The sequence below is a fragment of the Columba livia genome, chromosome 1, assembly GCF_036013475.1.
Source record: "Columba livia isolate bColLiv1 breed racing homer chromosome 1, bColLiv1.pat.W.v2, whole genome shotgun sequence".
Taxonomy (NCBI): Eukaryota; Metazoa; Chordata; class Aves; order Columbiformes; family Columbidae; genus Columba; species Columba livia.
The window spans coordinates 29,583,941-29,801,451 of NC_088602.1; the positions used below are offsets into that span (position 1 = coordinate 29,583,941).

At 42.1% G+C, this 217,511-nt stretch overlaps 8 protein-coding genes and 1 long non-coding RNA gene across 32 annotated transcripts; 6 read left to right on the forward strand and 3 right to left on the reverse strand.

Annotated features, from left to right (window-relative positions):
• Positions 1-10,485: 10,485 nt before the first annotated feature.
• VPS36 (vacuolar protein sorting 36 homolog) lies at positions 10,486-32,542 on the reverse strand. The gene is made up of 14 exons (XM_065052846.1): positions 32,333-32,542; positions 31,068-31,136; positions 27,395-27,465; positions 25,969-26,083; positions 24,476-24,565; positions 20,772-20,858; positions 17,663-17,695; positions 17,487-17,564; positions 16,952-17,086; positions 16,419-16,484; positions 15,806-15,870; positions 15,296-15,380; positions 12,701-12,777; positions 10,486-12,624 (listed from the first exon to the last, which is right to left on the reverse strand). The coding sequence occupies exons 1-14, from the start codon at positions 32,426-32,428 to the stop codon at positions 12,531-12,533; spliced, it is 1,161 nt and encodes a 386-aa protein (XP_064908918.1). The 5' UTR covers positions 32,429-32,542; the 3' UTR covers positions 10,486-12,530.
• Positions 32,543-32,641: 99 nt separating this feature from the next.
• Positions 32,642-45,886, forward strand: CKAP2 (cytoskeleton associated protein 2). Of its 4 annotated transcripts, none has more exons than XM_065052731.1 (9): positions 32,642-33,017; positions 35,106-35,190; positions 37,548-37,626; positions 38,707-39,524; positions 40,549-40,735; positions 41,307-41,474; positions 42,950-43,076; positions 43,743-44,133; positions 45,013-45,886. In XM_065052731.1, exons 1-9 carry the CDS (start codon positions 32,816-32,818, stop codon positions 45,149-45,151), a joined length of 2,196 nt encoding a protein of 731 aa, XP_064908803.1. In that variant the 5' UTR covers positions 32,642-32,815; the 3' UTR covers positions 45,152-45,886. The 4 variants fall into 4 exon arrangements, with proteins under 4 accessions (XP_064908803.1, XP_064908791.1, XP_064908795.1 ...); XM_065052719.1 differs by having other exon boundaries at positions 32,658-32,876; XM_065052723.1 differs by having other exon boundaries at positions 32,658-32,876; positions 37,551-37,626.
• Positions 45,887-47,075: 1,189 nt separating this feature from the next.
• Positions 47,076-59,968, forward strand: NEK3 (NIMA related kinase 3). 10 transcript variants are annotated; one of them, XM_065052797.1, is made up of 16 exons: positions 47,076-47,220; positions 48,292-48,485; positions 49,281-49,374; positions 49,594-49,691; positions 50,697-50,780; positions 51,336-51,403; positions 51,522-51,608; positions 53,063-53,117; positions 54,050-54,250; positions 54,596-54,665; positions 55,266-55,312; positions 56,256-56,358; positions 56,749-56,871; positions 57,918-58,052; positions 58,713-58,839; positions 59,793-59,968. In XM_065052797.1, the coding sequence occupies exons 2-16, from the start codon at positions 48,369-48,371 to the stop codon at positions 59,857-59,859; spliced, it is 1,476 nt and encodes a 491-aa protein (XP_064908869.1). In that variant the 5' UTR covers positions 47,076-47,220; positions 48,292-48,368; the 3' UTR covers positions 59,860-59,968. The 10 variants fall into 10 exon arrangements, 9 of the variants coding, with proteins under 9 accessions (XP_064908869.1, XP_064908860.1, XP_064908889.1 ...); XM_065052788.1 differs by having other exon boundaries at positions 47,077-47,220; positions 53,012-53,117; XR_010470356.1 differs by lacking the exon at positions 59,793-59,968 and having other exon boundaries at positions 47,077-47,220; positions 53,012-53,117; positions 57,918-58,434; positions 58,713-58,840.
• Positions 59,969-60,851: 883 nt separating this feature from the next.
• NEK5 (NIMA related kinase 5) lies at positions 60,852-89,478 on the forward strand. 3 transcript variants are annotated; one of them, XM_065052689.1, is made up of 23 exons: positions 60,852-60,991; positions 62,512-62,652; positions 64,834-64,930; positions 65,949-66,046; positions 67,876-67,959; positions 68,066-68,136; positions 70,457-70,543; positions 71,396-71,450; positions 72,941-73,141; positions 73,280-73,352; positions 74,947-75,083; positions 78,632-78,831; positions 80,179-80,245; positions 80,552-80,671; positions 81,908-81,991; positions 82,096-82,200; positions 83,345-83,425; positions 84,246-84,314; positions 85,114-85,237; positions 85,427-85,558; positions 86,681-86,818; positions 88,103-88,217; positions 88,627-89,478. In XM_065052689.1, the coding sequence occupies exons 2-23, from the start codon at positions 62,536-62,538 to the stop codon at positions 88,877-88,879; spliced, it is 2,508 nt and encodes an 835-aa protein (XP_064908761.1). In that variant the 5' UTR covers positions 60,852-60,991; positions 62,512-62,535; the 3' UTR covers positions 88,880-89,478. The 3 variants fall into 3 exon arrangements, with proteins under 3 accessions (XP_064908761.1, XP_064908751.1, XP_064908772.1); XM_065052679.1 differs by having other exon boundaries at positions 85,093-85,237; positions 88,627-89,114; XM_065052700.1 differs by lacking the exons at positions 60,852-60,991; positions 65,949-66,046 and having other exon boundaries at positions 62,510-62,652; positions 85,093-85,237; positions 88,627-89,114.
• Positions 89,479-90,333: 855 nt separating this feature from the next.
• On the reverse strand, positions 90,334-96,392 carry ALG11 (ALG11 alpha-1,2-mannosyltransferase). Of its 2 annotated transcripts, none has more exons than XM_065052742.1 (4): positions 96,237-96,392; positions 94,370-94,603; positions 92,756-93,687; positions 90,334-90,731 (listed from the first exon to the last, which is right to left on the reverse strand). In XM_065052742.1, the coding sequence occupies exons 1-4, from the start codon at positions 96,347-96,349 to the stop codon at positions 90,460-90,462; spliced, it is 1,551 nt and encodes a 516-aa protein (XP_064908814.1). In that variant the 5' UTR covers positions 96,350-96,392; the 3' UTR covers positions 90,334-90,459. The 2 variants fall into 2 exon arrangements, with proteins under 2 accessions (XP_064908814.1, XP_064908822.1); XM_065052750.1 differs by having other exon boundaries at positions 94,370-94,564; positions 96,237-96,364.
• Positions 96,393-96,646: 254 nt separating this feature from the next.
• ATP7B (ATPase copper transporting beta) lies at positions 96,647-142,980 on the forward strand. 8 transcript variants are annotated; one of them, XM_021286855.2, is made up of 22 exons: positions 96,647-96,817; positions 97,959-98,225; positions 118,356-119,583; positions 121,753-121,989; positions 123,123-123,286; positions 124,174-124,335; positions 125,773-125,849; positions 126,208-126,382; positions 126,957-127,190; positions 127,367-127,458; positions 127,598-127,725; positions 128,836-128,990; positions 129,205-129,339; positions 130,071-130,265; positions 131,703-131,885; positions 133,389-133,587; positions 134,915-135,061; positions 136,337-136,479; positions 138,063-138,266; positions 138,377-138,494; positions 139,252-139,354; positions 140,807-142,980. In XM_021286855.2, the coding sequence occupies exons 2-22, from the start codon at positions 98,166-98,168 to the stop codon at positions 141,069-141,071; spliced, it is 4,404 nt and encodes a 1,467-aa protein (XP_021142530.2). In that variant the 5' UTR covers positions 96,647-96,817; positions 97,959-98,165; the 3' UTR covers positions 141,072-142,980. The 8 variants fall into 8 exon arrangements, with proteins under 8 accessions (XP_021142530.2, XP_064908728.1, XP_021142528.2 ...); XM_021286853.2 differs by lacking the exons at positions 96,647-96,817; positions 97,959-98,225 and adding exons at positions 100,051-100,402; positions 101,337-101,444; XM_065052623.1 differs by lacking the exons at positions 96,647-96,817; positions 97,959-98,225 and adding an exon at positions 101,268-101,444.
• Positions 142,981-162,106: 19,126 nt separating this feature from the next.
• On the forward strand, positions 162,107-163,054 carry LOC135578576 (uncharacterized). The gene is made up of 3 exons (XR_010470369.1): positions 162,107-162,206; positions 162,610-162,658; positions 162,918-163,054. It is a non-coding gene; the product is annotated as an uncharacterized LOC135578576 (long non-coding RNA).
• Positions 163,055-166,561: 3,507 nt separating this feature from the next.
• On the reverse strand, positions 166,562-167,402 carry CCDC70 (coiled-coil domain containing 70). Its single transcript, XM_021286852.2, has one exon. The coding sequence runs from the start codon at positions 167,275-167,277 to the stop codon at positions 166,690-166,692; it is 588 nt and encodes a 195-aa protein (XP_021142527.2). The 5' UTR covers positions 167,278-167,402; the 3' UTR covers positions 166,562-166,689.
• Positions 167,403-181,078: 13,676 nt separating this feature from the next.
• Positions 181,079-213,157, forward strand: TMEM272 (transmembrane protein 272). 2 transcript variants are annotated; one of them, XM_065052979.1, is made up of 5 exons: positions 181,079-181,449; positions 185,114-185,193; positions 195,284-195,343; positions 202,012-202,094; positions 206,683-213,157. In XM_065052979.1, exons 2-5 carry the CDS (start codon positions 185,136-185,138, stop codon positions 207,043-207,045), a joined length of 564 nt encoding a protein of 187 aa, XP_064909051.1. In that variant the 5' UTR covers positions 181,079-181,449; positions 185,114-185,135; the 3' UTR covers positions 207,046-213,157. The 2 variants fall into 2 exon arrangements, with proteins under 2 accessions (XP_064909051.1, XP_064909059.1); XM_065052987.1 differs by lacking the exons at positions 181,079-181,449; positions 202,012-202,094 and having other exon boundaries at positions 185,115-185,193.
• Positions 213,158-217,511: the final 4,354 nt, after the last annotated feature.

The following is a 217,511-nucleotide window of genomic DNA, read 5'->3' on the forward strand; positions in this document are numbered from 1 at the left end:
AGACTCAAGGTGATGCTTGGGGGACAGGTCAGACCTTCAGACCTGCCCAGGCTGCTATTTCTCCACAGATGTGTAGCTGTCTCCACCTCTGGCATGTCTCTGCAGGTTTCCTTTGTGGTCAGTAGCATGTCCTCACTGCAAAATCAGTCACAGAATCATAGAATGTCCTGAGTTGGAAGGGACCCACAAGGATCATTGAGTCCAACTCCTGTCCCTGCATGTGACAACCCCACAGTTCACACCATGTGTCTGAGGGTGTCATCCAGTCTCTTCTTGAACAGTGTCAGGCTTGGGGCTGTGACACCTCTCTGGGAAGCCTGTTCCAGTGCTCCACCACCCTCTGGGGGGAAGAACCTTTTCCTAATGTCCAACCTGAACCTCCCCTGGCACATCTTTCTGCCATTCCCTCGGGTTCTGTCACTGGTCACTAAAGAGATCAGCACTTGCCCCTCCTTCTCCCCTTTTGAGGAAGCTGTAGCCACCATGAGGTGTCCTCTCAGTCTCCTCCAGGATGAGCAAACCAAGTGACTTTAGCTGCTCCTCACACAGCTTTCTCTCCAAACCCTTCACCAACTTCACAGCCCTCTTCTGCACACTCCCCAGTAGCTTTATATCTTTTTTATCCTGTGTTTCCCAGACCTGTACACAGTGCTCCAGGTGAGGCCGCACCAGTGCAGAGCAGAGCGGGACAATCACCTCCCTGCCCGGCTGGCAATGCTGTGCTGGATGCACCCAGGACACAGTTGCCTTCTTGGTTGCCAGGACACACTGTTGGCTCATGTTCAGCTTGCTGTCGACCAGAACCCTCAGATCCCTCTCTGCAGAGCTGCTTTCCAGCATATTGTCCCCCAGTCTGTATGTACAGCCATGGTTTCTGTGTCCCAGGTACAAAATCCAGCACTTCCCCTTGTTGAAGTTTATGTGGTTGGTGGTTGCCCAGTTCTCCAATTTGTCCAGATCCCTCTGCAGGGCCTCTGTGTCCCTGAGAGTGTTGACAGTTCCTCCCAGTTTTGTGTCATCAGTAAACTTACTAAGCAATCCCTCAAGTCCTGAGTCTAAGTAATTTACAAGACATTGAAGAGTGTTGGCCCTAGGATGGATCCCCGTGGAATCCAGCTAGTGACTGGTTGCCAGTCCCTTGCTGCTGGGTGTTGGTGAAGCCGTCCATCCACGCACAAGCTTGGAGCCAGGCGTTGGTCGTTATCTCATGAAGAGAGCAGCAGGTAGACCAGAGGCCACTTTGCAGAGTCAGCTTGCAGTGGTTAACACACGACATTAAACAGCATCACCAATGGTGAAGAGAAGCACCAGCTCCTTAACGTGCCCATATGCAGCCAAAGGTCATGCATGTGTGGGTATTTGTTGTGTCTAGTCTTGATGGATAATATTCAGGGACTATTGTGACAGGGATAAAACTATCCTCTTGCAGAGAGACTTCTTTAAAAAAACCACAAAACTTTCCATCTGTTTTTATGCTCATCCATTTATCTCAAAGCATGATTAAATTTATTTCCCTGACATGGAATCTGTGATTTAAATACAGATCAATGGATACCCACACACCCACAAAACTACAGAAGGATTTCAAGGGGCATTTAAATCAGACAGTGTTATCTTTAATGAATCTTCCTGCTTTCCTTAATTCATCTACAATATGTGTGGACATGACATAAAGGCCCGAGAGGAAGTAATTGTCAACTTTTGGTGTCCAAAATCAAAGCAAAATGCTGCTCTTAGTTAGCTTGTATCATCTACATGACCAAGAAAATGCAACTTCCGCACAACACGAGTATCCCTGCCCCACATGAATGTTGAGCCCCAGCAGCTGATTAGGGCTGCTGCCCACCCTAGTCCCCCATCATCTTCTGCCTTCACACTTCCACTCTGCTCTGATCTACCTGCACTAAAACCCTTTTCCATATGCTCGCTGGGGTCTGCGGTGGCCAACGCTTCACAGGCACGCTGCCATCTGGAGTGCTGTCAAAAACCTCCAGGAAAGCAAGATAAACACTTGCTGAGGCACTCGGACTGTATTCTGGACAGCAAAGAGTGGAGTATTCATGTATCATAAAGATTTTCCTTGCTGGTTTTTAACATTTTAATTTGAACAATCCAAATTTGTAATACTCTCCTGTTTTGTTTTCATATGGGTGTATACATTTTTTGTTTTGGTTTTGTTTTTTTCTTAATTGCTGGCTTTTTGGTGTCTGAGATTTCGTTTGATGTTTTGGAGGAGGAGGGATTCATATATGTGTGTGTGTGTCCACTGTAGTTAGTGAATGTCACTGCATTTCACCATCAGACACTTGCAGCCACATGACCTGTTCCATGTCTCACGGTGGCTCAACCCTTTCTGAACAGTGTGGCCAGCAGGACTAGAGAAGTGACCGTGCCACTGTACTCAGCACTGGTGAGGCCCCCGCTTGAATACTGTGTTCAGTTTTGGGCCCCTCATTATAAAGACATTGAAGTGCTGGAGAGAGTTCAGAGAAGGGCAATGAAGCTGGTGAGGGGCCTGGAGCACAAGTCTGATGAGGAGCAGCTGAAGGAACTGGGGCTGTTTAGCCTGGAGAAAAGGAGGCTGAGGGGAGACCTGATCGCTGTCTACAACTACCTGAAAGGAGGTTGTAGCATGGAGGGCGTTGGTCTCTTCTCCCAGGTAACAAGTGATAGGACAAGCGGAAATGGCCTCAAGTTGTACCAGGGGAGGTTTAGATTGGATACTAGGAAAAACTTCTCCACAGAAAGGGTTGTCAGGCATTGGAACAGGCTGCCCAGGGAAGTGGTGGAGGTGTTTGAAAGGCCTTTAGGTTCTTAGGCACATGGTTTAGTGCTAGAGTTAGGTTATGGTCGGACTCGATGATCCTGAGGGTCTCTTCCAACCAAAATGATTCTATGACTCTCTGACTTCAGTGCCGAGGAGTTTCCCATGTCTGGTCCTGGTCTGTGCGACCCGTCGGGCAGCAAGGACTTGGCTCCAGGCAGTGTCACTGTGAAGGTGCAAAGGTGCACGTGTACAACTGTGCCAGAAGCTCCTTTTCACCTTGATCACGTAAGTTATCAGCTGACACAAGTGGAGGTGTCATGGCACTGGGTTTGATTTGAGTGAAACAGGTAATAAATCTTGCATGGTAATCAAGAAAATAATACTGTGAGGAGATTACAGATGATGGGGAAGTTCAGAGGTGAGGAAGCGTGTGGAGAATGGCTCCCTGCTTCGAAACATCTGCTGAAGTCCTGGGGCTGAAACTCCAGTCTCGCTGCCTACATTTAACATCTGAAAAATCTTATATCGGTGAGTGGTTTGCCAGGCTTTTTTCCTCTCTGACCACAACTTCTTAAAAATTTAATCAGTAAGAAAAGAATGTCGTTCCTCCATTCTAATACAGAGGAGAAAGTAAAGAAATCCACACAGCAGGAAAGAGTCTGAAATGTGGAAAGATGTTTTACTCATATCACAGTATTTTGCACTTATTATAGTGCCTTTGATCTGATGGTCTTAGAGTATTTTATGAGTTAGGAATGATCTTTGGTCTTTTTGTTTCCCACTCCTGACGAAAAAGGCTTTGTCTTCTTTTTTTCTGCCAGAGTAGTGATTCACTGAGATTGTATTTGAATTGTAAAGCCAGAAACAGAACCAAGACCGTAGTTCAGGTCACTACACTCCCCCTTCATGCCTTCTTTAAGACCCATTTCACCTTTGTGTCAACATCCAAGAGGGACACAGTCCAAAAAATAGTGTTTAAAAACCACAAGTCATCCCTTATGATTACAAGATAGAAATTGTAAAGACCCCAGGTAACGAGAGGATGAGCACAGGATAAATATACAGCCTACATTATTAAACCCTTTGAAGCACACTGGATTATGTTCACACATAACACACCTGCTGTGACGCTGAGGACTAAGATCTGTCTTTGTTAATGTGCCGTCCAAATTTCAACAGGAACATATTTTTCATTAAAATACTTGAGCGGAGCTGGTCTCTGAGGCATCTGGCTAACGGCAGATGAGATGCCGGGTTCCTTGCCATTGAAGTTGGTTTCCCTGGAGAGTGAACACTAATAACAGAAGGGACAGGGGAAAGAGGGAGCAGACGAATACTCATTTAGCCCACAACCATCATGTTGAGAACAAAATGAATTTAGACATCGACGGATACAAAGAGAGAGTGACCTTTAATTGCTGATCTGTAGCACCAGCTGCCGGTGTGATAAACAAGCAGGAACTGTGCAGGCAGGTCCCACCTGAGCACAAGGCCGAGGTGGCCGAAACGTGAAAGGCAGCCGTGACGGGAAGGTCAGGCAGGGAAAAGCACCCTGGCCTGTAAAAACAGGATCATCTGTTTTCCAGCTGCTGACAGCTGTGCAGAAAACACTTGCACGTGTAGTGACGGGCGGCGTCAGAGGCCACGGGCAGCTGCTGCCGGCTTAGCCAGGCCAGAGCAGCCACGTCGACTCCAGCCACGAGCTGAAACCAATCTGCCTGATTTTGCCCCGCAAAATTAAGGGCATTCGTATGAAGGGCACCATCACCAGATTGGCTGTGTTGGTGGTTTTCAGTGGGCATAAGGTGGTGTGTTGGTTTGTGGCTCTCTCTCCTGCCAGCACAGTTGGGTTGGGAAGAAAATGTCTTTTTTTTCTGTTGGCATAAAAGCAAGATCGTGTAGTAGCACATATTGACTACAGACCACCAGGTGTGAAAGCAGAATGGCTGGCTACTGAATTCCCTCTGTGCTCTGCGTAGGGGGGAGAGATGTGACATTGTTTGTGATTTCTATCTGTTCGAAATATGCTGAAAGTCTCCTCTTGCTGATATTAAAATGACCTCAGGCTTCCTAACGGGAGTGGTAATAATATCCTGACTCAGAAGGAGAAGCGTGCAAGCAAGAGAAATCTCTATATGCCCTCATCTGCACTGGCAAAGAAGATTTAATTGTGAAACCCCCAAAGGAGTGCTGGCTGGGATCCAAGCTAGTCATCTGTTGCGGATGAGCAAGGTAAGGGCCAAAACAGTAATGTAAATATTTGGGGGTGTAGGGGGAAACTTCAGAAAGCTGGAAAAAGGGAGAAACTGAAATGTGTCCTATTGGAAATGATGCCATGGCACTGTTTAAGAAAGTTTCTCAAGCTATCAAAAAAAAAGAAAAGAAAGGTTGCACCGCCTGAAAAAAACTACAGTCTAGACCGGGGGACTGACAAGAATACTAATAGTTTAACTACAGAAGGCATTTGAATTAATAAAAGTAAGTAGAAAAAAGGTTAAATTGTCAGGAATTGGTAGAAATCAGAAATATAAAACTGTTAAAGAACTTAAAAGAAGATGAGAGCTGCAGCCAGCAGTATTGAGTGATAAAGATTTTGCTGATTTTAATATATATTTGAAACAAAAGAATGGTACCTATTTTACTGATTTACTGCTATGCGAAAAATTTGACTTGTCATTTGGAATGCAAAAGAAACACAGATGTTCAATAAATATTTCTGTTCTGTTTTGGCATGGAAAACAGATGATAGAACCATATTCCAGCATGGCAACAAAATACTTCCTGTTCCAATGCAAGCCTGAGAATGCGAAAGAAGAGCACCTCCAGTTAAACAACCTGAAATCTGCAGCTCTGGATAAACTTGCATCCAACAACTTGTAAGAGTGATTTTCCAATCTGTTAGTCTGGTGTGGAGGTTTCAGACCCCCGGACGAATGCTCACACACAGGGTATTAGTGGTTTGGTTGTTCTGTGAGTGGGGGCAGCCCAGGCTGCTACAGACCTGTTGGCTCTGCTCTGGTTCCAGACACAGGGATGGCAAAGCTGAGAATAAAAAGGGACACTGCCGTCACCAACGCCACTTGACAAAGGCTGGTGGAAAATGTATTTTAGATAAAGGTAGCAATGTTATGATGTTATAATGCTTTATGTTTCCATGGAACATTTGGGTTAGTAACCCCCGACATTTGCAACAAGGACATATCCGCAGAATTAGCACAGCATGCATTAAAAGGATTAAAGGTTGACTAATTGGTCTCAGAATATCATTTTTATGTGTCATCTTCATGCAGGACATATTTACCTAAAAAAATAAGCATGGATTAGGCTTTAGCAATTTAGAATTTTTATCAGAGACCTAAAAGAGGATGTAACATCCTCAGTGCTCACGTTTTCATGTAACACACAAATTAGGAGAATGGTAAGTCCTGAAGGCAGGTCACTACCACTGAGCGATCTCTGAGTAAACCGGGCTTTAGCAGACAATGCATATTTTAATATAGCTTCCACAAAATTACATATCTAGGAGCAAAGACTGCAGGACATGCTTTATAGGGCGTGCAGCTCCCTCTGGGTTATTCATTACTTTACAAAGATCTGGGGATCATACTAAGTCGTTTGCTAATCTTGAGCTCCCACTGTCACATCAGTTGGCTTATGCAGCTGCCTGCAGGTTTTGAGCAAAGATGTCACTTTTACAAGTCTTTTGCCACTATCCCACCTAAAAGTATTATGACCAAGCGCAAGAAATATGACTTCAGTCAAATCACTATGAGGAAACACAAAACCTTTGGGAAAATTGAGGAGAGAGTAGTTAGCATTGATATCTTATTAAATGGAGAGATAAAGGGAAATTAGTCTATCACTCCACAAAAATCACACCACATGGCATGAAGGACAAGCCCTGAGAAAGCAGATCTGTAGGAAAGCTGCAGGACAGCTTGGTCATGGGAAGCCCTGAGCCTTTCCATCTACACTGTTGGTGAACAACCTCACTTGGTTCAGGCTCATAGTTTTAATACTGTGCTTAGGAAAGGTCGAGCTTGAGACATCCATGGGGAAACCAGGCTGCAGTGCACTTAGCCCAGTGCGGTTCTACAGGACACCACCCTCAAATCACACTTTCCCTCTTCCTTAAAATGCCCATGGGAATGAGAGTCCAGGAGACATCTAAGTCACATTCAGAGCTGAGCTCAGTGGATGGGGAGTGAACTGAGTATGGACGCAGGTTCAAGTGCATGTGTGGGAGTGTGGGCATGCATGGGATGGCTGGGAGTATAAAGAACAGGGAAACAAATCATGTCTGCAGTTAGCACTGTTGCAATAGCTTTAGTTGGTCCAGAGATGGAGTTCACCATTTAAGGTGGCTATTAGGTGACTATGGAAAACCTTGGGAAGAGCAGAAAACAGGACAATGTAATGGAGAGAAGGACTCCGCATCTGTTTAAGAAAAAGTTGCATTTCAGGACACCCGGCATGTAGGGAACTCATCCTTAATAGAAGATTTATTAAATAAAAGGTCCAGTGGCTAGAAGCTGAAGCTAAACAAACTCCCATTATGTACACTGAAAACATTTTTACAATGGGTAATGGTCAATGGAATAATTTGCCAAGAGCTATGGTGGGATTTCCCAAAAGTTGTGATCTCTTGTTGTTCCTAAAAGAGAAGTTCTGCTTCAAACACAAATTAACTAAGGGAAGTCCTACAGCTTCTGTTACCCAAGAGGTCAAGTGAAATGGTCATAATATAATACTCTCTTCTGGCCTTGTAACCTATAAATAGATTCAAGTCCCAGTGGAAAGAAATTTATCCTTATCTTGAGCTTTCCCAAAACACTGTGGAAAAAACAATAGGAACACAGAAAGATCAGAAATAGTCACTTTGCAACAGTTGTGCCTAGTTCAGTATTTCTAGTGAAGGGACCAAAACATTTTTATGATCTACTCCAAAACGTCTTTTAAGCTCTTCTTGCTCTCAGAGCTCAGCCATACCCAACACACACATTTGCCGAGCTGCTAACCAGTCAACATTTGATAATCATAACAAAGGTTGAGTTTGAAGTCAGTGGGAGTTTTGCTATTCTCATTTAATGGGTGGATCAAACCAGAGTATCTTTGCAATTTAAGGACACACCTCAAATTCTCCATCCGATGTGAAGTGAGACTCGAGGGAATTGTGCCACACACACACAACTGCTGGGTCTGGCTGAAAGACGACACATTTTGCATATGCTGTGTCAAATACTGTTATATTTAGGCAACATTTGAACATAATTCTACCTACATGAAGTGAATCATCAAATAGCCACAGTACAAATGCCATACCAGCAACAGACGCAAATGTATTCTGTGCAACTGCGCTGCCTTTATTGTTCTCTGCAGAAGGAGTGCTTCACACAGTGACCCTCCTGCAGACTTTTTGGTTAAAAGAAAGTCCTGTCTTTGAGCTTCTGGGAATGTTCTGCATGTAGGAAGCAAGGTACACAGGAGCACAGTGAAACAGGATTTAGATTATATCAGCCCCTTCCTTTACTTACTGTTTGAGATCATTTTGATGATCGTTCATCATGACCTAAGTGAAACCCTCCAAGTACATAAAATACTTTAAATTGAACAAACCAATGCAAAATGTCTATGTATTCAGAGCCCTTATGCTCAGAGCATAAGGAGGCACATGCGCACAAGTGCTGTGGCTGTTCCAGCAGCAGCAGCCTGTTCCGCCTGGAACTTGCTGTCCGTGGTTGCTGTGAGCGCGGCAGAGCAGGTTCAGTGTGCTCTTCTATCAGTGGGAATTTGAACTCCTGGCATTCACACGCCAGTGGGAAAGAGGGAGACCCAAGACGCTACCTGGGGTTTGGTTTGGAGCAGGGACACAAAGCAGAGTGGTGCCTCTCACGAGTAGGTGCTAGCTAGCAGGCTATGGGTTTTCTGAAACAGGTTTCCTCACTCATTCCTGAAGTTTTTGTGTTTTGGTGGGTTTTTAAAATATTTGAGTAATGCTTTAATTCTAACTTTAATTCTAAACCACAAAGAAAAATTACTCTTAAGCCTGCTGGCCAGGACAACTACCTTGGAGGTACAATACTTAGGCCTCTACTCCAGAAAGTATTTAAGTATTTCCTTAAAATAAAGAGGAATGCTGCCAACAGACATGCCCACAATATCCTCTTAGCATTGAGTACTTGCACCTCATTCTTTGGAGCACAAAATGAGAGTTTAGGTCTTCCCAGGAGAGGAAGACCCAGAAGTAGAGTGTCTTACATTTCACACGAATGCCTGAAGCACTGAGAATTAGGAGGAAATGGGAACTGCTAGAATAGGAGAAGCAATGTAATTGTCAGATCTGTGAATCTAGCCCAGAAAAAAATATCAGGGAAGGGTGTCTTCTCAAAGACAACAATTATTTCATACCAAATCCACAACTATTTTTCAATCAGCCATTCCTGCCTTTTCAGTGTATATTTTGAAAGAACTGTCTAGCTGCAAATGAGAGGCCCAGGATTGAAGTACAAACTTCTGTTGGCAACAGGCTCCTGCTGCCTCCCACTACTGTCCTTACAAACTGGGTGACAATATTTACACTAATTTTACAACAAGTGCAGTCAGGACCTTTGGACAAAATCTAAGTGTCCTATCAGAAGAACTGAGCATTGAAGAGTTTAACTTATCAACATGCAACCAGTAGTTGATTAATAAAGATACACTTCTAAAGACTTTTAAGTACAGTCATACATATATATCCTTCAGAGAAAAAAAAAAAAGGTTTTCACTTCAGAAATATGGTTCAGATTAGATCCACATTTCCATAGGCTCAATATTTCTGAAAACAAAGGAGAAATAGAAAAGTTGTACAGATACCTGAGCACTGTTCTTTCGCTGTCAGAGGTATAAAAGACCGATGTTTTGAACTGGAAAACATAACAATCATTTAAGACCACTCCATAGAAAAAAAACAGCACTTTTTGAACAGACCTCTTGTTACAAACCTCTGTTCAAAGGACTGTATAACTTCGCAGCCCTGGCAAAACGAGATAACGTTCACGTATCATGATACAAATATTCTAGGAATAATCAAAACATGAAAGGAAGTAGGGTTCATATAAGCACCTTGTGTATTAAATGGGAATGATCTGTGAGAACAGCAGCTCCTGCGTTTCCCTCTTCCCTATAATCCTGCTTCAATACAGTCAATGGGTTTTTGCTGGTAGTACCAATGGAACCAGGACTGCTCAGTGACAGTTCAGGACAGTGTGATGTACTACCGTGACACCACATGCCTGTAAATATCTCACTCTATTTGTTCACCCGACAGCCAGCTCTCAGGATGGTATCAGATACATGATTTCTATTGTCCTTCAGCTGGGAAAACACATTTGAACGTGTCAAACGCCTCTGCAGCGCGAGCACAGGATGTGTGCTTGGCTCTAACTGGCTTCCTCATGGAACTGGTGCTTGTGTGGACATCTATAGCTCAGCGATTCTGGCCTGGAATGGATCACAGGCTGCTGTGCAACACAACCAGGGCATTCTAATTACATTTAATTCTGATTTTCAATTTAAAAATCAAAACCATCTTGTACCCTCTTGGGTACACAACAAGACAGCAAAAATCTGACGTACTTTAAAATCCTGCCCCGTGGAACCCCAATATTTTGATGTCTAAAGATTTTAAAGCTGCCCAAAACATTCAACATGGAAAAAAACCCCATCAGAACAGTCTATTTAAGAAAATCTTTTTATTACTTCCTAGTAGTCATTTTCTCGTGTGTGTTTACATTCTAAGCCAACTACACAATTTCACCTAGATAGTTCTCCCCTGAAAAACAAACAAAACAACAAAAAACCCCCACAACACAACAAGGAAAAATCTTGGGAAAGAAAAGCTTGAGAAGGTACCATCATTCTAAACAGGTTGTACTGTTATTGCTTAATTAAGATAATTAAATAAATGCTATGGGTTGGGGCAACAGAGGCTGGGAGTTTACATTTGGCATTTCCTTTCTCGTTCTGTTCCTTCTGCAGAAGACGTGCCCCCTTGTGGGGAGACGTTCAGGCCTGTAAACCTCTGGTCTGACAGGTTTGGGTTTGAGGCAAAAGAAACAGTTGTCACAAGACAGCTTTTTCCTCCTGAATTTCTCACTTTTCAGTCCCTCTTTAGATGCGCGATGCTTGGCGTACCTTGCGTAAATCCCTTCTATGGGTTGTAGGAGGATGAAGAAAAGCAGCAAGCCCTAAGGCTCCCGAAGAGACGATACTGGATGTCAGAACTGGTTCTTTCAGCTGTGTCAAATACATTAGTTTTAGCACCTTCAGGAAACAGAGGAAAAGTGCCTTAAAGAAAGCACTGCATAAAAGCTTGCTCCTGACAAGGATAAGTGGACACAATTGCCTGAATCTAAATAAGCATCCTCCAAACCAAAAGCATCACCACCACGGGGATCTCTGCACTGAACCCATTATTGGCAGGCTCTTTACGCTTGTCCAAGCTATGGTAGCACTGAAATAGTTCTGAAAATATTTTCAGGCTCCTTATTTGTAATGTTAATTTGGCCATTACAAACACAATGCAGTTCCATATATGTTGTTGTTGCCCATACCTTGAATTAATTTTGTTATTTATTAAAACTGGTCATTTCAAAATGCCAAAAATTTAAGCGACGTGGATCGTAAACATCCACTTACCATTATTACCACAGCAACAGATCTTCAAGTAATGTAACAACTCCACTGGAGTTATGAAAGCTGAGACTATCAGTTGCATTCAGTGTGAACACGGTGAGGAAAAGCAAATGATATGATACCTCGTGACTATTAAACACAGGGTGATAGTCTTCTTCCTCTCTTCAATACAGAAAGCATATTAAATTTTGCATACAAGATGTAAGTGATTGAACTGTCTCTCCAAAACTGATAACAGGCTGATGAAACAAACAAATGATATTTCGTTAGGACGAGCAGATGAAAAACAAGTGCACTAAAGCACAGAGCCTGGTAGAGTGACAGGAGGCTGCTCCACTTTGTAACATAGAGAGGACAGAGAAAGGGCACCCAAAGTGCAACATAATGAGGCAGGAAGGAAGATGGCGAGGAAAAGAGAAGGGAGGACATCTGTGCTAACAATGCTTCATTCTGAGATACAAGACATAACAAAATAAACACTGTGTTTTCTAGATTGACATATGTTAATCTCTCCTGCAGCAGGTTCTTTCTGTCTCAAATTACAAGAACCCCAAGATTCTCTCTCAGAAAACTGTTCATCACTTCAGGGAGATGGAGTTATTCTGCACTGGCTTGTTCCTTATACCTCAGTACACACCGAAATCACTTTTCTTATCGCTACGGAGACAGCTGTCTGCTTTGTTGCTCTAGACATAAACAAACTGAAATTGTACGATGAAGTAACTTGTCTTCTGGGTGCCGACCCTCAGGGCGTGTTACAGGGATATTCTCTCCACTTTCACTTGTGTGGAATCTTCACCTGACTTATCTTGAATGAGAAACTACAGAGTACGACAAATAAAACTTGAAACACGAGCTAGCTGACTTGAGACAATTAACATGCTTCTGACTTGGTGATTCCTATTTCCTTTCAGTTCCACGTTAAGAGGATTCAGCACTTGAAATACCTGAGAAGTGTAAAGCATTGCAATGTTCATCACTGTTGCAGGTGACTAACAAAATAAAAACTTTGAAGTCCGTTGTTGGAAAGGTTCTGCGCTCTGCTCTCTTGTTCAACTGTTACGTAACAAATTGTACACATACTACATTAGCTCTGTGTCAGAAATAAATTTGGGTAGAATCTCAAGCCTTCCACTGAATCATCTCTGCAAAGATGGCCCATCTTTTCAGCAAGAAGCAGCCTAGAAAAAGCAAAAGAATGTATTAACTGGAAACAACATGAGAACGAAGATATTAAACACAGCAATTATTACTTACCTTTCTTTGGCTAAGAGAACAGACATCCCCACCAGCTTAGCGAACTCATCAGCTGTGAGAGAACCTTTTTCAGATACCTGTTAAAAAAACAAACATGCAAATAAACAAACTATGGCATTAAAGAAAAAAAACAAGTTCTCTCGGCTACTGAATCAGGTCTAGCCTTGTGAAGTGATAAATTGGTAGCAAATCCCTTGGGAAGACTACTAGCTTGTTTACATTCAAATAAAGTACAAACAATTATGAGTATTTCCTCTTAAAAATACCTCCTCTGGAAAAATTGCCAAGTATGAAAACGGAATGTAGAAAATAGTGAAATCTTAAAAAAAAAAAAAAAAAGTTACATGGTACCCTTTCCTTTGGATTTTTTTAAAAGATACCTTGGGGCAAAATGGGCAAAAAATTAGAATAGCTCAGACAGCAGTATACTGTCACAATCAGTATTTACACAGTCCAAATACAGTAAGTGATTCTGCAAACACTGAATCCTAAGTGAGGAAATAAGAGACTCATTCAGGGCAGGCCATCGATTTAGAAATTTAAGTCATTTCAGATGGAAGTGGAAAATTTGAGCTTAATGGGATTTAAAGTATCTCCACTGCCTATAGAAACATCCCCAAACCTTAGTGCTACACCCTATGTTACGGCATACTTAAAGGGATCAGTAAAAGCCTCCATCACATTCAGATGACACAAAAGATTGGTTCAGTCTTGGGACTCAAAACTTTGGTCTCATTGTTTCCACCACGCTAGTCAATACATGCTAAAATGAAACCTCAAACAGGTTGGACGCCTGGATGCTTAAAATATTAGAAGTGAAGTGCAGGATTATTACTGCATGGAATTTCCCACGTAAACATGTTTTACTACCCTGTAAATTAATAATTCTTCCATTTCTCCACTGCTTCAGATTCAAGCAAACTTGTAAATCCAGATGGAGTTGCCATTTCCTGCTTCCTACCTAACTGGGTGGGGAAGGGTCCATTCTGCAGCTTTCTCAGCAGTAGTCTTTCTACAGAAACTCAGATTACATTAGTCCTAACTTGAGATTTTACGAAGCTAAGAGATCAAATCTGAGTAATGGAACTCAGCTATACAATCTAATATGCATATGGGTGATTAGTTATCTTTCCTTTCCAAAGTACTACCCTCATTCAAGGGTGACTTTGGGTTCCTTTGACTTCCATGTCATTTCCTGTCTTCACCAGCCATTCAAAACCACATCTCTCTCCTGTCTGAATCCCTGTGACTTCCTTTCACTTCTTCTCAGAAGTTTCACGTTACTGTACATTATACATTAAGTGCAGGTTGCTTTTGGCCACAAGCCTGATCTCATCTTCCCTTTCCCTTGCAGGCTTGCCTTCCTCATTCAAAGCCTCTCCCTTATGTTTTTCTATGGAGTCAAAGTCTCGTATTATGAAAATAAAAGTGAAAAGGCACTTCGGTAATAAATCCACCATCTGTTGCTTTTTACAATCGACCTCATTTGTCATTAAAAAAAAAAGGGTTTTCCTTTCAAAGAGATAAGCTCTCTTACTGAAGGCAACAAATTAACTAAAAACCAAAAATAATCAGAAAAACATCTAAAAGCAGACTAGGTATTTTTCTGTAAATATAAGAAAATAAAGTTAAATGATTAACATATATTGAAAGATTTAAGCGTTTTAGTTTTGATAATTTAGGACGGAATCTTTTAGATAGCTATATACATTTATCTTATCTAAAAATCTTTTTGATGAGAGAAAGCTATATGGTAACAATCATGCCAAATGCACTGAAGCCTCTACCTCATGGATCAAGTGCGAAGGTGTCTGTGACAGCTCTACTTTTTCTTAACTGCCCAAGTCAAAGTCGTCTTTGATGTTTAACTTTGGATACACTGAATCAACCTTTGCTCAACTTTACGAAAAACAAAAAATTACATCCCACTGGAAAAGACACAGGAAAATGCATCAAATAGTGGGACAGCAGAACTTCAAAGAGTCCAGAGGCAGCAAACCCACAAAGGTTTACCACAATGAGCAATTGTTAGGGAACAGAAGGAAACTTCCTTAATGGTTATTTATACTGTTTTTTTTTGCTGAAGCAGCTAGCTTAATTCTACCCACACTACTCTCCAACTCAGTGCTCTTGACAGAAGCAAATTCAGTACAAGGTGTTACACATACAATGGGCTGTGTTTTGAAATAAACCTAAACCAAACAACTGCCTATATCAACATTTAAGAGCTACTTTCACTGCTTTCAAGCACATTGTGTACAGTGTCTGAAGTCCACTTCTGTTAAGTGCTTAATACATCATGAATTTCATCCTACAGTGCAAAAGATTTGGAGGGAGGTTGAAGGTTAACGAATTTTGAAAAGAGACGGAAAAGTGATTTATTCTTTAACGAGAAAGCAATGCCTAAGATTATTGCCTGCACAGAACTCCGAAGATGAAAAGTGCTATTTAAGTATTACTCTTGGAAGACTAGGAAGTGGAATATTTTGTATTTCAAAACCTCAAAAGGAAATCCTGTACCACGAGTTTTTATACCTAGTGTGTTTAAATTTCCCCAGAGCAGTCAGAACACTGAAGGAAACAAAGTATACTTACTGTCTCTAAAGCAGAAGCTACCATTTCCTCTTCGTTATGAGACTGGAGTTCAATCACCATCACACCACTGTCAAATATCCGAAGCCTAAAATCAAAAGAAAAAGTCTATATAAGTAAAACCCCTGAGCACATCACCCATGGTCACATTTCTAATGCATCTGCACCTATAACCACATTACAAGAGGAAAAAAAAAAAAAGCTCTGTAAAATGAACACAACATAAAAAGCATCTTCAACATCTGAAGAGACTGACAAGAGCAAGGCACATGTATCGGCTTAGTTAAACACTCTCCACAGTCTGAAAAACCTGTATTGGAAATGAAAATAATATTGTCTATTTGGCAAAGCGAACCACAGTTAAAAACCCATATTTTACTGTAGAGTGGATGTTGGTGCATACAGCAGCATCTTTAAGCATACGATAATTTGTTTAAAAAACCCAAATCTACTGCAGGTAAAATATTAAGCCATCCAAGCGCCATGGTCTGACTTGTTATAAATACATCTTACCTTAGTGGTAATTTCAGTGACTCCAGCATCTTACAAGCATTTACTAAATCTTCTGGTGACAGCAACTATTAAAATAGTAAAACATATTTATTCACAAGTTGCATTTTTAGAGTACAGCATAACACCAAAACAAACAGTTTTAATAACTGCAGCTATAAAATACACCAGGCTACACAATATTGTTGATTTGCTTCCTTTCTATTGTCCAGTCTATTTTCTTGGCTTCTGTGCTTCTTTCTGTTCGCTTACTGCATGTTCTATAATAATCCTTCTTTCCCTCTTTACAGAAAGAATGGATGTATTTCGTAAAAGAAAAATATTCACCATTCCTTAGTATCCTCTGTTCAGTTTTCTCTCCAGATGACGATGGATTTTCCCTTTTATAAGGCATTATAAAAAGCAGCATACATTATGACAACTTATAGAGGATACATGAACATTACATGGAAGAAGAAAGGAAAAAGGAAAAAATCCCTAATTTTAATAATGGGCTGATCACTTTGTGCTGTTAGACAAAGTCAGCAATTGGTAGGGAACACGCTTACCCTTTTTCTTTAATTAATTTATCACTGAAGTACAGTTTATAAAATATTTAATAAAACAAATTTCTCACCTCTAATCCTCGTGCGCGATTTACCAGACAGTACACTTCTGTAAGTGACATGATCCCTCCTCGCTCCTGTGTTAAGCACAAGACTGGTAAGAGAAATAGCATTAATCTAGTAAACACAGTATCTCAACTTGCATTTGATTGATTCAACAGAAGAGCTAAATGATGAGCTTTAATGAAAACAACAACCCAGGAAATACCGTGTATTTCTAACACAAGAGGTAAGTTCTTATATTGTATATTTATATAATGCTTTAAAAATGCCAAACAGTGATACTACATCCAAAGACTGTGAATTACTTTGATTTTGAAGTAGAGAATAAATCACAGGAACAAGGAATTTCATTACATTAAATCTATCAATCAATCAATTTACCATTTTTAGTTTCCAGGACATATATTTCTTCAACAGATGTTGAATATGAGGCTGTGCTGCTAAATCTGGGACTTTAGAGGCACAGTGCTACAGCCAAAACACATTTACATCGAAATTCAGCAACACATAGAAAACGCTCATGCAAAATTAGGTACTTTACCTCTAGTGGTGTCTGCAGCATTCCAGCTAGTTGCTTTGCCAGTTGCATGTGGTAATGGGTACCAGATCCATGTGTTTCCCTAGTAACTGGATTAGCTATACCCATACTCAGTAGATAGGACTTGAACCTAATAGTCTAAACAAAAAACATTTAAAGGTGCATCAGCTGGTGAATGATTCTTTAAAAGTCTTTGGTTTTATTACTATAATACAGTTTTGGTGAATAAATCCATTCAGTTTACTACCAATAAAGTCAATTACTGTCAAAAAAGAACACAAGACTTACTGCTATTTATTTTTGAGCAGCAGAGGTCAAAAATACAAAAATTTACACAAAGGCAGTAAAGTCTTTGCTTTTAAGAAAGGGTCACAAGAAAGGTAATACCAAACAACTATGTCACTTTTACTTTATGTAAAATTAAAGCTCAAAAAACCTAACCATGAAGTGTTCTTTATTAACATTACATGCATTAAACATATATCTTTTTGCTGTGCATAGAACATTTCTGTTGACTTTAAAAACAAAATTCACTTACCTCATCCTCAGTGATATCACCTTGCTTTTCTTTAATCTTGTTAGCTATTGACTTGGATAACTCCACCATTTCCTTAGCCTTCAAGAAAGACCCATAGATGAGTCAACTTTCAGCTCAACAGAGAAAGATGCTTAAAACAAGCCTAAGTCTACTTGAGTAAGTGACACATGCCATACCTTCTCCATTAGTTTGCTAAGGTCCTCAAAAGCCTGAAATGAAAGGAAAAGCAGACATTGCAGATCAGTATAATTACAGCATTCACCTTCATGGATACAGTGAGCTGCCTTGGTCCACCTACTCAAACTATTCACAAGAGCTGCTGTCCCTTTAGATTAGTCTGTTATAATCTGAGACATTATATATAATTAGTTGATATTGCTGTTCTATATCTGGTCTTCAAATCAAAATTACAGAATCCATAAACAACAAAGAATGAAGAATCAAACAATCACACACTTTCCTAGGATGTGAACATTAGTTCAATATGATTTATGAAGTCCATATGCCGGGAATGAAAAACGAGACACTGAAGCCCAGAAGAGGTTAAGCTATCCAAGCTTACTGTGCTTTCCTAGGAGCTGGGGGAACATTTCTTGATGGTGATGGGAGGTTTTCTCCCAAGAGTTAACCCTTGCTCAAGGAGATTTACTATTTCTGACCTGCAGCAAGCCAGCTGTAAAGCTACAGTACTTTAGGAGTAGTGTACTTAGGAGTACTTTAGGAGTACTAAAGTACTCCTCCTGACAAGACTATTTTACTTTTATCAGTAGATGTTAGTAACAAAGAGTTATTTAAAATGAGCAAGGAATGCTTTCATGTTTGCTTCACTGAAGAGGCAAAACCTCTGAAAATGCATGGCAACATCATTTAAGTATCACATACACAGGAACAGTGGTGCTACCATAATAAACAAAGAAACAGTTTGAAAAATTAATGAAATAAGGTCCACATGACAGATGATCAGATTTAAATAAATTAAGATAAAAACTAGATAAAAAGCATCCTCTGAAAACTCTAGTTGTTGGACCTAAACCCCAAAATACCTGCTGGAACAAGGGAAAAAATTATTTGCACAAACCGATTTTTTTCTAGTCTAAGAAATCTTTTACTTTGTTTCCACAAAAATACCTAATAAACTGGACATCCATCATAGGACCACAATTATAAGAAGTCTATTCAGTTTATTAAACTGCTATGGGCTCAAATACAAGAATTCTACAACAACCCAAGAAGGGTATTTTTAGGCTTAAATAAAGCATACTTTAAAAAAGGCTGAAGGTATACTGAGATTCCAAAGTTTTAGTAATGATAACCAACTAGCATAATAAAATTAATTAAAAAAATGTTAGCAACTATATTAAAAACCAACTCTCATTTCTCTCATCCTCTGACATTTCTCAACTGCTTGTCTCAAATACATGACAGGTGGTCAACCTTTTCCAACGACTATTTTGAACAACTGCTCACTAGAAAGACACACTTTAGCAGAACTCACACATGAAGACCCAATTGTTCCCATCTACACTTAGGTGCCTGACTTAGCAGCTTAATGTTCTGAGATGTAACATGTAAAGAGGAGAAAGAGATGCCTCCAGGAAGGGACAGGGTTTGCTTTTCATCTGAATCCCTCCTGACAGTGCCAGTGTTTCTCCACTGACTGGAGAAGCCCAGCCTCTCAACACTTGGTACGTAAATTAGGTACCCAAAATTATGTGGGACAAAACTGGGCCCAGGGGGAGAAAAGAAAATATACCAGTGTATAACAGTAATCTACCACTATTGGAACACTTTGGAATTCTGTTTGGAAAATTTCTTCTTACTTCCTGATCTGCCAAATTTGATAATTTACAATATCTTTCCCAATCTCTAGTGTAAATCAAAGCCCTTCTACTGTACTTGTATATGATAATCAACAAAAAGTTTTCTAACAAGGCTTTTCCCAGCTTATTTCTAATCTCTATAACCTGCATGAAAACATCATTCATCAAAAGAACCCTTGATTTAGCTAAATAAACAGCATGCTGTGTCCAGCTCCTCCTCTGCTTGACTCACCAAGGGCAGGCCTGGAAACAAAGGGGAATGTGCACACACCTAACAGGAACTTCCTCAGATAAACAAAAGGCTAAAGAACTGGATTCTTATCAGCAGCGAACAGCAGATGCAGGAAGTCTTTTCCTGGAAGCCAGGGCACCATTTTTTAAATTAAGTCATTTATAACATTTAAAGCTGGAGGAAGGCAGGATTTTACAAGTCATGGTTTTCCTCTGTTCATACAACACATATAAATGGATTCATTTTACCCTCTGACAAAGCTACTAAAGGAAAAAATAGCCAGACAATACCTTTTGAACCATATACATGTGCATGTAACCACAATACCTTTTGAACTACACACAGAACTTCATTCATTATGTTCCTCATAAAAAGTTTAATGCTACCAGCATCTGAAACAGCATGAAGCCTGCAAAGGTACTAGAATCTTCTTATGTATCAGAGCAGTGAATGTCTTTTTTCTTGTGGCACACTGAATTACACAGTTTTTCCACAAGAATAAATCTGTTGCATGTAGTTTATGAATACTTACAAATTAATCTCTGCTACCAAGACAGAACCAGACAACTACTGAGGATAATGCTCCCGGGTACATACAAAGAAATTAATTGTCTCTGTTGTCCATCAGTATTGAGATATGGAATTCAACTACTATGCTGTTTCTGGGGAAAAGGATGGTCTCCATCTAGCCCAGGTACTTTGCAAAGATACTTGTAACATCTTGCCAATGCCTGGACTGTAGAACATTTTACTATCATTATAAGCCTAAATCTAACATTTAAAAACTGAATATTTATAAGGTGAATGCCTAACTTCACCACAGTTATGCGCAGAAACTCGGATCACGGTATTCTTTTTAATATATATACATTAAATTTTCAATTGAAAAAAAAACAAGGCAGGGAAAAACCCAAACTTTCTGCAGGTGCCTTTGTGTTCTGCTTCTCCTGATGAAAAGTCACTGAACTCAGATTTCTAATTCTACCAAAATAAATTTTATAAATACACACCATTAGTTTCAAATAAGAGCCTTCTTGAAAGGAACTGTTCAAATGAAGTACCTTTACATATATTGAAAAGCCAGTTAAACAAATTACATAACTGTAAATTATACACTCAATTCAGACTTCTCAACAAAAACAATAAATAGTCTCAGCTGCACCTAAAAGAAAGTGTGAATGAATGCAAATGGCTCAGAAAGGTGATTGACCTTGAAACTTCAGTAGTATTTACCTCGGAAATGTTTTTGTCAGTCTCTTTTCTTTTTTCCTCTAATTTCCTTTCGATCCCTACAATTCCTACAGCCCTTATTCTTCCTGCCTGTAAAAGAAAATAATGAAAAGAATCAAAATAGGAAATACTAAGTTTTCTCATCCGCCTCTCTGTGAAAAAAACTTACATTAGAAGACAGGAAACATTCCCCTCAAGAACTGATATAATGCATACAATATTTCATATTTTTATTGAAAGCATTTTTTGAACCAGTGTCAAAAAATAAACACTAAGTGTAACACATATACAAATTTTCTGTAGTAGATGGATAGTAAGATTATAATATTGAAGCTATTAATATGAAGATGCTTAATAGCCTGATCAGGACTGAGCATTCCAGCTCATCTCAATTAAAGCCTCCCAAGTCCCTGTGAACATCTGTACAGTGCTGTGGAAACGCACGTGTCCAAATATGATTGCCCCAAGAAATCCTCTAGCCTGAAGAAATGCAGCCACAGAAATGCAGTGTTAAGCACAGTCTGATTTACCTTGCTGAAAAGCATCAGTATAGAGGTAATGGTGAATCCTTTGTTTGATGCTGAATGTGTTTTAGAAGGGCTGGCACCACTCCCACATAGGTGCCAGCCCTCAACACCAGTGCAAAGCTTTGCAGTCAGGGATTTAATGATTTGCTATGATTTAGGAATAAGAACAGCAAAAAAGGCATTTTCATTAAGTGATTCTTGATGGAGGGTGCAGGCTTCCTTATGAGTCCACCAAATGCAACTATACTTATAGGTACTACATTTAAAAAGGACAACATAAATGATTTGACATTGAACAATGTTTAGATCATCCTATTTCATTCATAGTGCTGTACATTCAACATATTTGCATATTCAACATATTCATACACAGAAACAATACCCACATGTTTGTCAGGGTTTATAATCTAGAAGTATGCAGACAGATAAAGAAGGCAATCTAACATATGACAAGAGATGGTCCATAACAACTGTCCATTTAGACCATACATTTAAATTAAACAATCATTTTGGTTGGAAAAGACCTTTAAGATCATCAAGTCCAATTATAAACCTAACACAGTCAAGTCCACCACTAAACCGTGTCCCTAAGCACCACATCTACATGTCTTTTAGACGCCTCCAGGGATGGTGACTCCACCACTTCCCTGGGCAGCCTGTTCCAATGCCTGACAACCCTTTCTGTGGCAGAGTTTTTCCTAATATGCAATCTAAACCTCCCCTGGTGCAACTTGAGGCCATTTCCTCTTGTCCTATCACTTGCTACTTGGGAGAAGAAACCAACACCCTCCATGTTACAAGCTCCTTTCAGGTAGTTGCAGACAGTGATCAGGTCTCCCCTCAGCCTCCTTTTCTCCAGGCTAAACAGCCCCAGTTCCCTCAGCTGCTCCTCATCAGACTTGTGCTCCAGGCCCCTCACCAGCTTCATTGCCCTCCTCTGAACTCTCTCCAGCACCTCAATGTCTTTCTTGTAGTGAGGGGCCCAAAACTGAACACAGTATTGGAGGTGAAGCCTCACCAGTGCTGAGTACAGGGGGACTCCTCTAGTCCTGCTGGCCATACTATTCCTGATACAAGCCAGGATGCTGTTGGTTTTCTTGGTCACCTGGACACACTGCTGGCTCATATTCAGCCAGCTGTCAATCAACATCCCCAGATCCCTCTCTGCCAGGCAGTTCTTCCAGCCACTCTTCCCCGAGCCTGTAGTGCTGCCTGGGGTTGTTATGACCCAAGTGCAGGACCCAGCTCTTGGCCTTGTTAAACCTCATACAGCTGGCCTCAGCACAACGATCCAGCTGGTCCAGATCCCTCTGTATGGCCATCCTACCCTCCAGTAGATCAACACTCCCACCCAACTTGGTGTTGTCTGCAAACTTACCGAGGGCACACTTGACCCCCTTGTCCAGATCATTGACAAAGAGATTAAACAGACCTGGCCCCAGTACTGAGCCCTGAGAAACACCACTTATGACCAGCCAACAACTGGATTTGGCTTCGTTCACCACAACTCTTTGGGCCTGGCCACACAGCCAGTTTTCTACCCAGCAAAGAGTACACCCATCCAAGTCATGAGCTGCCAGTTTCTCCTGGAGAATGCTGTAGGAAACAGCATCAAAGGCTTTATTAAAGTCTAGGTAGACAACACCCACAGCCTTTCCCTCATCTACTAAGCTGGTCACTCTGTCATAGAAGATCACGTTGGTCAAGCAGAACCTGCCTTTCATAAATGCATGCCGACTGGGCCGGATCACTTGGCTATCCTGTATGTGCCACATGATGGCACTCAAGATAATCTGCTCCAAAATTGTCCCCAGTACCAAGGTGAGACTGACAGGTCTGTAGTTCCCCAGATCCTCCTTCCAGCTTTTCTTGTAGATGGGTGTCATATTTGCCAACTTCCAGGCCAGCTCCCTCAGGTGGATCCCATCTGGCCCCATAGACTTCTGCATGTCTAAATGTTGTAGTGGGCTGTTAACCACTTCCTTTGGGATTATGGGGACTTCATTCTGATCGCCATCCCTGTCTTCCAGCTCAGGGGGCTGGGTACCCAGAGAACAACTGGTCTTGCTATTAAAGACTGAGGCAAAAAAGGCATTTAGTACCTCAGCCTCTTCCTCATCCTTTGTCATTGTGTTTCCCTTCATATCCAATCAAGGATGGAGATTCCAAACCATTACATTCCAAACAGTTATATAAAAGTTACGCATTATAGATTTGACTTTCAGCTACAAAACAAAAAACTAGAAATCACAATTGTCCTGGTTTCAGCTGGGATAGAGTTACTTTCTTCCTAGTAGCTGGCATAGTGCTGTTCTTTCTATTTTAGAATAATGTTGATAACACACTGATGTTTAAGTTGTTGTTAAGTTTCAGCTTCTCATGAGGTGTCAGGTACGTGATGAGCTGGGAAAGGGAACAGCCAGGACAGCTGATCCAAACTGGCCAAAGAGGTATTTGATACCTTATGGTGTAATGCTCAGTATTCATTTTGGGGCAATCTGGCTGGAGGAACCACTTCTTGAGGAGTGGCTGGGTATTGGCTGACAGGTGGTGAGCAACTGCACTGTGCATAACTAGTTTTATACATTCTATTATTATTATGAACATCATTGTTGTTATTATTACTTTCCATTTCTGTCCTATTAAACTGCCTTCATCTTAACCCACGAGGTTTAATTTTTTTCTGATTCTCTACCCCATTCCACTGGGGGAGGATGGTGTATGAACGAACCCCTCTATGTGGTGTTCAGCTGCCTGCCAGGTAAAACTACATCAACAATTAAGATCAAAAATCCTTCAGCTTCATTAGATCTCTCATGCTGAAAAAAATGGTATGCAATTTTTTTTATATATATAGAGAGATAAATATTCACATAATTATATGTGTGTGTGTCTGAGTCTATAAAATAAATAGAGCTCATTATCAACTATTCAAGTTTAAACACACTCAAGGAAGAGAGACCACAGCGTTCTCTATCAAGTGAAAACTGCAAAGGAGAAACCAATTTATGCCAGTGAAGAAACTGAATTCCTACATGTGCCCAGTGTTGGCTAGAGGCATGTCAGATGTAGTATATGGGGGCAGCAAGACCTGGAACAAGAGATTACATACAGATGCTGCACTTGAGCTAAACAAAGTGGCACGTGACATACAAAAGGATGTCAGAGCTGTGCACACACCTGTGGATCCTTGTTAACTTGAATGGTCTGACCAGTAGGCATGTTCTCCCATCTCCTTTGTGTAATTTCTTCTGATAATCGTCTATAGAACTGCAAACATTAAAGAGCGACAACAGATGTTTAATAAACTGTGCAGAGTACCTCTGGGTATTTTTAGCATCTTGGTGGTAGATGAAACAAAATTCACTGTAACACAAAGCACGGTAACGCTGACACATCCATGGTACAACATTCATTATCTGGAAATTCTTAATGTCGTCTTCAAAAATATACACGTTAGAGAAGGAGCCATACAGTTACTAGTTAAACTTGCATGAGTACTTCTACTGCAATTTTTTTTTTTCATATATTCAAACCGTTCTAAAACATGCTAAAGTTAAAAATGTCACGGTTTGCTCAAAGGCATGCTTCTAAAAGGAAGGAGAGTTGAGCAATCCAATTGTTGATCTGTTAATTCAATATAAAGACAATCATATATATCTATTACACTTATTTGTTTATTGCTAATACCAGATGGTGGCATTAGTTAATCAGTTATCAGTAAGAGTATCCCACCGACCAAAATCCAGAAAGAAAATCTATCTCATTCTTATGGTTATTCAAAGTTCACAAGAAAGCATTCTGACATCATGAAGAAAAGATCTGGAGTGTAACTTGTATTCTAGATAACCAGTAAACACAGTAGGTTCAATTCACAGACACATACTTTAATGCTAAAATAAATAATATTATGATTAGGCAAAACACCAATACTATTATAACTAGGCATAAATCCACACTCGTCCTAAGCTGAAAACTGCTCACAAAGAAATGAAAGTCAGTCTGATCACACACATACATTTATAAGACATACATAAGCAAAGTTGAAAATCTGATTTTCTGCAGTTAAGAGGTACGGCTTTTTCCATTTTTCAAAGTTAAAGTTCTCAGTCTTGTCAAGTGAGGATCTTACAGTGTGAAATTTCTTTCCACAGTGCAACTTGTCTATTTTTTTAGGATAAGCCTTCTTTTAAACCAAATATTTATAAAACATAAAATGAAACAAAGCCCTAAGGCAACAAAAATTGTTCAGCAATAGAACTAGAGAGATGATTAGGAATAAGTTGCTTGATTCCTGTTCAATCAAGGGTTAGCTACAAAGAAACATCTTTTACTCTGTCAAACATCTAACAGATTTCAGAGACATCATTTTTGAAAATCCTGTGTTCAACTTAAAAGATTAAAAAAGGAAGTATAAGGTTATATTAAAAATACTAAAATAAGAACAAAGCACTACAATGCCTCTTGACACTTTTGGAACTCTATTTGCATTATTTAACCAAAGCATAAAAACCTGAAGGCTCACAGTGTTTTTCTTCAAAAAGGATGTATTGAAAAAGCTCCACCTCAAAAGTAAACATGGAAAGATCATGGAAAATTATCACTAACACAGCAAGAGTAGAAAAGCATGTCCAGCTATCTGATGTGCTGGGCTTGCGTGATACAAAACTTACCTCAATCTCCCCATGTTCTTTGAAAGAAAGTTTGATGTAGGAATATTTGCTACTTTGGAATGGACCAGGCTCTTTGTTTGAAGCAGCAGGATGAAGATGAACTACTATTTTGGCACTAAGAAAAAGTTAAAAGGAAAGAGTGGAGGCAGCTTTCTGTAATACCTGAAAAATTATTTCTACAATCAAAGTTAACAATTTACTAAAAACCTGTATTAAATTTATCTCACATAAGAACTAAAGTACATCAAATAATGCTTTGCTTTTGTGCATCAACATTTAAGTATTTTAATTCAACATTATAATAGATCTTATATAAAAACTACTATGACGTCTAAAACAGCAACATCTCAAAAATTTAAAATGTACCCATCATCAATTATTGAGAAATACATATAACTTTTTAACATTTCAAACAGTAATTTCTGAAAAAATCTTTTAGTTAAGATACAAGCTAACTGTCAAGTACTCATCTGATTTGGCTTTTGACTTGTATTAACTACTGCCAAAATACATTATCTTTGACACAAGAAAACAAAACGTCTCAATATTATGTCTAACCTATCCCATTCGTATATGTCACTTGCAAACACTGTATATAGGTGAACTTGTCCAAAACCAACATTCAAAGGTAACATAGTTGGAAATAACAGTCTAAAATGACACCAGCAAAACAAACCTTGAGATAGCGTTATTTTAGGAACATAACAGACTGCTATCACAGCATGACTGCAAGTCTGTCATTCCCATTTCATTTTGCTGATACTTTTTTCATGGGTCTTTATTTACCTGACACCTCCCGCATTAGTGAATTACTTGATTTCTTCTGGATACTCCCAGCATTTTACCTTACCCATCTGACTGTAGGCTGCATACAGATGTCAACTTCAGTTGACAGATATTTCTCCAGTTAATATTTTTTTTTCTCTTTTTCTTATGAAATTTCTTTGTACCCAGACCATACTGAATTAATTATTCAAGTGAGTGATAATATTTGAGTTCCTTCTAACCATCGCTAGCATTTCCATGCTCAAAATCAGTCATACGGCCATGAAAAATTATATAATACAGGATCTGGCAGAGTTTCTATCCCCACACAGTTCTATGACACAAAAGACTAAAAGCAGCTTTCCAACTTAGATGCAGCAAAATCACTGCTGTCATTTATGACTAATCAAATGCAAATGGCAAGCTAGAACACATACTTGTTTAGTGATTGCAAGACATTTAACAAATCATATCAAACACTGCTTTGTCATGACTCTCTTATGCATTTGATCTCAAGTGAGGAAACCAGGTCCTTGTGGCTGCCAATCTGAAAACTTGATTGCAAATGGAACCTACCATGAATTAATACATAATCTTTGGTTCCTTACGTAACATGCGTGTGAAACTATGCAGCTGAAAAAGACAATGACTAGTACCTTACCTTTTTCCTATCCCAGCTGCTTGCTCTTCAATAAAGACAATCTGAGACAGGGGTACAGCAATGCAGCACTCCTGGAAGAATCAACATTAACACAAGTGAAATTAAAGCCATATCCTGGCTATTCATTCACAAAACCCAAGTGTTCTCTTTCCCCACTTCACAAACATTACAGATTTCTACAGGTGCTGCCTGAGGCACTCCATATATAATATGATGGTAACAATAGCAACAATCTATTAAAGAGAAATATAAATAGAAAACTTAATACAAACTTGAAACTACATCTGAGCTAATCAGAAAACAAACTTAAATGTTAATGTGTCAACTTCAGACACCTCAAGCTAGACTCATAGAAACATTTGAGAATTTAACAAATTTTCAGTATCTAAGTCCAAAATTTAAAAAACTCAAGTATTTTCTGAGTGAAACGGGTGTTTCTGCATCTATCTCACACACAGGGACTTTAAGACAAGAGGAAATGGCCTCAAGTTGTGCCAGAGAAGGTTCAATTTGGATATGAGGAAAAATTTCTTCACAGAAAGGGTTGTGAAGCAGTGGAACAGGCTGCCCAGGGAAGTGGTGGAGTCACCATCCCTGGAGGTGTTTAAAAGATGTGCAGATGAAGCTCTTAGGGACATGGTTTAATGCTTGAATTAGGTTATGGTTGGACTCAATGATCTTAATGGTCTCTTCCAACCAAAACGATTCTACGATTCTATGACACAATCCAGTTGTTAAGGCATCCCACACATTTATTGGACCAAGCTTTAAACAAAAAAAAGAAGAGCAAGAAACAAGGGTGTATTCATCTGTGGGAGGCTAACCTACCCAGGCTAAACTCTTCCTGTATGATTTTGAGACAGAAATTGCTCAAAGGAGCAATTCAAAGAATCTAATTAGGTGACTGGTCTCATTTTGGTGAATAGCCTTTGGTGAATGTCATCTTCCACACAACAGCCTGGCGATCGACAGTCACATGGAATACAGGAGACAGGTTACATTCCCTCTCCCTTCAATGGCCATGAGGGGTGTACCTAACACCAGGTTACAACGAACATTGTTACAGGGCCTTCTCTATTCCTACTACCAAAACTGTTCCTCTTTGCATAGAATAATTACTTACTTATTAAACTGGCGATTAGAGAAGTGCACATGCAAGAACTCCAACTAATGAGTAAATCTCTCATTGGGAAAAAATGTGGGTTGTACTTCCTGTTCTAAAAAACTCCTAATATAAGCCATTTAGATTCTTCTGTGGCTCTGGATTCTACGGCTGTTACACAGAACAGTTACTGTTTGTGAAACACACATAACTCTGGACACTTTTAATACAGGCAAAACGATACTTCTGTTTAAAAATAAAAAAAACTTTTTTTTAAAATGGCATGAGTGTTGCGTACAGTGTCAAAATGACTGATTCATTTACTTCACAGCTAGAAAAGTTACGAACTTGTGTACACACAAGGACTTAGAATCACACTTTCCTGGTGAAAAAAGCAAGAGAAAGGGATACAAAAATAGAGATGTGTTAAAAATGCTGTGAGTTTATTTGGATTTTTTTTTTTTCTAATGTCTTATGCTCACATTATGCATGACTTTATGATTTGAAGTGTTGTACAAATCTAGTTATGCAACAAACTTAAAATAATTACTTTTTTTGCCTTTGGAAATCACTGTGTTTTCTATACTGTTCAACTGCAGATGGCGTGTAACAACAACAGCTATAAAACACAGATGTCTTGTTTTTGTAAAAAGGTTTGCTGTGTTAACCTAATGACAAATGCCCCATTTATTACTAAAGTCTGCTGACACAAGAAGAGGCTCTCTATAAGTTTATTCTAGGTAAACTAGCTAAGGTTTCTAAGGCTGATATATCACAGCTGAGCTCAGCCAACAATGCACCATGAAAATAAAAGGGCATCGTGTTCCACATGTTTCATTCCTAACAGCTTGAGATAGAATCAGCTTCCTTTACCACATTAACAAAGTTATTTGTGTACCATAGTTTTAAAATTAAAAAAACAAATCTGGCTTCACTTACACAAAATTGGTCTGTACCAGATCAGAACTGGGTAACTTTTGCCCGTATCTTAGCCACATGTTTCTGCCCCTTCTTTAATGAATCCTAGAGCTTGTCAGAATCTTTCTTGAGCTAAATCAACTTGTTCAAAGAAAACTGTTTTTCTTATTCTCCATGCTTCTTCTCTGCTGATTTACCAAATTCAATGATCTTGATACAAAGAATCACGTTGGCCACAAGCAGAGGGAGAAATCGGGGACAGAAAATACATGTAATACTTTTGTTGGGAAGGAGAGACTGGGGATAGGGACAGTTTTTAGATTTGCTGAAACCACAGCACCTGGTGTTACTCCAAGCCCAGGTAAGAAGATTAGAAGCAGTGTACATTGCAGTACATGCCCACCTGTCAAGAACAGATGCTGATGAAGCAATAAGAGGTGATTTACACAGACTGCTTAGCATAACTAAATTCTCATGCTGACTGTGGGAAAAAAAAAAGGTAATTTATACAGAATAGCTTATGATCTGGACAATCAACCCCTAACTTAACAGTAATGCCACCCTGGGGACCAGCTCTCAAAAAGTTTTTAAAAATTTGTACTAAAAATAGTTCTGCTGTTCCTGCAAACAAACCCTAAGGAAAAAAATATATTGCTTTGCTAAATTAAGAACATTCTTGGTGCCCTTGCCTTTAGAAGGTTCTTAGCAGCTCCATACTGTGGAGAGAGGGTATGATATGTGGTAGGGAATGGCTTTTGGGTGTGAGAGTACTTCAAGTATCCTTGCAACAAAATTAGTCCAGTGAAATAACACAGGCCTTTGAAAAGTTGTCATCTTCACATGCTTTGTCCAAACTTTGTCTTCCAGGGCTAGATTTCTGAAAGACTGTGTTTAAAACAAGCATAATCCAGCCTGGTTCTAAGGAGGACATTTCCTTCAACTGCAGCTGAAAGTGGTGAGAGCGCTGTATGTGTTTGTAGCAATCTCAGGCTGTGGGTTGATGGTACAAAGCATTTAGCAGCAGTATCACATTGTAGTTCTGTGGCTGCCACTTCACCTCCATGTTAATTCTCCATAGCAGTACAGACAAATGTTCTGGCTTACTGAAGGGATGGTTCAGCAGAAGAACAGGCAGCTCCGGGGGTAAGACCCATAAAAAAAAGTACTGCCACTAAACACATCCTACAATCAAATCATGGTCTGGGAGCATATGCTGGGACCAGAAGACAGAGAAACTTGGACTTGAAAATAATGAGGAAGAAATGATCTTGCCAGACAAGGAGCATGGGAGAGGAGTTCACATTATGATTTGCCTGACACATCCAACTTCAGTCTCAAATCCAATGTTTTTAGTGCCTGATACCAGACTCTCCTCTATTTTTGTGCCATAGGAAAGGAAAATTTATGTGATTCATTCCCATCTGTCCTCATCTGTGCATTATTATTTTATTACAGCAGAATTGGGTAAAAGAACATTTCTATACATAGTTTTCTTTCCGCTGTGAGCCAAAAAATGGGCTATACTTGTACAACGAAAGACACACAAAGTAAAGAAAAATCTCCTCTCTGTGCGCAGTCTTTTCATTGCAAGCTACCTGTTGTTTGTTATGGAATTTACAATTGTGACATAAGAGCAACAAACATGGGACTTACGTGATTCTTCTGATCCCTCCAGATTAGTCTGTGTGTGCTAAGCAGTAATACTCCCATATCAAATTTCACCTAAACAAGAAAAATAAAACAGGTTAACAACAAATTTAACCAGTGAGTTACATCAATACTAATCTTGGAAACATTGTACATTACCACAACATAGCAATCAGGTTCAACAAGCCAATATTTTGAGAAAACTCTCTATTCCAGAAAACACAATAAATGAAGTTTAGGAAACTATGCAGAAAATTAGGATGAAAGGATTAGATGGATATACACAAATTTCCTTTTTCAACTGTATAAACTTTCCCCCAGGAAATCCTGAAGGATCCTCCCTCCATATGCTGTACAAGACATACAAACATTCCTAAAAATCATATTTTAAATAGGGCTATTGGCTTCGGAACACTAAGAAAGAAAGCAAAAATTATGCAAAAAAGCAAAGCAACCTAATAAGAAGATCATGTGCATAGTCTGAAATCTTCCAGTCTATCACACAGGCGTATTGCTTTTATCTATTTTATTGTTGAAAAGTTCTTTATCAGACAGCCATCAGTATCTGGAATAAACTGTGTTACCAAATTGCTTCATACTTTTAAAACTGGAGGCACATTTTTACAGCTTTTTGTGAGGGTATGAAGCTACTCTGGGGAGGAAAAACAAGGAGAGATCAAGAGTTACCTCAGCTGTGATGCAAAGCAATAACTGAGTGGGCTCAGGTGAGAGCAGAGGGCAAGAGACACCTTCATAACCAGAGCTAAGGAGCACTTTACAGCTCCAGGATGACACAGGTGCGAACCACGTGGCACACCCTGTACATGGCATCAAAGCCAAGGAGTGTGGCTGGCGGGGGAGCGCTTGGCCCCTGACACGGGCAGTGACAGCCCAAGCCACAGACATCAAGTTTTATGTCAAGTTTCACACCAGTGACACCAGCTCTATGGGGGTGACAACCCTCTCTCCGTGTGGCACACTCCACCCAAGGCTTTTCTCAGCCCCACAGAACCTGGATCTCCTTCCTACCCATGTTCTCCAGAGCTAACCCCTGTCAGAGCCTGCAGCGCTGTCCCACACCCCTGACCGCTGCTCCTCCAGCCCAGGCGCCCTCGCACCCCTCGTCGCGCCGCCACCCAGCCCCCCCGCATGCCTGCCCGATACCGCCCTCAGTCACGCTCCTCGCTGCCCTGCCAGCTGAGGCGCAGGGCCCTGCCCTGTGCCCCTTCTCTCGGGCCCCGCCAGGCCCCGCGCGGGGCCGCTCCCGTCACCTTCTCCTCCCCGTCGCAGAGCCGCACGCCGCGCTGCTGCACCACCAGCGTCTCCCCCAGCTCCAGCAGCCCGCTGGTCCACGAGAACCGGTCCATGGCGGGCGCGCAAGCCCTTTCCCTCCCTCGCCGCCGCCGGCAGACCAGGCCGCAGCCGCCGCTCCCCGCCCGCCGCCGGGCGAGCAGGCCCCATCCCCGCCCGCCCCGCGCCCTCTAGCGGCGGCACGAGGAGCCGCCGCCATCTTCCCGCAGCGGCAGGGGGCGCCGCGCGCCCTTCGCGCCCCGCCCACCCAGCGGCCACCGCCGCGCGACCCCTGCCGGCCCGGCCGCCGCGCCAGGCACAGCCGGTACCGCACTGCCCTCCCGCCATTGGCCAGTTCAAGTCCCGCGGCTGGCCCAATCAGGGAGGCGCTGTACGGCGGCCGATTCAAACAGCTGCGGCGGCGCGCGCCACCCTTCACAACCGCCTTTATACCGCGGGCGGCCATGACGGCGAAACCCCCGCCCCGGCTCCCGGCCAGCCGCAGGTCCGAGCCCGCGAAACGAGGTAAGGCTGCGGGGCGGCCACCGGGAGGTAAATTCCAAGGGGCTGAAGGGTTCTTCGTTCCATCCGCGCGGAGCCGAGGCGCTGGCTGCTGGGGCTGGCTGTCGTTACCACGCTGCGCAGCGGCGGTTACGGCCGTGGCGGGTAAGGGAGGAGCCGTCGGCAGAGGGGAGCTGGTCGCTTCTCCCGGGGAGCGGGAGACGAGGACAGGAGGCTGTGTAGGGCTTGGCAGCAGCGGCCGCTGCCCTGGCCTTAGAGCTTCTGAGCGGTGCGAGTGGGTCGATGCGGGTTCGCCCTCCCCTCGCGGGGCCGGGGCCGGTGCTCTGCCCGCCAGGCCGAGCTTCTGGAATGAAAGCCTTCCTGCGTACAGAAAGGCATGCCTTAATTTAACAGCATCCTATTGAATCAAGCAAATCCTCTGATCTAGGCCGGCATTTTTCTGTTTATTCTTTTCTGACCGGTTTGAAGTTGAGGACACCTGAGTTTTGGAAGCAGAAGGTACCTGGGAGGCTCCAGGATGCACACTGGGCTCGCTGCTGTGCAGCATATCTTGACAGGTGCACCTCTTCAGAAGCAGGCGGTGTACACTGACTCTCTTCAAGCGTGACAGAGCACTGGAACAGGCTGCCCAGGGAGGTTGTGGAGTCTCCTTCTCTGGAGACATTCAAAACCCACCTGGACACCTTGTGTAACCTCATCTGGGTGTTCCTGCTCTGGTGGGGGGATTGGACTAGATGATCTCCAGAGGTCCCTTCTGTACCTCAGAGGTACCATTCTGTGACACTCAGGCTTCATTCAGTGTGGACTGGGACATTTGTGCTAAAAATCCACTGTATCTGAAGTGAAATGCAGCTTTGCCACAAGCCTAAGTGTCAATCCACTCTGCTGGCTGTGTGTTTAAGGCTTTGGTGTGTCAGTGTATGACAAAGAACTTCCCTTTCTCAGCTCTTCTATACTAGAAGGAGGTTCTTAGGATAATTATTCCACTATGTGGGATGACAAGCTGGTTACCATGGAGAGTGTGTAATCAAGTGCTTTGTTCCAAGATTAATGTTCAGGTTCTCAAAGGCAATAATGTCTTAGTAATATTTACTGTCTAAAATTAAGTGATACAGAAATACCTCATCATTGAGGGAACATGTTGATGGACTTTGCAAAGAATTCTGAAGTGTGAATCAAGAACAGTTGGCAAGACACAATATGAAAGATAACGTGTTCAAACAGATTCAGACTGGGGACTTGTGCCTGCCTAGGATGGGCAGCAGTTGGGGTTTACATGTGAGTTAACTGAAGACTTCCACAGCTGAATGAGCCTGTGTTATGGAGGGATGGTGCAATACCGTGAGATCCTGAATGCCATAAATGAATTGTTGCTCTGAGTCACAGATAATACTTCTTGCTCTTACATCCTACTGCATGTGAAACATTTGTGAGACTTGGAGTCTTAACTGCCTAGGGCGGCTGTGTGGATGCTTGAGCTTGCTTTGGGTAGCAGGACCATGTTAGCTACTTCTAGCAAGCCAAGGTCAAAAGCTTCCTGTGGGAATAAGGAAAGTTATCTGAAAGAGATCAACAATGTGGTCCTATGAAGCACCAAAGTCTGGTGTGCTGTCAACCAGTGAAAACATGTGAAATAGTATCCTCTGCTGCGATGGCTTTCTCTGTTAAGACAGTGACAGCTGGCTTAAGACCACTTCAGGAGTGTTTTTGTACTGTTATTAAGATTTCAATTGATTTAACATTTGTGTAGGTGACAACAGAAAAAGCAGTAAATGATATTACAAATGGTCAGTTGGGCTCAGGTGCATGGTGTTTCCTGTGTATGCTATACTTATCTCACTAGTGTCACAAGTGAAAAGTGTGCTTGCTGTAAGTAACAGTAAGCATGTGAAATACTGGTCAGGAAACTGGAAGGTAAAAGAAAGAGCCTGATTTCTTCAGGTCACAAAATCATGTTTCTTTTAGCCTAGTGCAGCCAACCAGGTACCTTGCATAGCTATGAAATTTCATTCAGCTGCCACTTGAAAATAGCCTTTCTCAAGAAATAAGAGAATCTGTAACACATCATAAGATGTGAATATTAAAGACTTCTTCATCCACAGTGTCTGTGTTTTACAATGTCTTGATGCTTTTCTAATTGCACTTCCTTTTTCTCTAAGAGACAAAGTTTCTCTGGCATTGCTGTTTCAGCTGAAAATGTAATAAGGTGTTTGTTTGTTTTTAACCCACTAGAACAAAGACAAAAAGTTGAAGAATATCGATCAAGGAAAAAGACCTTTTCTGGTGTGCTCATTGAAGAAAACCAGGGATCGATCAGGTAGTATTTCTGCTATGGCTTATGTTGCTTTAGAAAAGTCCCTGGTCGGTGGGAAAGAGGTAGATAGCAGTTCTTACAGAGAACCTGAACCAAAAGGTGAGACCATGCAACTGAGACTGGATACCACATGGCTTTACTGAAGTCCTTTTAAAGTCAGAAGAGGCTAAAAGTTTTTGTGAAGCGAATATTTAATAGATGCGATTCATGAAGTGTATTAGTGTTTCTTCTAGAGACTGAGACAGGACAGAATGCATTCATGGCAGAGCCCTCATTTCAGATGCCACCTAGCTGTTTGCCTCTATAACCTTCCTTCTGCAAATAACTTTTTTCCTCCTTTCTACTTGGGCTATGCTGCATGTGTTCACAATCCACTTGATCTAGCTTCATTGTATGTTTATAATTTCTGAGTCACTATTTTGTGCTAAAAGCAAAATATACTGTAATAAAACCAAACCTGTGTGATGGCCAGCAGGTAGGTGTAATGTTCTGTAAAAAGAGTGCGGTCACCTATCACCAATTAGTAGTGCTTCTTTTGATTTACTTCTATTTAAATTTTCTTCCTGATGTTGTCTGAAGTCTGGACGTTTACTATAAGAGCTTCCAATAAGCAAGAGAAGCTTCTTTAGAGAAGATGGTGCTGTGAAGGAGTACAGAGGGTTCCAGCTCTAATATTAGTATTAGTTCATGGTGTAGCTTTGTCACTTATTTTAATGTTTTTGCAAATGGTACATTTCAGTCTGAAATTTGTTCCCATCTAAATGAAGTCTTGCCTACAGTTTTGTGCACTTGAGGTGCCGTGGTGCCATGTTCTACAGCACAGAACTACTTGGTAGTACAAATCTATCTGAGCAATGACCTTTGAATATAAAATATGCATAAATGACAAGGATAAATACAAGCTGTCAAAGATTTGCTCTGTGTAGCAGGGAAAGGCAAATGTTTTCATGTTGTAGAAAGCTATCGTGTTAGAAAATTGTACCAATACTCTTAATTCAGCATTTGATCTACATTACTTTTCCTTGATTTCAGTTTCTTCTCTGGCTATTATTCCAGAGCTCTTCATAGTCTTCAGTTAACTGATTGTTTAGCACCATCATGTATGTGGGTATGACTAATGCTTTTATTTTGCAGCTATGTCCCTTTTGTAAAGCTTTCACTGTTACACACTGTTGACTACCTGAAAGAAGGTTGTAGTAAGTTGGGTGTTGGTCTCTTTTCCCAAGTAACAAGTGATAGGATGAGAGGAAATGGCCTCAGGCTTTGCCAAGGGAGGTTTAGATTGGATATCAGGAAAATTTTCTTCACTGGAGGGGCTAACAAGCATTGCAACAGGCTGCCCAAGGAAGTGCCATCTCTGGATCTGTTTAAAAGGCGTGTAGATGTGGTCCTTAGGGACATGGCTTAGTGGTGGATTTGGCAGTGTTAGGTTTACAATTGGATTCAATGATCTTAAAGGTCTTTTTCAACCTAAATGATTCTATGATTCCATGACTTTTTATTAGTTCCCTTAACATGTGTTCTCTACCACAGGTGATGTGGAGGTGATGGCTTGAAGCAGACTGTGTTGTCCAGCATTTCAAAGTCACTAATTATCTTTATTTTCACTAATGTACCTTCATTTACAACTCAGGTGGCTTCCAGAAGACCATCTGATGTGAAGATATTGGTTGCTAACTGGAATATTAATTTCCACTCACATGCAACAGTGCTACATGATTAATATAATGAATCATGCAGCATTTGATGAAGAATTTGGATTTGTAACTTTACACTGAGGCATTTCTCTTCTGAGCTGTCAATACATTTTCATAGTTGCTAGGAGACAATACTGCTCTTGGTGGTTTTGTCACTCACTGGATAGTCTGATGCCAGTTCTGGTGCCTGACTGTAGGTTTTGGAACCTGTCATTGAACAAGGACACATAGTTCCTTCCACAGACTCTCCTCAAATGGCCTGGCCTCTGATGATGGCAGTAGCTGAGCTTCAGTTCTGTGTGCTGCTCCCTCTTCCCCCTCAATTGCAGCATTTAGAATCTTGACCTTCTCTAACAGATGTGTCAGGCCAGACAGGTTGGTGCTCATCCTTACACATAGGAATGGCATCTGCAGTAAATCAGGTCTGTCCTTTTCCCTTCTGGTAGCCAGCTCTTTGTGTGCAAGAAGGGATGTTTTGCAGTCTAGGCCCTGATCAGTGGTTGCTTAGCCATTCATTTTTTTCTGGAGGAAGAGTACAAGCTCAACAGAAATGTTTTAGTGTGAATTCAGCCTGTGGACTGCCACCTGGACCATGTGAACTTCCTCTAAAAATACATTCCTTTATATTGCAGGATGATTTAAGATGTCTTCTTTTTTTTTAAGCAGTAGCAGAACTAGGAGAGCAACTAGCAGTAAGCTGCAAGGCAAAACACAGCTCTCAGCATCTCCAAAGCCAGGAATGGTAAGTTTTTGATTGATATGCAAATACAGATGGCACTCTGTTTCTGTGGCTACAACATTCCTCTCATTTAAACTATATTTAATTAGTTTGCAGGTGCAGAGTTGTAGTTTGCTAAAACTTTATTTAGTGACTGCTTAATATAGGCTTTTTAGAGAGCTGTCACATTACTGTACATAACGCATCATATTGATATTCAGTTTGCACCTGACCAGAGAGGGGATTGAGGAGGTTACCATGACTGCTGAAATTATGATTAAATTTTAACAACTTTTCTTGAGACTCTCAGAACTTTTTGGATAGATTTTCACTCTTTGGAGAAATTATTTAAAATCTGTGGAAGGTCTTTATTTAGAGCAGAGAATTATTCTGTTGTATTCTGTTACTTGGAAAAGCACCAAACTACTAACAAAACGAACTGTTGAATGTGTGGTGATGCTGTCAAATCTAATGTAATCAGAAGTAGATGCTAATACCTAATCAGAGTGTAACCTCATCTAGGTGTTCCTGTTCCAGCAGGGGGATTGGACTAGATGATCTCTCGAGGTCCCTTCCGATCCCTAACATTCTGTGATTCTGTGAATAATTCTCCCTCTTCTGGTGACATATTCTAATGCCCTAATTAAAGGCTTTACTCACTACCTTGTGTTAGTAGGGTATCCTCGCTACGTGGAGGAATGATATTGCCATTAAGTGATGGGGTATGCACACTGAGATAACTGCTTTTGACTATATAAAGCCTAAAGCAAGCTTCTACTTTGACTCTTCTTACAAGGTGATTTTGGCAGTTAAAAGCCAGCAGTCGCTTAAAGATGGTTTTCTCTCTTTAAGAAGAGTGTAGCCCTCAGGCCTCCTTACTTCCAAGGTAGAGTTTAAATAATCCCTACTGACTTTGTGATGTGAATTCTGCAATAATAGTTGACAAATATTCTACTCAGTATATATACACTACTTTCATAGATACTTTTAAAGTGGCACTTAATCATGTTAGTCCTGTGAATGAGTGAAAACCTCTTTTGGAAACAAGTAACGTGTAACATGAATGTATGTCTAACATCTCCATGGATGTCATTCTGATTTCAGGAAAATAAAGAAAATGCTAATGAACTGTCATGGGACCAATCAAATGGAGCCTCAGAAAAAAATGTTACTTTAAACTCTTCTACAAGCACACTGACAAATTCCATATCAGGTGCGAAGTATAATCCTGAAGATCATGCATCCAAGAATGAAGTCACTGAAATAAAATCTCAGCATGTGTCACTTAGTAAGTCCTTCTTGCAAATTAAAAGCATGAAAGAGAAGGAATTGATTGCAGAAACAAAACAAAATTCAAGTGTCAGCCTACCAAAGAAACAAGTGTTTGGTACATATCGTGGCAAAATTATCCCATCAAAGATAAACTCCTTCCGAAAAGTACCAAAACATGAGGGGAAAGATAGTTCCTTGCCGGATAAGAAGATCCTTCCTTCTGCCACCAGACCAACAGCAAGTTCTTTGTCCATGAACAGCTGTAGTATAGTTGTGAAGACCATCAAAGTCACAAAGTACCATAATTCTGTAAAACCAAATGGTACCTTCCCATTCCAGAACAAACAATCTGACAAAGCTGCTATTAGCAGTCTGAAGAAATGGCAACTGACACCTGCTGTAGTGTCAAAGAAAGTAACAGTCCAAAAAATGATCAGTGAAAGGGGACCACAGCTACCCAAGGCTGCTTCTAACAATTTTGACCGCAGAGCTCTAGGAGTGAAGAGATGTGCAGATTTTTGTGAAGATGCAAGACCAGAAGCTCCAGCAAAAACAGTTTCTCTTGTTCCTGGTACAAAGTTGGGACAGGATTCTAAAACTAAAGCCAAGAGTAAATCTACTCTGCCAAAAGAGACAGCAGAAGACAGAAGGTAACTGCATTACTCACTGTTGTAGCTTGATCTTGGTATTTAGACCTTCTTTCCAATAATGTCTATTTTGATCTATTTCTTGTTGTGAATGTGCTGGGGAAAAAAGAGAACTGAGTGTTTGAACTTGATGCCCAAGGGCAGCAGGCTAAAACTGTAGACTTAGTACTGAGAAATCAGGATTCAAACTAATTACAGCAGCTCTTCAAACTTACAGCTTGTCCTGTGTGGTTATAAATAAAAAGTGTATATTGCTCAAGCTCTCTGGTTTTTAGGCTAAGTATTGTGACAGCCTTACGCATGACAGATACTCTTGTAAGTGAATTGTCATGCATGCCGCTGCTTTAGCAAAAAAAGATGGCTGATGCAAGGTAAACATGTTGATGGGCTGAAGGGAGAGCACTTGTCAATCACATTTTTCAGTTCAGTGAATGCAGCTTAGACAATGGGGTGAAGAAGACTGATAATCTAAAACTTAATTAGTATTGATAGAGCTCCATGTAGAAAGTCACATTTACTAAAAATTGGTGGTCTAGGGGATGGGGTTGAAATGAAGTGTATAGGAAGTCTGAAATAGAGTCTTCACAGTTTTATACATCAGTTTCAGATTTTAAAAGCTGTGTTCTGGGTTGGTCTGGCCTGCTCTCCATGCTTGGTGACTTTAGAGATAGTTTCTAGTTTTCTGGTTTGAAGTGAGATTAGGGAAGTGAGGTGGCACAGGTGAATAACTCAGAAGCGTTTTTTACCCTCTCTTGAAAAAAAGTGTCTGTAGCCTAAGTCTCTTGCTGCTGCTGGAGAAGGGGAGATGAAAGTGTTCTGACCTGGTAGATACCTAAGGCAGACAGTGATAACACATGGTTCTGGAATTTCCATGCAGGTCTAAATGGCAGCTGTGTTCCCTTTAGGATAAAGGGCTTGAGGCCTATCTGGAAAGTATGTCTGTGTATGACTTAGCCTAGCTAGTGTCAATCAATGTAAAAAAAGATAGAACATCTGTCACTTCACCTAATAATCTTCTTAAATGCAGAGCTCGCCTGGCTGAATGGAGGGCATCCAGAGGAAAAGTGATGAGGAGACCTCCAACATGTGTGCTTCTGAAACCCAAGTCTAAAAGGGAAGAACAAGAATTGTCTTCTGGCAATTCTTTAGAGCATGTATTACATAGTGAAAAGGTCAAGAAGACTCTGGCAGAGTGTCTGCATTTAATTGAACAGGTATTTGTTCCCTTGCCTACCAAGTTCTAATGTGTAAGACCCTACAACCCGCAAGTCCTACAGCCGTACTGGACCTGGGAGTCAGATGCAGGGGACTAATTGCTTCCCAAGTTAAGCAGTATCATAGCTCTTTGCTGACACCTGAAGAAATTAATTTTCACTTAAGCTTCACTAACTTATTGAACTACTTAAGATTAGGCAATAATAACACTATAATAAGTAGAAAAGCTATAATGTAATGTGAGTAGCTACAGAGTAATCTAAAGCAAGTTTGCATTTGCAGAAACTTGCCTGGACTTCTGGAAAAGTCCGTTTTAAGTAATTCTGAAGATGTCTATGCATTTGACTATCCCTTCTACTTATGTACTACTGTATGAATCTCATTTGGAAGAATAGGTGAATTACAATCTTGTTCAAGTTCATAATTCAGTCTTGGAAATACTTGCCATCTTCAGCTTTCAGGGTTATTCTTCAAAGAAAGAAAAAATACTTGCCTTCTAGTTCAAAACCAGCTAAAATATAGTGCCTCAAAATGCCTGCATTTAAATCTCAGCTCTTGTGTTGACTTTAGGGATGTCAAGGCGATGAAGTACGTGCCATGTTGGAAGATTTGACACAGAGCATTCCTGGGGCTAAAAAGCTTGCAAAATATTGGATCTGCTGCATGCGTCTTGAACAGATGGGCCCTCTCGAAAAACTTATTGCCATCTATGAGGAGGCCATTTTGGCAGGAGCAGTGGTGAGCAACTTGTCTTGAAGTTTGAGATTATACAAATATAAAGGCATGAAAGTATGGTATATAAAATCCAGCTATTTCTGAATTTAATATATCCTTTTATAGTATTGTCACAGAAGCAACCCACAGGTCAATTTTAGGGACCACAAGGTCCAAAACCAACTTTTATTAGACCAGCGAGGCGCAGGGTTTTAGCACTCCAAATGTGACTTAAATACAGGTTCGGATATCAGTGGAGGAAATTATTGAGAGGGGCAGCCACTAATACAACAGGAGGTCCACAGTGTGCATGCACGTGGCTTCACCAAAACAATGCCGGAGCCGTCCCCGAGTCCCGGAGGAGTACACACTTGCCTAAGCACGGTGTGGGATTATTTTATAGAGATACACGTACTCGCAGTGAGTACGGAAAGTGTGCACTCGCGATTCCGCGAGAGTAAATTTATAATACGCTCACAGTCCTGCGAGAGTTATTTCACACGTGCAAATGTGCACGGAATCCTACACGTGCTTATGTGGAAGCACGGGAGGAAAATACACTCGCGATTGTGCGAGGGGCTCTCGGCGGCCACTCGCGATTGTGCGAGGAAATAAAGTACTTGTGCAAATGTGCACGGAAAGAAAATATACTCGCAATCCTGCGAGAAGTTTTACTTACACCGTGGCGGCGAGGCAAGTGGAGTTTCCATCCCGGGGAGGGGGGCTCTCGTGGCAGCAGTGGCTAAGCTCGTACTCCAAGAGACCCGCGGCAATGGGCGGAGTCTCGACGAGAGTCCCGTTTTGTTATCTGATCAGACCTGACTGTAGGCATTGTATAAGCTTCTCTGCACCCCCCACACTGAGTGTGGGTGCCCCTGAAGCCCTCAAACATCCCCCACACTGGGCGCGGCCCAGTGTGCCTTGGCACTCCCTTCTTCTAATGTCCCAGGAGCCAGGGTGCTCTGGGCCAGACAAAAGAAGCTGTTAGCCTCAAATAGCAGAGGAAGAGGGAGACGTGCCGTGCTGCAGGAGGGAGGGGGAATTGCAATCTGTCACAAGTATAAGGAAAGCCACAAGTGACCTACTTGAACATTAAAAAAATTGATTTGTTTAGCTCTGTAACCACTGCAGATACTTTCTACACTACTTACTACTTTCAAGAAGAAAGGTTTAGGATCACCTAAATACCATAGAAGAATACCTACAAGTAATTAGGGACTGAGACTTCTAGTATCCCTACAAACCCCAAACAACTTAATTTTATATTTATTGATGGACTTAATTCCTGTGAAAGATCTCAGGGCATCAAATACAGTCTTAGTGCACAGATGTGTTCACATGTGTTCTAACATGTGTTCCAAAGAGCGTTAAATAAAGGTTTTATAACATGAACATCATGTGGTCTGTACCACTCTCCCTGTAACTGTTATACCGAATAAGATGAAATGATGGTTGATGCTTGAGTTCTTTTTTCTAAAACATTACAACTTTTTTTCCAGCCTAGAGTTGAACTGCGACATGCTCTGGTAGATACTATGAAAAACACTGAAAGCCTTTTTAAGTTTGAGGATGGGAAGCGTGAGCACTCTGACTTAGTTAAATGTCTGGCTTGTCAGGCAGCACAAGGTAACTGTTTATTTGTGCCTATATTTAATTCTGTTTCATGGGAACTTCACTGTGATAATTTGGTACTCAATTGTTTTTGAAACCAGCCTTGACTAAACTAACACTTTTCAATTGTGGGCATGTTAAAATGAGGAGTGGAGATGCTTTCATATTCAAACTTTCTACTTAAACTCTAGCAAAGCAGTGCTGTCCAGCTATTTTATCCTGATAAGCAAAGAGTAAATAAAAATATTCTTGTGAGCTAAAAATCAGTTGCCTCTTTGACACATGCAGCTTCACTAGCAGATTAATGGTGTTATGGTGTAGTGACAAAGGCGGTAAATATTCTGCTTTTGGAAGTAAAGTAGCCATATGAATTCCTGTTCAATATAACATAACCTGACAAGTAATTGACTCCAGAAGCTGACTGAAATACTTGTTTGGAGCTGCTGCATTTGGGAAGGAAGAGAATGTCTTCTTAGGATGTACTTAGCCTGAGTTTTGAGGTTGCAAGTTCTTGAAGGTGACTAAAATAATTAGTAACTTCAATTGCTGTGGTTCAGACTCAACACATACTTAACCTTCATTCTCATGTAAAACTTTAAGATTTCAGAGATCTCTAAAACATTAACTTCTCTGTAGTTGTAACTAATCCTATATGTATTTTCTTCAACTTTTCAATTTTAGGGGGAAGTATGACAGAAGCTCATTTAAGTGAGGTAGTGGAAGTCAGCAAGGAACCAAATGCATCTGTAGAGCAGGTTCAGGAGGCCTTCAAGGATTTTGACTCTGATGACCAAAAAGCAGAGGGTGATGACAAGAAGGCAGAAACTAGCAGTGAAGAGATCAAAGAAGAAGTGGTGCATTCAGACTTGAAACCAAGAGAAGAGATCTTGCCAAAAAGCAATAAAAAGCACAAGACTAAGGAACGTACAAAGAAGAAAGGAAAATGGGAAACACAAGAGCAGAATGAGGATGGGGAAAAAGATACAGCCCAAGTAGTTAATTCTCCTGAGAAGGAAAATGACACATCTTATTCAATGACATACAATCCGTCTACCACACCATACTTGGAACGGTAAGATTAGTTCAAGTAACTATGGAAAGTTTGCAGTGTCTGGGGCAACAGTAATGTTTATGTCCTGTTAAAACAGGGAAGTACTGCATTTGTGAACAGCTAGTTAAAAGTTCTCAAGAACTTAGTTTTTTAGGATTGCTTCCTCTTCCTTCAGAAGGAAGTCTCTTAAAATAAAGTCCTCTATTTACTCAAACTGTTTTGCTTTTTGAATGCCTTACTATAGAGTAATCAAACATCTTTGTGGGAGATACATAAATTCCAGGTTTAGGATCCCTTCCCAGAGCCCACATGGTAGTAGACATTCTACACTGAGCTAGGTAAAGAGAAAGTAGGTGTCTCCAGTCCTCCCTTTTTCAAATGTAGATATTATTGTATGTGATACAACACAGAAGAAGTGAACAAGATGTAACTGTCTTGTAAATGTTATCTTAATTGTATCCTGAGGCAAAAATCTGGGTGCCAATCTCAGGACAAAACAGATAACATTTAAATAATTTTTTTTTGCCACAAGATTTTCCAAGATAGTGGACTTAGGAAAGTTTTGGCATCTGATGAAGCTGGACTCATGGCAGCTCTCTGCTATCCCTCATAGCAGGAAGAACAGTTTCTTCCTGATGGAACTACTGGGGAATCTACCTCTGGAAACTCCTTTCAGGAGATTCTCCAGATCAAAATATTTTACCTAAGGAAAGAATTGTATATCTGGTTTTAACTGTATGAATGGGAAAGGGCCTATTTCCCATTTTCTTTGGCTATGGGAAGGGGAAAGAGTTGAAGAGGAATCGTGACTTGCTGTTTCTACTAGGTGCTATGGTACTACAGAGGTAGCTGTATGATGGTATGCCTATGTTTATTTTTTTTTTCTTTTTTTTGTGTGAGGATGTATCATGAAGCAAATGACTCCGGTACTAAAGACCTGAAAGTTGTTACCCCTTTGCGATATTCTCAACGCATTCGGGAGAAGATGTGCAAGGTGCTGGATACTGTTCAAGATGAAGATGCATATGTCTCCATTTGAACAGCTGGGAGAACTGGAACCAAAAGCCACTGTATTTATCCACAAACAGACCAATGCGCTCAAAGAAACAAGTGCTGAAGTAGGAGAGTAAAAAGTAGCATTAAATGCTATGGGAGGGTTAAAGATCGGACCCTTTTTAAGGAGAGCTGGGGTGGTGTTTGCTTTTAGCTGCTTTGAGGAGCTATCTAAAACTTGTGTGGATGGCTTAAGATTGACTGCTGGAGTCACTGAACTTTTCAATTTGTTTCTGCTTTTTCAGAATTGTAAATCTGGTCTGGTTTAGTACTTTCAAACAGTGTCATGTTAAATATGATTCATTAAATATTGAATTAAGGACTAGGTTTAACACTTCATGTAACAATTCAATTTTAGTATGGTGCTAATATCTACTGTTCTCCTGTTGTAATTCCTATAAAATGTTCAGACTTGTATAATCTAATTTTTAGTTTAAGAAAAAAAATAATGTAGGCATTCCAATAGGGCAATTATCTACTACAGCAACCTTTAGTTTTGAAAACTGAAACTACCTAGTAAGGTGTACACTAAGTTTAAACTGTTGTATCCATTTTTAGGGGGTATTTCAACACAACTGAGTTTGATCCCTTTAGTTACCATGTTTATTCATGATGAAATCTCCCTTAGATGAGATCTGATACACTAATTACTGTGTGCCTGTTCTAATGTTGGTTTGCATTTGCCTGTAATATGGTAGACCTATTAAACTAATCAACTGAACTGTATTTGTTCTTTATTTATGGGCTTTAGGTTGGAAACTAGTTATAGAACATGGCTATAGGCTTGAGACTGGAATTCTGGAAATTGTTTTAGTCTGTTCTTGGAAATGAACTGTCACAGCAGAACATAGTGAAATTTTTCACATTCAGCAGAATCTGAGTGTTTCTATATCTTCAGTATGCAAAGCTTGCACGAACTGTAACTTTAGCTGAGTATTCAGGTTTCAGTGTTAAACAGACCTTGGTCCTCATGACCAGCTAGAATTTTCTGTTTGCAGAAGGGACGTGCTCTTTGCATCTAACAAGATACTAAACTTTTAAGTGTATTGTTGCACTATGTTTGCTGATCATTGATAAGCAAGTCCATACTACTACAAGGAGTAACACAGGACATGATATAGGCAAATGCTTCTGTTTCTCTGCTATGGAGACACCTCTGCTGCATCTCATGGACCATGTGCTGACATCTCTGACATGTCGGTTCTGCTCCCTCATGGGCGCTGACTGGGACTGCATGGAGTCTGGCTCAGGGTGATGGGTGTCTTGGTTTTGTGTGGGGTGCTGTGGTTTTGTTTTGCTTTGTTTTGTGTTTTTGTTTGTTTTTTCTTTTTGGTTGTTTGGTTGGTTTTTTGTGTTTTGTTGTTGTTTTGGTTTTTTTTTAAACATGAAGTCTGTGAAGTAGAAAGGCATTTTCCAGCATGGGAAACAGCATGGTGGAAATCTAGTTTTGCCAATGTTGAGACACTTCCTTTTGTTACAGAATATCCTGTAGTTAAAGTTTTACTTATGCTTCCTTACCTACTGATTACATTTCCATAGATAAAAAACAAGATCAAAGTACAATTCATTCAGCCTACGGCTTAATATATTTCAGTCACTAGTGCTAAGCAATTTCGGTCTCTCACCATGGTAGAGAAAGCAATTATGAAAATAGGGATTTGTGCCTTTTTTTTTTTTTTTTTTGTGCGATGTAGAGACTAAAGAGCATCTTGAGGTATTAACAGGAGGAGCTGAGCAGAGAGGGTGCTGTTTATTGTTAGTAAATATCGGATATAAACCCCATATGCTCGTTCTGAGAAACAAAAGCTGCCAGGCCCCTACGAAAGGCTGAGTGGCCATGGACCCGCTCCGCGCTGCCTCAGGGGGCGGGAGGAACCGCGGGCGGGGCGAACGCCCGCTCCCCCGGCCCCGCCCGGCCTCCGAGGCCCCTCCGTCCCCAGCCCATCGGGGAGGGGCTGGCGGTGCTGCCCGGCGGTGGAGGAGCCATCGGGCCTTTCCGGGGGCCTTCGCTCAGGATGCAGGCGGAGGCTGCGGCGGTTTGCTCGGCCCGCTGAGGTGGGTAGCGCCGCCACGCCCGCGCGTTGGGGGCCCGGCGGGGCCTGGGGGGCTCGGAGTGGGGAGCTGGGGGTAACTGCGCTGACTGTGAAGCACACACCGAGCGTGCCCTTACTTAGGTGCCTTCAGAGTTTTTAAGTAAATTAATCAACGTGTTTATTTTTCACACTCTTGAGTAAATCGGCATTTTGACCTTTCAGAAACAACTAAGCCCTTGACATGCCTTCTAAAACCAACTCATAGGCTGTGCGAACATATACCGTGTGCACACAGGTATGAACACAAAGCAGTGTTCAAATTGTGACTAACCAGCTTTAAAAGTACCCCCGCTTTGAAGAAGACATGTAGGGTAGGATGTGTCCAAACAGTTCAAAGGCACACCAGGGAAGGTTCAAACTTGATATTGGGAACCATTTCTTTATGGAGAGGGTGGTCAAACCCTCAAACAGGCTTCCTAGAGAAGTGATAGATGCCCCAAGACTGTCAGCGTTTGTGGTATTTGGACAATGCCCTTAACAACATGCTTCGACTTTTGGTCAGAACTGAATTGCTCAGGCAGTTGGACTAGGTGATCATTGTAGGTCCCTTCCAACTACATTCTATTATATCCCATTCCATCCTAACCTAAATCTGCCAGTCGTTGAGATTTTTGTGCATGAACACCAGTAACTTTTCCCAGTTTGGTCCTTTGTATGCTCTTTTTGGTAAGAATTGTTACTGAAAGTTTGAAGTTTTATGTTATTGTGCCTGTGAATTCTGCTTAGCATTATGAATCCACCTGCAGAAGTGCAGGTGACAGAAGATGCTAAGTTGTAGGGCTATAATTTAGATTTTTCCAAGAGCTTTTGTATCAAAATTAAAAAAAAATGCAGAGATGCACTGTACTACACTTTGAGTTGAGCTTTCTGAAGGCCTTATTTTCAGTGCAATCACGACAAAAGTGGTTGGAATTGTATTTATGGCAATGCTGAACAGTTGTAGGTACCCACATACTACATTTATCACCCATTCTTGTTATTTTGTGTTTGGTTGGTTTGTTTTCTCATGCACATTATATTAACAAATTTCAAGAAATGAGTCAAGGTCATGACAAAGTTCAGAAGATCACCCTGTGAAAGAGTGAAGTGCTGGACGTAGCTATATAAAGCATGGAAGAATACAAAGTGTTGAAGGTCCTGGGAGAAGGATCCTTTGGCAGAGCTCTCCTAGTTCATCACAGAATCAGTGACCAGAAGTATGCAATGAAGGAAATAAGACTTCCTATGGTAAGTTTGGCATGTACATCACCTCACCCCCCCACTTAAAAAAAAAAAAAAGAAAAAATTAAAAATCATAATTTTGAATGTATTTTTGAAACTCTGAACATGTTTGTTGTGAGTATTGTATATTAGACAATTGCATGGTATGGCTACTATATGGCTATGTTTGAGTTGACATTGTTGATAGGTGAAATATGAACATTTATTTTGGAAGGTGTGTGGTCACATTTTGGGAAGTGTAGCACATAAGAAGACACTTATAATGAAACCCCTGTGGCCCTGATGCCCTTGGCTGGATTCCCATTGATTTCACTAGAATGCAGATTTCCTCTGAGGAAATTAACCTTATGTTATTCACATTACCTTCTCTGCACTTAGCTAACCAAAAAAAAAATCACAAAATGGGAGGCACTGGCTTTATCAAAGCTGAAGCTCAGTTAATACCTGGGCACTTAGCTTTATATTAAGTTAATGCAGAGTGGATTGTCAGCTGTTCCAAAATCAGCGTGTGCTGCTTTGTTACGTAGTTCTGCATTGCTAAAATAGAAAAAAAAACCATTAACTGACTTAGGAAAATATCCTCTCAAATTAAAAAAAAATCCCCTGAAAAACAAAGGAGTCTTCAACTAGTAATAAACCATAGATTAAAAAATGATGGGGTTTTCAAGTTTCGAAATGAATTTTTAAAATAACTGAAGAACAATTCTAAAAAATATTTTCCTTTTGGAAAGCAAGGTGCATCATGTGTATATATGAAAATCTGTTACTGTGACATTTATATAAGCACACTTACATTTTCAGTCTTCATCTGATATAGAGAACTCTAGAAAGGAAGCAGTTCTGTTGGCTAAAATGAAACATCCAAATATTGTTGCCTATAAGGACTCATTTGAAGGTAAATACAAAAACTTAGAATATCTTTCTTTATTTAAAGTTGCATACTCCTGAGGGATCAAGGTTACTTTGTCTTGTTATTTATCATACATGTTTTAAACAAAATACATATATATTGTAATATGTAATATATAGCATGTAGTCAAAACTTTATAGTAAAAATAATATATTTACCCTGCTAATGAAAATACTAATTATTGTTAAATTACCTAAAATTTAGCTGATGGACATCTCTATATAGTGATGGAATATTGTGATGATGGAGATTTAATGCAAAAGATTAAACACCAAAGAGGAAAGTTGTTCCCTGAAGATACGGTAAGAAAAGACAGCATTTTGAATCGAGAACCTAGGAAACATTTTCATGTAAACTGAAGTATCCTGCATCCCATAAAACAAATTACAGATAGGCAAACACCTTGAAGTACCTTAAATGATACAAAGGTACTTAGAATAAAAACATTATTTCTTTGATAGTTGCCAGCAGAACAAGACGAGAATTGGGCTGAAAGGAATAAAAAAGAAATTGCTCTGAGAAATGTGCGGGGAGTGTGAAAAACAGAGTCAGGTTTGCATGCATAAATTTATGCAATTAAGTAAGAATATAACGCAAACTTCAGCCAGAATTTAAAGCACAGTTAAGAGATATTGCAAATGAAAAGTAAATAAGGCAGTCTGGTAAGATAAATGCAACTAGCCAGGAGACTAAATGCTTGCATTTCGTGTACCAATTAAATGTTTAAACCATTCAGTAGGCATTACCTTCTTTTATCACAGAGGCTATAAAATTACTTCAGAGAAGTTCCAAAATTACACTGTTGTGATTCAAAACTACTTCCTGCCACAGTTAGAAGCATCATCTTACTTAAAATGAAAAGATCGGAATTGTCACCTAATCCAATATTGAGATTGGCTAAGCATCATTAAGAATTTTATTTTGTAGTTCCAGAAATAATGAATTTCCTTTTAGAAACAGTATGTTAACTCAGTGTGTGTGGGTGGTGGTGGTGGTGGGTTTTTTATTTGCCAGTTTACTATGAATTGTAATTGGCATCCTTGTGAAGTGCCATGTAGCGACTCCCTAACTTCATTAATGGGTTTTCCAGACACAGGTAGCAAACATTCCTTTGCCCATGTTAAAATATACTTTATCTTAAAGAATTCAGTCTTCCCTGTTGATTGGAGGCCATTACGCTATAGTTACTTTTAACTCCCAGATATTCTGAACATTTTTTTTCTTTTTTAATGTTTTTTCAATCTATTAGTCAAGTATTCATTATAGAAAGCATTGAGCTGCTATAACTCTTCAGTTACTCTTTTCAGATCCTTCACTGGTTTGTGCAGATGTGCCTGGCTGTGAAGCACATTCATGATAAGCGTGTGTTGCACAGGGATATCAAATCCAAGGTGAACAGAGCAAGTTTTGTTGCCATTAATAAACTCTCTTCTGCATGCAGAAGTCCAGCTCCCTCCTCCATAATTTCCTGTTACTGCTACGTGCTGTGTTTTCATTTAGACTTAAGGAATACTAGGTAAATGAAATTACTGAGTATACGTATAGGATGATGTAATGCTGTGGGCATAAACAGACTGTAAATATAGCTATACCTTTCATATCCATGCTGCTGATAGCACCAGTTGCGTGTGACAGACTGCATATAATTTAAACCAGTAACAGAGGTGTAAAATCTGAATGCACTATGCATTTGTAAATACCTTGCCTCTTGTTTCCCTTTAAAGATAACATAATTCTGAGCTTTTGTGTGTGTGTTTGTGTTTTTGTTTGTTTTTTGTTTGGTTGGTTTGTTTTTTGTTAGAAGTATTAGGAGAAGCAAGTAAAAGGAAATACAAAGATAGAATATCAGAAGTGATTGCCGCTGTGTTTTTTGTACACAAAAACTGCAGAAATGTCTCCTAGAAGAACATTTAAGTATGTTAATCTGGCCTTCTCTTGAAATGCAGAATGTCTTCCTCACTCAAAATGGAAAAGTCAAATTGGGAGATTTTGGATCTGCGCACCTTCTTGCACAGTATGTGGATATCATCACTGATCTCAGTGGTGCAAAGTTTTATTTTACCACTGATAAACAGTACAAATTCTTAAATCATTACTTTTCATCTAGTGTTTCTTTTTTGTCATTTCAATAGTCCAGTGTCATATGCTTGCACATATGTGGGAACTCCTTATTACGTACCTCCAGAAATATGGGAAAGCATGCCATACAACAACAAAAGGTATTAGTGTTTTTAGTGGTCACAAATAGTGTCTGGCTGATGTATGTCTTTTTATTGTTGTCTGAGCTGAGGAATATTTAGAAGGAGGTAATTGCAGGTTTTTTAAGATGCAAAGGCATACATTCCTCTTTACTTAGGTACATGAAAATACAATGTCTTTAGTCTTAAAAATGTGAAAACTGCTGTGCAGACCTCTCTGTGCATTTGGGAGAGTAAATAAATACAGACAAACATACACACCTGTATGCATATATGTATGTATGTATGTGTTTGTGTCTTTTGGCTGGTCTTATTTTTTCATAGGATTGTAGGATGATTTGGGTTGGAAGGGACCTTATAGATCATCTCGTTCCAATCCCCTGCCATGGGCAGGGACACCTTCCACTAGACCAGGTTGCCCAAAGCCCCATCCAGCCTGGCCTTGAACACTTCCAGGGATGGGGCATGCACAGCTTCTCTGGACAGTCTGTTGCGGTGCCTCACCACCCTCATGGTGACGAATTTCTTCCTTATATCTAATCTAAATCTAACCTTTTTCACTTTAAAGCAATTACCCCTTGTCCCATCACTACCAACCCTTGTAAAAAGTCCCTCTGCAGCTTTCTTGTAGGTACTGGGAGGCTGCTATAAGGTCTACTCAGAGCCTTCTCATCTCCAGGCTGAAAAACCCCAACTCTCTCAGCCTGTCCTCTCAGAAGTGCTCCAGCCCTCTCTTGCTGAAGGTCTTGTTGCCACTCCTGATAACGTGGGGCTAATGACTACAGAACTGATGACTTAGATTTATAGAGCCCAGTTATTCCAGTCTTTAGGAAAGAAGTTCTGAGAGCATCTTGATAGTATGGTGTTTACAGCTTCCCCCCAGACTCCAAAATACTGAGTCATTTTGTGTCCCCTCCCCTAGCTCTCTTCTGTGACCCTAGCTGTACCTGAACCAAGTGGCTCATTTTCCACAGAAGGGAAGAAACCTTCTAGCACTTAGTTTGTTTTCTGCACCTCTTGCAAGAATGGCATCAGTTGCTTCTTGTGCACATGGCAGTACTGACTTTGGGTGGAAGATGATTATTTTTAATTGGAGGCAGAATTCTTATTGGCAAGGCCAGAATTCCAACTCTCAGAATAAGGATCGCATGTCTGCCATCTGATGATAAGGGCCATGGAATACAAAGGCTTTCATGTATGGAAGGATAAATATTGTTGCAGCAAATTGCTTACGAGACATTCTGGGAATAAAAAGCCAACTACAACTGTGACAGTCATCTTTATTTACATCAGGGTGGGATAAAATAAGCAAGATCATTTCCACTGGAGAGGTTAAACGCATAATTGTCTTTTATGATTACTTACATTTATTTTTAGTTTATTCAATTCAGTTATGTACACATAATGAATTTAACCTTTTCTAGGTTAAATTGTAATTTTTGGCTCAAAATTTCTCATCTTTCTGTACCATACAGTGATATATGGTCTCTGGGATGCATTCTGTACGAGCTGTGCACTCTTAGACATCCAGTAAGTATGGGTTTATTGCTATCGGAAAAGTTTCGGAATTCCAAAAATTTGGATACCAAGGCATGGAGCGTTATTCCCTTTTTAGCAGCATTGAAATGTTATGTATCGTCACATAAGTTCTTGCATAACCTATCGGGGTGATATGGAAGGTTGCCGCACGCTGCAGATGCTTTGCACTCTGCCGCCAGGCCAGCGGCGTGCACCATAAGAAGGCTGGTTTTGCATGGAGACAGAAGTTCTCAGCCATTTGTCTCAGGCTGTTTCCATCCATGGGTATAGTTGTCCGAGCTGCTGTTGCAGTCTCTGATGACTTGTACTTGGAAGCTGTAATTGCTGACCGAAGACTGGCTAAGAGCTGAGAAGAGTAACAACTGAAGCCACTTCACGTAGATTTGCAAGAGGCTATTTGTGCCCTGATAGGCTACTTTTGACGATGATTATTCTTCTTTAAATCGAAGTCTGTATCTTTCCTGGTTTTGTTTCATTCTTGCAGTTTGATTCTGATCTCAAATGCATGAAGTAAAGGACACTAAGATGATCCAGATTTTCTCAGTGCTAGTTTCCTACAAAAATAAAATGTGAACAATCCTAAATTTATAGGAGTAACTACCACCTGGGTTCCAGTTACAAAGATTTTTGTTTACCATGTCCATTATGATTTGATTTTAGTGAAATTTTGTATGCAAACTGTGTTTTCATTCTCAGAAAATTATGTTTCTGACCAGAACATGTGTTTGTTGTTCCACACCTCTGAATTAGAGCCCTGAAACTGCCAAACTGGAAGCCAAATCAGTATGGTAATAGGGAGCCTATGTAGATACATACCATGCATTTTTATACAATAAATGTTAAAGTTGCTCTTAAATTATGTCAGCTTTTTTTCACCTTATGTTTAAAGGCCATGCTCTAATGCTCATTTATTTTTAATGCAGTTTCAAGCCAATAGCTGGAAGCATCTCATCCTTAAGATATGCAAAGGGTCCTACAATCCACTACCATCTCACTATTCCTATGAACTTCATTACTTAATAAAACAGATGTTTAAGAGAAATCCCAAGAATCGTCCATCAGCCAGTACTATTCTTGCAAGAGGTTGCTTAACCAAACTTATCAAAAATTGTTTGCCTTCTGAGGTAAAGTATATTCTTCATCTCTAGATTTAAAGAACAGTATCTCTACTTTAGGTACAAAATCAGTTTCTTTGTTAGTGTATAACAATATGAAGTGTAGTGGTGTGTAGGTCCTACTCTAAAAGGCATAAATACATTTGCAGACTTCTCAGAAAACTGAGGTTTTAGAAGGGTTTGTTTTGAAAATAAGATTTGAGTATTGACATGATACTGATAAAATTAGGTATTGTTAGCTGTGAGCTGCAACAATGCTTTTGTATAGTAAGTTTGTTTTAAACAAATAGCATGTACAATAATTTGAGAAAGGTTAAAATCGCACTGTACTTGCGTCTGTTCTACACATTACAGATGACAGCTGAGTTTGAGCAGGTTTTAAAGGAAACCAAGAAGCGTGAAGGCAATGCAGCAAGACCAAAGGGTGAGTCAGCAACATTTTTCTTGACATAGGGAAAGACAAAATGACTAGCAATTGTAAGATCTTAAACACAGCTATAAAACTTCAGCATTGTATGTTCAAATCTACTTTTAATTATTTCAAAATCTAATATCATTGCTCTTGTTTGGAAAAATGCTTGAAGGGTGTAAATAATAACCAGCATGAGAAGCACAGTGCAGAGCTGCAATACATACATTGTAAGCGTTAAGACTTGTGCTAGAATTAAACCTCTCAGTTTCAAAATGAGCAAAACTTATAGCTATTGCATGTATTTTAAATATGACATGCTTTCTTTCCCAGAATATGGTGAAGCAAGTTATTTTCATTATTTAATTTTTAGTGAGAATATTGGATTTTGTCTTCTGCATAAATGTAGCTACACCAAAATTTGTACACATTTGGAACTGAATAGTAGAGGGACTCCTTGTTGACAGAGAGCTGCGCTGACAGAAGTGTGAAGAAGCTTTCACATAATTTTCATTGCTTGGTTCAGTGGCATTGCTGTCGTACCTCTGGAATACCACTTTACTACAAATGTTTGCCAAAGGTATTAACTCTTGAATCTGTTCCTTAATATATCAGGTAATGCCATGGCTGGTGGAAGTTCAAATAGTAAGAAAGAAAATAGGGTAAGTATCAAATATAAATTGGATATTTGTATTTTAGTAATTTAGAATGTTCTGTATTACAGAAAAGTTAATACAGAAAATTGTTAGTATGCTAAACCATAGATCAGCCTGCTGGGTCAGCTGTCATATGCATTCAGCTTGCGGAGTTTTCTTGTGCGTTTCCTACCACTGTAACTTTTTGATGCTTTCCATGTTTCGTTTAGTTCCAAAGTGGATTTCCCTATAGCCCCGTCAAAATAAATAAATAATAATAATAAAGAAATCAAACAACAGAAAAACTCTTTCCTATTTTTCTGAGTTTTTGGATACTGCAATATTTGATGCATTTTCTTTGCTTTAGGGACATATTTTGAACAGGCTGCTGTGGAAACAGTCTCGTCTGGACATAATTCTGTCTAGGTTTTAGGGCCATGTGAGATTTCAGGTGAGGAGAATTAAGTCACAGGTGGCCAAGAAATCACATGGGTAGATTATAGCACAGCCTGGCTCAGCCATATTGAGTAGATTTTTCAATCCATGTTGCCAGTAGGCCTCACTTTTTTTCTTCTATTAGACCTGTCTAATGATTTTATGATTCTGCCTGAGAAGCTTAATATTCGGGTGCATCTTGTTTTCCCTGGGAATATAACTCATTTATCTTTATACTGCTAAAGTTCTTGAATGTGAATAAAAAACCCAAAACAAAAAACCCACAAATTGCATCAAGTAACTTCATCTGTGCTTAGCTTCAAAAACTGAGATTGTTGAAAAAGGGCATACCAAGTGAAAAGTATTGCAATAATAGATGCAATTCAGTTGCATTTGGCTTCATGGTGTTAGTGGTTTAGTTCTCAAATCTTTAGGTCAGCCATTTTATAGCAAACCTAAAATAATTAATGCCATGTTAATATTACTGCTTTGTTTTTCTGGACAATAATGATTAATAAAGTCTATTCTTTTAAAGCAAAGTAAGGAAGAAAGTGGCAAGCATAGCCCCTTAGAAAGGAAAAATATTACTAAGGATTTGAGTGAAAGTACAAAGGAGCAAAGAGAATCTGGTGACAAGGGTAAGTGTTATTGTTTCAAGGCTGATGCATTTCTTCTATGTAGTGATATCTCAATGTCAGTGATCCAGCTAGTTAAACAGGTACTACATACAAGTCTGCAACTATAGAAAACTGTGTCATTGTCTGTTGCTTCTGCAATTATATTGATTCTTACTGCTCATCTGAGATTTAAAAAATAAAGATCCTGGCCAAAGTATTAAAAAAATCACTGTTTGAAAGCATTTGGTATAGAGTGCATGTACGGGGAATTCTTTTACCAAGTTTAGACTTGTACCCATAGAATCAAACATCACTGTTACTGAAGTGCTGTATGCTTAGTACTAGTTTGGATGGACAGAGAATCAAGTTAGATGCTGGTTATCATCCTTTTTGTTGTTGTTGTTCCTCCAGGAACTACTGATTTGTCACATCCCCACAGGAAGCAATGGGAAAAGAGGATATCCAGTACTGTGGTGGATGTCCTGGAAAATGCATCCTTGCTTTCTTCCAGCTTTACATCTGAAGAGACTAAAAGTAAGTTTTACTGAAATGTGGTTTTGATTCAAATAATATCAGTGGTTCCTTACAGATGTTAAAAGCCAAAACCTTACAGGGCATATTTTAAAATATGTAAGAACAACTTGAAAATATCTTATTAACAAATGCTCAAAAATTCCACTGTGCTGAAGAGAATTTCTTAGTGGTCTTGTGTGGCAGGAGGATTGCAGAGGGTGGTGAAAGCCACAGATAACATTAGGAACCCTAAAAATTATAATAATTGCTAAGAAATTACCCTTCCAACCCTCCTCTTAATATGCCACTTACAGGGGTAAGACTGTGGAATTCCTTTGATGCAAAATGCAGCTGCCTGTCTTCCAAGTACAGCATGTAACATCTGTACTTCTACGTCTGTTGTCATTTAATGACAAGAATTATTAATGATGTACCTCAGATGTGAGGCAGAGATTCTTCCTTCTTCCACACCAACAGCTTTTAATCAGAACATTTAACATGGAGTTTCTTCTGAAAAAGGTGTCAATTCTACAATGCCCCACACTGTGTGCAATTGTTATAATCATTTCATGTCATTATGGATATGAATTCTAAGTAAATGTGGATAGATGCTACTGAAATAAATAAGTAGTCAGAAAATGCCCAAGCTGTGGTAGGGATGTTACATGATAATTATATGCGTAATTATATGCAGGGCAATGGCAGAGGACAGAAGAATGTGTGTGTTTAGGTGTTCAGCTGTCAAAAGGCACAAAAAATGACCACAAGCTCCATTTTGTGAGATTTGTAGAGCCACCAAATAAGTTTGCAGAGTCTCTGACTCCTCACACCCCTCAGCCCATTTCTGCTGGCTCCCTGCTGGCAGAGGGCTGCTCTGGGGCCTTCTGGAGTTTTCTTTCTTCTTAAAGGTGATAGTGTTAACCTCAGTGTGTGGAGCAGTCAGGAATTCTACAGGTGGAAAAATCTAGGCTTTTTTCCCTTTATTTCTCTCTTGAATGTGATCTTTGTAATCCACACTGCCAATGCAATTGTATCTAAGTAGTATTTATTAATGATTTTCTACCTAGGTGGCTGTGTTATAAACTACAGTGAAAATAAGCCACGTAAGCAGTGGAACAAGGAAACTCCTCAGACGCTGATGAACATTCTCAGTAACGCAGATGTCAGCTTAGCGTTTAAAACATACACAATTTATAAACCAGGTAAATCCCCAGTTTGTGAGCAAACATTTTTGCAAACAGTTTTATTAATAGAAACATTTTGTTGTTTTTTTTTTTTTTTAACATACATATGCCCTGTGTATAGAGATTGTGCACTTGAGTTCGTGTCACAAGAAGACTGTTTTGGTTCTTTTTTTAAAGTCTGTCAAATGAAATGTGGGATTACAAAAATCCAAGCTGAGAATTCGTGAGTAACTGTACATCTCCACTGCATCTCTTTATGAAGAACTTCCAGTTGCAGCTCAGTAGCTGAATGAGGTTGTGACAAAAATGCAGCGGCTGCAGAGCCGTGTGTTCTCCATCCTCCTCAGTGGCCTGCTGGATGCCTTAGGGAGGTGCAGTAAACAGGCTGGAGCCCCACCAGGTAAATCCACCTTCCCAAAGTCACTAGTGCCCTAATTTGAAGACAGGATGGTCAGATGGCACAGCTAAAGGTAACGGTAGTCTATAGATGTGCACAGCCGCAGTCATAAATACGTGTTCTGCACTGCATTGGTGTTATTAGTTTATCTCCCCACTTAAGTAACAGCTTGTACTGCAATCTGCTAAGAACTGGGGACAAATTAGAAAGGCTATTTATATTCTTAATAATTTGATTTTACAGATTATTTTGGTGACATTTTCATTTTTGTACTTTCAAAGCTTCTGCAAATATATTTAGAGGTCCACTTTCTGATGAAACTGAAGCATCTGATGAAGTAGATGGTGAACAGGAAGCTGTTGTCATAGATTCTGAGAGACTTGAGCCCAGATCTGATGAAGATGACACGTATGTCCAGATGACATCCTTGTATTCTTATTTTCTTTGTTTCCTCAAAGATATTCTTCCAAAAATACATTCCCCTGAAAAAAGTCAGTATTTTTCTCAGGATCTAAATCTATCCAAGTTTTACATAATGAGTATTAAAATTTAGTAGCATTTGATATCTTTAAGGTTTTCTTTGCTATATATAAATTATTGGTGGTGTTGAGATTGAGCAGATTGCATGTTATTAGCAGATATGCTAATTGCTCATGACTTTGCAAAAATGCAAGCATGAGATGAAATTAGATCAATGGTAAAGTGCAAAACCTTCTTGCATGAAATACCTTTGTACTCCAACCTTGAAATCAGATAACCAGTAGCAAATCTACTTGCCTGGCGGTATGTTTGCTCTATTTATGTATTATTCTCCCTAATCTTTCATGCATAGTGCAATAAAACCACTTTGGTACCTACTTATTGAGAAATATTTGTAGAAAAAAAAATAAAATTTATGTCCTATTTATGATAGTGACCAACTCCTCCAATTTTTGAAAGAGCAGAGTGTACATCAACATATTCTGAACAGAAATATTGTATTTTAGAGATGCGTGTGGCCTTGGAGGGGTTTCTTGGATTCTCAGAATCTCAGTTTGTTTATTTTTGTGGCACGTGGAGATGAGCTACTTGGGTTTGTATAACTGCAGTTCAGCCGCAAGCTGTTAATATCAACACATTTGCAGTCTCTTAGTATATACTCATTTGGTTTTGCTTTTGGTAAAACCTTTTGGGGTGAATTCAAAAGAGAGCATCTATTGGTTCCATAACCACAATGGTGCAGGAAATGCATCTCTTGTGTTGATATTTTTAACATAATTTCTCCTAGTTGTAGGGTAATTTTAGGGGGGGAAAAAAGGAAAATAAAGATTTATAAAGTTGTATTTTGCTTCACAAAATAACATTTTGAAACCTGTTTTTAGGGACTTTGAGGAAGATGACCCAGACTGGGTGTCAGAACTGAAAATGATATTGAAACACAGCAGTTGAGAACTTGAATTTACCTACAGTGACTGAAACTAGGTTTGCCAATGTTTACAATACAAGTCATTGTTGTTAATAGTTGTAGCTATTAATAAAATTATTTCAGTAAAAAAAATCTGAGTGTGCATGTTTGTTTTCTGTATCACAAAACTGGGTCAAAAATACCTAACAAACTTTTTTAACTAGGACACTTGCAAATAACTGAACAAGTCTAGATATTAAATGTATTTGGAGTTGGTAATAGCTTTGTAGAAATGATCAGTCAAAAGCATTGGGGCTAACTGCATTGTTCAAATTACCTTCTTATTGTGTTTCAAAGAGTTGGTGTAACACTATGAGAGTGTGTGAAGTTTTTCTTCCAGACTACACATGAAGGGTGTATTATGGAAAACATTCAGCTATGCTGAATATTTGAGGCTTTAGTTCATGCAAATATTAATCCACTGAAAGCTCTTGAGGCTGAGCTTTTGCCTTAATTACTTCCATGACGAGGTTTTATATGTGCCATTGCACATGTGGAAGGAAGCTTATTTGTTCATGAATAAGGACAAATTTTCCAGTTTTGTTAGGGGGACACTTCCCCTGTGGAAAGCATTATGGCAATGTCATGTGTGGGTTCCGTGCTGGCTACTGGGTACTAAATATTATCATTTTACATGAGAAGCACGGCAGGGGAGTGGAGGAACACCCTCAGCAGCATTCTCCTTGCGAGGGTGTTCCAGACTGTGTCCATATGATAATATTGGATAGTAACACATAAAAAACTTAGGAAACTTGTAGATTTGACACGGAGCCATGTAATACCGTCTCTCCCGCCTTGCACAGAGGCTGGTATGCGAGGCTCTGCCAGGGATTCAAGAACTAGATGCAGCGGAGATTTTCTTTCGGGCCGCCTGCCTCCTAGAACCACCCAAGGCAAGCGCCGCTCGGTCGCGGAGGCAGATGCGGTTTCCCTGAGGGAAACGAGGATCGTGCCCCTGCGGGCGGGGCCGAGGGCCGGGCCACCGCCCCTGGCCGGGCTGCGGGCGCTGCCGCCGCCCCGCCTCAAACGCCACAGCTCCGCCGGGAGGCGCGGAGGCCGTGGCGGGCACCTCCTCCTCCTGGCCGTGGGGCTGCGGAGCCGGCTGGGCGCTCGCAGGTACCGCGTCCCCCGGCGGCGGTCCGGGTAGGGCTGGGTCTGGCCAAGCTGAACCGGGCCGTAAGGGAGGGAGGCCCCGGCCACGGCTGCCCGGCTGTCTCGCCCCGTCGCCATGGCGACGGCACCACAGCCGGGGCGGGAAGGGCGGCGGAGAGCGATCCCAGCGCGGCGGCACAGCGGTTCCCGCCGGATTCCCCTCCCCGTACCCCCTCCCAGCCCCCGCCACCCGTGGCTTTCCGTGGACCCTGCTGCGAGGCGGTCTGGCCCCAGCGCCCTGCTCGAGGGCTGGCCCGGCCGCCTCCGCCTCTCCGCCGCCCGCTCCCACTCAGCCGCCGCCGAGGCGAAGCCCTGCGGGGTGAGGCCCGTGCGTCTCACAGGCCGAGGGCAGGCGGGGGGCGAGGCGGCCGGGCCCTGGCAGGCAGCGCGGCCCCGTCCCGGAGCCGCTGTGTGAGGGGCCCGTCTGGGCATGAGACCGGGCACGTCCCGAGCGGCAGCTTCTCACCAGTGACCGGGAACAGGAGCTGGATTTGACCCGAACACCCGAATCACAAATGCCCGAGGGTCAGCCTGCTAGCACTGTCGAACCTGGCAGTGTTCAAGAAGAGACTGGTCAACGCCCTGAGGCACATGGTGTGAACTGTGGGGTTGTCCTGTGCAGGCACTCGATGATCCTTGTGGGTCTTCCAACTCAGGACGTTCTATGATTCGAACCTTCCTCAGAAACTGCCAGTCGTGGAGCCCGTACAGGCTCCTGGGGTTGTCTCTGACAGAGCTTGTCTGTCCCTCCTGACGGGGAATATCTGTTGTCTTAGCAAATGTCTCTTGTTAACACTCAGGCCAACGAATAAGAACAGTTTTAAGAGTTTGCTCATATTTAGCTGTGTAAGGTTACATTACCTTTTCTGCCAGAGGTTTCCAGGTGACTGCAGTGCCCAACTGCACTTGGCTGCGGTCTCCTGAAGAATTAGGGAGCTTTTTGCTGCCAACATTGGATCACATTAGTTTTAATAAATCAATATGAAATAATTATAATTTTATTTTTTACCTTAAAAGAGCAAGTCTGCAGTGTTGTTAACTTCAGAAAATAATCATAGAATAGAATCATTTTGGTTGGAAGAGACCATCGAGATCATCGAGTCCAACCATAACATAAATCTAGCACTAAAGCATGTCCCTAAGAACTTCATCTGTACACCTTTTATGAGTCAGACTTTCCAAAATCATAGTATAATCTTACATGGTACTTTCTACTGCCTTCTCATGTTATAACTTCAGGGTGTTTTAGCACTAAGCTTCAAGCTTTTCTTTATGAGACACTCATAAAACTGCTGCTTATGGAACGTTCAGATCCACAATAATTTGCAGACTTCCAGGAGATTATATTTTGAGGAACCATCATCAGCAGTAATAAAAGTGTGATAAAATGACTAGTAGTCATGTTGTATTTGGTTTCTACTACAAACTCCGATGTTACGGCGCTGACTACATCCAATACTAATTTGGGGACCTTTTCATTTTAGACACTGCTTTGAGACGAAGACATCATGGATAAATATGAAATCATTAAAAAAATTGGAGAAGGATCATTTGGCAAAATATTCTTGGCAAAAGGAAAAGTGGATAATGAGCAGTGTGTTATCAAAGAGATCAATTTAACTAAGGTAAAACAACAAAAGCTGGATAATAGTGGTAGCTATTCACCTGATTGTGCTAATTGCACTTACCTAGGGTATGAATTTGGGTAGGTTTTATCTCCTTTGTAGATCTGTCATCATTATATAGAGTTAAACTTTACAAAGTTTGCTAATTTAGTGATTTTACAAGCACAGATGAAATAGGTGTTTTGATATAGTTTCCTTTTTACTGCATTTTTGTTCTTTTCAAAACTTCTCTCTACCTATAATACAACATGTGACACTGCCTACCTCAAGTTTTATAATAGGTGATTCAACTACAATGAAACTATTGCCACTGAAATAACAAATCACAGTTTTGTTTCTCTAAACTTTTTTATTTCATTTTTTTTCCACACCAATATTTTCAGACGTAATTCACAATGGAGTCTTTCTAATTCTCATTTGTGTTAGTTTGATTAGTTTAAATGTCAGTTTTCTGGCTGTCAGTATCTGAGCTGCTTTGTTAGACTTTCTTTAGAGAACAGGAGAAACGTGTGAGCTGGCACATGCAGGACGCAGGGCCAACCCCCAAACCACAGATGAAATACAAAGTGTAAAGTTATTTTTGTTATCTTGTAAACCTGAGGGATCCCTGAAGCAGCAGCTGTGCAGAGGCGCACAAGCGGGGACATGGGCACTGCAGAGCTTGCTCCGTGCTAGAGGGTCCCTGAACCTGCTGTTTTCACCTATATTTCAGGGATTCACGCAGGCACAGTTTTCCACTGTAATTTGGTCTCCTCCACGGCAGGGCAGGAATCTCACACATATTTGATGAGGTGCCACTCAATCACAGGTTTGTGATATCGAAACACAGAGGTTCTACTTGTCAAGCACACAAGGCTGAATGACAATTGGTATGATAGATGCGTTTTTCTGCACTCCAGCTGCAAGTCGCTTGACTGTGTTTACAATCCTCCTAGGCAATCCTCCATTATATTCCCACATACGTATTTTTAGGATGCTGTTGATCATGTGTGGTTTAGAATTCTATGTTAGAATGAACTGAATTGGGCCATAAAAGCGCTCTCTTTCTTTCTGTAGACTGCAGAGGCAGGTTCAGGTGACTAGCTCCACTTTTGGAGAAATGCCACTGCTTTATTGAGTTCCAGAAAGACAGTCAATTAAACTCCCTATGATTTAAATACAGGGTTTCAACAGTCAAGTTCAGTGAGTGCATACATACTTTTGACAAGTCTTTTGCTGTTCTGGGTCACAGTATTTAACTGATCATATATTAGAGAGTTATAATAGAAGAATGAATATATATCAGTTCTTGAAAGAGTTGTATAAGTTCCAGATTCAAACCCAGAAAAACTGACATGCTAGTAGTGACAGCTAAATAAAAAAATAGTTTATATCTGTGTTCCTGACCAATAAAAACCATGCATTTCTAATTTTACATTTTGATGTATGCAAAATAGAAAAATGGAAGACAATAAAATGTTATTGTGGTTTCCCACTTGGTCAAAAATCAGGAGCTGGCTGCCGAAAATTATCTCTTTGAAATCCTAAGATGGTAGTGTCTGTTTCATTCACTTTCCAAATTTTGAATCTTTGAGGATTATTTTTCAGAATTATTTCTTAAGAATGAGGGTAATAAATTGTTTATAAATACAAGAGGACATTTTGATGCATGGGTACTCAGAGACATGTATTTTTAAGAAGTAATCTCGATGAAAGTGTGATCACAATGACCCAAATAGAAGTTTTGCATTTTATCAAGTTTGCCTGAAATGTTGCAAGAACTCATAGCACCAGTGAAACAAAAGGACTTTTTTTTACTTTTTTCTTTTGAGATCAACCATATTAAGAATACAGAATCATCTAGACCTTTATTCTTCAAATACTAAAGGGAAGTTTAACTTTAGAGTTGAACACTATTCATCATCTAGCTTAGCAGTAGCATTTGTGTAAAAAGTTTAAAGGTGTACATTTGCTTGTTTGTAAAATGTTGTAATTTGCTTTGAGTTCAGTAATGTTCCTGTATATTTTCCAGCATACACTACAGATTGATACCTTACATGATGTATACATCATATAATATTTCTTTATATCCTTGATACACAGTCATTTTGTATTTGCGGGAAGGATTTGTTAACGATGTAACTAGTTTTGAAAAGACATAAATATGTCATTGCTAGCATATAGTTTCTTAATTCTTTGTAGATGCCTGCGGAAGAAAAAGAAGCCTCTCAGAAAGAAGTCATTCTTCTGGCCAAGATGAAGCATGCAAATATCGTAACCTTCTATGCTTCTTTGCAAGGTTTACTTTTAACATTTTTGGTTTATTTGTGATTATAGCAGTGGGAGGGAGCAAAAACTAGCTTGTTAATATTGCCCAGCCTTAAGCCTGTTGCCAGCACCTTCATCAATGGTGGCGACAGGTCCTACCTCCTAAAAATGACACGAGGTATCAAATTCAGTCATCAGTTGCCCTCTTCATGTGCGTGGATGGGACCTAAGGGATTGTGACACAATCCTGGGGTGTCTGCGTTGCTTAATTTGAACTTAAGTCTTGATATTCAGTAAGAGTCCGGAGTTTAATGGGACTTTTCTAGGGGTTTCAATAGAAGAAGAGAGCTTTTGAATATAGCAAGAAATAGGTCCTGTTGGCCTTTTGTTTTGAGCTATGTTTTGAGGTATCACTCAATATACAGAATTCTTCAGGGCTGAATGAAGTAGAAGGAAGTCTCTTCTCCGTAAAAGCTAATTCCCCGTATTTATTTTTCCTGCTGAGATCTGTCATAAGCAATGCCTTATGTAATGAACGCTACAGTTACAGCTTGTGTTTAAATTGTTTTCTATAATCAGGACTGTAAATGTTTTAAGGTACACATAGATCTGGTAGTCTTACCAGACAGGTAAGAATAGGCTGAGTTTCTGTATTAAGTATGGTGTGCTGGTCATTTCTACTGTTGGACACGGTCTACTTTTAATTTTTTTCCTAAGCCTAACTGTATACTTAGTTATTATTGAAGATCAATCCAAAATATGAAGCATTCTGCAAAGCATTACCTGTAAGAACGTCTGTCTTTCAGTGTAGTCTCTTGAGTGTTTTCTTGTGTATTTAATATTTTAGTGAATCTTCACTTAAATATATTTTCACATCTTAGTTTTGCATCAGGTTTCACCATTTTTTCACTGTTACTATTTGAAATGGAACAGGTAGACAATTAACTTGTCAGTTTTAAAAGAAGGACCATACAAAATTAAAAAAAGAATTTATTGCTATCTTAGTGACTAATAAAAGAATAAAGGAAAAATTATGCCTTCCATTTCAGAAAAGAACAAGCTATATATTGTGATGGAGTACTGTGATGGTGGAGATTTAATGAAGCGGATAAATATGCAGCATGGAGTCCTGTTTGATGAGGACCAGGTGAAAGAAGTTGTCTTTAGAGGAAAGGACATACTCTAAAACACATGGTTTGAGTTATCCAGTAGAAGCTACTGTTTCTTTTCTGACCTGTTAAAATAATTTGAAGAAACTTTGGTGATTTTAATGGGAGTTTAGAGTTTGCTTTTTACACTGCTTTAAGATCCTAAATTAAGTCATTAGCAGTATTTTTATGCCATTTTTATTCCCCCTCCTCACTTTGCTCCTTTCATTGTGGATGCACTTTGTATTAGTAGTATACCTACTAAGCTATAAAGACTTTCTTTTAAATTATGTTTTAGAATTAGAGGGAGATGTATTATGTGTGAGTTATTCATTTGTTTAAGATACGTGCATCATGGCATATCCTGCTTTATACTGAAGGCTACGGTAAGTCTCCCATTTGCTTCATTTGGGTCAGGACTTCTCTGATGCCATTTAAATCATTAAACCAGCACAGAGAAACAAGCCCAAATTCTGACTGTTTTTAGGGCATGTTCACATGTATTTTGTTTTGTAAATAACTGAGTGTTATAGGTATTGCAATTCACAGAAATAGAATTTTCCACTCTTCCTTACTTATTCCTTCTTTTTTTTTACTCTTAGCTTTCTGAAGGAATGTTTCTCTTGCATAGTGGACTTAGCATACTGAACTCTAATGTTATTTAATCATGCATTGTCTTCCACTTTTGCAGGTACAATGAAAATTTGTCTAGAAACTAGATTGATAGTATCCAGCCTGTTAGTGGAACTGTACTGTAAAGCATAGAAGTGGAAAAAAGGAAAAGTATTTTGGCTTTTCTTTTTGCTTTAGTCGTAAAAAAGGAACTCAGTGTAAAAGTCAGTTGGAAGTGAATTACTGGTTAAATAATAATGAATTTTGAGATCCTATGGGGAGTCATACTAGAGGTAGAGACAACATGAGAGGAAATAAAGACAAAACCACAGATGATGAAAACACGAAAGAGAGAACCAATGCATACAGAACACTTGCCCAGTTTTACATAATGTCGTTAAAATATCTTTATTTTTTAAAATGTATGCCTATGAAAGTGTCATTTGTGGCAGCAGGCCTGTTCAGGAGATCAGCTGCTAATTTGAAGCATTACTAAATAGAAGGTAGAAGATTGTTACTCTAATAAAAGTTTTTCATGACCATCAATTTTCCTAAGTAAAGAAGCATATAAGTACATTGTACTTCTGTTTCTGAATAAGTCCGCAGCCACTCATTAAATAAAACACATGTATATTTGAAGTTAAATATATGTTGGATCAAGGATAAAGGATAAACCTGTGTGCTCACTTATTAAGCAAGTTCCTTCATAGATCTCTTCTGTCACCACATTTCAGTCCGTCAGCCTTTGTTTCTGTTTTGTTTCTGGACCGTGTTCGGTAAGACTACAAATATAATAATTGAGTGATATGACTTTCGCCACTGAGGATTAAGACACTGCTTCCAAATTCTCTCTTAGTTGTTATTTGAACTCACTCATTTCCAAATAAAGGTCTAGTATTCTTACCATCCTTTGATGTGATTCTTCAGTCCTTTTTCAAGGACTTGACCTATCATGGTCAGTTAAAACTTGATGGGGTTAAGGAAAATGGAGCAGGTATCTGTTTCTATTTAGTTTTGTGATAGTACTAAAAAATGAAAGGAAAAGTTTATGGCGTTAATTTTAAAAATATTATTTCTTACTGTTTTATGTTGCATACACTCCATGTATTTTGCATTTTATTGTTGTCTTTCTTTTATATATTTCAGTAAGATGCCCCATTGGACATTAGAGCCACACAAATTTATAGATGTCTGTTCCCTTTATCTTTCACTGCAGATTCTGAGTTGGTTTGTGCAGATCTCACTGGGCCTGAAACATATTCATGACAAGAAGATTTTACACAGAGATGTAAAAGCACAGGTAGTAAAACCAGTGTTGGAGAGGGACTGATTTTATCTTGTAAAAATACAGTTTAAAAGCTCTACCATGTTTCATTTTTGCATCCCTGTTTCATTTTTATTTGCAGAACATTTTTCTTAGCAATAATGAAAAGGTAGCAAAGCTCGGGGACTTTGGAATAGCAAGACAGTTGAACAGGTAAGCAGCTTTTTAATTAGTTTGTGACCTACACCAACTGCAACTGTTTCTGACTGTTCAGAATGCAACTTGAATGTGCAAATTGTTTGTGGATTGTGCTTGCTCAAGAGGTCTGGAATACAAAGGATCGGACACTACATTTTTTTTTTGTTATCCTCAAGCATGCCATTCTGCATGAAACCACATATATATCTACCCTAGTCACTGGACGTCTGTTATGTATAGGACATAGGGTGGGGAAAACTCAGTCTTTCCCTGTCCTCTGTGGAACTAACATAAAGAGAATCTGGAGCCAGAGCTTGTGCTCTTGCACCTATTGATAATCACTTCTGGTGCGTTACAAAGAAGAAAGTGAAGAGCGTCAAAAACTGAAGAAAGAGTTATAAAGGGAAGAGTGTGTACAGACTATTTCTTTTCTTTGTATGTCCTCCCAGACTATGCCTACTTATTATTTTTAAAAAGGTCTAGAACCCACTGTCTGGCCCTGAGAGTAAATGGCATAGCTTGCATCTCTACAGCTAAACTCTGCTTTTCCAAATAGGGTGGCCTTATCTTCTTGACTTTGGGGACAAGGTTAGCCTATCCTGCATAATGGCCAGGCATTGTGTAGAGCTTTTTGGCATGGCTAAAAAATGTCAGGAGGCATGCTGATACCATGACAATACTTGAATTTGATCTCTTTTTGAGCCTCTTGATTGTCTTTGACTTTGGCAGGATATTGTGGCAAAGAAGTTCCACATATTAATTAAGTATTGTGTGGAAAGGTAATTTCATCTGTTGATCATTTTGTAGATTGTCCCTCTAGCATCAGTTCTTCTCAGTTGCTTGGTACTCCAGCTGCTGCAACTCAGTTCTTAAAACTTTTCCTGTCCCTAAATTAAATCAGTGTAAATTTGACCACATTACTGTCTGCACAGCAACAGTAAAGAGAACAGATAACTTTAACCGACATAGTCAATTTGCTCATTTTCTTCAGATGTACTTAACCGTGTACGTGTATTAGGTAGCTTTATGCATTCTTCACGTAGGCATACAGCCCATGTAATTTCTGTCAAGGCGCCATCAGATTGGCCTTGGATTTGGGCCAGTTCAGTGGTGCATCAGAGCTAGGAAGTCCTGCTGAGACTTGGACTGTATTGGATTAGCATGTTTGGAGTATATTGATCCAACCTGCTTATCTTCAGGGCTCTGCCACATCCTTGTTCCAGCTGCAGTCTCTGCCTTGTACCTTTGTGGTGTGTTTCTTTGTGAAGCACAGACCTACTGTCAGTGCCTCAGCTCTCCACATGTAAACTACTACACAGGAAATGCCTACCTTCAGAAATATTCTGGAGATAATTGCTTTAAGCATTGCTCCTACACAGCAGAATAATACATAGCAGATAGGAAGTAGACTTCAGAATCTGAATGTCGAGGTGCAGACATTTTAAAGAGTATTTAATAGGCCTATACAACAAAATAATTTGAACTTGGTAGTACTTCTTCTCATATAAAAGTGAGTTAAGTTTCTCAGTCTCTGTTTTCCTCCTCCCCTGGGGTGCACAGAGGCATTTTCATCTCCATTCTCCACTTTAGACTGCAAAATAGCGTCTAATACTTTCACTTGCAGTTAGATATCTGTGACACCTCAGGCACTCAGTATTCATGTATTCTATAAAGAGTGTAACTCACAACCTTTATTGACATCTATTAATAGCCTAGTGTGAGAGGAATCACACTCTGTGAGCATCTTTTTCTCTCCACTGACTTCCGAGGGACTCTTAGTGACATCCATAGAGTAGATAACCTAAAAGCAAGTGAAATGAATCCAACTGGTGCTATTTGGCTACATCTTCACAAATCAGCAGCAAAGAGAGAACTAAAATTCACTCACTCGTGCTTTGATTTCTGGACAGCATTTCCTCCTTCCACTGTTCCTGGCTCGCATAACTGACTACCATCTCCTGTATTCTTGCTTAAATTATTATGTCGGAGACTCCTGATATTTTGCCGTGTGTTTGACATTTTTGGGGATTCTGTGTTAATGATAACCATTCCTTGAAAATGGTGACTACAATGCTGGTGAAAACTGGGGAAGAGAGAATTTGTGTGCTCTCTGTTGACGTGCAAACACTCCCCACTATTAAAATAGTTGGTCATTTTTACACAGAACTGGGAAGTACCTCGGTTTTTCTTGGGGTGTTCCATTAAGATGTTATTCAACTAAGGGCTGTTATTCAATTAGGGAACTATTACTCTGCCTGGGTCAGAAATGCCTCTAGTTCAATTGCTTGGAAACTTTTTCAGTGTGTAAGCTTTTTTGTTCATTGTGTTTCATTAGCACTATGGAGTTTGCCCATACCTGTGTAGGGACCCCCTATTATCTGTCACCTGAGATTTGTGAAAATCGACCGTATAACAATAAAACGTAAGTCTCTGTCTTTCCTTCATATGCTTGTGCATGAGGGCATGTACTTCCACTTTAAACTTAAAGTGTAATCTCATTCTCTTTTAACACTCCTTGTTAGTAGTGGCATGAAATGTAAAGTAGATTTTTTTTCTTTTGCTTTGTCCAGTTCTCCGTCAAATACTAAGTTTCTCCCTGTTTCCAGCATGTAATAACCAGTGCAAATATGGATCTTTTCAGTTCCAAGTTTGTGAATTTTTTGATATGCTCATCTGTGGTTTATAAAAATATACTAAAGTGAATGCTGCTAGATTGATAATTCTGAAACTTGGCAGTAGCCACCTGCAGGAAAGACAAATGAGTCTGAGAATTGTGAAGGCTCACTCAGGTTTAACACAAAATACTAGATGAGGACCACTGAAAAGTCAGGAGCTGAATGGGCTAGACTCCCTTGTCTATGTGGGGGATTGGATCAACACAGAGTGTTCTGGAGCCCAGCCTAGCATCCCAGCTCTAAGGTGCTTTTTACAAAGGTTTGCTTCCTTCTTGTCTCCTTAACTATCAAGTCAGCCAGAGACAGCTTTGCTATTTATCTTTCTAGGAACATTAAGCAGGCGTTCTTTATGTCTGGTGCCTTTTCCAATGATAATGATAGTACCTAGTTAGGTGTCATAGAAACATTGGTACCACAACTGAAAAGAAGCATCAGGTAGTTCTTTTCAGTGCATCTTAAAAAAAAATTAATAGTTGCACCAGTATTAGTCTGTGATAGAATAATGTCAATGAATTTGAGAGCAGAGAAGAAGTACTGATAACATGTACAAAATTATTATAGTATTTTCCCTGAAACTTTTAATTACTTTTTATTCACAGAGATATTTGGTCTCTTGGCTGTGTGCTTTATGAGCTATGTGCACTAAAGCATCCTGTAAGTATTGTGTAACAGAATCAGATCAATGTCATATTATTAAAAAAGATGGTGGGCAGCCTGGAAAAACTATAGTAATAATAGTACTCAAACAGCTGCTAGAATTATGTTCGGTTTATTAATTGATATTAAAGAATGACTGCCAGTGTTTTTTGTATTGTCTGTTTTTTGCATACTAATATACATTGTATTCTGTTGTATTTCTACAACTTTATGTGTATGCATACATATATCAAACATACATTTACTCTTTAATAAGTACTAAACTTTTTCAAAAGTCAGATGAACAGTGGAAAGAATTAAAGCCACGCTCCAAGATTAGGCTTTAAGCATATAATTTTACTAATTTCTATTTGAAACTACCAATCTATGCTTACTAAAAAGTTTGAAACCCACATTTCCCCAGGAAGCAGTTTGAGTTCCCAGAAGCATTTTCCTAAAGGTTTCCTTTTGTTTGGAAGCATATTCATGTCAGAAAATAACTGAGAGAGCATCTTCAGGAAGCTGTGTTGTCCTCAGCCTTATCTGAGCCTCTGCTAATCCTCAGCCTGGGAGTATTTTGTGGAGAAGGGAACACAGCAGAGACTAAGCCCAGCAATGGGAATAGGATCAGATTCCTGGGCCCAGCAGAAGTTGACATTTTGCTGGGCTTGGCTTCTGGAGAAGCCAAAGCAGCACTGATAGGAAGAGGAACTGTGCTGAGCTGAGAGCAAGAGGATACTGCCGAGGAGTATTCCAGATTTCACAGAGTGAGAAAACATTAACATTACTTCTTATGAACATTTGCTGTTTTATTCAGTACTGCTGCCTGGTTTTAAATTTGAAGGCGAGGTCTAGATGCTCCTGTAGACAGGAACTGCAAGTGAAGTTAAGGCAAAATTTGTTTACAACACCTTCAAAATAGTCAAGGAAATAAAATGGTGATTTTAGAAGTTGCTTTCAAAATTAGTTTTGCCTGCCTAAGGCCCTAGAAACTATATAAATGCTGACCTATTAAGGGGACTGAGAGGGCTGAGTTTTCTGAGTGGCATCAGTCATTAGAAATCAGATTATACCTTAGTTCCTAAGAGAACACAGAATGCAGAGGCTAAGTTGTTTGCAGTGAGGTTTTGAGGGTGAACACTGTGAAGATAGTATGTATGCAGGCCTCTGGTGAACAGCTTTTGGCAAAATACGTCATGTTTCATCCTGGAAAAAATGCATCTGTATGACAGCAGAGTGTGAGTAAAACTCATCCAGGTACTAAAGCTATTGGACCTTCTGAGTCGTGCAACCGAAACAAGTAGAATGTAATCAGAAAGTATAGTCAGAGTTTGGTTATATTAATTTTCCCCAGAACAACTATGGATAGCAAGAAAGGGTTTGTGGAGAGATTGCATAGCACAGGCCTTCTGTCAGCAAGCAGCTTTTTTTCCAAGTTGGAGTGTCTGGTCCATCGTTTCCTACCAGCGGTACTTACTGTGCTCTTTTTACTGTTTTTATTGGTTAAGTTTGAAGGCAATAGTTTGCACCAACTGGTGCTCAAGATCTGCAGAGGACATTTTCACCCAGTGTCTCCCAACTATTCATATGACCTGAGGATATTAATTTCTCAGTTGTTTAAAATATCTCCAAGAGATCGACCATCTATCAACTCTGTTCTAAGGAAGCCCTTCTTGCAGAAGCTTGTTCTCAGGTATTTGCCACCTGAGGTAAGTGCCTTGTACTGCTGCTTGCTAAGAGAAAAATATGTATCAAAGTAGTGTTTTAGTAGATAATAGATAGAACTGGTTAGTAGATAGGACTGTTTACAGTTCTATCAGATGCCTTTTTTCTTATGAATAACACAGGAAGAACTCTATCACACTGTGATACATAAAAAAAGTCCTTCAGCATCACAGCCTGGACACAACCTGATACAAGGTAATGATAATAATATTATTTAACATTAGTTCTACACTGACATTTGTTAGTTATGATATATGTGATGGCTATAACCTTCTCCAGCAGTCTTTATTGCACATACAAGAGTTTTACACAAAGTTAAAAGGAGGAGAGAACTGCAACAGCAGAAACATTCACCCCAAACAGGGCATTGCTGTCCTGTTCACGAAAAGACAACTCTAAGACCAGGTCATTAGGAACGGTCAGCTGGAAAAGCTGCCATAGGAAAGTGCTGAAACATGAGCCTTCATTCTTTTAAGAACAGAATTTACAAAATTGAAAGGCTTTGGTCTAGTTGCAGTTTAGGTCCATCACATGAAAAACATCCTTTCTTCATTTTGCCAAACTACGATATGCAAAAATGCAAAAGTCTTTCAAATTGTGCTCCATGGTATTTTACAAAATTGTAAAAATATATTTTACAAAATATAAATTAGATTAAATTGTGAGAGACAGTGAACTCTATTTGGATTTAGTGCTCATTGACAGATCAGATTATGTGTGCTCATTCTTAGAAAATATGAATGAGACTAAATGGTATCTCTATGAACTGCTGAACATCTGGCATGTTTCTGTCAGCATAACCATACACAACCTCATTCTGTGTTCTTCAGTGTATCGTAATTATTCCTCACATTTATCTTTGGAGTATTAAAGCAGTTTAAAGAGACTTGTGAAAATAAACCTATGTAGCTACTTAACTGAACTATGGATGTTTCCATCCCCCTCCCTTCCCTCCCTGAAAAAGTTCTTCAGTAATGTGGGAACCCATGTGATTTTGGAAATTACTTTCAATTAGATATATCTGCCTTCAGGTCTTCCACAATGAGGACAAAGGCACCTGAACACCTGAGTCACTTAGGCATTTTAAAAAGTATCTGTGGTCATATACTCATAATTTTCATGTATTTTATCTCCCAGATGTGATACTCACACAGTCATTGCTCAGAAAAGATTTCAAACTTGCTTAGGCTTAATTCTATCAAAGATGCTACTTTTCATTATTGCAGCTAAGGTGTTAGCAAAATTCTGACTGGCCAAACAGGAGTGGTGTGTACTTTTATTTTCTTATACATCGGGAACTGATAAGGTAAATTTTTCACTTTTGAGACCTTCTTTCCAAATTTCACAAGTACTTGAAGATTGTCTAACAATTTGTAGAATATCAAGGGCTAGGTTTAGAAAGGGAAGGCCTAAGCAGGTAGGCACGTGGCCTCCAGTGAAATCTGAACCTAAGAATCAGAGCTCCTATTTTCTGTTCTTGGTAATAGCATCAGATCAGTGTCCTAGTTTATAGAGGTCTCCTTTTTATTTGATGTACCTTTTTTCAAAAGTAATCAATGAAGGTCCACTTTACATGAGTGTGACAAATCATAGTGCTTTCAAAAGCATCTCATTCTTAGAACGAAAGGCAGAATGCCTAGGACGTGTGCAGTATGATGATGATGATGGTGATGATGAAAGGATGTAAGTAGTGTTAGCCCAGCCTGTCAGCATTAAGTGTGCAACTATATGGCCATTAATCACATAGAGAGCAGAGAAGGTAACCTTTTAACTTTTTATTGTTAAAAAGTGCATAAACTTCAAAAAAGGGGAGTCCAAGACCAAGCTTCTCCAGAATCTGAAGTGGTGATGCCTGTGAAGAAACAGGAATTATTTCAAAGAAATGAATGGAAACCTCCTTCAAGAGGGCAACAACCTATTTTTCAGGTACTGTGCATCCATATTCTTGTAATATTTAATCACCTTCGGAAGGCAAATTCCTGGTCCTAGAAAAGACCCTTTAAAAGTCCTCATTAAGATGTATAAAATTCAGCTTAATGCCTACACTAAGTCAGTAGACACAGTTAAACACTTCTGAAGCCTCAGAAGAGCTGTTTTAGAAAGCCTTAGTGGGAAACACCAAATTTAGGCTGCTTCAGTATGGTCCTTTGTAACAAAAGGAGTCAGGCGTGCTTTGCATTTACATTTGCACAAAGGCAAATAACCTCTCTGTTTGCATTTTTGCTATAGAAGCAAATACACTCATGCTCTTACCTCAAATCTTCTGAGAGTCCATTCAAAACAACTGACACCCACTGCACTTACCTCAGGTATTATTAAAACAGTAGTAACTGCACAGTGCAGTTAGAGTGGATTAACTGATGGTGGAGAATTGTGGAGTTCCCAGGACTGCAGCCCTCAAGGAATCACACTGCCTATGGATAATACTAGCCCTGTGCAAAATACAGGAAATAGTTTTTCTCATAGTTACATTTATGCATATCCAGTGCAAATCCAGAGATGGATTAAGTTAGGAATGTTAAGTTTCCTTTCACTGTGCACTGCTGTGGTCAAAGGCAAAATTTTGTTCACAGTGTTTTGATCTGTGAGACATGCTCTCATACTAACACTGGGAAAGTTCGCACATTCTTTCAGCATCCAAATGAAGCAACAAGTTTGCAGAGTGGCAGGGATACTTGCATAGTGTCATACTTTGCATTGCTTCAGGATTCATAGAATCACAGTATGGCTGAGGTTGGAAGGGACCTCTGGAGGTTATCTGGTCCAATTCCCCTGTTCAAGCAGGGCCACCTAGAGCTGTTTGCCCAGGACCATCACCAGTTGGCTTTTGAATATCTCCAAGAAGGGACACTCCACAGTCTTTCTGGGCAACCTGCTACAGTGTTCAGTCATGCTCGCAGTAAAAAAAAAGTGTTTCCTGATGTTCAGAGGGAGCCTCCTCTGTTTCAGTTTGTGCCTGCTACCTCTGGTCTTGTCACTGGGCACCACTGAAAAGAGTCTGGCTCAGTCCTCTTTGCACTTTCCTTTTAGGTATGTATATACATTAGTAAGATCCCTCCAGGCCTTCTCTAGGCTGAACAGTCCCAGCTCTCTCAGCCTTTCCTCATAGGAGAGATGCTTCAGTCCCTTCATCATCTCAATGGCCTTTTGTTGGGCACTCTCCACTATGTTCATGTTTCTTTTGTACTGAGGAGCTCAGAACTGCACCCAGGACTCCAGGTGAGGCCACCAGTGCTGAGCAGAGGGGAAGGATGACCTCCTTTGACCTGCTGGCAATACTTTGTCTAATGCAGCCCAGGATACCATTCACCTTCTTTGCCACAAGAGTATGTTGTTCTCTTATGTTCAGCTTGTTGTCCACCAGGACTCCCAGGTCATTTTCTGCAAAGCTACTTTTCAGTCAGTTGGCCCCCAGCACGTACTGGTGCAAGTGATTATTCCTTCCCAGATGCAGGTCTTTGCATTTCCCTATGTTGAACTTCATGATGTCCCTGTCAGCCCATTTCTTCAGCCTGTTGTGGTCCCTCTGGATGGCAGCCCAACCCCCTGGCCTATCAGCCACTCCTCCTGGTTTGGTGTTGTCAGCAGAGTTGTGGAGGGTACATTCTACCCCATCATCCAGATTATTAATGATGTTAAACAGGACTGGACCCACTACTGATTCCTGGGCTGCACAGCTTGTCACTGGCCTCCAACTAGACTTTGTACTAGGATCACCACCCTCTGTGTCCAGCCATTCAACCAGTTTTCAGTCCACTGTCTGCTGATTCAGCCCAGACTTCATCAGCTTCTCTGTGAGGATCTTAGGGAAGACAGTGTCAAAAGCCTCACTGAAGTCAAGACAGATAATATGCTCTGCTCTCCCTTTGTCTATCAAGCCAGTCAGTCCATCGTAGAAGGTTACCAGTTGGTTGAGCATTATTTCCCCTTGGTGAATCCGTGCTGATTACTCGTGATCACCTTCTTGTCCTTTATGTGCTTGGAAGTAGTTTCCAGGATTAGTGGTTCCATCACCTTGCTAGGCATTAAGGGGAGGCTGACCAGCCTGTAGTCCCCTGGATCCTCTTTCCTGCCCTTTTTGAAGATACAAGTGACATTTGCTCTCCTTCAGTCCTCAGGCAGCTCTCCCAATCACCATGATCAATCAAAGATAACGGAGAGTGGCTTCACGATGACATCTGCCAGCTCCCTCAGCACTCAGGGGTGCATCCCATCAGGGCCCATGAACTTAGGTTTGTCCAGTCTGCTTATGTATTCTCTAACCTGACGAATTTCTACCAAAGATGCATCTTCCTTGCTCCAGACTTTCCCCCTGAGTCAGGGGGGCTGGGATTCCCAAAGACTGGCCTTGCTAGTAAATGCTGAGGTGGAGAAGGAATTAATTGCCTCAGCCTTTTCCATGGCCTGTGTCACCAGAGCGTGTGCTTCACTGGTCACAGTTCTCAATCCTCTTACATTTATTTAGATGGCCTGGTTTGTTCTCCCTATTGCTTGGGATTGCCATACTTCTGGATACCATACTGTAAAAGGTATTTCAATAAGGGACAAGACAAATACTTTTTGTAGTTACCTCTTCCTTGGGAACATTATCCCAGTGGAAAATTCTTACACAGATATGGATTTATACTGTGATCTGGACTATACGGTAGGTAGATGAACCTATTTTCAGTGTTTCTAAGAGGGAAAACAGAGATGAATAGTTAATGTATTTACCAGCTAGGGAAGGGATACTTAGATCCTTTTTCATTGATGTAGGAAAATAAGCAAAATTCACCATTTTTCTTACACAACATATAGTGGTTTTAGTCTCCCACTATGGAAAAGTTTGTGAATGTCCTACCACACTTCTTTTATATCATGCAGTGGCAGTTAAGGTGATTGCCTTCTCTCCATTGTTCTTATGAGAAATGGAAAAGACAGTCTTGTCACAAAGTAGAAATACAGGGATGTTTCATCACAGTGAGGACTTTGAGAAATGAAAGGCAAGCTCCCACAGGCACAGAATCAGAGATGATGACATGAAGTAGCACAGTGCTCCCCTGAAAGCAGCAGTCAACGTGTATACTGTCCAAAACTGCATCCCAGATTCCCCTTGCTCTCACATGTCAAAATAAAATTCTTCTGGAATTAATTCAGTGCTTCAGGCTTCAGAAAATTGAGTGACTTCAGGGCAACGACACTACAGGGTACAATGCCCCATGGTGACTGACTCGCACAATTTGGGCTGCTGCTTCCTGACAGGAGCTGATGGAACTGGGGAAAAAGAAAAGACAATGGTAAGATTACATATACCCTGAGAAGTTAGAAAGTTTCTGCAATGCATGTGAAAGAATTTGGAAAACTTCCACTAACTGTACTTTAGACAGCCTTTATTACCATGCAACTCAAGCTGGGGTTAAGGACAGCAAGTTAATTCAAAATTGTACTGATACAAATGAAAGCAGGTAAATTAACATCCTTTTTTATCTTTTCAGCCACAGATCTCCAGACTTAAGATGGCAGAAAGACCAGAGAGTATTAGAGTACGTGGCCGTTATAGTCATTACTATGATCAGCTTGACAACTTGCAGAGGAAAGTTAACATACATTATGACCTTTCTCATATCAACCAAAGAGTTGAGGAATACTACAGACTAAAAGGACAAGTTGCACCTCCACCCCCACCACCTGACTGGTAAACTTTTCTCACTTTATTTATTGGTAGTCAGCTGTCCTGCATGTTTTGAGTTATCAGCCTTCCTGATTAGGTAACACTGGCTGTGGCTTATTCAGTATAATTCCTTCTTGGCTTGGTCTTCGACAATTTTTGTGCATAAGTTTTTTATAAACATGATTACTCCTGTTTCTGTCTATCCAGAAGTTCCTTCTGAATGTTTCATCCTGATGTTTGACATTTTGTTGCCAAAATGTGTCCCAAATCTCAGCATTTTATTGGGTGAGAAGTAAAACACATGCTTTTTTGTAGTCTTTCTAATTGTATCGAGGATAAATACTGTCTTTTCTTCCCACCGGAATGATATAAAGCCCAAAAGCAGTTCTCCACTTGAGGAAACAGAGTGGGAGAAAGGCCATGAAAATGTGTGGGGTTTTAATTTAATTTAATTTAATTTTATTTTATTTTATTAATTTTTTCCCTGCAGGGCTTATGTTTTGTTTTCAGACATAAACACCCTTTGTCCAGCAGTTTCTTTACTTCAAAGCCTTTCTCTTACTAAGTAGAGGTACCACCTCTTTATTACTTGATTGCCTGTCCATTCCATGATCGGCCCTTTTAGGTGTGGATGAGCTTTGAAAACCTTGAGAAAGGAAGATAAGGAATTTTTAATACTGCCTCCTTTTGGATCCTTCCATTAAGGTTGACCGAATCATTAATTTTCATCCAATGATGACAATGTTAAGAATGTTTCAGTTAAGGATCATCAGGTTTAGAACATCTTTTCTGAGCTGAGTTTGGCTCTCTGGGGCACAAGTGGGTTCTGAAGTTAATAAACAAAATTAGTAGAAATCAGGGACCTTACAAATGACTGTGGGTTATTTTATATATATAAAAAAGAGAGAAATGTTTAGAAACCAAAACAAATACAAATTTAGGCTGATAGAATTAGGCACAGATGAGAAAAGAAATAGAAAAATTGTTGAATATACAACCTCTGTTCTTACAATTTTTACTCATTTTGAGGATCAGGAAAGACAACTTTATTTTCAATGACACTTTCACATCCCATTTATCGAATGAAAGGTGGAGAAGGTATTTGCTGCACCCTTCAGAAGGCCAGTGCAACTGAAGTAATAGGAAGGTCAATACCTTGGATATGGATATGTTTTCTTTTTGTTATTTTACTGTTGTTCCATATTTATAAATATTTACTTATAAATATTTTATCCATGTTTATATATTCATGTAGTACAAAGAGAACTCTGTTTGTCATATGTGATAGAACCTGTAGAGAATTATTTGTGCAAATGATAGCAGAGTCTGTGAAATAAAATGTAGCATATGAACATCACTTTCTTCTCTCAGGACTGCAGAATATCTTCAAAGGCGTTTTGAAGCCAAACAGTACAAGATTAAAGTGGAAAAACAGCTGGTAAGTAAACATTAAATCATAGAATAAAATCTGTAAAGAAAAAAAAATGAAAATTCAAAAGATGATCTGATGTCTTTGTAACAACAAACTGTGACTCTGACAGGTAAACATTTCTGCTCCAGCAAATTTGTTGATCTGATACAAAACTATAGCAATGTAAAATTTTGCTATACCTTTTTCCTCTGAAAATATGAACTTAGCTTACTGCACTGTTCAGTGGAACGGGCGGGTGAGTTGAGTGAGCACTGAACCAAAGGATTCTAAATGAAAATTCCTTTCCTCTGGGTTTTATTTGTACATCTGCAGGGGCTGCGGCCATCCTCTGCTGATCCATATCCTGACCAAATGCAGCAGCAGAAAATGAAGGAAGAGCATCTCAAAAATACTCAGCAGGACATGTCTAGAAAGAATGAAATGAAAGAACAGGTAAATGAAATTTCTTCCTTAGCCACATAAAAGTTGTCTCCTTATACTCCATGACAATAGTGTTCTTTATATAAGAACTGATTCTTTTCTATCTGACCACTAGGAAAATATAAGCTGTTTTCATATGGTTCCATCTTTGATAAATTGGTGAGGACTTGCACAAAAGCTGTTGTCCATAATAATTTCATAAAGCATGGCCTTGATTTTTATTTTGCTTCTACTGAGATTAGAGGAGTTACATCACTGAACAAACTAATGTTGGAGGACAATAGATCCTCACATTTACAAATCAGAATAAATAGTCATACAGGTATTATTTGTGTATGTATGTTCATTGTTCATAAGTCATACTGTAACATTTAGACTGTGATATAATAGTATGAGATGCATACTATTAATACTTCCCTGGGGTGGTATAACTTTTGGAGATTATTTTATACAGAAACAATATACTTTTCTGGTTTTGCTTTTGGGCGAGAGAGAAAGCAAACTGATACTTCTTTCTTTCGTGAGCGCATATAAATACATTCTATCTATCTTTGATTTATAGAAAAATGTCAGAATAAATATTAATATATTAACTATTACATAATGGTCAGACTTCGGGATAAGAACATGCTCACCATATACACATTTTTCAGAGACCGTAGCTGTTTAGTTCCACAAAGCCTGTATGCCAGAAAATTAAACTTTACAGATTTGTCCATTTATAAAATGGGCAAATTGGGATAGATCCTCATATAAACAGTAACAGAGATGCCCTTGACACAAAAATTGTCTTTTGGCCCAATTTGCATAGGAAAGTTGAAGCTTCTCCAAGAAAAAATTACCAGATTTTGTTTCGTTTTGGGGAGCAGGTTGCAATACAGTAAGTAAGACATAATTTTTTGTCCTCCTGATTTCCAGTCCTCTGGTTTTGAATTGCAACCTTAGAATCATTACTTATACAGTCCTTCAATTATTGTTGGAATTAGCTGGTTTAGATATAATTCTACAGAAAATCAAGCATGAAACAGTCTGGAAAACTTCAAAAACATTGAAATCTGGAAGAGTTAGGACTCAAAAATGTCTTCTAATAGGAGGTAACAGTTCATTTTTAAAATTGGCAGTAAAGGACACTGATCCCTTTTTCTCATATATACACAGCTTGATATCCATAGAATATTTTGTTGAGCTAGTGTTACTTCTGTGTGCATTTCTAATGTGTATGTATTCTACCGTACTGTGCTTTGATAGGAGTACCTGAAACAACTGCAGAAAATTCGAGAAGAATACCACAGTGATATAAAAGAATTGAGATTTAGAGCAGGAGTACTCCAGGTAACAAACTTCAAACATACACACAGTCATATTTCCTTTTTCGTTATTAAGTTGATATCCTTAATTAGAAACTGAAATGAACATTTTATAAAAATGTTCCCTAGGAGAACCAAAAAATACAAGACAAAACCTATCTTGTGAGGCAAGGGAAAGCTGAGGACCAGTCTGAAACCAAGGGTACAGCTGGAACAAGAGAAGAATCACTTCAGGTATCAGTACCATCTCCTGGTCTAAACAGAACTTTTAATGCAAGTCCTGCAGTGTCTTTGATTCACTCTCTGTGACAAATGTGAAAAACAGTAAAGCTTAAATCTCACTTGATGTTTGCACCACATGTGAAAGTCTCCCTGGGCTCCCTTCATGAATAGCCTGGAAAGTTTCTTTGGCTGAGTCCTGACTTGTTTTGGTAACTCTTTTTTATCTGTAAATATTAGGATGTACTTAATTTCTTTTTGTGGTATGTTTATTTTCCTTGCTTTCTGAGTGAAGTAAAGAAAAAGCCACTTACAGTGCAAACCTTTATGAGAAATCTGTGCAAAAGATACAGTAATTCATGAAAAGCCAGAGTAACACTGTGTGGGATGTGAGCATCCAGGTTTGTGTGGACTCCTTACTTAAATAAAGATTTAGGAGAAGCAGGAGGAAGAGGCAGAGCCAAAGCTTTCCAGCTACAGGACTCCTTCACTTCTTTCTCATCCAGTACTACTGAAGCAGTGACAGAATTGTTCCACTTTTACTTTACAATATTGGCTTTGTGACCACCAGACAAGTTTTCCAGACAACATGGAGTTCTACAGCAACAAGTCCAGTTTTCATCAAGTGAAATGAATGAAAGCCTCAATTTATGAAAATGAATCTCAGTGTGCAGATTCCCAGTCTATTCTAAAGGGAAAACAGCCCTGATTTAGCTACTAGCGTTCTTCAGGCAGGATTTGCTTCATGTGACGTAGGACTTTTCTGCACTGTCCTGTAGCAAGGGGCAGCTTTCCACATAAACCAGTGACAGACATTGCTGCCCTGTTGCAGCTGGAATGTGGGCCAAACCGGCCAATATTAGCAGGATTCTCTACGGTGATTTTCATGGATCCTGGATCTGGCTTTTACTAAAATGAATTCACACATCACTTGATGGAATAAAGTAGGTTATAGGCAATTAGGGCCATGACAGGACAGAAATTATATTCCCAGTGACTTAATGAGAAATGCACAGTAACAAAAACACCAGGTTTTGCATCTGCTTGCATACAATTATTTGCTGTGCTTTTATCTGACATGTTCTAACGTAGGACATAGGAATATAAAGAGGGGTAAAGTTTGTTTTTTTAATTATTATTTTATTTTTCCTCCTTCCAGGACATGGAAGAAAACTTTAAACAAATGAGACTTCAGGATAGGCAAGACCAAAAAATCTTAGAAAAGAAATATAACACAAAGGTATCCATCATTTTTTTTCATCTTATATGTGTACATTTCAAATGATTGTGTTATCAAACTAGCTCTGGAAATCAAGTTATTTGAGAGTCAGTTAAGAGCACTGGTCTACTGTTAAAAGTTGAAAGAAAGTGGAATCACTAAGAAACGTGTGGCAGAGCTTTTCTGATAATTTGAGGGAGATTCACTTCAGATATTTTCAGATAGTCATCAATCCCTACCTACTCATCTTCATATCAAACTGCATTAGTAGTGTATAGAAACTCATGTTGAAGTTTTAAGTGAAGTCAAGTCAGGCTGCTAATTTCTTAACATTCTGTTGTAAAAATGGTCTTCTCTATAGTGCTTTTTAAATTGGAGAAGGGGATGGGAATTGAATGGGAATGCAGACAAGATATTAGGAAAGTTTCTGACCATAAAATCTTTGTGAAGTGGCCTAAAGGTCTTTTGTGAAATACTGCATGGAAGCAGTACAGTATTCAGATTTTAATACTGGTTGACAATGAGCTGTAAGAACCAACTCTGTATATTGCAAGGATCGAATTATTATCAAAGACATTTTTCCTTAAAATCAACAATATTCCAGCCCTGTGAACTGGATGCAATTATTTAAAAATATGCATAAACTGTATTCAGAGCAATCTATTTTTGTCCAATTTGTTCAACTTTGATCTTGTTAAACTGAAGAAAAATATTGTTAAATAAAATTTTATTTCCATAAAAGAATAATTTTGAAGTTTATAGTTCCATATAAACTGTGTACACTTAATTACTTGGGTTTATTTCATAAAATAAATTAACGAAATGTGTGAATTTTCTTTAGGGAGGAGTAAAGTTTGAAATTAATTTAGATGTATGTGTTCCTGAGGAAGACAGCATTCAAGAAGCAGAGGTATGCTGTAGTTATATTCAAAGGATTTACATTAGTTATCTGAAACCATAACAGTAGCTCCATGATCTAAAGTTTGTTTCCATTACCATCATCCTCTATTTTTTTATAGTGAAGCTTCCTATTGAGGATTTGTTGATGTATGGCATATATCTGACCTTCTTCAAGAGGGTAATTGCTTAGAAGAAAATGGGATGATATCCGGGTTAATCTTTCACATGTTAAAAGATGGAGTGCACAGATTTTGTAAACTGGGATGAGGGGAAGAATTCATCTCAAAACCGACTTAGTCTGCAAACGCCAAATTTGATTTGTAAATGGTTTTAGTACATTTCTGTTTCTTTAGTATTGCATCACACAGCAATAATAATATTCTGATAAACCAGCTGTTATGTAGAAAAAGTGGAAATGATGCTACTGATCACATTATGCGATTGCATTTATTAAAATGACATTTCTAGGTGATTGACACGTAATAGCTCCCTATTGAAATTTTTATTAGTATATTAGAATGTTCAAAATATTTGTAACAGTAACATTGAAAATATTTCTTTCTAGTATATATAGTCTTAATTTATAAAGCACAGTTTTCTTATTGTGTTGTTTCACATCTCTGCAGAGCCCCATGCAGCTCTCTGATACACAGATCACAACGTGACTTTTGAATTCTGCTGCTTCACTTTTTGTTACATAATTTGCCTGTGCATGCAGGAGAATGGCCGGCAAACACCATAAATGAGAAGTGCTTAGTTATTTTCCCATATCTGTTTTCTCTTTCCAGAGTAACCTGTTGTTTTTTCAGGTACTAGATAAACTCAGTGAGACTTTGACTTTAGTGGATGGTGAGAATCTTAAGGAGAAATTGGCAGAATTTTATGAAGATCATACGGACAGAGCTTTGGAAGAACTGTCTGGATACCAAACAGGTATTGCTTGGGGAAATGCAGTGCAGAGTGTTAATCCTGAAAGTTATGTAGGAGTTAGGTAAATTCAATAACTCCAGGCTGTGGCAAGTTTATCTGATCAGCTCTTGCTTTATATAACACAATATTATAATCACACCTAAATCTACTTAAAAAATGAAATAACTTTGCCTCCTCTTTTTTTCCCCATAGAGTCCGATGACATAGATGATATGAAAGAAAACAGAAAACATTGGCAAGCTGAAGCCCCTCAGACACTGCTGAATATTTTAGCTGATGCTGATGTCACATCTAGATGTCCTACTGTGGCTGAAAATGAACTTGGTAAGAAAGTTTTGTGTTTCAGTGAAAGTAGGGAGCTGCTAAAATTCAGCCAACCTGCTTACAGACCTTTGCCAAAATAGTTCGATACCAGAGCGTTCAAATGATCTGGCAGGCTTTTAATTGCAGAACTTCATAATAACTGAGGTTATTGTGTATGTTAAACCAGAATGCAGTCATCATTTTCCCCTCTGTCTAATATACAATGATGTGGTGCTGCTCATATATGTTAAGAGGGCTGCATTTTATCAATCACTCTGTGGCTAGGGTAACAAGGGCTAAAAGTGCCCATCTGTGCAACAAATCAACACCACTTTCTTGGGCCTTGAGTTGATGAAACACAAGAACCGAGGCAATCAGTTGCCAGTGCCTCCCCAGCGTGCAGTGGAGTTCTGGTTTTGCGCTCCACAGACTTGTGTTGCTGCACAGTCGCAAGTGCATCCTTGCACAGGTGTGGCTGTGGTGATGCTCCCTTTCAGAAAAAGGTAATTGCCATGTTTCTTGCAGTACCGGTGCATATATTCCCAGGCAGATGGGTATCTCCAGTGACTGGTTGCTGCAAACAAGAGGCTTTTCCAGCATTTCAGCATGCTCCAAACACCCTGCATAACACAGAAACAAGCTGAAGAGTTTGCAGGGACAGTGAAGAACAAGTTAATTGTTAATATGTTAATTGCTGTTATTGTTAATATGTTAATATTGTTAATATGCCACTTCTTGTTCATTCTGCCTTAGATGAAAGAGCATAGGCCACAAAAGAAACAGGAATTTCTTTGAAGCTTTTTCAGCCCCAAGAAGGCAACAAGTTTGAGACCTAGGGCTGCTCAATGAATCTCTATCTGTCTGTTCGAGGCCTAATTAGCAGATACTTGAACTTTTACTTTATTAAAAGTGGTATTAGAAATTTTTAGTGATAAATAGCCCAAGCTATTTTTATCTATGGTATCAATCAGACCCAATACTTATTAAAAATTCAGTGTTTCACAAGGGGAAAAAACCCGAACAGTTTCCAGCATTACGCAAAATGGATAAATCAGTGTCAAGACAAGAAAGTCTGAATCTGGCAAAAGAGAGTGCTAAGCCACAGTTATGCTTTCATGACCTGAGAGCTTTCCTGTCCTCCAGCTGAGTGTGCTGCTCTGCGTGAAGACACCCCAGAAAACAGGAAACAGTGGAAACAAACAACACCAGAGACGCTCCTGAACATCTTAGCAAAAGCAGAGCTCTCTGATGACTCCTTCATCCGGCTTGAAGAAGAAATAGGTAGGATGTTTGTTAGTGTAAATTCTACAAGTTTTTCTTTAGTGTATTATTTCTTCTATCATTGGCAGAGGGTCTGTGATGAGAACCAGGATTTTGAAGTCTAGTTGCCAAACTAGAAAAACGTGCAGCCAGTCCCAGCAGCCCCTGCTGTGTCCTGCAGCAGTGGAAGGCCTCTTTTGGGATGTTGCTATTGTGAACAGCAGGGAAAAGGGCAAACCCTACGTACTGGCTGTTACTTTCGTATGTAATTCTTTCATTTCCTTGGGCAGATGGACATAAGCTGCTACTGCCAGCAAGGTGGCTGATACCACAAACCTGGATCTGGCCCCTGCAATGGCTGAGGTAGAAGAACACTGTAAAAACATTTATACAAATACAAATACAAATAGCTGTTTTGTAGAACAGCTGTAAATTGTAGTATGTGCTGACCTAAACTACAGTTCTGACTTACTTTGCAGCATGGTCCATGCTGAAACAGCTGACATAGAAGTTAACGCACACTGCAGCACACTTTCCTTAAGTAACACTGTTTTCAAAATAACATTTACTTTGCCTCAAAGTTGTTAGCTAAAAAGCCAGAGTATTTTCCACAGAAAGATGCTGTAAATGCAAGTGGACATTGTGTTTTTATACACAATTGCCAACCTACTGAACGTGTAATGGGAGAACAGAACTTTAAAGCCAGCTAAATAATACATGTAAATGCCAAGTTTCAACAATTTTATGGGTCGTGAGAAATCTCATTCGCAACTGTTCAGTCAGCATTCTCTTGCTAATTATGCCTCACATACATTTTCTTATAGCGTAACAAGCTCTTTTAAAACTGTCCCATCCTGAAAACTAAATCAGCTATATTCCTGTCCTAAGACTAGCTTTATTTCTTACACATAAAAAAAACCCAACCAACCCAAACCACTTTGCACTAATATCAGTTTATAGGGCTGAGGCAAGAATAACTGACACAGGTTTTCTAACTGCTGTTGCTTTTATCAGTTACATTTATTAAAATTTGGCACTTCTGCCCTGCTACTCAAGCTGACACTGTAGAGGACGGTGTTACCCAAACTGACAAATTTCTGCTGGGTTGCATGCAGAATTTAGCTTTATACTAAACCAGCAACTCTTAAAATTGTTCTCCCACCTTCAGGTTTGGGTTGCCCTTCGGTCTTTGAAGGCATTTTTAGGGAGCCATAGGTACAGCTAAACAACAATTTTCAGTCCCAGACAGTACACTTTTATAGTTAGCTAATATACAAATAAAGGAATGTTCATCTTCCTTTCCAGAAGGGAGATTAACTATGTTGCTTCCAAAAGCAAACAAGGAAGACGATTCAGAAACATATTCTGCTGTTGCTGTTGATGAAAACAGACTTGAGCCGAGATCAGATGATGAAGACACGTAAGTCAAGCACATCATATAAAAAATCCATACAACTGCTTTTGTGAAATGACAGGTTGCATTGTCTGAAGCTTTTCTGCTGTTTTCTCAAATTCATAAATGAAGAAAACGTACTTGTTTTATAGTCTGTTAATTTAACTTTTAATTCTGTAATTTAATGTGCCACAAGCCGATGCTGCCATTAAAAATATTACGCAGAAGTATGAACATGGCTTTGTAATTCCTGTTCTCTTACCTTATAAACACAGGTAAACAGTCTCATGGAGAAAGAAGAATTAAGCTCACATTTTAAATGTCGCTTGTATATTCTTTAAAAAGTGTTTTATAAAAATCTCAAAGACCTCAAAAGTAGAGAAGCTTGTAACAAAGACACATTTATTTAATATAATTTTCTTGGTTTACTTTACAGAAATTTTGAAGATTCTGAAGATGAACTCAGACATGAGCTGGAGGAATCTCTGGAAAAAGTGGTGACTTCTCCACCAGAGAGAACCATGGAGTCTCCCATCCTTTCAATAAGTAAACGTCAAACAGATGAAGAAAAGATGAGTTTACCTAGCAAACTACTTGGAAAACCTGATGATGATTTAGAAAATAACCATGAGTCATTTAGCATTGACACACGTGATGAAAAAGGCGAGCAGGAAGCAAGAGCTACGTAGAACACCAGCAGTTACTGTTTCAGAACTTAATAACTTGCTTGAAATTTCAGCCACATCAGTAACAAAATTTAAGGGTAGCTGACATTAAATACCGAGTAAATCAACTGCTTTTCAACAGTGCTAAACACTCTATTAAAATTAATAGAAGGTTGTTACTATTTTGTTTAAAAGGAAAAAAAAAATCAGGCTACTTTTCAGATGTCTAAATATTGAAAAATACCAATCAAGACTGAAACGCACTTTCATCTCTATTATTCTAAACTACCTGTGACATCTCTCCACACGTGGTCGAGCACATTTCTGATTGCATCCTCTCCGTAACTGTTTGTGTATCATGTAAAAATGCCTCCTAGTCAGTCTGTCATATTTCCCTAGCTCAATCGACTTCTTCTTGTAAGCTCTTCAAGTTTTTCTTTATCTCCATGTACTGCCAATACACCTTTATAACGCATGGTTTCATTTACACAGGACTGACCCTACGTAGTATCACCAACTGCTCAGCACTTTTGTATAGCGGCAGTAAAAGGGTCTAGTAACACGATGGGAAAATGTGCATTCCTCAGTTTCTAATAAAACATGGAATAGTCGGTTCTACCAAACATCTTTTTTCACATACAGAGTTTCATATAATCCAGATGAAGTTTAAATAGAGGGAGAACCCCATTCTGAAGCTTGATTTCAGTAGCTTTTTGCACTTCTCTTAGTTTGCTAAAATATAAAATACTGTTTTGATGGCTCAAAAAAAGACTAGATGTTTTTCCATTTTTTGATACAAAAGCAGATGTCCAATTTTTGAACATTTTGTTCACTGTGTTCTCAGCTATAAGCAATAATTTAGGGCTTTACCATTCATATTTGTATAGCATTTAATCATGCCCTCTAATCTAGACCCTTCTGTTCCCTCAGAACAGAAAACCTTTCAATAGAATACGGTTGGAAAAATACCATTAAGTTGTCATCCTGTGAAAGGGCATGAGGAGATTGCTAATATAAGGATCATAGACAAATGCAATTATTACACTTATTTAAAAGGAAACTGCTAAAACCACTCTATGATTAACCTAAAGGAATCACTGTAGGTAATGAAATCTACAAAACCACAATTAAAAGCCCACATAATATATTTTTGCCACACAATGGGGGACAGCAAATTGAAAATGTGCTACAGATTCTGGGAAAAGAATGTGGGTACGAAAGCAATCAAATTAAAGTGTTGACGTTAAAAAGTGTGACTGTGGGTGGAGAGTTATGAAATGGGTGGAGATGGAACGTAACATATTCAATGAATAAAAAAAATCCAGACGTAGTTCTGTTACCAAGGAATTAGGATGGTTCTATGTATCTAGAGGTTTTTGCACTGCACTGTATTGTCATGTAGCCAACACAGAAAATTTTCAGGAGGATTTTTTTCCCAGTAAAAAAACCCTCTATTACATAAAGAACATCTCCTAACAGAAAGAAAAAAAAAAAATCTCTTTATTGAATGAGATCAAGGGATCATAGAGTACATGTATTTACAGGTGAAACACAGTCAAATATAAAAAGTTAATTTCATTCAGTACATTTTTATTCATATACATTTATTTAAATAATGGGTCTACAGATAACAGGAATGCCTCTTCGAAATGCTGGTCAGAAAACCTGTGCACAGATCGACGAGCATTTTCTCTGATCTCTAACCTTTTCTCAGGAGGCAAAGACAGGATATAAGCCATTGTCTCAGCATAATTGTCCTCATTTTCTGCAAGGAAGCCCGTAATATGTCCTTCGTAGGGTACCACAATATCTAATTTGGGGCCTCCAGAATTGTGAGCCAGGATAATGGTGCCAGCTGCCATACATTCAACTACTCCTGTAAAAGATACAAAACATTCTGATATGAATGTGCACATCACGTACTTCGACTTTCTATGAGGCACTGGCACATTAAAACTGCAGTAAAATTCACCCAGAATTATAAGTTACTATAGCTTGCCACTCTAGATCAGTTTGAAAAATACAGAGTAAATGGTCTCATCAGATGAACAAATTTAATTTTTTCAGTCCCAAGGATGGAAATGATGGCTTCTCTTAAACAGGGAAAATCTAAAATACAGATCAGATCTAATGTGTTAAATTCCGGTTCTTGTAACTATTTGATTTACCTGAGATAGATTATATCACCAGTATATACAGGGAAAAAAAAAAAAAGCTATATATTGAAACAAATCTAAAGATAAACATGGAAGGTAGCTCTGGGACAGAACACTGCATAGTTCTGGTTTGCTCTGTAGCAGAACACTGCACCACTGCTTTTATGGTATGGTGGCAGCTTCAAAAAAGAAGTAAAAATCAGAGCTGAACATGTATTCTGTATTCATTTTGTCATTGACACTGAAGATTTTTAACATTTAGAAAGATACTCTGAGAGAAAAGCTGACTATGCGTATTTCAATCTGATAGTCAGAAGTTCAGGATTTTGCAGATTAACAAATCTTTAAAGCTTTTGACAATTGAGCAAGACAAACTAGTAAAAATGTGTATCACTGCACCTGTGTTTTTAAGAGAATAAGTTTTAATGAAATAAGAATCTGATAGCAAGCTTTCCTCAGCCAAAATCAGTGGGACAGGAATGGCGTAGAATGTATACATCTAGTTTCCTCTATGGTTCCACAACAGACCTCAGAAATCACTTTAATTGCTGATTCTTCTCAGTTCTGATTTTTTTTTAAAGTTCCCCTACCTTGAAAATTGCCCACTATAAATAATGCTCCGAAGTTTTAGAACATGTTTTTCACAGGTAAAAAGACATTGGAGATGAAAGTGAAATCATGCTGAAATTCAAAATCACAGTGTCATTGTATCACTTAAAAAAAATTAATTAATTTAACTTTTGCTGAGGAAAATATATGAGAAACCATTATTTCCATTTTGTGGCAGTTGCTTCTAGGAGACAGTTCAACATACATTTTTCTATACCAAGTTCCTACAGACTATAAACTACTACTCCTGACAATTAACTTTCTGAGAAAGTCTGATGACATTAACTGCAGTTTAGTCACATTCTAGCCAAGTACAGCACCCGTCTGCTCAGCAGGATCTGCAGGAGACTCGCAGCCCTGAAACAGCAGTGAGAGCCCCACGACACACCCAAGGATTTCCAATGGTAGTCAGGGCAGCTGGAACACACTCCGAGTCTCCACACATGGATGTCTACATGTGAACTGTGTGTGAGCTTCCCCTGCGGCCAGTGGAGCCAACGGGACACAATCTATGGTGTGTAACACAAGTGCCTGCTGCCTTCTGAGGCTCCATTGCGTACACAAGGCACCTGTATAAGGCTGGCAAACCTCCCATGGGACCTCAGGGTGACCCGTGTCCTTGCAGAGCCATAGCTGGAGGTCAGGCTTAACATCCCGGGCAGCCCAGATGGGACAAACTGGCTGTGTAGGTCACCATAGGGTGCCCATTATCAAGAGTCTACGATGTCTACAGTACTTCAGCTTGCATTGCACTACCTAGTGGTCTGTCATCTCTGAGAACAGCAACTGGACACCTGCTCTGCATGCAGACCTCTATAGAATCAGCATCATTTTGGTTGGAAGAGACCCTCAAGACCATTGAGTCCAACTATTAACAGTCACTAAATCATGTCCCTAAGAACCTCATCTACACATCTTTTAAACACCTCCAGGGATGGTGACGCCACCACTTCCCTGGGCAGCCTGTTCCAATGCCTGACAACCCTTTCCAGTAAAAAAATGTTCCTAATACCCAGTCTAAACCTCCCCTATGCTTAGACACCTACTTTGAGGAGCCTTAACCATGAACTGAAGCCCTCCCCAACTGTGTCCCTAGCTGGGGACAAATGGCTGAACACAGGGGAAGGATACTGACCGATCCCGAAGTGCTCATTCCACATCGTGTGCAGGCCAATGGTGGCCTCAGCCAGGTGTCTCTTTAGCTCCTCAAAAGGAATGTTTATTCTGAATGTCACGTCATTACTAACTCCCAGCTCTACACAAAGACGTTTAAGGTTATCTACACGCTCTTCATCTTGCTGGTTACGACAACCTCCAATTAAGATAAGCTTCAATGATGGCTGCTGCCCAAGTCTCTTCTCTTTCAGCAATTTAGCAAAGGCTCGGATTTGCAAAGGATGATCTTTTTCAGGCCGGAACTGGCTGACCGAAACAATGGAATATTCAGGGGTGCTCTTCTTCTCTTCCAGTGGAATATCCAGGAAGGTCTGAACATCGCAGGGTGGATAGACAACACCAGTGCAAGCACCAGCTCTCCAGAGGGAAAGGATATGATTCAGCGTCCAAGAAGAATTAACCATAATCACATCACTGCAGGATCCAACCAAGCCGTACATGAAAGCAAAGAAGTAGTAGTAGACAAGTTTAAATTTGCTAAGAAGAGGATTGTTTGTAATGAAGGCTGCATTGTTAAACCTGGTATCCTGGTTCCTAACAATAGAGAGCATGTCAGTGCTGATAGTGGGATAATGGACGTAGCATCCAACGCGACAGCCTCCTAAATATTTGAAGAGGGGAAGCGTGAAGGCATAACCCATTGAGTCAATATAAATATCAGGAACACACTTCAGAAGAGCCTCCCAGCCCAGAAACACTGATCCTAAGCTTTGTCCCAGCAAAGTGAAGTGAGGGTAAAGAGAAGCTTCCACAAGGTAGCGTTTTTCTAGAAATACAAACTTCACGGGATGAGGTAATTTTATATTGAATCTTCTGAAAGCGCCTTCTACTATTTCTTCCCCAGTGGCATCTTTATCACCAGTGTAAACAACACACGTCACATTTCTGTACCTGCAAGAGTAAAGAAAAAGAATTTCACACATTCTTCTCTTCAAATTTTGTAACATGAAACTGAAATATTATCCATTCAAACTTACTCAAAAAGTACGTGAGAACAAATGCCTGACTTAGCTCTGAAATTATTTTAACTAAATTGTACTTCATTTTTTTCTGATGTGCAGAAAAACATATGGCTGAGGACCTGGGGAATATTTTTTTTGAGTAAAACTTAAGAGATCAGTATTATTCTACAGATTTGAGATGGTCCATCTAGTACACTGCATGAGTAAAATGCAGAAGACTGTGCAAGTCAGTGGATGTGCCAGTGTTAAATCCACTTTAGATACCAACTTGTTTTGCCTCCTGCACCAAGAGGCAAATATCAAGATTATCAGTTATCTACTGATGAGTTATGGCCATACAAAGTTGTATATCAGTACTGGAAACTGATGAGGGAGGAGGATTCTCCCAAGGAGAGAAAGAAGTGAGAGATGCCACAGCATGACAGATCAAAATCTGCGTAAAGGGATGAAGTGGAATGGTGCAACCAGGTGAAACTCAGATGTGAAAAAAAAGAAGTAGGACTGGTGGATAAATGATACCTATTTAAGTATGTAAAATGGCAAAATGGGCATAAATAATACCATCAGTAGGTGAAAATGAAATACGGTATTTGATAAACATATATGCTTACTTTTTTTGGAGTGTCCTTATGGCAGACCACAAGACTCTCTCCCCTCCACCACCTGCATTGCAATATGGGTGAAAAAATGCAACCAGCAACGGCCGCTTCCCATCTGTTCCTGCTGAGGTCAACTGTTTTTTCCTTTGTTGTATCCAGAGCCGTATTCCCCACAGTAGTACCACCAAGCAGACACACAAAATTCCACTTAGAAATAATGCAGGGATTAACAATGAGCACAGCAATCTGAAACAAGCCGAGATTTTAAAATATAATATTGCTTTAAAGAAATACTACATAAGAAATTCAGAGAAGGGCTTAGAAGTAGAGCTACAGGGAGTTCAATTATCGAGTTCTTCTAATCTCAGAAATCATCAATATCTGTGTATCATTTCAACAATTACAGAAGAAAAATCACTGTTCTAAATAATTTAACTGAAGATATACTCCCTAGTGCTGGGAGTGCTGTAACTGCTCCTACGTTTATACACTCCTAAAATTACATTCGGCCCTTTGAAGGCAACCACGAGGCTGATGTGGCCCCCGGTTAAAATGAGTTTGACACCCCTGCCCTACCATTACCTCTCAATCATTTATTCATGTTTTTCATTATTGTTTATTCATGCTATATATCCATCTCCATCTGCTATACACACTATAAAGGTTGCATGCCCATAGCAATCTGGCAAAACACATCTAGCAAGGAGATTTCTAAAGAGATTTGTAAGAGCTTTCTTCATTCCAAGCTCCTGCTTGTCCTGCCTTAGCGTGAACTGCGTTGGTGCAGAGCTACTTGGGCCAGGCTGCAGCGCATGACCCAGCACCTACACTTTCCATTCCCCTGAGATCTGAAGAGCTGTGTCAACTGTCCAGAAAAGCTCAAAGCAGCTTCTCTGTTTAGAGAGACCAGTTTTCTCAGCTCCCCCTCTCTGACACGGGCACTCCCTTCACTCACTACTGCCCCCCTGCACAGCTTCCCTGACCCAGGAACAGGAGATTTCTCACAGGAGTCTCTTCTTGGCCTACAGAGCTTCACAGGGGACAGAGCCTGGATCACAGAATCACAGGATGTCAGGGATTGGAAGGGACCTCAAAAGATCACCTAATCCAATCCCCCTGCTGGAGCAGGAACACCCAGATGAGGTTACACAGGAATGTGTCCAGGCGGGTTTTGAATGTCTCCAGAGAAGGAGACTCCACAACCTCCCTGGGCAGCCTGTTCCAGTGCTGTGGCACCCTCACCGTGAAGAAGTTTCTTCTCATATTTAAGTGTTTCAGTTTGTACCCACTGCCCCTTGTCCTATCATTGGTTGTCACCAAGAAGAGCCTGGCTCCACACTCGTGACACTCACCCTTTACATATTTATAAACATTCATACGGTCACCCCTCAGTCTCCTCTTCTCCAAGCTCAAGAGATTCAGCTCCCTCAGCCTTTCCTCATAAGGAAGATGCTCCACTCCCTTCATCATCTTGTTGCTCTGCGCTGGACTCTCTCCAGCAGCTCCCTGTCCTTCTTGAACAGAGGATTCTGATGCTGTGCCACGCATTACGATAAACATCATTTACTCGCCATTAACGGGGTTGCCATGGTGAACAACGCGTCACGAGTGACACGTAAGGCAAGAAAACGCTTTGATATTCGGGATGAAGAAGCGGGAAAGCACATTAAAGCAGGGACCCGTCCCACCCCACCCTGCTCAGCGGCCTCCTCTCTAAGGGAGAACACGGCGGGTGCGGGACGCCGGGCAGGCTCAGGGGGTATGAGGGAGCGCAGCCACGGCTCGGCAAGGGGCCATGGCGGCGCGGGGTCTCCCGCCCCCCGCCCCCTCCGCCGCCGGGACGCGCCGCCCCCACACAGGCCGCCCTCGCACCCGGTACCTGATCAGCCCACACAGACACAACCCTCCCGCCACCATCTTGGACAGCGCCGCGACGCCTTTCCGCCGGAACTGGCCGTTGCCGGCTGGGCGGGGGCGGGACCAGCCGCGCATTGCCTCGCCCTCATTGGTTCTCGCGGGAGATAGAAGGAGGGCAGGGCGGGGGGCGAGGTCAGGAAGGAGGGAACTGCGAGTGGGGCGTGGCCACGCCTGGGGGTGGGTGGGGCGGGCGGGTGCGCGGGCTGGCAGCGCCCCCTGCGGGGCGGGAGCGGCGCCGTCGCTGTAGCCGTTGTCGCCATCTACACCCCCGTCTCCTCCTCGTCCTCCTCCAGCTCCGCCTCCGCGGCGCCGGGTCCCCTCAGGGGCCAGTGCGTCCCGCCCGTCCCCCCGGGCAAGGCCCGCCCCCCGGCCGCCGGGCAGCGCAGAGGAGACAGAGGTCTCGCTGGGACAGGGGTTCCTTCTGCAGCCACCACGTGCACATTTTGTCTCTGGGGTTATGCAAATACTGACCCCCACGCCCTTTGGCTAGAAGAGGATGGTATTCGGTGTCCTGTGTTCCAGCCCCGGCTCGTTCTCCTGCCTGTAAGTGGATCCCTCCTCACAGAGGTGCCTCTGCTCGCTCTGTGTGTGCAGCCCGGCGCGGCCCCGAGCCTGGTGCCGGCGCCACAGGACCCCTGTCAACACGCTTAGCGGGGGCAGTTCCCACTGGAGATGTCCAGGCTGACTCTGGCTAATACACTCTGTTTTCATTGGGAGTATATGCGCAGACCAGAGGAGTAGTGTAGACATAAGGCTGAACAGTGCTGTTTTTTTAAAACGCTACTAAGGATGCGCTGGTGAACAGCGAGACTTCTATTTCTGAAGTGGCTGCCCTTGGAACAATGTAAGGAACTGATCCCACTCTCCCAGATGCTGGGAGGTACCAGGCTGGAGGTGAGCAGGGCTCAGGCAGAACAGGCCAAAGCATTTCCAGCCTCCTGTTACATTGCTAGGTGTTTTTTTCCCCTGCATCATCCATTTAACAATAATAAAAAGCTTTATGTGGCAAATTTGGCCCAGTTAACTCAGTATCCAGGCTCCTTCAAGGCTGGGGTTATGCAAAATCTGAGAGCATTTCTAGCCCTGTTTCTTTGAACAGGACCTTTCCAGAACCTGTGGTTGTTAAGCTTCTTTGAGGCCAGCATGGTCTCTTTCATGTAATAGCCACCAGTGCATTTTGAAGTCGTGAAGCTCTTAGAGATGCTTGTGAAGGTCATCCTGTGTCTTGACAGAAGAATGCTCGTTGGAAAATGCTGAATCATTAGTTTATTTGGCCATTGCTGTAGCCCACAGCAGAGAGACGAAGTCTCTACAGCAGAGGGAGTGAGAAGAGCTCAGCTTAAGTAATGGTTATTTGATTCTGATCTGCCTAGCTTGAGTTTTCCACTTAGGAGGACTCACCATGTGGGAATGGGACTGGAAATGTGCCAGGCCCTCAAAGTTAGAGTTTTATTGGCTCTTTTACTGGTGTTTTTGTTTAAATCTCTTTGCTGTCCTAAATACCACAGACTATAGGTTTCACAAGGGCATCACAGCCTTTATGTAAGCAGGTAAATTGGAAGAGTTCTGTGGGGAGGTCCAGCAAGCATAACCTAAAGTTTCATTTCTGAACTAACAAGTCTCATAAGTAGGGTGCCACAGGCATTGTTTTCTCTCCCTTAATCTTTTTCCTCTTCTTCAACAGACCAGACACTTGTGAAGCACATGGGATGCTTGCAGAAGGGATCTTTGCTGGATTCACATCTCTCATCTCAAGACACCCATCTTGTGTCAACATTTGAAGATAGTTGCCTGGGTTCAGAGAAGAGGCACAGTTCTTCTAGGGAACATGAAGTCTGGTCTGTTTTAGATGGTGACATTTTTGTCTCCGTGCTGATTTGAAAAGGACCTTATGGCCACTCCCTTGGAAGATAGGAATCTTGAGTGTCTTTTTGAAGCTGAAGGATCACAGGTTAGCCATGACTTAATTAAGATTATACTTAAGCAATGATGAAGAGTTCCGGGAAGCAAGAAGAATAATTAATGAGGGAGACACCTACATACCTGGCTTTTGAGTTGCCTAGGCCAGAAATGGCAGATGCAGTGTTTTGGGTTTAGATTCAGTGCTCTATTCGGTAAATCATATAGCAGAAGTACTCAGAAAAGCCTCTGGCCTCACATGGCTAGAAGAGTAGAAATTGTTCTTTGCAGTCAAGGCTCATTGCGAGGTCAGCTGTACTGAAATCAGGATTTAACCTGTGAGGTTCCAGCTTAAGTCCTGCACTTTCTTCAGGGTTTCAGTCCTAAATGTCAGAAGTACGTTTTAGCTTAAGCTCAGCAAAATATCTTACTTTTTCTGAAACCACTTAATATATTTCTTGGAAGTTCCCTAAATCTCCTATTAACAAGTGCGTGTGTCTGTGCATTTGGCAACTGGAAGAAAAAGGCTGATTTGTGCGGTCATAATGGCAACAGCTGCCTCCTGTCCACACACGGTATCTGCAGCACATGAACTTTCCGGCAGGGTGAGCCTCAGGCTTGGTTCAGCTGCGGTACAGCCAGATGGACTCTGCCTGCACAGCACAGCCAGTGTGAGACGTAGGTCTGGCACTTCCCTGAAACAGTGAAACTTTTGCATGAATGCAGATTGACTGTCCAGCGTTAGCGTTACACAGCATATACAGCCACATGATTTTCCTGGTGACAGCAAACTGGCGGAGTTGTTTTTGGGAGAACAATTCATAAATACTCTTCTTTTCTTGCTTTTGCTCCGAGGGCAAACAACAGATAGACCAAAGGAACTGTTTTGGTGGGAACAGCCCTCTCTGATTTATATATCTATATATCTATATATCTATAGATATAGATATAGATATAGATATAGATATATAGATATCTATATCTATAGATATATAGATATATATCTGTATCTATATCTATATTAAGGTTCATGGCTCTTTCCTTACTATCTGCACTCTTTTCTTGAGTGGAGTAAGCCAGGAAACATGATGTCCTTGCAGGCTGCATATGACCTATAAGTTGTAGCTCAGGCACACTGTGATAAAATATCTGCATAAACAAATAGATATTAAGGATCCGGATGACTTTTCCAGATCCTTACCAATGCTAAACAGGGGAAAATAAGAGTTTTTCACAAGACAACCAGACTAGATAGAAAAGGATGTGAAGAAAAGCTGTGGTGCATCTGTTTGTACTCTCTGCCTGGTTTAGATGTGTGGGGGTTTTTTGTTTGTTTGTTTGGTTTTGTGTTTGTTTTCCCAAAAATCTACATGAGTTGCTACAGACACAAACTGTCACAAAAGTTCAAATGATAATTTTTAAACCTCTGCCAATCCTGGTACAAATTCATAGAATCCTAGAGTCATACAATCATAGAATAGTTTGTGTTGGAAGGGACCTTTGAAGGTCACCTAGTCCAACCCTCCTGCAATGAGCAGGGACATCCTAAACTAGATCAGGTTGCTCAGAGCCCCGTCCAGCCTGGCCTGGGATGTCTCCAGGGATGGGGCATCTACCACCTCTCTGGACAACTTGGGCCAGTGTTTTACCACCCTCATTGTAAAAAATTTCTTCCTCATGCCTGGTCCTCAGACTACACATTCCTCAGATCTGACTCAGCAATCAGAAAGATGTTTTGTGGGGTGACCTGTGTTCCTACTGCAGTTCTTCCTGTGTTTTGTAGCCACCTCAGACAGTCTTCCTTTTCATGGAAGGCTATTTTTGTTTTTGAAACAGTGTTCACTTGCTTGTTGTAGGAAGAAATCTGTGTGAGGGTGGGAGTATCAGTTTTCTCAGTTCTAATAATTTATAGTTCACAGAATCACAGAAGGGTTGAGATTGGAAGGGAGCTCTGGAGGAGATCTAGTCCAGTTCTTCTGCTCAAGCAGGGCCACCTAAAGCTGGTTGCCCAGGGCCATGTCTAGGTGGCTTTTGAATATCTCAGAGAAGGAGCCTCCACAAACTCTCTGGGCAACTGTTCCAGTGTTTGGTCACCCTTACAGTGACAAGGTGTTTCCTGATGTTCAGAGGGAACCTTCTGTGCGTCAGTCTGTGCCCATTGCTTCTGGTCCTGTCACTGGGCACCACTGGAAAGAGTCTGGCTCCATCCTCTTTGCACCCTCCCTTCAGGTATGTATATACATTAATAAGATCCCTCCAAGCCTTCTCTTTGCTAGGTCGAGCAGTTGCATCTCTCTGAGCTTTCCTCAGAGCAGAGGTGCTCTGATCTCTTAATCATTTTAGTATTTTTTTTTCTGTAGTCCATCTAGTGGTAATTAAAAAAACTGATGTATTAATAATACTTTCAAAATTTTTATGTTAGCTTTTATTTTAATCACAAGCTGTTTATCTCCTGACATAAGCAATATGAAAACTGCATTGGTGACAGCCTTACAGGCTGCAAGGGAAACCTTTGATGTGTGAACATCCAACACAGACCAACTGAGTTGTCACTACTTAACTTCCCCACCTCAATGCATATGTAGCAGACAATATTGTATGTATGCGTTTAGGGTATTGGCAATAATTTCAGCAAGAGCAGCGCTGAGTTCTCTATGGTGTTCCTACACCAGCAGTGAGAACACTATTAAAAACTTTCTGTATAAATTCCACGTGGCTGACATGCCGGTGAAATCAAACCAGCCTTGTCATGAAGCCGCCTTTGTTTTGGCTTTCGCAGAGATGCACCAGGTTTTTGATGTTTTGCTGCCTTTGTAAGCATTCTTGTCCTGTTCTAATTACTTTCTTTATTAAGGTCCTTACTCTTAAGGAAAATCCCTGCAAACAGGTCTTCTGAAAGGAGTGGTATTCAGAGCAAATAGCAGGATCCACTCACTCACTGTGTGTGGTGCACAAGCCTTCAAGGCATTTGAGACAGTTTTAAAGTATATATTTGTAGCGCTCGTTCTTGCTGAGTACTCCACATACAAGTGAGTAAATTGGGAAAATAAAGCCACTGGCAAGTAATAACACAAATAAACTGGATTAATATTGTGTAAGGGTATTCATATGACAGTCATGTGGTCTTTTATACTTTCTTGTACAGTTTGTTACTTTCTTTCAGAAACTGCACTGTGTAGCACTGCGTCTCTCATTCAGGGCTGCTGTCTTAGCTACCAAAATGCCTGGGACTGTTTTTAGCAGAAGGAATCTTAGATCATTCATATACACAGTAAGTTTTTTCTTTTTGAATGTGTCTTGTGATAGGCTGTTAGATGTTACAGTACATTTGTTCTTCAGGAGGCAGAAAGAAAGTTGCAGCAGTTGAGTACTAAATATTTGTGAAGCAAAAAACAAGTACTGGAAATAAACTGTGGCACTAATATGTCTAGGACAAAACACTATAGGGTTGTTTTTACTGATTTGTAATATTAAAGTTGCTAAGTACTAGCAATTCTGCTACATTTTTTAACTGTCCTCTTTACTTTCGAGCTGGATGCTCTAGGGTGTGGGTGCTCGTACCACGTATATGTGAGCAAAAGCTGCCCTTTTATTTGGCAGAAGCAATGAAGAATTAAGCAGCTTGGATCTACACAGAATTTTTGCAAGAGCTCCGACAAGCCACGTTTATTTGTATCACCAGGCAACTTAAGCAGGTTGAAGCCATAGCTTTTGATTACCTGAAGATTATTTTCATACAAATTGTCCTAGTTGGGCAAGGGCCCTCTAGGAAAAAAAATCAGTTGCACTGTTGGAGTTTAATCCTGTAGATTGTGCCAGTGTTTTAGCTCTTCTGTTAGTTCTCCTAAAAAGTCATCAGCAGGAAAAGTCAGTATGTTTGCCATTTTTTAAGGTGGGTGAAGGAAATATATTCAAGCAACACAGAGCATGGGCAGAAATGGGATGGCAATTGATGTAGCCCTACTGAAAACATCGCTGTGCTTGCAGAATAGCGTGTAGACTCACCTTAAGTCCCAGCTTTTTCAGCTATGAGTTTGGGATTGTAGAGGGGCTGAGGACTGTTTTTGAGTGGCTGTGATAGCAGACTCAAACCCTTTTTGCTTTTTCTTCTCCCTTATGCAGATACTAGTGTCCTTATGGCCATCTGTGCCTAATCAGGACATGATGGGGATGATGAAGGACCGCTTCCTTCCTAGTAGTATCTTAACATTTTGTTTAAATCAACTATGAAAATGCTTGGGAAGCTGCAGAACTTCACAGTGTGAAATTTTTACCGAGATAGGCACGTCCATCATCAGACTTTAAAGGGTTCACATATTGAACAAAACAGCACCCTGCAGTAATTTGTTCAGGGTGCATTTGTGCACATGTGTTTGTGCATGCTTCTCTTTGCCTGTTTCAGGGAGCAAGGCAGAATGCTGTTTGGATGAAAATCCAAATTGTTTCACATGTTTCACATGAAGCCAGGACGAGGCAGGATTTGCATTCTGTGCTCACGTCTGGCTTCTTGGCACTGATCAACAAAAGAGAAAGGAGCCAGAAACTGGCTGTGGAGCAGGACAGAAGGGAGTTACAGTTATTGGAGGAGACTGTTTGGCCAGTTCAGACATGAGAGATGCAGGCACTGTGCCTTGTCACCTCCTCCGACTTATTTCTATTCTGTGGACGAAGAAAGCTTGAAAGGTTGTTGATTTTCCCATGGGGTAGATTCAATCAAAGATTCTCTTCTGGGAGGGGAACTAAGGCTGCTAAAAGTAGTTCCCTGCCGCACTACCTTTTCTTTCAACAAGCAGAGGTACCAGGAGGGAATAATAGATGAATTGAGCCTGAATTTCCATGGATTAGCATCTCTGCTTCCCGGGAATTGAGGGCAGTTAATAAATCTCAGAAGGTTGCTCAGCAACTCTCAGGATGGTTACCTTCTTTTATACTGAGCTGCGGAATGCATCGGTTTTGACTAAATGGGTCCTTGGAAGAAACATTCTTTGTCTGGAGAACAGACTGAGATGAGCTCTGGAAATGACAGGATTGTCGAGAGCTGAAAAAACCCTCGGTTTCACTGTTGGAATGCTTTCCTGTGTTTCCCTTTTCTCCCAACTGCAGGCTCCTATGAACTCTTTCTTTGGGAGTCATATGTCCCCAGTTTCCTCTGTGTGCTCATGCAATAAACAAACACTGTTTTTACAGTGAGTCTGAGTCGTGATGAGTCAGTATGCATGCCACAGAAAACAACCTGAGAAAACCCATCTGTATTTGAAAGCAGGATTTTAACTGCATATTTCAATCCAGGTGTTAAATGTTTCAGATAAAAATACTTGCAAACAGAAAGCGGTTTACGCTGTATTGCCATTTCCTTTAGATGTTTTTCAAAGCATCTGTTTATATCGAAGAGAATGTGTAAATTAGTAGTAGAGTTTCTTGTGTTGATACATTCATCCCTGACTGCCACTTTAGTTCTGACATTTCCACCTGAATTCTTCCCCATGACTTGTTATAGGCTGCGGGTTTTACTCAGTGTGAAAGGGAATTATTATCAGGTATTCATTCCAGCAGGAAAAAAAAATAGCAGCAAATATGTTTTCATCTTTATTTTTTATTTCTCCCCTCAGTTTCTATAAGCCTCTGCACTGAATCACTATGGCTCTATTCAGGCAAGCACCATGTATTTTCAGGGTCACTTGGAAGCGTGTTTTGTCCACTGATAGGACCTGGTACCTTCCTGCCCGTGGCTCTTGCTTGAGAGTTGACTGTAAGTTCATGTGAGATATTAGGCCTGGACAGGGCAGTGCTGTAATAGTTCCAGCCCTGAAGAGCAAATAATTAACTGGATTTTTGTAGAAAAATACATTAGCTAAACAACGGCTCACATACATTGCAGTTTGGACCTCTGCCAACTGGGAACAGCAAAGCCTCTGCCCACTGCGCCTGCAGTGTCCCCATCAGAGGGGACTTCTGCCTGCTGTGGTGGAGGGAAACAGACAGAGAGCTGGCAGAGCTTCATTCATCTCCAGATCGGGAAGAATCCAAAATTTAGGGAGGCCCCTGCGGCTGGATGACCGGACCCTCCTGTCACCGTGAGTATGGTGATGCCGAGGTCGTGGTGTGTGAGCAGTGCCCTGGTTTGTGCACTCACAGGAGGACTGGAGCCTTGTCTTGGCAGCGAGGGCAAGTGATAGAGGACACATGGGGAGGGCATTTGTGCCAGCCTGGCTGGGCTGCTTCTGAGCCCCTGTGGCTATAGGGTCACCCAAGAGATTACCCTCTGCGAGGGTCAGATCACAGAGAGGGCCCCAAAACCCTCATGCCTTTTTCTACTCAGTAACTGCAATAAATCCACAGGGAGAGGGGGAAAAGGAGGAATAAAATAACGAAACATATGATGTAGAAAGTGGAAACTACTGTCCAAGCAGAATTTTGCCTGGAACGCAAAGAAAGCAGACAGGACTCTGCTCAGGACATTATGCTGGAGAAGCCCAGATGCTGTGGTGAGGGCTGCTGCTATCAAACAATCTTAGTGATGTGGGAATCGATGAAACTCCTCTCTTTCTATATAGAGGTGGTTTTTGCCAGGATAATACAGCCAGAAACTACCGTTAAGATAAACTGAATTTGGACTTGCCTTTACATATCTGTCCTGTCCTAACAAAGAAAGTATGTTTGTGTTTTAGACGTGGCATCTGCAATGTAAACACAAGATGCTGTTTCCTCTGGTTTTTTTCTTGACATGAAGGTGATTGTGGTGTATATAAATGAAATAGAATGAAATAACCTTTCCTTCAGAGGCTGGGCAGTTTGACTTGGGATTACACACTGGCTGTAGAACCAGAAATACAGGCTTAAATCAGAGTTACAGTCCATTTCTTTTTCTTTGGTCGTTTTTTTTTTTTTGCATGCTTTACAAATACGATGCGCTTTATGTTAGTTACATAATGTCAGGTGTCTCATCAAAGTGAAATATTTTGCTCTGCCTGTCAAACGTGACCACAAGAATTATTTGAAGCAAGCGCTGGCAAGGAGCTAACAGTAAATCTAAGCGGTGTGGACTCTACTGCTGGGGACAGTTTGGAGAATATCTGTTACATACAGAGGTCACTTAAGACATCATAGGCTTACATTCCTGATCGGTATAGGGGAAGATTTAATTGTGGATTTGGCAGAGCATCTTAGGGTTTGCTATTAGTTTGCCTGCTACAAGGTAAATGGCTGCTTACTTTGGGAAAAAAAATATCAGTCTTCCCATTTTCTTAAATCACTATTCAGAGACTTACCACTTTATTCAAAACAATTATAAAAGATATGTTTAAACCCCTACAACAAATACTGTGGAATTGTCAAGGGTTTAGATTGCGGGGTGACAATAAAACCATGGCAGATGTATTGTTAACCCCTTCTCCCCCCCACTTCTCCCTTTTTGCCCCTCCCTCTCCCCCCTTCCCATTAAGGACAGGCGATCAGGAGGAAAAGGACAGAGAGAAGAGCGTTGGAAAAATTAAAAATGTTTTACTAATGCTACTAATAAGAATAGAGAAAATAATACAAAATATACAAAACCAATCTTGAAAGTCTCAGCAACTGCAGAGCCGGCACCCGAAGTCCTGGACTGGTTTCTGCAGCCAACCAGAGCTGGATTCAGTCTGTCACTAGGCCTCAGTTTGCAGGGATGACTCGCAAGGTCCTCTCCTAATGTCGGCCATGAGCAAAAGGGACGAAAAGAAGGGAAAGAGGGACGAGATCCTCGTGATCTCCCACTTCTGTATGAAGTATTCACAAAACAAAAATGGAATTAAGAATTCGAGTCTTTTTTCTAAATGTGGATAGCAAATGTAGGTGGCAAAAGCTATGATCTTTAGCAATGACTGGTGTAGTTCACAAGCAACAGGTTTTTCTGTCTTCTCAAAATACCCTTTAAAAGTAGTTACTTTTGTAATATTACTCATTCGCAGTTAAAATGGATTAAATGTGAATCCTTTTTCTCTGTATGAATTCAAAAAAGCTTTTGCTCAGACTTCACAAGCCAAAACCAGCTCTGAGCAAAAGCAAAGCGTGTATGTCAGAAAATTAAGTGGGAAACACAGAAGCGAAAATACTTGTTTTGTTGTGGCATTGCCCAGCAAGTTCTTCCGGCCTTCTTCCCCTGCTAGGCCACTGAACGCTTCTGGAAATCCGGACTCGAATTCATTCATGCAGATTGAAATTGTTCTTTGCACTTAAACCCTGACCCAAAAGGTGTGCCTTTTCCTGTGGTAATACCATCAACATGGTAGTTTCCAGGCACTTGAAAACAAATTCCTGCAGTATAAATAGACAGATAACAGAAATTATCATAATGAAATCAACACTGCTAACAGCAGACAAAGTACCAAGTCCACACAATTTGCAGTCGTATTAGGAGCTGTGGAATGAAAAAAAACAGCACGTGTTTTGGGCCCCTGTTACAAAAGAAAACTCTATTGAGTTTTGCTTGTTTAGAGCAAGCAAACTTTTAAAAGATATTTAGAGAAGATTGAGTCTTATTCCTGAAAAACTGAAGCTGATTTGATCTGAAATGAGGCCATCAACTCAAAAGCAATTTTATTCATGGCAGGTAGGAATTGTCTTCTTTGTATTTCACAGTTATGTATAGTTTCTTTTTTTCTTATAGCGTGAGAAATAATGTTACTTATGATTGTACTTCTTCATCTGTTGAAAGATATTGTGTACCATTCATACTGTAGAAACACTTGTGTATCTGATGGCTGCCAGTTTTCTTAGGACTGTGGCCAAAGAGTTTTCTTTCTGTTTTCTTGATTAAAAACTAGGAGCGAATGTAGGTAAAGAGGGAGTTTTGTCACCTCTTCAATGCTAAAAGGGTATGGGCTTTTAAAAAATGTTCTGTAACAAGTGTGTCAGTGAGTTTGGAGAAGTCAAGGACGTAGTTATGTACCGTGAACCTGACCAAGCTTCCACTGAACTTTCAGCTGCAGCTGATTGCATGGGGGAAATGTGAGGCTTGTGCTGCTTAGTAGGACTGAAAAATGACTGCTGAGCAAGCACAGGGATTTTGCTTGAAGAAAAAGTGCGTATATTTACTAACTACCTTTCTTTTCCCTTAAAGAGGACACTGACAGGGCAGAAATACTTGTTTCACACAAGGGCTGGGTGTTTCCTGGGCTCCTCCCCCAAGCAATGTTGTTAACAATTTGCTGATAACTGTGAATTACCAGCACTGTTATTTGTGATGTAAGAGCTTTGCAATGCTGTGCTTTTTTTTTTTTTTTTCTTCCTTAAAGCTCCAGTTCCTGCATCATATGTGTAAAAACCAAAGTCAGTCTATTATGACAGGGAAAAAGTTCAAACATTTTAGCTGACTGCATCCTGAAGACAAATTAAAAAGGACTCAGAATACTGTCTTTTCCACTTAAATTTGAGAAGAAACTTCTTCTCAGTAAGGGTGCCAGAGCACTGGAACAGGCTGCCCAGGGAGGTTGTGGAGTCTCCTACTCTGGAGACATTCAAAATCCGCCTGGACATGTTCCTGTGTGACCTCACCTAGGCGTTCCTGCTCCAGCAGGGGGATTGGACTAGATGATCTTTTGAGGTCCCTTCCAATCCCAAACATACTGTGATACTGTGATACTGTCAAATGTGAAATTGCTTGGGTTTAAGCCTCATAACATTGTGTGCCTCAGGGTGGATTGTATTTTGGTGGCTTAAAATTCTGTCTGAGGAAAGTAGGAAAATGATTAACATTCAAAGGCAGACTGGATTTCTGGAGTGCTGTATTAGTACTAATGCATCCCTCTTTGCACTGACATGTTGCTCACAGATCTGAACTGGTTCCTCTTCTCTGTCTGTCAGATTAAGGCAATATGATCCCCTTACCTCCAGGCCCCCTTTTTTTTTCCCTGAGCCCAAGCTTCTCTTTTTTCAAGGCATTGTTAGGACTATTTTCAGGTTCTTTCTTTGGACAAGGAGCCAGAGAGATTAGTCGTGGGCCAAATCATCCTATAAAGCCACGGATGAATGCACTCAGGAAGCATAATTTGCCTGAAGACACGTAGTTCTTGTGTGTTTAGCATGTTCTCCAATAATAACAGGTGATGTAAAGGGGAAAGCTCTTATTTTATCAGCTCTTGAGGCTTGAAGTCAAAGGGATTTCATTTTCTTGGGATGTTCTGCATTTTCTGACATGGAGATGCCAATGTCTCTGCCTGACGCTAGCAGAGAGCTGTGAAGGCAGTAAGAATATTTTCTATTTGCCATCTAAATCTCACGCTACCAAACTTGTGTGATTCTTCCTTTTGAAACTCCAAAGCTGTGCAAAATCTGGCCTTGAACCAGGGCACGATACTGTTATCAGATGAGGCGGGCAACATTGCCTTTCTTATTTCAACCTTAACCGAAATGCTCGCCCCCAATTTGCAGCTAACACGATTAGCATTAACCCTAAAGGGGCAATTAATTGAGCCAGAATGGGGAAAACAATTTGGAGAGGAGGAGCAGACTGCGGGAGTTCAGCAGCAGGCGATGGCAGCGGTGAACCCAAGCAGCTGCTTCAGACATTGCCACCCTTGAGATGCCGACATCGGATCCCTGCCTGAGCTGCCCCGAACCACAAGAGACTTGTGGAGTGGTTGGGATGGGCCAGGACCTCTGAGCTTTTGTCTGGTGTATTAAGGTAAATGGAAATTGTTGTTTGTTTCATGAGATGCTCAGCGGTTTCTGCTTTGTGAGTGGTACTTAATCTTCCAAGAGCTGGTGCTTGTAACTCAGCTGCACGGGTTTCATTTGCTATTGCCTTATAGCTCTGCTTGAACCTGCAGCTAAACCAGGTGTTTTAAAGCAGTTATCTTATGCCTCTCTCATCTGAAGAACTTTTTTTTTTTCCAGCCTTTTTCCAGCCAAATAATTCTTTTTAATGTGGGTAAATACCTTGTAAATGGAAGGTGTTCAAAGTACAACCTCGTGTGTTTCTTCTCTACCTCCAAATCAGTATTCAGGATGCTGCCAAAGGCAGAGGACTATAGGACACTAAATAAGAACTTCACTGCTTTTAGAAACAAACAGATTTTTATGTTAGAGTTTCTCAGAAGTTGGGGGAAAAAAGGATGAGTGAGGGGAATCAGAGAGAAGATACTTATTAAACATCTCTTTATTCTGTCAGCCTAAGTTGAGCTTTACTGGTGAACCTGAAATGAAGAAACAAAAAACCCAACTCGTTTTTACAGTATGTTTTATCATAGAATAATTTCATAAATATTAGTTACTTGTAGAAACATGCTAGGTAGAGTTTGGGATATTTATACTAGCAAAGATACTGTTTGAGGTGAGTAGACCAAGCATATACTTTAGAGGTGGCCAGAAACTGGAATTTGTGCTCCCTAAGACATTCTAGAATATGAAATGTCCATTATTTGACATTAGGACACAGAGCTGATTTTTTTAATATCTTTGATTTGAGATTAGATTTATTTTGGTTTAGGAAGACAAAACCAAATTTTAAATATATATGTATCTTCAGTATGGAGATGTAGTGTTAGTATTTAAAGACATTGTAATGAAATGTCTTCACTTAAGTCAGATTGCAAAATTTTTAGCTGCTTGTTTCAAAAACAGTTAAAATCAGTAATTCCTGAAAATATTTCACCTTTAACACAGTTTTTCAGATAAGTAGTCCATCTGAATTCAGGTAAGTTTTTAATCAGTTTTATTCATAAATACAGAACAAGCACAGATGCATTCCTGTTTGTAGTAATAGTCTTTAGAAGGGCCATTTCTCAAAATATTTTTGAAGGAACCCTTTTTTGTTTTTAAAGTTTAATATTATCACTGGTCTTTTACATTAAGACAATGATACAAAATAGTGCTACAACAGTATTTTGAGTTTTGCTTCACTGGCAGAAGACTTTCTTTGTCCAAAGATGGTTCTTAACTCTGGAGTCAAGAACTAGATGGTGTGAGCAGAGTGGAAGTTTCATCCTTGTGGAGAGGTTATGACAGGAGGACAAGGCAGGATGCCAGTGTCCTGTATGGTGGCTTTCTAGTCTACTGTCTTTGTGGCAACAATGTGAGGGATTGTACCTCTGCTTTTGAAAGTCAAAAGAATCTGAATTTGTCCCGCCAGGCAGGTGGAGTGGCATCTGTTTCTCAGGTTTTCGTGGTGTGACAGATAAGCTGAGATCTTGGCCCTGTGTGCCAACCTCTGCATGGGATTAAATTTGGTGACTTTTTCCAACAAGACCAAGAGCTCCCTATTAAATATAAAGCAAGTATTTTAAGGCTTACCTGTGAGTGAGGTCACTGCATAGCCAGGGAGGGTGTGAACTGATGACACATCAGCTATATTATATAAATTCCCTGCATGGCCATGCTTTAGGTGTCCCTGTTCAGGGTGTCTTCAGAAGTGGACCGCACTGCCACGGGTTTAGGGAGCTTCAGGTCCCCCTCACCAAGGGAGGTCAGAGCTGTGAATTTGCTGTGGACAATCCCATCTAAATCTACCCAGGTTTGGCTCAAGGCACTTGTAGTGATGGTACCCATCACTTGTGTGGCTGTCTAAATTAGATGTTCCTGTAGCTACCCAGAGGATTTAAGGGGAACTGAGTTTGGGAAAGGTAATATATTTTTTTTTCTTTACTTTCTGGCACTAATTGCTGGTTGAATTTGCTTTGTTTGTTTTGTAGTAAAGCTTGGTGAACGTAAAGATGTGCATTTTAAAAATGTGTAGTGTACTGTTTATACTTTTTTTTCCCCTTCTTGAAACAAAGAATGAATGTTCTCATGCCCTAAATGAGTGAAAGACCTTCAGTGTAGGAACCTTATCTAATTATATAATCATAGGCACGTTTTCAAAGTTAGAGGGGACCACATTTTAAACAAGAAATCCCCGGCAATTTCGCAGAAGAAAGAAGTGGGACGGCATTGCCCTTTGCAGGAGCTGTGATTATGCACATGGCCACAAGGAGCTAATGCTGGGCTGGCTGGGTTAATTATGCACTGGCTGCTGCACACAGGTCATGTTTGACTTGCTTGTGAAAGGCGGCCTTGGCTGGGCTGAGCCGAGCTTGCTGCAACGCCGAGTGCAAAGATTAGCGGCGTGGAAGGGAGCCCGGCCAGCGCGGGGATGGCAATTGGTGGGAAACATTTAAACTGGCAGGAAAAGCAGGTAGCCGAGTGCAGCGAGCAGCGTACACAAAGATCACAGGTTACAGCAGGGATTTCGTGATGAATGCCTAATGAGCATGTTGATTAGATGGGCAGAGCTCTTCAGGCCATTGTAAATGTAGCTGAAAGAAGTGTGGCTGATAAAACAGCAAATAGCCACTCTCATGAAGCTTTCCTTTGGCGTTGCAATATTTAAAGCCCAGAAAGATAATGGAGAGAAAATCGGACAATAAAATGAAAAAGGAGCTGTCCTGCTTAGCGACTTTAAACAACAAAAACATAACCCTGGTGTCTATTCGTAAGCGGCAGGCAGCTCACGATGTGCCTGAACTACTGATTATTGGTGAAAAGCACAAGACAGGATCTCCGTTAAAAGCAAGCGGTAACTTGCAGAGAGAAGAGAAACTTTTGCAGAGTTACTCCATGAGAATCCCAGGAGTCAATACAGTTGAAAGAAAGGTCAGTGAGCTGGTGTGTGTGTTGGGAGGGAAGAGGGGTTTCTGAACTGGAGAATTTAAAGCAATGCGTGTTGGATGCAGGTTGCAAATTAAAGGAGGTTAAACCTTCTTTACCTAACTGTGGTTGCCTGCCCCAGAACAAGCAGCACACAAATGCAAAGTCCTCTTTGAAAGCAGATGTAAATGACGAGTTATGCTGTAGTAACTGATGGGGATTTTTTCAGCTCCATCTCTAATAACACAGAATGGTGATTCTTAGTAGGGAAACGTATTAATATTTTTCCTTTTGAACTGCAATTGCTTGAACAGTTTGACAGCAGCCCATACCAGGTTATTCTCTGTAATAGTAGAAATCACAGAAACAGTAGAAGGCCCTAATTGTAGGTAAGTAGTTTATTTGTAACTACCAAGTGGATGTTAGTGAAAGTTCTTGGCAATACATCTGTGGCAACTTTTTTTTTAAATTTAGTGTTGTGTGTAACTGGTATTTTTGGAGATTAACTGTTGTGGAGAAGAGGCTTAGAAAGATCGATGCTGATAAAAACATGATGATGTTTATTATTTTAAAAAGAGTTTTTGCTATTTAAAAGGTATGTAAATTATAGCAATGTAGTTGGATCAGTGAATATTGTGTATATTTAAGGAAAATAAACTCTCAGAACGTACGCTTAAGATGGCTTAAAAAGTGCCAGACTGGAATGAAATTACAGCCAGGACAAAACAAATATACCTGAAGGCTTTTCTGGCTTTGATTTACTTCTTATATTATAAATGTTTGCTAGAGATCAATCATGACATAAATGACTTGGTTCTACCAAAGGATCTCTTTTCTGTACCCAGTTCACTGGGATTTACGTGTTGCTTGTACTGGAGCCGTGAAGAACACTGCCAAGTGTTTTGCTTTATTTTAACTCAAAATTAGAAACAATACGTTTACAACAAAGCTTTCCCCTTTCCCACTAAACCCAATGTGGTTTACATAGCTTCTTTTAATTTAAAAGTACCTGTTGGGGTCTCTAAGGTTTGTTAACCCCAGCGTGTGTAGGAATCATTTCAATAAGGCCATCTGCAACTCCCAAAATCTTTCCCCATTGCCTGTACTGTTGGAGAAACCTGTTCCCAGATGGTGAATAGCAGTCCCTTGGCTGAAGAATTAGGGGAACTTACTTTGTATTTTGAAAACAAAAGCACTATAAAGGCTGCTTTAAAGTAATACTTTCATTGAATCTCGATTTCCAGGTGGAGAGGGTGGGTTTTCCCTTCTTTAAGACTGAGGAGCTCTTTGAAAAATAACAAAGTGTGTTACAATGAAAATAGTAGCTACTGGCATTTGCTGATTTGGGGCAAGAGGGAAGGATGAACAACCAGTTAAGATACAGTACATCCAAACAATATGTGCTAATAAGATGGATGGACAAGTTGCACTGAAATTTGTGAAGGAGGATGAGGGTTATATTTCTGCCCAGTCAGAAGTGCTGCTGTTATAGGTACAAAATTGAAGACTCAGGACCTTTGATGTTCCTGAGGCTGCTCTGCCCTTGTGTTGTTGTTCACTGGCTGCCTATAATAAACTGAGAAAGCATCTCAAGTATTTAATTAGTAGAATGTGGCTTTTCAGTTGTGTGTTACTGCCTGCCTGAGTCCAAAGCCATGAATCAGCAAGTTGTGAAAGAATGAAGCAGGAAAGCTAAAACAGCCACACAGATAAGGGAATTCTTTGGCAGTTGTGTGCTTGAAAGTGAGAGGGCCATAGTGGGGATATGGGGATCAGAGCAGCCCAAAACCTTTGGAGTCACCAGGCGAGAGGTTCAGTGAGGTCCAGCATTCGTGGATGAGCAGATGGGGAGAGGCAGAGGGCAAGGAGCTCAACGGGATGGGCCCGCTCAGCGTTGTGGTGAGGAGGCTGGGCTTGAATTTCAGGATGTGAAAGCTGGGATCCCTGCAGGCCAGGGGAAGGAGGGTGGCAGGGCAGTGCCAGCCCACGAGGAGCAGCAGCCGTGCTGGATCTCAGTGTGGGTGATGCTTGGGGAGCCGCAGGGTGCACCCAGCATGGCCTGGGAGCTTTACACTGGTGTTTGAGAGGTGGCTGCACCTCTTGGGAAGGGGTGAGCAGGGAGAGGGGTGGCTTTCTCCGTGACAAGCCACCTCACGAGGTGACCATGGAGCACAGGGGTGGAGGGAGCATGGTGACCTGGCTAGCAGCCAGGGTGCACAGTTGAGGAGGGTACAAACCTTGGTGAATTTACAGCCATGGGGTTGCCTCCATTATCAGGATGCTGGTCACCATGTGCTATATGGGAAGGTCTCACCCAGTGCTGTGGGTTTTTTTCTTGTTGTTGTTCTTTGGGGTTTTTTCCCAGTTCAGTTGATTTCCTTACTTTTATTCTGTGTCCCCTCACTGCTGCATTAAACCCTTGGCCTTTGCACTCCTGGATGGGAGGATCCCAAAATAATAGCCCATTTTGGGGGATAGTGGGGCAGCCTGATGCCAGGCCTCTGAGGGCAGCCCTTGATGGAGAAGTTTTACCTCACCAACCACACAGGTCATGAACAACAACCACCTTTCCCACTGGACCCACCGCCAAGCTCTGGAAGCTGTAATGCCAAGAGCTGTGTGCCAAAACAGTGCTCAAGACCGGTTCCTCCCAATCCAACACAGTCTCCCTGCCCTACTCCACCTCCATGCTTTCCCAAAAAGTTAGTCCAGCCCCAGGGCTTGTTCCTGGTGGATAATCTCCTTCCTTCTGGATGGAGGCAGACAGGGTGGGGAGCTGGATCTGCCCCCTCCCACTGCCCTCAAGCCCTGCTTTGCCCTGGGGCAGGTATAAGTGCTCCAGCTCCCGCCTGGGGCAGCAAGGATTTGTCCTCACGCCAGTGGGTTTGCTCTGAAACCCTCAAGCTGGGAGCTGGGCTTCAGATGCCACACTCATGCACACCAACAGTTTCAGTTGCTACTCCTCTTAGGTCAGGTTTAGAGAGCTGTCAGATGTGAATGTTTTCCGTCCAGCTCTGGCGCTTCCTTTAAAGCTCTCTCCACCTACTGCTGCTTCTTGGTCAATGGTCTCCTGTCCTGTGTTGTTTAAATGAGCTTCATAACACTGCTTTCTGTAGGGATTCTTCACTTTTAGACTAGGTCCTGTCTCTGCTTCGCATTTTGAGTTACAACTTTTCTGTGCAGAACGGCAGAAGGAAAGAATTGTTCTGATTTCCTCTTTTCATTATTTACATATTTTTTACATAGGCACTGTAAAGATATATGTGAGACGGGTAGAGCAAACAGGGTTGGTGTACACCTCCCCTTAAAAGCAAGGAGGTCTCCTTTGGTGCAAGTGTCTGTAATCGCGGCCGGTTCTTTCATGCTCCCATATGGGTGCCGGGACAGATGCATTTTCATTATTTCATTGAGATTTCTCTAAAGGCAGAAGCACGTAGGAGAGGCAGCTCCTGGGAATCCCAGACACCTTGTTTCAGTATTTTTGGAGGTGATTGCTTCTGTGATCCTCTTGCAGATGGTGTTTCTGAGTTACTACACAGCCTCATAGGTGCCATTTTATGTGTGGGTGTTAGCTGGTGTCAGGAAACCTCTTTTGAGACCTAGTGTGTGCCTTGAGGAAAACTACAGGCACATTTCTGCATGCCTGTCTTTGTGTCCTGATGTGAACCTCCTGTTTGCCTCTGATCTAGCATAGAAACAACCCCTTGCAAATACACACATAGGTGTATATATATTTTTTTAACCTGTTAATCAATACTGAGGACTTTGCAAATACTGTGTTTGAACCTGTGCTCATTTCTGGTTTTTGGGAAGAGATTCTTCAATGATTTGGCATTTGTAGTTGTTTTAACTTCTTGCTTTGTTTTGTGTTGGTTTTTAAGGGATTTTTAAATGATATTTTGCACTTTTTAATATCCATTTCCTCTGTCTAATTTTTATCTTGCTATTTCAAAATTTGTGTGCAAGGATTTTTCTTCTGCAGAGCATAAACATCTGGGTTTGTCAAGTAACAAACAAGGTTTTCTGCCAGTTCTTCTGAATGTTGGGATAGCGTTTTATCCAAAATGAAAAGTGCTGGCCAAGTTTTGATGTTTCTGTTGCTTACAATGCATTAAATAGTAGAATCAATCCTGGCTTTTATGCTTTTCAAAAGACTGGAGGATGAGAAATACCCTTTAATATTTCAATTCATTTAATTTTAATTTATTTTATACTACTGGGTACCTAGGAAGACTGAGATGGTTGGTGAGTGTGGGGGTGGAGGGAACACATGGGAGGACATAAGACCTGTGATAGTTCCTTGGTTTCATCTGCAAGTGGCAGCCAGAAACATGGTAAAGGGAAGCAGGAGAACGGAGGGTGTTTGTCTCACTCGTCTCTCAGGCTGTTTTGCCAAAGGATGCAGAAGGCAAATGCCTTTGTCATATGAGCCAAAGTAAACGTACAGGGTGACTTGCACACAGATTTTCTCTTTACTGGATGTTTGTGATAAGGACAGTTGGCCAGCACCAGCAAAGTGTCCTTGGGGGGTTGGGGACAGGAGATAGGGAAGAGGAGGCAAGGGACAATATTCAAATAAAGTTTACTGAGGTAGAAATAACAATAAATGCATGTTTGAGTTTAAGCAGCATTTGAAATGCGGTGGATGAGAAACTGCTTTCATTTTCAGACTCTCTTCTTTTCCATAAACAATGCTGTATTATTATTTTAAACTGTGGGAATGCACGAATAGGAGGAAATAAGCATCTTCGCGTGCACTTATATGGGGAACCACCTTTGCGGGGAGGCCCGATTAACTGTTTATATATATTTTGTTTTGAAAGGAGGGCCTGGCTGCACATTTCCGTGTACGCTGGGGATTTCAGTCACTTCTGGGAACAGCAAGGAGAGGGGAACTTGCTGTCAGGCTTGTGGGAGGGAGAGGTAAAAGGGGGTGTCAGGCCTAAAATATTCCTGTGACTCTTCTTCTCCAGCATCCCCAGAGTGCTGCCTTGAGGCCAAGCAGAGAGGAAAGGGGCACGGGAGTAGAGCTTGTGGCTGGGATAGCGAAGGGCTGCCCCATAATGCGGAAAGGTTGAAGTTGCTCATTCCTCCTTCTGTTCTAATAAATACAGTATGGAGAAGGCTGAAAGAGAATTTCTCATGTTAATTTTTTTGGTCATGACCCCTGACCTCATTATTCCCAAGCTGTCTAAGCATGAAACAAAATCAACTTAATGAATTTTGAATACTGCGTCAAACGAACTGGATGCAGTCTAGTGTTAATAAGTGGCCTAAATGCTTCTCATCTGTGCTGTGGTACCAACGAGGGAGTTTTCTTGTCAGTGGTAGGAACGAGATCTGAGGTACTGAGCCTGATCTGGTCACCCTCCCCCTGCACTAATGCCCCGCATTAGGTGCCTTGTTGACTGGTGGAGAGCACGTGGCTTTGCAGGCAAGTCAACAGATTCATCACAGTAGCCTGCACCTAGATATTTAATAGTTAAAACTGCCTTAAGTCACAGACACGAATTTTGATGTTCTTTCCGTGAAACCTGACAATCTGGGACTTGTCCCTCACTTTCTCAATCTTCCTTGTCACTTGTCACCAGCAATTCCCTTTGATGATGGAGTCTGTGTTCTGATTACCTGTTCTGCAAGAAGCATTGCCGTTATAGGGGTTATTTTTGTTTTGGTTTGTTTTTTTTTTTTTTTTTAATATTTCTTTTTCAGTTTTGTTGAATGCACTAAACTGTAGAATCCCAGTATTGTGGAACCTGTGATGTGGCTGAGGGATAGTCCACTTTTGGCCAATCTACTTTGATACTGGCCATTACATCCTGAAAATCAGTGTTGGATCAAACCTGTGAGTTCTTGCAGCTCAATGTGTGGTCTTTTTTAGGTGCCTCACAAAGAGGTCAATGAAACTAAACTGTAGTGGAAGTATCTGCATATAGGTCTGTGTATTTTAAAGATTTTTGTCAGATATAGACTTTAACATAAAGATGTGTATATATGCAGACAGCACAGGTCCTTGTGTGCCTGTGTACAGATCTTCAGACATCATGCAACTGGTCCTCCCTATGCCAGCTGGTTTGAGGCCCTCGGCAAATTCTCGATTCTGTTTTCTGTGGGCGTTTGGTTTGGTTTAGTTTGAACTCCTGCTGAGCAATAGCAGGTGGGACAAGCTGAGCTGGTTTCTGACACCTGCAGAGAGACATTCAGCGCACGATGCTGTGACCCTTGGTGCAGGTGACAGTGTGCTCTGGAGAGCAGGGCTTGGGATACACGGTGAAAATGCCCTGTGGCTGCAGAGAGCTCAAGTTTTAAATGGTTGGATTGGAGATACTGGGACAATTTTGCTCTTATATCCCTAGTGAATATTTTTCAAATTGCTGCTTAGGAGTATTGTCAGAGGCCTGATTCATCACTGTGGATGTAGCTAAATGGTAATATATTGGAAGTGTACGTTAACATTGTGTTTTGGCAGAGTAGACTGACTTGAGAAAACTTCTTGTATGTGCTTGAGAGCACATGCAGAATATTGGTGCTTCCACAATGCTAAAGATACATGCATTTTATTTTTATTTTTCCTCTTGCTCTTTAGGCTTTGTCCAACACTGATTCTCCTCCTGGCTGTGAGCTGGAGCCTACAATGAAACACAATTTTGCTTTTGACAACATGGGCTACGAGGAGAGCTTTGAAACTGTGACCTCTGCGTCTTCCCAAGAACACACTGTGGCCGTCAACATTGTGGGAATGACTTGCCAGTCTTGTGTGCAATCCATCGAAGGCCGAATATCCAAGGTGAAGGGCATTGCAAGTATTAGAGTCTCCCTTGAACAGAACAATGCTGTAATAAAGTATCTGCAGTCGGAAATAAGTCCTGAACAGATTTGCCAGGAAATTCAGGATATGGGCTTTGACGCCAGCATAGTGGAAGAGAGGCTGACGACAGCAACTGTAAATTTGTCATCCTTGAAAGAAGCAGTAGTTAAGCTTCGGGTAGAAGGCATGACATGCCAGTCCTGTGTCACCAACATTGAAGGAAATATTAGGAAACTGCATGGTGTGGCGAAAATCAAGGTGTCACTTGATAACCAGGAAGCAATTGTTGCTTACTATCCTTTCATCATTCAGCCTGATGACCTCAAGAGCCATATTAGTAACCTGGGGTATGACTGCACCATTAAAAGTAAATCAGCCCCTGTGAAGCTGGGTGTCCTCAGTCTTGGGCTCCTGCAGAATGCAAACCCCAAGGAGACACCAGCAGGTCTTAAGAGTGATGGGGTGGATCCTCTGGTCGCCAAGACGAGTGGCACAGCTACGGTGGCTGTACGGATAGAAGGAATGCACTGCAAGTCCTGTGTCAGAAACATTGAAAGAAATATATCTGATCTTCCTGGCATACAAAGTATTAAAGTGTCTTTGGAGCATAAACATGCTGTGGTAGAGTATAGCCCAAATTTAATTACCCTGTCAGCTTTGCAGCAAGCTATTGAATCCCTTCCACCTGGAAACTTTAAAGTGTGTCTCCTTAATGGTTCAGAAGTTAATAAGGGAGCATCTCCACCATCTGCTTTGCTACATGATCACTTCAGAGAGACTCTGCAAGACACGACATGCACGGCTGTCATTAGGATTGATGGCATGACCTGCAATTCCTGTGTACAGTCCATAGAAGGGACCATATCACAGAGACAAGGAGTGCAACATATAGCTGTTTCTCTGTCTGAAAGAGCTGGGACCATACATTATGATTCAGCTGTCACTGATGGAGAAGAATTAAGGGCTGCCATAGAAGACATGGGGTTTGATGCTTCTGTGCTGACAGGTAAGTGTTTTTTCTTCCATGGGTAACGTGCCAAGCTGGGCCATGCAACAGCTGTGTTGAGACTCTCTTCTGGAGAGAAACTCCTAGAACATCACATTGGCGGTGTCTTTTCTAAGGGACTGGCCTGACCTGACCTCACTTAGCAGGGGAGAGAGAAGAGAGAAGAGAGCTGTGAAGCAGCTCATTTCAGCCCTTAATAACTGTACCACTGGCTGGAAGAGTTAACATTATGAAGCCAAAAGGTTTGGAAATACCTACAAGGTCTTTCAAACAGCAGATCCCCTTACCCAGTGTAATAGATTCCTCCTACGTGTCCACAAATGAAGTATCTTTCATTTTAAACCACTTTTTACGTAACTAAAATATCTTTTTAGTGTCCTAACCCTTTGACTTTTATTTATTTAGTATTTTTACTAGCCCTACTTTACTAAGCCTTACTTTAAGTGAGGTAAATGGCAAGATGCAGGTATTCTTTGGTGGGACCAGATGCTTTTCCATGTGTCGAGGGTTAAGATTGCGGGGTGACAATAAAACCCTGGCAGATGCATTGTTAACCCCCTCTCCCCCCCACTTCCCCCTTTTTGCCCCTCCCTCTCCCCCCTTCCCACTCAGGACAGGCGATCGGGAGGTAAAGAAGAACAGAGAGAAGAGAGTTGGAAAAATTAACAATGTTTTACTAATGCTACTAATAAGAATAGAGAAAATAATACAAAATATACAAAACCAATCTCTAAGGTCTCAGCAACTGCAGAGCTGGCACCCGAAGTCCTGGATTGGACTCTGCAGCCAACCGGAGCTGGATTCAGTCTGTCACTAGGCCTCAGTTTGCAGGGACGACTAGCAAGGTCCTCTCCTAATGTCGGCCATAAGCAGAAGGGAAAAAGCAAAGGCAAAAGGGCAAAAAGGGACGAGATCCTCGTGATCTCCCACTTTTATATGAAGTATTCACGTGAATGGAATGTTATACACAGTTGGTCAGTTTCTTGGTCACTTGTTTCTCCTCGCCCCTCTCGCAAGATGTCCATCCGTGCTTATCAATAAGTTTGCACTCCATTGCTAGGTTTACTAAAACATGTGTCTGGTTCTCCAGGAAAATGCAGTTAATACGAAGGCTTTAGCTGACAGGCAAAATTCACTGAAAGAGAAACTTGTTTTTAACAAAACCAGGACACCATGTCATCTGCAGCACAGTTTGTACGTTTTGTACGTGTGCTCAATTTTTAAGAAGTTGCTATGGTGCGCAATCACCTCCCTAGCGAATTTCAAATGCTGCAATATTTGTCTGCTTGAACTCAACAGGTTTGCTTTGAGATAGTGCTGTAGTTCACTTGGAACGAATTAGTTTGATCCCAATAGACCACATCCTATTAGCTTTTCTCATGGGTCCAATCTCTCTGAACCTATAGAACTGCTATTGATGAGAAGGAACCTGTATATCCTGTTTAATTATGATTTGTTGAGTTCATTTTTTGTTGGTGGGAATCTTCCTGATCCACCTGTGGAATAGGAGTGGAGCTGCTGTGTTTAACACATTCAGAAGTAGCTCTTGTTCCCTCACACAGGCCTCCGCCCAAAGGAGGCAGATCATGAACTTAGCTGGAGCTGTTGGGTGTCTGTTCAGGATCTGGTAAAGAACAAGAATGATTGCAATGCGTCTGTATGTGTGGAGGTCTCCTAGGTACTGCAGATCCTTCCACTACTTGCTTTGCAGTTGTGCCATAAAGAGAAACCTGTTGAGAAACTCGTCCTTTTCCTTGTTTGAGATGAAGTGCTGTGCATCCTGCATGGATGTCAACAAGGACAGAATGGATGTGAAGCTGGACTGTGTTCTCTGTGCTGGACAAGGACCCTCTAGATACAATTATATCTTTATTGAGTAGAGGTAGCTGTCAGGTCTAGGCATGGATGTGGGAGGGAATCATTTGCCGTCTGAAAGCAGAAAACCCATTCTGTAGAATTAAATGGTCATGCAAGGGGTACTGGTGAGTGTGTATTGTTATACTCATCGTAACAATCTATATTATTTCCATGAAGAGACCAGTATTACCATGTCATCTTTCAAAAAGCTAAGAGACTTGTGTGATTGATAAACGTGACCTGCTTGTAGTTTTATGTCATCCAGTTGCACTGTGGATGGTGTTTGTTAAGTTTATTGTGCATTTATTCCAGATACCGCTGCTGGAGAACGTAGGCACCGACCTGACGCCAGCAACGCTGCCACGCAGCCTCGAGCTCCAGAGCCTCCTCCCCAAGGCTGTGCCTCGGGTGCTCTTTCAGACAGTCCTCACCTTGATGGGCCAAACCAGCTCAGCGGAGTGACAACTGAAAAGTGTTTTTTACAAATCACAGGCATGACCTGTGCATCGTGTGTGTCCACCATTGAAAGAAATTTGCAAAAAGAAGATGGTAATAAATTTAAGATTCCTATAATGACTTTATAAGGAACTACGGGCTGGAAAAGGTATTCTATGTGGTTAATAGAAGAGGCTGTGGTACAACATCTTGAGGTTAAATAGACTTAATGCCCTTTCTTGGTGCTAACATATCTATGTCATTGTTTAACTATCCTGCTGCACTGGTGGGCAAACCTGATGGACATACTTGAATTGTAACAGCAAGTTGTTGTAATGTGATCAAAATTTCAAATAAGGCTCAAGACAAGACCAGAGAAATGTTTCTCATTTAGTTTTCAGGGCCTTATTGCTTTACAGAGCAATCCATCTCTTCCAGAGCTGTTGAGAGCTCTGACATGTTTGTGATGTGAAACTCAACCTTCAGAGGACGTGTGCACAAGCAGGTACTAACAAATGTGTGGCTCCAGTGCCCAAGTGATTATATTAGCTTAGGCAAGGCAAAGCTTATTAGGTTAGAAGCCTGCAGACTGGAGCTGCATTTCCTCCAGCCATATAAAATATGAACAGATGAGCCTCAGCAATGTCTGATTGAATTTGTGTAGTCATGTCTTCAGAGGGTTTTGCTTGTGGATTCCTATGCCCCCAGTCTCCCAGTGGTGGTTTCACTGCCTTGATTTAAAAATTCAAGAAACCTTTAGCACTTCAGAGAAAATTTTTTTGCCTGTGATTTTTATGTTTTGCTTTTGAACTCTAAATGTTGATTTATGTTATTTTTTTAAAAAATATTCATTTATTTTAAATAAGAAGGAAAACCAAACAAAAAACAAAGTGAAAAATTAGAAAAGAAAAAGGCCTGTCATTGTGCTGTGAGGTGTCTTTAGGGCTTTCCAAACTTAGAGAATCCAGGGTAGAGCTTGCAGCAATGAGTGCAGAGATTGCTTCATTAGACCACAGCAAAACTCACCTCCTTCCCTGTGTAACTTTTGCTGAAGGGAACCAAAGTGTGGCTGGATCTCAGTAAAAACCTTTCTGTTGTGACTAGGGAACAACACTAGAAGGAGGCAGAGAGAAATCATTATGCTCATCTCTAAATCGTTACAGCCCTCATTGACAATCACTTGTAATATTTTTCTTTCACCTCAAAGGAGCTACATTATCTAATATTTTTAATTATTGCCACTGCAGGAATTGTTTCAGTGTTGGTTGCACTGATGGCAGGTAAAGCAGAGATAAAATACAAGCCAGAATTCATACAGCCTCTTGAAATAGCACAGCTGATCCAGAATTTGGGTTTTGAAGCTACTGTCATAGAAGATCATGCAGAAACTGAAGGAAATGTGGAGCTTCTTGTAAGTCATGTGTATTTGAAATTATATATTGCTTTCCGAAAAGTCGGGTCTGGAAGAATAATTTTCTTGCAAAGGCTTTTGTTTAAGGAGTTGTGGGTTCAACATGCCAGTTCTCTCTGCTGACACTATTTTTTCTTAATTGCTGAAAAGACAAAATCAATGTGTCTTAGAAGAACCTGTCCAAGGGTGCTGAAATAAAATCGGATAGTTGTATGTACAGAACAGACTTTTCTTAGTGAGGAGAAATGAAACAGAACCTTTTTGTGAAGGCACTTCAGTCAACAGTAGAGACTGAGCAACTGCGAGTGTTTCACCACATACATCTGATAACGTCTAAGGCTCTGTATAGAGGTCTGAGAATTTTGGGTAAAATTAGTAAATTGCTTATATGAGGGAGAACTTCTTCAAAAGTCTATTTTTATTCTCTGATATATACCTACTACAAGACAGACTCTGCAGTTGTGCTAATAGATCAGAAAGTGGGAACATGCCCTATTGAAGCCACAGGAAAATTTAAGTAAGTGAGATGAAGTTACACGTGCAGAGTTTGACTTTGGCAATGTTAATGTAGCTGCTGATAGAACTATATTAGCCATGCTGTTACAGTTAATACAAATGTACAAGTGCTGCTGTACAAACATATAGCTGTGACTATAATTGCTCATTGCAGAATTTTATAATAAAAGTGGATAGTTATGTTCTCAGCTTTGTTTCAGTTAAGACAGCTCTATAAAATCTTCATGCGGAAGCCTTGGGTCAGTACCAGTGGAGCTTAAATAGTCATTATTGCCTTTGTGACACGGGGAGGCCTTGTCTTCAAATTCATCCACAAATATTGTATGAATGTGGGGGACTTCTAACTTTACCTAAATTTTTATTTTTTGTAGATTACAGGGATGACTTGTGCTTCTTGCGTTCACAATATTGAATCCAAACTCATGAGAACAAATGGCATACTCTACGCTTCAGTTGCGCTTGCTACTTGCAAAGCTCACATCCAGTTTGATCCTGAAATTATTGGACCTCGAGACATTATAAAAATAATTGAGGTAGGCTTTAGAAATTTTCTATCTATGAACAATTATAAGGTGAAGTTAAAAAGGAAATAAAGCAGTTGATATTTGAGAGGCTTTACTGACTTTTACAGATGCCATGGTAATGCCATAAATTTTTATGCTATTGTGGTGGAGCTGCTGTTCTCCATGGTAGTGCATTGTCTCCCAGGTAGTTATTCTAAAAACACAACCCAAAAACTACGAAAAGAAACCTTTTTATCTGTATCTGGTTAAAGTGTCAGATATTAATTCCTTGCAGTTCTGTGTGTAGAATCATGTGTCTCTGACTTCCACTCATTTCAGTGAAGTGTTGATACTTCAGAAAAACATACTTCTTCCTCTTGCCAGTGAAAGAGGCTGTAAAATAAATTTTGCAACAGCTCATACTACAAATATTACACATCTCCGTATACACTGGCATTTATTCCCACATCAGTTCAGAGAAGAACTTTTTAAACTGAAAGAGTTTGCGATACAGCCACTAAAAGAAAAAAATCTTGGCTTACCAGTAACCACACAGATGATAAAATCTGCTGTTACCATGGGCCAGGTGTGGACAAAACCTTTTCCTTCTCTGCCTCACCAGAAGGGAAGAGAGCTTACTGGATGAGACACATGCAGTGAGTAGTCAGGAGGACGGGAGAGACTGCTTGCCTGTCGTGTTCTAGAGTATTTGGTCAGAAAAAAACTCCTAGACTGCAGAACTGATGTGGCAGCAGTAATTAACATGTTAACTAGTAGACTCTCCGGGCTGGTAGAGGAGTACTGTGAAGTGCATCTTGCCCCAGGAGCATCTCATGATGCTGATACGGAATTTAAATGTATTGTGCTTTTTTTTTGACGGGGGGCGGGGTGAGTGGTTTTACTACAGTACCTCACTGAAGCATCAGTGAAAACTGTCTTTTTGCATATATTTGTTTCTGGGATGTTTTGCCCTGCAGTTTCCTGTTTTACATATTTAAACTGATTCTAGACACTTTGATTTTCAACTTCAGGTGTATCTACTCAACTGTAGTGGTAAGGAGATGCTTGCAAGGTTGACTGGCCCCATGGCTTGCACATTTTTACTTTTGTCCTATTTCCCATCTCTCATACTTATTCCAGTGGAGATGAAAGGGCATAAATTTCCCTTGAGGAGGAGGGCAGCAAAACTCCAGCTGTGCCTAAGGAACCTGGGACACTTACTACATCTATATACTGTGCATCTATATACTAGCAGAAATCCTTTGCAGTCTACATTTTGAGTACTGTCTGAAATATCCACTCACGTTGGCAGGATCTAAAAATAGATCAGAAGTTGGAATTTATTAAATATGGAACAGTGTCCTTTTCTGACATTTCTTCCAGAAGTATTGTCATTTAAATATGCTAAAAGTAATACGCTTAGTTTAATCAAAACTAACTCATTTTTCCTCCCCTTTCAATAAAAAGGAAATTGGCTTTCATGCTTCCGTGGCTAGAAGAGTTCCAAATGCACATAACCTGGACCATAAAAAGGAAATACAGCAGTAAGTATTTCTTTTTCTCACTAAGGAACATATATAGATCACTTCTTGTAATTCACCTCCCCTACCTCCCAGTTAATATAACTTCTCCTGGTGTAAGGCATTTTTAATTTTACGATTTGCCATTTGGTTCTTGTACTTTTATTACTTTCATTAGTTTCAGTTTCTAACTGATACAAGTCTATACAGTTAAATGTGTAAGAGACACTGAAACTGTCCTGAGGTGCTGGATCTTTCCCAAATATGCTGAAGCTGTGTTAGTACAGTGGTAATACCCCAAGCTCTGTGCTGTGAGCACTTTGGTTGGCCTGGGGATGGCAGGGTGTATGGCAACCAGGGATTTACAGCTTCTACTTTTCAGGTGGCGGAAATCTTTCTTGTGCAGCCTACTGTTTGGTATCCCTGTCTTAATCCTAATGATTTATATGCTAATACCCAACGGCAAGCACCACGGGTCTATGGTGCTGGAACAGAATATCATTCCTGGATTATCTATTTTAAATCTTCTCTTCTTTGTCCTGTGCACTTTTGTTCAGGTATGTCAAGTACTTCCTAGGGGTTTGCTTTCTATTCCTCTCCCATTTATGTAATCTGATGTGATAAGGACAGGAGACTGGAAAGGTTTAGTGGATTAGCCCTGCCTTCTTGTCTGTACCATCTATGCAGAATGAGGTGGCACTTTACTGCAGGTTGTCCATTCTGTAATAGCTCACAGCACATACTCCTGCCTAAGATGTATCAGATAGTTTTCGAAGTGGGAAAAGTAGTGTAAAATGAAGAAACACCTGATCAGCTGCAAACTAATTGGGTGGCTATATGTAAATCCCTTCAGTTCGTGTGCCTTGTTTACTTTGCATTGCTGGTGAAAAGGATGATATTTAGCTGGCAGAGTTGTTGTGAGGACAAGGAAGGGCCAATGAGAGGATGATAGTGGAGTCAGCCTCTTAGTAGACCACTCCACTGAAGCTATATCAATGTAAACTTCGCATGGGACATCAATGCTTTCCCTTATCTACTACGTGTTTGTAATTCTGCTATAGGCAGCATTGTGTACTCTCTGCTTTCACTGCTGTGATCTTAATATGTGTCTGTCCATGCTTACACCAACAGTTTCTTGGTGGGTGGTATTTTTACATACAAGCTTACAAATCACTGAAGCACAAGATGGCCAACATGGACGTGCTCATCGTACTGGCCACAACGATTGCTTATGTATATTCGTGTGTGATCCTGATGGTAGCAATAATTGAAAAGGCGGAGAAAAGCCCTGTCACTTTCTTTGACACTCCTCCAATGTTGTTCGTGTTCATTGCCCTTGGGAGATGGCTGGAACACATAGCAAAGGTAACTCATCTTCACACTATTTTGTATTCATGATAAGAGCAGAAAAAAGCTATTCAGAGGAATTTTGAGTCAGATGTAGCCTATATTATGCAAGGTCATTTAGTGTTCATTGTGTTATGTAGACATCAGCATTTGTATATCTCAATATATCTTAAATATTTCTCCCTGTTTCTTAGAGTAAGACCTCAGAAGCTCTTGCTAAACTTATATCTCTTCAAGCCACAGAGGCCACTGTGGTGACTCTTGGACCTGACCACTCTATCATCAGGTATATATTTATGAACCAAAACCCCTTCAGCATGCCCAGGTGCACAGACTAGGCTTGATGCAGTTAATGTGAAAGCATCGTTATTCTTTTGAACCTGATGGTGTAAGTGATGTGTCTGTTCTACTTGTGTCTTTTGCAGGGAGGAGCAGATAGCTGTTGAACTGGTTCAACGGGGTGACATTGTAAAGGTTGTTCCTGGTGGAAAGTTCCCAGTGGATGGAAAGGTCATTGAAGGCAGTTCTATGGCAGATGAGTCTCTCATTACTGGTAACTTTCTTTACGCTTACACAAAGAAGTGAAATCTTCTAGAACACTTTCTTGTATGAAAAGAGTGAAGACCCAAACCAAAAGCTGCTGTCTGAATAACCTCCCACCTTAATGAACACTGTGCCTGGCCTTTGTGAACTTGAATCAAAATCCCACATCTGCACACACCCTAAAAAGCTGAACAATTTCAGCTCAGTTTGGTCACTTTTACTAATGTGCTGATGGGATGGGTAGCATCTAAACATTATTGTCATTATTCCAGAGATCTGGTGGGAGTTTCCCCTGGAATGTGTTTGTAGAGATGGTACCTTCTCAGAAATAACGTCTAAAGGGTGATGGGGAAATATTGCTGAGATGTTGAGGTGTCTATACATGGGCACTGAACAGGGCTTCCGACAGGGGTCTCCCAGTGAGCAAGAAGAGGGAAAGAAAACCTCACAACTTGATGCTCAATAAGGGCCATGGGACTTTTTCACAGCTTCTGAAATTTTAATTTCATTTTGTGAATATAAAAAGGATTTACTGCATTATGCAATTCTTATAAATAAGGTAAAGGATATAAAACCTTTACATTGGCATTGTCTTACTTGGTTTAGTTGTGTATTTACTTTGCTTGGGGAACAGGGACACCCTTAGTTTAGGAGCACCCTAAAAATGGAGAAAATAGAGGTTTTGTAGAACTGGTGTTGGAGAGGCAGCTCAAGAACAGGAGCTTTGCCACAGAGCTGACTTTTCAAGTCTTTGAAAACTGGGGGTGCCAGAAATAAAGACAGATTGCTCAAACTCCCATGGCTATGCAAAGTATCAATTGGATAAATTCTTAGCAGTTCCTTTTGTGATCAGTTTGCTCCTGGCCCTTTTGAGGGATGGCATACTGGAGAGTTAGGACCAAAGAAACAGCATTTGCTTTGAAACTAAACCTAGGAAAAGGTTTGTAGAAGTATGACAGCACTTATACATGTCTTCATGTATACAGAGATATACAATATGTGATTTCTCATTGTTATTGCGTAGCATGCTGATTTTGCCAGCATACGAGCTCCATGCTAATGAACTATGTTCACCATTATTAGGGGCTTCGCCTCATTTATTCTTACCTTTTCTTTCTAGGGGAAGCTATGCCAGTCACTAAAAAGCCTGGGAGCACAGTGATTGCTGGCTCTATAAATGCACATGGCTCAGTTCTTGTTAATGCAACTCATGTTGGTAATGATACCACTCTGGCACAAATCGTGAAATTAGTAGAAGAAGCTCAAATGTCAAAGGTAAGAATAACAGAAAATAAAACCTTATTCACGGATTTTGATTATATAAGAAAAATATTCTATATTTTTTACATATTTACTTGATCAACAAACAGTTTTTTCCGGACGTCAAAAAAGAATCAGATGAAGGATATTAGATATTTTAATGAACTCTACCTATTTATGTGTTTTGATCATAAACATAAAAATTCTTGTTTTTCTTTTTTTTTTACAGGCACCCATCCAGCAACTGGCAGATAAGTTTAGTGGATATTTTGTTCCATTTATCATCATCATTTCCACAGTGACATTGATAGTATGGATCACAATTGGTTTTATAAATTTTGATGTTATTCAAAAATATTTTCCTGTAAGTAATTTCATTAAGGGCTAGATTTTGTTGTTAGGATATCCTCCAGTATAATTAACATACCTTCTGTGTGTAGGATTTGATGTTGCAGCCTGGCAAATAATTTTATACAACGTGATGTTTTCTGCACAGAACAGATAATTACACTAATTAAAATCTAACTGCAGGTATAAATATACCTTTATATCTACTCCTTAGTTCTGCATGGCATTGCTACAAACTGAAATTATTGTCAGTCTTTCTGGACTAAAGCTGATCTATACCTGCCTTGCAAGGAGCTGAGCCATTCATATATTGCCTTTTCATTTTTGGACATCCTTGTTCCTGATGCCAAATAGTGGGTTTGGCGTTAGAAAGAAGATGCGCTTCTGTTATCTTTTGGATGTGTATTTGCTGTGCTTAGCAACTGTAGGGATTTGTTTACTTGGAAACAGGTTCTCCTTTGCTAAGCTATAAAGGAAATGCCAACAAGTTATTTTGTCATCTGAGAGCCTGAGAGCAGTCAAACATATGTGTGCTTGAGCAGAAAAAGAGGACCAGAAAATGAACAATTCATAACATTGACCTTTCTCTACCGTTACAGTAACAATAATAGATTTCTTTCCTATACTGGATATTTCCAGGTAAATGTGTTTTTTGAAATGGCTGTGATTGATTGTACATCTGTGTTATCTTCCATCAGCAGTCATACATCTCTCTGTTTTTTTTTCCTCTCTTCCCTTTTCTCGCAGAATCAGAACAAACACGTTTCGAAAGCTGAGCTAATACTGAGGTTTGCATTTCAAACCTCAATCACAGTGCTGAGCATCGCATGCCCCTGTTCTTTAGGCTTGGCTACCCCCACAGCTGTGATGGTGGGCACCGGAGTGGCTGCGCAGAACGGTATTCTCATCAAAGGCGGAAAACCCCTGGAAATGGCACACAAGGTTAATAGTTCTTTCTGTACTCTTGTAGCTTACCCAGCTGTTGCTACATGAAATATAATTTTAATTTCCCAGGAAATCCCGCTGGTCCAGAGAAAGACTGCAGAACGCAGTGGTCTGTTGTTGTTGTTGGTTGATGCTCATTAAGGTAAAGATGGCAGATCTGACCTTCTTTCTTCAAAGTAGTCACAGCAAAGCATTAAGAGCCAACAGTTCCTGCAGTCTTACATCAGTGAGGCTGCTAATCAATCTTCTGCGTGACCTCAGAGGTTTCTGACTTTGCACTCTTTACCTCTTCTGCAAAAGAGCCCAATAATCCAGTGCTTTCCTTCTTTCCTCAGAGCGCTGTTGTGAAATGCATGTTGTTCATGATCAGTAGTTAAAATGTAGGATGTAAGAGAAAAACAGAATGATGTGAAGTTCTTTTAGTGCATAGAAGAAAGATGGAAGGGAGGCAGAAAAAACCCTTCAAAGACAGAAAACTGATGAAAAGAGGAGAAGGAGGTTGAAAGAGAAGATTGTTTAACATGTCCACAAACAGTGAAAAGAATATGAGTTTAAATCATGCTATGATAGACTGGATTAAACATAGGCAGAACATTTTAAGTGAAAAGAATGGTTAGAATAAGTTAATTGGACTGGTAATTCTTGTTCTTACTGGACATTGTAGAGCATCAACCAGAAGTTTGTCCAAGGCTATGCAAAAAAACCAAACCAAACCAAACCCAACAACAACAAAACCAAACAAAACCACACACAAGAAATGGATGCTAATTAGTGTCTGGACTTTCCACCTTTTAAATGTGAGGCTACAGTCATGGCTTGGACAATTAGGTGACTTGTTGGACTCTGCAAGATTGGTGGGTTGGAATAGGTAGGAATAGAAATAGCACCTAATTTGTTAAGATTTTTTCATTCTTGTTTTTGTGTCTTGTTTATTTCCAGGATCAGAATTGATTTTAGCTTTGGCTTTCAGTGTATGGGGGGCTGGTTTTTGGTTCATTCTGGATTTGTCAAGACTCACTGGGCTGGCTGACAATTGACTGCTGAATTTGGTGAATAGCATGAAGTTAGGTTTGGTTGGGCTGTTTTTTTCTGCAACTTGCTGGAGTTTCTTGTACTCTTGCCTGTTCTATCACTACATGGCTTCTTGAGTCCTCTTTCCCCAGTGCTATTGTTAATTGTTTAGAACAGCATTTATAAAAGCCTCCTTGCATCACATACCTTGTGACAGTGATTAAGATGTATGGGGAATGAATAAGAACGCATAAGGAGACCTACTGTACAGGTAGTTCAAGGCACACGGAAGAATCCCTATTTTTGCAGGTTTATTCTGTGGATATAGTCAACTGATTATTAAGGTCTTGCCTGTATTTATAAGCCTATGAGCATCCCCGTGCTCTCAGGGCTTAGGCAGTAACTCTGGTTTATTTCTTGCAGATCAAGACTGTGATGTTTGATAAAACTGGGACCATCACCTGCGGAGTTCCTAAAGTCATGAGGGTGCTTTTGCTGGGGGACACGGCGGTGCTGTCTCTGAAGAAGGTGCTGGCAGTGGTTGGCACCGCAGAAGCCAGCAGTGAGCATCCTTTAGGAGTGGCAGTCACTAAATATTGCAAAGAGGTACTGAGCCTTCCTATTTCATCTGAGGCCTGAAGGGATCTGTGCAAATGCAGCAGTGTTGTATAAAATAAACAAGTCACAGAGGGACAGGCCTGTCTGAAAAGTAACAGGCTGGAAAGTTGGCAGATTTTATGATCTGGACAATACCAGAAGGCATGTTGTAAGCTTTGCTTTTCTGGTAATGCTGTGGAGTTCTTGAGCAAGATCTTAAAAAGTTTTTCCTGAACTAGTGGGAAAATAAGGATTGTGGACTATATGCAGGAGAAATACTCATGTTTAAAATAGAATTGTGAAGCAACTGTGCGTGGTGACATTTCATGTGTTACGTGACTGTAGTCACTTCTATTAGTCATTTGCTTATCTGAATAGGTTAGACAAAAAGCTTTAAAACCTGAATATTAAACTGTGATATTTGTGAATTTCACAAATAAATTAATTGATTACTCAAGTTCTTGAAAATTTTGCAAGTCCTCAAAGGTCATTTATTAATATATATTGCATGTGTTCCTCACACATTTCGGGATGAATGAAAAGACAAATAGTAACCAAAATAGGAAGCCTGGTTTAAATAAGTAATTTCTTTCTGCTAAGACAAGTCACTAATTCATTTACAGAAAAAATAATTTGCAATAATATAGAAAACTTAATAGTGATACATCTTTCAGAGGTAAAATTTGGAAGTTAACATAAATTTAGAAGGAAAAAGAGAGTATGGGTAATGATTCAGTTGCTTCTCTTGTATTTTACCTTTCCTGTTTTCAAATTTGTCTTAGTTTCCTGACACTTCTGCAATCATCCCATGTACCAGTTGTTACTGTATCGTGGCTTATACGAATTGCAATGCTATACTGTTTGCTAATATTCTTACCATCTGTTTTATCATCCCTCTGTTGTAAGAAGGTCTCTGAAAGGTACATGTAATTCCAAATTCCAGAGACAACCCAGAATAACTTGTTTATAAATGCATATTTTCTCCATTCTTCTTTGTAACTCATAGACAGCGTCCAGGTAATCCCTTTTCTCATCTTGCAGGTACTCGCTGGCTTCTCTATCTCAGCAGAAAGACTCAGTTTCCTTATCCAGCCAGACCATTCCAGGAATTAGATACAGTTTTTCACTGTACTTTTACATAAATATAAAAGGCCTGACCCCCCACAGATACTTGTCTGTGAGATTAATTAGAAGTTGCATCTTTTTAGAACTTGTATGGCTTATTGTTACAGTATTTCTCTTTAGTCCCAAGTCTTGGCTGAGGTTGTGAACCGCCAGCGTAGCTGCTTTGTTCTTGAACTGCCAGGAAAAGTTGTTCTTTGTGGTTTGCTGCTGCTAGGACTGAGACCTGGATGTGATCTGTATGACTGCCCCTTTCTAGAAGTCTAAACCACAGCACACCCAGAACATCCTTATTTTTAGTTCTATGTTACCGATACTCCGTGCTGCTAATATTTGTACCCCACCCAAGCAGCACAGACTGACGATGAGTTACTCTGGCTACATCTGCAGGAGCTTGGCACGCAGAGCCTGGGATTCTGCACCGACTTCCAAGCGGTCCCGGGCTGTGGCATCAGCTGCAAAGTCGGAGGTGTTGAGGCCGCTCTGGGCACGGCCAAGGAGGGTGTTGATAATCTGGACGCGAACAGGAACGGGGACAGCAGTGCCCCTCTGGGAGAGAACGCACTGATCACGCTCTCTGAATCAAATGGTATGTCTGCCCCCGAAGTGATGGCCTGTTGCAGCGTGCAGGCTGATGAATCAACAGTGCTGACCACTGTAAAACAATCCTGTCAGAGTAGGAACAACAGGAAGGTGGATTTATGGCAGTAGGAGGCAAAGAACGTGTGGGACAAAGTGCATCTTTACAAATATTGAAGCTCTCTCTTCTCTCTTGGTCTCTCTGAAATTTAGAAATGTAAATAAGAACTTAGATACTACAGTGATGGGTTCAAGCAGCACATGAACAATAAGGCATACCCAGCAATGTCCCTTTTGGATAGAAGAATGGTCCAGCAGAGAGCAAAGTTTGCCAATTAGCATTATCTTCCCTTTTAGAACAGTTGCCTTTAACATATGTTATCTTACCGCTACTTTTTTATATCCTGCCCTTTAGTTTCATATTAATTTGGATCTTTTGTTTTCTGTTTATTCATCTCTCAAGTCACTTTAAAAAAAATCTATTCAGCAGATGCACAATAAAGTGTGTTATATCTGCAAACCAAATTGCAGTGCCTGATTTTTTTGATTAGACCAATATATTTGTCTTTGTTTCAGGCCCTGTGGAAGCCACTTTGCTCTTTTGTAGTGTAGGAGAGGAAGAAAAAGTATTTAAAGCCTTCCTTAAGAAGCTCATCAGTTCTCTTCAGAAGACTGTGGCTCTCCTGACCTTTTTGAGAAAGCTGTTAAAAGAATTAAATGAAATAAGAAATTTAATCATCAGAGCTGTGCCATTTGTGAATGGTGTTAATGTAGTATTTTCTCACCTGCTTCATATGGCTCTTTTGAAGTTGGACCGAATTCATAATGAGGTGCTCCACATACTGTTTCATTGTTTGTTAGAACAAAACTACTTTTTTCTTGCCAGAAGTAGCCTTTATATTTGAAAAGAAGTCATTAGTTTTGAGAACAAAGCAGCATGGCATTTATGAAATGTGCATACTGCACTTACCCAGAAAAACAATGCCAACTGGAAAAGGCAAATACAGGCAATTACTTCCATTAAGTTCATGATACAGTTCTGTGTATAAACAGGCACAGATTGAGTCTGAAAGGAGAAAAGTTTTATGCAGCTGTCTTCAGGCAGTGCCCGTGCATTTGTGTTTGGTCATGATAGCAGCACTTCAGCAAGACTCAATCTGTTTGTGTCTTGAGTGTGACCACTGCCAGTCTGGAACACACAGAAAAAGAAATAGGAAAACTCTTCAGAATATCTTTCTATAGAAAATGCAGCCTGACATTGCCATCCTCAAACATCTCTGGCTTGCGTTTGTGATTTTTGAGTTGCTCATTTCTCTTTTTTTTGTCTGTGCACAAAGGTCCATCAGCTTCTCACACATACTCGGTGTTGATTGGAAATCGTGAGTGGATGCGACGCAATGGCTTGCATATTGCCAATGATGTAAATGATGCGATGACTGACCATGAAATGAAAGGACAGACTGCCATACTTGTGGCTATAGATGGTAACTGCTGTTCTTTGGAGTGACTTAATAAATATAAATTGAACCTACCATGGAAAAGATAAAAACGAACTCTGGAGCAGTTGATCAGTGGCTTAGTGTCAATATACCACTAATTTTTGAATGCAGAACTGCTTGTGAACTGCAAAGTATCAAGGTGTTCTTAAAAGACTTTAAGCTCAGAACAATGTTTATGATATTTTGTTGGGTAGTTTTTAATTTAAGTATTAATTTCTGAAGCTCCTGCTGTCTAGGACTTTTGTTCAGAAAAGCAGTGCCAGTGCAGTCCATGTCCCATCCTGACCTGACATCACTTAAGGACCACAGGCCAACCTGATGAGTCATTAGATCATTCAAGTATTATATAATAGATTAGACTAAATGAGTTTTGCCAGAGGGGTTCTGTTCTGTGCTACGCAGGAAGAGATCCCAGACAATACCTTAATATGAGAAACTGCTGTAACGGTGACAGATTGCCAGTGCAACTCTGATCTGGTTCAATTACCGAATAAATATTCTCGGTGGTCTTACAGAGCAATTTTCAGAGGCATTTGCATGTCTCATTCGGGGCTCTATCAGCAGTCTGGCAAAATCCAGTGCTCTTACCATGGAAATAAGAGCCCTGATGTACAGCTGGCATTCCTGTCACTGCTAGGGATAGCAAATAGAGATGCAGGGGTGTAAAATCTACTTAAGTCCTTACTTCCAAAAGGTAACGCGCAGTGGTAAACCAACATGAGATTTTCATAAGTCATATGATGGAAATATGGATGCACCTTTGTGTCAATGTGTTGGAAGTCAGGTGCAACACTTTAATATGAAAATAATTATGATAGAGATCCAACCCTGAAAGATTAGGGGACATAAAACCAGATACTCTATATGCTTCTTCCTAGAGGATCGGTTTCAACATCTGACCTGGGCACAAATACCAAAACTTTGTCTGGCCCACTATTGCATTTGTCCACATCATAAAATCTAGAAGCCAGGTATATTTAAAAGCTACCCTTTGCTTCTCCACTTCCTCCTGGTCCCTAAATATCAATGGTGTTTGTTGCTTGGTCTGAAACAGATAAATGAGAAAAATGTGTGTTTGTGTGAGAAAGAAACGATAAGTTGGAAAACTCTGTAGACAGTTGCTCAGGCTTATGAGTGCCAATATTGCTCAGAATGTGTCATTTCACGAGCTGCCACGGTGTGGTGGAGAGGAAGTCCTGTTCTGCTGCTGCCACTTTGCGTCCCACAGCTCTCTCTAACAGAGGACATTTCTCTGTGCAGGTGTGTTGTGTGGAATGATCGCAATAGCTGACACTGTCAAGCAGGAGGCAGCCCTTGCTGTGCACACGCTGAAAAACATGGGAATAGATGTGGTGCTGATAACGGGGGACAACAGAAAAACTGCAAAAGCCATTGCCACTCAGGTATCTGCTTCTTTGCATCTCAAAGAAAGCATACAATGGGGTTCTAAACCTCTGATTATCCAGTGGATTTGGAGCAGGAACTCAGTGTTTCGTTGGATACCTTAAATTAAGATTAACATTTCTTGAATTGGACAGAAAATCAGGTCAGGTCCTATGGCACAGTAAAGGCCAGTGGCTGCATTAAGATCCCACTGAAGACACACGGTCAGTACTTTTCCAGAGCCCAGAGTTTCTTGCAGGAATTAGTCGGTTGCTGAACTGAAGCCTCCTGCTTCCCTCCACTGAAGGGCAGTCATGTTTGGTAAGTGGTGAAGAAAAATTCCTTTAAGGTCCAGTCCTGTTCCAAATAAGGGAAGTGGGAACTTGTCATTATCTTTAAGGGTAACATAGCAATTACAACAAGAATTATTGTTAAGAAGCATAGCAGTCTAGAAGAGGTTTGGTCTATATGAGATTTCCTTGATCTCAAACTATAAATGTTGCTCCAAAGGCAAGCCCAATTCTCACTCTACCTTGCTACATTTCCACTCTCTCCATTTTCCGCTTCCCTCTTTGCCTTTGCATCAATCTACTTCCAATCTGCTACCTTGCTTTCCTCAGATATCCCACCACACAGCTAATGCAGCCAGCACCTGGTGCGCACGTTCTCCTGTGTTGTGAGGTCTGTTTTGTTACTCAGTGTGATGCTTTAATCCTTCTCTTGTTTTGATTCACACTTAATTTTTTGCGTTCAGTTGTGGTCAAGTGCTTTCCCACCCCTCCTTTCTTTGTTAAGAGGAGTTAAGAAACAAGTTTCAGTTTATGGTTCCAGACATTCACGTGAAGTTTTCAAACAAGCTCGGTCTGTCCCAACCTCCAGTTTAATTTAGTTTTTGGCACTTAGTTCCTTTCCAATGGAAAAATGGTAAGCCAGTCTTCAAAACTTATTAAAAAGTTACTTTTTGAAAGTCTAAAAGAGAGATTCTGCCTTGTGTGGTGAAAAGCTGATCTCTGCCAGGTGAGGCAGCCAAAACAGGGGCATTATGACAGCCCTCTTTAGTACCTCCACCTGTTTTTCAACTACAGTGCTAAAGCCATTGGTAGCAACTCCATATTAGTTGAGATGTGGATGGGTAGAAGCATTTATCCACCTGCTTTATTTTCATAGTCTCCCTGACACTTGCACATACTTGTCATTTCTGTGTTTCCCCTGTAACTGATCGTACATAGTTCCTATGTGGCATTTTACTGAAACATTTTTTGGTGCATCAAACAGCACCATTAGATGAAAACAGTCTCTTTTAACCATCAAACTTTATTGCCAGGGCAGTAGAGCTTCAGAAGCCCTGCGGGGCATTAGGCTAAGAGCAGAGCGTGGTTTGCCAGCATCTCTGCAGTAAAAATGGGGGTTCTGTTATCAATGCCTTTCTTACACCAAAGACATGTTGCTCTTCAGCTTTCTGTGTAGCTTGCAAGTGTCGCCTCCACTGGAATCAGTTTGGTTGATCTTCCTTTGTTTCCCCTTCACCCAGAACAGCAAATGACTCTTCCTTTCAGCACAACGCATGTCACCAACCAGGTTGTGTTTCTTTCTTTGTACACAGGTTGGAATCAAAAAAGTCTTTGCCGAGGTTCTTCCTTCTCACAAGGTTGCAAAGGTCCAGGAGCTCCAAAATGGGAGGAGGAAGGTTGCGATGGTTGGTGATGGTGTCAATGATTCCCCTGCACTAGCCAGGGCTGACGTTGGAATTGCAATTGGAACAGGCACCGATGTTGCCATTGAAGCAGCAGATGTTGTTCTTATCCGAGTGAGCGCTACAGTTCTGACCTGTCCTCTTTTATCACTGATGCGCCCCTTTTTGGTTTGGTATTCTGAAGACTCTATGCAGAAAACTTTCAATGCTCTTCTGTCTTGCAGAATGACTTGCTGGATGTAGTTGCCAGTATTCACTTATCAAAGAGAACAGTTCGAAGAATACGAATAAATCTGATTCTTGCCTTAATTTATAATCTGCTTGGCATACCCATTGCAGCAGGTATGTGACTGCTCATCTTGTCAAAAACAAAAGCTCTGTTGAGCAATGTGGTGACTTTCACAGGATTTCCTGCTCAAGGAACCAAAAACATATTCCTGGAGTATTTAAAACTTGTCAGAAGGAAGACAATTTTTTTTTTCATGTTGTAGAAAAAATCTTTGTTCCCCAAATTTTAAACTCTTAGGAATGAGTTATTTTATGATGAAATAGAAACCATGCTCTTATTTCACAAAGCAGTACTTGGGGATTGTTTCTGTTTATTCAAACTTAGCTCTATTCAGAGTTACCATCCCACTTCTGAGTGCTCCCTCTTTTATTCACACTGAATCACGCATTTTCTCTCCTACTACTTGCATTCTCTCTTCTTCTGTCAGACATCTTCTCATGCTCCAAATTCCTCCTTAAAACTTATTTCAGACATTCCTCTTTATGAGTAACTTCTCCCTCCTTTGCTTGGACTATTGCCTTGCCTTTTCTTGCTTTTGCTTTGTTTCATATGTACAGAATAACTGGAAAGGACAAATAGTCTCAGCTTGTGGCTGCAGTCTTGTAGCCGAATTAATGCAAAGGTCATCCCTTACAAGGGAAGGGACATATTTAAAAATAAGTGAATAAACATATGTTGATCTAGTTGTGTTTATGGAGGTCTCAGCAAGTCACACTGTAGAACTTCTGATGTATTTTACGACCTGCAGGAACAGAAATGTCTGTACTTGGACAGGCAGCTCTGGCTTATGTCCGTATGGTTTTTTTCTAGGTGTGTTCATGCCCGTTGGCCTCGTGCTTCAGCCTTGGATGGGATCAGCTGCAATGGCAGCTTCTTCTGTGTCTGTCGTGCTGTCTTCCCTGCAGCTGAAATGGCAAGTTGTCTTATACTGAGCAGTTGGGGGACCATAGGCAGCAGTACTGCTGGGATGCGAGACATTAATTTGGGCTTTGCATACCTAAAAATAGCTGACAGTCCTTCAGCGTGGGGTTGTTCTGTCTAATCCTTGGCTCCAAAAGAGACAGATGTCACTATTATGAACACACCTGGACAAAGACTAGACTGAGTATTCTTTAACTAGCAGCTAAAAGTGTGACTGGATACCATCTGAGCACCTGTGTTGGAGAATCTAGTTCAATACTAAGTGAGGTAATGATCAACACTGGTTTTGCTGTGAATATCAAGTGAACCAATAATTCAAAAGACGGTTCTCCGTAATGCAGCAGTAGATGTTTTTTAAAAGATTTGTACCTGTTTTGATTTTTTTATCTATTTAATTTATCCAGAGAGGAACAGAGAAGCAGTGTATTTATTCTTTTGCACCTTGCTGCAGATAAAGTATCTTGGTCTATTTTATTTTTTAAGTGAGTCAATTTCTGAACTATAACAAGTTTCTTCAAATTGTTTTATTTTTTTAATGCTACATTTTAGGTGCCCTTTTTGGGTGCAGTTACAGTGGACCTGTTTTAAACAGCATTTTGATAAAACATCTTACAAAAATTAGACTTCTTAGGATGTCTGAAATAAGTCCAAACCTTCAAATATTTCTACTATAGCTGGGGTCATCTGTATAGTACAGTACGGTATTGTATAAACTAATATAGGAAATCTGTTGCTGCAACATGATCCTGCAAATGCTCCATGAGACCACACAATCTATAATAAAAGTGACATACGTGCTCATGTCTGTTTGCAGAATCAGTCCTACTACTACATTATTTTAATCGTAAAAACTTTGTTTGTAGTTATCCAAAGGATGATAAATTTCTATAAAGGAATTCCTTTATTCTCCAATTATTTTGATCTTGTGCTGACTCCATTAAGTACTGGACACCATTGTGCTTAGAGGTTGAGAACCCCCCAAACGTATTTGGCTTCAGACTTATGGAAGCTGTATGACAGTATATTCTGTAGGACAATCATCTTCGTTGAAGCTTCAAATCAGCTGAACAGAACTTCGGATTCCAGAGAACACAATAATGCATATATGTGAAGAAGCCCATTCATACTTCCCATTGCTGGGCTTTTTTTTTGACCTAGAATATATTGAATCAGAAAGTGGGTTTTGGGTCATCACATCCATTCCCCTGGAACTGTCTACTACAAACCTTTTCATAATTCAGCAAACTCAGTATTTTTCTTAAAGAACCTCATTTGAAGGGTCCCTCCCTTTTACTACTGAAATGTCTTAACACCATGTGACCAGTACTCTTAGCCATTAACATTGCATCTGAGATGAAGGTAACATTTAGGTTATAGTAAGTTTCTGATCTGTTCTAATGCTGAAGTTGTTTCTACACATTGATTTTTCTCTTTTTCTTCTTAGTTATAAGAAGCCAGACATGGAAAGTTATGAAGCACAAGCTCAAGGCCACATGAAGCCACTTAGTCCTTCCCAAATCAGCGTTCACATTGGAATGGATGACAGGAGGAGGGATTCATCCAGACCAGCTCCTTGGGATCAGATTAGCCAAGTGTCTCTCTCTTCCTTGACTTCAGACAAGCTGCCGAGACGTAATGGTTTTGTTGAGGAGGACGGGGACAAGTGGTCATTGCTCATGAATGGAGGAGATGAAGAACAGTACATCTGAAGCACTCTGTTCTTAGGACAGGAGGAAACATTCCTCGTCACCAGTGATGGGAGGCACTGACTTATGTCATCAAGTGCTTCAAGGTTGTACATGAAGTCATTGCTTCAGCTCACAAAACATTTGCAACTCAGCTCAATACTGGGTTGTATGGATTGTGGATTTTTTTCAGGTCACCATTTATTTCTAGTGACAGAAAGAATTTGTGGCTCTGTAATGAACTTGCTCCTTTGCACACAGCCATTAGTGAAATAATGTAAAAATACAATTTTCAGAGTCTAAAAGAGTTTCTCTCTTCTGGACTGTTTGCTGGGCACCAAATTTCCTACTTTTCACTCTTTCTAACTTTATTCTTTCAAGAGCACATGAAGCAAAAGTATTTTCAGAGCTGCCAAATATTGACTTATGTCTTCAAGTGAAAACAGCTACAGCACAAGGACCTCTGTGGTTGGAAGTTGTATTTGTACATAAGAATCCTAACTTGTCACATCACTATAAGAGCACTTTCTATTTAGGATTCATATGCATCTTTTCTTGGACCAAAAATGCTTCAGTGTTTCACTGACTATAACTCTCTGAAAGGTCTCTTTCAAAGATTTTCAGTTGCTTTCAGGTGTTGCATCCTCTTGATGCACATTTCCATTGCTAAACTTGTTGTGTCATTCTCACGGCTGTCCTAGACTTTCTCCTTTGCCCCATACAAGCTCTTTTTTCCCCTTTCTTTACACAAATTGTCTTCTATGAGTTATTATTCCATTTACAGATATTCCTGTTTGGAACTAACTCCTTTAAGCCACCAGGAAATTTTGCATTCCTATTGGAGTCCACAAAGACAGAGCAATTCCTGGTACATGTAGTTTTCCTGTGGATACCTTGCAGGACCTGTGAAGCTCCTGACAACTGGGCAGTTGTCTTGTCTTTTTGCTTTGAAAGAGTGAGGAATTTATGCCTGTGTGAGCAAGGGTGGTGTTTACCATGCTGTGACACCGGCAAGGCTGAAGGGTGAGTTTATTGCATAAATAACCCCAGCTTGCTGGTTGCTTAAAATCGAGCCAAAAGTTTAAATGGTAAAGGTGGAAAAATGGCCTTAGAGTCTGGAGGTTCTGTTTGCTATGGTATAAATAACCTTTTCTGATGACAGAAGGACTCGAACTAAGGTTTGTAATAGCTTGAATTTTAGTATAAATTTGTATTCATGTTTTGCATTGGTTTTAATTTCCCTCTTTGCTCGAGATTAAGGAGAAATTAAGGTGCTGAACAACACTTTTCTCACTTGAACATCTTTACCAAAGCTTGCAGTAACTTTATCACTGTGAATGTCAGATTCATCCTGTAACACTATTTAGTTGGGACAGTAGGAATCAACAGCTTTGGTGCGTTGAATCCGGTCCCGGGGTGCTGCATTGCTCAGTGGTGGGACTCTGAAACAAGCAGACCACAGTTTCATAGTCTAATCTAAAATGTGAAAGAACAGGAATTACTGTGCTGAGCAATGTGGAATAAATAACCACTTTATTTCGCTGACTTAAATACAAAAATGTTTCCAACACAGGTTTAAATCCTGCTCCTCCTATGTAAAAATGAAAAACAAGTCAGAGAGGAAAAGAACTGTGTTTAAAGCATTGAGCGGGTCTTCCTATTCTCTCTTCTTCTTAATGTTATATTTGAGCATTCCTTAGCAAACACCAACAGCACTGTCTGAAATATAATAACAAATCAGTTCTAAAACTCTCTTCATATGTGTAGAGATTACTTTCACAGTGCACACACTTTCTGAACATGCTGTAGGTTCCTATACATGTTCCTGTGGGGAAGGTGGTCTACTGTTTCACTGTTTTATGTTTTCTTACCAGTGCTTACAGTAAAAATGTCATTTTTTTAAGAAAAAAAAAACAAACAACCAAACAAATAACTTTGTGTCTTGCTGGGGTTTTTTTGTGTTTTTTTTCTGCTATACCCCTAAAAAAAAAAAGATCACAAGCAGTGATTGCTGGATTTCAGAACACATACGCACAAGAGAGATTTTGTGGCTGCTTTGTGATCTGTTTCAGGTAGGATATATAGCAGGGGAAAAAAAGAGACAGTTTTTTATTGTGTCTTGAGGCAGATGAGGTTGAAAGCGTGTTGAAGGATGGAATTAGGATTCAAATTATCTTGAGAAATTGGATAGAACTGACAAAGTTTACAAACCAGCAAGAGAGGAATTAAAGGTCAGCTTGGCACAAAAAGGCCAGGTGGTTGGCTGGCATTCATTTTGTGACCCATTCTACCAGCATGGTGATGCTGCAAGTGAACAGAAACATTGAGATGTTTAAAGATTGTAGCATCCATATGACATAAAACACCTCTTTCTGTTCAGCTCTGGAGAGGCATCAGCTGAAGTATCAGGTCTAGTTTTATATGTCATAGTTGTTGGGAAAAACCAGAGACAGTTCAGCAAAGAGCAATGAGATTTAACAGATGTCTAGAAAACATGAGAACATGAGAAATCTAAGAAGAGTGAAGGAGTTTGAGTAGGTTTGCCTACAGAATACTCAAAGGAAATCCAAGACTCTAAACACAAAGAGAACAATTTATTCCTTTCATCTTTTCAGTGTCTTTTATGTTCATGGTGGCTAGAACAAGAAATAATAGGCTTATTGAATCAAAGAAGATTTAGATTAGTCACTAGGGAGGAACCGTGTAACAGGAAAGATTATGGAGCGCTGGAAGAGGGTGCCAAGGGGGGCTCTTCAGATGTGCAAGGCAATCAGGCACGAATCTGATGAGAATGCATTAGCCAGAGGTGAATCCTGCCTTGGGGCAGGTGGCTGCCCTGTGCGATCTCCTCTCCAGTTGACCTTCCTCTTACTTCTGCAAATGTAAAATGAACTGGAGAACTATCAGAGTAGAGGACTGATCACCCTATTCTGCTCTCAAGACATGCCAAAGCACTGGAAGAAGCATCAGATTTGACTTTATTTAATACCTTGAAATGAACTGGAAAATATGTTAAGGTTTCCTAACTATATTTGCATTGTGTCTTGGACTGTACGCTGCCGTGAAACTGGCATAGATGCCTACCAGGCAGTTAGAAAAGCTACACATAGTCAAGAAAAAGAAATATAAGTGCTAGTCTTGACACTTGTGATCATGTGCTCTTGTTAAAACTGAGCTGACTGACTGGAGGGGCGTACAAGATGCAGGGCAGCATCTGCGTTTCTGCATAACGTAATTACAAGCTTTCCTTCCCTTCACTGGTACCCCGAAGGACAGGCTCTTGGGGTGGTCCCCGAGCTCAAGGCCCCAGCAGCTCACCAGTGCACCCCACTTCTCTGTCCCAGGACTGAGTGTCCGGATGGATTAGACAGCATAGAGGGCTTTTCAAATCCCAGTTGTGGTCTTAGGTGTCTACATTCTGCATGTTCTCCCGGCATGACTCAGTTACTGTAAATCTGACCGTAAATGTTGATATATCTGATCATTTACATGGGGTGTCTGGTTATTTTGCCCTGGGAAAAGCTCATGAGTCTTTTCTTGTAGTTTTTTCTTTTTTTTTTTTTTTTTAAATGAACACAGATGACATCTAATGAATCATATTTTTTTACTTTGGTTTTCATGTTATTTTTAGTGTAACAGCTCAGCAGCACTGTTTATGGTGAAGTTTTTCGACTATTTTCTTTCTCATGCTATAGTTTTGCCATAAAAATGTTTAGTGCCCTAAGTTCACAGGAAAGAAATATATCTATTTTTTTTAATTTCTTCCTCCCTTCCTCTTTTTCAAGCAAGTGAACTATCTGATTTCTATCCAAGCTGACTACAGTCTAAGTAAATATTCTTCCAAGGATTGTGTTTTCTCCAAATGCACTTGTGTGTGAAGAAAACAAATGAGTAGGTGGTGAAATTATACAATGAACTACAGGGGTGGGGAAATCAGATAACACTGAAATGTTGGATTTAATCTCCTCTGCTAAGATGCCAACAGCAAGTGTGTTTTCAGTGGGAAATCATTTGAGAGTCACAACAAAAGAAGTAGTGATGAAGGGCAAAGCAGCCTGCTCGCACCTGAGTCTCAGGCACCAACGTGGGAGGCAGCAGGTTAAAATTCCTCTCCTTGTCTTGAGTTAGAAGCAGCCAGGCTTGGCAGGTGAGCACAGCCCACCCACAGGCTCTCTGTGCAGTGATCTGATTTTCAGGGTTTGTTTATCTTTGTGCAGAAAGGGATTCCTGAAGTTTCCCCTGGTGCCGCAGGAGGAGGTGTGTGTTTGGTCCCCTGCTTGGGCATTCAGCTGTCCCGGGTGGAGGTGAGTCCCCTGGAAGATCTGTGCTGGTCAGTGCTGTGGTCCAGGGGCACTGGTGCCAGGTTTGGGTCAGGGGGCTGTGCCACCTGGCTGCCAGCACCCCACCTTGTGCAAGACCACGAGATGTCACTGCAGGTCCAGCCCCAGCCAGAGGATCCCCTTACCCTGCAAAGCATCTGAAAATCCAACACCTTTAATGCTGGTTAGCAGTGAGGGGGAAAAAATGCAAAGGGGGCAGTGTAAGTCAAATAATAGTGTGCCTAAAATTTCAGGCTGACATGACATTGTATAGCTCGGGAACATATTTCAGGCAAATGTTTATTCACATTGAGCTCTGCATTGCTACCTAGTTTGTATTATCTGACGCTTAAGTAATTCCTGAGATCCACATATACTATCTGCTGAAATTACTGTTAATTTGGTTATTTTTCATTTGACAAGTTGAGATTCAAGAAGAAAAGCAGCTTTTTGGGATGGTGAAGCATGGTGTCTGCACCCTTAGGATAAACCTGCACTTTGCAATGTGAATTTAAACTCCCCAGGCACCTGAGGGTGCAAGACTGGTTGTTTGATTAGTTTTTGTTTTAAGCAGACTCTTATTGTGGGAGAAGTCACCGGATGGGCCCACCATAAGGCTCCAGGAATGTGTTTCTGTCTAGAAGAGCACCAAAGCACAAGTGTAAATCCTTCAATGAAGAGTCAATGAAGATCAGGCACATGCTGAATGCTCCTCTGAACTACAGCTGCATGTGCCTCACGATAGATTAAAAAAAAAAAGTCTAAGCATTAATCTGAATATTTCAGGCCTTCACACACTTAGTGATTTACTCAAAATTCAAATTACTTCCTTTAAAACACATAAATAGAGTAGGTTTGAAAGAAGTTTACCAAAGTAGTTTTCCTCTACTGTCACTGCATTTTAAGATGGACATGGTGCAGGATGTGTCTGTGTTGTGGAAAGCAACAATGCTGCTGTCACCATGCGCTGTAGCTCTGTGTTACTACTTAAACCTCTGTAACCCTGCTTGTCTTCAGCCCCCAGGTGACACGGGCTGGTGAAGAGGAAGAGGAGCAGTTCCCAGGCAATGCCAAAGATGCTGTTTGGGAAACATAAGTTCAATGTTATGACCCTACTTGGGTGGTTTTGCTTAAAGCAAATTGCTTTAAAATTGGCATTTATCCCTCCACTTCTGTTATTTTTTTAGGTGTTTCTGCTGTTCGGGAGCACTTGGCTGAGCGTTGGTGCCCCTGAGCTGTCCACATTTCCCACCTTTCTTCTGCCCATGCATTAAGGCAAGGGCTGCAGGTGTCACCCTGTTCCCATGGGTGGCAGGTGGAAGGGCACGGTCTCCTCTGGCCAGGCATGGTGGGAAAGGCTGGGGGGCAGCTTCACGGTGTGGGGCACCGAGCACCAGGGAGTTGACTCTGGGCCTCTTGTGTGTGCTCATTTTCAGCTTTAGGGCTGGCTCTCAAACTCCCTGCATGTCAGTGGGTGGGTTTATGGGTCTGAAGCAGGGACACAGCTCAGGGTCTTGGCTGGGGAGGGCAGAGAACTTCTGGGTTGGCAGTGACGGGCAGGTGTAGGTGCATTAGCGCAGGGCTGTGTGCTGCTGTTCCTGCCAGGCAGGGGATTGCTTCAGCCTTGTTCCCAGTGACAGACATGATGAGCTTTGCTTTTGTCCCTGATGTGTCAGGGTAACAGTCTTCTCTGCAGAGGAGTGCTGGATTTTAAATAGCTCAAATGTGGCACGTCCCCAGGGTGACCCATGTCACCTCCCCACTGACTGGGATGCCCAGGATGTGCCAAGTGGCCTGGTCCAGCTGTACGCTCTGTGCACAGAGAGCATCAGCATTGCCACACGTGTCCTGCTTGTGCCTCCAGAGCTTCCTCTGCACGGGCAAAGAACGTGGACTATTTCCTGGAGACCTGCTAGCCCAGGAGCTGCAAAAATATTTGGCTGCTGTGAAAAGACAAGAAAAACCTTGGCTTTCCTGCAGGAACTCGAGAAAAGGAGGCTGAGGGGACACCTTATTGGTGTCTACAACTACCTGAAAGGAGGTTGTAGCATGGAGGGTGTTGGTCTCTTCTCCCAAGTAGCAAGTGATAGGATGAGAGGAAATGGCCTCAAGTTGCACCAGGGGAGGCTTAGATCGGATATTAGGAAAAAAATCTTCACAGAAAGGGTTCTCAGGCATTGGAACAGGCTGCCCAGGGAAGTGATGGAGTCACCATCCCTTTAGGTGTTTAAAAGATGTGCAGATGAAGTGCTTAGGAACATGGTTTAGAAGTGGACTTGAGAGTGTTAGGTTAACGGCTGGACTTGTTGCTCTTCGAGGTCTTTTCCAACCAAAGCGATTCTATGATTCTATTCTATGACATGGCATCAGACTGTACAATATAAACCACTGTGGGCTGAGCCACTTGTAACCTGCACGCGGGTTACAAGCAGGTTACATCCTGACAGTGCTCACATCCACCGCATCCTGCTCACACAGGCAGCACTGGCAAAGTTTTTCTCACCAGGGCAAACCAGACGCATGCAGGGGCTTTCTGCAAAGCCTGTCCGTGCTTTGTGATGGCACAGGGAAGGGCGTGCAGAGTCAGACCTGGCTCCGAGAGACCCATCTGTGTCCCCGCAGAAAGGGGCATCGCTTCCAAGGGTTAATGTTGTTTTAAGATATTATACCTCTACATCGCAGTTGCAAATCGGAGCTGCTGGGAGCAGCCTGCTGAACAGGAAAGAGCTCATTAAATATATACTGTCACTGATTTATAAGAGAGTGCAGAGACAATATAATTACTGTAATTATGTCAGATACTTGCTGCAGAGTTACCATTTGTGTTCGGAATTTTATCCTCTCGCTATGGCAGAAGGATTAAAAAAAACACGTACACCTGCCAATATATTCATGCCACAAGTAACTTGCTCAGAGGCTGCTGTTTGGTTGTTCTCTTTACAGTCTATGGAGCTCATTAGGTGTATTGTCTTAGGGATGATAGGGGGACTTAGGTTTTTGGGTAGGGTGCTGCTTGCCTCACACCCATGGGGTGGCAGATTTTGGCTGTAATGGTGACTTGGCCAATGCTGCCCTGGCCAAGGCCATGTTGCAGTGAGAAAGTTCATACCTGTATCTCGCAAGGAGCTGCTGACAGGGAGGTTCTGGTGGAAGATGCCCACACTCACCCACCTCTGTGGTGCAGGTACCCACTGCTAGGACAGTGGGCTGAGGAACCCAGCGGGGGATACCACGCGTCATCTCCTGTTGGACCTCCCTGCTGGCCTCTGCCACAACTTATTTCCCTCCTCCATGAAGTTTTGCTGTAGCCCCCTCCTGGCCTTACTGGAAGGGTCAGGGATGCCAGGTGATTCCTACCTGTTCCGAAAACAGGGTGCCTGATTTTCGCTCATGAATGCTGTGACAGATGACAGCTGTGAAATCAGGAGAGTATCTCTTGTACCATAAAATATGGGCTTATATGGTGCTATGGGGTAAGCTGAGAAAGGGAAACTACAAGGAGAAGAAGTATTTGGAAGGCACACAGGTGCCTTAAAGGGGGCAGGGTGTGTTTGCCCTCACCTGTGATAAGCAGAAACTGTTGTTGCTTTTGTAGGGAAGGGGCACATGGATTTTTGGGCCACCAGGGTGCTTTGCAGGAGGATCCCAGCGGGTGGAAAGCCTCAGCCATTTGGAGGGGTGCTGGGGTCTGACCAGCATCCACCGCAGCCTACAGCTGGAGCTGGGAGCACCCCAAAACCTGCAAGTCCAATGCAGGTTTCACACAGCACCTCTGCAGTGAAAGAGCTGACACGAAGAGTTTACAGATTAAGCCCTTTTCCCTGCAGAAGCCATTAACCAGTTATTAATGGCAACAACTCCACAAGCTTAAATATGAAATGGGAATTTGATGGACACCTTGCCATTCTGAACACACCAGGCTGTAGGAAAAGATCCTCTTGCTTAAATAATAAGTAGGTTGGACAAAAACAAGGCAGAAGAAAAACAGGCTTGCTATTGAGACATCTTCAAAGTAACAAGAAAAGCAGATTTTCTCAGAGAGTTTCATCCCAGGACCTTGTCCCAGAGAGGGCAGGGCCTCTGTGGTATTGCTGAGGGTCAGCAATAGGGAGGGAGGTGGAAACAAGGCTGAGTCCAAAGCAGCCCCATTATTTTCTTCCTTTGAAAAAGTGTCAGTTTCTATGGAAAAGCACACTGCTGATTTGGTAGCACTGTCACTGCTGTTATTTCATTCCCCACATGTTTATTAAATGTAAGCCCTGAGATAAATGTGCTTCACAGCAATAAAACATTAAGCTACATCAATGAGTTGATTGCATTTTGCATGAGGCTGAGATGAGATGCCGGTGAAGCAACCTGAACAGTGTCTGACCCCAGCAGGGACCAGTATGTTTTATACTTCAGCCCTGTCTCATCACCACCACCTTGCCTTGTTCTCCTGATTGCTTGTCTTCTTTTCGAAAAACAAACAAACAAATAAATAAATTAAAAGGCTCAGCTTTGTAAAAACAAATGAACAAAAACATAACTCACCAGCAGACAAATTACTTGTCTCTGATTCAGACGCATATGATTGTTTCCCCAACAACTTCTTCCTTTCCATACTCACCAGTTCTTCCATAATTTTCAATGTCTTGGATGTGTAAGTCAGAAAAGAGACATTTTAAAGTCCTGTAATAAGAGACCTGAAGAGTAATAAAATGAGGAGAGTACAAGTTCTGCGAAGGTGCATGTATTATCTGTGCATTACATTTACCCATCCACATTGATGACAGAGCTTCCTCTCAATGCTCTTCTTCTGCTTACTTCTTTATTAATTTAAACACATTTAGAAACGGCAGTAGTTGTAAGAATGACTGTGCCTGTATCAGTATTAACACTCTCCCCATTTAATTTATTCTGCTGTATACATGCACACCTGGTGCTGTGAACGGCCACAGCGTTTTTGCATGGCATATAACAGCTTCAGAAAAAAATCCCACTTTTAACACCTAAGAACCAAAAAAGCAGGGACAGAAATTGCAAACCACAGTGGATTATGTATTCTCTTTATTCTGGTTAGTTGTTCAGACAGGCACTGGGGCACAGAGCAAGCCCTGATGCTCCGAGCAATCCCAGCTCTTGACTCCCTGGCTTGCATATGGGGCAGTACCAAAGCAATAACTACAAAGTGCTGGTGCATTTCCCCCCGGGGCTGTTTCACCTGCATCACCTGCTGTCCTATTTTATCCTCTGTTATTCTGAGAGAACATTAGTACTCCCCCCCCCACCCTGTTTTCTATTGGTCCCAAGGTTCCTGTTTACAGAATTTGGTGCTTTGATGACCAGGGTTTCTTTTCTGTGTAGAGTCCCCTGTTGCCTCAGAAAGAAAATTATCTTTTCATTTACTTAATAAAGCCACTCCAAGCTTAAGCCATTGGCCTGGCAAGAGGATGCACATAGGTCAGTTAAATTTGCCACTTGTGACAATAGTTCTCTCTCATCTTCCCCTACAAGTTTATCTGGTGTCCCCTGTATAATATGCTTTGGGATTTATGTGTGGAAATGGAACAAAGGCCATATGCACACATTGCAGCTCAAGGGCAGCATATAGAGAAACAAAGCCTAAGTCACCAAGGTCTTACACCACCTCTCCTGTTTTACTAACCAAGAGAAAAAGCCTCCTTGCTGCCTCTGAGGGTGGCTTCCACCATCATCGGCAGGTGATGTGCGGTCTTAGCAGATCCCAGTGTTGTCTTTATTTTTTCAGTTCCATGTTGTGCACAGACTGGAGCAAAGCTGACAATGTTGACCTGGTTCATCATGCCTGACTTCAGGTACATCTCCCCTTTCTTCACACTGCTAAGGTTGAAGTGGACTAGTGTACCTTGTTCAGAAGAGCAGGACTCAGGTATATTATTCCTAGACATGTAATTGGGGGTTGGCATATGCCTGGGTCTTTTACACATGTGATGGTTTCTTCTTCTGCCTAGAAAGCTGGGATGGTGTTGGAAGATGTTGAGCATTTGCCCAGAACCTCTGGATATCCAAAGTAAGAATAAGCTGCCTGCCAGACTTGTCCATGTCCTTGGCCATGGCCCATCTGCAGATCAGCTTGATATGGTATGTGCAGTAAATCCCACACATGCTTACTGTTTCAAACCTTGAGCATATTTGCATTGGTTTCTTTCCGTTTTGCCTTTCTCTCCATCTTATTTTCCACACTAAGCAAGTTATTTCAGACTAAACAAGCTATTTCTCATTCACTTTATTAATATTTTCAAGCTCTGGCTCAGGCTTTTCCACTGTACACCAGTCTTCCGTATTGTATTAGTTTCTCTTTTAAAATACTAGCACAGGATTTAAGTGATACTGTTTGCAGAAGGAATGGAGAGCTCAAGCGTGAAAAGTGACTGCAAAGGGCTGCAGAAAAATGTATCCGTCTGGTTTTGTGAAGAAAACGATTCAGCTCTCAAGCTGCTAGTGAAGCTTTTTCATTGCTTCAACATGGCTCAGCTCCCGTTTCCCTCTGACTTCATCAGCGTTTGGCTGAATCCCAATTCCTTTCGAAAATAATTAATTGCAGAAAAGCTATGCTTATTAGTGTTATTCAGCCCCAACTGTATTTACCAGAAAAGCAATTGCCAGGGAGCTGGGAGATGGATTTCCTACTCAAAAAGATTGGCTTGATTACAGGACAAGCCAGGAACCAGCATTTCCCATGGCCTCGGAGAGCTGGAGCATGCGTTTCAGCCACAAAAGCTCATGTGGACATCCTGTCTCTGTCCACGTCAGTCATGCTGTTCCCACCATCGCTGGTCCTGTGCCAAGGATCACATGGCACAATGTTGGGAACACTTATTTCCTGGAGCTACTCCTGTCGCTGTGCGGTAATGTGCTGCTTGTTCCTGCCTCCAGAAGCTGAGAACTGGAAAGAGGTCATGAACATCATCCATCATTTACCAGCTTTTCTTCATGTCACTTCATTGCTAAGAGAATTTTAATGCAAAACAGTAGTAGCACATGCTGGTGGGAGAAATTAGATTAATGGAATCACAGAAGGGTTGAGGTTGGAAGAGACCTCTGGAGGTCACCAGGTTCAAACCCACTCGCTCAAGCTGGGATACCTAGAGCTGGATGCTCAGGACCGTGTCCAGATAGCTTATGAATAACTCCAAGGAGAGGGACTCCACAGCATATCTGGACAACCTGTGTCAGTGCTTGGTCACCCTCACCGTGTAAAAGTGGTTCCTGATGTTCAAAGGTAACCTTCTGTTCTTCAGTTTGTGCTCATTGCCTCTGGTCCTGTCAGTGGGCACCCCTGAAAAGAGCCTGGCTCCATCCTCTTTGTTCTTCAGGTACTTATATACATTAATAATATTCCACCTGAGCCTTTTCTATCCTAAACAGTCCAAGCTTTTTCAGCCTTTCCTCATATGAGAAGTGCTCCAAGTCCCTCACTGGACTCCCTAGCATGTCACGTCTCTCCTGTATTGGGGAGCCCAGCACTGGACACATCACTCCAGGGTGTGGTCTCAGCAGTGCTGAGCAGAAGGGAAGAATCACCTCTCTCGACCTGCTGAGAATACTTTGTCTAGTGCAGCTCATGATCCCATTCGCCTTCTTTTCTGCAAGGGCCCATTGCTGACTCGTGTTCAATCTGGTGCCCACCAGGACCCTCAGGTCCTTTCCTGTCAAGCTGCTTTCCAGACGGGTGACCCCCCAGCATGTACTGGTGCCCGGAGTTGTTCCTCCCCAAGTGCAGGACTTGATACTTTTCCTTATTGAATTCCATGAAGTTCCTCCAGCCTGTTGTGGTCCCTCTGGAAGGCAGCACAACCCTCATGTCTATCAGCCACTCCTCCTGGTTTGGCGTCATCTGCAAACTTGCTGAGGGTGTGCTCTGCCCCACCATGCAGGCAGACTCTTTGCAGAGGCAATTCGGTGATACAGACTGGGTCATCTCTGCTCTTTCCCACACACCAGGAGGCCTCCCTCTTCTATTAGAGACACCTGCTTCCCAAAAGCTTGGTGATCCTGGACCCCAGCTGTGCTTCTCCCTCAGAAGCAGTGTGCAGCCCCCTACTCTTCATTTGAACTCCCAGGCATAAGTTAATCTTATAGTTGACTGAAATCTACTGATTTGCCTTTAAACCGTACAGTTCAGCCCAGTCTGCACCATGTCTCAGCCCAGTCTCACCCAGCTGTATCCATGTTTCAGAGCCCAACTGCAGCACAGAAAGACTTGATGTTTGCTCGTCACAATGTGGAGGAGCATGAGATGACACTGCTACGATGAGTGCTGCAGATTTTCTTATATACTCACCAGCATAGTGAAGAAATGCTTTTAGAGGTGATCACACACTTCACTTCTGGGACAGTATCATCTCCAGATGGTGTGGCCAGACCTGGAGGACACCTGCCAGAGAACTTCAGGGTGTCTTCCCCAGGCAGATGGTGAATGTGTTGAAAACACGAAACACTCCTGAAATCCTTTAAAAATCCATTTTCAGAATGAAAATAATAATGAGAAAAATAGTGCTGTTGTAAGGCCATGTCTAAACCCTGCTAAGATCTTTCCTTGTCTGTCCTATAGATACTGTTCTCAGGTATTTGATAAAACCCATAAAACATAGTAAGATCCAGACCCAGTTCCACTGTATGTTTAACTGTGTTATGGGACAGCTCTGTTGCAAGTGTACTACTGAAGCAGCTTTATTGCTGATGTAGCATTTTGCCATCTGGACCTCCGCACACAATGAGTACTTGCAAGCGCTTGCCTTCTCCCTCCGCTTCAGGCGAAATAGCCATGAGCTCTTTAACAACCTCAGAATCTACCAGTATTAGTCAGGGTATGTGACCAGCTTCCAGCCTGGCTCCATGCAAGCATTTTGGGGTAGGGAAGGGATCCCACCTCTGCAGCTCTTCCTTAACATAGAAAGATGTGTGGGCACAACTGGTTGGGTGTTCTTCTCACGTCCTGAAGAATTTACCTGATAAAAGCACTCAGGATCCAGCTCTTTTGTCACACTGGGGGTAAAAAACAAAAAAGGATGCTGCTGATCTAATGTAGTAAAATGTAAATAGTCCAATGTAATCCTTTAGATATGACACCAGCAATTTACAGTTTAATAAGAGAGGCCTATTTCTCCTGCTCCTCAGAGGCTTTGGCTGATGTTTAAAAGCAACAAGAGAGTTTTTCTGTCTCTCACTGCTGTTTTCTTCTGTCTAGCTCTGGGGAATGAGAAAAAAAATCATGCCATGGATGATATCTCACTTTGATTGCAATTACAATACTGGACATTCAGATACCATGGTGACAAACACAGCGGAGTTGCTTGTGAGATAAACTCACCAGGTAAGTTTTCATTATGAACATTAACTGATGAGTGAGGGGCACAGAATTACTAGCACAAAAAACACTGACACCAAAGAGGTTGTTTAGGATATATAATAACCCAATGAAAATTTACTGATGCCAGGGTCTGTCTCTTCCATATGAGTCCATAAAACTTTCCCGATATTGCTGAAAGCAGGGATGCTTTTGCTGAGGCAGTAATAAAAATAATAAATGGGTTTACCTAAGCTCCTACCAGGCTCTAATAAAAGCTTGTCTAGCAGTGGGGTGGTGAGAAATTGGGAGTGCTGCACACCCAGGCTGCCCGAGAAGACCTTTATCCTTTGGCATGGGAAGATTTTCACCTCACAGTGACCTAAAAATCACTCAGGACCTCTCTGATGGATTTCGAGGTGTTAAAAGACTTCTAGTCCCTTGGAGATGGCTGGTTGGCACTTGGTGCAAAACCCCACAGCAGAACTTGGTTAAAGGGGAATTAAGGTTGCCTCTGGTATGTTACATTTTGGATCACGTACTTCAAACCTCTGAAGACTTGGAACCAGGTGGCTGGTCTGAGGGCTCCTGCTCTGCCCACCTGGGACCCCTCATTGCCCTAGCTGGGGCTTTCCCACTCCTTCCCAGCTCTGCCTTCACCCCAAATCCTCTCCGCATCCTGACCACCCCAAAAAATATCAAAAAATATCGCCAGCACCTTGTGCACAGAACACCTTGACATTAAGCTCACACAGACCAGTTGTTCCTGAAGTGTAATTACATGATTCTGCCTTTTACGTCTCCTGTTGCTAAATCACAGCAAACTGATTAAAAATGCATGTGAATGATCATGACTCTTGAATGGAAAAGCAGCAACGTATCCTGGAACAGATCCACCAGGGACAGCATACTACTTTCACATACTTTTCACATTTCCCTCGTATCAGTAAAACCTCCTTGACAGAAGTGAGCAGAACCATACTGCTCTCAGCTTTCTTTCCCAGGACAGTCAAGGGTGCGATGGACCAACAGACTGGGGGGTGTAGGTTAGTTTTAATGATCCCACCATGCCTTTTGGACTAATTGAATTATAAGCAGTGAAAATGCTTGTAACCCTGTGCACATCCATGTTTCTGTCCTGGTGGTGCCAGGAGAGACCACTTTGGAGATCTGAAATCTTCCTTTACTGTCTTCCCACACCACTTTTCCTAAATTTCAAGCCCTTAAGAGTAAATCTTTGAGCAAAAAGTGCTTTTTTAACGTGTATGTGGCCTCAGGCAGGTCTGAGTCTCATTGTGGGTGTGATTACACATTGAGACACCTGTTTGCACACACACATTTGCACACATGAATGCACATACATGCACATATATTTATAGATATTAAAACTGTCAACATGTAATCATTACATTGAGGAACTTACTGTTTAATTAGGAAATGAGGATTTTTGGTGGAAACTGCTGAAAAGCCTCATGTATGAGTCATCCCTTGGTCTCACTGTCTCACTCTCCCAACAAACCCTGGTTTGATCAGAGATGAACCATAGTCCGAGTGTCATCTTAGAAACCTGTCCCCAGCCCCAAGAAAGCTGTTGGGTGTAAGTGTCCTTGCAATGGGTGAGTTGCAAGGAGCCAAGTGCTGCCCTCAAGCTCTCCCACTGCTCCACTGTCCCAGCTCCCTGCAGGGCCCAGCTCAGCCCTGCCAGAGTCCTGTGGAAAAACAATATTGTTTCCTGAACCACTTGGCACTGATCTCATAGGAACTGTGAGTCTGCTACCAGATAAAATAAAATGTTCACCGGTTTTCTTTTATAATTAAATCAAAGCACCCAGGATTAATTTGTGTTGTCCCAAGGACAGCGTGCCTTCAGGGAGCACAAGGGAGAAAAGCAGCATCTGTGATCAAAACCCTCCTGCAACCCCTGAGGAGCAAATCCCTGCTTCAGAGCATGGTAAAATGGGCAGAGCCATGAAAAATGTTTCCGGCTGACATCGCAAAGCCCTTCAGAGAGCAAGCAGAAGGAATGGCTTTGTGGCCTCAGAATTGCTCTTGTCCCTCTACAATCTGCCCCAACCTGCGGGCAAAACACAGTAACTCGGTCACTTTTTGCACACCAGTCATTATCTCCCAGCTCAGGAAGTCATCCTCATTCCTGCTGGAAGAAATGCATGAAAAATCATCAAGGCACTTAAAAATGACTGCAAACGCCTACAGCATTCTAAAAATACACAGCACTGACAAAGTCTGCCACACCAGTTATTGTCTCTGTGCTTGAGGCTGTGAACTGATAATTTCACATCCCAGCATTAAACTGAGGAGTCTAGTATCTCTACCTAAAATACAATGAAACATCACATATATTTGTCACCGTTGTTTGCTGTTCAGAGGGAAACAGGCACATCATGAGGAGCGTCATGCTGGCCACAGCTGCAACCCATTTGGGTTCTCCTAGTTGTATCCTCTCTTTCCAGCCAGAATTTCTGCCTGTTGTTTTGTTGTTGTTGGTTGGTTGGGTTTTTAATCTTTCTCAAAGCATCTAGCTGTAGGTTATAATAACCTGCTGCTTGTCTCCACACAGGCTGCTGTGCATCGAGAAGTCACGTGTGGAGGAGGAAGGGTTGGGGATGAGGTGGTCTGGGTGCTCCAGCAAGGGGAGGACATGCGGCAGAGACAGGAGACAAAGTGCAGCAGGGGGTGCAGGAGGGTGGCAGCTCCCACTGCCAAGGTGGTTCTTGGAGTGATGAGGGTGGCATCACACACTGTTGGGAGCACGGCTTGCTGATGACTAAGCTTTCTTTAGGAAATCTCGACCACAGGTTTCCCATAATGTCTGTGGTGTGCTGTCAACAGAAATTGTGTGAAAATAGCATTCCTCTCCTTATAGTTGTCACTAGACATGTTGGCCCCATTGCTGGCAGTAAGACTGTGAACATGTAATGTGTGAACAAGCTGCAGAGGTGTTAAGTGTATGGTTAAATGTTACAGAAGCATCTGAAATCTGGGTTATCATACTGTTTGGTCAAAAAGGAGCCTGGAAATCACTGTGTCATGTCTAGGAGTTTTGTACAGCATGGTCTTGTTCTTACTGCTGTTCCTAGAGCCTCTGCTGTAGCTGCAGCCAAAGAGCAGAGAAGGCAGTTGTGGTCTGTGCAGTGTGAAATGCTCCCCAAAAACACAGCATCGACCCTCTTGAGACCTGTCCTTCAGCTGTCAGACTGGCCCCACCAGCCCATACCCTCGGAGATGTGCAGGACTTTAATGTACAGTGACATTAATCACATTTGGTGCCTGAATATCAGCCTCTAAAGCTCTGGACCTTAGTCCAGGCCCCAGGTTTACAGTGTGTTTACAGTCCTACCCCTGACATCCAGACACATCTGTATCTTTCACATCTACCCGTTTCTTTCCCATGAAAATCAAGACACTGAGCAAGGACAATGGTGTGCCCTGGCTTTCCAGTATGCAATTAGGATGCAGCCAGGCCATGCATGCTGGTAGCACAGACCCTGTGCCTGCATTTCCAACCTCTTACACTGGCATAATAATGTGTATATATACCATACTATGTGTCCTGACCACACAGAAGAGCTGTAGGATAAAACTGATGGAGAATGTCAGATGTTCACTAGGAGAAGGTGTTTGCGATGGGAGCTGAATCACAGATGTGTGTGAGAGAGGAGAGGCAAAGCGAGCAGCCTGTAGAAATATGCATGTGGAGGTGGTGTAGGTACCCGCACAACTGTAGTCCCACGGCCAAATCTCTTTGCCTTTCTACAAGGTAGCTTCTCTTTGGAGTAGAGTATAGATGCTGTTTGGTGAGATTCTTGAGTCAGATGCTGAAAGCACCAGGTGATCATAAAGACCCATTTCTGGGATTAGAGTCTGTGTCAGTCCATCCCATCTGTTTGTATGAAGCTGTGGCCATGCCCTGACTCCTAGATAAGGCTGGCTCAGCTTGTATCTGCTGACACAGGACCTACAGCAGTGGCAGCATGGTGTTGCCAATGGATGGGGTCCTCCAGTGTCCCTGATGAGTGCACCAGGGCCAAGGACCTGTGCCTGCTGGAGGTGCTGACTTCCCATGCATGGTGACATGGATTGCAAACAACACCGGACTTCATATAGGGGTGATAAAGCTTCATGAATCTTGGGACTGGAAGCTGGTGGTTGTGTGAAGACTTCTGATCCTGAGTTGATTGTACTCAGCATGGGCAAATGCGGGACTTTTCCAGGCAGTGCATAGTTTGGGACAGATTCAATGCAAGGGCTGAGGTCTTGAAAGGACAATTAAGATCACCTGGAAGGGAAACCAAGAGGTGGGTAGTAAACTCCTTGTACGTTCTGTGGGGCCAGTTGGGTGTAGGGACCTGAGACAAAGCACCAAGAGCTGCTGCCTTCCAGCCCGAAACCCACCCAGCCAAGGGTGCACACGGAACCCCATGGTCCTTTCCAGAGCTGGGGCTGCAGGGAGAGAGTGTCTTCACTCGCTCAGGATCAAGTCAGCCATGTTCTGGAATGCAGGGATCTCCAGAGGACTCCTCAGGGAAAGCCACGGACTGTCACTCCAGTGACAGCAGTCAGCCGTCACTCTCCAGCTGGCAAGATAAAACTCCAGGTGTTGAAAAAATATTCAGTCACATGAAAAAACTGTATCTCGAATCAGCGGCTAGGAACTGGCCTGTTTAAATGGGAAATAAGGATATGCCATGATTAATGGTCTAAACATGGGACTAAGGGCATGGAACATATTCATCTGTGATTCACCAGCTCCCAGTCAATAAATGTCTGCTAACAGCGTGGGTCAAGAGTAAAAAGCACCAGATTTTTATCTGTCCCAGAGATATGTATGTCAGGAGCAATATGAGACAGTGGTATAGATGAGGATGCCGAGTTGTCACCCTGCTTTTTGAAAGATATACTCTGTTGGTGTTTTAAGTGCCGCTGGCAGGATGGTGCCATGGACAGGGTGGAGATCTAGAAGGAGGGAGTCATATTTCCTGGATTTGCCACAAAATCCATCTTCAGTCTTAACCTTTCAGCCCCTCTTTGTGTCACCTTCTTTAAAATGTCAAGAACATTCTGTGCACAGCTCGAGAGAGAGCTGCAGGGTAAATGCACTAACAGGGTGGCACACTCTGAGGCCCCTGAATGGGTAGTACCATACAACCATGTAAGTGTACCGTGTAAGTTTACCATGTAAGTGCAAAGTACCCTGCTGCTGCTGCTTGTCAGCAGGCTGGTGCAGGGCTGATGGTTCCCTGCAGAGAGATCCTTGCTTGCTTTGTTATTTAGGCCTTCATCAGAAAGAAGATCAGTTTACACAAATTCCCTCTGGCCATCCTCAGGAGGGATGGGTGCTTCAAACAGTATCTGCCCTGTCAATCAGTTCCACCTCTGTCAGCCCTTGATTGCATCTGCTCTTGGGGAAGTGCCGCTCCTCAGTTGATCAGCATGAAAGGTGAGGTCACAGAATCGTTTCTTCATCTCGCAGTTATTTTGCAGCATTAATGACTTTCCATCAGGCTGCTGCTTGGGCTGTATTTTGTTTTTTTAAATTAAACATTGCTGCTAATTGCATAGATGCAAATCTGAATGGCACTAAGAAGAAGAAACTGTTGTGTATCTTGGTACCATGTAGAGCCAATGTAGGTCACTTGAAAAATAAAGTGCATATATGACAGGTATGAAGCAACCAGGGGCTGTATAGCTTTCTCCTTAGTGGGACTTCATGTGTTTGGGCTCCAGACTGAAATTGCAGTGGAGTCTGCAGGGAAAGCTGCTTTTTTTTTGTGAGTCAGCAGAGAGAGCGTGTTCGCAAAGAGACACCCGCTGTGCTCCCAGTGAGACTTGACTTCGGCTGCCACTTCTTTCCTCCCGCCTGCAGTACAGCAGTAAAGCCACAAACGTGCAGAGCAATCTTGAAGGACAGGGAAGAAAACCTGTACATGATTTGGAAATTTGCTGCCTGGGTGAGGAGCAAAATAGCAGCTTTTCAACCCAATTTCTATTTCAGTGCTCTCATGCTAGCTATGCAGAGCTCTGGAAGTGTGGCATTCACATGAAGAATGACAATAATAACAGTAATTCGGCTTGAAAACTCCTACGCCAAAACGCTCAGAAAGCTGCTCTGCAGGATAACAAAATCAAGATGCTATAACTCATGTTAAAAATGTGGAGGGCAGACAGCAGTGTTTCCATTCTGACCAACGAAACATGATCCTTGATTCATTTTTACATATTGTTCTTGAGCAGCATGGTGAGGCACAGGATGCTAAGGAAGGTAGTGGCACGAAAGGAATGTTGTCACGGCCCCACTCTGAGGTCACCTCCTTCCACAGCCTTAAACCTGAGGTTTAGTAATCCAGTAGCTGCACAGCTCCTGCTGTGAGGAATTGCAGCAAGACTCCCAATAGCAGAGGCAAAAAATCACAAATAAGAAGAGGGCAACTCACAGCCGAGGGAATCTGGTTGCTTGCTTAGTGGTTCTCTGTCATTCATAATGTTCTGCCAGCTTGAAGACCCAAGATACGAACTGTCTTTATCTTTACAACTCCAGGGCTGCTGCTACAGTTTCTGAAGGTCCCAGATACAAATCTGAATTGTCTTTTATTTTGATAGAAGCCCACATCAATGAGCATGTATTCTTGTGCTCAAACTCACCACCTCCTCTGAGTGCTTCCCTTGCCTGCTTCTCATACCACCTGTGAACCAGCAACCGCAGAATCCCGGTTTTAATTTTAAATATGGATTTGTATGAGACTTTGGAACACTTCAAGCACTCTGAGGGACTGCACAGACTGAGTGAATTGCTGGATCAGGACCAAAACTTTCCCCAAAATCCCAAAATGTCAAGAATGTGGAATTCCCTCCCTCTCTGCCGATCATGCTTCTAGTTCAATCAGTTAATAAAAGAAGATTAAAAGAATAATAAAAGAGAGGAGAGACAGAGAGAGAAGGGGAGATTCAGACGGATTTTCAGCATTATATGTTTTAAAAATGCAGTTTCTTTGTGGTTCCTCTCTTCTCTAACACACATTAGGTGGTAATTTCTGAAGGATCAAAGTGTGGTTATTTTTTCCCCATCTGATATTTTCAGACACAATATTCTATCTCCTCCTTCAATTTTCACGGCACCTTCTGCACTGACTTCTCAACAATCCCGCCAGACTTCCTGGAAGAACAGCAGCAGGATTTATATTTGTGGCTCCATAGCTCCAAGTTCCCATGAGTCACAGGCCTGCCTCCCAGATTTTTTACATTCCTCCTATGCAGCGGCTGACACGTAAAGTTGGAAATTATAGCTATTAACACACACACACACACACGCACACACATATACACATACATATACTGAATAAATTTAATTTTCTTCTGTCACTCTTACCATTCCGGTTTATGACACATGTTGACATGTGAGTTGACTTAAATGACTCCTTACCATTTCCCGTGTTCTGCCTCTCCCACGGGTTAGCTCCACAGCTGCGTCAGGAATGCTTTCTGCTGACAATGCTGCATTTAAAAAACGTGCAGGTGAGCTCAGGAGCTATTTCTTCCTTCCATTCAAATATTTATGCTGATTTGGCACTAATGACTCCATCTATTTATTGCTCTGTGTGGGAGTTGCCATCCTTCTGTATGACACTTTGGGCTTTGGGAGGTTCTGTGTTTTTAGAGATATAAAACTGCAGTCCACGACTTCTACCTTTGTTCGGGCTCTCAGCAGAAAATAGTCTCCTGTGAATCACTTGAGTAGAAACTTTGAAGGCAAAAACTTAATTATCACCTATAAATATGAATTTCAGGTTTATCAGCATCCTCCCTGGCTTGTGACCGAGGCCAGGGCTGCCTTTCAATGAGGATAAAGTAGGACCCTTCTGCCTCAACATATTTTTTTCTATGATATTTTCTATAATATGTCCTTATTTTTGTCCAGTTTACCAGGGAAAGAGAGCAAGAAGTGCATTGCCCGCACCAGAAAGCAGGTGAGCTCGGCAGGTGCAGCCCAGCCAGTCCGTCAGATTTCTGCGTCCCATTGACAGAACGCTCTGTGCAGGACTTGCTAAGCCTTCAAACCCCTCCTGACTGCACACAGCTCATTGACTTCAAATTAATTGCATTGCCAATATATAATGCTTGTTGGGGTTCACAGTGTTTTGCTGTGTTTGGGTTTTATCCCTCTGTTTACTCTGAAATTACACTAATGGTTCTGCTTTTATCTTTAATGCCTCTTTATTTGAACAGCAACCACAGGAAGTTTGATTATGGTCTAAAGTTACATCGGTGCCTGTTCTGCCTGAGTCTGTGCCACTGAGTCCCAGGTTTGCCCTCCGTTTGCACGGGGCTGAGACATCTTTGGGTGTAGGACAGGGGTGGCATCACTCTGCAGAAGGACCCACCAGCACCAGCGCAACTCTCACTGATGTTCGGTGTCCAAAGGGCTCAGCTGCGTCACTCCTGGCTGAATCTCCTCTGCAAAACAAGGTCTGTGACCTGGACTTTCAGCATCTTCAACAATTGCATCTGGATGCTGCAAATTGTATCAATTTTTCAGTCTTTCTGAGGGAGAGCCAGAAGGGTGGACATAAGCCTTCTAGATACCTGAAGCACTTGGTTGATGAAGGAGGCCAGAAGGAGATGGGGTGGGTTAGTCTAGGGAGACTTGGGTAGAGAAGGCACTACCAGGCATCAGACAGATAAATACAAGGTAAATGGAAGGGCTGTTCCCAATGTCCACTCTAGATAGGGCTACGGACAAGAAGTCAAAATTGAAATTAAGAAGATTGACCTCAGACACCATTAAAAAATTAATATAAGTAAATCCCTAGAGAGAAAGCGATGGTTGTGCAACACGAGTGCTGGGAACTAAACAAGACAAACAGCTTAGACAAGTGTTTGCACAGAGCATTACAGGTACAGCTGCTTTTGAGGCACAGGTGGGCTTGGCAGTTTCTTTAGGTCCTTCCATTGTGAATTAATTAGGTGAGTCCATGCTTCGAATATCTTCAGTTCTTCAGACACACACAATTCTTTCCTGGTACCTACAACCAACCTATGCCAGATCAGCAGATGTGCTTTTCCAAGAGAAGTGTATTTATGTAGTTTTTTCACCCTGAATTTCACACCTTGAAAACCTCTGTGTGCATGTTGCAGAGGAGATTAAGGTAACTGCGCTTTTCCTTACAGTAGTGAAGTTCTTTGTTCCCCTCACTACTTTACCACTCCAAAGAGTTCACAGAGACCACAGCTGCTGGCTGCAGAGTAGGTGGCCTCTAACTTCCCACTTCAAATACCCACCCCAATAAGCCTTTTGCATATGGTCTCTCTACAGCAAAGCCACCCAAGCAAGGGTTACTCTGAAGCTACCAGGTGGATGGCACTACCACCGGCAGGCTAAAAACATATTGGTAGATGTTTTTCTCCGGCTAAGCTTCTGTCTCCTTAGTCCTGTGTTGTGTAACGACTTAAATTTCACAACCATTGTATTATACTGACAGCACTCTCACCAGAAGAAATGACTGGGAGCTTTCCTAAGAGCATTTCATGTGGTTCAAGTACTTTGCAAGAGAAAGAATCCCTAATTTTAGTTTAAATCTATGTTAATTTGACATGTGAATTTGAATAACTGAGATAAATTCTTGGCTTTTGACATTAAAATTTATTAAGTGACAACTGCTTTGTGCATACTGTTATTTTCTGAAAGGTTCTTTCTCTCTATAGCATCTAGTGATAAAGCGCTAATGCGTAAGAGGCCTGAATTCACAGGAAGTTGCACTGAATGGTCTAATGGGTCATTTTCATCTCTGGCTTACATGGTAATAATATAATAATATTTGAAAAGGTTGAAAAACATTCCTACCCTGGCTGAATCAGCTGGATTTTTTATGGGCTGGTTATTCATTGAGCAATAAATATTCATGAATTTTTCAGGAAAGACATAGTGTATAATTTGTCTTGAGCAAAATTAAAAAGGGCAGGCAGCCTTATCCTACATCAGATCACAAAGGACTGAACTTGAGTGACAGGCTTGAGTGACAGCCTAAGTATGCCTGCCAGTTGCAGAAGTCATCAGATTCTTCAACAGCAATTGTAAAGGCTTCTTACATTGTGTCCCTGAGTCTTTTCAGTGTTAAAACCTCATATTGAAAAAGAACGAGTTACTAATGCTACCATACCAGAGAAAAATTCAATGCCTGGTTGGACTCAGATGAGTCCTTTACATTCTTGCTCTTGTCTCCCACACTCCTGGATGTCAAATATAGATTTGCCTCTTGGCCAGCTTCGAAAATGTGAAGCATCTGAGTTCAGTTCATCAAAAGGAAAGAAAAACTGCAATTCCTGTGCTCTGTACTCTCACCATGTAAAATATTGCTAAATATGTTGCACTGCAGCTATCGAGGATTTTCTGTTAGAGGGTCCTGTATGTGCCACTGGCAACAGCTCAGTTGGTGAATAACAACCCCAGTCCCTGTGTGCATGCTCTCTTGCTCTTACATACATACATACTCACACTGCTGAATATATTTCTCCCTTGCTGAGAGACTTGCTGCCAACTTTCCCTCCAGCTTGCACCTTTTCCCACATGCTGCTGACTTCTGCAATCCCCCCCAATCCTCTCCACAATCTCTGCCCGTGCCAGCAAGGCTGGTGCCAAAGCTGGTCCCAACCAGACAGGGATGCAGGGGCTCACCTGAGCGGGTACACGTTCCCATCACGCTCCCAAGAGCAGTGGGATGTTTCATGGGAAGTCAAAGCGCAAACCTGGTGGAACAGCATGAATTTTCTCATTAAGATTCAGGACTGGGAGGAGTGGCTGACACGCCAGAAGGCTGTGCTGCCATCCAGCGAGACCTGGACAGGCTGGAGAGTTGGGCGGGGAATAACCTAATGAAATGTAACAAAGGAAAGTGTAGAGTCTTGCATCTGGGTAGGAATGACCCCAGGTTCCAGTATAAGCTGGTGAATGACCTGTTGGAGAGCAGTGTAGGGGAAAGGGACCTTGGGGGTCCTGGTGGACAGCAGGATGACCATAAGCCAGCACTGTGCCCCTGTGGCCAGGAAGGCCAATGGCATCCTGGGGTGTATTACCAGGGGGGTGGTTAGTAGATCGAGAGAGGTCCTCCTTCCCCTCTACTCTGCCCTGGTGAGACCGCACCTGGAATATTGTGTCCAGTTCTGGGCCCCTCAGTTCAAGAAGGACAGGGAACTGCTGGAGAGAGTCCAGCACAGGGCAACAAAGATGATCAAGAGAGTGGAGCATCTCCCTTATGAGGAAAGGCTGAGGGAGCTCGGGCTCTTTAGCCTGGAGGAGACTCAGGGGTGACCTCATTAATGTTTATAAATATGTAAAGGGTGATTGTCACAGCGATGGAGCCAGGCTCTTCTCGGTGACAATCAGTGATAGAACATGAGGCAATGGGTGCAAACTGGAATACAGGAGGTTCCACTTTAATATGAGAAGAAACTTCTTCTCAGTGAGGGTGCCAGAACACTGGAACAGGCTGCCCAGGGAGGCTGTGGAGTCTCCTTCTCTGGAAACATTCAAAACCCACCTGGACACCTTCCTGTGTAACCTCATCTAGGTGTTCCTGCTCCGGCAGGGGGATTGGACTAGATGATCTTTCGAGGCCCCTTCTAATCCCTGACATTCTGTGATTCTGTGTTAACTGTGACTCTTAAATGTGGAGGATCTGAAAGTTCTGATTTATTTTGGCACTGCCTTATTTTGTCACTGACTCTGTTGATATAACAATATCACAGAATAGGTGAGATATTGTGAGCTCCAGAAGATGACCTCAACTACTAAGCCCCCAGTTTCTTCTGGCTTTACCACCCACATGCCTCCTGGTGACAGGACAGAATACCAGAGGTTTACCCCATTCCTCAGGCTACAGGGCTTCAAAAGAATAAATAATGTCCTGAAAACATAAACACAATGGCTTTAAAGCAAAAAAAAATGAAGTATGCACATCAGTATACATGGCTTTCCACGTGTTTTTGAGTCTAGCAGAACAATTTATGCTTTTCCCCTGTGGACAGTGGCATCCCTGGATATATCTAGTCTCTCAGGGCCAAAGGCTTCCTCCCAGATCAACATTTCATACTCCTTGAGGATTTTTTTGTCTTCCTGGAGGGCCTTCTCATCTTCCCAGAGAGCTCTGTCCTCTTTCAGGAGAGCTACTTGGTCTTCCCACAGAGCTGCTTCTTCTGCCCATAGGACTCTGTTCTCATGCATAAGGACTTTGTCTTTCCCAGAGAGGAGCTCATTTTCTTTCCAGAAATCCTTACCCTTTTTCCAGAAAGCATGGCAGTCCTTCCAGAAGTCACAATACAGTCTCCAGAAGGCTTCTGCTTCCTCCTGAATGGCCTTTTCTTCCTCACGAAAGGCAGTTTCCGCCTCCCAGATTGGCTTTTCCTCCTCCCAGAAGGCTTGGATGGCCATCTTGAAATCTCTGACTTTTTCCCGAAAGCTGTTGATCTTCTCTCGAAAGCTCTTCATTGATTCTTGAAAACTGCGAATCTTCTCCTGAAAGGCTTTCTTAGCCTGCAGCTTCTCGATAAGCTTCTGCTGGCGGGAGGTGCAGCACGATGAGCAGGACATCATCTGGCAATGGCAGCTCCGGTTGGCTGCTCGTTGCTGACGGAGGGGGCAGAGACCCAGCCTGGCCCCTCACACCTCGCCCTGCGGCCCAACAGAGAGGGGAGCAATGGATGCCAGTGATGACATCACACAAGCCTATGTCATAGCCAGCTTGAAATCCGTGCCCAGAACTCAGCCAGCATGAAACGCAATGGCATAAAAGTCAACCTGTGCCGTGCAGGGCAAAGGCCGGGATTACTCTAAGTCATCTCCCCCTGTGTCTGCAGGTGCTGCTGGTTTGGGGAGGGGTGAGAGGCTGTGCCAGGACCAGCCTCTGGCACTGTGCCACTCCCCCCAGCCCCAGTCAGTGAGTCCCAGTCTGACGGGCAGACTCCTCTGAGCTTTCCCCTCTGGTGCTCGAGGCACTCATCTCTTTGACCTTTGGCTGTGTCTCTTGCCCCTTCATAGACACCACTCCCCCCCTCCTAAAAAGTACAGCTTCCAGAATCACAAGAAACTTGAACAATGAAGAGAAAACAAAAACCTAATTTTCTGTTCACTAATCTGCCCAATAATTCTACAGCAAGGATTAAAGCTGGTTACTTATTTATACTGTTTCATTAGATTTATTATGCCTTATTGCACAATGCCTCCAGCTCCATAGCAGGGAGCAGGTTGCCTTATAAATAAAAAGATCTTGCTTATTAATATACTATGAGCCTGCCTATCCTTCACTGTACCATCAGGAAGGCCCCAAGGGTAGCAGATGCAGGGCAGCTCATGGCAATAGGCATCCCTTCTGCGTGAGGATCGAGAAGGCAGGCGAGGCCCATGGCTGCATGATGGCTCCAGGGCATGATGACAGGATGGACAGACAGCTCAGGCTGCAAGACTTCCCACACACACTGGCTAACATGCCACTCTTCAGGCACCTGTACCCACCAGCATGTGACATTGTCATCACAACTTTGCTGTGCTGCAGACACAGACTTTCTGCTTCCTAGGCTTCCCCCTCTTCAAAAACTGAGCTGCATGCTGGCAGGAACATGCCCCATCCTCTTCCTCAGCATATGAGAAGAAACTTCTTCTCAGTAAGGGTGACAGAGCACTGGAACAGGCTGCCCAGGGAGGTTGTGGAGTCTCCTTCTCTGGAGACATTCAAAACGAGCCTGGACATGTTCCTGTGTAACCTCATCTGGGTGTTCCTGCTCCGGCAGGGGGATTGGACTAGATGATCCTTCGGGGTCCCTTCCAATCCCTGACATTCTGTGATTCTGTGATTCTGGGTACAGCCATGGTGATTCTGATCTCCGCAATCACTGCACAGATCAGAGAGTGGATGGCGCCTTCACAGCAACTGGAACGAGCTCGTGTGGGTGGCAAGGGGGGAGTGACATCTGCATGGGGACTTTGGGTGAATACAGAAGAATTTTGGTTTTGCTATTTCCTCCTCATGCTGCTTCTTGGCTCCTGAATCCTCCTCCTACAGCTGGGGATTCCCTGGGAGGTCAGAGGGGATGAAGGAGGAAGGCAAGCATCTTCAGCTTCACTCTCATGGGGCTCTTGGGCCCACTAGTTTGTCCCTGCTTGGTGTGAGAAGGATCCCAACAACAAGTAGTGTGCACACCCAGATGGTTTCTCTCATTCAGGGGGTTCATGGTATTACCCTGTGCACATAGAAAGCCAGAAAAATTAGGTAAATGTGCCTAAAACTAATAGCCAGAAACCTTTTTATTACTTGCATGTCAGAGGAGCTGCTGAACAGCCATTTCTTCTCCACCAGATGGGTTCCTGACATGGCTTCACTCTCCCTGTGCTTTCTGTGAGGTCCTGGGCTGGCAGTTCCTCTTCATTCACAGCAGAAATATCAGTAAATAGGACATGTTGCTCTTTTCTGCTCTCCAGTATTGTGGTTGGCAGCAACTAGGCCAATGGCAGGTCAGTTCCAGCCATCCCTGTAAGCCTCAGCAGCAGCTACCAGCCCATTAACAACTTCATATGCACTGTTTCTTCTTTAAAGCGAAGGTTTTGTTGCTTCTACTTAGCTAACTTTGCCATGCTCATCAGCCTGGAACTTATTACTGATACTTTATGTGAGGTCCACTGTAGCCTAGGTAAGTCACGCACATCTCTACTGCTGCAGGTGGTGGGAAGCCATAAGGACTTTAACTCTTCTCAGTGTTACTCTTAGCAATATGAGGTAGCTTTTGGCTTATACACTCCTTGCTGCACCAAAAGGAGCACAGCCAGCAGGTTGAGGGAGGTGATTCTGCCCCTCTGCTCTGCTCTGGTGAAATCCCACCTGGAGTCCTGTGTCCAGCTCTGGAGCCTCAGCACAGGAAAGACGTGGACCTGCTGGAGACGGGCCAGAGGAGGCCACAAAAATGATCAGAGGGCTGGAACAGCTCTGCTGTGAGGACAGGATGAGAGAGTTGGGGTTGTTCAGCCTGGAAAAGAGAAAGCTCTGGGAAGACCTTATTGTGGCCTTTCAATACTTAGAGAGGGCCTATAAGAAATATGGGGACAGACCTTTCACCACGGCCTGCAGCGACAGGACAAAGGGTAACGGCTTTAAACTAAAGGAGGGGAGATTCAGACTAGATACACGGAAGAAACTTTTTATGAGGGTGGTAAAACACTGTCCCAGGTTGCCCAGAGAGGTGGTAGATGCTGCATCCCTGGAGAAATTCAAGGACAGGCTGGACGGGGCTCTGAGCAACCTGATCTAGTTGAAGATGTCCCTGTTCATTGGAGGGGGATTGGACTAGGTGATCTTTGAAGGTCTTTTCCAACCCAAACTATTCTATGATTCAATGATCTTCCCCAAACCAGCTCCACGTGGAAGATATAGGTCCTTACAAATCAGTGTTTGTGCATCACAAGAGTTGAAGAGCCAGAGCTAATGTGTGGCTGTAGCATGCACAGTTTGACAGAAACCTGTGTGCAGAAATGGGATCTCCTAGAGCTAACCCACAGGGAAACCACAGGTGACCACGTCCTGTTCTGCCTTTCCCCCTGGATCTGGGGCTTGAGGCTGTTCTGGGGGAAAACACACCTGCACAGCAATTTCAGACTGGTTTCTTTGCAAAAGCAGAGCAGACTCATTCTTGAAAACATGGAAGACAGAGGAGCAGCAACCCAGGGCTGCTCCTGGGGCACAGAAAAATGAGGAGTCATTTCCTCTTCCCTCCTGATACGCCAGGCTTCAACTGGAGAACTCCTTAGGATAACAAGTTTGACTCTGACATGGAGGAAGCAATCCAGATGCCTAAACAAAGGCATCCAGTGCCATTCTAGACACTCAGGAACATATAACCTATCTGCAGATGGTCTGGCAGAAGATAATACATAGGAGACCTATGTCCTTGGGGAGCTGCAGGAGGAAGCCAGGGGAGATATCCCAATGCACACCAGGGCATGGGGCGCCCATTTGTATGTGTGAGATCCACCTTTAAGTCTGTCTCTGACTTATGTGGCTAAAGCTTCCTTTGGATCCTGCCCAAGAGGTTACCAGACCAAATCAGGAAACATTTGGCTTTTATGAGGTTTCTCTCTCCTGAACACGCATTGAGTGATACACATAAAACTTTGAGAGCTTTTCCTCACATGATATGGTAAAAATATTCCCATTTGTTCTTTTACTGTGCTCCTGAGGCAGGCTTATAAGGATGCAGGATAATTGTATCAGAGTACATTTTTCAATTAGGACATTATTATTATCTCACAGAAAATTACTAAATTATATAATTTCGTTCCACAAGTCTGCAAACACTTTCAATTGTCATCAAAATAATAGTCATTGGGTTTCTGCAGACATCTCTAAAAGTGCAGAACTAATGACTGTCAATTCTGGTGCTAGTTTAGATCTGTTCTGTTACTAGAGCAAGATCTGATGGGTAGATGAAAACCAAAATTGATAAGATCATCTTTTTACTTGGTATGACTCCTGTTATTATTCCTGCTTTTACCATCTTCTATCATCAAAAAAATAAAGCCCCCAAAGATGTCCAGTAATTGTGGTCATGCTAATGGAAAACTTACCATTTGTACACCTTTATAACAGAGACCTGCAATACTTGCAGAATCTTAGTCCTTATGGCAGGTTGGTCTCTGATGCCCACTGGTAACTGTGACCCATTGGTCACCTGCAGTGACGTAATTTCACGGAGTTTGAAAGTATTGATGGAAAGTCAAGTGATGCTGGGTGGAGCTGGAAGAAGTCACTGGGCTCCTGGCAGAGTATGAGCCACAAGTGATGCTTTGCTTCGTTTTCATGCTGGTTGTTTCTGAAGAACACCCTTCTGTGGGTTATATGACCCTCACTGGCTCCCCTCCTGGTTTAGGGAAGCCGGCTAGACCATGCAAACAGCGCTTACACTAAATGTTAGACACATGCTTAGATTATGTCATTACAGTTGTATGTTTAAATTTGGCACCCACTGGAAGTGCTAGTGTACCTTGTGTTATTTGAACAAAAACAAGTGATGGAGCTAAAACTGGGCACAGATGCAGCCGAGATTAGACAGTTTTCAAAAGTAAATCTGCCATTCTAAATCTACCTGAAAGCTTGCTTTTAGCTGGACTTTTAAATGGGTTGGTCCTACTAAAGTCATTGGGAAGAAGTGGTGGATGAATGGATTTGAAATCAGGCTTGTCTTTATAGTAGGTATTTTAATGTGGACTTATGTTCCTAGTCTTTGAAATTGCGGTCAGTTGAACTTCTCTGTGAAAATGTGCAATGTTTTAATTATATACACTGTAAACACATTTAGTGTAGCTCAGCCCCTGATACTGCAGGATATGAAAGAGGTACCTTACTGACATCAGTTGTCTCTGTTTTTCAGCTGAAATTGTACTGAAATTTAGAGAAGGATGTTTAGTTTCTGTTTAGTTGTAGAACACTTCACTGAGTCACAGTGTTTTCTCTGTGAGACCTTGAGCCAAATTCATCCCAGTAATCCTGCTTGTTTGATGATAAAAACAAGTATCTAGCTAGGACAATACTTCAGCTAGAAGCAGCTTCTATCAAAATACTTTTTTCTTGTGGGATGGCTCTGATGTTCCTCGTCTGAAGTTCAGAAAGTATTTTTAAAATATAGACATAGTCCAGATAGATACAATCCTGTTCATTAAGAAAGTATTTTTTTTCTGGGCAAGTCTCTTGTTCTTCTTCCCCAATGAGATATTTCCCTCTTTGCAAATGGGTTGCCTTGAGTTGTGGGAAGGCTTTTCCTTCTCTCAGTTTTCTTCATCCCTTCCTCCAGGGACCCTTACTTCTTTCCAGAATGTTTTCATGCATTGTATGGTCCCACTATAGCTCTCTGTTTGACACTACAGCTGGAAAACACTGATGATGGAAAGAATACTACTTAATCAAATACTTTCTGAACTTTAAAGAAAATTTGTTTTACTAGACAAGAGGTTTTGGTGATGCAAGTGCAGCAAACAGCACAATAAACACTATGTGGCAGTGCTGTGGTGAGACCTTTGGGTATAAATTTTTGACATTATAGCTCTTGCCATTAATTCATAGAGTTGCAGCAGCAGGTTATATGATTTCTTCCTCTTCTGAGTTTCTTCACTAGCTTCTTTCCCCCTCACTAAGTAAATTCTGTAGACAAAGAGGGTCTTTCAGTGACAACCAGGACATCTCAACAGCAACATTTCAGTATCTACAATTTGGACCTGATTCCCAGCCAAAAGGTCCAGTAGAAGTGGGACCTGGATCCATGCCCTACCTGGATCATTAGATATCACCCATTAGATGGCAACAGCTAAACTCGTATGTGTGTGTGTCTTCGCTCACTTGCTGCTGTCCCAGCAAGGGCTCTGTGCAGAACAGGCTTTGCTCTTTTGCATACATGAAAGAACAGCATCATCAATCAATATCTCCTGCAGCAGAAATTAATGGCCAAAAGATCAGGTGAAGCATGGGTGAACCTTCCTGGAAACGAAATATTAAATGTTAGACTGTAAGTAACCTGAGACAACCACTGAACTGAGAGGAAAAAAATCACTAAAATGACCTTAAGCTTCAGAGAGTGACCCACCAGGTGGGATCACCCTTGTGGATGTCTTCCAAAACAGTTGCTCCACTCTAACACCTGAACACACAGAATGGTAAAATTAAAAACAAACAATCAAATATCCTTTTTCTATGATTCAGGCTGATGTCAAGCACATACTTGTTACAAACAGGCAGAGTTTGAGCCAAGCAGACTCCAAAAAGGACAAAGACATTTTCTTTCAATTACTGCTCACATTTTCCTAATATAGAGAGCTAAGTACAGCCAACAAGCGTCACGCTCTGTCTTTGGGACACCTTTCCTACCCCTCAGAGATATTAAGGCCATCTTGTGACATGCTTTCTTAGCTATTATAATTTGGCTACAGGTGACGAAAACTCTAGTCCTAAATCATTCTTAGCTAATTCTCACTGTGCACTAAGTCCTGGTCTTAGATCTGAGGATCCTGTGACCCCAACTGTAATTCAAAGAAATGTCATGGAGCATACAGGTTACTGTAAATCAACACCTCGGGCCTCATTCGCACACTCTGAGGGCTAACAGAAAATACCGAATAATCCGGTTCTATTCTGCTGCAGAACAAAAGCATATTGAAATAATCTTTGTGTGCTGGGTTCCTGTTGGGGACCTTAGTCAAAGTCTATATAAAATCTGGTATCCCTTAAAAGTAGCTTTGACTGTGCTTCTTGCAGTCACTAGCATGCATCTCAAATATGTTCTTCTTCACTGCTCTACTCTTTTCCACCTGTGAATAAGAAGATACCAAGATATATGAACACCATAGTGTTTTTCAGTCTTCTATTTACTCTCAGATTAAACCAAAAAGCAAACCAGAAGCAGATACAGAGCAGAACAGCACAGTACAAACAGCAATATATCCAACTCCTCTGCTTCATGTCCCCATCACTTCTGCTCCTTCTCCCTTTCCTTCTTCCCACTCCTTATTTCTCAGTACAAATTAAGGATCCTGCTGAACTGTAAAATGACCGAGTTTTTCTTCCTGATAATTGCCACTCTTGAGACAGCTGTTCAGTTTGTGCCACGGGAACATGAATGAAGCCTGTGAGCAAACTCTTGTTGCAGAGGGGACTCCCACACAGGGCTGGGGCAGCCCAGAGTGCTCAGCCATCTGATGTCAGACAAGCACTGGCGTTTCAGCATCACTCTGCTCCTCAGCACAGTATTTACTCAGGCCCATCCCAGCCTGCTCAGCCTTCCCCTCATTTCCTAGTTCGGTTAAAGGGGCATCTGGATGTGGCTGGTTGCAACCATGGCCCCATCGCATGACCATTAACCTCATGGGGCATGGCTGTGAGTAGAGCACTAGGCCACAGCTCCTCACATGCCAACCTACGTGAGTCTTACTACTCATTTCAGCTGAGGAGGATTTCTGGAACTGCTGTCCCAATGAGATAGTATGAAAACCACAAGATATCTTGTGAATGACATTGCCATCTGGTGTGCTCAACGCATAGGACATGATGTTTCCCCAAAGGCTGTGCTGGAGGCACTCGGAGGCCACCACATGTCCAAGAAAACACGACTTAGTTTCAACATCTTCCCACAGTTTTAAGTGGAGTGTCATTTAGGGCACACTAAAGTTGTGCACCAGGAGCTGCAGCTCACCAGTCAAGTATTAGGAACTTGCTCTGCTCTCCGTAGGAGCACCTCTACACCTCTCGCTTGGACACCTGGTCGTCCCCTGTGCTGTCCAGAGTCAATCTTTGAGCATAGTGCCATCTGGTGAGACTTGAGATACTCATGCGGCCCAAACAAATAATGTCATATCTTACTCACAAACCCTTGGGACGGTAAAATTTAAAACCGGGCCTAAATGCCAGCACAACTCTGAAACAGATTTTCAGCAGAAGAAGCACTAATAGGCAGAGCATTTCACCAAAAATGGATCATTTGCACGAGTGAATCTGCTTGCTCAGGTATCAGCCAGAGGCCAAATTTATTATAGCTTGAAGCTGAGTTGGCTCTTAACCCATTTTCAACCACTGCAACTAAGTCTAATGTCGTATCTTTTGATATCTGAAGCCCAAGATACAGATAGTTCTTGAACAGGCCCAAAGGGAGCCCAAAATATAGGGTTTGTTATACCGTGCCAACACTGCATCAGATGCCTGGAGAGCTGCGATCACCTCTTCTTTATTGAGGAAGATCTCTGGGTCCACAGGGAATCCCCTTGGATTTTTGCTCAAACAGAGACTGTCCTGGAAGGAAATATTGCTGTTGGAAGTGTTTTCTTTATGAAAGGCTTAGGTCCTGCTCTATATGCCTTCTTCTCCAGCCATGAGAAGATGCTTTGTTCCTAGAAACATGTGGCTGTGAGGGTCCCCAGGGCTGGCTGCACCTTTCTCACAGCATCCCATGAGCCCAGGTTCCCACCTCAAACCTTTCATTTGCAGCCTGGGACCAAGCCCCATGGGCAGGCAAGAGAGATCAGGATCCAGTGGGGTGATTCCTAGTTTACGGGACTTGGAGCAGCAGATTTCTTCTCCCAAAGTAAAGATTTGAATGCATCACCTAAATATACATATATACAGAAGCATAGAGGGAAAAGTTATTTCTGATTGCACAGGGGGCTCCAGCACCCCCTCCCTGACATGGCCCTTTAGAAGAAAGAAACACAAACTTAACCAACTCATGCCTTTTCTCCCTGGGCAGACTACAGGGGTGGTGTTGGTATCCAGAATGCAGGTACCTAAATGAAGCTGTCAGCAATTCGGGCTCCTACATGCAATGTAAGTACCTACATCACCATCAGACCTAGCCAATGCAAGAGCTGTTCAGATAAACACGGGCTTCCAGGGCTGTTTGAGGTGCCCTCGATTACTCAGGACATCTATCCAGGGCTGGCAGATATGAGATGAGACCTACAGGAGACCCACACCCTTCTGGTCTGGTGGCTCCCCGTGGAACTAAACGCCTACACTTAGGGAACTAAATCAAGCCACGGGTCTCCCCAGACTCTAATGGAAGTTCATAGGTAGACAGCTCCACTGGAGACTCCTAACTCCACACACCTCAATACTTCACTGAACTCCATCCTAACTCGTTTGCAGACACTTAACCATTCTATGTTATTCCTGCTTTGGCATACCCTCAGCAATTTTTCTCATTATCACTCACCATAATTACTCTAAACGTATGGTTCTGTTCCCCATGAGTTAAGGTTACAAATAGGGATTTTGGTCCTTGCTTTCAGAGGATTAATATTTTCAGTTCTGCTGAACTGTGTCAAGTACGGTTTTCTATCCTCCAGCTGAGGAGGGTAAATGCACTGACAGGTAGCAAAAGGCATATTTTATAAGTGAGAAAATGAAATAAACCAAATGGAAATGCACAATACTTTATTCTGTTGTCAGTGGAACAGTATGTTTTATTATGGCTACATACAAAGGGAATACTAGCTCTGATCTGCAGAAGTGCAAATTAAACTGCTGATTTAGATTATAATATTTCATGCATAGTAACTTTAAAGGCTTTGACTTTTTTTTTTCTTCATTGTATGTAAAACCTTTATGAGTTATTAACCTTCTTTTGTCAACTATATTTTAGAAGTGAGAGGTTTATTCCTGCTATTACATTAAAGGAGGTATTTTGCTGCTAGGAGAGCTTAGCATTTTATTCAGCTGTGATAACTTTCCCTTATACTCCAGCACGCAGCACAATTAAGACAGAAATGTTCAGTAGTTTTATGAAGCCCTTGTGTGAGGAGCTAATCTTTTTTTTCCCCACTTCATTTTTCAGGGATACCCAAAGGATTTTACAAACTCTACACATTTGTCTAGCACACTCTGTAGTGGCATAAACATAGAATACATGGATCTCAATGAGAGCTCTGGCTTTTATACTTTTACTAATTCCACTTTCTCTTATTGCAAGTTTCAAGAAGACTGGAATTCCTGGTTAATATTCTTGGGCTTATGGGTAAATTTTTCTCACATTAATTTGGGCAACTTGTTACTTTGGTGGGTATGCAGGGTTACAGAGGACTGGGGTCTTTAAATCAAGGTATTTATTATTTCAAGGAGGAAAGTCTTTGCACAGAACAATGCACAGGTTCACCTCCTGTATTACCAGTGGGAGACAATCTTTGAAGAACAGAATCCAATAAAAATGAAAGCTTTTTTTTTTTTTCTCTCTCTGTAGGAAACCAGCAAACATTCATAAAGAAGTAATTTCATTAGTAATTTTACAAACACTGGTGTTTTCTTTTAGCCCAGCTTCCTATGGAAACACACTGTGTGCACTATAGTGTTGGGTCTTGCCATCTGGTGGTTCCCCCTGATAACCTGTGAATCTATTTGCTGATTTTGATCAAATTTGATAGACTAATTGAAGACTCAGAGATAACAAGTAAATAAGGTGAGGACACCTGGCCCATCACCCTGCCTTGGACAGTGGCTGCGGACCCAGGGAACATAATGCCAGGATTATCCCTCAGCATCACAAGCTGGAGGCTCTGAGACATCCTCAGCCACAGCTGGTACCTTTGCGTCTTGCAATCTACTTTCCTACAGAAACAAGGCAAATCTTTTCCTGCTCTGCTTGTGTGTTGCATATTTTAAGTAGAAGAGACTTTCTAAGTAAACCAGCTGAGGGAAAGATGCAACATTAGACGTCATCCCTTACTAGACTTCTATAAAGTTACTCTCCCCAAAGGTTGTCCAGCATATTTTGTCTTTTTTCTTTCTGTTTCTTAGGCCTAGATTACATAATGATATATTGTCCTAAGTAAGCAGAAGTATGAAACAGATGGTTTGATAGTTTCTCATTTTCTGCATCGCCTCTTGGGCATTGGCCAAGTAAACTGTTGACGAGACCGACACATAAACCTCCCTTCCCTAAGACAGTCCTGTAGGAAGAAGGCAAGGAACTGAAACATCCACAGCAGCAGGCTTCATGTGAATCTGTAATTTATTGTGACAGCTGCGCGAAACCATCTCCTCGGTGATGTGGGTGAGAAGAAAGCACCTGGTCCGGTCTTTTGTGTGTTGAGAGGATAAAGTGTTTCACAGTGTCCACCCCACGCTGAGCTCTGCAGCTTCCAGACCATCCCAGAAGGTGGAGAAGGTCACCTCCTGGTTCTCATGGTCCCTGAGACTTTGGATTGGGCATGCGATAACTTGCTGCACTGACAGCACTTCTAGTCCCAGTATTTTCCTAATGCTGCTTAAATTTTCTTTTAGATCCACCAGAACCAAGCAGTTTAATGATACCCCAAAGTGTCACTGTAAACTCCAGCTGCACTTGCCAAAGGGACTCCTGGTCCCCATTATTTTTTGCCATCATCCTCTTGTGATGATTGAATGTGATCATTTCAGGGTCCCTATAGGTGGCCATTAAACTGCTCTTAAGTTCATATTGATGATTGGTTTCCCTTGTATAAGCAGAGTACTTCTTAGCAGATAAATACACTCTTCTTTTTGCCTTGAAGAATGGAAGAAATGAAATGTACCCTGAATTTCTTTCCCATGGGCTGTTCATATTGCAATATACAAAGATAATTTATATAAGAAAATGTAACATTCTTGATTACATGCAGCATTTAAGAAATCAGTCAGACTCTTCCAACTTGAAAAGAAGAAAATAACATAAGAGATGGGAGACTATTTTTATGTTGATTTTGACTTCTAAGCAATCAAGTTAGTAGAAAGCCCTGTAGCAAAAATGAGTGCAATCTGAAAATGAAAGACAGGATGTCTATAGGGCCCATTCTCCCTCCACACTAATGATGAAGTAGCCGAGAAAATCCATGTCAAGGTGCAACTTCTTCCAAAAAGGCACTTGGTGAAGGAATCCCAAATGCACGCTATGGGAGGATGTAAAAATCCCTCCTGGTCTGAGAGGGGGCCCATGTTTTAGGAGACCATGCTCTGGCTTGAGCTTTTGGTGGCAGCATTGCAGAACCCCTTTGCTCAGCTCAGCCCAGTTGCCTTAGTGGTCACGGGCAACCCAAATCTTGCCTCAGAGCTTCGTGGAGGCTGAGAAAAAGCACCACAGAGAAGGCAGTGACATGGGAGACAACTGAAATCCTCGGTCATGTCCCATGCCAGACACTGGCCTGAGAACAACCACAGCAAAAGCAGCTTTCTTCAAGGGAAGAAGGAGCTTTATTAGACTGTAAAAAAGGAGAACCCGGATCACATAAAGCTGAGCTGTCTGGTTTGGTTGCTCAGCTGGCGTGTCTCAGTCTTTTCCTACTGTGTCTCTTCAAGCACCAGTGGAGAGCATCAGAATCTTCCCCCTGCTCTCTTCATTGAAGATACAGAAGAGCCAGGTTCCCTGTTTAAGTCCTCAGATAAACCCCTGCTTAAGTGCAATGAATCAAAACTGTAGTCCCACTCTGCTTTGCTGCTGAACTTCCTCAAACAGAACATACCAGGCTTCCAACACTGGACCTGAAGACACACTGCTAAAATATCTATTATTCTGTTTGAAATTATCTTGCTTTACAGCTGCAGAATCAGCTCTATTTGGGATTTTACCCCTTTTTATCCTTGCTGCTACCCTACATTCTGCATTTAACACCTTTCCTAGGAATTGCTTCTACCTCTTCACATGGAGCTGACAGCTGATGGAAATGAAAAGCTACTGGTGTGGGAGGCTGGACCACTTTTGGATCCACTGCTTTCAGTCCTGGTATTTCCCACCTTTTTATCAAAATGATCTAATAGTATTTAGTTGTCTTCGCACAGTGCCAAGTCCCGCAGCGAGTTTCCTTGAGCCACACAGCCCTCTCTGAGGCCCCACATTCTGCATAAAAGATGTGACCAGAGGAGCCAAAACAGAAAAGCAAAGACTTCTATTGCACTATGTTTTATATGTTAAAACCTTAGTTTGGACCGAGGAGGTGTGGGGCAGTCAGGGCTGCAGGTGTGGTACAAGTTTCCTACTGCTTGGTGGTAGCTGTGCTGAGAACAGGAGCATCCAGGGGATGAAGCAGCAGGGAAGAGCTCAGTATTTCACCTCTATCACTCTGCCAGGCTATTGAAAACAGGCAGTCACATAATCCTGTGGTCAGCGCTTTTTACACCGCATGTGGCCACACAGCAGGGAAAAGCATGGAGAGTGTAAAAACCAGCACATGCTTGTGCCCATGCACATCTATTTTGCTGACCCAGTGGCATGCAAAGTTCCCTATAAAATGCCATCCTTTTCCTTCCCTTTTCTTAATGCAAGACCTTTAGCATTGGGAATGATATTGGTGAGGAACTGTGCAAACCTGAGAGCTGAAGGCGGAATTGTTCCTCCTGAGCTGGAGCAGGCACTTCCTCAGATCCCTGACGGTGACTAAGGCAGCAGGTGACCTTTTCTTTCTTTGTGGAGCCTTTCCAAAAAGATTTGAAACACATGTCAATCTTTATTAATGCTGTCACTCCTCCCACAGAGGTGCTCTCCCTCAACCCCCTTTTCTCTGTACAGAAATAAGGGCTTTCCAGAAATTGATGCCACACCTATAATTAGACCTGAGATACCAAATTGGCACCTGTCAATGGGAAGGTGACCTAGCAAGTAACCACCTAACAAATAGACTTTGGCCTGGCTGACACGAGACATACAAACTAGCCAACACTTACAGGTGGCAATTTGCAAAGAGCTTTATCAACTGATTGATAGGAAGCGGGGGAACCTGCGCAAAGAATGAGCTGAGTACTTGAGTACTTGAGTACTTGAGTACTTACCATTCACTACTGATTCCGGAATTAATGACTTTTTTTTTTTTTTTTTAAATAAAAGACTTTGCAGATGAATTTTTTTCTTTTTTTCCCCCCTCTCCAGTACAGTCACAGATGTGTGGGGTCCTTTGCTTCCCCCTGCTGACACCCTGAAACGGCGCAGGGCGGGCTGTGGCTCCAGCCAGCCGTGGGAGTGGGGAACTACTGAGGATGGGCTCTGCCTGCCATCTCTCCCGCATCCTGCAGCTCCCCCCATCCTGCTGCCAAGAGGGGTGCGAGCGGGCGGCCAAAAGGAATAAAAGCAGCTGAGGCCCCCCTGCAGCTCACCAGGCAGGGTCCTGGGGAGCTGTGTGTGGCTCTGGAGTCCCACCAGCGAGGAGTCTCCCAGACGGATTTCACTGAAGGCTGGGTTCAGCGGTTTCTCAGCCTGGTCTCCCACGCGCACAAGTGAGGGGATTCGGCACCCACAGCTCTCTCAGGTAAGAGGGATTTGCTGGGAAGTGGATGATGTGCTGGGATAAAAGCCAGTGTGGGGTTTTGTGGTTTGTTAGCAAGAAACTGGCTTCGGAAGAGGACTTTGCTCTGAATATTTTAGGAAAAAAATAAAAATAGAAACCGTCCCCTCTAGCCGTCTTTAGGGAAGTGACATCGCTGTAGAGAGGCTTGCTGGCCCATATGCACCTACTGTGTCCCAGCAGGACCCCTCGTTGAGTGGTAATCAGGGTTTTAAGAAGCCTCAATGACTCTGCCCTCTGTGTTCATCAGTGCCGCATGGGGCACCTGAAGCCAGAAATGAGTTCGCTTTGAGAAGACTGAACGCTGTAGGAAAGGTGTGGAGGTGACTCTTGTATGGTGGGGCCAATGTGATGCTGCCTTTAGGCTTTGCTGTGGGTCAGGGATGCACCAGTCGGTCAGTGCTCCTCCTCTTTTGACACATATAACTTAGGTATTTAGGGTAAGAATAATGACCAGAAAAATAGTTCAAAGCTAAAACTGGCTGAAATAAAGAAGGAACTTGTTTGGAGGGTACATGCTACAGGGGCTTATCACTGCTGCTTGTCAGGGACAAGGAACTAAGTTACAAAAGAAGGCGGTGATGTGGGACACAGTGTGAGAGCTGGGTGGCAGCAGCCAGCACTCTGGGGCAAACCTGGCTGAGAGGGCACTGAATAGGGAACTGCTGGATGAGGTTGGGGAGGCATGGGGATGCTGTGGCTGTGCTGGGGCTGGGTTGCAACCTGCCACCCCCAAAAATGGCTGTGCAGAGAAGTCCCAGCCTCCTGCAAGGGGCTCAGAAACTTGTCTCCCCCTTGCTGGCCATTGTAACACAAGTGCAGGTCCCTTCAACTCAGGGAAATGACCCCAGGGAAGGACTAGTGGGAGGATGTCCAGAAGCCGGCTTTGGTCTTCAGCTTTTTTTCCTAGCTGTGGCTGAGTTTTCTGTTTTGCATGGGACTTTCCCAACCCACCAGCAAATCAGGAGAGGGCACTGTGCAGCAGGACACCCATCCTGCCTTTGCATGCCACCAGTCTTCATGCTGCACCACTTGCGGTTTTCGGTGAGTTTCAGCAATGGTTTCCCCATTTCAACGGGGAGACAAAACCATTTCCCAGCTGCCTATCTGCTGAACTGCACTTTAGCACCCTCATGCATTGGCACACAGGAAAAAATTCATCTTTAACACTCACAGCATCTTCTTTAGGATCACTGAAGGACTGGGGGAAAGGCACAACATCTATTTATCCAGCAGATAGAATTACTTCTCCGAAGGATTTGTCAGTCTTGTAGGAGCCGAAGCCAATGTCTGAGGAAGGACTGGAACTATCACCTGGTGGTTATGTGTGTTGTGTCCTTGTATGAACACGTTTTGTGTGCAGCCATCATGAATTTGCTTTCTTTATCTCACCTGTTAACACAGCCAGCACAGAGCTCTGATTCGCAGTGATTTCTGGGCTCCATCACTAGGTGGTGACACGCTCCCAGATATCAAGTCTTTATTCACTCTGCTTTTTTTCCTTCCGTGTAAAGTAACAGCAAATTTAGACAAAACATATGTTTTACACCCCGCTTATGGACCTCACTTAGGCGTTCCTGCTCCAGCAGGGGGATTGGACTGGATGATCTTTTGAGGTCCCTTCCAATCCCTAACATTCTGTGATACTGTGAAATAATGCATTCCCAACCACATGCAATTCTACTCAGGATAATTTGGTATTTGGCCAATTGTTAATATGGCATTGGTTTTGTTAATATGGTTTCTCTGAGAATTACTGCTATAAAAGTAACTCTAGTCATGAACATTTATATAAAGACTAATATTACTGATCTTTTTGCATAATTTAGAACATATTTGTCGGTAGCCAACAGCATACTCCGAATGAATGCCTGTTTGTGCACTTTCTAGGAACAAATCTGCACCGGAAGTTTTCCAAGTTAAAAACTAATGTGTTTTTTGTTGAAATTACAATTTTTCCCTCCTCCTTTCTGTTTTCCCTGAGCATGCAACAGTGCTCATTTCTTTCCCTAAAATATTTGTCAGTAGTTGCAGCCCAAAGGCACAGTAGTTGCTCTTCCGAGGAAGGTTTGGTGGCTGGGATGAGAAGTACACGCTCCCCAGAGGCCAGGCACTCAAATGTAATCTTCATTCCAGTCCATCGTTCAGTGTTGATGGAGATGTCTACCACGATTTGCAAGGCTAATTACAGCAGTTACACCCACCCATCAAACAAGGCTCATGGCATAGTATGAAGATGAGGGCTGGAGAAGGAGAGCTAAAATTCATGAGACACCTGATGTGACGATGCACACTAGAAACCTGGATATAGATGTTGGTGGCTGGCTGCTACATGCAGGTGTCTCAGCATGGGTTAATGACCCAGTGTGATGACCATGGAAGCCTCCGTCCTTGCTACGTGCTCAGCTGCTCACCAAGAGGTAAAGCCGGACTGGCCTCTAATACAGCTGCCACTGCCAATGTGCAAGGAGCAAACCCCATCCCATCCCCCACGGCAGCAGAGAGACCTGTGTTGCTGCAGCTTGTGAGTCTATGGGTTTGTAGGAGAAAGCAGGCTTCAAGGAGACAGTCAGCTCTGCTCAGTCACATCTGGTAGGGCTTGGACATGCTATGGAGGGGATATGGCCACACAACAGCTGGGTGGTACAAGTCTGCCTTTATTTTCAATGTGTGTCTGGAGCCCTGTGGTCCCTAGGAGGCTCCAGGTCAGGTTAGGCTCCACATTGCATGATGAGAAATCCCACCAGGGTGGGTTTCATGTCAGCTTAAAATATTGCTCTTTATTCATTAGGAAAGTTAGAGAGGCTAATTTGAGGCATTTGCAGAAATGCAGCTTCCCAGCCTCCTCCGCACACACTTTTGCATGAGACACAGCTGGTGAGGGTGGCAGACCCCTGGTGACCCTGGCCAGAGGCTGAGGCTTGGAGTGTGTGTGTGTGTGTGTATGTGTATGTCAGCTTTCCACGCTCCCATCGATGCTGGATGCTACTTGTCTGGTGCTGTCGGATGCCCAGGCATTGGATGACTTGCTGCTTGCTCATCCCTCACCACACCTCGTAAAAATTCTTCTCTACAAAAAGCTACTTTCTAATCCAGCTGCTTTTTCATCAAAGGCATCTTGTTCCGAGCTCCCTGCAGTTTTTATTCTGTGTTCCTCTTCAGAATCCACCTCGATCTTAAAACTATTTTCATACTTCCCCTCCCCTTTTCTTTAATTCATTTTTACTCACTAAATAATTTTTGCAGAGGCTTGCGTAGTGACCTTTACCAGTTTCACTAGGTTTTCTTATATATTATATATATTTGTATTATTATTATGATACTCTTTGTCCTGCCCCAACTACAATCAAAGTCAAGATAGATCCTTTTCCAGGAAGACAGGATTAATACTTCTCCCCCAGCCTTCCTGTGACCCCAAAGCTCACCATCAGGAAAGCCCAAAGCTGCTGGATGACATGCCTAACTCCAGGTATGCCACACTGACAGCTGCTGTCCGTATTTGTGGATGCTTTGTGGGGTTTTTTTGGGGATAGTGAAAGCCTGCTGAAGTGTGTGAGTGATGCTGAGCCAAGACATTTGTCAGTTAAAGGCATTTTTCCTAACGATATTCACTTCTGTATCCCTACAGAGACCTCAAAAGGTGCTTCACAATGACAGCCGGCCTGGAGAAAGCCTGCCACCGGTGCATATCTAAAATTGCCAGCAATGGTAAGGCACTTCTGGTAGTAAATGCCTTTTGTACTTACTTTGTACAGCCCCACAGCTAAGCCAGGTATATAAAGAATTAATTCCTAGGTCATTTTGGACACTGATGGAGCACACAATAGTAACCATATCCTGACAGCACCTGCGGGCCGCAGTATCTGGATCATAGCAGACAGCTGTAAAATTTCAAATACTAACACAACCAAGTACCTAAACAGGGGCTGCAGCAGACAGCCTGAGCAATACAGTGTGTTTGTCTCCTGTTTTCTGCACATAATGCATAGTTCAGCAGAAATACCTGCAGGAAAAACCGCCTGGCAAGCAGCTGCACAACCAACCTGGAAACCTGCAATTCCTGCAGAGCAAAAGTGCTGCCAGTCCACGAGCTGACATGGGAACATGAGGTTGGGGACAGAGTATGGTCAGGAATAGCTCCCCTTCCACCCAGAGCCATTTGGGGCAGGGTCTTCTTCCCTCCGCTTGCCCGGCCCATGGCACACTGGCCACTGCGGGTGCAGGTAGCCCTCATAAGCAGCCACATGTTGTGGGTAGGAAGCATCAGTGATCTGAACGGAGGTCTTTGCATGACAGCCTGGGCTCACTCAGGCTTTAGAGCCGCTGTTTTGTCCAACCCAGGGTGGAGGATGAGGAGGGGTGTACGGAGCCGAGGGCTCCTAGGCTGAGTGAGCAGGTGTGTTCTTGCTCTCCGAGGAGCAATGCAGCAGAAAGCTGACCCGGGCTGGGGACCATGCAGGCTGCATGAGAGGCACTGCAGTAACACACTTCAAGGGTGGGTTTTTGTAAGACTAGGGAAGAAATGTTGGCAGGAGGTTGAAATCCAAGGTTTTTAAAGCAGTTTACTCCCACTGACTACATGTCCTTTTCACTCTGAGTCGCAAGTGCCTTTTGCTTTCATTTCTAGGCAGTAGCAATTTCTAATTCCACTCAAACATGAGAAGAAAACACTTTGACCACTCACCATAACTGACACTTCACCCACACTAATTGCTGCATTTGCCAGTCCACGGCTGTTGCCTTAGGAATTTTATATTCCTGCTTTTGGCTTCACTTTAAAGGCTTTCAAAGTCCAGAATGAACTTTTATTAATGATTAAGCCCCTTAACTCCTTGCTGCCTTACAGCCCTTCAGAGGAAACCAAGCCAGGGGGACAGACAGCCCTGGCCTGCGTTCAAACCAGGCCCACCTGCAGGAACCTGGCATGGGTAGGGAAGGACATTTTCTGGCCTACTTGTTCATGTTCAGCCTTTCCCCAGAGGACAGGAGGGCTGGGGAGTGACAAACATCGAGGGGTGCAGAGCATGTGGTGCTCTCATTACACCCAATGGCAGCCCCCAGGAGCGGGACTGGGCTGGCTCCCTCACACCCCACAGAAAGGACACACAAGGGGGATCTGGGCCTGCTGGTGAATATCATAGTAAAAGAAGGCAAAAGCAGTATTTTCTCTGGTTTTTCTTCCTACCAGTTACAAGAAAACGTCACTGTTCCCTACTAGTATTAAATGGCCACTGGGATTTTAATGACAACAGAGAAAATAAATTATCTTTCCGAATTTTTTTTGAAAGAACAGGGTTAGTTCTCTGATCTCATCTATACTCTCCTACACCAGGAGCTTCCTCTCAGGTATCCACAAAGTTACACATGAATAAGTCAACTCAGAAATACTGTTCCAGGAAACACATTATCTTTAGGTTTTCATTACATTTAAGTTCAAAATCAGCTCAGCTTTAGCTATGGATCAGCTAGTACATCCAAAATTGATTTTCTGTTCATTTAAATGCAAACCCTCCCGAAGTGCAGTGACAATTTCACTTTTTCTCATCACCCTATGTATATTTTTCAAAGAGCATTTCAGCAGAGCCCCACATTTGTAGCTTTAATTAAGTGACCAAAATAAAACAAAGGCTGATCCACTACCCTTGGTCTACTGCAAAGCAAACTGGTGGCTCTTCATGTAATGCCCAAATCTTGCTTAAGAAGTAGGTCTGGAAATTAATTACAAGGGGCCAAATCCAGAACCTAGACCATGGCATAATTGTAGTTCAGTAGCTAGAGGCATGTCATAACACTCAGACAAGCCACTCTGCAATATTGCCTAACCCCCCAAAGTACCTACCTCTATATCTACATCTCAATCTACATCTGCATCTACATCTAAATCCTCCCCATCCTGATGGTATTCAGATTACAGGCACCTTCTTATTCTACACTGGATATATTTTTATCCGATAAAAGCAGCATTGCTGATGTTGGTGCTGGAACCTGGAACTTAAATTTTCACAGTATCACAGTATGTTTGGGATTGGAAGGGACCTCAAAAGATCATCTAGTCCAATATCCCTGCTGGAGCAGGAACGCCTAAGTGAGGTCGCACAGGAACATGTCCAGGCGGGTTTTGAATGTCTCCAGAGAAGGAGACTCCACAACTTCCCTGGGCAGCCTGTTCCAGTGTCTGTCACCCTCACTGAGAAGAAGTTTCTTCTCAAATTTAAGTGAAACCTCTTGTGTTCCAGCTTGATCCCATTACCCCTTGTCCTATCATTGTTTGCCACCGAGAAGAGCCTGGCTCCATCCTCATGGCACTCACTCTTTATATATTTATAAACATTAATAAGGTCCCCCCTTAGTCTCCTCCAGGCTAAAGAGACCCAGCTCCCTCAGCCTTTCTTCATAAGGGAGGTGCTCCACTCCCTTCATCATCTTCGTTGCCCTACACTGGACCCTCTCCAGCAGTTCCCTATCCTTCTTGAACTGAGGGGCCCAGAACTGGACACAATATTCCAGGTGCGGTCTCACCAGGGCAGAGTAGAGGGGAAGGAGGACCTTTCTCAATCTACTAACCACCCCCCTTGTAATACACCCCAGGATGCCATTGGCCTTCCTGGCCACAAGGGCACAGTGCTGGCTCATGGTCATCCTGTTGTCCACCAGGACCCCCAGGTCCCTTTCCCCTACACTGCTCTCTAATGTGTAGTTTCCCAGCCTATACTGGAACCTGGGGTTGTTCCTGCCCAGATGCAGGACTCTACACTTTCCCTTGTTAAACTTCATCAGGTTATTCCCTGCCCAACTCTCCAGCCTGTCCAGGTCCCGCTGGATGGCAGCACAGCCTTCTGGCGTGTCAGCCACTCCTCCCAGCTTGGTGTCATCAGCAAACTTGCTGATAGTACACTCTATTCCCTCGTCCAAATCGTTAATGAATATATTGAATAATATTGGCCCCAGTACTGACCCCTGAGGCACTCCACTAGATACTGGCCTCCAACTAGACTCCGCACCATTGACTACCACTCTCTGGCTTCTCTCCTTAAGCCAGTTTGCAACCCACCTCACTACTCTATTGTCTAGACCACACCTCCCCAACTTAGCTGTGAGGATGCTGTGGGAGACTGTGTCAAAGGCTTTACTGAAGTCAAGGTAGACCACATCCACCACTCTGCCATCATCCATCCACCTTGTTACATTCTCATAAAAGGCTATGAGGTTGGTCAAGCATGACTTACCCTTGGTAAAGCCATGCTGACCGCCCCTAATAACGCTCTTATCCTTGATATGCCTTGAGATGGCACCAAGGATAAGCTGTTCCATTACTTTCCCAGGGACAGAGGTGAGGCTGACCGGTCTATAATTACCCGGGTCCTCCTTCTTGCCCTTTTTGAAGACTGAAGTGACATTTGCTTTCCTCCAATCCTTGGGCACCTCCCCCGTTTCCCAAGACTTGGCAAAGATGTTGGAGAGCGGTCCAGCAATGACTTCAGCCAGCTCCCTCAGCACCCGCGGATGCATCCCATCTGGACCCATGGATTTATGGATGTCCAGACTATTTAATTGCTCCCTAACCCAGTCCTCATCGAATAAAGCAAACTCCTCCATTGACCTGGCTTCATCCGGGGTCTCAGGGGTACAGGGCTCCCCAGGACAGCCTCCGGCAGAGTAGACAGAGACAAAGAAGGCATTCAGTAATTCTGCCTTCTCTGTATCTTCTGCCACCAGGGCACCCACCCCACTCATCAGTGGGCCTACATTGCCTCTGGTATTAGTTTTATCTGCTATGTATTTGAAAAAGTTCTTTTTGCTGTCCTTGACCCCTCTTGCCAGCTGTAATTCTAAGGAGGCCTTGGCTATCTTAGCTGCCTTCCTACATCTTCTAACAGCAGCCTTATATTCTTCCCAAGTGGCCAGCCCCTGCTTCCATGACCTGTAAACTCTCCTCTTCTGCTTGAGCATACCCAACAGATCCCTATTCAACCACGCAGGCCTCCTGGCTCCCTTCCTTGACTTCCTTCGTGTGGGGATGCTCTTATCCTGAGCGTGGAAGAAGCAATCTCTGAATGCAATCCAGCTATCTTGGGCCCCTTTTCCTTCAAGCAGTCTTGCCCATGGGATTTCCCCCAGCAATTGCTTGAAAAGGCCAAAGTTAGCCTTGCTAAAGTTCAGGGTTGCAATTCTACTTGCTATTCTGTTCCTGCCACACAAGATGCTGAACTGCACCATATCGTGGTCACTGCAACCCAGGCAGCCCTCAACCTTTACTGCTTCGACCAGACCCTCCTTCTTAGTGAGGATAAGATCCAGCAGTGCACCTCTCCTAGTCGGCTCCTCCACCATCTGCATGAGGAAGTTATCATCAATGCACTGGAGGAATCTCCTGGACGGTGGCTGGCTGGCTGAATGGTCCTTCCAGCAAACATCAGGGAAGTTAAAATCGCCCACAACAACCAGGGCCTGTGACTGTGAGGCCACTCTCAGCTGCCCATAGAAGGCCTCATCAACTTCCTCAGCCTGATCTGGTGGCCTGTAACAGACGCCCTCAACAGTGTCACCCCTGCCAGCCTGCCCCTTGATCCTGACCCATACACTCTCAACTCGCTCCTCATCCACTCCTGGGCAGAATTTAGTACATTGTAGTTGCTCTCTCACACAGAGAGCAACTCTACCACCACGTCTGGCTGGCCTGTCTTTCCTGAAAAGGGCATAGCCATCCATGACCACATTCCAGTCATGTGAACTGTCCCACCATGTTTCTGTAATTGCCACCAGATCATAATCTCCCGACCGAACATAGGATTCTAACTCCTCCTGCTTATTCCCCATGCTGCGCGCATTGGTGTACAGGCATTTCAGGGAGCGAGCAGAGCACACCAATTTCTCCCTAGGGGCATAGGAGGCCACCCGGTCCTCATCAGTTTTAGAATGCTGCCCCACTGGGACAAGCCCAGCTACAACCCCATCCCCCTGCAACATTTTAGATGTTGCAATGCTGGCATAGCTTATCTGGGTCCCAAAGTGCTTTTTCATGGTGACACAAACTCGTCTAAGCAAACAGTGATGCCACTCTGCAAACAGCTGGTGGCCCTGAGCTTGGATTTGGTCTGCAAGTCAGTTTTATCACACTTTGCCTGCCTCCTGTGGTGGCTTTGCACTGGGACTGGAGACCTCTGTGGGAATGGCTGTTCCTCACACTGAGCCGCCCAGCTGCTGAGTATCTAGTCTGAACTGAATCACCCCAGGAGTAGAATTCCTGCCATTCGTTCCAAGAGACTATTCCATCAATATATCTCCTTGCTACAGCACTTAGCCTCATGGGCAGAGCAATCTTTTTTTCTGCTCAAGTTCACTGCATGTCTTTAGCTTCATAGCTCTTTGGATCACTCACAAGTCCTTTTTTGAATGCCCAAACCTTGTTGTTATTTTCTCTCATTTGAGCGTTGGCTGGCCAAGCTGAACAGATTTAATTCCTTTCCTTCAAAGTTAGTTCATTCATGACTTTTCTGCATATCCTGTCTGATGTGGCAACATCTTTCTGTCACTCAAAAGCCCAGAAAGACATGCAGTATCCACAGCTACTAAAGCCATGGGCAGACTCTTCCCTAGTCTGTAAAACATATGAGCTTGCTGGAGCTGGTTCCCCAGAGAGACCCACTGAGACTTGCTCTGCCCCCGCAGCACCCACACACACTGCATACTTTCTTCTCACCAAGTCCCTATCAATACTGCAGGGAATGCCTGAAGGTGTTGTGAGGAAACAAAACATGGATGAAAATATCCACTACCATTCTGCAGCCCAGCCTGTTGCACTGCCAGTGTCCACGCTGTACGGCACACCCCGACACTGCTTGCAAAGGTAGTGCACTACCACCTGCATCTGCCTCAGGGCATGATCAGTCCCCGGGCAGGGCCAACTGACCCGAATTTACTCACATCCACACTACTGGGAGTCAGCCCCCTCAGAGCAGTGCTCCCATAGGGCAGCCACAGGGAGTACTGTGAGTCTACACCCACACTTTTGCTCCTCAGGCTTGTCTTTGCAGATTAATCCTGGGGCAACAGCAGAATCTGTTTGGAAGCTGGTAGCATCTTTTTTTTTATCAGGAACTTGACAGCCTATAGAACAAACAGCATTTGGGAGTGACAGTAGTGTATACAACACTTCATTTATTATCAGAGAGCTTGTCACACACTCTACTGAGTATGTTGCACTACAGCCGTATTAGCAGACTACCTAAGAAGAGTGGGTAAATTGAGATTTATACTCATAAATCACTTCTGGAAATCCCATGAGGACTCACCTGAAGAGAAAGAAACTTGTCTCTATCTTCAAAGTAAACAGGGACAGCCTGAACTGATCTGAAACTTCCAAGTGCTGGTAAAAATCATGGCAGCAAAATAAAGTGTGAGGAGTTTACAAGCGAATTGTTATCACATCCAATATTGCCTCCAGATCTGTCCCACGTGCCAGAGGACAACTCACCTGCTGTGTGCCCTGAGGCCAGGACAGGGACCAAAGGAGCAGCAGAGGGAGCGCAGGAGAGCTGCAGTGCGCGGGCAGGGCTGTGGGAGATGTAATGGCTCAGGCAAAGGATAGCAGAGAGACCACGACGTACAGCCATAATATAAGTTTGTTTACTTCTGTGGGGAGACCATGGCAGAAGTAACTCAGCTAAATAGCAGATTTACATTAGCTGACTGTCCTGCTGGGCAGGAGACACAAAATCTGCACCCCTGATCTGATTTTTGTGCCCATGGATTTCAAGGAATGCGAAAGATATACAGCCACTTACTCTCCTCTTCTTCTGTTGTGATCCCAGACACAAGCTTTTCCCTTCACCCTTTTCGCAGCACGTTAGGACTCACTCACTTATGCCTCCCAATGTAGGACTTCGCCAGTGCCCCACCACACACTGCCCCAGCGGTACAGAGCAGGGGGCTCTCCTGCCTGGTGCCCTGACATCAGCTTTGCTGAGCAATGTCCTTCTGAATCATGCCCAGTTGTATTTTTAGAGACTATCAACCCTTTCTTGCTGCTTTTTCTAGGAATGGGTCCAGGAGCTTTTCTGACCAGCCTATGAGGTGATATCACTGACTCAAAAATATCACAAGCCCCACATGCCAAACTGCACAGAGAGCAGCGGACTCTCTGCAGAGCAGTGCTACCCTGCGGCAAATACCATTTTCTTGAGTAATTTGTCTTTGGACCAGAATGGGGCAGCACAACCCAGACAAATCCAGGAAGAGGTTGTGTGTGTCCCCACCAAGCAGCATTTCTGTGAAATCCCCACATGTTTCAGGGAAAACAGTCTTTAGTGCTGCTAGTGGCATTGAGAGCAGCTGCAGAACTCTGCCAGTTGTGTAGTCAATTGTTGAGAGTCTCACTTTGTTAAACATGGACCTGGAAGCCTTCCCAGACTGTGCATCTGCCCCTCCAATTCGAGACCTAAGAGGCTGTAGCTGAATGGGGAGATAATGAGTAAATACATTCCCAGCGACTGCTTTGGGAGGGGAATTAACGAACCATAATCTTTCTCTCTCGAGCTGCGAGTGGTCCCTACCTCCCATTTCTCCTCTCCAAAACCAAGCAGTTGGGTAGATGCTAAACACAAGCAAACAGACACCTGTGTGCCAGATACACAGCCCCACATGTTCATGGTCCCCCCCGAGACTTTTACAGAGCTTACCACAGTGTCCCACCCCAGGGTCAGACAGACCATGTGCAGCAAGATAAAGAAATGACATGATGCCTCCTCCTACCAGGCTGCCGAGTACCTGAGGGTGCAGCAGGGGCAGAAAAAGGAGGTGGCTCTGAAAGAGCAGGCAGAGAGGTGATGCTGCTCTGAGAGCCACAATGACAGGACTTCTGGCAACACCAGGCAGTCCATGTAACTGCTATAGACCTGAACTGCACTAATTTGGATACCAGATAAATGAGTTGCCCAGGCTGTGGGCACTATTTGCAGGTGATACTCACGGGTGTGTTGGGAGCCCAGGTCAGCTACAATACCATTGCTTCTGAGTATGAAAATAATAGTCTAGATAATGAAACAGCAAGAGGACTTAGCATGAAATGTGACATGTGGTGAAAAGGGAGGCTCTAGGCTGAGTTGTTCTAATGAGAGGCTCTAGGCTGAGTTGTTCTAATGAGAGGCTGTCAGCATTTGAAAGAGCTTAGTCAAGTGTAGGACACTATTCAAGCAGGGGAAGAATTTCTGTACTGTGCAGCATTTAAGAGACAGGAGAGCCTGAGCAAAAAATGTGTATGTGTGAGAGAGACAGGCCAACGGGGAGAGGAGAAGGGGATGGCATAAAGGAACACAAGAGCTTTCTTCAGCTCAAAATATCTTCAGTCTCTACCAATTCATAGAGATAACAAACATGCTACTTCTGAGAAAGAAAGATGTCTCTCAAGCACTGAAGTGTCAGATCCTCGTTCTCTGCTGAGAAAACACGAGCAGCGTGTGGGGGATGGTGTGTTCCCATGAAAAGTGTCTGCGAGTCAGAAAGCCTGGTAGATCTGCCCTGAATTTTTATGCTTATCCTGTGTCCTATGTCTCAGTTTCTCCTGTAAAATGGAGGCAGCGATGTTTCCTTACCCTGAGGGTGATGCTTTGGTGGTGCTGCAGAGTGTCCCAGAGTGGCACTGTACGCAGGGTGCTGGCAGCGTCCCCAGTCCCACATGGCGAGGAGGATGCCGGCCACCTTGCACAGGCTGCAAACCAACCCCGAATGCTTGCTCCAAGATTTTTTTCATAAGCCTCCAAAGAGACATCCTACTGCTTTTCTTATCCATGGCCTTCCCCTCTGCAATCTATGCCCACCTCTGCTTATCACCCTTTTGCCTCCTTAAGGCCTCGACCTGCAGATTGAGCATTTGCAGGAGTGCTCTGCAGGGATGCTCACCACAGAATGTCCTCATTATGCTTCACTCTCATTTTGCAGGGCAGTGTTTCACTTTAATATTGCCAAGTGTTCATGATTAGGCACACAGGTGACAGCTCTTGTAAGACAGGCTGCTCACACTGTTCTTGACACTGTTGTTTCTCACTTTCTGCCAAGGTAAGCATTCATCCCCTGCAGCACCAGGCTGTGCTGGGAAAATATCAGGGCTCAGATACACCTGTGGCCCTCTGGAGAGTAACTAAGTACCTCAGGTCTGCTCATGCGTGGGAAGAACCTGTGTGCATCCCCAAGAGCAGCCTTCCATGCAGCTTAAGCTGATCCCACTCCTTGCAGTGAGGCTGCTGTGTTTGTGTTCATGAGCTGAGCTGGGCTGGGGAGTTAGACCAGCCAGAAACTATTCACATCTGCAATAAAGACAGTTTATTTAGCTATCAATGAAAACTGAGTGGAATGGCATTAGAGCTGCTATTTGCTTAGCAAACAGATACGGCTCATCAGTTGCCATGGATTAGCTGATGGAAAGCTACTCGTTACCGTGCAGTCACCTGGCGGCCTCTCTGAAGCTGATGCTGTGGCTGAGTCCTTACCCTTGCAATAAGACAGATGTTGTAGCAAAGAAAAGAAGTTTGTAATTCTCATTGCTCTTCCACTGATACAAGGACTAACAATGTAGAGTTAAAAAATGGAGGCCTGAGCTCTGGGAGAATGATAAACACTTGTTGGTCTCATCATCTCAAATGCTGCACCACAAATGTGATATTCCAACCCCACTGAGTACACTGCATTTCTTGCTGCACAGCTTTATGGAAAAAGAGCACTTGCAAAGCATTGGAGAGAACTTCTGCTCTTTAATGAACTTCAACCAGCCCCAGTAACGCTGTCTTTCTTTTCTTTTTCACAGCATGCTTTATATTTGGGCTCCTCACTTTCCTTGCCTTACCACTGTCCATGACTTTTACAGGTAAGCTGACTACTAAAGCAATTTTAAAAGAGGAGCTTCCTGGCACTGTGTGGCAGGTTAACACATCTGGTGGGAGAAAAGAGTTGGAAAACATAAAGTTTCCAACTGTTAAACATGTATGTTGGTATTTTAGCTTCAGACTGAATCCCAGCCCACACCGCAAGGTGGGGAGGAAGCAGTGCTTCAATTCTGACCCTGTTTGTCTTAAACACCTCTCTGGCATGTCTCACCTCAACATGGGAGGAGTCAGGGAACTTGGAGACTTTACTAATACCTTTTTGTAGCTCACAAGGTTTGGTTTTCTTTAAATTTAACCATAATCCTGAAATTTCTAGTTGTGCATTGCGTATTTTGAGTGCACTTCTCATTATTTCTTTCTACCATGGAGCTGTGAGCTTGTTCTGAGACTCAGACCTATTTTAACTCACTTTTTTATCGATGTATTTACTTCAGCTCGATTGGTGCTTAGGCTACCAGCGCCTGGCAAAGAGCTGTGGGTGTTTTGGCTCCGTCTGTGGGAAGAAGCTCAGAATCTGACACACGAGAAGATTTCATTAATCAGGATCCCTCTGTATTAACTGCACTGCAAAAGTCTTAGAAGTCTAGGACTTGAGGGGAAGAAGAGATGATCTAGGCTGCTATTTCTCCAGCTTTTTGAAAGTGAGACCTGTTTTTTGGCTGATCTGTTTCTATAATACCCCCCAAAGGCTGGATGTGCGAGTAGCATTTCAAGATCAAATATTTAGGAAAGGGAAAGGAAAGGAAAGGAAAGGAAAGGAAAGGAAAGGAAAGGAAAGGAAAGGAAAGGTAAATTCTTTAAGCTGCAGAATTTTATACATTTTTTAACTCCATAAGGCTCTGTTCTTTATTAAGCATCACCTTTTTCCTTTCCATTAACTCAGATTTTGTTGTTGTTTTTAAAAAACTGAGCATTTTCTAACATTTCATCGCTCCCTTTGGGCCTTTCACATCCTCCCAGGGGTTGCAAGTACCATGTGAGAAATACTGGTAGAGACACTTGCCCACCTCTGCTTGCAGACAGGCTCACGGCATCCCTGACAGATGTCTGACTTGCCCTTGCTCAAGGAAATTCCACCGCTTCCCAAGGAGCCTATTTCAGCATTTTATTGCTCTCACAGACAAAATATTTTTTCCCCACATCCAACCTAAATCTTCCCTGTGGCAAATTAAACAGATTACAGCCTCTCCTACACGCCATGGTCACAAAGACAGATTGGTCACCATCCTACTCAGGAGAACCTTTGAAGTGTTTGAAGGCTGCTAGTATAACCCCATTCCATCTTCTTCTTTTTTTTTTTTTTCCCAGAGATCTCAAAAACCTACTTCTTTCCACCTGAACTCATGTGTCACTGTTTCCATAGCTTTTTCTTTTGCATTTTGCCTCCTCCATTGGCCTCTGGCTAATGTAATTACTTTTAAAATTTTCTTTTCCCTCAAAAAAAAACCCCCAAACCTGATTTTTATTTACATTGAATTTTTCTCTTCTATACAGTGTTCAGCTTTATTGGCTGTCATTTCAGGTGTCTTTTTTCAGTGTATCGAGATCACTTTGAATTTTAAGTCTTGTCCTCAAGAGGCCTTACAATCATTCCAGATGGGTGTCCTTCAGAAGTTATCCACCTTCTGCCTCATCCTTCATGAAAGACAGTGCAAAGGAACTGTACATGCAGATGCTGTGGGCAAGATGCAGCCCACCTAGATTTGGACTGTACACATCTGTAACCAAGCTAAGTGCCATGCGTTGCCCTTGCAGGTAGTTTAGAGAAATGGGCATTTCTGGCAGTGAAAGTCCCATACCCTCATTTAGGTGTCTGCATTGAGATGAGATGGCTTCTAAGGGAGTGGGGACATCCAGCCTATTGGCATCTATAATTGGCTAACCCCACAAAAAGAGTGTTCAGCTAAAGGTTGTTGCTGCTTCCTTCATCTGGGGCCTTCCAAGTACTAGTGATGACTGTGGTAGGATTCTGATTAGGACATCCTAATTAGGAATTAGGGAGTTCAAACGAGGGATTAAGGAGCAATTAGGAAGCTGGGAGATGGACTGAACTGTTACATCTCAACACTTAGGCTCTTATGCTTATCCATCACTTAAAATTGCTATTGATCCCATAAGAGGATTTCAGCTTTAGCTTTTCCCCAGGCTGACTATGCCTGAACTATAGAACAAGGGTGGGAAGGCATAATTCAAAGTGTGGTACAGCCTGCATGCATATTGACAGCCAGCCTTCTGGAAATGAATCCAGAGCTGGAATCTGACTTCTGAGAAACATCATTTCCTAGGAATATTTCATAATATCTTTAAGATCAGTGAGAAGTGGAAAGTGCATGGTAAGATATTAGCCTGGAGCTCTGGGTATCTCCTGCATCAGATAAAGAGTCCTTTTTTTTCAACTTACTGAAATTAAGAGATAATGTCACTGTAATATAGCATTGTCAGAGGATATTGGTTTCCTGCAGCTACACATCTGCAAAGACATTTTTAGGAAAATGAAATGTCAAGGAAAATACAGATATTTATTTTCCAAGCAAAAGCCTCTGATTTTCTGATAACATTAGGTTACCACGATCTCGGAGAATAACTTGCTGATGTGCCTCCAGTCATCTTAGCTCTTTCTTTCTGCAGAGGAAAACTGTGAGATATTTTCAAATGTAAACAAATAAATTACAATATTTGTTAAAACTCAGAGATGAGTAACTGGTAGCCCCAGTAATAATTACACGCTAACATTATACACTTTTTAAATTTGGTAGTACTGCAAATCACAGTATAAGATGCATGAAGAGGACTCAAAAAATTTTCCAAGCTCCAGACTTGTGACATCATTTAAGTCACAGATTGTTTAGCAGCTTTCTAACTTTTACTGGTAGAGATTAACTTATTTTTTTTCCCCAGCTAAACATTCCAAAAGTAAAGAGATCTGTGAAAGGACCTCATATTGCTTTTTGAGAATATTTTTCTGTTTCCAGGACAGTGAAGGATTGCTTCCAATAACACATTCTTGCAAGTTGTCCAGACTACCTTTATACACAGTGTTCCCTAGGGGTAGCTAAATAACACTTGAAAGCTGATGACATCATTTTCTCATCAGGCAGTCTAAATTTTCCCCTGTTCAAATTTAACTCAGTGCTACTCCTCATGCTCATATCTACATCAAATAACTCCTCAACTCTCCAAATAACTCTCTGAAGTCTATTCTCGTATTCTGCACCTTTACACAGGAGCCAGTCTTGTTCTTTAACGGTTGTTGTTAACATTATCTTTCCTTGCATTTCAGTCCTTCAGCCACTCACTGTCTCTGTGAGTTACCTCTGACTTGCTGATATGCTTTCTGATAAAATGGTAGCGAGAAGGAATTACTTTATGATAACTACTCGACAGCACCTTGATCCTAGCACAAAGACCACTGTCCAGGGCCTGACTAAGCCCTGCGCTAAGTGATGGCAGCTGCAGTCATCCACTAGGAACAGCAGAAAATGCTCTGGCACTTTGTGTCCTCTGCCTCTTGTTAGAAGAGAAGTGAGGAGCAGGCACCAGATGCCAGAGTAGCCTTGCTATGCAGCAGCCCTCCTTTACTACGGGATGCACTTCAGCCATTTTCAGCTGCCTAAGAAGACCAAAGTAGCTAAAACCAGGGAAATGCTGTATTTTCTTTCCTTCATCCTGACCCCTCATCTCATGGATAATTGTGGGTCATGAGGACACTTGGTTAGTAGTGATCCATTGTGGGCCATCCCGCAACACTGCCCAAACCGGTGTCCTTAGAGAAGCTCATATCTTGGTTGTTCTTTCCACTTGTCTGGACTTTGTGTCCTGGATCCCACTGCAGTGTTGTTCCGTGGTAGCCAAGAGGTAAAATGTGCAAGCACCTCTGCTTCTCCAAGCTTCCTCTCTCTTTTTTTTTTTCCGTGGACAAAAAGCTGTTGGATATCCCTGTTATGTTTGATTATCATAGAATCATTTTAGTTAGAAGAGACACTCAGGATCATCAAGTCCAACCATAACCTAACTCTAGCACTAAACCATGTCCCTAAGAACCCTGTCTAAATGCCTTTTAAACACCTCCAGGGATGGTGACTCCACCACTTCCCTGGGCACCCTGTTCCAATGCCTGACAACCCTTTCCATGAAGAAAGCGTGATCTTGCAAAGGTTGCTGGTTTATTCATTTGGACTCACACGTTGGCCTCTGTAGTGATCAGGTTCAATTGCTCTTGACTCTAAATTGCAGATCGCTCTGGCTTGCAGTGAGCATTGGCCTAGAAGCAGAGCTTTGATCTCTCATGGTCGATGTATCCCATCATTAACAGTCAAAGGAAAACATATCTGGTGCTCATGGGAGAGAAGGACTAGCACTGATGCTCTCCTGCCAGTTTTCATGTTCCCAAATGAATCAGGCATGAGCTGTGTGTGAATTGATTGGCCCGTGATGTGTGTTCCTAGATTTTACTGTAATGAATATCAGGCCCCATCTGTCAACAGGAGGTCCATATTTCCTATTCATCTATAGTGTTGTATTTTTAAAGTTACTACAGTATTGCCTCTTTTTACCTCCTCTTTTGCTGTCATATCTGCCTGCAATATTCTCCTAAAACCTACAGAGTACCACTGCCTGTCATTCAAATCTTCCCCAAGACTGACTCCTGTCATGTTATATATATGAAAGGACTCCATAGTAGATTTGTCTGGGAAACAGAATTATGACTCCATTAAAAAAAAAAAAAATAGCATGTGTTCTTGATATTTTTTTTGCCTCAAATCAAAATCTCAGTAACACACTGGAAATAGCAATTGCCTAGGTTCCTAAACTGAAATATATTCCCTGAGATCCCTGGCCAGCTGCTTTTGTGACAGGCAGTTACAGGGCCAAGGACTCCAGAAACCCTGGCAGCTGCTTTCTGAAAATTATATAATTCATTATGATTTCCCTGCTGCTGACCCCTGTGAAGTTGGGAGTCTGAGCAGGTCTTGGTGCTACATAGTGGCAAAATGGACAAAAACCAGCAGGCTTGCAACAGGGGACAAAAAGGGAGAGAGTCCAAATCCATCCATGTCCAGCCCTTTTCAATTATGAGAAGGCTGGTAATAAATACTTAGTGTAGAATAGTCCACTGGACTTCACAGTCCTTACACGCAGCAGATTACAAAACATTGCCCAGCACCCTACGACTAACATAAGATCTATAGCAAGCAACCACAATCCAAAACAACTGTATTATGCCATGCTAAGAGTGTAGGAGAGATTCTGGACATCAGCGATGTTCTGGACCAGCAGTAGCAGTGGATTTGGTGGGTACATTGACAAGATGGAGAGGATTACAGCTACAGAAGAAGACAAAACTACCCCACTGGTACTTCCTTCCTGATCCCAAACCCCTGTTCAGTTTAGTTATGAACATGGTGGCAAGATGTTCCACCTGAGAGATGTTTGGTACTAAGACCAGCACATTGCTTTCAGTATCCTGCCTCTGGATAACCCCAATTGTTCAGAGAAAAGTCAAAATTTCTCCTTGAAAATGACTTATACACCAAGAAGAAAACAGAAAAACTTTTCTGGGCTCCGCAACTGATCAGCACATATCCTTAAACATGATATCAACAACAATAAAATGATAGTATAATGAGCAGTTTAAAATTGACTAAAGGTGCCATTGGGTAGGAGACTAGAGCAGAGGATTAATCTCTGCTAACTTTAGATGTCTTCAGCTGACTGTCTGGATTCCATGTATAGCAACGGAGAGAAGGAAGCACTTTCAAGGCCCAACTCATCTGACCTATTTTAAATGCCTATCTTAGGATGAGAGGAATTGAACTTTACAAGTATCTATTCCTCCCTATTGACTATAAAGACACTCTAGGAAACTAGTTCAGCTATGGATGCCTGCATTGCAGACATCTATATTTGGACAGATGAGTCTCACTGCCACAGACCTGTATCACAAGCTTCAGTGTCTACTGCCAGCAACATCCTTATACTGCCATACACTCCATTCCCCAAAACGAACTCAGCTTTCTCTTTCTAACAGCACATTTGAGGGTTGCCAGGATCCCTGGCTCCATAACAACCAATGCTTTTAGCCTCCAGCAACCCAAACAGCCTGGAAGCTCGAGATTCTGTGGGTCCGACTCAGCTGCTTGGGAAGATAAACTGGTTCCAGGCGCTCCCACGGGTGCTGGCTCCCAAAGCTTCGAAGCATCTGACTAAGGAACATGCCACACTCACAGATGCCAATGAGCAGAAAAGGCCTGAGAGAAGCTTACCAGAATTCCTTCTTTTCACAAATTCAATGAATTTTCTGTTGCTGATGAAAATGCCCTGTCCAGCTCAGCCAATCATTTGTTTAACAAAAATGCAGTGGCTGACGCTAGTGACCTGTGTATGTGGCCCAGATCAGTAATGTCAGAGCAACAATAATGCTGTTACCTTTGCTCTCTCCCTTCTCTTGCCTTTTGATTCTTCATGGCCCCCACTCCTGTAGTGGGAGATGCAAACCCCCTTTAATTCAGCCCCCATTTTAGTAGATTCTGGGTACAACTCTTGGGTCTAAGCACTACACTTAACACTACAGCATCTTGAGCTTTCACTGTACAGCTTGTTGCACTATTTGATCACTTGAGATAACAAACATTTAATTTTTGCTGTTCAGGAATGAAGTTTTTGGAAGATTGCCCAGTTCAGCCACTAATTCCATTATATCTGTTGGTGGGTGGCGTGATTGGCAGCTTAAAGGTAATGTGCTTTCTATGTGTGAAAAGTATTTTGTGTGACTAGATTTTGACTTGCTAGTTAAGACATAATGATGGCTCCAGACATCTATGTGCATGCAGTACTGAAGAGAGCTATCTTGATCGAACTGTGCTTGTTCCAGCACCTAAAGCACATGTCAGTCAAGTGAGATGCTAATTAGTTCAGCATTCAGCATTGTCCCACACATTGTGGTGTGACTTTCTCCTACATCACAGCATCTGTGCTACCATCCCTAGTGAGGGAAATGACTACATAACATGGATGCCTATGGTAAATGGGCTCCTATTTTCCCAAGCTGTTCTCCAAGCCTGTCAGACCTTTCTCCTTCATTTTCAGACATGTGGCCCGGACAAAAAGTCAAGTTACTCTCCTAGTTTTGGGAATACTATAAAATTACAGGTGTTTGTACATAGCCCTTCACAAGTTCAGTTTATTCCCACTCTGGCCTGGCCAGGAGCAATGACTATGCAGCAGTGTGCCTTCCTTCCAGAGTAAATAAGCAGGGCTTATTCATCTAGGCATGGTATTTTCTAGCCACAGCTACCTGTCTTCTAGTGGACCGTGCTCACTTATACCTTTGCTGCTTGACAAGCAAACACACCCCCATAGCTGTGTTACACCCCGGTCACTGTAAAGCTATGACTGACTCTTTGTTGACTCTATGGTAAAGGATCACCCCGTTCTGACAGTTTCTTTGCAGACTGTGTTACCTGGCAGCTAGTGGGCATGGAGAGGCTTGTCACAACAGACTGCAGAGCTAGTTCAAGGCTTTTCAGCAGGATTAATCAGAACTGTTTTATGCTGTCCCAACAATGTTCATGCCAGCAGTAGAGCTGAAGGAAAAGCTTTGGAAAGACACCACTGGGGCACGAAGGGCTAAGAACAGCAAGTGCTGCAGCTGGAAGGGAAGCCTGTACTGGTAGCAGTGTCTGTCCTGCACAGCTAACGGGGGCAGCAGCAGCCTGGCACCCAGCCTGCCTTCCCAGGAGCCTGGCGTCAGCAGAACATAGCATCACAGAATATTTTGAGTTGGAAGGGACCTTCAAAGGTCACCTAGTCCAAACCCCCTGCAATGAGCAGGGACATCTTCAACTAGATCAGGTTGCTCAGAGCCCCATCCAGCCGGGCCTTGAAAGTCTCCAGGGATGGGGCATCTACTACTTCTCTGGGCAACCTGGGCCAGTGTTTTACCACCCTCATTGTAAAAGATTTCTTCTTCGTTTCTAACCTGAATCTCCACTCTTTTAGTTTGAGACCATTACCCCTTGTCCTATCACAACAGGCCCCGCTATGAAGTCTATGCCCATCTTTCTAATAGGCTGCTTTTAAGTACTGAAAGGCCACAATAAGCTCCCCCTGGAGTCTTCTCTTCTCCAGGCTGAACAACCCCAACTCTCTCAGCCTGTCCTCACAGCAGAGCTGTTCCAGCCCTCTGATCATTTTCATGTCCCTCCTCTGGACCCTCTCCAACAGGTCCACGCCTTTCCTGTACTGAGTGCCCCAGAGCTGGATGGAGGGCTCCAGGTGGGGTCTCCGCAGAGCAGGATAGGGCAGACAGGGTAGACCCGAGGGGCTCTGGCCCAATGCTTCAGTACAGGCAGCCTGTGCCTTGAAAGAGAACCTGCTCATCTCTGACTTGACAGCACTGCATATTTCAGCCTGCAGACACAGCAGACAGGCACTATCTACATTCCCCTTTGATAATGTTTCTAGACCCTTTTTTCACCAGGATTGAAAGAATGGGGAAGAATATTCCTCTGCAAATCTCTGCATCCCCTGCACTCTTTCACAGTGGTATCCAAAACCTCAATATATCACTGGGATATGAATCATCCACCCCCAAGGACCTTTGGTCAGTAAATAAGTAGATGGAGAAAAAAAGTGCTTAATGCTGTTATAAGGCATTTGTTATGCTATGAGTTCTACTGGCAAATGCTTAGTCATTTGATCACACCAGTGGACTTATCTGTGTAATCAAAGGTTCATTTAATAATAGTTTAGAAAAGATTAAAGCAGAATTGAAAGGACATTTTAATGTTAATGAACTGAAGCCTTAATCAAAAATGTTGGCTGTTTCTTAGCTATTTCTGGTTTAAAGTCAGTTTTTCTCACCCTAAATTAGATGCTAAGTGGGTCAGTTAATATTCCTGCTGACATCAAATAATGGCTTGAATTTGGCTTCAGCTGACAGCAGGACTGCGTATTTTGCAGTCTGGCAATACAATTTGTCAGAATTTGGTGCGCCTAACTCATAGTGTCATCTCATAGAGCTTGATCTGTAGCCAAATTCCACCTGTCTCAAGTCTGCCCCCTGTTATGTTCATGAGACTGCACCGCCTTCAACAGAAGTGGTACCTAAGCAGTACAATTGCTTGACCTCTGAGAGTTAAAAGGTCAGAGAATGGGTATAGGATGAAGTTTGAGTGAATGCTGTCCTGTGATGGACATCATCTAATGGCAAGTCATTCTGGCCCAGGTCTGTACAGGTCTGTGAGCTCCTCATCTGCTTCTTTAGCAAGTCCGGCCTTATAAAAGGCAATAGTAACTTACTGATGTTCACCAAGGCAACTGAACCATTCTACCGTGTCCAGAGAGGCCTGCTGAATTCAGGTCACGCTGCTTCATAAATGTATATTCAACAGTTATTAAGAATGTGAGCAACAGCCAGAATTTGCTTCAATCATAGCTTGGCAAGGCAATGTCCATAAAAATTAAATGCACTTTCCATGAGCTGTTTAGATGCAGTTGAGATCCGTAAACCCAAAAGTAGGTTTCTCCCCCTTCCTCAGAACCAATGCTTATTTGTTATTTAACCCCACTCCCATCGCTGAGCTGGTAAAGCCTGAATACAGGCAGCTGCCTATGTGATGAGCTCACCTCAAAGCTAAGGAGCCGCGCAGAGCTTCAGGTCAAGCCACAGGTCCCCATGCGGAAACCTCAGACCCACTGGCTGGGTAGGTTTATCCCCACTATGTGTCATGAGCCTGTCCAGGGTAACTGTTCACCTGAAAAAAAGAAGATACTCTGCTGGACTGGACAAGCCTATCGATTTGAGTGCTCAGATGGATGTGAGACATGCAGTGGAAACACTATTTCTTTTGCTTGTGTTGGTGCTGGCACCTTAATCCCTGTTTCTCACAAATTGGTACCAACATCTGTGCTAGGAAAACAGCTGGTTTTGTGAAAAAAAAAAAAATTAATAACTTAAACATAATTGAACAGTTTTGCAGGAAAGAGCAAAAGAATCCTCTTCTCAGGATGTCCTGGATCCTCTTGCTAAGCCTTGCTTCTAGAAAATGGGGCACATAGACTAAAATCTAAACCAGGCAGAACATAAACACAAATGGATTTCCTTTAGCCAGTGTTCTCACCATTAATCACTGACTAATGGAGAAGGAAGATTATAAAATGAGGGGTGCTCTTCTCTCTCATTTCAAGCAGAAACATGAGCACAGAATATAACTTTTGTACAGAGAACATGGCTGAGAACCCCTTTTTGGACAGCACAGCCCTCCCTGCAACCTCCCCATCTATATTTTTTATCTTTCTCTCTGAATTTCACTCCTGGTTGGCCCAGGCAGCTTCCTCCTCAGTTGGTGTCTTAGAGTCGCATTTCAAAGGACACAGCTCCCTGTGGGGAGACTTGCACAAGAAGCTGAGTACCTAAAAAGTGACTGAGGTTTCCACAAGGAGGACAGCTAGGTGGTTGTGTTGCAATATGTAGTGCCTTGAGGACTGGGCCACCTGCTGCAGGTGTAGCAAGTTAACACACAAGTTTTACAATGTTTGGTCCAGATCATTGTTGGGCCCTGTACATACCTCTCCTGTAAATCTACCAAAATTAAGGAAGTCATTTAGAGGACAGAAATCTGAAAGTTTCTCTACACTGCAGCCTACCTACCTACATCTTATTGCCATGACTAAACTAGAACTTTTCTAATGTTGCTGATGAGTCCTACTGCATTTCCGTGTAAACCAGACCTTCCTAAGCTCACGGTATCATGGTCTTCCACCTATTTCTCTACTGGTTCTGACTAAAGGCAGGAATGGAGCAATCTGAGAAAATGACGCTTAATTGAAGAAAACTTGACAATCATTCCAAGTATCTGATGCAATTTATTCAGGGTTTAGGTCAAAGTCTAGACCCTTCATAATTTTATTTAAGCTGATTCATCTGTATAGCTGTGGAAAATGGAGTTAGGACAGACAAGGCCACCCACTACAAGGCAGGAACTACTCTACTTAAGACATTTAGCAGTTACTCTAATCTGTTCTTAAAAGTCTCCAGCATGGGAGCTGTTGCTCCCACAATCTGTTCTCATGCCTTTCTGTCCTTACAATCGGCATTTTTTTTCCCATGTTCGGCCTAAATCTCACTGGTGATTAAAGTGTACGGAAAAAATGCATTATTTGCCAGCAGGACCTGCCTCATTTGTGACTCCTCAGCTGTCCCTTACATGATTTTCCCACACCTAATTTTAATTTGGCCCAAAGGCTGGCAGTGGCCAGAAGGCGTTCAGACTTTCTGCAGCCAATTTACTTATTCCCTTTTCTCTTCCAATGCCTCCAGGTGACTCTCCTTCTGTACGACTCAACCAGGATGCGGCAGCTGCTTTCCAAGTCTGTCGTGATTGATGATGATGATGACGACGAATATCCCTGGAGGCAGAATGCTCACAAGTACTACATCCATCTAACCCTCAGCCTTTTCCTCTTTCTCTGGTTCATTCTTGGGAACTACTGGGTTTTTTCTGTATACCTGCCAAATTTCATCCCACCTTTCCATCAGCCGCAGGATTACTGTGACAAAACCCTGTACATTTTTGCTGTTGGTGTTCTCATTATCAGCCATACTGTTCTCTTTCTTCTTATCTTTTGTAGCTGCTGCATATATTGTTTTTCCAGGCAAAGATACTCTTCGGAGGAAGACTAATTGCCACATAAATAAAGCCCCAGATGCATGGGAAAGAGTGTACAACAAAGAAGAGGCAATAATTCACCCTTGTATACAGCTTTGTTGTACTATATGTATGTATGATAGCAGTCAACTGCAAGAGGAAATTGTAAAATACAGTGCCATCTGGAAATAGCTAAGCTGGAATACAGCATAGGCAATGTAAAATTCCTGCTACAGATGCCAGGGTGCACTCTTGCTAATTCCTACATCCCTGTTTTAACTCTTGGATATTCTATTTGGAGAAAGCTCTTGCAGATGGCAACCTCCTCTAAAACTGGGTCCCCTTATGTCATTTCAGAATAGTACATCTTTGCCTATAAAAGCAGCCATGTTGTCCTCTTCCCCGGAATCTGAACATCTCCGTAGCCTTGCTGAGGTATGTCCCTGTCCCTGCATTACAGATGGGGAATCTGAGAAAAAGGGCTCTATTCAGACCACCCTGCATGGCGCATGGACTTTGACAGTAACATAGATGCGCACTAGAGAGCTATCCAGGCCACTGTTGGACCAGTCAGTAAAGGAGCCATGATAGCAATATCAGCATGTACAAAAGGCAGTCTGAATATGGCCCCCAGGTCTCTTCTCAACTTGGATTAGAAAGCATATATCTCCAACTTTGGTGTTAAAACAGATAGTCTGCATATATCCATATATACCAAATACATCCCAAATCAGCAAAGGCAGCTTTGCAAGTCTTTGGCAGAACAAGGAATTGAGCTGCTTGAGTATCAGACCAGTGCTTTAACCAGGGCTTGGCATTCCCCAGCCTCCCCCTCTCCCCTTTTTGCATAGCAGTAATTAGTCACTACCACACCAACACAAAGATGGTTGTCAAACCATTGTGACCAAGTTCACAGAAAAATTGATAATGTTATGTTGGTATTTTAAACATAAAACATGATAAGAAGACACAGGCAGGGATGCAAGAACTTCATGCAGATGTGTTCAGTACAGCGGTTCTCGGGCTGTGGTGTGAGTGTACCTTTGATTTGTTCACCTTGGTGCTGTACATATGAAAATCTATACTTAATGGACAGATGTAAAGAAAACAGCTTTTAAGTCAACAGCAGTGTCAGCTTTAAAAGCAACAGCATGCACAGAGACAATTGTATTGTGACATGTACTGGAACAAGCCCACGACTAGTTCTGGCAGATTGTTATTTTATGTGTTGATGAATGCAGTGTAAAAGTGCTCTTTCTGCTTTTGCTTTTATGCACTTCTGTTAATATGTTCAAAATGGAGGGGTCCTCTCTATACAAGCATGAGGGTGGCCTCGTGCACAGGAAGAGGATGTGTGTTTTGGGTATTTTTTCTGTTAAAACCCACACAGCTGCAACCTACGTTTTAGAGAAATCTAAAATAATTATGTGATGCCTCTGGAAGGGTGAGATCTGCAAAATAACCTCCACAATATGCCACATCTGAACAAGCTTTGTTCAACCATCCTTTCTTTAGTTCAAGAAGGACAGGGAACTGCTGGAGAGAGTCCAGCACAGGGCAACAAAGATGATGAAGGGAGTGGAGCATCTCCCTTATGAGGAAAGGCTGAGGGAGCTGGGGCTCTTTAGTTTGGAGGAGACTGAGCGGTGACCTCATTAATGCTTATAAATATATAAAGGGTGAGTGTCACAAGGATGGAGCCAGGCTCCTCTTGGTGACAACCAATGGTAAGACAAGGGGTAATGTGTTCAAACTGGAACACAAGAGATTCCACTTAAATATGAGAAGAAACTTCTTCATGGTGAGGGTGCCAGATCACTGGAACAGGCTGCCCAGGGAGGTTGTGGAGTCTCCTTCTCTGGAGACATTCAAAACCCGCCTGGACACATTCCTGTGTAGCCTCATCTGGGTGTTCCTGCTCCAGCAGGGGGATTGAACTGGATGATCTTTTGAGGTCCATTCCAATCCCTGACATTCTGTGATTCTGTGATTCCTGGGACTCAGGCTGATCATGGTGTAACATCTGTGGGAGCCACCTGTTTTCAGCCATGAACATTTATCTCAGGGGCTGTTCTATAGATAATTCAGGGTGCGTTTGGTTCATAAGGGTTTTAATTCAGGCCCTGGCTTTAATTGTTTATTTTCAGAAAACTAGTCCTTGAAAGAAGTTGGGATAAAGGGTGAAATAATCAGACGAGGGCAGCATCAGTGTCGCACTATCCTGCTCTGCAGTGGCCACTCAGAGGTCACAGTCAGGCTGTCCCTGCTCAGAAATCCACGGAATGGGAATTATTATACTAACACTGCCAGCTGATTTAGGCCATGCATGGTGGTATGTAGGGAGATATGATATGAGATATTCATGGGGCTCAGACTGCGTCTGGGAGAAATCACAGGCTGCGCTTTCCCAAGAGCTGCTCCACCCCACACTCTCCGCTGCCTCTCTAAAGGTACTGCACATTTCTGAAACATAACTGCTGCCAATGGTGGAATGCTAGAATTCCTTCTTTCCATCCCAAATACTTTATTGGCTCAGCACTTCGGCTCCTGGATTTCAGTGCTCAGTTCTGAACTCATCTAAGTGATTGTACCTTCAGCAGAGAGCATCTTTAATTCATTAAGATGCCAAAGTGTTTAAGAAATTGCCTATCAGCAGGCATAACTCCATCCATCACTCAAATGCAACAAAGCAGCTGTTTATCATTACACAGAAACTCTACCTAAAAGCATGAAACAGGCATAAAAAGAGAAAATTATACTCAGTTGATAATGCAAAAGAAATCTAACAAGAAAGTAGCTACACACTCTCCACCCATAGGACTAAAGTACCAACTTCCCTGTTCTTGCAAAATGCTGCTAGAAACATTCTTGTTCACAAACAATTAAGGGCTCATACTCCTGATTAAGTCTCAATTGATTCCCACGTCACTGCACATCCAGTGACCTTGAAGCAAGTGATGATGTGTGCTCTGCTATCTGAGCAAATTTGAGGTGATTTTAGTTCAGCCCAGAGGAGATGGAAGACCAGTCACATTGCCTTCTGTTTTCTGCGTGCCTGTGTGAGCACAGTTACAGCAGCTGAGCAGATGTGCAACGATTTATCAAACTTCAGCCACACAACGGTAAGCCCGAGGCCTATGCCTCATTCACAGGAGGCTAAGACTGACTGTTTCTCTATGGTCTACCACGAAAGCTTAATTCTTTAGGTATGAGAACCATTAACATCTTGGGAAAGTGCCGCTAGATCACAGTGCTAGTGTTCAGTACCTGGCCGGCACAAACACAAAAGGAGAGAGGAGGTTTTAATGAAGCTAAAGGCATTTGTGAAATACTTTGAAGTTAAACGGAGTAAACAAAAAGCTTTGTTAGCACTGGGAGAGGAAAATTCTGAATTGATAGTATCTCCCTTTACTTGTGTACATCAGTAAGTTATGGCACATGCAAGTGTGAACATCAGCACCTCCACAATAGCTGGAGCCATCAATTCCGTATCCAGAAAGGTGTGCATGTGCCTTCTGCACATTCACTGCCACCACCTTCTTCAGCAGGCTGAAGTCACGCAGGTGTGGAGCAGGGACACCTGGTGTTGGACATAGAGTTAAATACAACTGAGTTACAAGCAATTTAAGAAGTTAATGCTTTTCTCCTGAACCACCTGCAGCAGCATAGTTTCTCTTGGGTTGCTCCAATGGCTAAATAAAGCACTCTGCTTAAACCCAAATGGAAATAGTTTAATTGAAGGCACTTTATCTCACTTTGGGGTAAGCTTGGGACACGTGCATTGTCCACAACACCTTAACTTACAAGCAGCAACGTTTTAAATGGTGACAAATGGATAGTGTCGCAGACATATGCTCAGTCCCTGGAGGAGTAGGCACATTTCTTCAGCAAACAGCTGTGGGGGAATTAAGTCATTACACAGCCCAAAGGTCAAATGGCTGACAATACTATCTACACCTTGGTATGAAATGTCTAATATTTTGCCACTGGACTAAAATTACGAACAGGACTAAAATTACGAATAGAAAATGAATGTCTTCTGGAAACTGAACAAAACACAGCCTTAACCTAATTATTATAAACTCAGAAATGTGTTGACTACAATGCAGGAAAACAGCTTTAACTGTTCTAGTTAAATCATGTCCCCTTCTTGAGAAAAAAAAGGTCAATTTCTAGCTTTTAAAAGAAAAAATATACATGGTTTCAATGGATTAGATAGTTTGTTCACTGCTATTATAGTTGTGGGTACTACAGAAATCTAATAATATAAAGACACAAAGACATTTCTGCATGCACACACGAACTCTAGACATACACATATCATAAATTCAATGGCAGCAGCCATGAAATAAATCACACTTATTACAGTTTATTGCCCATAGTACATTTCTCTTCCCACTACTCCGCCTTCCTGAATAATGGGCATAATATTCCAAACCTCTAGGGAGCAGCTTCCCACAGCTATTTTAAAAGCTGCGGCAAGACAGGCAAATGTTTTGTTCCGTCATCCCAACTGTTGAACACAGACAGCTCCTACCTGCTGACCCAAAGAAGAGAGAAAAGATGTGCATCAGACCTATCATAGACCTCATCTCTGCAGGAATAGAAACAGGAACCTTGTGCTGTTGAAGTAGATCTCTCTCACACAGCACTCACTTTGAGCTTTATGAGATACCAAGACATCAGACTTTAGAACTACAAGGTGACTGTACATTAAACAAACAAACAAACAAACAAACAAAACCCCCAAAACAAAACAGAACAAACCAACAAAAACAAACAAAAAAACTCCACCAAAACAAGCAGAATTTATTCTAGCTTTTGTCAAAAGCTGTCTTGAATGTCTCTTGAAAAAGCTCTCTTGAATGTCTTGAATGATCCTGAAACGTGAACAGTTGGTGTAAATGAGCCTAAATGCTTTGACTTTACAGGCAAAGCGCTACAAAGATTAAATCAGTGAATTTTCTATACATTGTACCACATTTAAAACCAGAACAGTTTCTGCAAGTTATCTTGAATCTTATCTCTGATTATTCATCTTCTCCAATTCTAGCCAATAAGAACTTTGCATCATGATGAAGAGATATGTATGTTCTACATATTACATAGAAAGGATTGCTACATCAGGATTGCAGTTTGAAACTGTTGCTTCTTGGCTTACATTTCTTGAGGTTCCTGTTCACTAGTGGAGTCCATGAAAGTCACACAGTTGCTAGTCACAAGAGGAAAAAGAAATCTTTTTTACAAAGTATAATATTTGAGGGAAAACAAAAAAGGCTGTCAAGTGCAATTTGATACTGCATAGTACAAGAAAACAAGATACAAGGAAGTTGCTAAAAGAACAATGGTGTATTACAAGAACAGGTTTCTGAGAAAATTGTGTGAAGTTCTGAGAAAACACATATACATGTTTGTTAAAAGTGAATTTCTATTAAACACTTTATTTGAATAAAAGTGCAGGGAGAAGATATTGATCAGTGTAAGTGCATGTGCCTCTGTGATCTGAGTTTAAAAATTCAGGTACTTTACATTTACCAGTCATGCTAATTATAATCAACTCTGCTGCAATTTCAGTGAGATTAATAGTTAGACGAGAGACTGATTTCACCCACAGATTTGAATCTAAGCCATATTGACTCTTCTGTATGATCATTAATACTCAAGCAAAGAGGGAATCTGTGATACCTTTCCCTGTGCTTCAGTATAACAGTTCAAAAGTTAAAGGTGCCCTGAGATGCCAACTCTGGGCCTGTGGGCCAATGTGCATAAAAGCTTTTTTTAACAAGATCCTCAATTTCCATGTGAGTTTGGTACCTGCATATCTTATGCATTTGAATTTCAGTCCTTTAGGAAAAAAACAATCTTTAGCCTTTCAATATCAAGATGAAATGACTACGCAGGGTGCAAACAGTGGAGAAAAAAATCCGCGGGGCACACTAATTCACAAGTTTCTATAGACAACACCTTTTTATTATCATTGCTTATTTTTGCTCTTTGTATTACTATTCTGCATGGATTTCATGTTACTGTATGTATCAGAATATACCAGAAAAGCAGTTGCTTCACTATTTTTAATGGAGTTAAAAAAATTTGTCCAGCAACAGGTGAAATAAGACTTTTAATAAATGGCTCTGATGGGTATTTGCAGGGGAGTGTTTGGCTCCATAGCTTTACATGGATAAGTTTTACATCTCTCTGTGGTTTCTGCTACCACAGCAAGTGGAATGCTCAGAGACACAAACCTTCAGTCCATTCCTTTGGCATCTGAACACAATGTACAGCAACCATTTAAGCTGAGGTATGTCCATTGCCCTGCTTGTAGACATCTTTTAGTGGACACATACTACTAGATAGTGTCTGCAACTTAGTGGTAACAACTGTTCTGAAATTATCAAGCCCTAAAGAGCTGTAAGATTTGCAGAAGAATAACAAAAATAAGATAAAAATATGGAGTATAATAGAACTCACCTGAGTTAATAAGACCATGAGCATCCCTGTCCAAGAGCTGGTAGTAAGAACAGTAAGATCCAGTAGAAGAGTGGTAAGAAGAGAAACAGGTAGCTGAAGGAAATACTAGTATAGATAACTGCATTACTGTCACTGCCTAGCAACAAACAGCTGTGCATTCCAGTATGTTGCCTACTGTAAGGACATAAAGGTAATTTCTCAGTCATGGAAAGAATAAAATGGATCTTTTATTGACTAAAATTTTTATTTTCTAAGATGCAAATCAACTAGAAAGCTCCTATTATTTTTAAAACAGTTACATACTAAAGCATGCACAGACAATTTGATACAAAGGAGATTAATTAGGTTAGCAGCAGGTTTAGCTGCTGCTCCCAGTCAATTCTTTTCACTTTGGGAGGATGCTCAACAGTCCCTCCCCTTGCTGGGATGTGCCTGTCCCTGAGAGACCCCACAGGCTCTCAGAAACCCAACCGTCTGAAGCTGATGGAACAAACCTATACTTCCGGTAAAGCAAAGTAAGAGGTTCCTTTTACTGGCCCCTGAGTAAAAACGAGTGATTGAGCTACGCTGATGACGCACTGCCACATTTGTTTCTCAAGAAGAAAAGGCTACTTGGTCTGGGGAAAGCCTGACTGTTCATTAGAAACAACAGTGCTGATGACAGCAGCTGGCAAACTTAGCGATGACTTGGGTACAAGACCACACAACAACGAGAATACCCCACTGTTCAGAAAAACACCACACATGCCAGAACTTTGACCCCTCCCTGTGCTCAGGATGAGCAGCTTTTGCTTCTTTCACCCTGCTAATAGCATAAGCACTTCAGACATGTCCCTGAGACTTCAGGGCCTGGATGTTCCTCTTCACCCACTTGCCAAACACTCTGCTTCAGCTAGGCAAAGGCAAGAGTGCTGACTGTCTCTCCCCAGGCTGCTGACAGCTCTTAATTGGTCTTACATTCACTGGGGCAGCGCTAGTTTTTAAAGCTGGAGTTTTCAAGCATTCTGCACCCAGAGCTGACGCCAGCATGGCAAATGCAGCATTGGGAGTGGCTCCCACAGTGACAGTGGCTTCTACACAGTTGCCACTTCTTTTGAAAATGTGGCGCCAATTATAGATGCTGAGCTTTGCTGCAAAGCTGGCCCCTAAAGGCTGCTCCTGTTCCCACTGCAATCAGTGATGACATTCTGATTGATTTAATGGGGGCAGGCCCAGAGACTTAATTAGAAAACTGGTAACTCCAAGGAAGTGAGAGAATGCACAACAGATCTCCAGTAGGATGCAGGCAAAGGAGCCAGTTGTCCAGTTGTACTTAAGACAGAGATTTCAGCCTCTTAAAAAAAAAAAAAAAAAAAAAAAGGATAATAAAAGAGATTGGCAAGATGGCCTTGAAGCTGCTCTTAAACATCTTGTATAATATACAGTTGTTTTTCAGCTCTTGAGTACTCTGTCTGCCTTTTTAATCTGTCCCCTGGGAATAAAATATGAAAGATGCTAAAACACACAGCCCTTAACAGCAATCAGTATTTTCAACTTCCCTCTTGTGCTGGGAAGCAATTAAAACTTTGCTTAAAACTTCTTACTCTTTGACAGGTACAAAGATGGATTACATCTAAGGCGTGTTTTTCATATTAGTCCAGCTGGGGCCAAAGAGGCATTTTTCATCAGCTCTTGTGTTTTAAGAAAATATTGATATTCTCAATTCATTACTGTATGAAATATTCTAATATCTGGAGGCTCACAGTTGCAACACTCCAGAATTTTTATTTGCTTTGAGAATTATCTGCATTCATGGAGGGCTTGCATAACAGACTTGGGGGCTATTTCTACACTGGTAAAAGCATTTATGTGAATGCAGGATCACCAGTGCCAGGCTAAGCTGTGCAGAGCTAACCCTGGTGCAGTCTTATCCATAGTGCTTGGGAATTAATTATTCCTTGAGCAGACTATCCCCCAGACAATGTCTGAGCTTGTCTTGGACAGAAGTAGCTGTTTAATACCTAAGGAGAGCCTGGGCATCAACAAACATTTGCCTAGTTTGGGCAATAAGAGGATCATGACCTGGAAACGTGCTCTTAATTATTTGATACACTTTAAGTGTTGTAGTCCTCAAGGGGAACCATTAACTTGGGTGTGTTATATCAGGACTCAACACTGACAGGGTGAAGCCGTTTTGTTCTGTGCTCAAATGACAGAAATGTAAGGAGCTCAACAGACTCGTCACTCTCTTGATCCTCCCCATTCCAGTGGGGCAGCCATGCTACACATATATACACAGCCGCTGGCTGTGATAACTACCTGAGCTGTTGGCTGCCAAGCCATGAGAAGAACTTCTTGTCTAAAAAATCCCTCACATTTGGAGCAGTCTCCTATCTGAGTTTAATGCTAAGCTAGTAGCAACCAGGAAAGAAACCAAAAGCCATAACCTTCAAAATTTCCAAAGCTCCAGAATGGATTTAGCTAACAAGGTGCATCAACCTAGAATTCAGCAGAAAAGGCAACATGCAGCCAAAAATCTTGATGTGGGTGGAAATTTTGCCAACTCTTGGCAAAACTATGTCTTACCTTTCTTCTGTCTGCAGCCCATACTGCCTTGTCACTGTGATAGCTGGGTTAGCAGAGAGAATTCATACAATCTCTACAGTCTCCTGCCTCTGGAACAACAATACAAAAGCAAAACATCACAGGGGGTGAAATGAGGTAGCGGAAACATTTAGGTGTTAGGACAATGTGCGGCAGCTCACTTCTGATGTGAAGCTGTTCAGACAGACAGAGAGAGATTTAATGGCTGAAAAATTTATGCACAGATGTGGCAATGCAGTGCTGTGACAATTCTTTCCTGGGGGCAAGTTTAGGCCCTCACTATGGAAAAGGCAGACATCCCTCAGTTGGGTGTGCTCAAGGACAGTTGCACTCCCACTTCAACGGCAAGGGCACCATTTCTTGGTGTTTACAAAAATCTCCTGAAAATGGCATTTATTAGCATGGTGTGGCTAAGATCACAGTAGCAGTGCTACAGTATTTACGTACCATCCTCAGAGAATTTTGCATTTCTACCAGGGTGACACAGGTTCCCAACTCTACAGTCAAATGTGTTAATGTGTTCTTAACAAGCATATCTTCTCTAATGTTAATAAAAGTAAAATGTTGTAATTGCCCATTACTGCTTAAACTCCAAAATATTATGAGCTGCTCCCACTGTCTGGCTGCTGTAATATGTCTGACTCATGGACAGCGTCTGCCATGCAGACTCACATCAGTTAGTACCTCAGGGCTGCACCATCCAGCATTTGCTGATTACAGTCCAAATGGTTTAGCCTGCAAGGAGTCCTGTGTTATCTGCATACTCCCCATTTACTTTCAGAGGTCTGCAGGGATGTACACCCCAATCTACAAGAACATAGACTGAAACTACAAACAGAACACATCAGAGCCATCATCCAGTTTTGCTTGTATTAAGCCATACTCTCAGTGCTTGAGAAGTAAACATGGTAAACAAAGAAATGACAAGGGAATAAAGCACAACCTGGCTTATTGTGTGTACTCACAGGAACTTCCACAGGGTTTTTGTTTAGTTTGGGGTTTTTTAATGTTTCTCAAACTGAAATGATATTTCCTCTAAAGAATGCGGGTAATTCTGTGGGGTAAGCAACCATGGAACATTATTGTTGTCCTAACAGCACGCTGAGATGCACTGAGGGTTACAAAGCTCAAGGTGAGACATCCTCTTAAGTAGCATAAAAATGTGGGGCAGCACTGCAGTTTTCTGTGTGGATATTCATAACAGCAGGCCTGACCACATAGCTCTATTTTTTTCCCTTCTCTATGTTTTTCCTGAGCCAGTGTTTGAGGAGAGGAACCAGGCAGACTTGTACAGGCTGTGAGGGAAAGGGAGAAGCTGAAGGGCTAGCCGGGCAAGGGACTGAAAGTAGGAAGAGGTGTCATTATTTCAGCCTGTACGCAAGACGTGCACGAGCCCAATACCTGCTCTGTTCACAGCAACTGTGATCATCTAACACCACTATAGCAGCCT

What these genes read in the sequence shown, in the direction of transcription:
- VPS36 (XM_065052846.1), bottom strand. Translation starts at nt 32,428, where the DNA reads ATGGACCGGTTCTCGTGGACCAGCGGGCTGCTGGAGCTGGGGGAGACG. An exon ending in GGAGGGATCAGAAGAATCAC is followed by an intron (nt 27,466 to 31,067) that starts GTAAGTCCCATG and finishes TGATTCTTCCAG; the next exon opens with GAGTGCTGCATTGCTGTACC. An exon ending in AAGTTAACAAGGATCCACAG is followed by an intron (nt 20,859 to 24,475) that starts GTGTGTGCACAG and finishes TTTCTTTTACAG; the next exon opens with GCAGGAAGAATAAGGGCTGT.
- CKAP2 (XM_065052731.1), top strand. Translation starts at nt 32,816, where the DNA reads ATGACGGCGAAACCCCCGCCCCGGCTCCCGGCCAGCCGCAGGTCCGAG. An exon ending in GGCGGTTACGGCCGTGGCGG is followed by an intron (nt 33,018 to 35,105) that starts GTAAGGGAGGAG and finishes TTAACCCACTAG; the next exon opens with AACAAAGACAAAAAGTTGAA. An exon ending in GAGACAGCAGAAGACAGAAG is followed by an intron (nt 39,525 to 40,548) that starts GTAACTGCATTA and finishes TCTTAAATGCAG; the next exon opens with AGCTCGCCTGGCTGAATGGA.
- NEK3 (XM_065052763.1), top strand. Translation starts at nt 48,369, where the DNA reads ATGGAAGAATACAAAGTGTTGAAGGTCCTGGGAGAAGGATCCTTTGGC. An exon ending in ATAGTAAGAAAGAAAATAGG is followed by an intron (nt 55,313 to 56,255) that starts GTAAGTATCAAA and finishes ATTCTTTTAAAG; the next exon opens with CAAAGTAAGGAAGAAAGTGG. An exon ending in TACATCTGAAGAGACTAAAA is followed by an intron (nt 56,872 to 57,917) that starts GTAAGTTTTACT and finishes TTTTCTACCTAG; the next exon opens with GTGGCTGTGTTATAAACTAC.
- NEK5 (XM_065052679.1), top strand. Translation starts at nt 62,536, where the DNA reads ATGGATAAATATGAAATCATTAAAAAAATTGGAGAAGGATCATTTGGC. An exon ending in CTTCTATGCTTCTTTGCAAG is followed by an intron (nt 64,931 to 65,948) that starts GTTTACTTTTAA and finishes CTTCCATTTCAG; the next exon opens with AAAAGAACAAGCTATATATT. An exon ending in TCAGGTATTTGCCACCTGAG is followed by an intron (nt 73,142 to 73,279) that starts GTAAGTGCCTTG and finishes TGAATAACACAG; the next exon opens with GAAGAACTCTATCACACTGT.
- ALG11 (XM_065052742.1), bottom strand. Translation starts at nt 96,349, where the DNA reads ATGCGCGGCTGGTCCCGCCCCCGCCCAGCCGGCAACGGCCAGTTCCGG. An exon ending in TGTCTGTGTGGGCTGATCAG is followed by an intron (nt 94,604 to 96,236) that starts GTACCGGGTGCG and finishes GGCTTGTTTCAG; the next exon opens with ATTGCTGTGCTCATTGTTAA. An exon ending in ATAAGGACACTCCAAAAAAA is followed by an intron (nt 93,688 to 94,369) that starts GTAAGCATATAT and finishes TTACTCTTGCAG; the next exon opens with GTACAGAAATGTGACGTGTG.
- ATP7B (XM_021286853.2), top strand. Translation starts at nt 100,190, where the DNA reads ATGTCTAGGTGGCTTTTGAATATCTCAGAGAAGGAGCCTCCACAAACT. An exon ending in CAAAAGCCATTGCCACTCAG is followed by an intron (nt 136,480 to 138,062) that starts GTATCTGCTTCT and finishes CTTTGTACACAG; the next exon opens with GTTGGAATCAAAAAAGTCTT. An exon ending in TCTTCCCTGCAGCTGAAATG is followed by an intron (nt 139,355 to 140,806) that starts GCAAGTTGTCTT and finishes TTTTCTTCTTAG; the next exon opens with TTATAAGAAGCCAGACATGG.
- CCDC70 (XM_021286852.2), bottom strand. Translation starts at nt 167,277, where the DNA reads ATGATGTCCTGCTCATCGTGCTGCACCTCCCGCCAGCAGAAGCTTATC.
- TMEM272 (XM_065052979.1), top strand. Translation starts at nt 185,136, where the DNA reads ATGACAGCCGGCCTGGAGAAAGCCTGCCACCGGTGCATATCTAAAATT. An exon ending in ACTGTCCATGACTTTTACAG is followed by an intron (nt 195,344 to 202,011) that starts GTAAGCTGACTA and finishes TTTGCTGTTCAG; the next exon opens with GAATGAAGTTTTTGGAAGAT. An exon ending in GCGTGATTGGCAGCTTAAAG is followed by an intron (nt 202,095 to 206,682) that starts GTAATGTGCTTT and finishes CAATGCCTCCAG; the next exon opens with GTGACTCTCCTTCTGTACGA.